Here is a 270,843-nt window from a genome sequence, read left to right as displayed (position 1 = left end):
TAACTTACTGAAGTTCAGGGAGGGGTATAAGATATTGGAGGGCCAGTATAGACAATCCATTTTATCACAAAAAAGACTTGATGAAATTAGACCTGGTTAGATCCAACTCATTTCTGCAAACAGAGCTGCGGGTATGTTTCTAAACTCTCAAACAACAGCCAGCTTGGAGATTATGCTAAGGAAATGCTAGCCGAGATGCAAAAGCCCGTAAGAAAATTATAAAATCTGACACCTGTCCCACCATCCAATTACAATGGTCTTTCAAGTTACCACCAATAATAAGCACAAAATAAGAACTAGCACGTATTGATTATACACATACACACTGGGCCAGGAACCACACTAAGGGTCTCATGCATTAGCTCATTTAGATTCATGACAATCCTATTAGGCAAGTATTAATATTATACACATTTTACAGATGAGAAAACTGAGGCATAGGCAGAGAAATCAATGTGTCCTAAGTCATACAGCTGGCGAACTGATGGAAACACATGACGTTCTCACATGGACCCCAAATACCTTTGAGGCAGTCTGAACCTTGGAGGATGTAGATGATCCCAGGTGAAAACATGACAAAGGGTATCAAAAGTAGTGGGAAAGAAACGGATGAAGACTTGGCAGTCAAATACGCAATGTATGCTTAGCAGATAATACAGAGTACATATGAGCTATGGTCAAAAAAAATTATACGGGAGTATCATGAGTCATGATGGTAGGGGGTGGAACATGGCAGGCAGATTGGGCTGCATTTCGTATGTCAGCCTGAAGAGATTTAAATTAACCTTGTAGGCAGCGGTGAGTAATGGAAGATTTATAAACAAGTAAATGTCATAGCCAAAATTAATTACAACAATGTATTTGGTTGTGGTGTCTAGACCGTATGCAGATGAAGTATGAGTTTGAGTATGGGTCATATTCTTCCACACATTTGGTCTGTCTCCATAAAGGTACCAAGTGCAGGAGGAAAAAAAAAAATCTATGGTGATAAGATATAGTGTTCTCTAAACATTGATTATGTCAAGATGATTGTTTTTCGGATGACCTTTCCTTTTACTGAATTCTTTGTGTTCTTTCAATTGTGTGTGATTTTTTTGTTGTTGTTCTTTTCATTACTGAGGGTGTTAAGACCACCAGCTGCGGTAGAATTTCTATTCCTCCCTTGAATTCTCTCAATTGCTTCTTTGGACTTTAAGGATCTATTACTGAGCCCACACAGTAATGATGGCATATCTTTTCATTACCACGGCCACTCCAGCCTTGTTGCTGCTTACGGTTTACATATCTTTTCCAATCCATTTGTTTTTAATCTGTTTTTATGTTTAAAGTGTATATTTCATGAAGAGTATTCGTTAGGTCTCAACTTTTTTTTTAGTTCTGACAATCACTGCCTATGAATCAGAGTGTTGTTTTACAGGGTTCTGGCCCCCATGGTTTGTGACGAGAAGTCAGACATCTTTGGAATTATTTTGTAAGGAAAAAGTATTCATGACACTTGTTAAACATGATAAGAAATGGTCTATTCAAGAAGGGACTATTATAATGGGGTTTTGCAGTAGGGAAGAGAGATCAGCCTCAACCCCAAATACAACAAAGAAAAGTGAAAACTTATAGCCAAGTAGTAGGATAGGGGGAAGTAAGTGGAAAATTACTGAGACAAAACATCAGGAATAGATTCTCGCTAAGCTTGCTCAACAGAGTTCTTGCTGAAGGCAAGCCAGAGTGATAAGATATTGAGGGTAGATGAGGAATTTGATCAGACATCAAGGGTGATCAGATACTAAGTAAGGAATTTTTGCTAAACTGACTCAGCAGGATTCTTCTTTTTATTATGATTATGATGTTTATGTTATGTTAGTCACCATACAGTACATCATTAGTTTTTGATATAGTGTTCCAGGATTCATTGTTTATATATAACACCCAGTGCTCCATGCAATACATGCCCTTCTTAAGACCCATCACCGGGCTCACCCATTCCCCTACCCCCTCCCCTATAAAACCCTCAGTTTGTTTCTCAGAATCCACAGCCTTTCATGGTTCATCTCCCCCTCCGATTCCCCTCCTTCACTTTTCCCTTCTTTCTCCTAACTTCCTCCATGTTATTCCTTATGTACCACAAGTAAGCAAAACCATATGATAATTGACTTTCTCTGCTTGACTTATTTCACTCAGCATAATCTCCTCTAGTTCCATCCATGTTGATACAAAAGCTAGGTATTCATCCTTTCTGATGGAGGCGTATTATTCCATTGTATATATGGACCATATCTTCTTTATCTATTTGTCCATTGGAGGGCATCTTGGCTCTTTTGACAGTTTGGCGACTGTGGCTATTGCTGCTATGATCATTGGGGTATGTATGGCCCTTCTTTTCACTACATCTGTATCTTTGGGGTAAATAACCAGTAGTGCAATTGCAAGATCATAGGGTAGCTCTATTTTTAATTTTTTGAGGGATCTTCATGCTGTCTTCCAAAGTGGCTTCACCAACTTGCATTCCCACCAGCAGTGTAAGAGGGTTCTCCTTTCTCCACAGCCTCTCCAACATTTGTCGCTTCTTGCCTTGTTAATTTTTGCCATTCTATCTGGTGTAAGATGGTATCCCAGTGTGGTTTTGATTTGAATTTCCCTGATGGCTAATGATGAGGAATATTTTCTCATGTGTCATGTGTCATGTATTTCTCATGTGTCTGCCAATCAGCAGAATTCTTCTTAACCCTGGACTAGGTAGGTGGACCAAGGACAGAGCCTAAGGTTGGGACCTAATCAGAAAGAAGACTCAAGAGCTTCATTCAAGTTCGGTCAAACTTGAGAGTTTGTCATATTCCCCTGTATGTCGTGTGTCTTTTCCTCTAGCTCTTTCAATATTTTCATTTTACCTTTGGTTTTCAATGCTTTTACTATGATGTGACTAGATATAGTTTTCTTCTAATTTATCTTGTGGAGCTTCTTGAATTTGTACCTTTGAGAAGATGTCTGCCCCATTCTCTCTCTCCTCTTATTTGAGGAGTCCAGTTAGGCGGGGAGTCTATAGTGTTACACCTTTTGATATAGTCTCCCATGTCCGTGAGGCTCTGTTGATTTTTTAAAACTTTTTTGGAAGAGTTTCAGGTTTACAACAAAGTTGAGAAGATGACACAGAGATTTCCTATATACCCACTACCCACCCCCACATGCACGGCCTCTGTCGTTAACATGACTCAACCAGAATGGTATAATTCTTATCAAGGATGAACCCACATCGACACAGCATAATCACCCTAAGTCATAGTTTTAGGACTCATTCTTTTTTTAAAAAAGAATTTTATTATTTATTTGACAGAGAGAGTGAGATCACAAGTAAGCAGAGAGGCAGGCAGAAGCAGGCTCTCTGCTGAGCAGAGAGCCCGATGCGGGGCTCCCTCCCAGGACCCTGAAATCATGACACAAGCCAAAGGCAGAAGCTTAACCCACTGAGCCTCCCAGGTGCCCCAGGACTCATTCCTGGTGTTGGATATGCTATGGCTTTCAACAATGTATAATGACATAGAGCCATCAATATAACATCATATAAAATATTTTCACTGTTTTAAAAATCCTCTATGCTCTGCGTATTCATCACAACCCTCCTCCTCCATAACCACAGATCATTTCACTGTCTCCATAGTTTCGCCTTTTCCAGAGTGTCATATAGTTGGAACCATGCAGTACATAGACTTTTCAGAGCAACTTCTTTTGCTTAGTGATATACACTTAAGTTTCCTCCATCTTTCTATGGCTTGATAACATTTCTTTTTAGCATTGAACAATATTCTGTTGTCTGGATGAGCCACAGTTTATTTATCCTTTTACCTACTGAGGAACATCTTGGTTGCTTCCAACTTTTGGCAATTATAAACCTATTATAAACATCCATGTGCAATTTTTTACTGGAACACAAAATTTCAACTACCTAGACCAACTACCTTTACACCAAGAGGTACAATTACTAGATCTTATGATAAGAGTATATTTAGTTTTCTAAGAAGCCACTAAACTGTATTCCAAATTGTCAGTACCATTTGCATTTCTACTAACAATGAATGAGAATTCCTGTTGCTCCACATCCTCACCAGCACTTGGTGGTGTTAGTGTTCTAGATGTTAGTCATTCTACTACATACGTAGTGGTATTAATTTGCATTTCCCTAATGACAAATGATGAAGAACATCTTTTCATATGTCTATTTCCTTCTGCATGCCTTATTTGGTGAGGTGTCTGTTATGGTTTTTGGCCTATTCTTTAATTGGGCTGTTTTCTTATTGCTGAGTTTTAATAGTTCTTTGCGTATTTTGGACACCAGACCTTTATCAGATACATTCTTTGCAAATGTGTTCTCCCAGTCTGTGGATTGTCTTCTCATTCTCTTGACATTGTCTTTCCCAAAAGCAGTTGTTTCATTTTGTTTTTAACTTTAATATAGTCCAGTTTATCAATTATTTCTTCCATGGATCATGTCTTTGGTGTAGTATCTAAGAAGGCATCACTATACCCAAGGTCATCTAGGCTTTCTCCTATGTTATCATCTAGGAGTTTTATAGTTTCGTGTTTTACGTTTAGGGTTGTCATCCATTTTGATTAATTATTGGGAAGGGTGTAAGGTCTGTGTCTACACCAGACACAGGTCTAGGTGTCTAGTTATTCCAGCACCATTTGTTGAGAAGACTATCTTTGTTCCATTCTTTTGCCTTTGCCCCTTTATCAAAGATCAGTTGACTATATTTATAGAGGTCCATTTCCTGGGCCCCCTATTCTACTCCATTAATCTATTTGTCTTTTGCCAATACCACACTGTCTTGATTACTGAAGCTTTATAGTAAGTCTTGAAATCAGGTAGCATCAGTCCTCCAATTTTGTTCTTCTCTTTCAATATTGTGTTAGCTATTCTGAGTCATTTGACTCTCCAAAAAATTTTAGAATCAGTTCATCAATATCCATAAAATAACTTGCTGGGATTTTAATTGAGATTGCATTGAATCTATAGATCAAACTAGGAAGAACAGCTTAACAGCTTAATAATATTGAGTCTTCCTATTCATGAACATGGAATACCAGCACCATACCATTTATGTAGTTCTTCTTTTATTTCATTTATCAGAGTCAGATAAATGATTTCATTTATCACATTTCCTCATAAAGAACTTGTACATATTTTGTTAAATTTAAAATCAAGTATTTCTGGGACGCCTGGGTGGCTCAGTGGGTTAAGCCGCTGCCTTCGGCTCAGGTCATGATCCCAGGGTCCTGGGATCTAGTCCCCCATCGGGCTCCTTGCTCACCAGGGAGCCTACCTCTCTCTCCACCTCTGCCTGCCTCTCTGCCTGCTTGTGTGCTTTCTCTCTCTCTTTCTGACAAATAAATAAATTAATTAAATCTTTAAAAAAAATTCTTTAAACTCAAGTATTCCTTCTGGTGGGTGCTAATGTAAACGGTATTGTGTTTTTAATTCGAATTCCACTTGTTCACTGTTAGTATTTAGAAAAGCAATTGACTTTATATGTTAACCTTGTATCTTACAACCCTGATATAATCACTTATTATATATAGGTGAAGAATGACAGTTTTAAGTATTCCTTCCCAACCTGTATACTTTTGGTTTCCTTTTCTTGCCTTACTCATTAGCAAAGACTTCCAGTATAATGTTTGAAACAGAATTGTAAGGGTATGCTTACCTTTTACCTGATCTTAGAAGGAAAGTCTTGAGTTTCTCACAATTAAGTATGATGTTAGCTGTAGGTTTCTTGTAGTTTTTATCAAGTTGAGACAGTTTCCCTCTATTCCTAGCTTACTAAGAGTTTTTATCATGCATGAGTGTTAGATTTTATTAAATGCGTTTTCTGCATCTATTCACATAATCATGTGATTTTTCTATGGGATAGATTACATTAATTGATTTTGAATATTAAACCTGTTTGCATATTTGGAATAAATTGCAGTTGGTCATGGTAAAAATGTCTTTTTATACTTTTTTTATTCAATTTGTTAATATTTTGTTGAGAACTTCTGCATCTATGCCCATGAAAGATATTGGCCTGTTTTTGTCTGGTTTGGGTATTGAGGTAATGCTGGCATCATAGATTGAATTAGGAAGTATTTCCTCTGCTTCTATCTTCTAAAAGATTTTAGACCTTTGGTATAATTTCTAACTTAAACATCTGGTACAATTCACCCATGAACTCATCTGAGTCTGGTTCTTGCTGTTTTGGAAGGTTCTTAATTATTGATTCAATTTCTTTAATAGATATGGTCCTATTTGAATCATCTATTTCTTCTTGCGTGACTTTGGACAGATTGTTCATTTCAAGGAATTGGTCCATTTTGTCTGCATTATCAGATTTGTGGGCATAGTGTTATTCATGGTATTCCTTTATTATCCTTTAATTTCCATGGGATCTGTAATAATGACCCCTTTTCATTTCTGATATTAGTGATTTGTGTCCTCCTTCTTTTTTTCAACTATTTTACTTTTTATCTGTTTAATGATCTTTTCAAAGGCCAGTTTTTGGTTTCATTGTTTTTTCTCTATTGACCTCCTGTTTTCCATTTCACTGATCTCTGCTCTAATTATTATTATTCCTTTTCCTCTACTTACTTTGGATTTTATTTGCTCTTCTTTTTCTAGTTTCCTAGGTGGAAACTTAGATATCAATTTTAGTCTTTCCTTTTTTTTTTTTTTTAGACATTCAGTGTTATAAATTTCTCTCTAAGCCTGCTTTCACTGCATCCCACAAACTTTGATAAGTTATGATTTCAATTTCATTGAGTTCAAAATATTTTTTAAATTTCTCATGAATTTCTCTTGAGATTTCTTCTAGAATCCATGTATTATTTAAAAGTGTGTTGTTTAATCTCCACATATGCTGGGATTTTTCAGTTATCTTTCTATTATTAATTTCTAGATTAATTCGATGGTAGTATGATAGCAGAAATTGTATGATTCTATTAAATTTGCTAAGGTGTGTTTTAAAATTTTTAGAAGTATACCTAATGTTAAATATAATCATTAAAAAATAGACAAACCAAAAGAAGACAGGAAAAAAGGAAAAAGGAACAAAGAACAAATGGAACCAAAAAAATAATAATAATTGGGGCATCTGGGTGGCTCATTCAGTTAAGCATCAACTCTTGATTTCCACTTAGGTCATGATCTCAGGGTCTTGAGATCAAATCCTGATTTGGGCTCTGCGCTGAGTGTGGAGACTGCTTAAGATTCTCTCTCCTTCTGCCCCTCCCCCAAATGCTTATGGGTGTGTACATGTGCTCTCTCTCTCTCTCTCTTTAAATATTAAAAACAACAACAACAACAAGTAGACCCAAACAAATAATAATTACATTAAATGAAAATGGCCTAAACTCTCCATTTAAAATTCAGAGATTGCCAGAGTGGATAAAGGGAACCAAATATATAAATATAAAGACAAACTAGGTTAAAAATAAGAGGATAAAAATAGAAATGCCATTCAAACACCAATCAAAAAAATACTAAAACACATCCAAAAAAAAAAAAAACACCAATCAAAGGAAATGCCTCATATCAATTAAAGTGAATTTCAAAACAAGGAACATGACCAGGGATAAATAGGAATATGAATAAAGGAGTTAATTTATTTTAAAAACATATCAGTCTTCAAAGTTGGGACATTCGGTTCCTTAAATGACATTCATCATTTAAGCATCTGACTCTTGATCTCAGCTCAGGTCTTGATCTCAGGGACATTAGTTAGGCCCTGCATTAGGCTCCATGCTGGGTATGAGGCCTGCTTAAAAAGAAAAAAAAAGTATATGTACTGGGGCACTTGAGTGGGTCAGTCAGTAGGGCGTGTGACTCTTGATCTCCAGGTTGTGAGTTTGAGCCCCACGTTAAGTATAGAGATTACATAAAAATGAAATCTTAAAAAAAAAAAAAAAAAAAAAAAAAAAAACCACCACCACCACCACCAAAAATCAGTAAGCATACGGAAGACTTGAACAACACTTTCGATCAACTTGGTCCAATTGACATTTATATAACAATGCCCCCCCAAATTGGAATAGACAGCCTTTTCAAGCTCAGACAGAACATTCACCAAGAAGAACACATTCTGAGACCAAAAAAAAAAATGTCAAGAAATTTAAAAAATTGAAATCATTCAAGAATGTTCTCTGAACACAAAGGAATTGAATTGGAAACCAGTAAAAGAGAAATATCAGGAAAATCCCCAGATATGTGCATTAAACAAAACACTCCTAAATAACTCAAGGCATGAGGGAGAAATCACAAGGGAAATTAAAAAATAGTTTGCAATGAAGTCAACCTATCAAAATTTGGGGGATACAGCAAAAGCAGTACTTAAAAGGAACTTCAGCACATTACATGCTTATATGAGAAAAGAAGACAGTTTCAAATCAGTTGTTTAAGCAGCACAAACAAAACAAGCAAGGTGAAGGAGGAAAGAAAATAGTAAAGACAAGGAAGGGCAGGAATCATATAGAAACTGAACAAACACATAGACATTTAATTTAAATTTATTGTGATTTGACGGTAAGTCAAATCTTTGTGTTATATATCTTCATCTTCTACAATGCTGTATGTCAATTATATCTCAATAAAACTGGGAAAAAATCGAGAACATCAATAAAACTACACAGCTGTTTCTTTGGAAAAAAAAAAAAAAAAAAAAAACAAAACAGGGGCACCTGGGTGGCTCAGTGGGTTGAAGCCTCTGCCTTTGGCTCATGTCATGATCCCCGGGTCCTGAGATGGAGCCCAGCATCGGGCTTTCTGCTCAGCGGGGAGCCTGCCTCCCCTCCTCTCTCTCTGCCTGCCTCTCTGCCTACTTGTGATCTGTCAAATAAATAAAATCTTTAAGAAAAAAATAGTAAAAGCCAACGGACAGAGGACAGACTGCTTCCTGGGAGGCAGAAACAACTGTCTGTGTCTACACCATCCTTCAGGGGTGAGAGACCAAGGGACATGAGCTTGAACAGGCTGGTGGGGGCACTTTTCTAACAGTGTCCCTTCTCCAACCTCCTAGCAGACACGGGAGGGACCCAAAGCCAGCTCAGTGCACAATGGAGCCTTTGAGATCCTGCTACTGCAGGAGGCCCAGGGAGGAGGGGAGGGGCAGCCCAGCTCTCAGGACCCAGAGTCCTTAACCTCTCAGGTCTCTGACTGAGGAGCAGCGCTCTTCCCTGCCTCTCTGCAGATCGCTTCAGGCCTATCAGGCTCTGGCACATTCCTCACATTCTAGGACTGAGATACACAGTTGGGTTCCTGCGGGGGAGGCCAGGGTGGGGGAGGAGGGCAGAGACCATCCCAGACATCCAGGCTGCTGTTCTCGTTCTCCCGGACTGACTGGGCCCACACTGACTTGCCTGCCAATGAGAAAGCCATCCCCACCCAGCGTCTCTCTGGGCACACCTCCCTGGGCTCTCTGGGTGAAGGTGGGGCTGTGAACCCCAGCAGCACCGGGGAGCCACTCCTCGCTGGTGAGTGTGTGGGGCCCCAGCCCCTGCTCCCAAAGCTTTGGTCAGAAGGGATCTGGGAAATGGCCCCAATGGAGCCCAGCACCTTAGAGATGGAGCATCCCGTCTGGGAAGAGCATGCGCAAATCTACTTGCACAAAAAGAGCCTCATTTGCCTTGTGGATAAGTCAGAAGAGCAGAGGAATGCGGCTGACGTAGGAGCTGAACTTCAGAAGCCTCCCGGGAGATCTCACAAAGGAAGCGGAAAAAGTACGCGCTGAATCCAAACAAGGTTAGACAGGTGGATGACTAATTTAAAGACCACTGATAAATTACTTAATGCTTCCTTGGGCGCCGCTTTCTTTCTTTTTTTTTTTTTTAATTGACGTGTAGTTGGCATACAATGTTATGTTCGTTTCAAGGATACAACGTAAAGACTCAACCATTTTATACATTTTACAGTGCTCACCAGGGTAAGTGTAGATACCGTCTGTCACCGTATAACGTTATTAAATATTATTGACATATTTCTTATGCTGTACTTTTCATCCCTCTGACTTCTTTATTTTACAACTGGAAGTTTATACCTCATAATCCCCTTCATCTATTTTGCCCATCCCTTACCCCCTCCCCTCTGGCCACCACCAGTTCATTCTCTGTATTTAACAGCTGTTTCTATGGTGTGTGTCTATATGTGTGTTCATTTGTTTTATTTTTTAGATTCCACGTATCTGTGAAATCATATGGTATTTGTCTTTCTCTGTCTGACTTATTCACTTAGCATCAATCAATCCAAGTTCATCCATATTGTCAGAAATGACAAGATTTCATCCTTTCTATGGCTGAGTAATATTCCATTGTGTGTAAATACCACTTCTGTACCCATTTATCTATCGATGGGCACAAGCTGGTTCCATATCCTGGCCATTGTAAATAATGCTGCAAGCAACATAAGGGTGCATATCTTTTTAAATCAGTGTTTTGTTTTCCTTTTCTTTGGGGAAGTACCCAGCAGTGGAATTTCTAGACCACATAGTATTTCTAGTTTTAATATTTTGAGGAAACTCCACAGTTTCCCAAGGTGACTGCACCAGTGTACATTCCCACCACCATGAACCAGGATTCCCTTTTCTCCACATCTTGGATGCTATTTCCTGAGCACGTTCTTAGACCAGTTCTTATCCCATTCCAGGCCAAAGTTGAATAAAAAGTTGAATAAAGTTTTGGCACAAGTTCGGGCTTTTAAACAATATTGAATGAGCACCTATTCTGTACTAGGCGCTAGTGAGTGAAAACAGAGCCCCTGCCTTCACAGAACCCGTAATCCATCGGAAGCCTGGGGTCAGAGTGTCTCATAAATAATTATACAATAAGGGCTATAAGGAGGGGGAAGGTAAGCACAGTAAGAGTATATAAAAGAAGAGGCATCTAGGCAAGAGTATCAGGGAGGACTTCCCCACAGAAGTGACTCCAACTAACATCTGAACAATAAGTAAGAGTTACACAGACAAAGATGGGAGGGAGGGGCGCCTGGGTGGCTCAGTCTGTTAAACATCTGCCTTTGGATCAGGTCATGATCCCAACGTCCTGGGATCGAGCCCCACGTCCATCAGGGTCCCTGCTCAGTGGAGAGCCTGCAAATCTCTCCCTCTGCCCTTCCCCCTTGCTTGTTCCCCCCGCTTAAAATAAGTAAGTAAAATCTTAAAAAAAAAAAAAAAAAAAAAAAAAAAAAGGAGGGAAGGAAAAGAATTCCAGAGGGACCAGCATGTCCCTCAGAGGTCCTGTGCCTGGAGGGAAATGACAAGTGTGAGGGAATGAAAGGCCACTGAGCACTGTGCGAGGAGCCAGGAAGAGCCGCATTAACCTGCTAGAATGTAAGCTCCATGAAGGTAGAGAATTTTTATTATTTTGCCCACTGCTCTGTCCCCCAGCGACTCCCACACAGTAGATACTGAGAGATCTTGAATGAATGAATGAATGCTGGTGTAGGAAGCTGGCAAAATACTAGAGTTATAGGGGACAGGAACAATAGGAATGGTATAGGGTTTTCGGCAAAGGGACATTGTGAACAGATTTCTGTTTCATAGCTTCTTGTTTCTTTAGAGATTTTATTTTGAATGGGTGTTGAATTTTGCTAAAATACTTCATCTGCATCATTGAAATAGTTATTTTTCTTTTCTCATCTGCTGATATGGTAAATTACACTGATTGATTTTCAGATGTTGAACCACTTGCATCCCCCACTTGTTCATTATGTGTTAGCCTTTTAATACATTGCTCGATTTGATTTGCTCACACATTGCTGAGGACTTTTGCATCTCTGTCCATGAGGTATATTTGGGATTTAGATTTCTTTTCATGTAATATCTTTGTCTGATTTTGGTGTCAGGTTAATATTGGCTTCATAAATAAATTGGAAAATATTCTACCCCCTTCCATTTTTTTGGGAAAAAATTCTCTAGAATGGTATTATTTCTTCCTTTAGTATTTGCCAAAATTCACCACCAAACTTATATGGCCTAGGAGTTTTCTTTTTTGGAAATTTTATAGCTACAAATTTAATTTTTTTAACACATATAGCACTACTCAGCCTATATTTCTTTGGGGTTTTTTGTTTTTGTTTTTGTTTTTAAGATAGATTGGTTGATTCTAGAGAGAAAAAGAGAGGATGTGCATGCACGAGCACAAGTCGGGGAGGGGCAGAGGGAGAGAGAGATTCCTCAAGCAAACTCCCCGCTGAACATAGAACCTGAAGGAGGGCTGGATCCCAGGACCCTGAGCCCATGACCTGAGCTGAAATCAAGAGTCGGCCCCTTAACTACTGCACCACCCATGCTCCTCTATTTGTTTCCCCTTGAGTGAGCTTTGGAAATTTCAGTCTTTCAGGCAATTTTTCCACTTCTTGTAAGTTCTCAAGTTCATCAACGTAAAGTTGGTCATAATATTCTATCACTAACCTTTTAATTTCTGTAGGATCTATAATAAAGTCCTTTCTTTCATTTATGATGTTGCTAACTGGCATATTCTCTCTTCTTTTTCCTGATTAGACTGCTAGAAATTTATAAATTATGGTTCCATTGACTTTTCTCTATTGTTTTTCTATTTTTTACTTCATTGATTTCTGCTCTCTGTGTTTCCTTCCTTTGGCTTCCTTTGTGTTTAACCTGCTTTCCTTTTATAATTTCTTAAGGTAGTAGTGAAGACCATTGTTGTGAGACTTTCCTTCTTCATAAGTAATTAATTCTATACATCTTCCCCTGAGCATCTCTTTAGCTACATCACATTTTTTTAATATGTTGTGCTTCCATTTTTTTAACTTAAAATACATTAGAATTTCCTTCATGATTCCTTCTTTGATCCATTGGTTATTTAGAAGTGTATTTTTTAAATTTCTAATTATTTAGAGCTTTTTGCTATATCTTTCTTTTACTCACTTCTAGTTTAATCTTATTATTATCAAAGAACATGTTTTGTATTATTTAAGTTCTTATAAATTGTAGAGATTAGTTTTGTGGCCCAGAATATAAATTACCTTAGTGAATGTTCCCATGTATATCTGAAAAGAATGCTTATTTTGCTTTTTTTTTTTTTTTTTTTTACTTTGCCATCAGGTTCTATATATGCTAATTAAGTCAGGTTGACGGATAACATCTTTCAGCTCATCAACCACAAGTTGGTTGTTCATGTCCTCAGTGTCCTTCAGTTCCTCTGATATATTTCAGGTCTTGACCTTCAGGAGTGACACAATCAAAAATATGTATGCACTTAATAATAGAATTTGAGAATGCATAAAGCGAAGTGATGTAACTAAAAAAAAAAAAAGAAAGAAAAAGACATATCCATAATTATATTTGGAGGCATCAACACTAGTTGATAGAACAAGTAAATGAAGAGACTTTGCCAAAGAAAAGAGTAGATGAAATGGAAATTGAACTCCTTTCTACATCATCATTAGTACATCATCATTATCAAACATTTATTGTCTCCCTGGTATATACTTGACCACAAGAGGCTGCAGACTTCTTTGTTTACAAGAGTTTAGCAGAGTTGCTGACTGACACCAGCTTTAGAAGAGATCAAGGAAACACTAGGAAGAGGTATAGCCCTGATGGCATAGGAGAGGACCTTCCCAGTCTAAGGGGAAAGGCCCTGTTCAGCTGTTAAAGAATGAGAAACATGATGTAAAATATGACCAGAACTTCTGTTTTTGCATAGAAACCAGGAATCCGCATCTTCAAGTGAAATATCCCCCATATCTTAATGTTGGAAAGATAAATCAAAATAGTACTTGAAACATGGTGTGCGCCAATACTTTAAGTAAACTTGCCTGTAGGCTAAGTCCAGCCTAAGGGTTTCTGCCTTGCAATCTCAGGTATAAATGCTAATTATTCCTCTTGGGGAATGCACTATTTAGTTGGAGTAATGAGATAAACACTTGGGTTATATAGTTCATGGAGGGACCCATTGAAAACAAAGCGGGATATATTCAAACATTTACTCATTCAACAAACACTCACTTATCATCTACCATATGCCAGGCATTATTCTAATAGTGGATATTTTTCAGTGAAAACAGATGAAACCCTTGCCCTCAAGGATCTTATAATCTAGTGAGAGGATAAAGATAGTGAAAATCACAATAAATAAGTGAAAAATAAATAAATAACCTCATGAGTTATATGATAAGCATTATTTTTTAAAAGGACTAAATGCCAGGGTAGAAGGGCTACAATTTTATTAGAACAAAGAAACATGATCCCTGAGAAGGTGACAACTGAGTAAAGATTTGAAGACAAGAGGGAGGGATCCATGGACATCCAGAAGAATATACCAAGAAAAGGGAAGAACCAATGCAAAGACCCTAGGGCAAGAGTGTGCCTAGCATGCTAGAAGAAGATCAGGATGGAAAGTAAAATTGGTTGTCATAACCAATTCCAACGTGGGAGGAGTGGTGCTTCCCACACCCCCAATGAGCAATTCTCAGACACAATCAGGGTATCCAAGAATTCAACTCAATTCAGATACAGTTTACTCAGAAACAGCATCAGATTCTATAGGTTGAGGTTTCAGTTCTGCAAGACTGCACCCCTCACACACCAACTTCAGATGGCGGTTGCAAACCCAGGTTATTACCTGTGCTCTGACCAGCTGGCTATAAATCAGAAGTTCCCAAAACTTCCTCCTTGCATTTGACTAATTTGCTAGAATGGCTCATAGAATGAAGAAAAACATTTTCCTTACTAGACTGCTAGTTTATTATAAAAGGACATAACTTAGGGACATCCAGATGGAAAAGAGGCATAGGGAAAGGTATGGGGAAGGCGCAGAACTTCCATGACCTCTCCAGGTACATCATTCTTACAAGTCCCCAGGCATCCACCAAACCGGAAGCTCTCCCAGCCCTGTTCTCTTGCATTTTTATGGAAGTTTCATTACGTAGTCATGACTGATTAAATCATTGGCCTTTGGCAATTGATTCAACCTCCAGGCCTTCTCCCCTCCCCAGAGGTCAGAGGTGGGACTGAAAGTTCAGTCATCTAGGGGCACTTGGATGGCTCGTTCAGATAAACGTCTGCCTTTGGCTCAGGTCATGATTCCAGAGTCCTGGGATCGAGTGCTGCATTGGGCTCCCTGCTCCTTGTTTTTCCCTCTGCCACTCCCCGTGCCTGTGCTCTCTCTCTTTCTCTCTCTCTCTCTCTCTCTCTCTCTCTGTGTGTCAAATAAATAAATAAAATCTTTTTTTAAAAAGTTCCAATTGTCTAAGTACATGTTTGGTTCTCCTGGCAACCCATCCTTCGGCTAGTTTCAAAAGCCACCTTATTAACATAAAAGAGACATCTTTATCACTTTCAGCACCAAGGAAGTTCCAAGAGTTTGGAGAGTTGTGAACTCCACACGAAGACCAAATATATATGAGAAATATATTTTGATCATCTTAATGACAAATATATGTTTTTCTTATAAATCACAATATCCCAAAAGTGTTGCTTCAACAACGTTAGGCCGGGTAAGAGATCATTCAATATTAGGCAGGAAGCAGAGAGCACCTTAATAGGAGTAACTGAAGAGTGTTAAGTATAAAGACTATTTACGAAGCTGTGGACAGAGGTAAGGTAAACCTGCAAGGTCAGGCCCTTGAGAGTTAGCAATAGCACTCCTCAGCCAGCAGGGGCCAGCAGAGAGCAGGATTCCTGGAGCCTGGAGGAGGCAGGCTGTAGGAGAGGGCTAACGGATGGGGTCTTTGATAAAGAACAGAGTCATGGCCACGACCAGGCTTAGCAGGGAAGGAAACAGAGAGATAAATAACAACCTCTCTCAGCTCCCATCTCCCCATGGCAAACCAGCACCTGCCATCGAATGACCAGACTACAAGCCAAAGACTGTTGAGAAAGTTTGGAGATTCCTGGAACCAGTCTCCTGGAGAAGAGAGTAGGATAGAAAAGGCTGGAGAGTGAATCTGGGAGGGACAAGAGGAGAATGTCCAGGACCGAAAGAGCAGTGGGAGAGGAGGTCAGAGAGATGTGTGGTTTTGTAAAGCCGGATAGGCTGTTTCAAGAATGTTGGCTTTTGCTTTAAGTGAAACGTGGAGCTCCTGTGGGATCTTTAGCAGGAGACTGATGTTTTGACCTATATTTTACTAAGACTCACTCTGGCTGCTCTGTAAAAATGGATTGTGCGTGAGGGGAGGGCAGGGGTGGAGTCCACTGGCCCCAATTGGGACCATGGTGGTAACAGTGGAGGTGGTGAGAAGTGTTCTAATTTTGGATATTTCCAAGAAGATCTAAAAAGATTTCCAGATGGACTGAGAGTAGGATGTAAGAGAAAGGCATGCATCAGGATGACTAATGTTTTGGCCTGGGCACGTAGAAAGATCGAGTTGCCTTTAACTGAGATGGGAGAGCCTGCATAGCTGTGTGGGTGGAGGGGTGAGGGGTGGACAGATTACATTTGAGTCTATTAGACATCCAGATGAAGATACTGAGTAGACACTTGAAGACACTAGTTTGGAGCTCATAAGGAAGATTCGGACCGAAAATATAAATTTGGGAATCATCAATGATGAAATATGTTGCAAATATGAGAAGGAAGAAACACTACAAAATAGAGAAACAGAGAAAGCTTCACAGAGGAGGGGAGGCATATCGTTTGCCTCTTGAAGGATGGAATTTTGACAGCAAAAGTAAATGAAAAGAGCTTTCCAGATGGAGGAAAAGCCCCACGGAAAAATGCTATGATAGGAAATTAGAGGCAGGTTTGGGGAAGGCCGATAATCAGGAGGGGCTGTAAGCTTGTTGGTAGATGAAGTCGATGGCAGAAATAGAGCTAAAATGTGGCTCCTCATTTCCAGCTCCTTCATGCAGCTGTCATATACTCACCAAACATTTCTGGACCACCTCTTTGTTCTAGGTGTTCTGCTCTGTTCTGAATATTAATAATAAAAACACGTATTGAGCAGTAATTATGCACTCGAAGGGGAAAAAAGTCACCATCAATAAAATGAAAAGGCAATTAATGGAATGGGAGAAAATGTTTGCAAATCATGTATCTGATAAGGGGTTATTATCCAAAATATATTTTTTTAAAAACCTCATACAACTCAATAGCAAAAATAAATAAATAAATAAATAACAAGATTCTGATTAAAAAATCAGCAAAGGAACAGAACAGATATTTTTCCAAAGACAGACATTTGGCCAACAGGTACATGAAATGGTCCTCAACAACATTAATCATGAGATTAACACAAATCCAAAACCACAATGAGATATCACCTCACACCTGTTAGAATGGCTGTTAGCAAAAAGATAAGAGATAACAAGTGTTGGCAAGGATGTATAGAAAAGGAATCTCTTGGGCACTGTTGGTGGGAATGTAAATTGGTACAGCCACTACGGAAAACAGTATGCAAGTTTCTCAACAAATTAAAAATAGAACTACCAGCAATATGATCCAGCAATTCCGCTTCTGGGTATTTACCTGAAGTAAATGAAATCCCTCCTTAGAGAGAGATCTACACCCCATGTTCACTGCAGAATTATTTACAAGAGCAAAGACGTGGAAACAACTTCAGTGTCCATGGGCAGATGACTGGATAAAGAAAACATGAGGCATAAATATATATAAAGAAAATGTAAGATACATATGTGAGATATATATAAATAACAATATTAGCAAATGTATATATTTAAATATCTTTTTTTTTAAGATTTTATTTATTTATTTGACAGAGATCACAAGTAGGCAGAGAGGCAGGCAGAGAGGGAGAGAGGAGGAAGCAGGCTCCCTGCTGAGCAGAGAGCCCGATGCAGGGCTCGATCCCAGGACCCTGAGATCATGACCTGAGCTGAAGGCAGAGGCTTTAAACCACTGAGCCACCCAGGCACCCCCAAATAGCTATTTTTTAATGGAATAATATTTAGCCATTAAAAAAGAAGGATATCCTGGGGTGCCTGGGTGGCTCAGTGGGTTCAGCCCCTGCCTTCGGCTCGGGTCATGGTCTCAGGGTCCTGGGATCGAGCCCCACATTGGGCTCTCTGCTCGGCAGGGAGCCTGCTTCCCCCAGTCTCTCTCTGCCTGCCTCTCTGCTTACTTGTTGTCTCTCTCTCTCTCTGTCAAATAAATAAATAAAATCTTTAAAAAAAAAAAAAGAAGAAGAAGAAGGCTATCCTGCCATTTGCAACAACAGTTGTTGCAAATGGTCACTCAAAGAAAGACAAATACTGCACAATGCCACCTATGTGTGGAATCTACAAAAACCAAATTCATAAAAACAGAGAACAAATTGGTGGTTGCCAGAGGCAGGAGGAGGGGTGTAGGAGAAACGGGTGAAGGTGTTCAAACAATACATTCTTCCAGTTACAAGATAAGTAAGTCCTTGGGATATGACACACAGCATGGTGACTATAATTAGCAACACTCTATTGTACATTCAAAAGTTGCCAAAAGAGTAGATCTTAAAACTTCTCATCACAAGAAAGAAAATATTTAACTACCTGAGCCGATGGATGTTAACTAAGCTTATTATGGTAATCGTTTTTGCAGCATATACACATAACACATCATTATATTGTGCACCTAGAACTCATACAATGTTATATGTCAATTATATCTCAATAAAGCTGGGAACGAAAGTAATAAACAAAAGATAAAAGAATATAGGAACCGTGAAATTTAAATACGAACACATACTTACAAATACCTACTTTGTGCTATAGGTGTTCTTGAAGGCACTAGGGATAGAGCAATGAATGAAACAGACTGAGATCTGTGCTCCTGGGGAGCTTTCAGAGGAAGCATTACCAGCTTTAGCAAAGTCCCACCTGGCAAATAGGTCCCTCTTGGAGACTCACCTATAGCCTCGTCCAAGAGCTTCTTACCTCCCCACCCACTTTCTACTCCAGCCTCTGCATCAAGTCTCCCAGATGCCAGCTTTTTGGGTTTTATAACTAACCCTTTATTTCAAATTTTATAATTTCATGATGAGAAAATATATGGGCTTTTATGTTCTATGGATCGCTGGAATGAATGTCAACAAAGAAAAAAGCAAAGGGAAAAAAAATAAAAGGAACTTTCTTTGAATCCTTACAACACTCCATCAAAGCTATATTAACATTATCCCCAGTTTAAAGACAAGGAAACAGGAGTCTGAGTCAGTGGCCTCAGGTCACTCAGCTGATAAGGCACAGCAGGGTCGGGATTCGAGCCTGGGCAGTGGGACTCCAGGGCTTCGTTAGTTAGTTAGTTAGTTAGTTAGTGCCTGTCACTCTGGCAAGAAGAGCCAAGCAGAGTCTGTGGCCCTCAGAAGGTAGCCGATTACCAAGCCACGCGTGGGGTTGGTGTTCTCCAGGCTTCCCTCTGCACAGATGCAAATCATGCCCTTGCCAAGGAGCAGGGGAGGAACTGGCTGCCGCAGCTCCGGGGAAGGTGGGGCTGCTGACCTGCTGACCGGGTAGAGGTCACCAGGGGCCGGCTCTGACCTCACCCGGGAGCAGCTGACGTTCTTTCAACTTTTCAGTTTCCTATTTCTTGGCTCCCATATCCAACCTGGGGTCAAGGGCGGGCGACCAAAGCCTCACCCTGGAAGGCTGGCCGTGCAAAGTGTCCGCTCCTAGTCATCCTCCTCCCAACCCACTTTAAGGAGGAAGAAACTGAGGCTCAGAAAGAATGGATCATCTCTTCAACACTTTTAGGTAATTTTTTGGCAAACCTGTATTAGAACCCAGACCTCAGGACCCTCAGTTCGGGGTGTGCTTCCGTAGGATATGCTAACACTCATCAGCTCAGGTTTTAAAATTAGGTTCCCTAGCGAGCAGGCTGGGATAGGATGGTGTGTGTGTGTGTACGTGTGTGAGTATGTTGGCCAAGTGCAGGACACGAGCCCAGGACGGACACTCGCCACCAACCCCAGGGGAAGGAGTTTCCTTCCATCTAGCTTGTGTTTCAGGGAGATTCAGGTTTGCAGTCTTCGGACCCAGTGAAAGGCATGGGAAGGAGGAGTCCTGCCACCAGCGTTCCATGTCAGGCGTCTTTCCTGGGGACACCTGCATCTGGGCAAGAGGCCTGGGCAAGCAGCATGGCTGGACATAGTGCAAAACAGAAGGAACTTCGACACCATCCATATGGGATCCGTCACACAATGGCAGTGTATTTAGTCAGTGGTGTGTATCCAGATATCAGCCACGGGAAGATCCCCAAGGTATACTATGAGCAAAAAGTAAAGAAACGTGCCTACAGTGTGAACCCATATATGTACAAAAATAGACCGTCTCTAGGACTTTGAACGTGTAGGAAAGGAGCACATCAACCTGACAGTGGCAGTCCCTTTATTCACTCCGCAAATGCTCCAAGTGCCCTCTCTGTGCCCCCCCGGACCTTTGCTGAGTAAGGGCATCAGCAGGGGGAGCAGAGCCCACCACACCACAGCCCGCCCTCCTGTAGCCCCGTAAGGAGGGGGAGCGGGAAGGAAAGCGCTCTATCTCTTTTTTTAATGACTCTGTTACTTGAAATTTTTAACAACAGTAAATCACTTGTGAATTTGTAATTATAAAGGCGTAAATACAGAAATAAACAAAAGAAGAAGGTGTGGGGAGAAGGGAAATTCACGGCTAAGTGCGGCGCGTGTAAGGCGCCTTAACCAGCAGGGGGCAGCACAGACAGAGTGTCTGCGCTCCTGGGACAGTCGGCGGTGACCCTTTTTATTCTTTGCAGGTACAGTGATCACAACTAACGACCCATGATCGTACAGGAGGTCCTTGCTTATAGAGCTCATCCAAAGTCATCGACTCCTTCCGTGTTCACTCCGTGCCTGTGAAGCACGCTTCGTGTATGCGAGGAAAATGTCTGCTGGTTTTTCTGAGGTCTGATTCCTAATAGTTGGCAGAGACGCGCTTTCTCACATATGGGGGTGGGACCTGTGTGACAGGGAATACACACACAGTAGCTTCATCACTTAAAACTTATAAGAGAGCGTAAACCAGAAACACACACACACACACACACACACACACACACACACACACACATCCCACAGCACAAACCTCACGTCCATCTTCATCAATTCTGCTGAATACTAAAGTCTAGATGCTTCTAACCTACCCAAAACCACTTTCTTATAGCAGTGATGCAAACAAGCAAAACAGACTTATCATCCACACACGCTCATGCACCGACAGCAAAAGTGAGAGCGAGAGGACCTTTTACATGGAGAGGCGAGGTCTTCTCAGTTCTTAAAGTGTATCTTAATACCATAGCCTACTATTTCTCAAACATGAAAATGCCACCAAGCCACTTGGGGATCTTAATAAAATGCAGATTCTGATTCTGTAGGACTGAAGGAGGCCCCAAGTGTCTGCATTTTCTAGCAAGCTCCCAGGGGATCGATGGCTTCTGGTGTACGGACCACACTGTAAGTTGTAAGGTCAGAACCCCAGTAACCCACTGCCATTCCTCTCCCTCCAGTTAGCATGAGATGGGAGCATGGGAGCTCCCAACCCCTCAGTTCCCTGCCTTTCACTGTGTGAGCATCTCTCCCCACTGAGAGTAATTCCAGTGTTTTTTTGTTTTGTTTTGCTTAATTCTAGTGCTTAAAGACACGTTTCGCTCATACATGACTCTTAGACCAAGCCCATCAATTAACCTCAACTTCACCTGAAGAAACCTATCATAGCTCCAGGCTCCCAAGTCACCCTAAGGATTACCTTCACCACTATGAAATTTTGAGGTTCGGTCCTGTGACATGATGTGAGTCCCATGAAGGCAACACTGCATTGACTTAAAGCCAAGAAAGAATTTTTGTTTTATTGTCCCTCGGTTCCCATGGTTCTCCACCAGGGGCAATTTGCCTCCCGGCAATGTTTGGTAATATCAGGAGACATTTTTGGTTGTAGCAACCGGCTACTACATTCTTGGGGGTCAGAGGTCAGAGAGGCTGTTGAACATCCTCCAATGCAGGACAGTCCCCACTACCAAGAATTATCCAGCCCAAATATCAATGGGTCAAGAAACCCAGCCCTATACAATCCACTCACACTGATCCTTATCTTTGGCAACTTCTTGAAGGACGCCTTGAATTCTGCCACAGATTCAGGGAAAGAAAAAGATCACAGGCGGCCTTTCATATCGGACCTTTGAGGTCTTGCTCTCTATTACACCAGGAAGTTGAGTGCCTGTGGGGTCCCGGGTTGGCTTGCATTCCAGTTCTGCCGCAGACAAGCTGGATAGAACGGACAAGTTACACAAAATCTGTCAGCTTTAACTCCCTCAGTTGTCAAATGACCAAAAGATCCATGAGGGCAAGGGTCTCTATAGAAGGGTCTCTATTTGGGATAGCAGAGTATATACATTCTCCTTGCATATACTAAGCCCTTGTATACTTCTTGAAGCAACGAATGATACCTGACCTGCTTATAACATAATCTTTTTTTAGAACTCTGATGTTGACTGCTACTTTTTCAATCTTGATGAGAGACTTGACAGTTAGGGATTACTATTATTAGCTGCACCTTCTCTTGGCAGAGCCAGACTGGTACTCCAGGATCCCGTACTGTGTGTGGACAGCACTGGCAGTAGGAAAGACAGAGGGTTCTAGAATCAGATGGCCTGGGTGCAAATCTTAGCTCCCCTACATGAGCTTAGACATTTGATCTACCCTCTCTATGCCTCAGTTTCTCCATTTAAAAAATGGAGGTGATAACGATTCCTACATCACAGGGCACTTGGAAGAATTAAAGTTAAATGAGCATAGCGCCAGGCACCCAGGCACCTCTCCATAAAAGGAGTCTTTATCGTGCTTTTGGCCTCTCGCCTCCAAATCAAGGGCATCTGCTTAGATACTTCTTTCTCCAAACAGAAGGAGAGACACCGCACAAAATCAGAACTGGGCCCCAGAGACCAAGCTGACCCAGCTCCTTTCTGCTGCATGGAAAGTCAGGAGCTCAGCTTCCTCAGCTCCCACTCCACATGCCTGAATGAGGGGTTCTGGAACAAACATTCCCTACTCTTCTGCATGCCCACTTTGCCATGTTCAGAATACAGCCCGATGGCTAGACACACCGCATTCTCATTCTGCTGAAAGGCCAAAGGACACTAACAAAGATGTCAAAGCTCAAAATTACTTGGAGAGTGAAGAAACAAATGAGGAGAGAAAGCTACACACTTTGATTCAATAATGAATTTTACATCAAGGGCTCGGGATTACTGCGCACCAGAGACCATACTGCCACACACACAACATTCCATTTTTTATGAGAAAGAAGAAAATGGGGGGGGGCACAAACTGATATTAAAGGCATATTAAAGAAAGTGTATTCAAGAATATATCTTGATTTGAGCCTGTGAACCCAAACCATCTATATTTTATAGCATAGTAAAAGCTTGGAGCCAGAAAGAAGCATGTAGTCCAATCTCTTGTCTTCTAGATGAGCAAATTGAACCATCTGGATGTTAAGTAAAAGGCCCCACACTTTCAGCCTTGCAGCAGCTGACTTGAGAAGAAGACCCATGGGGTCTGTTCCTTCAGCCACTCCTGCCTTACTCAATGACTTGACTCTTGACTGGAAGGAACTGGAAGGAACTGGAAGGAACCTTGGAATCCTTCTTCTCCCGGTGCACTGTTTTCACTGGGCTTGCGAAAGTCATACATTCATTCACATACTCTTTACTGAGCACTTACTATATGCCAGGTGCCATTCGCAGTTCTTGGGCTCCAGAGAAGGATAGGGTGGGTGCCCGCTCCCCAAGCACCTGCCTTCCAGGGAACCACACAGTTCATAAGAGTGCACAAATCAGTTAGACAACATAATTCTGGTGATGTTTCCTGCTCTCAGAGAAGTAAAATAGCATGGGTTGGTGGAGAAGGACTGACAGGGAGGGCACAACTCAGAAGAACCCTCTATGAGGCAGCATCACTGCAGAGGAGATCTGACCCCTGAGACGTAGCCAGGCTTGTGAAAGTCAGAGGGAAGAGGGCTCTGATGGAAAGAAAAAGCAACCACAAACACCAGAGGCAAGCGAGGGAGGCAGAGTGAGCAGACAGGAGGTCAGCGTGTCTGGAACAGAAGGAACAAGGAGGAGGTGGTAGGAGAGAGAGAGGTCAGAGCCTGCTGCGCTGTGGGCACTTGCCCAAGGACGCTGGGTGGTGGAAGCAGGACTGAGATTCAGACTGGAGGCTCCAAGCTCACAATTTTTATGGGTCTGTGTCGACTATATGGCTCAGACCCTTTCTGTCATGTTGAGTCGCATTACAGGTCAGTTAAAGGAGGAATCTGGCCACGCTCTGCTCACACTCAGCACCTGGCATGGGACAGGCTTCCAAAGGCCAAAGGAGCCCCCCGGACCGGCCAGCACAGAGATGGAAAGCGAACCTTCCTTCACCGTTAGGCACCGTGACTCATACATGTTTAATTAGTCATGAACCAGACAGCCCGGAGAAGGGGCTCAAGAGAGCCTAAGTCTAAATTTTTAAATCACTATTATTAATTTCTAATCACACAAGAACTCATGAATACATTTCCCTTATTTTATTTTTTTAAAGAATTTTTATCTATTTATTTGACAAAGAGAAAGAGAGAGCACAAGCAGGCAGAGTAGCAAGTAGAGGGAGAGGCAGTTTCCCCAAAGAGCGAGGAGCCAGACGTGGGGCTCGATCCCAGGACACCGGGAACATGATCCGAGCCGAAGGCAGTTGCCCAACCAATAGAGCCCCCCAGGTACCCCACTTCCCTTATTTTAAAAATATGAAATGAAACATGGTCCCTCTAGGACACCTCTCCCCCAATCCTGGCCATCTGTCAGCAGCCCATGTCTCTCCAACCCAGAGTTAAATACTATCATTATTCCAGACCACATCTAACGCCCTAAAATTTACTCCTAGGGAAGATAGCGGACGTTCTAAGTGTTTGTTGTCATCACGTGTGGCATACAGTACGTGCGGGTCTGCAGCTTGCCCGGGCCCCCACCAGACACTAGGTCTCTGCAGCTCTCCAAGTTATGACATCATCGGCACCCACCCCATTTTGCTAATTGCTGCCTCCTATTCCTTAGGATGGCAGGCCCCTGTTCACACCCCCTACAGTTTCATTTACACTGTTTCTGATTCTCTTCCCATTACAAATACAATCCCAGGGCAATGCAACTTCTCTGCCCACCTTGTTAGGATTCCTTTATGGCAGAAGGAGGCCTTCACTCTGAGATGCAATTCTCAAATGCAAGCAGAATGGGTCATGGGAATTTCTAAGCATCTGGTGATCCCCTAGACACCCCCCTCCCCCAGACCTTGTTTTACCGTTACTGCCCTAATCCCCCAATGCCACTGGGGCTCCGTGGGAGGGACTTCTCTTCAATGAGCTCCAATGCTAACACAGCAGGGACAACCTAAAACACGGGACGCCCAAGAGTCCACTGTGGGATTCTCTCCCAAAGAGAGATTTGCTGCCATTTCAGGGATCACGAAGTGTTTGCAGGAGGCGTGTGGATTGCAATGCCATGCCAAGAAGGGCAATGCCTATTAACGGTGTTCCCGGGGAAATGACGAGCACATCCATACCACAGCCTTCTGCTCGCCCTTTATTTACCATGGCCTTCCTGGGGATCGAGGGACAGGAGGTTACCTTCTGCAAATTCTGTGTAAATAACCGAACTTGAATGGCTCATTTGTAACGAGATGAGGGAAAAATAATCATCGCCTACTTTGCATAGACTTTCATTCACAAAGCACACCGTTTTTCACTGCATTCCCGGAACAGCCCTGAGGTAGACACAGGACAGGGATAGTTATAATAGGTATTATAATAATGTTTAAAGGCAACTGTTACTCGTTACGGAATAGCGGCGTAGATTCAGGCAACAAGAATTAATTGGTCGCCCAAGGTCACGTAGCGAGGAAGTGAGGGCAAACCCAAAACTCGTGTCCTCCGATTGCTGATGCTTTTCTCTTGCACAGGACAGCGCTGGACGTTCCCGCTGCCCTGCTACGAAGACCCACTCGTAATTTTTAATACCTACGAAAGAGGTGCGCCTACAGCAGATCCTAAAGGATACACTGGAAGCTCATATCCAGAGATAGAAGTTAGGTCTTAAAGAGCCAAGTGAATAAAGAGGGAAGCTCAGGGTAGGAGGGCATGGGAGTTAATTCAACTGAACTCTGAGATGAGTAAGTCCGTGTTGTCTGAGAGGCTTTCACTCCACCCATTAATTAAAGATTCTCTCGGGATACTTTAGCTAGCTGGTCATGGAAGGCTTCTCTAGGGAGGTAACAATTAAGCAAAGACCTAGAGGGAGAGGAGTTTCCAGCTTTGCAAAGAAACAGGGGCAGAGCAAAGCAGGTGTAGGGAACAGCCTGTTCAAAGTTCCAAAATGGACAATCTCACTGCAAGGCCAGGGACTCCTTCTGTGCAGGGGGCCCAATGGAGGGGTGGGCAGAAGATACTGACTGGCCTGGGCAGTCAGTGCTCGAGGAGCTCAGAGGAGGGCTTCCAGGAGAAGACAGGGCTTGAGGGAATCCTGAAGAAATGACTGGCTGTTCGAGGAAGGCACAGCAGGGAGGGTGCTGAGAGGCAGAACTGTAGGCAGAGGAGAGATGATTGGTGAGTAATGAGTAAGGCAAAGTCTCTTACTTTGAGTAGGTTAGAAGACTTGCTGACCTCCCTTTTAAATTCCAATAAGGAAACGGAGCCCAGGGAAGCTTGACCAAGGGAACAGCAGGGCTGAGTCCAGCTCCTGGGTCTCCCAGACTCCCAGCCCCACCCCAGCTCCTGGCTTCTGCTGGCAGGTGCCCATCAGGAAGGAGGCTCAGGCTGTGGTCGGACGTGAGTGCGAGGCCTCAGCAGAACTCTGTGGTGGGACCATGGGCCCTGGGCTCCCTGCAGTCAACACAGCAGCCCCCAACACTCTGATCTCAAAGCCAGTTCCTTTATTCCCCCCCCGACCCCCTGCCCCAGAAGCTTCCCAAAGACCTCGGGAACCGCTTTGATTTTTTAAAAAACATTTCTGTACAAAACAATGTAAGGAACAAGAAGAAAAGCATGGCTCCATCACCAACCTGTTTGGGCCAGAAAAACAGGCCTATGTCCTGCCAATTCCACCCCAGTTTGGGACACCCCCTCCCCGCGCCCCAGGGAGGTAAGGGGCACAGACATGGAGTCAGGGAGCACCATGCAAAGCACCATTTCCTGGTGGGAAGTCTGTTCTTTGCTCAGGGCCAGGGGCTCTGCACAAACTCTAGTGGAACCCCTGGGGGATCAAAGGTCTCTACATCAGCTGGGAACATGGTCAGATCTTCTGCCAGACTCCAACCACAGCACACCCAGATGCTGAGATCCAAGCATGCTAGAGTGAAAGGTACGGCAGGACTCACCTGGTCCAATCCTCCATTTCTAGATGTGGCAATGCGGGCCTAGACAGGCACCTCCAAGTTGGTCAGGTTCTCCCAAGGCAAACAATAGCCAAGTATCTGAGCAACACTGGATGCCTGGCACAGGGTAAGCCCTTCCACCTGTCACCACCCCTGATATGAACAGTAAGCTAGCCATTACTATGACCCCTGCTTTACACGCAAAGAACCTACAGCCGAGACAGCTTATGTCACTTGTCTGAGGTCACACTGCAATGAAGACTAGAGCTAGGACTCTAGTCCAGACCATTTTATCCCACTGCCTCAGGCTTCTTCACACCCCACTATGTCAGGATTGTAAGCAGGATCCCTCTCTTCCCACGCTAGGAGGGCATTCCCATCCCAGGTTCCTTCATCTAGAATGTGGTCTTGACCGTCGGCACCCCCACTCAGCTCTTCCACAAAGAAGCCTTTAGACTCATCATCTGCATCGGGTTCTGCCTCCCCTTGGACCTGTGGTTCTCTCTTTTGTCACTTAGTTCTGTACCCTCTCCTTCCCCAAGGCCCTACGCCAAATCAGGATGGTTGTTCCTTCTTCTTCAGCTGAGCTCAAATGTCAACTGTTGAGAGAGACACCCATCATTTTGTGTCAATTATTGCCCTCTCTTTGCTTGCTTTACACTGTAATCCTAAGTCTGTGTGTTTATTTATGTATTGTCTCCTCCCCTGTGTTTCTGGCAGGGAAAGCTCCTGGCATGGATAGACACTGCATTCGAAGTTGTAGAATAAATGAGTGAATGAATGAATGAATGAACTAGAAAACAAAAGAATACCTCAGTTCTTCTTCAAATAAATGTCTGCCAAAAAGTTTACACTTGCCCTAGTGATTTTGTTAAAACTACATAATCCAAAACTTTACTTTGATCCAAGACCCTGATAATTAAGAGTTCATCTTCCCAGGTCTTTTTCCTATGTATTACAGATATATGTATATGTGGTATTTCTATGGGATCCCACTTTGATTTAACTATTTTATATGATATGTATATTCTATATGGTCTCTATATTATATGATACATATGTCCACAAATGTACCTTACCCCCCAAAAAAATACTGATTATATTTTTCTGCGATTTTCTGATTTAACCACATGCCATGAAAGTCTTTCCCTGCTACCACATGTAGGTCTGTCTCACGTTGTTAACAATTACATACTATTTTTCAAAAATAAAAATAAAAGTACTCACTCTTGGTGAGATATTCAAATAGTCTAGGGATGGCAAGCAGAAACCATTGGATCACAAGCGCCTCTTCCCACCATTGCCACACCTCATAGGCCAGAAGGATTTTGTGCCCAGATGAAGGTGAGTCGGGGGGTATTCCTGAATGGGCAGGGGGGCACAGGAGTGGGGTGGCACAGGACAGGCTCAGGCAGAAGCAAGAAAAATGGGATGCAGCTGGATGGGATAGAGAGGAAGGCAACTGGGAGGAAAAGCCGGGGAGACTAAGGCTGGGTTAGTCAAGGAGAGCAATGAGAGGGTCAGAAAATGGGGACAAGAGCTAGAAAGCACCCCCGTCAGGGACTGGAAGTCAGGAGACAAGGGGGCTCTTGGAGCCGAAGAGAAGCATAAGGGGGCAGCCCATTCGCCCATTGAAGAAGATGGAAAATCTGTCTCCCAATGGTTTTCCCACCTGGTTTTCCAACACCCAGGAGCATTTGCCTGTTTCCGAGTGAGACGTGTTTATCTCCCTTCTGGAGTCTCAAAGTTCAAAACAAACTTCCAAACAAAGGGACCCTCCGCTCTGTGGTTTTCAGCTTCATTCTCTTGCAAGGACAGAGCCAAGATTCTGCTTTCCTGATGACTTTCACAGCCAATTCCACCGAACATCCCACCCCCAGCTTCCTTCTGCGTCTTTCCTGGCTGCCTCCAATTGTTGTGGACATCCTCATGGGTATAGTTTTTTTAGCTCCTTTTAACTCTTTTCTTCCTATCTTTATAATTATGCAGGGAAAACAAAATTATTTTCCCAAAAGATGTAATTTGGGGCTTTTAGAGTGGACCAAAATTCTCTCCCAAGAGCTGAACTCATCAGCATCAAGTTGTAGATATTATTACAAAGAACCTTAGATGAGAAGAAGCTATCTGTTAAGCTAGCTGCAGTTGGAAAATTCTGAGACATATTTTTATGGCCATCACCCTACAGAAAAACCCACCAGATTTACATAAATAGAAAATGACAAGACTGTCTCTGAGGGTAGGTGTAAGTGAGGGATGATATTAACAATCTGCACATATCATCTTCTTCTGCTAAGCCTTACACTGTGTATTTTAATACACACAATAATCCATGAGGCAGGTACCATATTATACCCATTCTACAGATGAAGAATTTGAGGCTCATAGAGTATCTCACCCAAGGTCACGCAGACACTAACTGATGGAGCTGAGACTAAAAACCAGCCAGGCTGCAAATAGCTTCTGGGATCTTAACCAAGTCACCACTGGGTTTCCCTAACTCATGTTTTGCTAACTCAATTCTTGTCTACCACTCCTTCCCCAAGTAGGAGTTACACTCCAGGAGAGCAGGTCCTTGTCTGTCCTGTTATATCCCCAGCTGCCAGCACAGGGCCTAGCCCAAAGTAGACCCTCATAAATGATTACTGAGTGAATGAATTAATGAATGAATATTATGTTTTTATTGAACTATGTCTTGTAATCTGAAAAATTCTGAACACTGAGGTTTTGGGTGAGCTTAAATATGTTCATCCAACTGTCCTATTTCTTTTACCCATTTAACTTACTTGAGCTTTCTCCCAGAAAAAGAAATATCTTTCTCCAAGCATTAGAACCTAGCAAGTTACATGAAATGTAGGAATTGAGTAAGGAATCCCAATCTGAAAATGTAAAGAGAAAATGTAAATTTAAAGCGATCTTTTGTTAATCACTTACAAAGCTGTTCTAGGCCCCTGCCTTTTTCAAAGTGGTCTCTGAATCACCTGGGATACTTATTTAAAGGCAGAGCAAGGGCTCCTGGGTGGCTCAGTCGGTTAAGCATCTTCCTTCTGTTCAGGTCATGATCCCAGGGTCCTGGAATCGAGCCCCACATAGGGCTTCCTGCTCGGCGGGGAGTCTGCTTCTCCCTTTCTCTCTGCTGCTGCTCCCCCTGCTCATGTGTGCTCTCTCTCTCTCACTCTCTGTCAAATAAATAAATAAAATGTTTAAGAAAAAAAAAATGCAGAGCAAGAAAACCAAGAGCCTGGGAATCTGCCTTCTGCAGTCATCTCCCTTGAAACAGAAACAAAACTTGGACGCCCGCTGTGAGGAGGTGAAGGTTATTCCTGATCCATTGGGAAAAAAAAAAAAAAAAAAAAAAAAACCCTAACAAGCTATCAAAATGTGTTTCAGAACCAGTGACCCTTCCCTGTATCAAAGGATTCCTGAAGCCTGTCACATTTAGGGGCCATGAGCCATAGCTATTTTTTGAACCCTGTATAAGGCAGAAACATTGTATTTACCTATAAGATATTCTTTCCCCGTTTTTAAGAAGGTGGTTACCTGCCATTGCCCTACCATATCACCTGTGCACTGAGTCACTCTCATATCTGCCATGACACACAGTGTGTCCAAAGGCAGGCAGCTGGGCGTCTGTGACCAACTGTTTCCCTGTCCATACGTCGAGGGTGGGAGCGTTCACAACATTTTGATTCTATGCATGCTCGAACCAGAGTCATTCTAAGGACAGGGATCATGGAATCTCTCGGTCTTGGTTTGCTATACTCAGAAGTCATGCTTCTGTGACCGTGAATTAGCTTCAGAAGGTGAGAGGATAAGTAGTCAGGAGCCCCACCCCACTGAATTCATCATGACCAAAAGATCAGAGTATAGGTTTCTGTAATACACACCTATGAGAACTAACTACAAAAATAATAATAATAATACTTTGGATAAGAGTCTGTCAGCTGGACGAAAACTGGATGAACCAGTGAGGGTGAGTCATGAGGCCATACACCAGCCTTTGCCTCAGTTGGGGAAATAGCTCAAGGTGGGGATTCCCAGACTTTCTACTCTGAGGGCTACACGATATTAGATCCACAGAAGACCTGGGGCATTCTATCAGCAATTTTTTATTGATACCTACTGTGTGCAAGGCACTGTTCTAGGTATGGGGGACCCTGTGGTGAACCCTACTGGCGAAACCCATACTTTCACTGAACCAACATTCTAACTGGTTAGGGAAATGAGAAACAATTGTCCCCAGTGAAGCAATGATAAGGGGTATAAAAAGGGAGGTAAGGATTCAAATGAGGACGGTAGAGGAACCCCTAACGTCTCACCCACTCGGTCCAGCAGCCACCTTAGACACATGAGGAAAATGAGGCAGAGACAGCAGTGATCTGCTCAAGACCAGAGTACAAGGGCCCTGGTCAGAAGTGGAGTTGGAAGTGAGAACTGGCTTCCTGCAAAGCCCATCCTTCCCTCACAGGCCCTCCCGCTGACGGCTTTATCTTCCTAAAACTGTTTAGCCCATAGACCCCAGCACCGAGGGAGGGGAAAGCAGCGCTACAGCACCCCCTGGCCGGCCCCTGGGCACAAGGGACCTCGCCGTCCCGCCATCACACCCCAGGACCCCAGGAGAAGCCCGGCGGGGCGGGGCCTGGCCACGCGCCGGCGCGTCCAGCAGGTGGCGGCAGCGAGCGGCCGCGCCCCCCGCGCTGCCACCCCGCGAGCCCGCATCATGGATGTCGAGCTCTCCTATTTCGCTTTGCTCGCCTTGGAATTCGAGACTCCAGACGAGGACCAGGATTCATGAGCCGGTCGCAGGGGCCCAGGCAGGGGCCTCTGGCTCCCGACGCCGGCCGAGAGGTGGGTCCCGGGGGCGGTGGCTGCTCCCGAGGCCGGGCGGGGACGCGCTGCCCCCGCCCTGCCTCCCCGTGGTCCACACCCCCTTTGGGCTCCGGAGCCGCGGGGCTGGAGTAGTCGGGGGTGCGCGCGGGCCGGCGCTGCCAGCCCCGCTTCTGCCGGGCACCGGGGTCCGAGGGGCCGCGGGACCCGGCGCGCGTGTCCTCCCGCCGCCGCCTCCTCCTCCCTGCTCTCACCTGCGCCTGTTAGTCCACTTGCCTTCAAGGCCGGTGGCTGCAGCCTAGACTGCCGAGGGGACGGCAGAGGGAGAGAGAGCACCTGAGGATACAGAGCTGGCACTGGACTGCCTTTTCGCCCCCCAGGTGATGAGTGAGGTCGGAAGATCGCAAGATTTAAAAAGCAACCGGGTCCTCCGTATCGAATGAAAGACCCAGTGCAAAGGCATCACCATGAACACGAGCAGTAAGTGGGTCCTCCTCTCCTTTGCCATGGGAACAGGGTGGGGGCGGGAGGTGCAGGAGCCTGCGCTGGGGCCGCCTGGAAGGAGGAAGGAAGCCTGGCATCGGGGTGGACACATGGCCCCCAGACTCCTTCTTGGTCCTTTCTGTGCTCCCCAGAAGAGGGATGGGGGTCCGGCTTTTCATGACAATTTTGCTCATGTTTTATTGGCAGCAACACTTGCCTCTGCGGGGAAGGCTGCTTGTCTCCTTCTAGCAATGCCTGGGAAGGCCTAGGAAGCACTAACGAACGTGGCCATTGTCTGACTGTGGGGGCTCTGAGGAGACCTCCCCGCACACAGCTGGAAAGCCGTGGACAGCCTGGCTTGTCCTGAAGCTGGGAAGAGGAGGCAGGCCAGCCCGGGGCTGGTGGTGGGTGGATGTGGGCAGGCAGTGGGCTGGAAGCGAGCAGTTTGATAAACAAATCATCAGGAAGCCACCTTTGGGTCTAGAGATTGTGAAATATCCTGATCTCGTGCCCGCAGCCCCATGGGCCTGGGGCTGATTTCTCCACACACCTACAGGCTGTGTAGCCATCCTGAGAAGAGAGGAGAGGACAAGCCCTTTGGCCAAGATCGCTAACAGGCCAGAGGCAGCAACTGCTCTGCAGAGACAGGACCAGACATTTTGCTGCTAGGCTGGGCCTCAGCTGCTGAGAAATGCAGGCAAAAATACAAGGAGGACCCGTTCGTTTCTCTTCGGTGTAGTCCCTTGGACCATGGGCACCCACTGTGACCACCACCCTGGAGAGGAGGTCTGGGTTCAAGTCTCCCCCCCCCCCCCACCGCCCCCCTCTCCCGGCCTCCTCGTCAGCTCAGCTTGTCTGGGTCCTTTCAGTAGCAGGTGAGATTGTTGAAGCAGAGAACCCTAGGAACATTCGGTTCCCTGGGTCTGCGACTCTCCCATCACTCTCCTCTCTGGATCCCAGATTGCTGATCTGTAAAATGAGAACGGCTGGATCTAAATCTGTAAGTTTCTTCTTAAAAAGCTGGAGCTGAAAAACAAGGCCAGAAAAATCAGCCCCTTCTGAGGCTGTGTCCAGACCAAAGCCACTGTTTCTCCAGCCTCCCTCCATGTCAAGGCTGTTGGCATGGAGGAGAAGAAAACAAAGCAAAAGCCAGGGAGATGGAAGTGAAATATATTTATTTACTATGTATTTGTATGACTCATCTCTCTGCTGTCTTCCTTTGTGTATTGCATAGCTCTGCTGAGCAAGGACGGCTGAACTCCCCCTGCCTCTTCCAGCCAGAGAATTTTGCCTCCTGGTTTTGACAGTCAGGAACGGTGCTTTGGCTTCATACCAGGCTCCAGAAAAAAAGCCAAATTCCATAGACCTGGTCACCCAAGTGGGCGACATGTTTGCCTCTGGGTGTTTTCAGAGAAGTAAAGATGTGAGCTGTCATTGTGTCTCCCTGTCGCCAGGGGAAAGACGTATTTATGGGAGTCCTTTCTCATCAAATGATAGGAGAGAAAGATGGCTCATCTATTTTTCAAGAAACTTAGAATTAAGTTCCCAAGCCGCTGGCCCCCTGCCCTTTTCTCTTGTCCCATTAGCAACATTGAATATTCCTGAAAAAAGGAAACAGCTTTTACTTTTTTTTTTTTAAGAAATAACAACCAATAGAGTTGAATGCTGAGGACTAACAAAAATGTGATACCAGCTTCATATACTTTTTCTAAATAGGGAAAGTATGTTTATTTTCCAGGAGTAGTGGAAAATAAACAGAGTAGAATGACTTGGGCAGCCGCTGAGGGCCCTGTAAGAAGTGCTTCTCTCTAAAAAAAAAAAAAAAAAAAAAAAAAAAAAAAATTAAAAAAAAAAAGTGCTTCTCTAAAGGCTACACCAGGGAACACTTTGGCCACTCCAGCACGGGGGAGGGGCTCCATCATCCCTGTGGCCACTCCCAGCCCTGAGAGTCTGCAAGTAGAGAAGAGAAATCCGACCTCACATGAGTGAAGCCATGACAAGGTCATAAGGTTACAGGGACTGGGCGTTGGCAGAGGCCCTTGAGGTGACCCAATGTCAGCAAAAATGCTCTCCCCTTTGGAATGTAAAATTCTTACTTAACCCTTGTGCCTGAAACTGAACCTAAGAGATAGTCTTACCCAGTTTTTCTCTCCCTTCCATGTTTGGGTCCTCAGCCTCTACCGGTCCATGTGCCCAGCATCGCCCCAACTGCTACCCTGACCCTGGGAGATGGCATGACTGCTCCAGTTTCATGGGGGACACCTTGTAACTAATAACATTCACTAACGTCTTCAAGCCATGCGGTTAGCTTTGGGGGTTATGAGAGGTGTTTGGACGCGTTGTGTTTTGACCGCGTGCAGCAGCATTCCTGATCGCTGGTTCGGATGGCCCCACTGAAGTGAGGGCAAAGTGGGATGAGGACGAAGGGCCAGTCATTTCATCTAGGCAAGAGGAGTTCCAGGCCGAGGGCTTGGGGCAGCGCGTGAGAACTGACAGAGCTCAGGCTCTGGGCTCAGCTGGTCCCAGGTTCTGGTCCTTGTGTTTCGCGTCTTAGCTGTGTGGTCTTCCCCGTGGTTGTCTCGCCTGCAAAGTGGAGATGATAGGACATACCTCGTGTGGGATGGAGGGAAATATTAACACGGCATTAACACAGCCAGAGTGTGGGGCCTGAGCCATCGCTGGCCTCGTATCAGCGATGGCGGTCAGGCCATTCTTGTCACCACTGTGGTCATTGTGGTGGTTGTCGTGGGCTCCATGTCGTCAGCCAGCAGGTCCCTCAGCCTCTCTGATGTCACACCGCGGTTATGAATCGAGGCTACCAGAAGGTTTTTGAGGATTAAGTGGGATCAGGAGAAAATGCTTTGTACGCGTATGTGAATTGTTTTTATTCATAAATGAGACACGCGTGGCTCAGATGGTAACACCGGGGGACATTAGGGCTCTGTTAGCAATCTCTCAGTGCACTTCTAGTGTCTTCTGAATCCTTTCCTCCAAAATCTAGCTGAGCTTCCATACACCGCAGAGCAGGAATTTGAGAGGAAGAGGTAATTCCGGGGAGGATGGAGTCGGGTGGTGGTACCGACGTGGTGGACTGCCCTCCCAGCCCTGCAGCCAAGGGGGGGGGGGGGTCCCCCTGAGGTATGCTGTGGCTTTCAGAGGCCCAGAGCTGAACAGCAGCCCATCCTCCAGGTTGGGGGTCATCATGAGCACCATACACAATTAGGCCAAGAACCATCCTCCTTTAGCTCATTGGCAGTTCCCGTCCTCTGATCCTTTCCTTGGTCTCTGTCATGGAAAGGTTACAGTTTTGGAACGGACTGTTTTGCTAAAAAGAGCATCAAAGATTCCTAGCGCCCATGTCATGAGATAAGCAGACATCATCCTGGGGCTATAAGAACCAGCGCTCGGGGGTATGGATTCTATACTTCAAATGCAGGATCTGTGGTAGACTCTGTGATCTCAGACCAGACAGCTTACGTCGTTGAACCTAAACTTTATCATGTATAGGAGGCGAACAGTAATGCCAAAGGGCAGGGTTGTAGTGAGGTTGAGAGAAATAACGGGAGAGGCTCGCTGGCCTCGGGTCCTGGGGGATGGAGTCGAATCTGAAGTTGAATTGGCCACGGAGCAAAGTTCTGGAATGACAGGAACGGAAGAACTGAACCCTCTGGTGGAAAATGAGCATGTTTTGCTGCTGTGGTGGCTAGCACTAGGTCCTGTTCATAGGAAAACCATAGCTTCCTGAAGGAAACCTCTGGGAAGATTATTAACCTGGTGTTGTATAGGGCATGGGTTGAAAAGTGCAAGACAGGAAGTTAGGATCCTAGCTGAGAGGCAATCACCCTAGTTCAGAAAAGGTCTGAGGGCCAGGATTTTGGTGGTGGTAAGAATAAAAGTCAGGGGAAAGAGCTTTTAGAAAATAAAATCTGCATGGCCTCACAGCTGTTGGATTATAGAGGAAATTATAATATAATTAAAGAGGAGGAAAGGAGTCTATCAGTTAGGGTCCTGGAAGGGAACACATAGGCAGTTTGAAGGTTAAATAGAAGTTAAAGTTAAATAGAGTTAAATAGAAAGAGTCTATGCGAGTGTGTGAGAAGGATGTAGAGAAACAAACAAGAAGCCAGGATGGCCCAGTACTAGAAGGCTGGTAACTGCCTGACTGCCCTCTCCTCCCTTCCTCCATCTCCTACTATGCTCCCCATTGGCCCAATCCAACCAGGGGCCAGAGGGCAAGGAAAGCAGTTGATGGGCCCATAATATTCAGCCTTGAAGGGCACAGTGCAGAGTACAGAAGGCAGCACAGTGGGTGGGGAGACGCATGGGAGCTCAGAATTGAAGATGTCCAGCGTAAGGAGCGAGATGACGGTCCTCTGCCAGGTCAGGAACTCCCGGAGTTCTTTACAAGAAGGATCCACTACAAACACTAACTTGGTAGGCTGCCCTCTAAAGCAATTTTACATTTGCAAAATTCAGATAAAATAGAGATGACTGTATGCTTTATAAGGATGGAGTTTTGTTTTTGTTTTTTTTAAACCATGCTTCTCAAATGAATGAAGCAGTTGTTGACAAATGAATCTTGGAGGGTAGGAGCAGGGTTGAGGAATAACATAAGGAACAATTTTAAAACCATCCGAAATGAGGGTGCCAGGGTGGCTGGGTCAGTTTAGTGTCTGGCTTTGGTTTAGGTCATAATCCCAAGGTCCTGGGATGGAAACCCTCAGAGGGCTCCCTGCTCCACAGGGAGTCTGCTTCTCCTTTTTGCCTTTCCTCCCACTCATTGTCTCAATCTCTCTCTCTCAAATAAATGAATAAAAATCTGTAAAAAAAAAAAAAAATCCAAAATGAGTATAACACAGCTCTGAAAATCACAATGTGATTTCAAGAGTATTTGTAGTGCACAAAGGAAGTGATACCAATTCTGAGCTCCAGCTTTCCTATCTGGCAAAGGCTTTATCTTGCTGAGATAACATCTGGTGTGGTGAATGGTCAGCCCCTGGCGGACCCCCAACAGTGGCCGGATACCATTGTACTAGAACAGAAAACAACCCAAAGTGTGGAAGCAACTCTGACTTTTTGAATATTTCGCCAGTTAAATCGTCCTCCTTTAGCCCTTAAGGGTACAGACTGGAACTTACCCTTTACTGGCTGTGTGTCCTTGAGCAAGTCGCATACCTTCTCTGTACCTGCTTCCTCATCTGATCCCAGGGCAGCTCCCGATAGTTCCTGTCTCACAGAGCTATTGGAAAGAATGCGTGAACTGATAGCTCTGAATTGCTTCATACGCCTCCGGGCCATGCAAATGTTTATAAAACAAATAAAAACAGCGTGTATCAGTTTGCTAGACCTGCCATAACAAAGCAGCACAGATTGGGGGGCTTAAACGACAGAAGTGTATTGTCCCGCAGTTCTGGAGGCTGAAAGTCCAAAATCAGAGTGTTGGCAGGATGGGGTCCTTCTGAGGGCCTTGGAATCAATCTTTTCTAGCCTCTGTCCTTGGTTGTGGATGGCTGTCTTCCACCTGTGTCCCTCCCTCTGTCTGTCTCTGTGTCCAAATTTCCCCTTTTGATAAGGACACCAGTCACACTGGATTGGGGCCCATTCTAATGACTTCACTGTAACTTGCTTACCTTTATAAAGACCATTATCTCCAGACAAGTCACATTCTGGGGAACTGGGGGTTAAGGAGTCTAACATAGGAACACAATCCATAATGCGGTGTTTGTTACCTAAATGACTCATCAAGAAGATTTTTCTGTGGATGGGTTTTCCCCTGAATATCATCCCCTCCCCAGGGCTCATGGAGGAGGCTGACCTCTGACCAGCGGGAGTGGAGCCTCTCCTTGAGAACTGGAAACGTAAAGCTCACACGTAGGAGGTCCCCAGAAGGGAAGACGGGGACGACTTAGTATTCCACACTCTGTGTGTCTGCAGCAAAGGCAACTCCCACTCCACCCCCTATCCAGGTCATTATGCACAGCCGTAGCCTCTCGATGGTGTAACAGAATTTATAGTCATGGTATTGGTTTTCAATTGGCCTCGTTCCTGGGAATGTCCAACATGGGGAATAAGAATTGGATTGCTCATTTATTCACTCAACAAATATTTACTGACCACCAACTCTGCACCAGGTGGGATGCTGGGGACATGGCAGTAAATCTAAAAGACAGTGGGGCTCTTGCCTTCGTGGGTCACACAGGCCCTGAAAGATGGGCCACCTGGTGACTAGCATAATAGGACAGGTTTTATTTGCCCTACATGAGGTTTTCAGTCAATTTGAATTTTTAGCCAACAGTGAGAAATGGGGAAATTGAGATATAAAAATGAGAATTTCTAGCTTCTCTTAAAAAGCTGGACAGTGGGGGTGTCTGGGTGGCCCAGTCTTTAAGCGTCTGCCTTCAGCTCAGGTCATGATCTCGGGGTCCTGGGATGGAGCCCTGCCTTGGGAACTCCCTGCTCAGCGGGGAGTCTGCTTCCCCCTCTCCCTCTGCCCAGACCCCTGCTCATCTTCTCTCTCTCTCTCTCTCTCTCTCTCTAATAAATAAATAAACAATCTTAAAAAGTGGGGGCGGGGCAGGGAAGATTTTGCATCCCAGCCCGTTTTCCTGCGTGAGGACAGCACTAGGACTGCCCGCTTTCCGTGGGACATGTGCTGGTCTCCAGGCTGCCCACTTGCCACACTGTCCTCGTAAACTGCACAAGGACAGCTTTGTATTTTTATGTTCCCTTGCTGCTGGAGGCATTTTAATTTTTAACCCCCAGTCTAGTAGATGATCAATATAACGTCAAACATGGGGAAGAGTGTGTTTACCCCGAGATGCAGAAACTGCAACGTTATCTGCTCGTTTTTACTGGAGAAAGTTCTATCTAGACTTAGCCACTGATTAACAGTGCCATGCTATAAAAGTCCTCTTGAAGTGAGCAGAATCCTGCTACATAAATAAGGATTTCCCCAGCTGACCCATTCCCAGAAGGGTGATATCATATCCTGTCTGATACAGTTGGGCAAACATGTCTGCCCCCGTCTCCTAGAGGTCAGTTTTGTTTCCAGGGGAACCTAGTAGTAGTGGGTGGGGCATAGACCAAAGGAAGGCAATTCTGGATAATTGATCCCAGCCCGGGGTACTTTTTCTAGACCAAAGGAAGGTACTGTGCCACGCTAAACTGTTCCAGGGATTGTTCTGACCTATGGGGCACGCCTGGCGCATTTGAGGACAACTGGTCAGCAGCATTAGCTCTGGGTCGGAAAGGTCGGTGTATCCCAGCTAAGGAGTGATTCGTGAGAGGGAATCACTGAACTTGACCCCAGACAGCATTGATCCCATTTGGCTCTTCAAGATTTCTCCTCTATCAGTATGAGGTTCTCCTGCTTGGGAAAGATAGGTAGGAGTGAGTGGATAATGTCAACATAATTTCCACAGCTGGGAGAAGATTTTTCTTCATTCCTCTAGAAGAAATAGAGAGGCAGATAATTCACAAAAAGCAAAGCACAGTGCCTAGCCCACTGTCAGTGCTCAAAGATATTTGATGAATTCATTTGGACGAAAAGCCTGCTCTCTTTGTCTTTATGATAAAGGTCTCTCTACTGAGCTCTAGGTTCATCTTCCTGACCATCTGTTAAGTTGCCCACTTGGATATCCCAGGGTACTTCAAATCCAACCCATTCTCCCTAAAAGAAAAAAAGAGAAAAATGACTTCAACTCTATGGTCCCAGTTGATGGCTAGAACACTCACTGAAGTTAGTCATTAGAAAGGAGTCCTTGTCTCCTTCACGCTTTGGTGTTCAGTCTGTGTCCACCTCTGGTCACCCCCACGTCCCAACTGGACCTCTTCCACTCCTCTGTTCCCATTACTTCCCTTTGTTCATGACACCAGGCATGGTGGCCACTGGAGTAGAAGGTTGGGGGAGGGGACACGTTGGTCTCAAGTTCAGTAGGAAGCATTGGAGCGATGTGGGTTGCTGGACAATGTAATTCTAGGTTGCGTGGACAGGCAAGGTCATAGCATCGCTTCTCAGAACCCTGCTGAAGCTGCATCTGAAGTGTGGCATTCAGGCACCCTGGAGCGTGCCCAGGAAAAGGCAGCCAGAATAGTAGAGAAAGGGCATTGAAGGAGCAGTAGGGAGATGATGCGAGAGCCAGCCCCACACATTGGCTTTGTGTCCCCTGAAGAGTATGACCCCTTGACAATTTCACACAGCGCTGCTGGGATGTGCCCTGCCACCCGGAAGTCTCTAGCTTCTTTTCTAAGTTTATCACCAGCCAGACAAGGGAACTAGACAGGCTGTACTTGGCAGTCCCCATTGCTCCCGGTGCTGTGGTTATGGCTGTGTGCTCCCGCAACCATCCCCACCCCCTCTCCTGGCAGAATTCCACTCTCTCCTGCCTGTATCACTTCCAGACCTTCTTCCTCGCATCTGCTTAATTTTGTGCAAAGCGCAGGTCTTTCTCCATGGGCTGTTATCTCTTGCCCTCACCAGCACCAGCAGGGCCAATGAAACAAGTGCTTTGCGATAGTCTGTCTAATGACACAGTTGATCTATTTTAAGCACCTGAAGCACACTCCACCAAGTGAGAATCTTCCCGCAGCAAGCTGCTCTCAGCCTGTAGGGGAAGAGGCAGCCCGAGGTCTTCTGCTCTTTGAAATCTGGGGAAACAGCCCAGGGATCCGGACTCTGCCCATGCAAGGACGATCTAAGGCAACTGTAAAATTAGATATTTTTATGGTCAGCATGAGTTATTCTGGAAGGAGAATCGCCTGTGATGCCAGGATTATATGGGGCAGCACCTCGAGTGAAGAAAAATCCCTCCTTCAAGGGACAGAGACAGAGCCTGGACCCATTACACATGGGGAGAAGGGACCTAGGGAGGCAGCATTTCAGGAACAAAAAGAAGCCCAATGCCCATCAGAGATTTCTTAGCCACTGACCACTTTTTTAATCTCCTTCCTAATCAAGAGATGTTCTTTTCCAGATATAGAATGAGTGCAAATCTTTTATATATACAATTTAGTTAATCCTTGCAACAGTCCTCCCTGAGCCTTCCCTGTATTCTGTACCTAAGACAGGTCCCTGTGTTATGTTGGCTCTCGCCATCCTCCATGGAACTTACCACAGTCAGTAATTGCTTTGTCTGTGAGCACGTTTCCTTTGTTTCTGTCTCTTACTGTCTTTTGACTGTAAACCACGTGATGACCATGTGACAAGCTCGTCTGTTTCATTCACTGCCCAGTCCTCCAAACTCATCACAGTGCTTGACCCAGAGGGATGAAGGCTTAAAATGGTTCATGTTTGTTGAGCATTTACTATGTACCAGGCACAGTGTTAAGTTCTTTGCAGACACAAGCTCACTTAATCTTCATGAAGGTTGTAGGAGATAGGTAGTAATAGTACCCTCATTTTCTAAAGGAGGAAGCTAAGGCTCTAGGACCAGGTCATTGGCCACAAAGTTGGTCAACACCTCTTATCATCTGGGAAAGGCAAATGAAAGCCACCATGATCTATCACCTCACCCTTCTCAGAATGGCTAGGATCAAGAGATAGCAAGTGTTGGCATGGATGTGAAGGAAAAGGAACACTCGTGCACTGTTGGTGGGAATGTGGATAGGGGCAGCCACTGTGGAAAACAGCGTGGCGGTCCCTCAACAGTTAAAAATAGAAATATCATCTGATCCAGTAATTCCAAAGAAAACAAAAACACCAATTTGAAAAGATCCATGAGCCCCTATGTGTATGGAAGCATGATTTATAATAGCCAAGATGTGGAAGCAAACTTAAGTGTCCACTGATAGGTGAATGGATAACAAAGATATGGCACACACACACACACACACACACATGCACATATCTCTATATATGATGGAATATTGCTCGGTCATAAAAAACAATGTGATCTTGTCATTTGCAACAACATGGATCAATGTACAGGGTATTATGTTAAGTGAAACAAGTCAGACAGAGAAAGATAAATGCCATGTGGTTTCATTTATATGTGGAATCTAAAAACAAAAACAAACATTGAAAAAAGCAGAAACAACCCCATAGATATGGAAAATATGCTGCCGGTTCCCAGAGAGGAGGAGGTTTGGGGGATGAGCGAAATGGGTGAAGGAGAGTGGGAGGCGCAGGCTTCCAGTTATGCGATGGCTAGGTGATGGGGATGAAAGGCACACATGGGGAACATGGCCAATGACAGGGTAACAGCGGTGTGTGGAGACAGATGGGAGCTACCCTTGTGCTGAGTACAATGTAAGGCGTAGAGTTGTTGAGTCGCTATTGTACGCCTGAGACTGATGTAACAGTGTGTGTCAGCTACACTTCAGTAAAAAATAAATAAGTAATGAAACCTTGAATGTATATGTGAACGGGTGGATTTAACAAGGAATATTTAATACCCCATTTTGCATGAAAGGGCACTGAGGTTCAAAGGCGAAGTCACCTGGCCACCCTCACACGAGCAGGCAGCGTCAGGCAGATGTTCAAAACCATGTCCATGGGACTCCGATCTCCTTTCACTCCTTCCTGCTCCCTTCTTTTCACCTTCTTTCCTCATTTTACACTGATGAACATCACAGTCCGTCTCCTGTTCACTGTCCCAGCACTGCTGTCCCCTTCACTGGGACCATGACACAAATCTGTGCTTTGGATTTGGCAGTGGGCCAGGTGCCATAGGATGGAGACACACAGGACAGAGAGCGTGACCCCGGATTGCCTCCTTCTGGTGTGGCTGAAGAGTGAACACGGTATGTGGCTAAAATGCTGGAGAAGCCCATGAGTGTTGAGAGGGAAGGAGTGAAGGGGAAGGCAGGCCAAATTCCTTTGGAAGACCTGGGACCTCATTGTAGAGAGGACCTTGAGATGTGAATAAACTTGCGTTAGGCAGAGCATAAGAGAAAGCTGGGGCATCCCAGACGGGCTTACTCAATCCTTCTCCAGCAAGATTCCACAGTCCACGTTGCACAACGCCTGCGTCCTGAGCCCTTGGCTAGAGTGGAGGGTGAAATAAACAAATGCAGAGTATTCCGGGAAATATCAGGATGACCAGTTGGTCTGTACTCTATAGAGTATGACTAGGTGGCCAGTGAGGAAATAAGGCTGGGCCGTTGGTGAGGATCAGATCTTGGAGAGTTTTAAAAGCCGTTCTGGAAGGTGTTTGTTACAGTCTCCGGCCAATGAGAAGCTGTGAGAGGTTTTGAGCCAAGCAGGGATCCGACCAGAGCCGTGCATTATTTAGGACGATCTCCCCGGCAACACATACCTGATGGATGGGAGAGTCCAAGGAGAGGCAGTGAGAGGCAGATTAAGGGCAGCAGTGCGGTGGGAGTGGCAGGGAGGGGAGGTGCGGGGTGCAGGGAGGGTGGCACCGGTTCTATAGCCTGCGCTGCATTACTGTTCTTATACCCACAGGTAGACATGTTATCTGATTCTGATTTCTGGGACTGTGAACTGATACTTTGAAAACAAGGTTACTAACCAAATCGAGCTGCCTAGATAGTGTGTTCGATAAACCCTTGAGCTGTGGAGTCAGACGGCCTGGGTTCAAATTCCAGCCTGGCCACTCACTAGCTGTGCAGGTTTCAGTGCCTTGCTTTATCTGCAAAGTAGCATTTTTTCTCTCAAGATGGGAATATTGGGGGAGCACTGAGTGAGGGATGGATGTGTGATGCTGAACGCAGGGCCTGGCTCATGAGAACACCCAGCAGTGGTTAATAACTGTATAGTAATGAAATACAAATACATTGACTGTGTTAGGGAAACTCCCTTTAAATAAGAAATTAATCAACACATAATTAATTGTGTTGTTACAACACAGTCACCTCTTGGTCATTCCATTGGGAAAGGGGAACGGAAGTATATATTGATATCCCATCATTCTGTTTAGCTGACATTTAAGGAGTGCATTATTGTATGTCAGACTACATTCTAAACTGTCCGTGGATTATCTCTTTTGATCTTAGGCATGAGTCAGAAATAAAATTAATGTTGTAGAGGATAATCCTGACTGAGTAAGAAGCATGTCCTACTAGACCAGGGGTTGACACACTTTTTCTGTAAAGGGCTGGGTGGTAAAAGATTTGGAGCTTTGTAGGCCCCGCAGTCTCTGCAGCCGGAAAGCAGGCCCAGACAGTGTGTCATCGAATGGACAAGGCTTCAGCCCAGTCAAAACTGATTTACAAAAATAAAGATGGAGAGTGATCTGACCCACGAGCCAGAGTTTGCTGCCCCCAATGCTACATGACCTCCACTGTCTCTTCCAGCTTTGACATTGCTCTCCAAAATGATGGCACAGAAATGCCTAATCCCCAGTTAGTTCATCCCTTTAATCCCAAGAGGAATTTACTCCAAGTGTGACAGACAAGATGCACTGGAAAGATAGACACAGAAAGGCCTGTACACAGCTGTCTCCAGTCTTCATGCTCCCTGCACAGACAACACACCCATCATTCACACTCTTCCCAACAGGCCACTAAATGTCAGGCTGCCCAGGCTGCTCTGGGATCCGCTCAGTAATGGCTCTTGGGCTGCAGAGAATGACACTGGGGCAAGACACCCAGGTGATGTTCCATGTCCGTGCTCCATGTCTAAAGCAGAGTCTCCTCCCTACTCAAAGCCCACGTTCCCTTGTAATGAAATATAGCAGCTGATTGTCTGCTCAGTTATCTCCCTTCCTCTGATTCTTTCCCACCAATACCACATAGTACTAAGAGACTCTCGTGTGTGGGGTTCTGCATCTCCCCCAAATGATGGCCCATGACCTAGACTGGTTGGCCAGAGTTCTCATCTACCTTGGCCACAGGGATTGGTATCATGAGTTCCTGATTTGAGACCCAAGAGCAGCCAACCAGAGCATTCCCTGAAATTGAATAGGGCGATGTTGGGAAGGAGAAGTAGTCATTTCACCGAGGTTGTGCAGCTGAGGAGATTCTGGGAGGGTCTAGGGATTCCAGTGGCCATTCTTGTCCAATATGTGGAAGTGAGAAGCTGTCTGAAAAATAAAGAAAGTCATAGCTCTGACCCTGTAACAAAGGAATCTAGTCAAGACCTAAAGCCAGAGACTACCTACCATTCCCCCTCACAGACCCCATCCTCACAAGAACCAACACATTTATTTTTTGCTCAAAGTAATTTCAGCTGGGTTTCCGTAAATTATAACCAAAAGGATCCTAACTAAGGCACCTCTTTTTAAACTATTCTTCCCATTGGCAGTTACCCCCTACAATTATTCCCATCTGTCAAAATCCTAGTCATCTTTAGGCTACAAGACTCTTCCATTCCCGCTTCCTCTCATGTACTCCTGAAGTGATGCTATTCCCTCTTCTGAAGCCCCCGACCCTTGATTTAAAATGTCCTTAAGGTCATTTGCTCTAGGTCCACATGGTTTATTTATGTGCATTTCCTAGCTCTCTTCTTAGATTATAAGCTCCTTGAGGACAGGAGCCATATGTCAGTAGGGTATATAGTATATTTGCTCCCTAACTACACGCCACAGACCAGTGGGGAGCCAGAGAAATTGTTCCGGGGCTTGTAAACCCATGTGTGCACTCAGCCTCGAATGCATAGCAGTCCGTCAAGTGCATGTGTTTGAGAAAATTCAATATGGCAAAAAGCGACCGTAACTGTTACTTAACTATAAGACTGATACAGAGAGGCTAGCAAATATTTCTGATATTAAGAACAAGTCCTCTGGGCTCCTGGGTGGCTTGGTTGGTTAAGCGTCTAGATGCATACATGGATGGACACGTATGTGAAAAACTTTTGAGTTTTACACTCAACATCTGTGCACTTCATGCGAGGCATGCCATGATAAAAAGTAAAACTAAAATAAAAGTAAAGGAGGGGCACCTGGGTGGCTCTGTTGGTTAAGCGTCTGCCTTTGGTTCAGGTCATGATCCCAAGGTCCTGGGACCCAGTCCCGCATCACATCCGGGTCCCTGCTCAGCAGGACATCATCTTCTCCCTCTCCCTCCACCCCTTCCCCATCATGCTTGCTCACTCCCTCTCTCTCTCTCTCTCTCTCTCAAATAAATAAAATCTTTTTAAAAATTAAAAAAAATAAAAATAAAGGAATCCTCATATTTGACAAACTTGTCCATCACGAGTCAATACACAAACATTCATCTGAAATAGGTCAGGGAACTAAATAAATTGAATGCCAAAACTGTACAGCTTCCAGAAGAAAATAGAGGAGAATATCTTATGACCTTGAGGTAGGCAATAACTTCTTAGAGCACCGAAAGCAGCAAAAATGGGCAAGCAATTCTAACAGACTTTTCACAAAAGAGCATATACACATGGTCAGTCAGCACACAAAACATGTTCAACATCATTACTCATCAGGGAACTGCAAATTAAAACCACCAGTTGACACCCACTAAAATGGCTAAAATTCCCCATACCTTGTTGGTGGGAATAGAAACTAGAACTGGGGAAAACTGTGACTTTCATAAAAACCGAACCTATGCCTACCTACCATCCAGCACCTCCACCTCCTGGGTATTTACAGGTGAGAGAGGAAGACATGTATCTGCAGAGAGGTTTGTGCAGGAATGTTCCTGGCAGCTTAATTCATAACATCCCAGAGCTGAAAACAACCCAAATGCTCATCTACAGGCAAGTAGATAAGCAAATTGTGTTACATTTTACACAGTGGAATACTACGCACCAAAAAAAGTAAAAGAGAACCAACAAGTGGTACAGGCCTCAGCATGAATGAATCTCAGAAGCCTTAGTCAAAAGCTGAGAAAAGGTAGCCAGGCATAAAAGAGCACATACTGTAGGATTCCATTATATGAACTTCAAGAACCTGCAAAACTAATCTGTGTGGGTAGAAATTATAACAGGGTTTGCCTCTGGTTGAGGGAAGAGTGATTGATTACAGATTATCAGAGGTGGTAGAAACCACCCCATCTTGACTGAGATGCTGTTTACACGAGTTTATACGTTTGTCAAAACTCACTGTTTTTAAGATCCACATATTTCCTTATTTATAATTCATACCCAATTTCTATATATGTATATATACTTTCATTCTCTATATTTCATATAGAAATAAATCATATACAGGTCTATGAGTATGTAATAGGTATATAAATATATAGGTGTATAATACTTATTATATATGTAAATATATAATTACATAAATACAACTTATACATATAAGTATATAGATAGCAAGAGGAGACCTTCTAAAAGATTCTTAAGCTTAGGAACAGAAGAACTGATGCCAAATCTCAGGTCTCCCACTAACTCTGTGATATCTGCTAGTGTCCTCATCAATTCAGTGGACCCATCCTATCAGGCTCGCTTACTTCGAAGAGCTGTTTCAACTATAATAACTTCTGGGAAATGTTTGGAAATCTTTTAATTGTGTATTTTAAGAGCCTTCTCTCATGGAGCCCTCTCCCTGGCCCTGATGTTCTAGCTACACTTGCCCCCTTGAACTTGCCTTGTGTTTTCCAGCCTCAGGACCTTTGCACATGCTGCTTCTCCACCCACATGGTTCTTCTCCCTGGTCTTCCATGACTGGCTTCCTCAAATTCTTGCAGTGTCATCAGAAATGTGTTATGTATCCCCACCCCTTACTCATTTCCTTCATTCTACTTGTCCTACTTTGTAGTTATTTGTTTATTTACTTACCATCTATCTTCCCCATATAAACTTTCCCATATCTTTCACATACAAACTTGGGGAGTTTGTGAACTCCCAATAAATAAGAAATGTACTGGTTTTATTCACTGATGTATCCCGAGTCCTTAGCACGTAGAAATTACCCATCCACAGAAGATGACACAAACTTGTTGCCGAATAAATGACTGTACCAACAAACATGAGCTTTATTGTGCAGACTTTAAAATCTGTTCGTGCTGACTTGGGACTTGGAGCCAGGTCTTCCCTGGGGCTTGGTGGGTGCCAGAAGAGTGACGCCGGAATAATGCTAGTGTCACTGTAGTGTGCTCATGTGGGAAAAGCTTTCTGTGTCAAAGAAATCGAGGAAACCTTAGGACATCTTGTCCTTAGGAGGGCTGAGACAGCCTCTCTTCCTAGTGATGCTTTATAGTCCATCTGTTGGGCTACAACTCAGGGTTCTGCACGCACCTCCAGTGGAGAAGAATCTGAACACAAACAAGCTAATGATCCAACATGCAGGGATTGTCCTCCAGCTCTAGCAGGACAATGCGGAGTGTGTCCTCCGCATCCCACACTCAGCACAGGGACCAGGAGAAAATGGAATGAATGCCTGTGTCCATCTCCTTTTTGGGCACTTTTTAGACCTCTGGTTTTTCTCATGGGTCTTTTAGGCCTAATCCACTCGGTCTCTCTCCCACTAATAATTGAACCACTATCTTCTTTTAGTTTTCCAGATCAGAATGCCATTGCTGTAACTGAGACCATCTCTCTTCCTGGATTTAGCCCCAAGTTGAGCGGGCCACCCCCCAAGCCCAGGGCACCTGAGCATCACACATAGCTAATCTGCCTGTGGGAACTCTCTGCGACCTTCTGTTTTACAACTGGAATGTGTTGGCTGGCCCAGATTATTTTGGCTTCTGTGATATCAGTGCTATGGGGAAATGCTTGTTAGCCAGTTACAAAGTCCACATGAGTGTATGAACATAGAGAACGCTCTGGTGAAAATGTAGGCATTTTGAAATCGGGAATAAGTCCTCCCTCTGCCCCCCACCTACTTCCTCCTTAGCCAAAATTCTACTTTCTCTCTGCCTAAGTCCCTTGAAATCTGTATTCTTTTCAACAGATAATGTCAATAAGCCCTTTATGTGAGTGGGATTTGGGGCTTCTCTGTTTCTCATCTGAGAATCTGTCCTGTGCCAATGAGTTTGGGCCTCTGGCCCACATGTTAATTATTGTACCAGGGTTCCTGGAGTCGACTAGGGACAGAATGGCTTTTTGGCTAGAAGAGATGTAGTCTGGTAGGATTTTTTTTCCCTTAAAGCATTAATCTAGCTTAGAGAGTCCGAGAGAGTGAAAATGCTTGTATGTTTCATTGATGTTTGCTCCTTCTTGTCTGAGCAACACATTTAACTGGGGTTTGAGAACCAAATGTGAATGAATCTCTAGGATTTCTTGAACTTATATTGGTGATCATCATTTTTGCTGACGTTAATGCCAGGAAATTTTCTAAAAAGTATTATAAGATGCAAAATGGTGGGAAGGGAATCTAGCGGTGTGTGTGCGCACGCACGCGCTCATGGGCACAAACACAGAAAAGAAACCTCACTGGACTAGGGTCAGAAGGCATGTGTAGAAGCCTGGACACATCTCTCCAGTTCCCTAAGCCTCAAGTTTTTCATCCATAAAACAGGCTACATGACCCTCACCTCTCCTAACTCACATGTTGGGTGACAATCAAATGAAGCAGTGAATGAGAAAGCCTTTGAGTTAGCCTCTGCTTTGCTAGCTTCTTCCCTTAGCTAGTCTTTGAAAGAGAAACGAACATATATTTGGCTTTTATTATTATTATTATTATTATTGTTACTTTTGGTTGCTGGCCATGTTTCTTTTCATCATTAAAATTTAATACAGTTCTGCACAGCAGTTGAGCACAAGGCAAATCGAGCTTTATTTGGGTTATAGGTAAATGGGGCAGGGTAAAAAGAGTCAGTCCATTGTGGGTCTAGTGTCCTTATGTATAATTGTCCTCATTTGAAATATTTCATCCCATTGTTAGACCACGCGTCCAACCGTGCATTTCGGTCTCTCATTCAGAAAGCACAGTCTCTGTAATTAAGTGATGATAAAAAGAGGACACAGGACAGCAAGCACAGGATAGAAGCTTTGCTCTTCTCTTTGTGTCTGGAAGGACAGTGGGCAAACCAGACCAAAAAGAAAGAGCCCTTTCATCATGCCCATGAAAGCAGGTGACTTGTTTTGGCCAACAGGCCCAGAATTTCACCCTTCAGCTCCTTTTACAATTCCCAGGTGAGGGGTGACACCTGGGTCTAGTTTGGAAAGGACATCCTGTGTCCATCTCTGTAGGCCTCACCTTTTACTGCACCCTCGCCTCAAGTTCTGACACTTTTCAGCTGCTCTTTGGACAATTTCTGCTGGTGACTAGGCTGACGAAGGCAGTGGGGCAAAAGCAGTGAAGACTTCTTCCTGCTGGAAGTCATCTGCCTCCAGACGCATTTTCCAGGACCTGCCACCCGTCTAAATGTGGAAGTGGCCCCTGGCATGTCCGTTTCCGACTGGAAATGTCTGGTGTGGAGAGAGAGCAGGATGCATTTGAGGAAAAGGAAAGCGAGCCAGTGTGGCTGTCGGGTGCCGCCAGAGGGGGCAAGGGGTCTGGGGTGAGATGGGGGAGCTGGCGGGGACCAGGCTACACAGGGCCTTGCAGATCATGGCAAGGAGCCTGGCTTTATCCCAACAGCCAAGTGAAACCACTGAATGGTTTTAAATGCCATTGGCGGTGATGGGAGTCAAGGTTAAACATCGCCAGATTTGCATTTTGAAAACATCACTGTGGTTCCTGAGTAGAGAGTGAGTCAGGGAAAGGTCCAGTCTAGACCTACTAGCATCCTCCGGGCAAGAGATGTTAGGGCTCAGACGGTGCAAGGCATCTTCTCCTCCCAGGGCATTACATGGTCTTGATTCTCTGACAGCTTTTATACCCTTCAGACTATCTAAAATACTGCTTGCTTTGGAGCCTGAATTACTTTGTTAGGGCTACCATAACAAAACACTACACATGAGTGGCTTAAACAGAAGAAATTTATTTTATGATAGTTCTGGAGGTTGGAAGTCTGAGATCAAGGGGTCATCAAGGTTGGTTTCTTCCGACACCTCTCTCCTTGGCTTATAGATGGCAGTCTTCTCCCTGTGTCTTCACTCAGTCTTCTCTTAGGCATGCTTAACGTCCTGATCTCCTCTTCTTATAAGGACATCAAGTCATATTAGATGAGAGCTCACACTGATAACGTCATTTTTAACTTCATCATTTCTTTAAAGTCCCTGACTTCAGATATAGCCACATTCTGATACCCAATGTACTTTTATTTTTGGATTCCTTATACAGGGTATTGAGATAAACTTTAGTGTTTCTAGTATTTGTCATTGTTCGCCCCCCTCCCAGGGCCCCCCACACACACCCAGTAACCACATTGTGTATAAGAAGAGTTGTATAACCACTTGATGGATTCCATTTGGGTTTTGGTCTTCCACCAGAATATTGAACTTGACCATGTTGTGATTCTGTTACAGCGTGGTTTAGCCACAGAAATTTCCTGTACTGGCTACAGGTTACTCCTTGGGAGCAAGTCTGTTGCATTTGCTTCTTTTGTGGGTTCAAGAAATACCTGTTGTAGGAAACAGCTGTCAAGTTCATCCTGACCAGAAACGTAACTCCTCATCTTATCCCATGGGTGTGTCTAAACGTTTGTCCAGGGGACCCACAAGAATCCTCCAGACTGTAGCATTTCTCCTCAAGTAATTTCAAAGCTGCTGGGGGAAATAAAGCAAGCACAAAAGTGACATGGTTATAGGGCAGAACATGGTCTGGGTCCGTGGTTCTCCCCACATCAGTGGCAGGAGCATCACGGGAGATCTTGTTAGAAATGCAAATTCTCAGCCCCCACCCCAGACCTATTCAGTAGAAAATCCTGGGGGTGGGGCCCAGCAATCTGTTTTGACAAGACATTTAGGGATTCTGATGCAGGCTCAAGTTTGAGAACCACTGCTTAGTGATAAAAAGTACATGCCATGAGTTTTTAAAGAAGAGAGCTCATATTTAGAGGAGAGTGAGGGGAGAATCTGGAAATAGTTCTAAAAGTATGTTGCATACGAGATAGGCCTTGAGGAGTGGGTTGGATTTTTATATTTATATGTAGATGATCATATTTACTACAATTGCCATCTGCATGTTTATGTATTTCTTTTACAAAAGTAATTAACAGCCTGGACTCTAACTGGAAAGATCTGCTAGCTGTCCCTTCCTTGCATTTTAACTGGCTCGCTTTGAATTGAAGCTTCCACCAACATATGCTCAGTTATAGAACTGGCAGTTACAATTGGAGGCATTTTGTTGGAGGATAATTTCCATTCCAAACATAGCTTGAATTGGAGGTGGAGATTCTACCTCTCTATCCTTGAGGTAAAATCAGGCCAAACGAGCCTTGAATCTCATAGTGGGTAGGGATCTTTCAAATCATCTAGTCTAAGACCCAGCCAGAGCGCCTCTGAGCTGGCCTAGAAAGATGGGTGGCATCAGGACACTGAGCACAGACACACACACTTCTGCTAGCCCGCTGAACGATTCTATATAGCAGGGCTGGGCAAATGAGGGCTCAAAAGTCAGCTCTGGCCCACTGCGTATCTTTGTAAATAAAGTATTATTGGAACACAGCCATGCCCATTCATTTACCTATTGTCTCTGGCTTGCTTTTGCACTACAGTGGTGCAAAATTTTAATCCCCTCCTTAAGACTATATCTGCAAGAACCCTTAAATTGCAAGTTCCAATTAGCTCAAGTTCAGCAGGAATCTGTTGGCTCCTGACCTTTGAGTGGCTGCTCACGAGATCCGAATGGACTGTGCTCTCTCTGTGAGCTGCTCCGGTCTGGTTGACTACACCCCCTATTGCCTCTGTGGTCAGCTGGACTCTCCTGCCTGTGCTGCCCATTTCCATTTCATTCCACCCAATCCATTCTCCTCTAAGTTCAGATCCTTTTCTCCTGGTGCAGCAGATCCTGCCACTGTAGTATGAGCATTAAACTTGGCATCAGAAGTCCTGAGTTCTGGTCCTCACTATGCTACTGAAAACAAAAACATGAGATAAGATGTCAAGACGCTGAAATGACTACCAGTGGGTAGGGTCAGGGGGATCAGAGAATGGCCCCTCCTTGAGATGGAGAAAAGATGTGTGGTAGGAAGGTCACTGAGGTCGTCTAGGTGAGAGATGTTTATGGCTAGGACGGGGCTGGTAGAGATGGAGAGAAAAGGCTGAAGTGGGGAGCTTAGTAAGGGATCTATCTATATGCCTTGATAATGGATGGACCATGTGAGTTTCAACAAACCCACGAATTTCAGGGTTCATCATGTAGAAGAACAGACTCTGGTTTGAACAAATGACACCATCTGAAGCTGGCTCTGAGACCCCAAAAGTGCATTCCTCAGAACACACTGGAGAGAGAGGAAACCCCTTTGCTCATGTCTCTGCCCACACCACTGTTCATCTCTGCCTGATGGGGAGTGGCTCTAATCACAGACCAGAAACAGCTCTTCCTAAAAGAAATGACAACTTGAGAAAAGAAAGGGGCTGAGTAAATTAAATGGATGTTTAATCTGCTTGTATTATGCTTGTATTAGGACATTATTTCATTGCCAGCTGACTTAAACATTTGTGAAGACTGGCAAACACATCAGAGAAGATATACTTTGTAATCCTCAGAAGGATATTGGCATCAAGTCATCTGTGACAACACTTTTGATATGCACTACTATCAGATATCAAGATTTCTAAAATTCTCATCTTGATGCCAGAGAGTACATGAGTCTTCTAGTCACCAACCCAAGGGTTCTCAGCCTTTCATGAACAAAAGACTCTCCAGAGGAGCTTGTTTTAAAATTTAAAGTCTGATTCAACAGGTATGGGGGAAAGCCCAGGAATCTGCATTTTGACAATCCATAACAACCCCTCCCCAGGTGACTCTGAAGGAGGTGGTTAGCTGATCACTTTGAGAAACACTCAGACAGTAAAAAGCACCACCGTGATGAAATTTGTTCCCATTTCACTTCCACCACTGACTTCCACTATACAACCACCTTGTCTCACCCCACCTCTGCTCGGTTAACGTTTTCACCTCCAGAGTGGCTCCAGAAATTTTTCCTGACTGCTTGGATGCTCCATAGTATAGCCCTCTTGGCTCCACAGAGTGTCCACAGCAATAAGGGACAGCCCCCCACCTAAAAGTAGCTTAAAGAATGTAGCCATGTCTATTTCGTAGACTAGAAAAGCCAACGAGGAGCTGAACCAAGGCAGGTTGATTTAGAGGCTCAGCATCATCCTCAAGCACCTGGATTCTTTACAATTCCAGAATCCCTCAGAATCCATCGTGGGCAGGCAGGGCTGCAGTTCCAGCATCCAAAGTGGACAAAAACCTCCAGAGGCTAAGAAGAGCAAAGACAACCCTCCCCTTCCACCTGTCCTCCCTTTGTGTCTCCTTGGCCAGGAGTATATCACATGCCTTTGCCTAAGCCAGTCAGTTGGCAAAAGAATCTGTCTCCCCAATCAAGATTCCCTCCCCAGGTGAACACTGGAAGACATGGCTTCTCAGGGAAGGTAAACAGAAGCAGGTTTCCTCCAGGAGAGAAAAGTTCTGTTAGCAGACAAAGAGAGGCATGGCTATTGAGTCAGCAACAGACTCCTCTTCCTCTCTTGGAGCACTTTGCCTGCCATTTTCCAGGCTGGAGTGTGTCACATGAGGAGAGGGACCCATCCACCTCATCCGTCCTTGTGTCCTCAGCTAGATGCTGTGAGTTGTGTTAGATCCATGAGGTCCAGCATGAAATGGTCCTGGAATGTGTTTAACTTAAATTGATAACAGATTATGATTTAGAGGGAAAACTGTGATTAATTAAGACATAAAGTAGTCAACTAAAAGTGACAAAACTGCAACTCAAACTAACTCATATTTTTTTTAGAAATGGACTGTGCTATATTTGTTCATATAATTGGGAAGTTCAAAAATGCCAGTGACTTCAGGCCCATCTGGAGCCACAGACACAAGTGATGGGTTCAGCACCTGTTCATTCTCTTTTTCCATCTCTAGTAGGCTCTCCCAACATGGGGGTGGGGGGCCCAAGATGGGCAAGATGGCAGCAGGAGCCCCAGACCACCTCCTCCCACCGTATCCACCCAGATGGCTCCTCCAAGAGCTCCTGTAGAAAAACCCCAGAGATGACATGGTCACGTGCCTGCCAAGCATGTGGAAGAGAATCGGGGTCCTCTGATTGGCCAGGCCCAGGCTGCTTTCGGATCCGGCGTTGGAAGAGGGTCAGCCCACTGGAACTCCACGGAAGGCGTGCCCCACGGGAAAAAGAAGTTGTGTTGCCAGAAGAAGCTGAGCAGATGCTGAGCAGGCAAAACAACAGATGTCCACTACACTTATGGATGGAAAAAATCTGTTTGCAGGGCACTCTCCATGGGCCAAATGATAATTGAGAACTACTTGCTGATACACACAGAAAGTAAACATTTCCCCCTCATCCCCCAGATGAAACAGGTTCAGTTTTCAACCTGGAACAATGGTTTATTTCCTGAAGGCAAAAAGCAGCTGTTGCCTGTTGATTTTGGGGTGGGGAGAGATCTTTGTTTCTATAAAATCTTTTCTCTCCAGAGGAAGTATAGCCTTCATCTTCCCTCCTAATTATCTGTTAGTGTTTTTATTCTCCTTCTTGGTTGTGTCTCACGTCTTGACTTCATCCCAGGTATCATGTGTCGACAGCCTACTGGCAAATACAAAATGGTGCCTCCTCCAGTTGTGTTCTTTGTCTCTCCTCCCCTTTTCCATCAGAAATAATTCGCTTGTGCCTGGGTGGCTCAGTCGGTTGAGGCAGGGACTCTTGATTTCCACTCAGGTCATGATCTCAGGGTCCCAGGATAGAGCCCCGCCTTGGGCACTGCACTCAGTGGGGAGTCTGCTTGCGAATTCTCTCTCCCTCTCCCTCTGCCTCTCCCCCCACTAGTGTTTTCTCTCTCTCTCTCTCTCTCATAAATGAATCTTAAAAAAAAAAAAGAATTTTTAAAAATGTTACTCCATTTTTGGACCTCTCTGATTCTCTTACCAAACTCTCCCTGAGACTGTAGCACTTAGGGACTATGTGTTACCACTATTCATTCATTTGGCAAGTATGAATGGAGCACTTACTAGTTCCAGGACTGGGTGGAACATTAAAAAGGTAATTAAAAAAAAAAAAATCTTCCCTCCTCCATCCTGGAATTTCCTTTGGAGTGGGAGGTGTATTTAGTTTAGTCTTACACTGCCACAATATTTAGCTTCATTTTGTTATCATTACTGCTGCTACCATTATCACAATCATGTCATTACAATGGGCTTGGGCGTAGCACTTGCAACGTAGCAGGTGATGGGGCAAAAAGCACTACCTTGAAGAAAGGCGTTATGTCGGGGCACCTGGGTGGTTCAGTCGGTTAAGCATCTGCCTTTAGCTCAGGTGATGATCCCAGCATCCTGGGATGGAGCCCTGCATCAGGCTCTGTGCTCAGTGGGGAGTCTGCTTCTCCCTTTCCCTCTCCCCCGCTTATGCTCTGCCTCTCTCAAATAAATAAATAAAACATGAAAAAGAAAAGAAAAGCACTATGTGTACACCACTTCTGCCCCATTCAGAACTTCTAAAAGGCAAATATATTATTCCCATTTTACAGATCGGGAAGCTAAGGCCCAGTGACATGGCATTCAGCTCAATCTCATACAGCCTATGAGAGAAAGTCTGGATTTGAGCCCAGATTTGACAGGTTCCATAACTGGTTCTCTCTCCAGTTCCCAGAACCCACTCCATAAATTTCATGGATGGCAATGAAAATTTGCTTTTGTTTTTCCGTGAGGGTTAAGGTTCTGATCCACAACCTTGGGTGTAGACTGAAGGATGTGGCCTTTGAGTTGTGGGTCTTGTCATGAGGATAAATATGCAAGGGGCCACTCTTCATCCTAATTCCTCTTGTGACATTGGAAGACATCTAGGAGGCTACAACCATTTGTCCCCAACCCTTTCATCCACAATTTCAAATGCATCTCTCTGAAGGGCCGTGGGCCTTGGTCTCCTCAGTGACAAAACTGTGAGGCTTTTTGTAGATGAGGATGTCTAATAGAGCTTTCTGCACTAATGAAAATGTTTTATTTCTGTGCTATCCAATATAATTGCCACTTGCCACATGCTGGCCATCGAGGACTTGAAATGTGGCTAGTGTGATTGAGAAATGGGATTTTTAATTTTACTTAATTTTAATTTGAATAGCCACATATAAAGAATGACTACCGTATGGGGCAGGGCAAACCTAGAAGGATCTTTATCATTCTTTTCCCTTTTGATCTTATACATATTATTGGGTTGCAGACAACATTTTTTAATGAAATGGCATGAGCTATTAAAGAGAATAGAAATAGAAAAAATACCAGGACACATCATGCCTACTAAAAAGAAGTTTTGTCTGGGAAACTTTTGTTTCACGTATTTGTGTCCTGGGTCATTCTGCAAAATTAATTTCGCCTAGTGATTCACAGTCAAAAAAACCTTGAAAACCTTTGCCTGTCCCTGAGTAATGTCATAGAGACCTTGAGAGTGACAGGCTTCTGTGGCACTCCTTTATCCAGCCTGGGGCTCTGCAAGACCTCATTTTAGGAATATTCTGTTCTTCCAGATCCTACAGGCATATGGTGAGCACGTGACTTCTCAGATGGTAATTGGAAGTGACTTTGTGGTCATCTATCTGTCTGGATGCAGAGATCCCAAACTGGTGGCCCACGGGCAGAATACACTCCCACAGACAAGCCTTTTGGGGACCTTCACGTGCCTTTGCAGGGCAGAAATCCCCTGGGGCCCAGCAGCTTCTTCTTCCTTTAGGTGAGCCAGCCTCCTTAGTTTCATCCCCTAGGATTGATTATCCACTAACATTACCTGCCTGGCCCCTGAAGGCATTTTGTGTTGCAACCTTGTTTAGTATGCATAGATTATTGGATCTGAAAGCAAAGTGAGAGATCCAAGAATGCAAGCCTTTTCCTTTGTAGATGGGAAAACAGTGACTCAGGAATGGGGCGTGTCCTGCCTGAGGACTCCTACATCCCCCTCTCAAGGAAGAGCCAGGGGTTAACCAAAATCCTGGTAGGACAGAGGAAGGAAGGGAAGGGAGAAAGGGAAAAGGAAATCGAGGGAAAGAGCAAGACAGAAGGAGGGAGGAGATGGGACACAGTGATAGGATGTGAGCCATCCCGTCAGCCTGGGGAGAGGGGGACCTGACTGATAGCGCAGATTTCGGGTTGGGGGGATGCTCTTGGAGCAATCATGCCTGCGGGTGAATGGACGGAGCAAAAGTCATCCAGGAGATCCCTATAGAACGTGGAGCAATGGAACAAGCACTCTGGACACCAAAGAGGGGTCTCTGGGGGACCTCTGCCCTCTGAGTGCTGAGGCTGCTTGGAATGACTTTGAGAATTCCCTAACTTGTGTCACTTGGCCGTCATTCTGGCGTCCTCTCAGGCAACCTGCCCAATCTGAAGCCAGAGCATTTCTCTGCTGGTCCTAGTGTGGCCAGCATGGTGGGGACGCTGAGCAGGTTCAGCCCCTCTCTGCGCCTCAGGGCTGTAAAGGTGTGCTTGTGTGGGAGAGGGAGCTGGGGGCCAGCTTGGAGAGAGAGAGGGTCATAAGTAAGTCCGTATCAGGCCCTCCGCCTCTTCAATTATAGAAGCTCTATGGGCCCCAGGGGGGAACCGCGACACCCGTACCTTCAGGTGCCTGATTGTGAGGGAGAGAAGTTGGCCAGGGGTGAGGCAGAAAGGAAGAGGTAGGAACCATGGTGTTCTGGAAGGCTCAGAAACAAACACCAGGCTGCCCAAGTAAAGCGTGTCTGGTAGCCCCATGCAGTGCAAACATCCCCTGGTCTGGCGGCTGTCCCCGAATGCCCGCCAGGGGACCGGATGTTTGCATTCCGAGCATGGTTTACGATGGAATCTGTACAACCTGGAGGCCATTTCAGCATTTCAAGGAAATGTTTGAAGCTTCCAAAAAAACCAAAAAGGAAAACGAAAAAGAAACCTCTAGACGAGATGTTTTCTGTGTGTCTTCCGCTAAAAACCCGTAAGTCAAGGGGAGCTGATGTTTCTTGCATTTCTCAACGGTGTCTCAGAGCCTGATGGCCTGCCAGCCTCAGGAAGCAAACATTGTATAAGTGTTCAAACCTCCGGCTCACAGGCCAAGGGACAGAGTCACTCAGAGCACAGACAATCACTGGCTTCCTGGAGTCCCTCTACTTCCAACATGGCTTCCAGGACCCCAGAGGAAACCCAAATCGTATTCCCAAAAAGCTGTAGAGATGCTGGAAAAGGTGTGTCAAGGTCCCAGTGCAAGGCAGCCCCATGCTGCCTGCTGGCGATGCTTGGGCAGGTCCCCCTCTTTCCCTCAGGATACACTGGGCAGAAGGAAGCCCAGCTGGAAATATCCCCTGGGCAAATCTCTTCTAGATCTACAGTGCCTGCCTCAACCCTAGCTCCGACCTTTACATGTGATGGGACTTCAGGCAAATTAACAAACCTCCCTGGGCCTCAGATTGCCCATAGATAGAAGAGGGATCCCATGGTATCTGTCTCCTGGGGCTGAGAGAATTCAGTGAGTTGGGAGGTATGAAGCCCAAGGGGCATGGCACAAAGTAATTGCCCAATTTGTGTTCGTATTGGGCTCCTCTTATAGCCCCTCAGTGTCCCTGACTGGGGACTTGGTAAAGGTAGTGAGGAAGAGAGTCAGCAGTGTGACAAGAGACTTTGGTGTTTGCTGACAGGAGGCAACCCCAGTGGGAAAAATGCCAGATTCGCTAGGTAGTTTCCCCTTCTCCGTCAGGGCTCAACAGACCCTCAGCCATTCATACCTAGGTCTCTAGATTAGATTTTCAAAACTCATGGCCCCAGTGTAGCGAGATGATATTCTTGAAATATTAACTGGTATTTCCTTCAGCCGCCGTCTTCATCCTTCCCCCTCTATTCAGGGAGGGAGGCCTCAGGGCCAGGATGGGCAGCAGAAGGCAGAGACAAAAAGAGGTCGCTTCCTGGCTTTTGAGTTTCAAGTCTGTGCCCTCAAAACAGGAAGGATCCATTACAAAGCTAAATATTCTAGAGAAAGTATAAATTAGATAGGGCAGAAAGGGCTCCTTTACCCCCAGCTAACAAAAAATGATTCCCTGGCCCAGAGGTGGGGAGGAGAATCTCAGGGAAAGAAATGAGAACACAGATCTATTTGAGTCCTTAGAAAAGAGGCCCATGCTGCCCCCGCTGGGCTGAGCCCTGGACCAGACCCCCCAGTGAAGAGGGGAACGGAGGTGCAGACTGCCTGCCACTTAGTTTCTGCTTATCTTGAAAGAGGAACCACTCTGACTTAAAGAATTGAGGGCTTTTCTCGTTTTTTTTTTTTTTAATCGTACAGTGTTTTATTGACTTCAATCAGAAATACACAGTCTCTTCTTTTTTTTTATATATATATATATATATATATATATATATTTTTTTTTTTTTTTTTTTTTAAACAATCATAAGATGAACATAGAAATAAGGGGAAACCTAATTCTTTGACTCCGGATCTGGACCAGCTTTCTGAATTCACCAAATCAATAACAAATACGCTGTTCCCATTTCAGTGAGGGACCCCACTCTCACATGAAGAATACCTTCCAGCTGCGGCTGTGGGTCGGGCCTTGCCCCCCCACCGCCCCGCCCCTCCAGGGCCCTGGCCGTGCTAAGGGGCCCGGCTGGGTCTAGCAAGTCCGTCTGCTCGAGCCCTGCTGCCAGCCGCACTCCCTGACCACGGAGCACACTGCCGAGCCTGGCAGAGAGAGAGGCTGGGAAAGGGTTTCTGTGGCGGCGAAGGTTTGACAAGAGCGTCTTGGGGTCACAGGCTGTGTTACTGACGTTCCTGACCTGCTGACACGGGAAAGTGTGGCCAGGCCAGGCCACCTGGGCAGGGACCCGGGGATCCCCAGAGGGCTCCTGCCTCTTCCCAGCGCCAGCTGCCAGCACCTGCTGAGCTGCCCCTCCAGGGAGCCCCACACGCACACCTCCCAGGCCGTCTGTCCTGAGCCACAGAAGTGACTCCAGGTGGCCATCCCCTCGCCCTGGGGGCAGCCATCACAGCCCCTTCATCCTCACCTTCAGCCACAGATGCTCAGTCACTGCGCCTGGTTTCCTGGTCTGTACCCCACAAACATTATTCCTCAACCTGTGTGGAATTTATGTACGTATCTTAAGTCAGCCGGGTAATGGATGGATGATTACTGCGGGGGGGGATAGTAGATCCCCCGTAGCCTCCCCCAAGCCCACTCCCTCCCCAAAGGGAACCCCTCTTGGCCCTTCTGTGTGGCCAGCAGTAGAGCTTCGTGGTGAGAGCTGCCTAAGTTCAGGTCCTTCTGCCATTTACTAATGATATGGCTGTGAGCAAGTGACCTCAGCTCTTTGGGCCTCCGTTTCCCCATCTGTAAAATAGGGATAATAATATCACCCCCCTCCCCGAATTATGAGAACTCAGTGAGATGGCATATGTACACTGCTGAGCCCAGTTCCTGACAGAGTAACCACTCTGCAAATACGCTCTCTTATCCTTCCAGACCTTTCCTTGGGCGTTCGCCCCTGTTGTTTCTTCATGCATGGCTTCATTCCGAGCTCCCTCCTCATCCTTCTACATCTTGGACCTTGGACCCCCCATCCCCACTCCCAGCCCACCTAGGCTAATGCTAAGCCTCAGCACGACTCCAGACTGATGGAAGCATATTCTACTGTGAACTCCCTCCCCCACCTGTCTGTGACCCGTGGGCCACGCTGCAGGTTGCGCTCTCTTTTATCCTGTTATCCTAGAACACACACCCTCAGACACTGACATGCGGCACGCCCAAGTTCTCTCCATCTCCCTCCGGGCCTCAGCCTTCTCATTTGCTAAATGAAACCATGGGACTCATCTTACTCGGTCTTGTATTTACCATCAAGTAGTTACTGAGCCTTTACAGACCTGGCACGGACAGTGCAGAGACAGACAGGACACCGTGGTCCCTGCCCTCACGATGCTCACAATCTCTGTATTAGGTGACCTCTCAGCCCAGGGAGCTCTGATGGGTTCCAGGGATTCGCACGATGAGCATAGATGTCATGACACAATGAGATGATACACGCGGGGCCCTTAGGGGTTACCAAAAGCAGCTCTCACGGTCTCCCTAGCAGAGTTTTCAGAAAACAAATCACCCATCTCTTCTAAGTATGCACACACAACTGACACACCAACACATCCCCCTGGAAACAGCAGATGTGCCCAAAATACACCGCCCCAGGAAAACATAGATCATAGCCTCTGTTTCCCACAACAGGAAACACCCAATTCACACATTCCTCAGCAGGATACATCAAAAGCGTGTCAGCCACCCACCTCTGCAGCCCACAGAAACCCATCAACAGAAAGCTCAGGGATGGGGGCAGAAAGAAGAGGTTGCTTTAAGGGGGTGAACCGGCTGCAGCTGGTGCTTCTCTTCCTGAGCGGCCGCAGGGAGGGACAACCAGAAAACCTTTGCCCAAGTTGGACGGGCCCCAAAACAGATTTGACGATATTTGAGCCAAACCCGGGGCGAGTGGCAAGGGGCAATTCAGAAACAATTCCCGCACTGAGTTGAGGTGGGGGTGCGTGACTTCAGAGAGCCTTTAATAATAATTTTTGCTTAGATTCGCTAAGCCCAAGCAGTGTCCCAAGCACTTTTATATAACTGAAGCGATTTAATACTCACAGCTGACCTGAGTTGTTCCCACTCTAGAGTTGAGCAAACTGAGACAGGCGTCATCATGCACTTAACTTGTTCAAGGTCACAACAGCCGGCAGGCAGCAGAGCTAGAATACCAACTCAGCCCCCCTGACTCAAGCATCCACACCCCGAACCCCTGCACCGGGTGCCTGTCAACGCAGGGATCCCCTGTCACTGCCGCCTTTCCCCAGGAGACGGGATCAGGGTTGCAGATCCCGGTTCAACTCCAAAACCAAACTCAAGGTCATGTCGTAAAGGACCAGGGACTATTGTCCACAGACCCCACCCTAACCTATCAGGCAGACTGCTTTCCACCTGTGAAATGCCTGGATCCACAGTCGGGTCTCCTCCTCCGTGCTTAGCAAATACCTGTGAACACACTCAGGGTACTTTCGGCCCTAATGAAGCCGTGAGTTGCCGACGTGTGACAGCTGTGGCGCCCGGCTGCTTCCCGGGGCCCGGGGCGGTTGCGAGCTCATTTTGGAGCTGGATGATTCTCTCTACGTGATGTTGCACTGTTCAGGCAGAAGCCGCACTGTTTCTATTACACTTCCAGCCATTTTTCACAGTGGTTCTGTTGTCTCCAAGACAGCTTTGTCACTCTTTTAATTATGCCCCAGGACACCATAGGTGCTTCTACCTCCTAAAGACGAGTTTAAAGATGACGCGATTAGAACAGAGGCACGTCTCTTTCTACAAGGTCAGGCCACCCTCAGAGGGGGAAGGACTAACTGTGCAGGCACCACATCGGTGAGGGGAGCATAACTTAGGTCACGTTGTCTGTGAGAGGGGAAGCATGCCGTGACCGGCTCTTAAAAGAGAGTAATCGAATGGCAGCACCCGGGAGTTAAAGGGTGAGACCAGTTAATGGAGAGAAGGGAGTGTGTGGAGGGCAGAAGAGGCACAGAGAAGGACACACAGAGCCAGAACCAGCTTTTAATTGGAGGGGATTTCGTAAATCATTTTGTCCCATCTCATCCTCAGTGACTGCGGAGGAGGGCGCGTCCAAGATGGTCAAAGCAGGTAACAGCGGAGAGAGAACCGGAACTCAGGCCGGCTGGGGCTCCTCGATGAGAAACTCCTGAGACAGGAACAACAGCCCCCCGGGGAGGAAAGCGGGGTGCGGGAACATTTCTAGCTCCTCTGACTCACGTGCCCCTCCCCTTCTAATTTGTGGCTGTGCTCCCACACTTTTAAATTATCTCTGTCACATTTGGGAAGAGCTTTACTTGGAAATTTAGTTGTGGAATTAAGTTGTATTTTCTCTTAGAACTAAAGGTCTGCTGCGTGTCTGTTTCAGACCCTTCACTTTTCTTTTTTTTACCTGCACAAATAACATTTTTATTTTTATTTTTTTAATTTAATTTTATTTTTTCAGTGTTCCAAGATTCATTGTTTCTGCACCACACCCAGTGCTCCATGCAATATGTGTCCTCCATAATACCCACCACCAGGCTCACCTAACCTCCCCCACTCCTCCCCTCGAAAACCCTCAGTTTGTTTCTCAGAGTCCACAGACTCTCATGTTTCGTCTCCCCCTCTGATTTCCCCCAATTCACTTTTCCTGTCCTTCTCCCAATGTCCTCCGTGTTATTCCTTACGCTCCACAAGTAAGCGAAACCCTATGATAATTGACTCTCTCTGCTTGACTTATTTCACTCAGCATAATCTCTTCCAGTCCCGTCCATGTTGATACAAAAGTTGGGTATTCATCCTTTCTGATGGAGGCATAATACTCCATTGTATATATGGACCATATCTTCTTCATCCATTTGTCCGTTGAAGGGCATCTTGGTTCTTTCCAGTTTGGTGACTGTGGCCATTGCTGCTATGAACATTGGGGTTCAGATGACCCTTCTTTTCACTGCATCTGTATCTTTGGGGTAAATACCCATTAGTGCAATTGCAGCCAACCCTTCATTTTTCATCTCACAGGTGCTGACTGGGCTGATTTTCTGTCTTAAGAAAGTATACTGACAGCCATTGCCAATTGACCTCTTTGCTTCTAGTCTTGGAAAAATTAAGATTGTTCAGTCTCGCAGTACCTGAAAAATTGTGACTTTTTACAAAATTAATATTTATCGCATTGCTCGGAATCTTTTGTTTCTAGGTCAAATTCAGGATGGGTGACTGTGTGTGTAATTGGTTCAGATTGCAAACTGCTTTTGAGTACAACTTTAAAACTCTTCAAGGATGAAAAGGAATAATTTAAGTCTGAGGTGGTATACCCGAATTAATTTGCACATGTTATTTTTATTTAAGTAGGGTTCCAGCAGAGTTCATTTCTTCTTTCCCCAGTCTCAATGCCTGGTTTTCTGTTTATGGATCTATAAAGTTGAAATGTCCAGTAATGGTACCACTAGCCACATGTGGCTACTTAAATGTAAATTTATATTAATTAAAATGAGATAAAATTAAAAATTCAGTCCCTCAGTCACACTAGCCATGTTTCAAATGTTCAACAGCCACATAGGGCTAGTAACTATTATTTTGGACAGTGTAAATATTGAACATTTCTGTACTCAGAAATCTGTTGGACAGCACTCCTTACAGACTGTCACTGCCAATGTCCCTCCTATGTGCCCTTTCCTGGCCATGTTTTAGAAACATATCCCATGATCCAGGTCTCTAAACTTCATAACTTCATGGATTATTTCACAAGTCATCCGAGCTAATGTCCTTTGAGGCTCATGTCTTCTCTAAAATGTTGCTGTCAAGGACAGGTAGTTCAAAATACAAGTACAAGTCAATCTGGAATTAAAGAGACATTTGTACATAAGACAAATGTTATAAATCATGTGACTAGCTTCTAGTTCTTTCTGAGATCAAAATTCGTGGAAATAATAACCAGCAGAAAATCAGCAATAAAATTCCAGTGCTTTGGGGGAGGGTGGGTAGAGATTGGTGGGAAGAAATGGCACCTTCCACACACACAGAGTATGGTTTGATTATGTCATTGACTTAATTACCCAAAGATACAAGATCTTGTTGGGAACGAGGTAGCTTTCAAGGCAAGAGCTGATATGGCACAGCTCAGCCTACCTTCCCCTGACCCCTAGAGCTCCTGTTGGCATTATCTAGATAAGGAAAATCTTCACATGTCTGTAAACTCAAATCTTGCTACACTGCTGCCCTTTTATAATCACAGTTTACATCAGCAATCTGGAAGAACTCACACAAACGAGGCCTGCATTTCTATTTGTGGGACGATTTACAAACATCAGACGCTTGTGGGTTTCCAGCCACAGTCAGCAGCACCAAAGGAGCACTCTTATCCTGAGGAAAGCAGCAGAGTTGGGGGAGGGGGTCATCACTAACTCTGTGCCCAGAAAACCCATTTTCCTAATCTGTCCCCTCCCCCAGATTTTACATCTTTTTATCTGAGTGGGTCAAAGACTGAGTCTTGGGGCATCTGGGTGGCTCAGTGGGTTAAGCCTCTGCCTTCAGCTCAGGTCATGATCCCAGGGTCCTGGGATCGAGCCCCGAGTCAGGCTTTCTGCTCAGCAGGGAGCCTGCTTCTCCTCCTCTCTCTCTGCCTGCCTCTCTGCCTACCTGTGATCTGTCAAATAAATAAATAAAATCTTTAAAAAAAAAAAAAAAAAGACTGAGTCTTGACTGAAAACCATGATCCCAAGTCAATTTCCCCCAGAAAATCAAATCAGGGGAAAATCTAATTGATCGTAGAAGTTGGTTCTCAAGCAATAAGGCAGGTTAAATTAGAAAAGGTAAATGAGAATTCGGGCAGTGATTCTGGGGCAGGGGGGCTTTTGGGTACTTTTCAGACTTCTCATTGCTGTCGGTGATGATTATCCTGTTAGTTCTTACTTGATTTTCAGACTCACAGTTTTGTTTCCCTCAACAATCGTGGATCCGCACACTGTTCAGATACCTTTCTCACGAACTGGTAGAAGAGAGGGAAGAGTGAAATATTTTCCAGGGGTGGTGAGCACAAAGCAAAGAAAGCAGAAGGGGAGATGGGATGAATGGTTATGGACATTCTGGGGGTGGGGAAGGATTGCTTCGAGCTGTGGGGCGGGTGTGATGGTCATGGTACCGGTGAGCATTTGTGGAACACTTCATGCACTTTTTGAAATGCTTCGTGTGTATTAACCCATTTAGTGAGTTAATTAATGATTTAGTTAACTAGCTAACTCACTACATTTTGTCTTAAATTTAAGACAGCAGAAAAGTTGAATAAGGGGCAGGGACTCCTCGAGACAAAGATTCTGAGAAGGATATTATTCTCCCGCCTCAGACAGCAAAGTTGTCAGATGCACCACTTTCAGGGCTCAGTAACCAGCTTCTTGCCCTATAGCACAAGGGGGACTCAGGAGACCTGTAAGTGGGAGATAATTGAAAGTCCATGGTGCCTGGGTGGCCCAGTCAGTTAAGTGTCTGCCTTCGGCTCAGGTCATGATCTCAGGGTCCTGGGATCAAGTTCCGTATCAGGCTCCCTGCTCTGCAGGGAGTCTGCTTCTTCCTCTGCCCCTCATCCCACTCGTTCTCTCAATCTCTCTCCTCTCTCTCTCTCCCAAATAAATAAAATCTTAAAAAAAAAGAAAGAAAGAAAGAAAGAAAAAGGAAATCCTGTTTTCCTGTTACTTGTCTTTAAAAGGAGGAAGGCAGCTAAGATCAGTTTTGGAGGCCATCTTTGAGAATCTGAAGAGAGCTGTAGCATAATGTACATAATACCAAATTTTATATTTAATTAGAAATATTAGATCCCAGGCATATCCATCCAGATACACTGCAGTAACAAGGTCATGACAACAAAAATTACTCCCTGCTCACCATAGATGTTTGTCCTGGGTTAGTCTTGGATCTGCATTCCAGGGCTCAATCAGGGATCCGAGCTGATGCATCCGGCACACCATCTGGGATATCCCTGGTTGCTGGGTTATGGAAAAGGCAATATGGCAGATCACAAACTGGCTGGCTCCAGTTGAAAGTGACACACATGATTTCCATTCACTTTTCATTGCCAAGCAAGACACCATGTGCCATCCTTCCTTGTGCCTAGAATAAAAGATTTAAATTTCAGTGAACACCCATTAACCATGACCACACTAGGTCAAGAAGCCCTGAAGCAAGTATTTTGTAAATTCCTTTGCAGTTCAAGGTTCATGTGAGTCCAGATTAATTTATAATAAACTTATTCAAAATTTAGGCAGTAAGCCTGCATGTCTAAATGGTAAACATCAATTCCCCTCCAATCAGGTGGTCACCTTTATAGCCAGGACAAGAGTGAGCTTCCTCCTAATAGAGTATGAGCAAAAGATTTGGGACTGCTGCTTCAACTTTGAGAATTGAAGAATTGAGGAGATCTCTCCCAATCTCCCCAGGGGCTTCTTACAAGAGAGAAGATCTGGTTCCTCATTGGCAAAGTTATCTCAGTAGCTTATACATAATGAGGTTGGACCTGAGAGCTGGCAGTATCCCTCCCAACCCTGAATTTTTTTATTCTAAGCAGGTGCCTACTAATATTAAATACCAGAGGCCAGATTTTAGAGTGGCCAAGCAAAGTATATCTCAGGGACAGGAGTTCTGGAAACATGGCCATGGAGAGTCTGGGCAAGAGAATAGACCTATAGGATAGTAGCTCTATACAGTATCGTCAAGTGCCCAACCTCAATGACCATAGGCCCTTCATAATCTCTACCAGATTTCTTTTCTTAATTATATACTTTTGACATTTTCTCAGTGTTACGGAAAGTGCCACTCAGATGAGTCCTCTCTCCAACCTCCTTCCAACTAGAGTACCACCCCTTTATGCCTCTTTTGTACAAAACTCATACTACCATTGACCACCCTCATTTTATAGACGTAAAAAACTAGAGGCCCAGAGAGAAGAATGTCACTTGCTTTGCTCCAAGCCCGTTGGAGGTAGGGTCAGTCGCCCATTTCTTTGAGACCCGCGTCAACTGCAAGAACCAAATTCTCTTGAGAAGTCTGGGATCTTGAGAAGAAATTCTCTTGAGAAGTCCTGGTTTTGATCCAGAATCACCCAAGAACTGTTATTTCTGAATCATTTACCTTGAAATACTCTACTTCTTCTTTTACTTTACTTTTAGTTCTTCTTTACTTTACTTTTGTACTTTACTTTAGTTCTTCTATAAATTTGACCTCTATTATGGCAAGGAAAGCTTATGCTCACTCATAAGTCTTTGCCTGCTTAAGGAGATTCATGGACTCACATCTCCATGATGACTTAGCTTGGCATATGCGGCCTGCTGATGTATTGAAGGTACTTGGCTAATTACCTGCACATGTTCTGCTTTTTCTCCCAGTTAGGATTATGATAATGTCTTGTAACAGAGTTTGTAAAGGAGACAGGCCTTCTGGATAGTGATCTCTTTGTTTCTTCCTACAGTTCCTTATCAGCAGAATCCTTACAATCCCCGAGGCAGCTCCAATGTCATCCAGTGCTACCGCTGTGGAGACACCTGCAAAGGAGAAGTGGTCCGTGTCCACAACAACCACTTTCACATCAGATGCTTCACCTGCCAAGGTAGGAAGCCCAGGCTCCCAGCTCCCTTGTCAGATGGCAGGACATGCCACGGGGGCAGACAGAAAAAATACAGGCAGTTGAGCTACCTCTAGAGAAACTCTCCTTGAGCCTTTATGAGAATTCTCCCTTGGGCAGTAGGGAGGGAAGTGGGAGGGAAAATTCTGGACGTGGGGGAGGGAGGGAAGCTGGGGATCTCAGAATGGCAGTACTGACCCAGAAGGAAAAAAGCAATCCTGCAAGTTTTACCTAAACATCTGGAAAGTCTCCTGTCTCGTGCCTCTAAACCAATTTGAGAGTGAATGAAAGAGTGGGGCTCTGAGATGAGCCCCTCTTCTATGACCAGTCCTCAAAAGTGAGGCTTAACAGGGGAGAAGGTACATTATGACTTCACTGAGGTCTATAATTTGGGAGCAGATGGATGTTGGGTTACCTCTTAAAAACTACAAGTTCCTAAACAAGCAGGATAATTAGCAGCAAGAAGAAAGTAGGACTCTGCTGAAAGAGCCCGGGAGCCCTCTGGCCCGGGCAGGGCAGCCGTCCCTCCGCTGTGGTCCCTGACAGATGCCTCTCCAGCTTCCACCTTGAACTCCTCATCCAGGCTTTCTCTTCCCCAGAGCAGCCATTCTGAGGTTGGATGGCCCCGTGGGTTTGGGAAATGTTTGAGCCCAAACCAGTAATTTGCACCTGCTGGTTCTAGATTTGTTCTCACGAAGTGTGACAAGTCCTTCATGTGTGCTGTTCCCTGGGGCTGGTGCTCACATATTTGCAGCCAAGTCTCCCCAGCCCTGATGACATTGTGGGCCCTCACCTTGAGCTTCATGTGAAAGGATTCCAACTTGTATCATCTTGGAGTCTTCTTCCTTGATCCATTCTGGTCTGTCACTATCATTCTTAAAGCATAGTGCCCAGAACAGACCACGGTTCCCAAAGTCTGGCAGACAGAGCAAGGGCACCATTTCTGTTAATACGATTGACGTTGAATTGACCTCTGGAGGAGCTGCTTCACGGCATTGACATATATTGAATTTAAGATCAATTGAAACCTCAGATCTTTTCATTTTAATAACTGCGTCCAACCTCAGTCTTATGTGTCTGAGATTGACTTTCCCTGCCACTGAGAAAAATTCTGGATTTCTTTCTCAGGATCTCAATAGACTCTGCATTGAGCAAATAAATGACATATTCATATGTCCTAATGTTTTTAGTGGAAGCATATATGGAATATATTTTAATTGATGTGATTTGAATTCCAGATTGAGGCTTGGCACACCCCTTTAGTGTAAGCTGACTTGCAAAAGTGTCCTGGCGAGTGACCATTTCTACATCCCCAGAAGCTGGGGCAGGACAAAGGGTAAAAACAGTAGAATTGTTCTAAGGAGGCTTGAGCTAGGACTATGCAATCGTATTCTTAAGAAAGTCTATTAGTTACCCTCTGTTTAGACCAAAATTTAATAGTTTTAGGTAATTTTTTGTTTTAGCTCATGATTCTCTGGGTTGGCAGGGCAGTTCTCCCAGGCTGAGCTGGCTCTCCTTGTCTCCACTCACCTCATCATGATGCTATTGCTGGGTCAGCTGGCAGTGGTTGGCAGGCTGTCGGGCTGAGTGCCTGCATCTGGCTTCTTATCCTCCAGTAGGCTGGCTTGGACTCATTTGCATGGTGGTCTCAGAGTTCCAAGCACAGCCAGGGAGCAAGCTTCGGAAAGCAAGACCTTCTTAAGCCTCAGCTTATGTCATACCTGCCAATGTCCCATTGGCCAAAACAAGTCAAGGGGCTGACCCAGGTTCAAGATCATGAAGAAATAAACCTTGCCCTTGGTGGGAGGATTTGCAGACTTCAAGGGTGTGAATACAGAAAAAGGAAGAATTTGGACATTTTGACAACCAACCACAGGGAGGTTGGAAAACATCTTTTCATGGAGATTTTAAGGAAAAAAAAATAGATTTACTTTTCTGACTGTTTTCAATGTCAACTTGCTTAGAAGTGAAAGAAATGAAAGAATTTTTGTTTCCAGCAGTAACAGTTATAGTTACCTTAAATAGCTTCATTTGAAAAAATTAAAATCTCTATGAATATTTCTTACAGTTCTTTTACCATGTACTACTGTGCTGACATGAAATGAAAGAACCCACAGAGGTTAAAAAAAAAAACAAACAACAAAAGTTAAAGCAGAAATCGTCGTGTGCCTGCCAGTGCAAGATTTAATCCTGATAGTTTATGCTCAACCTTGGCAACCTTGAGCTTTTGCCTTGATGGCTGCATAGATGACAGAGACATAGGAAGTAGAGGCTAGAGCCTGGTCTAAGTAGGAATCTAATAGGAGACCTCTGAGTAAAGCTGAGATTTTCCCCTATGAAAATCTTACTTTCAATGTATGGGTGGGTGAGAAATAAACTGGAGGAGGAGACAGCAAGGAACCTTTTCTGTACCAACTTTGGCACTGGGTAGAGGAGAATAAAACTTGTATCAAAATGTCTACCCATAATCCACCCTTAACATGGGTTCATGTTCTATATTCATGCTATATATTTGGCATAAATATTTAAAAAGGTGAAACAGAATTTAAAAGAAAGTCATCCTATACTTGGCATATGGCAGAAACAAGTGATATTCCTCTTTGGAGGAACTCAGCTTTACTCCAGGACTCAAAGAACTCCCACATGTAACATTATTAGTCAAATGAGTAACTCACGGTCAAAAATACACAAATCATACTGGGGGTAGAACACCACAGAAACAAAGAAGAGAAGAATCAGAACCTCAAAGACTTCATAAGTTGGCATTTTCTGACATTATAAAATGACTACATACAATACATTTAAATAGGTAAGAAGAGCCATTTAAAAAAAGAACAAGAACAGAAACATTATAGCAAGTAGCACAGCAGATTTGAAAAAGAAACAAAATTTTAGAAATAAAAACAAATAATATTTGAAATTTAAAAGTCAGTGTATGGATTATATAGCAGATTAGATGTTGCTGAAGAAAGAATTAATGAACTGTAGGATTTAGCCAAGAAATAGATATATACATTTGGTTCAGAAATATAAGAAGGAGGTAAAAATAAAAGAGAAATTTATGCATGGAGAAAATAGTGGAAAGATTTGACATATATTCAATCAGAGTTCTAGAGATATGTAATTGAATACATGAGTGGGAGGATATTTGGAGACATGACAGCTGTGAATGTTCTAGAACCATGCAAAGACACAAATCCTTGGATCCAGAAACTTAATAAATCCCAGTAGAAAAATATAAAAGAACTCCACTTACATACATCATCAGAGTGAAACCACAGATCACCAAAGACAAAAGACAATTTTAAGAACAGCCAGAGAGAAGAAATAGATCATCTGCCTATGAATGGTAAGTAGACTGACAGCTGATCTGTTAGTAGCAACAAGGAAGCCAGAGACCAGTGGGGTAATACCTGTATATACTAAAAGAAATAACTGTAAATTTAGAATTATGTGTTCAGCAAAAATATTTCTCAAGAACCAAACAAACCTATAGCTAACATCATATTTAATGGTGAAAGACTGCCTGCGTGCCTGCCTTCCTGTAAAGTCAAAAGTAGCAAAAGGATGTTTGCTCTTACTACTTCCATTCAACTCTGTACCATAGGCTTCTATTGGGTCAGTTACGTAAGAAAATGAAGTAAAAGCCATCCAGATTGAAAAAGTAAGAGTAAAGTTATTTCTATATGCACATGACATGATCTCATAAATAGCAAATCCTAAGGAATGCACTAAAAAGCTATTAGAAATAACAACTAAGTTCATCAGGGTTTGGGGGGTGAAAGATCAGTATGCCAAAATCAATTGAATTTCTATACATTTACAATGAATGATCTGAAAATAAAATTAAGAAATGATTTATTTGTAATAGCATCAAAAATAAAATACATAGGAATAAATTTAACGAAAGTATAAAATTTATACTCTGAAAAGAAATATTAAAGAAGATCTAAATAAATGAAATCTCGTGTTCATGGATCAGAAGTCTTAATATTGTCAAGATGGCAGTATTCTTCAGACTAACCCACAGATCTGATGCTCTCTTACTCAGCTCAGGTTTCCACAATAAAATACTGTAGGTTGAGTAGCTTGAACAGAAATTTATCTTATCACAGTTCCAGAGGCCGGAAGTCCAAGATCAAGGTGTCAGCATGGTTGGGTTCTGGTGAGAGTTCCCTTCTTGGCTTGCAGATAGCCATCTTCTTTCTGTGCTCTCACATGTCAGAAAGAGAAAGAGAAAGAGAGAGGGAGAGAGAGATGGCAAGCTGGCTGGTGTCTCTTCTAAAAAGGGCACTAATCTCATGATAAGGGTCCCACCCTTATAACCTCATCTAAACCTAAGTATCTCCTCAAGGCCCCTACACAAATACCATGACACTGGGAGTTAGGGCTTCAAAATACAAATCTGGGGCAGAACAATATTCTGTTCATAGCGTATACAATGCCCATAAAAATCTCAGCTGACTTCCTTGAAGAAATTGACAAGCTGATTGTGAGATTAATATGGAATTGCAGAGGACATAGAGTAGCCAAAGCATTTCTGGAAAAAAAAAAAAAGAACAAAGCTGGAGGACTCAAACTTCCCATTTTCAAAACTTACTACAAAGCTACAGTAGATAAGACAATGTGGTATTAGCACATGAATAGACATATAGATCAATAGAATTGAGAGAGCAGAAATAAACCCTTAGGTTTATGGTCAGGTGATTGTCAGCAAAGCTACCAAGACAATTCTATGGGGAAAGAAGAGTCTTCAACAAATGGTGCTAGGAAAACTGGACATACATATGTAAAAAAACAACCAAAAAAATGAAGTTGGATTCCTTCCTCACACCATACATAATAATTAGCTCAAAATAAGTCAAAAACCTACCTGTAAGAGCTGAAACTACAAAACTCTCAGGAGAAAATACAAGAGTAAGTCTTTGTGACCTTGAGTTAGTCAAAGACTTCTTGGCTTGGATACCAGAAGCACAAACAACAGAAGAAAAATAGATGAATTAGGTGTCATCAAAATTAAACACTTCTTTGTGCTTCAAATATACCATCAAGAATGTAAAAAGGCAACCCACTGAATGGGAAAGGAAATTTGCAAAACATAATCTGGTAAATAACTTGTATCTAAACTATATAAAATATTCTTACAACTTACAAATAATCCGATTTCGAAATGGGCAAAGGTTCCAAAGAGACGTTTCTCCAAAGAAGTTTTACACACGTCCAGCAAACACATGGAAAAAATGTTCGATAGCATTAGCCATCTGAGAATGCACATCAAACCACAAGGAGACACATGTCATACCCACAAGATCGGCCATCTTCAAAAAGACAGAGAATCCGACAAGCGTTGGCAAGAATGTGGAGTAATTGGAACCCTCACACACTGCTGGTGGGAATGCAAAGTGCACAGCTGCTGTGGAAAACCGTCTTGCATTTCCTCTAGGAGTTCAATGTAGAGTTACCCTATGACTTAACAATTTCAAAGTCATAAGATGTATGCTTAAGAAAAACGAAAACACATGTCCACGCAAACACTTGTGCATGACTGTTCACAGCACTATTATTCATCAAGTCAAAAATTGGAAACAAATCAAATATCTATCAACCAATGAACAGATAAATAAAATACAGTGGAATATTTTGTAGCAATACATCTGCATGGATGAACCCTGAAAACACAAATGGCCCATAAACATATAAGAAGATTCTCAATTTCATTAATAAGCAGGGAAGTGAAATTTAAAATCACAATAAGATGGGGAGCCTGGGTGACTCAGTCAGTTGAGCGGCTGACTCTTGATTTCAGCTTGGGTCATGGTCTCAGAGTCATGAGATTGAGCCCCAAGTCGGGCTCGCAATGAGCATGGAGGCTGCTGGGGTTTCTTTCTCCCTCTCTCTCTTTCCCTACCTTCGCCCCCCGGCACCCCTGCTTGTGCACATGCACACATGTGTGCTCCCACTTGGAAGGAAGGAAGGAAGGAAAGGAGGGAGGGAGAGAGAAAGAAAGAAAGAAAAGAAGAAAAGGAAAGGGAAGGGGAGGGGAAGGGGAGAGGAGGGGAGGGAGAAAAGAAAGAGTGTGTTTTTAAAAATTAATTAATTACATAAAATCACAATAAGATGACATTTTACAGCCACTAGGTTGACCATATATTATCAGCTTCTAATGATGATATGGATCGGTGGAAACTGCTGGTGGGAAAGCAAATGGGAAAAACTCTTTGGAAAACTACGAGGCTTCACCTCACAGGTACAAGAATGCCCAAAGCAGCATTTCCATAAAAGAAAAAAAAAATTGCAAACAGCTCAAATGTCCTTCGACAGATCGCTTGTGATACAGACCATGGGATACAGCAGAAAAACCCAGTTATGGGCATCGACCTGGACGCATCTCCAGCACATCATCCTGAAAGTACGAAGCAAGCGCGGAAGAATAAATGCAGTGGGGTTCCACGAACATAAAGCTCAAAAAAGGCAAAACTAAACAAGGCATTATTTGTGGATACATCAGAGGTGGTCAAAGTAGAAAGAAAAGCAAGAGAATAACAAACAACAGTTAGGGACAACATGGGGAAGGGGATGCTTTCGGGAGATGCAAACAAGCTTCCGAGGCACCGGGAATGTTCTGTTTCATAGAGTTGGAAGCGGGTAGCTGGAAGTGTATTTTATTCTTCTTCTTTAAACCGTGTTTGTATATTTACTCCTTTTTCTGTATGTGTAATGTAGTTCACAGTTAAACATTTAAATGTTAAATGGATCGCCCTCAGGAACCCTTCTAAAGCTTTGGTTTTGAAAACTCCCTCTCATTTGCAAAGTTGAAAACCAACAGAATCCTATGGGAGACCCGTGTACTCACGGGTCTCCGTGTGTTCTCAGTTTCTTCTTCTTCATTTCACAAATGAGGCAGCTGAGCTTGAGAGAGGTGGGGTAACTTTTTCAAAGCCACACGGCACCTGAGTGGTAGAACAGAAATATGGACCACGGTCTAGTGACCCGCAACACGGTCAGTCCATTTTCCCCTGAAATGCACTATGACTGTGGGCAAGGTCTCTTTCTGGGCATCTTTTAACAATGAACACTCATTCTGGATTTTCTCAAAGCGATTCTGATTTCTCATATTCTGTCCCACTGTCAAACCCATTGATCTGCTTTTTTTTTTTCTCGTTAATAGACTTCATTTTTTTGATTCACAGAATAACGTCTGCCCTGAGTGTGTTAACTTCCGCATCAGTTCCATGCTGCAGACCCTCTCCAAGGTCTTTCCTGTTATTTGGATGTCGGGCTCTGCTCAGCCTCAGACACATCTGTCGTGCTGTCCAGCTTGCCTTCCATCCCTGTGCTCCCCACTGTATTTCCAGGAACCCCCTGAGATTCTTATCAACCTTTACATCCTTTCTACCAAAAACTTCCTCCTGCAGCTCCTTGGGGAAAACGGAAGAACCGATTGTTCCAAGTTTTCTTACTGCCTCCTGGGTTTGTCCACTGGGAGAGGTGGCTCTGGGGGTGGAGCTGGCCGGGGAAACAAAGGGGAGAAAAGAAGGAAAAAAACAGGAGCTGTTTCCAATGAGGTCGTAGGCCATGACCTCACTAATTCCATAGCCATGAAGTCAATCGATCTGCCACCTGCTCGCCCCAGAACGCCCTGTACCCTGGCCCAGCCTTCTCTTGAGGCATTGTTTGCTGTGAAGAATTTTCACGAAGCCTAGTAGAAGATCAACCCTCCTGCCATCAACCACCGCCACCCCCTGCGCAAATAGGCCCTGCTTCTCTGCAGGCAGGGGTGGGCTCCAGAGCCCGCCAGCCCCACCTCGTACTGAGTTTAAAATGTTTAGGCCCCTGGTAGGCCCCGAAAGGAGCAATGCTTCTCCTAGACTCATGGCATGCTGGTGTCAGAAGAAAAGCTTAGGTCACTTTTTAATCCACCTTCTTCATTGTACATGCATGTGAACAGAGACCAAGTTCATTGTCAGCCAGAGAGTTAGCGGCAGTGACAAACCCAGAGCCCGGGTGGTCCAGTTCGCAGACCATCATGACTCCCACTGTGCTGCACAGTCCCCCTAATGCTCTGACCTCTGGGGCTGCCCTCTTGCTCACTCATCCTGGCCCCATAAGCCTGCCTCTGGCCTGCAAGGTGAACACACACTTGTGCCACGTATCTCTCTTTAACCTGACTGCTTTTGCATGACAAGTCTCCCTATGAACAAGGAGACAGTATTTGCTGGGGTAGCCTCACCCAACCCAGGCCAGGTCCCCACAATTACAGGCTTGGAATTCTATCTTATTGGTTTCCACACCATTGATCATGCCTCAGAAAGCTGATCCATGCTCACCAAGACCTCAGGAAACCAATGTATAAAATCAGAGTTCCCTTTTATTAATGGAAAGATGTCATTCTCTGTTGTGGTAGTTTGCATTGCCCTGACCAGCTTCTCTCCCAAAAGTCTACCTAGTAAGTCAAACTGTAAGTCACGTAGTGAATACAGACTCAGAACAAGGGGGCTGGTCAAAGGGTTGGAATGGGCTCCCCAATGGCCTTCCCTTGATGGCTGGCCAGCCTCTTCTGGGCTGCCACCCCTGCTTTAGCCAGATCAATACATTCAGCAGTTCTGGTGGCCCTAAAAGCCATTCAATCTCTTGGAAGAAACTTTGCCTCTTTCTGTCCTTCCCCTTAGGTGTGGATTTCGTAACTTAACCCTCGGAGGGAAATCTCACTTCCCACGTTTCTAAGTCCTTTGGAGGTAGGGAGTCCTACATGCTTTGGTTGTTCAAGCACCTATAACTGCCTCCACCTACTCCTCTGTTATCGGCCCTATGCATCTTCGTATTGTCCGCAAGGATATCCCATAAGACCTGGTGACATACGTCGTCTGTCTGTACAAAAGCTAGCAATGCAGTTGGTCATTTTTGCAACTGGGTGATGGGACATCATTATAACCTTCTCTCTTCTTTTGTTTATGTCAGAGAGTTTCAAAATATTTTTTTAAGGTTTTGAAAAACTAGGAGAAAAACCATCCATGGCTCCTCGATATCCCACAAAGCCTAAACTTCTTAAGCTGGACTCAGGCTCTCCTCCAATAGGCCTGTCAATGTCTTCCTGTTATTACTGCCCTCCACACCCTAAAAATACCACACCTCCACACAGATATCACTTGCAACTTCCTGCTTGTGTGCTTTAGCTCATTTTCCACCTTCAGGGTTCAACTTAAGTGCCGCCTCCTCCAAGAAGCCTACCATGATCCCTCCCCCACAACATTGCTCCCTTTTCCTCCCCACTCCTGGCACTTGCTGCCCGCTCCAGCCCATGGCCTGTTGCCCATGATGTATGTTCTATAAGGTCGTCTTTTGGCATATACTGTTAGCTCTTCACGGTTCAGGGATTGCGTTTTATCATTCTTGCCTTGGAACAGACCAACTCTTTATGTCTATGGTGAGAGCAGATTATAAATTTCCAACCATTCATCCCATTGCCATCCTAAATTGTCTTCACCTTGCACAGAATCATACACAGGGAAATTGCCCAGGGACATTTTAACTGATCTTATCCAATTCATGAGATGGTATGGCCTTGTGTGAGCCACGCAGCCCGAAACTTCCATCTGTGCACGAGAGGGGGTACGACCTCCGTGGTCTCATCTGAATCAGCTGCGGAGTGCGCCAAAACGCAAATCCCTGGGGCCTTGCTCCCAGGGGGTCTGATTCAGGCCCAGGCATCAGCCTCTTAAGGAGCCCGTGGTTTCTTCCAATGCAAAGGGTCTTCAGGACACACTTTAAGGAAAACTAGCCCCACGAGGTCCTATGTGCCACCATTTTGGGGCCACTCATGACCAAATCACATGCCAGCCTTGTCCCCTGCGAGAACCTCATGCTGGCCAACCTTCCCTGGACTCACCCTGCCCTCGATCTTCTCTTTGTGCCCCGCAGTATGTGGCTGCGGCCTGGCCCAGTCGGGCTTCTTCTTCAAGAACCAGGAGTACATCTGCACCCAGGACTACCAGCAGCTCTACGGCACCCGCTGCGACAGCTGTAGGGACTTCATCACCGGCGAGGTCATCTCCGCCCTGGGCCGCACCTACCACCCCAAGTGCTTCGTGTGCAGCTTGTGCAGGTGAGCAGGTGGGGGAGGCCGGCCCCTCCACCTGGGCCCCGTGGCGGTCTGGGGGCTCCCAGGGCTGGATGCTGGACACTTGGATTTCTAGACTGTCCTGGGCAGAACGATGTGACAGCAGCCAAATCCTGTCTGTCAGAGGTGGTCTCCTGCGAAACACTAGTTTGCCTAGAGATCCAGACAGAGTGAGGACCTGAGCCCCCGCCCTCAGCCTCCCATTTCCCGTCAGAAGTCCTCAGAGGAACTACCGAGTACCCTGAACCCATTCTGGAAACCGGGCAACTGGGCCAGCTCCCACCCCCTCAGCCACATGTAGTGTAGAGATATGTTTGTAGCCTTCCCCCATGACCCTGGCAAGTGATGCCCTCTCTATAAGCCTCAGCTTCTTCATCGGTAAAATGGGCATCAAAACCATTGCTGCATTGTTGGCTTTTTAAGAAGAATAATGAGATGGCATTTGCAAAGACTGTAGCTCAGTGACGGGGATGTAATTGTGTCTGCTTTTGCTGTTCTTGTCATTATATGACAACCATCTAGCCTCTCAGGCAAGCTGGTAGGCGATGGGAAGTTCACCCTTCCCTCCCCCTCATGCCCTGTGCCCCGGTTCCTTGTTACCTCAGCAGACATATGTGAAGGGTCCACCGTGTGCCAAGCACTGCATTAAGGAGATGCAAAAAATAAAGGAGGCCTCAGCCTTGCCCACAAATACATTAAAATTTAATGGACTGTTCTGATTAAGTCATATGTAGAAACGTGGTTTGGAATAAATGTATGCTTTCTTTAATTAGGAAAGGAATTTATGGATTATTCTCCCCATAAAATAACTACCTGTTAGTTACCAGTTAGGGTTCCTGCTGAGACTGATGACACAGTGTACAAGAAAATAAAATCACCCAGTGGAATTCATTCACTCATCCATCTCCTAAAACGTGGGTGCTGGACCCCAGAATCCCAGACCCACTGGAGGCTAGCACAGTAAGGTTCATATGTTGGTTTTTGTTGTTGTTGTTGTTGTTGTTTTTGAGGAATTTATTTAGTTATTTGACAGACAGAGAGAGAGAGGAAGGAGAAACAGGCTCCCCGCTGAGCAGGGAGCCCGATGTAGGACTCAATCCCAGGACCCCGAGATCATGACCTGAGCCGAACGCAATTGCTTAACCAACTGAGCCACCCAGGTGTCCCGGGTCCAGACAGTTTAAAGTGAAGTTTCTGTCAAGCCCCACACAGAGGCAGTGCCCCCTCAGCATCATGCTGTGTCCTTTACCAGAAGTCAGTATCTGGGCCTCGATGAGAACCCCGCTCCCCCAGCTCACCCCAGCACTCCCTCCCATGCCCTGCGTTGCAAATACAAGGGCAGGGGAGCCCCCGGAAGCCTATGTCCGGGGCTGCCGTCAGAGTCTGTGTGATGGGCTCTCCCAGACTTCATGCGTGAGAGCCCCTGAACGATGGGCTTGATGCTGCCGGGGACTCAATGTACAGCTCATCTTTGTTAGGGAGGCAGGACACGGACAAGTTCGAGACCTCTGAACTCTGAAACCCAAACTGCACCATCGCAGAGGAGAGGAAGAGGTTATTGGTGGATTTCTAAAGGTCCTGGCTAGTGAAAGGAAGACATTTTGGTGAATTTAGGAGTTGAATGAGTTCTTCTTGATATTTGGGGATAGAGGAGGTTGGGATGGAAAAAAGTCTTTCTGGGAAGGAGGGGCAACTCTGAGAGGAATTATTAACCAATTCGTTCACAGATGAGAAATGTGAGCTTCACTAAGTGTCATGATTGGCCTGGTGTTAGTCCTATCAGTGGTCCAAGTGGGCCTCCAGTTCCAGTCGTGGTCCCAACTGAGTTGGTTCAGCCAGTCTGGCACCGTGAACAGCACTTGAATTTACCTTGTCTAATAGAAGGCAGGCTGCTTGTGGTGCCAGCGAGCTTCGAGCCCATCTTCTGTCAGCTCACCAATAGACATGGAATCCCTCTAGAGAAGAGGTGTTGAATTTCTCTTCCATCTCCCTTGCAGGAAGCCTTTCCCCATTGGAGACAAGGTGACCTTCAGTGGGAAGGAATGCGTGTGTCAGACATGCTCCCAGTCCATGACCAGCAGTAAGCCCATCAAGATCCGTGGACCAAGCCGTGAGTGCTCCCCCCAGGCACCTCCGTGTCTGTGGGCCATGCATCCTAGGGCTCCCTGTCCCAGCTCCGGCATCCGTTCCTGCAGGCCTGGAGGGAAGTGGGGGAGGTTTCCACCCTGGAGGACTCCTGAAGCCTGACCCAGTTGGCATTCAGCCCAGACTCACCAGCTTCCTTAAGCAGAAATGCAGGGAAAGCAGGCTGCTGACTAGAAACAGTGACAACCTGTACCATGCTTGGCCGCTTGGGTGGGGCTCTTCTGGGATGAGCTAGGCCCCCCATCTCATCTCCCTTCTGGATCTGTGTTCCTCAGGGCACCCGAACAGGGCTGAAGAAGCCACCAAGGGTTCTCAATTTCTACAAATGCCACTAAAAAGTATACACAGACACATCTTAAAAAGGAGAAATATGGGAGCAAACCACAAGGGATGGGCTAGTGTCTCTTAGAAAGTGTCCCAGGGAAACCTTCACTGCATAATGCTAAACATACAAATTTTTAGGCCCACTTTGGACTTCTTTTTTTTTTAATTTTCTTTAATTTTTTTTTTTTAGATTTTATTTATTTACTTGACAGAGAGAAAGCGAGAGAGAGAGAGAGAGAGCACAAGCCGGGGCAGGGGGGCAGGGAGGGGCAGAGGGAAAAGCAGAAAAGCAGACTCCCTGCTGAGCAGGGAACCCGATGTGGGGCTCGACCCCAGGCCTCTGAGATCATGATCTGAGCTGAAGACAGACACTTAACCCACTGAGCCACCCAGGCACCCCCCAACTTTGGACTTCTAAGAAAGGAACCTAGAAGTCTGCATTCTTAATAAGCTTCCTAGGTGATGCATTTGCTGCTCCTAAGACTGAGAACCAGTGTTTAGAGATGAAGGGAACATCTACAACACCAGAGTGAATGTTATATTTCATCAACAAACTATAGATTTGGGGGGAAACTGAGGCTCAGGAGTGCACCTCAGAACAGTCATTTGAATCCGTGGAACATCATTCCACTCAATGTGTCTAGTGGTAAGATGTCTAAATCACTGGTCCCAGATGCCTTCGATGGGCTGCTGATGGCAGGTGCCACCCACACAAGACCCTGGCTCCCGGGGCTTGCCGCAAGCCACGCTAGGCTCGGGGGTTCTTTCCCATTACATGACAGCCCGACCGGCCCCACAGCAAAATCAATGAAAGTCCATTAGCTGCCTGCATGTGGGCGCGGGCACCGAGAGAGTCAGCCGGCCAGGGCTGCATGCTTCCGAGGGGCTGAAACAGAACACCCCGAGTCAGCAGGGCTGGGCCCCAAGGGGCTCCATCAGAGCCTGCTGTGGGGAGCTGGGGAGAAAGACGATGGGAAGGCTTCCTCCCTCGCCCTTCCTTCCTCCCGATCTAATCAGATCTGCTCGCAGAATGCTCAGAACACTTCCTTCGGCATCCTTGGTGACATTCAAGAAGACTTTGCTGGTCTGAGCAGGTTCCCATCTCAAGGTGCCTGAGTGCACACACTGTTCTCTTTCATGATTCCTTGAAAGCCTCGTGCAGGATGACAGCAGGGCTGGAGGGCTGGGATGCGGGGCCACGGCCCTGTGACTGATGCTGTGAAGGTGCCCAGAGACCAGCAGGACGGCGTGTGAGGCAGTAGAGAGAGGCAGGCTGGGGCCAGGAGCGTGAGCCTTGCTGGGGCTCCGTTTACCCAGCTCTGTGGAAAGCAACTGTGTTAGTATCCAGGAGCCAGACTAGCATACGCTGTGGTGTGTAATATGTTCTCTGACTATAAAGTGAGGATGCTGTGGACTTGGAGATTTAATCTGGAAAGCACACCAAAGAGAGAGTATGATTCCTGAATCTGTTACTTCTCTTGGCTCGTGCTGCGTTACTATACGCATCAGGGACCTCGGAGAGGTGGGACAGTTCCTTGGCTGAGTGTGGGAATCCTGTATGCGAGCGTGTCCTTGAGGAGAGGTGCTAAATGTCTCCACCATAATTCTGCAAGTCCAAAAGCAGAGGAAGGTGAAGAAGAGTGAATAATGAGAAGCAAGTGTGCGTATAAGCAGTCTCCAGGGGGAGGACCCGGGATCGTGGCTCATCTTGTTACTCATAAAGCAAAGACTGCGAGCTGTGGATCTACGGGGAATATGTTTCATGGAAGTGTTTTCTCCCGAAAGGTGGTCACTGTCCATGCTAAAAGATAACTAGAGGGGGTGCTGGGAGGTCTGCTGAGTTCCCAAAAGAGAGACGGAACCAAAACCAGATTCAAAAGAGGACTGAGATGAAGAATGTATCATGGAAAAAGAAAAAGGAGGAGGAAAAACCTGATGTATTTTTATCTATAGGGGTGTGACCTTTCATCCCTGGAGGGTTCTGGAACAGCAGGAGCAGTTATCTACTCAAAATAGATCAAGAAGAAGACTCGGGAACTATCAAGAAAAAAAATAACTTTTTATAAAAATAAGCGTCTCCTCACCATCCTCACTAAGAGGAATCAGCAGTGGGAGCAACATCAGCTTCACTATCACACCTGTCACCACCATCACCACCACCACCATCACCACTGTCACCATCACAACTGTCACCACCATCACTCCCAGCACCAGCACTACCATCACAGTTATCACCACCACCACCATCACCATCACAATGGTCACCACCATCACTACCAACACTAGCACCACCATCAACATCACAACTCTCACCACCACTACCACCATCCCCATCACCACCATCACAACTGTCACCGCCATCACTACCAACACCAACACCACCATCATAATTGTCACCATCACCATCACCACCATTACCATCACCGCTGTCACCACACTGTCACCATCACCATCACAACTGTCACCATCACCACCACCGTCACCATCACCACCACCACCACCACTGTCACCATCACAACTGTCACCGCCATCACTCCCAACACCAGCACTACCATCACAGTTGTCACCACCACCACCACCATCACCATCACAACGGTCACCACCATCACCACCACCACCAATACCACCATCACCATCATCACCGCTGCTAACACTGATTGACTGTTACTATTGTCAGGCAATGCACTAAGTTTTCTTTATATCTACACATAATATCTCATTATAGTTCTATGAGGGAGAGAAAAGTAATTGTTTTATAAATGAGAAAACTGAGACCCAAAGAGTGTAAATGACTTGCCCAGAGTCACACAAATAGTAAGTAATGAAACCGGAATGTGGGACCAGGCCATCCGGCCCTGGGGCCTCTTCCCTTCACACCCTATACCAGAGATATGACTGGCTAACAGGGAAGGGTCATGTCTTCCTGGACTCGTTATCTAAAGCAAGGAATGCTTTGACTTGCTATGACTCACAAAACCCACTCGTTTTTGTTGATCTAGATGGAATGTATGACACAGTCAAGAAAAGCTAAAAATGGCTGCCTGCAGTCTCTAGAGACCTCAGGAGACTGAGGGACTTGGGGGAACAGGTGGTAGACTCATACTTTCTGCCAGCTGAAGGTTGTAATCTTGGAAGAGAGAGGAGCATACGAGGAGCGGACAGCTGGCTGCACAGCAACCACCGCGGGGCAGGGGGTCGCTCTCCTGACTGTGCCTGTTTGTTGTACCAGACTCACGGGCTCCCGGCTGGCGCCTGAAGCTCCACCAGGGGTCAAGGCTGAGAGGAGGAGGAAGAAGAAGGAGAAAAGGGTCTTGATCAATCTGAGGACCCGCGGTATAACATGAAAAGGAAAACCACCTAGAGGAGGCATCCCAGAATCCTCAGGGAATCCGCAGGCCTTCCCGGCAACAGGAAAATTCTCCTGGCCTCAGACCAGAGACAGGACCAAGCACAGAATATGGGTCAGAAACACAAGAACGTGAAGTAAGGATGACAGCGACCATTCATTGAGCTCGCGTGTTGAGTCCTTACAGGCCTGAAAGTAGCGCATCTTCACACCAGTGCGGTAAGAGAAACAGATGAGGAAGCAGGGGCTTCGAGGTCACACAACCAGTCCCTGAGGGGGCTGGGCTTGTGCCCTCAGCCCGCCTCTCACCATTCACTCTGTCCTCCTGGCCCAGCCTCTAACCACGCCCCTGCACGGCCTCCTGAATTTTGACTCAAGTTACCACGTCCATCGCAGACACATCACAGCAACTCAAGGAGATGGGACTCAGGACTAGAATGTGGCCGCATAGGATGCAGATATTCAAATGAGATCTATTGGAGAGACGGGGCTTTGTGTTGTTGGCTCTAATACACCAAGTCCATGGAGTCAACAATGAAGTTGGTGGGAGGATGACCCCATCAAGCAAGGAAAAGTGACGTGTAAAGAAGGAGGGAGAAGAGAGAAACTGCAGTTGTCTCTAAATATTTGAAGGCAATGTCAGGAGGCAAAGGAGGTAGTTCTTATTGCATAAAATAAGGGACATCACAAGGAGTCAGGTCTCAGCTCCATATAAAGAAGGCAGTCATGGGGCACCTGCGTGGCTCTGTCAGTTAAGGTCTGGCTCTTCTTTTCAGCTCAAGCCATGATCTCAGGGCTGTGAGATCAAATCCCACACCCAGCATGGAGCTTGCTTGGGATTCTCTCTCCCTTTCCCTCTCCCCCTCTCCCCCACTCACACATGCTCTCTCACTCTCTCTCTCTCTCTAAAAAAAAAAAAAAAGGGCAATCAGGACAAGAAATGACAAGTGTTGGTGAGGATGTGGATTGGTGCAGCCCATGTGGGAAACAGTATGAAGGTTCCTAAAAAAAAAAAACTAAAAATAGGGGCGCCTGGGTGGCTCAGTGGGTTAAAGCCTTTGCCTTTGGCTCCGGTCAAGATCCCAGGGTCCTGGGATAGAGCCCCACATTGGGCTCTCTGCTCAGTGGGGAACCTGCTTCCCCCTTCTCTCCCTCTGCCTGCCTCTCTGCCTACTTTTGATCTCTGTCTGTCAAATAAATAAATAAAATCTTAAAAAAAAAACTAAAAATAGAAATGTCATACAATCCAGTAATTCCACTGTTGGACATTTTCCCAAAGAAAACAAAAATCCTAGTTTAAAAAGACATAGGCACCCACCCGTATGTTTATTGCAGTATTGTTTACAATAGCCAAGATATGGAAATGACCCAAATACCTATCAATTGATGTATGGATAAAGATGTGGCAGATATATATCCTGGAATATTACTCAGTCACAAAAAAGAATGAAATCTTGCCATTTGCAACAATGTGGATGGACCTAGAGAGTATTATGCTAAGTGAAATAAGTCAGAGAAAGAAAAATACTGTATGATTCCCCATATATGTAGAATCTCAAAAACAAAATAAATGAACAAACAAACCAAAAAAACAGAAACAGACCCACAAATACAGAGAACAAACCGATGGTTACCAGAGGTGAAGGGGAGGAGGGATGAGCAAAAATGGGTGAAGGGGAGTGGGAGGCGCAGGCTTCCAGTTATGCGATGGGTAGGTGATGGGGATGAAAGGCACAGCATGGGGAACGTGGCCAGTGACACGATAACAGCAGTGTGTGGGGACAGATGGGAGCTACCCTTGTGCTCAGTATAGCATGAGGCGTAGAGTTATTGAGTCACTATCGTACGCCTGAGACTGATGTAACAGTGTGTGTCAGCGACACTTCAGTTAAAAAAAAAAATCAGATAGGAAATTAAAAATGGAGTTACAAAACAAAAAAGAATAAACCTTTATAGGATACATATTTTTTTAAAAAATGAAAATGAAAAAAAAAAAAAAAAGAACGCACTTGTGACTATTTTGCCTGTCCAAAGGCAAAGGGGGCTTCCTCCATAGGGGGTGAGCTTCCTACCTCTGGAGTCAGTTAAGCAGAGGACGGTGCCTGCCTGTCAAGAATGTTGTAGGTTCCTGCATTAGGTGGGACTGTGACTAAGGGTTCTGTGAACCCTGCGCCCCTGTGGAATTATCTATCAAGGAGGCCCCAGACACAGGTTCAGTATGCGGGGTTCAGTCCTTGACCTCTGAGCCCTCAAGTTCTTCTGTGCTGGGCATGCGCGAGTCATGTCTATAAAAGGAGAAGGGGTGCCTGATAATCTCTAAACGATTACATTCTAAAGCCTGCGATTATTGGGATGCAGGTGGGTAGACTTTTTCCGGAGGAGTGAGGAAGGAAAAGAAATCCCAAAGCTGTTCTCCCAGCCCCCATCTGAAGGCCTGGGGCTCGAAGCATTTTGCAATGTGAGCCCCTCCCACCCCAGCCTGTGCTAAGGGATGTTCAAAAGGTGCTAGGGAGGGGCGCCTGTGTGGTTCAGTGGTTAAACCACTACCTTTATCCTGGGTCATGATCCCAGGGTCCTAGGATCGAACCCTGCCTGGGAGAGCCTGCTTCTCCCTGTTGCTCTGCCTACTTGTGCTCTTTCTCTGTCTGTCAAATAAATAATAAAATATCTTTTAAGAAAAGAAAGAAAGGCTAGGGAGCCAAGAGGCGGGAACCGTGGGAGCTGCCTCCTCCAAGCACTTCAGTGGGGCTCAGACCCTCCCCAAAGTCAGCTGGGCACACCCCCTTCCTCAACAGGCCGCTTCATCTTCTCTCCCAGGCCTGGCTCCCAGCTGGACAGGAGGGCTTCCAGCCAGCCTCTCCCAACTTGATCTGCAGTTTCTCTTCCCCCCACCACTCCGAAGTACACATCTGTCTGGTGGTGCCAATAGAGAGGCTCGTCCTCTGGCAAACTTTGTCCCATGACCCTTTCCCCCTTCAGAGTGGGCCTGCATTCCCAGCATCTCCCAAGCACCTTGGATGCTGGCTCCCTTTCCTGCCTCCCCAGACAGGGCTTGAGCAACAGGCAGAGGGCCAGCCGCCACATTCTGGGCCCCTGGCGCGCGTTCCAGGGTGATGAGGATGGGGAGTGAGAACAGCCCCTGGTTGGGGTCGGTCTTACCAGACTCTAACCCTTGGCGAGGAGAATGTTCCGCATACTATAAGCATGTTGGGGCGGGGGCAGGCACAGAAAACTCTGTCCTCCTGGGTGCTACAAGGTCCTCTCCTTCATGCTCATCCAGTTCCTACTATGTGTTGAGCACAGCACAGAGAGTGCATTTATGCACAAAACACAGACAGGGTCCTTGTCATGGAGCATACGGTCCAAGAGCAGGAAAAAATTAGATACTGAGCTTATCCCCTGCACTGTGCTGCTCGACTTGACTCTGCTTGGAGACCTTCAGTAGGTCTGCAGGCTCCCAGGTGCTGCTGATGCGACCGGTGCCCAGGCCACAAACAGTAGTGCGCTTAGTTAGCTATTTGAGGGTAGGCCAGACGCGGGACAGGGTCCGTCTGTGAGGGGTGAAGAGTGGTCAGGATGACAGAGAGCTTTCTGGAGGAATCCTAGCATGTCTTTCTTTCTCCCTCACATCCAGTCCTCCTGTCCAGCAGCCTGGGCTCTGGGGCCCTTGCTTCCACCTGGTAGAGCTCAGGCAGGTGCCCAGGCCAAGCTGGGAGCTGCTATGGGAAGGCCGCTTTTCAGGGAGGGGTTTCCATCCCCGGGACTGAGAGGACGGCAGAGATCATGGGCCCTGGGATGTTCTGCTCAGTGGCGTCCCCTTGTCTTTGCAGACTGCGCTGGGTGCAAAGAGGAGATCAAGCATGGCCAGTCCCTCCTGGCGCTGGACAAGCAATGGCACGTCAGCTGCTTCAAGTGCCAGACCTGCAGCGTGATCCTTACCGGGGAGTACATCAGCAAGTGGGTGTCTCCCCCTCCCTCATCCCTGCCCGGCTTCCAAGACCCCTGCATTCCACTGGCCTGCCCCAGGGGACCCTCGCCTGGATCTCCCCTGGGCCACCTCCTTCCACTTGGCCTCCAGCCACCACACTCCCACAGCCACAAAGAAGAGCTCCCCAGCCTCCGGGCCCTTGCATGCTGCTTCCTCTCCCTGAGATGCTCTTCATGCCATTGCCACGTTTGCTCCTCCCCTCCCTCTGGTCTCTGTGTGCAGCCAGCCGCTCTCCGGAGGTCTCCTATCGTCCCTGCTGCCTCCGCTCCCCCAACCCCAGCCCTCTCGGGGTCTGTTCCCTTCATGCAGGCTCACACCATTTGCAATCATACTCTCATCCATGTTAACTTCTGACAACGACGATAACCCCAGCTACCGTTCACCAAGGGTTTATGATGTACAAAGGATATTCTAATGGCCGTGGAAGGGTTATCACGTTAAATCCCACGATTCACCGTCCCCCCCCTCCCGTGAGGCGTCTATCTCCATTTTAAAAACTGTAAAAGCTGAGGCTTGAGGAAGTAAGTAACTTGCTCTGTGATGATATTTAATGTCGTCCTCACCTAGGCGGGGCGTCTGTTTTACCGGCTGTTGCCGTTAGCACGATGCCCATCCCTGGCCAACAATGCAGTTGTTGAATGAATTGAATTGAGATGAGATACAAGGGACACGGGAAGCTATCAGCAGAGAGGACATCACCCCCCGGGGCTGCACTGGGTCCCACAGGAGGAGCCCCGCCCCCCCCTTACCTCCAGACTCTAATGACCACATTCCCAAAATCAGGAACCGGAAAGAAGTTGATGGCCACAGCCCCTCACTGCGCCGATGCTGTCTGAGCCAGACACTGCTGAGGCGCGGGCTGACCCACAGCCCGGAGAGAGCAAGCACGTAAAACCGTAGCGTGTCTGGGTTTCTCTGTCAGGAGAGCTATTGTCTAACAAGGGAGATAAACTAGATACATAAAAAATTACGGCACCAGGACTTAGGTGATGGGGAGCTCAAAGGTTTTGTTCTTTCAGACCCTTTGGATTATAAGCAACAGAAAACCCAGTTCAAACCCAACTTAAGCAAAAATGAGTTTATTGGCTCAGAAATGGGAAGGCCAGAGGCCTGCTGACTTCCAGCACGGCTGAATCCAGGGGCTTAAAGATGTTACTGGCACTGCGGAGGTCTCTCTCTCTCTCTCTCCCCTCCTACCCACCCCTCAGCTCTCCCTTCCTCTGTGTTGGATTTATTCTCAAATAAGCCCTCCCCCCAAGGGTATTAAAGATGATCACCAGCATCTCAGGGTTTCATTCTACCAGTGTAGCAAGCCCAGCAGAGAGACAGAGGCCCCTTTCCCAAGGACCCCAGCAAGAGTCCCACGGTTATCTCTGATGTGGCCACCCTTGGGTCACACTCCCATTCCTGACCAATCACTGGCCAGGAAGACGTGACTCCTAGAGCCAGAGAGCAGCCCTCTGTGATCCACAGTAACTGTGAGTGGGAAGGAAAACCAGGCGAGGCTATGGGCAGAAAGGGGACACAGATGCCGCCAGACAGCACTGTCTGGGTCAGAGGTCCAAGTGACAGTCTCAGATTATTCTGAGAAAGAAAGGAGCACTTCTAACTAGCAGGGAGTGAAATCTGGAATCTGGGAGAGCTTCATGGAAGAGAGCACTCTTTGAGCCAGACCTTGAAAACGAGGGTAAGATTTGAAAACACACAGAAGGAAAGCTTATAGGCGGAATGCCCAGCCTGGGCAAGGGCGGGCTGGTGCCTGACACACCCATCGTGTCTGCCTGGAGCTCCGACGTGTGCGCAGGTGCACCACGGTCCCAGGTTGCAGAGGGGAGCTGAGGTCACGGCACTGAGAGCTTTGAAGGCCATGCTAGGAGGAGGTTGGCATCTCACTCCGTGCCTGCCAAGTAAGAAGTGCCCTTACTGAGTCGCCAGCCTAGAGTCCTTGAGTCTGTGAGCCTCAGCCGGGGGTGTGGGGTTCACGCAGAGCTCCTCTCAAGAAGGCCCAGCCCTCCTAAGGCCTCTGAAGCCTGGCGCTGAGCTCCTCATCTGGCTGCTGGTGCAGTGGCAGGGGCAGAGAGACACCGCCTTGGGGATTGACGACGCCTTGGGTTAGCAGCCCAGCCTGGGTGATCTTGGCAAGGGACTTAACCCTTTGGAGTCTGTTTCCTCGTTTATAAAAACAGGGATAGGAAGACCTACCTCAAAGGGTGGTGCCAAGGCTGAGACAGCACCCTCATAAGTGTCTAGTGAATACAAATTGGACCATCCCTTTCTTTTTAGAATCAGGGCTATTTCAAATTATCAAAGGCCTCCTGACCCCGGGACCAAACAAGGCGGGATTGGCATGTATACACAAATTTTGCTGGCTCATTGTACCCACCTCCTGACCAATGACTTTCTCCCTGAGCCAAGTCATCCTCCCACACCCGTGGAGGGCAGAGGGTTGGCAGGGGTGGGAGGAGGCTTGTCTCAGGGGCCTTTAAAAAACAGTCTGACCACTGGCCTTCAGGGGAACACACGCTTCCTGCCTCTCGGGGTGGGCTCCAGCAATCCCAGCATGGCAACAACTTAGAGATGAAACAAGGACATGCCTGTCCTTCGGGCCTCTCTGCGCCAGCCAGTTCTGTGACACCCAAAAGTGGGGGAGGCGTCCCTCTCTCCTCAGGGACGTCTTAGCACCACAGAACTGTGTCGTCAGATCCGGTCCTTAGAGTCAGGCAGGGCCCAGAGCTGGGGTGAGCTGTCTGATGCCCCCAGCTACCTCCATGTCCACCTTGAAGGCCCCTCTCCGCCATCACGGGGTTTCTTCTGCAAGCCATTTGCTGTGTGCTCATGACAGGCCGGGCCCTGCGCCTGAGCCCCGGGGCATATGGCAGCCATGTCCTTCAGGCCACATGACCACCTGGGGCCGGGGGAGTGGGGGGGACCAGAGCGCCTGGGTTTGAATCCAGCTTTAGGTCCTCTGAGTTGAGTTTTCTCATCAATATGCTAGAGGGAGAGGGATAGTTCTGACTTCCCAGGGCTGCCATGAGGATTCAATGAAATAATCTATGTAACACCCCATCGGAGGGCCCGCCATATACCGGGCCATCCATGTCAGTGGCTGTTAGTAGCAGGGGGCAGTGTAAGAATGATTCACAATAATCTTATTACTGCTTGATAAGCACATGGGAAGGGGTTAGGGTAGGTTCCCCTTATCTCCTGACCTGGAGCGGTTAGATGATTCACTACAGGTAAAATTTTTTTATCAGGTGAGGAGCGCTAAAGGCTATGCCCAAAACTTGACCCCATTGATGACCTCCTGGAAGGGGCTGGGAAGAGGGGGAAGACTTCTCCCTTTATGTCTTTGTAAGGTGCCAAATGCAAATACTACCTATTCTAAATAAAATAAAACTTCATACATTTTTACAATGCATTTTAAAAAGAGTCCTTGGAGATAAAGAGAAGAAAGTGGATGTGGAGAACTTGTGGGAGAGAAATAGAAGGGGACTAGAAGAGGGATCTCCGTGGCCAGCAGCCCAGACCAGTGGTTCCCAGGTTCACCTGGGAAGTTTGTCAAGAGGCAGATTCCTGGGCCCCCCTCCCAAGGGTTCTCTGATTCCATAGATCTGAGGGGTGTCTGGGGAGTTTGCATTTTTAACAAGCTCCCCCAGTGTTTCTAATCTCGATCCAGTCATCACTGGCTGCAGGTCCAGGAACTTGCCTGTGACACCCCCCCATGGACCACCCCCCAGCCTCCTCTCCCTGTGTGCATTTCCTCTCGCAGGGATGGCGTTCCATACTGCGAGTCTGACTACCATTCCCAGTTCGGCATCAAATGTGAGACTTGTGACCGGTACATCAGCGGCAGGGTCTTGGAGGTGAGTGGGTTCAAGTAACTGGGAAGGTGTTTGTGCGGGATGGCCTATGACTCCAAAAGGTCATCACCGAGGACCCCTCCTTCCATAGCCTACCCCACCCCCACTGCCATGACCTCAGCTGAGTTTGCTCCCTGACTTGAGTAGATAACTTTGCCTCTCCGGGCACCTCAAAAATGAGAAGCTGGACAAAATTATTCCTGGCTCCAAAAATGCTGTGCTGGGACTATCAGTGTCGTCTCTGAACTCAGACCCAGATAGATCACCACGGAGAGACAATTGTGGTTTTCTTCCCAGCCCTGCTAAAGGATGGAAGCCATTTTTAAGTTTTAAGCATTTGGTAAGGTGCTGATCTAAGAACCAGCTTGTCTAGCGGTTGGCTCCCTGGCTGGTCCATCGCCATGACAACAGCTGTCCCCTGCCTCTGATGACCAGCTCGCTCTACCTTTAACAGGCGACCCGCAGCTGAGCCCCTGCCCTGGCCCCCTGTCTGCTGCCCTTCCAGGCCTTCCTTCCACACCCTGTGGGTCCAGAAAGCTTCCTATGCTTTGGGACCACCCACCTTGAGGAATTAAAAACAGGAAAGAGCTTGGTACAACAGACGAACAATAGCCTAAGAGCAGGAACAATTGGGGTCGGATATTGACTCAAGGGCTAACTCATGCTCAGGTTCACGGTGAGTGTCTTTGCCTCTCCAGGCCTCAGTGTTCCCTTCTGGCGGTGGCTGGGGGACGGCAGACTGGGGCAGCTCTTATGGGCAGGCTCACCAATCGTGTTACGGGTGGCCAGTTGGTGGTGGTCACCTGCAGTCTGCACTGTGTTGAGAAGGATTCTGCAGCCACCTCTGGGCCCAGCAGGAGAGAGTGTCGCAACCAGGGAAGGAGGAGCCCAGGAGATGCCCTGAAGCTGAGCCCCAAGGACAAGAAGGAGACTGTCTGGGGCTGCACTAGGAAAAGAATAGAACTTGACCCCTTCAGGGAACAGAGAAAAAAGCCAGTGTTGCTGAATTATGTAAACTGAGGCTCAGGAAGGATGGTCTAGCACACGGGGCTTACCGCATAGGGCTTTGTAGCCGTTTAGGAGTTGGGATTTTGTGGTAAGTGCAATGAAAAGGTATTGGAGAGTTTTCAACCGAGGAGCAACAGTATTAAGATTGTAGGGATTCTGAATAAGATAAAGGCACAGAACTGATAAACCATGAAAGCTTCCCAGGAAGCAGTAGGAGTGAGGTGTGGAGGAGAAAGCAAGCTACAGGAGCACAGCTAAGGTGTTGGCCCCGGTTTCCCAGGGCCCCATTCCAGGGTGAGGAGTTTGTATAGGATTCATTGGGCAACAGAGTTTGTGGAAAGACTGAGCATGAGTGACCCACTCAGAGCTGCTCTTCAAAGGGGGATGACGTAATGGACACAGGTTACATTCGGAGGAAAGAACCTGGAAGTGGGAGACCAGCGAGGAGGCCATGACACCGCTGGCAGGACTGGAGACCTGTAGTGGCAGCAGACAGAGAACCCACCTGCCTCCCGCGTGATGGCAGTGGGATTCCCACAGCTTTGTTCTGGGGCCACCAGTAGACATAGGGTTTGAAGGAAAAGAAGTCAAAAGTTGTACCAGAGCATCAAGCCTGGATGGGAGAAAGTCTGGTGCTGCCCCCTGGGGAACTGGGGGCGGCCGGGAAAGGAGCTGATCTGGGCAGTAACAGCAAGTTCCATCGGAGACAGGTTGTGATTGAAATTCCGGGAAGGCTTCAGGAAGGCGGTCAGAAATGTGGAGCAGAGCTCAGGAACACAGCTCAGGCATGGACGGGATAATCTCAGAGAGGCTAGGATTTGAGGAAGCGGCAGTACCAGGGGAGTCACCCAGGATTGAGAGAGGGAAACAGAGGAAGAGAGGGAGGGAGGAGTGAGCTGAAGGTACCCTGGGGAACAGGTGGCACAAGGAGACTGAGGGGTTGTCAGAGAAAGAGGAAGAGCAGTCAGGGCTATGGGATGAGAATGGAGCGCTTCAGACAGCGCTTCAGAAAGGAGGGCGAGGTCCACCAGCCTTGGCCAGATTCTGTGGAGCAGGTGAGGTCTATGTGGGCTGGGGAAAAGCCAGGAAGGGAGGAGGCCTTCCAGAAAGTTTCAAGTCTGCAGGATTAGAAAGGAGAGGCATCTACACCGTAGTGTGGGTAAAGGGTCTATGGGATGAGAGGTCATAAAAGAAGACTTTTTTTTAAGATTTTATTTATTTGAGAGAGAGAGAGAAAATGAGCAGCTCCCTGCTGAGCAGGGAGCCCCAGGCAGGACTTGGTGGAACTTGATCCTGGGACTCTGGGATCATGACCTGAGCCCAAGGCAGACGCCCAACAGACTGAGCCACCCAGGTGCCCCAAAGCAGACTTTTCTTTGGAAAGGAGGAAATCTGGATCACATGCAGGGCTGCAGATGAGAATTCATCGTGGCATTTCCAAGCGGCTTTGAAACTGTGTCTGCGGTGGCTGTCCTCTCCCTCATGTTATTGGGTTTAGCATCATGGGAGCCTCCTCTTGGGCTGCTGTTGTAACCAGCTTTCTATTGATTCCAATTATACGAGGTTCCATTAGCATCGTGGACTTATTGATTTTTTTTTTTCCTTAGCGCTGGAAGAGACTTTTAGCTATCAGCTAGTTAACCCTCCTCGTTTTACAGATGAGAAAAGTGAGCCCTAAGACCTGTGATGTTATTCCAAGGTCATACACAGCATTTCTGGTAAAGCGAAAGCTAAAAATCTAGAACTCGAAATTCCTGTATCCCATGACACGTGCCCACAGCTCTCAGCCACTCAGGGGTTGGTCTTTGAGGTTTCATGATGTCATGAGATACATGGTTGGAATGAAACAGATTTGGATTCCAATTTTACCACTTCTAGCCATGAAACTGGAAGCAAGTCACTTTCTCTGAGACTTAGAGTCTTTCTCTATCCTGTCGAATTCTACTGTCATTCAACTTCTCATGGATATGTTAGTGTGAAATAATAGAAAGTAAAGCTATTGGTCTCTGTCCCCAGTTCCTGGCACGGAGCTACTAAAATCTCTGCAATTTCCTAAGTGTTAAGAGCACTAGGAGCATGTGTTCTAATATTAGTCTTTGACCCTGGTTCCTGATGCAGAGTTCCTAAATCTCCTGGAATTTCCTGGGTGGGTGGTGATAGGAGTGTCTTTTGTGAATGAGGCTGGATGGGGTCCTAGAGAGATTCGGGATGGGAGCTGATCACCAGGAAGACCAAGCCATGATTGGAAGCTTGGAACTTCCAGCCCCATCTCCCATCTTCCAGGAGGGGAAGGGGGAGGGGCTGGAGCCTGAGGTAATGGGGGATCACACCTAAATGATGAAGCCTCCATAGCAGTCCCCAAAGAATGGGGTCTGGAGAACTTCCGGGTGGCCGAACCTGTGGAGGTTCTGGGAGAGTGGTGGGTCAGGAGGGGACATGGAAGCTCCGAGCCTCTTCCCACACACCTTTTCCTACAAATCTCCTCTAGCTGGATGCTCATCTCTAACCTTTATTGTAGGTAAATGTGTTTCCCTGAGTTCCATGAGCTATTCTAGCAAATTATCAAACCCAGCTTGGGGGGCATGGGGACCCCAATTTATAGCCAGTTGGTCAGAAGCAACCTGGGTCTGACAACCTGGGACTTGGGTTGGCATCTGAAGAGGCAGCCTTGTGAGACTGAGCGCTTAACCTGTGGGGTCTGATGATCTTTCCAGGTAAATAGTTTCAGAACTGGAGTAAGCTGTAGGACACCCAGCTGGTGTCTCAGAGAATTGCTTGGTGTGGAAATCCAGCCCCCAACACACATCTAGTGTCAGATGTCTTGTGAGTAGGGTAGTCATGTGAGAGTAAAGGACACATACAGGAGTATCTTTATAGGTAGTCAGAACCTTTTTGGTTGCAAGTGCAGAAATTATACTGAAATAGCTCAGGCCAAAATGGAAATTTATCAGCTTCCATAATAAAACACCCAGGTGGAGGGCTTGCTTCAGGCACAGCTGAATCCAGGACTCAGATGAATGCATTTGGAGTATCTTGCCATCCTGGCTCCACTTCATCCTGTGTTGGTTTTATTCTCAGGAAGGCTGTCCTTCATGATGGGAGAGTTGGACACCAGCCACTTTAGGATATAAGCCTATCAGACAGCATCTCCAGGGGAAGGAAAGCTTCTCTTTTCTCATAGCTCAGCTTGGGACTGGTTCTCACTGAACAATCTCAGAGCCATCTCCAAACCAATAGCTGTGACCAGAGAATTGGAATACACTTATTGGTGGGGTCAGCCCTGCTTAACCACATGGACTGATGTGGGGAATATGTAGGACCACCTGGGTAAACCCTGGTGCTCTTTCTGGAAGAAGAGGGAAGAATATTGGCCAGGCAAAAAACACTTGCCCACTACAGGGCCCAGGGCATATGTAGGGACACAACAGTATGTAATGAAATTTCATTTCCCCTTTCCCATTCCCTCCCTAGGCCCTTCCTCAGTGACAGAGCTCAACACGCTGAATGACAGTCACACTCCCTCCTTCCTTGTCTGTGTCCTCTCCAAGGAGAGCCAGAATGCCCAGTACTGCCTCTCCTGACCTTGCTCTGATTCTCAGCCTCTCCGATATGCCCCGTTTTTCTGCACTATTTTCTTGATTTCTGTTTCTTAACAGATTGTCCCATCTTAACCTCACTGACTTGGTTTCCCTTAATCTGGTGCCAGGTGTTCTGGCAGCCTCCCTCCCAACTTGCTTCTAAGTTGTCACTGTGATGGTGCACAGTGTCTCTCGGCCTGGGTGGGGTGATGGGGCGCGACATTGAGGAAGATGCCAAGCTTGGTTTTGCCAAGGCGCTGTTGCCTCCCTGGAAAACAGGTCTATAATTGAAATGAAAAAGAGACACAAAGTAGGAAGAGGCTACTAATTAAACCGATTGTCCTTGTCATGGTAGGAGAGGTTCAGTCCCATGACATACCAGCTTGGGAAAATAGCAGGCTCCTCCCAAAGTTTGAACACAGTTTGCTTTGGTGATGATAAGGGCATTTCATCGTTGCTGGAAGCCACACAAACCAGAGCAAATAAGGAACACTGGAGATTTTTTTTTTCCTTTTTGAAAAATCTGCCCTTTCTTCATTCTTGCTAAGTTTTTAGAATAAACCAAGTATTTCGAGAATAGAGAAGCCCATGCCTACCCATCCACCACCCCCCCCAAAAAAGATTCAGAAATAAGCCTTCAGCGTTATTCAGTTGTAATTTTTGAACTGGAAAAGGAACCCATTAGCATCCCACCAGACTGGGAAGTGGCCTATAACAATTTTCCAATATCCATTAATTTTCTGCAGGCATATCCCCCCAAATTAACCTTGCCCTAACATGCAGAATATACACTTGACTCTTAAACAACACGGGGTTAGGAGCACTGACCCCACACAGTTGAAAATCCACGTATCCTTTTGACTCTCCAAAAACTTAACTACTAATAGCCTACTGTTGACTGAAAACCTCACCCATCACATAACATCGATTAACACGTATTTGTGTGAGGTATGTCTTATATACAGTATTCTTACAGTAAAGTAAGCTAGGGAGAAGAAAATGCTATTAAGAAAATCATAAGAAAAAGAAAGTACAATTACAATGCTGTATTTATAGAAAAATATAGTCACCTGTAAATGGACCTACGCAGTTCAAATCCATGCTGTACAAGGGTCAGGTGTACCTTCAAAACAAGCCCCTCCTTCCCACCCCATCGCTGAGCTGAGTTCCTCCATATGGAGAGTCTGGAACCACCACTGAAGGACCCCTACATGCCAAGTCTTCTGGGCTTGGATTGTAGTATCAGAACAATCAGCATAGAAGTGAGTGCTACACGGGGGACCTGCACCCCAACACCCCCACCCCCATGACCTCTCCTCCGGGGGCCAGTATTGCTACCAGTTTCCAGTGACACCTAGAGGTGTAACCTCTGAGGCTCTTTCTTCCCCCATAGAAGAATTTGTGCTGCAGTTGGAGGGGAGCGCCTGGGTGGCTCAGTGGGTTGAGCCTCTGCCTTCGGCTCAGGTCATGATCCCGGGGTCCTGGGATCGAGCCCTGCATCGGGCTCTCTGCTGAGCAGGGAGCCTGCTTCCCCCTCTCTCTCTCTGCCTGACTCTCTGCCTACTTGTGCTCTCTGTCAAATGGATAAATAAAATCTTAAAAAAAAAATTAAAAAAAAATAAATAAAGTAGTTGGAGGAAAGGAAAGTGGGGATAGTCAAGGGGGCTCACCAAAACAAGACTGGGGTGAGCTGGGGGATGGGGCAGAGACACTGGGGTGCAGCCGTCACAGGCCTGGAGCCTCACTGTCAGCAGGTCCTGCCTTTGTGGGGCCCATTATTTGTCCACTGAGCCCTAAAAGCCTATCTTTCATGTGCCACTCTCAGAAGTTTTGCCATGTCTATGGACCTTACCTAATACTTCCTTACCTAATACTTTCATTGGCTTTAAGTTGGCTCACTTACAAATAATAAATAAATAAATAAACAAACAAACAAACACGTAATAGGAAAATCAAGATCGCTTCCTATATTGCCAGTAACCAAAATAAATATATATACATATATATATATATATATATATATATGTGTGTGTATATATATATCCTCTATTCTCTCTCTCTCTCTCTCTCTCTCTCACACACACACACACACACACACACAGCTCTAACTGGATTCTACTGCTTATGGAGGTGCCAAGCCTCAAACCTATTCTCATTCTGAGAAAGGTAGGTTAGTAAGTTTCCGACAAATGTTAAAGACACAGTAGCGCCAACTGGTACTCTCAATTCCGCTGACTTGGTTAGAAAAGCATATGACTTGATCTCAGGGTTGTGAATCTAAGCCCCATGTTGGGTGTTGAGATTGCCTAAATAAATTCAATTTTTTTAAAATGGAAGCATTGAAAGAGGATTGAAAAGAGGTCCTGTTCTTCATTGATCCAATGTTATTAAATCCCAGGTCCCTGTACCACTCAGAGTCACTCTGGTACAGCCAGTAATAAAGGCCCCATTCTTGGGGAAGTAATGAGATGTCCTCCAAACAAGATTGTTTCCTCATCTAGAAATGAGGAGGTGGGACCAGTGGACTCCGAGGGGTCCTTCCACTGCCAAAATAGAAGTGCAGGTGTCCGGGGAAGTCCCCTGAACTACCTTCGGGGTCCCACGGCATAGAATCACCAAGCTTCCTGGGTGGGTTTTTAGATGGTTCTGGGCTCCTCTGGGTAGACTCCCAACCAACCTTAGGGTCACAAAGGCACCAACAATGCTAACATGCCTAGGAGATGTTCAAACCCGACCTGCCCTGTGGACAGCAGCCCCAGCTCTGACCTCCTCTTTCCTCTCTCGATCTCCACAGGCAGGAGGGAAGCACTACCACCCTACGTGTGCCCGGTGTGTCCGCTGCCACCAGATGTTCACGGAAGGTGAGGAGATGTACCTCACAGGTAAGTAAACCAGACCTTCTGGAAGGCATCCCTGTCCACCCACGTCTGTAAAGGAGAGACCATCTCCTTCATTTCAGTGTTATCTTTGTTTTTGGCTTGTCCTCAAGACTGCAATTAATTCGCCCCACTCTGGGTGGTTCGGGAGAGTTGCCGTTGTGGCTAATGTGAAATGACATGTAATCTGCCTTCCGTCCCTGTGCGCCTCCGCCCGCTGCTCAGCTGGCCTGCTTCCCGGGCGGTGCTCTGAGCAGACTCTCCTGGCTCCGCCCAGGGGGCGGGAGCAGGAGCAGAACCAGGCTGAGGGGTCAGAGAACCCTACAAAAATGGCTGTGCTGCGGGCCGTCTGCAGCGTCACGGCCTCTCCCCCACCTCCCTCTCCCGCCCCCCACAACACAGAGCACCACAGCAGACTGCCTGGGGCTTCCCGCAGACTCTCGGAGTACACCAAAAGGAATGGAAAGGAACCCGCAGTCTCCAAGAAGTAAAGAGGGACTGGTCCCCCTCTGCCCCCTCCCAAGGCCTAGCCCTCTGGCCCCAGGCTTCTTGCAAGTCGGCCTATTAGTCCCCAGGCTCTGTTTTCTGCTCCAGCCTCGGCCCCGTCCATCCTCCCAGAATCTTGTAGTGTTCTCAGCGGATCCCTGTCTTCAGGGCCCCTGGCTGCCCACCACTGTAGGTACCCTCTCACCGAGGTCTCGGACTGCCTTTCCACTTCTAGCCCTGAACAAACCCAACACGTCGGCTGCGAGAGCCCGCCTGCAAGTGCTTCTCTGTCCACTCAGCAACCATTTCCTGAGACGCTACCGTGTGCGGGCTCTGCCCCAGGGCCCCTAGCGAGTTCCAGCCCCAGCCCCTTGCAGCGGAAGGGGCCACAGTCAGGAATCCCACAGATAACCAGCCATCGCGATAAGCTTCATGAAGGGGGGAGGTATGGGACTCTGAGAGCCCTCATGTGTGGGGTGGGCGTTGGGGAAGATGCCCTGAGGAAGGGCCAGGATCAGGGCCTTGAAGGATGTTGAGCTAAGAATCGCCCCCTGAGGGGACAGAATCCACCAGGCTCTAAGGTGGGTAAAGAAAGCACAGGTGTGGGGGCCATAGTGGGGGACGGGGGGAGTGAGGCCGGGTGGGGGGCAGGGGCGGACAGGGAGCTCATTCCTTGCTGCATCCTCGTCCTCATTGTTGCGCTTTGCTCTCCTGCCTGCTGGCTCACTGCAGACTCCCACGCCCTTCTCTGGAAGTCCTGCCATTCTAGGCCGAGGTGGGTCACTCCGGACTTCACGATCCCCTCTGGTGCCCCCCGACCCCACCCACAACTTACACACTCCCTCCTTCCTGGTCCCTCCAGCTTGCCGTGGAGTCCTCGGCCTTCTCCGGGAGACTGTTTGCTCCTGACATGGACCCCACTAAGTCGTCACTCTACAGGGGATCATTGTTGGCTGATGTGTGAGCTAGGAGAGCCCTTCCTCCACATTTCCCTTCAAAGCAGGACTAAGGCCAGGGAAGCAGTCACAGAGCGTGTGTCTTCCTGTCATGCTAGGCAGTGCGTGCTTTGCCTAGAACAGGGTTTCTCAACCTTTGCACTGTTGACACTTTGGGCCAGAAAAGTCTTTGGTATAGGGACTGTCCTAGGCCATGCATGTTGTTTGGAGGCACACCTGACCTCTACTCGCTCAATCCCAACAACATACTCCTTCCGGTTGTGACAACCCAAAATATCCCAGGCATCCGCCCTGGGGAGGCAAAATTGTTCTCGGTTGAGAACCACTGGCCCAAAGATAGTCAAGAGAATCTCATATCTTCTACTGGGAATGCTGGAGCAGGAATTCTCGGTTGGGTTGGACTAGGTGTCCATTTCTAAGATGCTATGAGCTTACAACTACCTACTTATATGTACAGTCAGACTCCGGCTCTCAGGGGTAGCAGAACCTCCAGGTGGCTGCATCCCCTAAGACTCCCACAGCCAGAGTCAGCATGACTCCAGCATGGGAAGGCCTGGGCCCCCTCACTGTACAATCACACAGCATCCCTTGAGGCAGGTCCTAGAACACCCTGCAATTACTCCCACTCTCCTAGGAGCCAGGAGGGTAGGAATGGAGATAATTAAGGAGGAGGGTGACAGGCCCTTCTTCATCACCAAAAATATCTCCCACCTCCCGCAGGCCCCTCTCTCGTAGGTTTGATTGCACATTCTCTCGAATGATCACCAAACTGTTCCCCTCATCACTTAACCCTTTCAGCATTCTGTGACGTTCTGGCCAGAAGCAAGGCTTGGAGATTCTGGATACACGAGGACGTGAGCTCCGTGAGGGCAGTGAACTTGTCAGACCTGCTCGCTGCTACATCTCCAGTTGTTAAGGGAGCACTGGGCACATACAGGCAGTGCTCAATAGATATTTGTTGAATGAATGAAAGAACTAAGAACTTTCCATGTGTCACAAACCTACCATATCTTATAGGGACTGTTATTAGCCTATTTTACAGGCTAGGTAACTGAGGTTCAGTGTTAAGAGACCTGCCCAAGGTCAAAAACTTGGTAAGCAGGGCAGCCAGCCATTCAATGGAGAGATCGGGATTGGGAATTCGGGCAGGTAAAGATGTTGATGATTCTAGAGATGTGAGTGAGAGAGTAGTTCCAACACTAGGAAATGTGCTTACCAGGAAAGGGGGAGAGGAACACAATGCAAAGAATTTCCAAACTAAGTGCACAGTCCAGATTCCTGGCGGTCGGGGTGCACAAAGACATCATGCAGGGTTCTGAGACTCAGGAGGACTCCCCGCACGTAACCCAGTGTCCTGCAGCAGGAAGCGCTAGGGATCAGCGCTGATGGAAGAGGAAGGCCCAGTCCTTGTTGGGACCTAAGTAGCAGGCAGAGCCTGGGTCCCAGGAGGTGAGGTGGGAAGAGCCCCGGGGGGGCATCATAAAGCCAGTCTGCCCCTACATCCTCCCGGGGGGCGTGGGAGGGGTAACTAGCCCTCAGAATGATATTCCCCAGAAATGGCAAGAAAACTCTCCGCATAGGCAGCACAGAAGTGAAGAGAGCTGGGAGTCCTGGGTTCAAGGACCAACACGTCTGCGGATGGGCTGCGACCTTGAGAAATGACTTCCTTCTCTGGGTCTCTTCCCTCACCTGCAAAATGAGAATAATTGTTCTCCCTCGTTCATACATTCAAACCGGGGCCATGCTATGTGCCAGGCTCTCTGTGATGTGCTGGGAGCTCAGACATGAGCAAAGCAGGAGTGCCTGCTTCCTCGGCGGAGTGTGCTCTCAGGAGGGGAGGCTGACTTCAATCAAATAGAAGCATAGATATAACAACAAGCTGTGATAAATGCAGAGAAGGGAAAGTTTGGGAACCATGGGAGTATGCTTAGAAGGCTCCTGATCTAGTCTGGAAGGTCAGAGGAGGCTCTGCTGAAGAGGGGAAATTTCAAGCCAAGATCTTGGAAATGAGTAGGAGGTGGGAGGGTGAAGAGGGGAGGAAAGATGGTGGAGGTGGGGGGAGCAGCAGGTGCAAAGGCCCGCTGTGGGAGGAAGCATCGTGTGGTGGAGAAACTGAGGCAGGCTCCCACACACCCCACCACCCGCCTACAGAGAGCAGGTGTGCTCCACAAGGTCCTCATGAATATCAGAGACTGAATGCAAAAGTGCAAAGTGCCCGGTGCAGAAGCAACATACAAGACAGAGACAGAGAGCAACCGAGCGAGCATTAGGAAGGTTGCAAAGTTTAAAATCCCAGTCTCGTCAGTTCTGGAGCGGGACACAACGAGGCATTGGCAGCGGGCCTCAGGAGGTTCTTCGGGTCAGTTTGTTTGTGTTTTAATTACGGTGTGATGGCTTTCTGATGAGCTCTAATTGGGAGAAGGCTGACGTCTGTCGAGGGGAGAACTTCTGGGCCCCCCCCCCGGAGACCAAAGCAAGTTTTCTTCTATTTGTTTTAAGTTCTGTTGTGCATTATCTTTTAACTGCTTCTGTAAAGATGCCAGATTTCTAAACTGTTTGTTGTCCAAACCCTTCATTTGGGTTTCACCAGGAAATCACGTCATTGATTTTGTGCAGCAGAATAATAGCCGAGATGCTACAGGTTCAGGCAAAACACACCGAAATCACAAAGCTTACAGCTGCTGGGTCAGCGGGAGTTTTTCTAAACCCAAAATGTGGCTCATCAGATAGACTCTGTCTTTATTCTAAAAACATCTGGACCCGGGGAAAAGGAGAGATAGACTTTGTTCCTGTCTGTCTTTCTACGCTGCATACACCCCTCCTCTGAGGGTCTGAGAGAGAAGGACACTGGGAACCCAGGAGCTCAGCTGCAGAGTTTTAAACAGGTCTCTGTTATCATCGTATAGTGAACTACACAGGCAGGAAATCCTGACAAACCTGGCTCTGCTAAAGGAAGAAATGTAACAAATTGTAGGTCCTGCTAATAATAATAATGGCCCATCAGCTGATACTGGTGGAGTACCTAGTATGTGCCAAGCACTGTACTACAAGTTTTAAATGAAGTCTCCCATTGTATCCTCCCAACAGCCCTGTGAGTTAAGAGCCATGAATATCCCCCATGTAGAGAAGAAGAATGTTAGAGAGGTTACGTCCCTGGGCCAAGGTTAGCTGGCCTATCTTCCTAGGCTTCGTTTAAGGCACTTTCTCCCATTTCTTTTCAGAATCCTTTTCTTTTTAAAGATTTTATTTGTTTATTTATTTATTTGAGAGAGAAAGAACGAGCAGAGGGAGCGACAGAGGGAGAAGGAGAGGAAGAGGGACAAACAGACTCTCCCGTTAAGCAGGGAGCCGAACTCAAACTCGGGGCTCAATCCCAGGACCCCGAGATCACGACCTGAGCTGAAGTCAGACCCTGAATTGACTAAGCTGCCCAGGAGCCCCCATTTTCAGAATTATTAACCTGTAGTTATAGTTTGTAGTTGGCCTTCTGAATCCAATGAATCTCTTTGAAATTGATTGCTGAAGTTTGCATGTAGGTATATTTCTCGAAGGAGAGGGTCCGTAGAGGGTCCGTAGCTTTTCTCAAATTTTCAGAGGTACCCAGGGCCCAACATCAAGTCAGGAGCCCAGTTCTGTGTTAACACAAATCCAAAACAGAACCCTGAATGCTTGCTTTGGTAATTACCCCAAAACCTTCTCTTCTATAAGGTAGTGTATTTCAGATCACTTTTTTTTTTTTAGTTCAGATGATAGAAGGTTCTGGCACCAGGAGGTGTGTATTTCTGGCACAGCTGGGGATGCCACTGACATAGAGGAAGGCTTCTTTTTCCTCTGACAAGTACCTTAAAAGAGGTGCATGGAACAAACAGATGTTCAGGGCAGGTGCCTCCCGTTATTATGGCTTTGGAGAACACCAGCCCTCTGTCCTATCTACGTGTCTCATCAAACCACACTTTAAAAGGCACCAACGTACTATTGGTTGCTATAAGCTAGTAGTTTAGCATTGTTACTTTAAAATGGATCTCTCTACTGACAGCTTAGCTTGTAGGAGTAATGCTTCAAAACTTTAAATCTCATGTTTCCCCAATCCTGCTACATAATTTTAGACTCTTCAAACATATCCTGTTACTGTACTAAATTGATACCTCCTAACGTCTGAATCTACTAAGCCTATTTCACTTGAAATAGACTACATTTTCATTTTGGATGAGCTGCGATTTTTTTTTTTTTTTTTTTTAGACTTTTAGGGTTACCAAACATCTTGCAGCCTATATAAAATATTATAGCGTGGTAGTTTGAAGTTGATATTTTAAAGTCTGTTTGCAACTTGCTTCTTCTCTCCGGTAACCTCAAACTCGAGACGATGTGGCTATTTTCTCGAGAGTTACATGTCACATCTACTTCGCCAGCCAATTTGTCCGTGTTGGTCAGAATTAGGTCCTGAGTAGCAATTTCCCTGGCGGCTTCCTCTATTTCCTGAGAAACAAAATTGCCCGCTGGGCAAGTCAAGAACTTGTCAGATACTCGGGCTTTCACTCAATGAGAAATTTTATTAGTCTGGACTTTTTAGGTGGCAGAAACAACATTAGGTAAAAGGGGATTGATCATCCCACAGAACTGAGAAGCATCTAGAAGCGGCACGATGGGGTTGAGGAGCCCACAGGGGTCGGCAGGTGGTTCTGCTCCTTGCTTCCTTCAGCGCGTGACCACCCAGTGTCCAGCCCTGCACCGGCTGCCTCGGTGTTGGGGAAGGAGGGCTCCGTGGTCCCAGAGGGGCAGTATTCCGTGCCAAGTTCAGCACAGAAGTCCCAGAGAGACTCTGTGGAGCCTGAGTCGGTCATATGTGCATACCCAGGCCAGGGCGAGGACACCATGCTGGACAGAGCGAGACACCCCAATGTCCCCATCTGAAAACAGGGAGAGCACTAGGCCCACTCGCCAGGCTGTGGGATTAAGTGAGCGAACACACGAGGAAGGCTTTGCACTGAGCCTGGCCCTCCCAGGTCCGCCCATATGAGCTCATGTAAACATCCGGGAATGTAGAAATGGCCACGCCCCGTGACGCATGCGCTCAAAAATGTTGGCTATCGTCAACATTACCGTCATTAGTAATAACGCTTAGCGTACGGCTTAGCATCTATGGTCAGTAAACGTTAATTATCGTGGTGAGCCTTGACTTAAGTACCACTGTTCTAAGGTATGTAGCGTAAGGCCTGGCATAGGCGCTTTCTAAATGTTAGTTATAATACTAACAATAATAAGGAAGCTTAGTGGGTGACACGTAGTAAGCACTCCTTGCAGTGTAATTGCCGGCCTCGCTCTCGTGATCAGCAGTTAGTATTTCCCGTGAGCCTCTTCACCTGGGTGCTGCCACACTCCTTCCTTCATCCCGCCTCCTAGCCTGCATGCCAACCAGCTTCCTGGGAGCTGAGCACTTTGTCCGTCCACCTCTTTATTAAGCTTCAAGCCCACTTGATCCTCTCAGCGCGAGGCAAATGAGGCTTTTCGATGTCTCCTGAGCTGCCCTCGTCCCTGGGCCCAAGCCCAGGCTCCCCGAGGGGTGTGCTGGCAGCCAAGCCCGGCTTCTGTTCACCAGCTCCACCCACACAGCCAGCCCTGTGCTTGCCGCAGGCCCCTCACTCCCCCGGGGCCAAGGTTCCCGGGAGTAGAAGAGTAAACTCTATACACCCTGCCCTCAGGTCTCTCCGGTACTCCTTTCCCCTTCCCCACACTGGATCCTGGCAAGGAGGGTTTTTTTGGTAGGGGAAGGTAGATGATGATAATTACAACAGCTAACACTTGCATAGTACCCACGCTAACAGACCTTGTGCTATGTGCTCTACGAACATGAACTCACTAAAGCTCACAACAGACCTCTGAGGCAGATAGTGTTATCATTCCCATTTTATCAGTGGGGAGACTGAGGCACAGAGAGGTAACTGACTTGCTCTAGACGATGCAGGTAAGCAGTGACGTAACTGGCATTCAGACCCCAGAAGAATATTATGACAAATAAGGCATAGATTACCCAATACGCGGCAAAGACTTACCAGGGCCCAAGATTATACTTGGGCTGTTATTGTGGGTCAGATTTGACAGAAAGGCTCACTCGTTTCCCTGTTGCAGAGTTTGGGACCCTTCAGTAATAAGTGAAGAGTCAAGTATCCTGTGGTCTACAAAAGCCATCCACCTGCTAGGGGCAGGAAGTGGGGATTTTCAGGTTCAAGGTAAAATTCATGTATCATAAAAGTAACCATTTTAAGGTGTACAGTAGCTTTTAGGATACTGACAATGCTGTACAACAACCTCCTCTATCTAGTTACAAAACATTTTTACCCCAAAAGGAAACACATACCCACTGAACACTTCCCATTCCCCCTCCGCTAGAGCCTGGCAACTACGAATGTGCCATCTGTCTCTATAGTTTACCTATTTGAGAAATTTCATATAGATGGAATCCTACAATACATAGGCTTTTATGTCTGGCTTCTTTCTCTTAGCACAGCATTTTTTCTAGATCCATCCATGTTATCACATGTATCAGTGTTTCCTTCCTTTTTATGGCTGAACGCTATTCCACTGTGTGGATACAGCATGTCTGTGTGTCCGGGCAGGGATTTTAAAAGAGCCATTCCATATGGTGAGTGCTGTGAAATGTATAAACCTGGCGATTCACAGACCTGTACTCCTGGGGATAAAAATACATATATTTATAAAAAAATTTTAAAATTAAAAAAAAAAAGCCATTCCATGATCCTAGCTAGTCTGAGTCAGAGAGGTTGTCCCACTGACATACAGGCAGAACTTTGAGAAACCTCATCCTGCAAGGGTCAAGAGAAGTCCGGGGAAGAAAGCTGCTGTGAGAGTACATCCTGGCTGGGATCCGGGCTTGAAAATCTAACCGCCTACTGAAATGGAAGAGAAGGGCCAGGAGGCAGACAGCAGGGAGGGTCACTGGCCACCTGCCGGGTCAAAAAGCATTCAGATACCGAAAAACAAAAAAACACTGTGCTGGGCAAATAGAACCTTTGGGTGAGCTGGGTTCCTTCACTGCTGTCTTCATAAGCCTGACTGGGTGGTCTGGAAGACTGTGGGACCAGGTCTGGCTTCGGCCTTAAAATCTCCACTAATGCAGAAAAAAAAAAAAAGTGTGGCAAATTGCATTTCAATGTCCCGCGGAGAGACGGGTGGGTTCCCAAACGTTAAGTAACCCAAAAGAATAACCCAAATGTGGGGTGTGCCGTCACCGGTCAGAGAGACAAGGCTGATGTTTCCTGTTCTGGGGATTAAGAAGAGCCTCACCATCGGCCGAGGGACAGCTTTGGAGATTCCGATCTTGGCCTCTGAGTCAGCTCACAAGGAAATAGCTAATCCCTCCACTCCGTAACTTCTACACGAGGTTTGAACCGCAGGACCTGGACTGTCTGGGACAGTGTCCGAGGACAAGGGTATGACTCATGGAACCAGGAGTCTAACCAGCAAAATGTGTTAACTTCCTACAAGAAGTCAAGACATTCCTCTGTCTTATACAACTGGTTCTTTATCCCATCACATTCCAAAAGAACAGAGTTGGAGTGTCAAGGAGTATTCAGCCCTTTGGTTCTCCACTTTGGAATCCTAAATCCCTGGGGAGCTTGTCACAGATTATCAGGCCCCACCCCCAGGAGCTGACTTCAGGGGCCTCCCAGGTGCCCAGGAATCTGCATTTTACCAGGCTTCTGGACAACTGGGCCACAGCTCCCACTTAGGCAAACCCCAGTCCAGTGAATATGCTGATAGAAACTCACTCTGGAATTGTAGCTGTCAAATCAGAGTCTAAATTGTACTGTTTGTCTAAATCTTGGAGCCCAGTGTGGAGAACTTAACTGGCCTAAAACAGAATAATATGTTTCTTTTGTTTTATTCATTCACTCCATGAGTATTTATTGAGACTCTGCAATCCCTGCAGCCATATCTACAGATAAGACAGATGTGAATCCCGCTCCTGGTAGAACTTACATTCCAGTCTAATTCACTGGATAGGAGCAAATAATTCATTTTTTCTATACAGAGAAATCTGTGAAGATGAAAACACAGACTCCCCAAGGGATGGGAGGGAAAGTGAACATCCACTAGGGTAACTACCTCATTATATGTCTCCTCTATAATATCCTTGCTGAGCATGTACCCACCCAATGTGTACTTACATACTTCTAGGGACAGGGGAACTCACACTCAGAATGGACCCATTCAGTCCTCAGACATTGAATTTTCTTTCCCTGAAACTTCTGCCCTTGGTCCTTGTTCTACGTTACAAGACGTGCAGAACAAGTTCATTGCTCTTCCCGCAGAGAGGCATTAAAATACTCAAAACTCTTTTTCACCATTCTGCTAAGTCTTCTCTTCTCCACAACGAAGACCCTGCCTTATGGCCTAATTTTGAGTCCCCTCTCCATCCTGGTTACCATCATCTTCGGGTGTGCCTTTCATCCTGTGTCTCATTTTAAAACACAGAGGTGGGGGCACCTGGGTGGCTCAGTCTGTTAAGCGTCTGACTTGGTTTCAGCTTGGGTCATGATCTCATGGTCGTGAGATCGAGCCCCACATCAGGCTCCATGCTAGTGCAGAGTCTGCCTGAGACTCTCTCTCTCTCTCTCTCTCAAATAAATAAATAAAATACTAAAAAAAATAATAATAATAAAATAAAATAGAGAGGTGGGATCCAACCAGTCATTCATTTATGTCTTTATGAAACACACATGAGCCAGGTGCTGTTTTAAGTCCTGGGGAGAAAGCCCATGGGAGAGAGTAATGGCCTTCTTCACTCAGGATGCTGTCTGTCTGTGACACGTCATTGAGCTCAGCCAACCACCACTTCCTAGGGGTCTTCATGAACAGATCACTTTTCTTACTGTAATTTACCTAAGTCTGTTGCTCACAACCAACAAATATCTTCCCTCTTTAGATGCTATCCCGCCAACTCCCAAACTTCTGATTTCTTTCCATCTCTAATATTTCCTTTCTCCCTTTTGATTCTCCCCTCTCACTTCTTCTATAAACCTGCTTTCCTGTGAGCTGAATACTGAAGTCATTTGTGGCTCAGCTCTATTTCAAAACAGATTATGTGAGCGACGTGGAGAGACCATCGAGTCTGACCTCCTCTCTTAACTCATCATTGCCCCCCCACCCCCCCATCCCCCGCCAAGGACTTCTGCCTGACCTTTTCCCTTCATCTCACCACCTTCTGAGACATCCGTATCCCCCTCACCCATTTCCTGCAGTGACCTGTGACATAGGCTTCCTGCTGGAGTCCCGAGGGTAAACAGCTCCTAGTGGATTCAACAGTATCCCGGGACCGGAAATGCTCTCTTGAATAACTCCCCAAAGCAGGCATCCCCACCCACCACTGGCAGCAGACACACCCTGTGATGACCAGGCTTGGTTGAGCCACAGACCGGGAGTCCCTCTACTGGGCTCCAAGAGCCATTGCACCTTACGTTAGCAAGAATTAAACTCCTGTTGAATTACTAAGAACCCACAAGAAAAATCAGCAAACGAAACTGAAAGATCCTGGTCTATCTCATAAATGACAAACTGGGCCTAGAATTAAAAGCTTGGAGATGAAAACAATCTCCAGCACCATCCAAATCCCACCTCATTGTTATATTCCGATGAAGAAACCGGAATGGGAGAGAGAATGTGTTAGGGGCCAAGCAGAGACAAGAATCCAGGCTGAGAAACAAGATCCCAGGATCCTTACCTCAGGCCTATCCTCTCCATTTTGGGGGCTGATTTTTCAACTGCACACCACCCCCCTGTCGCTTGGCCAGCATTCCAGTCCTGGGGGTTCCAGGCAACAAACCACAATGGAAAGCATATCCTAAAAACAAAGTCAGACAAACAAATGCCATCTGGGTGCCCAGGAATCCAGCTATTTGCTGGCCCCCTTCCTTTCTGGGCTGGTGATAAGAGCAATGGCACCAGAGGGATAATATGTTCCTACTTTTCCTTCTAATCCACGACACCTGTTTCTTCTTTGGGGAATGTGTAATATTTGGGGCTTCTTCTCAACATGTGACCAGCCACCTGTTGTTCATGCCTTTCCAAATTGGCCTCTCGAGTTTGGGGCTGGCCAACTGGACAGCCCCCCACACAATAAAATGCAGGCATTTGCAATATACTAAATTTGCAGAGTCTGGAGCCTCTTAGGAATTAGCAGGTCAAGGCCGTCCTCTGTAGCCAACTCCACGTCATGGCCCCGCCCCCCCCTTCCTGTGATAGCTCTCAGACTCTGTCCGAAGTCTTTGAAGAGAAAGGAAGGTTGGAGGTCACCATGGTCGGCCGCTTTATTTCACCTCCACTGCCATTCATTCATTCAACAAGTATTCACTGAGCACCTGCTGTGTGTCACTCACTGCCAATCATGCACTCACCCATTCACCCCGCAAACATGGATGGGGCCTCTGCCGAGAGCCAGATCCCATGCTGCCTGCTGCAGGAGGGCCAGCAATGAATAAAACTCAGCCCTGCCTGGAAGCGCTTCTAATTTAGTTAGGGTCCTGAATGCACAGGCCACTGTGATTTGAGGTCGTGTGTGTTAGGAAAGATACCAGGATCTATGGACCGAAACGAAGAGAGAAGTCACTCCCAGCTGGCAGGTAAGAAAGTTTGCAAGAAGATGCTGTGTGAGACCTGGACCTTGAGGCATGGGTAGGATTTGGACAGGTAGAAAGAGCAGGAGTGGCTGATCAAAGGAGCTGCAAAGAGCCTGGTTCCCCAGGGGGTCCTCCTGCCTGCTGTGTAGGGGAGGTGCACTGCCAACAAAATAAAGGGAGGTGAGGGGTGGCAAGAGAACTGTAGGGGTGAAAGGTCTGAACCTTTGTTATTTTGTTGGTCCCCTTAGGTTCTGAGGTTTGGCACCCCATCTGCAAACAGGCAGCCCGAGCAGAGAAGAAGTTAAAGGTAAGCAAGCTGGTAGAAATACCAGACCACACTTCTTGCCTCTGGTGGGGGGCACTGTACTTTAGAGGGGGTCTTTCCTTAACACGCACCCTCCCAGATGCATGCCCATATCACTAGATTTCCTTCATGGGAACACCTGCCTCATGGCGCATTTGAGGGGATAAAGACATGGGATGTGAGAGCACTTTGAAAACTGTCAAATTGTGAGGTTTTAGCATTTCTGGGGCCAGGCCTTCGTCTTAGTGTTGCTCACCAAGACGGTGGCCTCGTTGAAGCCAGGATGGAGACATGCTGGGGGTTTTCCCCAGCCTCATGTCATGTATTAGGAAGAATAGAGTTGACGGTGGGCACTGACAGTTTGTAAGGCGTCTTCACAGCCACTGTCTGATTTGCTTCCTTTAACCCCATGGATCAGATGGCGCAAGGCATTGTATGTTCTCTTTGCTGGTATGAAAGTCACAGTCTAACAAGGATGGTGGTTTGCCCACAGTAATGCAGCAGGCAGAAACACAGCCAGTGTCCCTAGGCACGCGCCAGGCCACCTGCGGTCCTGTGTCCCTCTGAATTACTGTGCTCTGACTAGTCCCAGGAAGTCCTGTGAATCCGGGTTCTTGATCCAAGGACCGTAGGGAGGAGCCCAGCTCCTGAGTCCTTGACGCTGTGGGGGAGAAAGCCGGGTGCATGCTGGAGACAGGCACTTGATGATATCAGAAGTGCCTCTACCTTTTGCACCTTTTGCACATCAGGAGATGTGCAAATTATACATCAATAGATGTATAATTGATGTATAATTTGGTTTCAGCCATATATTTTTTCCCCCTGTTTCTTCCAAATCCTTTCCATTTAAGATGTATAAAGACCTAATTGCCCTTTCCTTCCTCAATTTCTACCTTTTTGGTGGCATTTCTCAAATTCCATTATCTTTCTACAACCCCAATGCTTTTGCCACTTCCGTGCACCACCTGTGTCATTACAGACTTAATATTCTTCCTGAAATCAACCCACCACTCTTCACTTAAAGGAACTTATTTTAATGTAAATCTTGATATCGCCAAGTGGAAAACCAGTATTACTTACTATAAATAGAAGGTAACCATAAAATACATTCAATGAAAATAAAATGTTTTTTAAAAACAAATCTTAGAAATTCCAGCTGGATGGTGTTGCCTCTATTCTCTTTGTTTAAAAAAAAAAAAATGGGAAATGAACAACAGTGGAGACAGTTGCTAAAATACATCAGCACTAAGTTAAGACCTCCTCCTTGATGTGAGGGAGATGAATGAAATACAATTTTACATTTTACTCTCCCATTCTGCAACTCAGTATCATCAAATGCTCTGCCTAAATTCATCTTGCCAGAGTCACCACCAGTTCAGGAGGCACAGTTTGGGAGACGCTGGCTGTAAAGCCCCAGGTAGAATGCTTTCATTCTAAACTGTGGCCTGAGACATCTGGCAGGCAATGTCGCAGTCCCTCAGACCAGCCCCTTCATGTTACAGATCTCGAATCTGGGATCTCTGAAATCACATAGTTCATTCACTAGGGACTCTTAGTTCCCGGTCTGGTTGCTGTTTTTTTTTTTTTTTTTTTAATTTTTAATGATTATTCCATAATTTTTTTATGTTATGTTCATCCCCATACAGTACATCATTAGTATTTGATGTAGTGACTACATCATAGCCCCTCCTTCTGCCGAGGGAACCATTAACGCCTCATTGTCTTTGTTCAGTGAAAGATTTTTTTAAGCTTATCACTTAGGCTGATGTCAATTTGCAATGGATACACTGTGAAGAATCAGTACTCTCTGCAAATTACAGGAAGTTGAACGTGCTTGTACATTTCACATAAACAAACTGCTAAGGAATGAGTCCCAACCAATTTTATTCAGTTAAAGTAAATACAATATTGGCAGGATAACCCCAAATGAAAAGTTTTATGAATAAATACTTACCTAAAAGGTCAATTACAAATATGTTTAAAAAAAACAAACACAAATCCAAATTCTGTCCAACAGCCTGAAGTCCTGCACATTTCCCATTTCATTCATACTCAGACATTGATTACAAAGGCAGAAAATAAAGAGAAAGTACAGAAAGTTGGCAAGTGTATTTAACCGCGTTGTTGCTGTTCCCTAAAGAGCTGCCTTCCTCCCTGCCTGTCCTCCCCTCCCCACTGGCGGGAGGTGAGGCTTCTCACTCCTTCTGTATCATCTCTCCCACAGCATAGGCGGACGTCCGAAACTTCCATCTCACCCCCTGGATCCAGCATTGGGTCACCCAACCGAGTCATCTGCGTACGTATCGCTCTTCAGCCCCCCAGAGGTCTTTGTTATCCGCAGGTCTGGTTATCTAAAGAGTTTCTAAGGATAGCCGAAGACAGCTGTCAGGTTTTCATCCAACTAACATCTCGTGTGCACCTGTCATGTGCTAGAGACTCTGTGCTAGGTCCCGAGACACAGTGGGGCACAGGGAGGGCCTTGCCTGCATGGAGCACAGAGCCTAGTAAACACAGAGTTATGGGGGATAAGGTCAACTTCAGCTGGAGCACAGGAAAGTCAAAGACAGAAGAGCCCTTGGTGAGCTCTAAAACCAGCACAGCGGGCCTCCTTCCCCACTGCTTAAGTGAGCTAAGAGTGGGACAAAAATCTGGGGTCAGAGTGGTATGCAGAGTGGGGAGTAGGGGGAGATATGGCTGTGTGATAAGGAGGCAACCACAAGCAGGCATCTGCACTCCCCATCCTCAGAGACACTGAAACAGAGACACTCATCATTGCAGAGACATGGAAGAAAGGACAAGAGTGGAGGCAGATGATCTGAGGTCCTTTGGCTATATCATTCATCCATTCAATCATTCATTCATTCATTCATTCATTCAACAAACGTGTGCTAAGTGTCTCCTCTGGGCTAAGTTCTGGCTTCTGTGCTGGAAAACCGTGGTGAACCGCACCAACCTGATGCCCATCCTCGTGACCTTGAATATATAACCCCAAGGAGAAGCAGTCGCAGTTCTGGTATGTGCTAGGAAGGAAAAGTGCAGGGTGCTCGAATGATGCTGCAGAGGGACAGAGGGACAGAAGGACAGGCCATCTAGGGCCACCTGGAAAAAGAATCCTGAGGAAGAAACACTTAAGTTCAGACCTGACAGAGAAACAGGAGTAAGTTAAAGCAGGTGAGGGAGGCAGGGCCAGAGAGGACAGAGACGAGCCAAGGAGATGGGCCATCTGACTGTGGACTGTTCCAGCTTTCCCCAAGCCCCCAGGTTGGAAGGGCCAAGAAGACCAAAGCTGGGGAGAGGGGATGGAGGGAGGGGAATGGTCTAGAGCAGGAAGACGGCTCCTGATTAAAAGTTCTAGATACAGTCCCCAAACCAGCCAGCCCTGGGTGGGCCCTGGCCACCATCGCTCCATTATTATTTTACCCCAAATCCACATCTAGTTTCCTCCTTGATCCCTGGATAATGCCCACTAATGGAGCTGTTTCCTTTCCTTTCTTCCTCTGTTCAAATGAAAATCCGACATAAGAGTTATCACTGACAGCAACTTCCATGTGGTCAATACTGCCTTGCGGCTCGCACAGAAGACAAGCTCTTTGATCACAGGCCGTCCTCATTGAAGATTCCTGTCCAGAACAAGACAGATGATTAGCGCCGCCACCCCCCGCCCCCGACCCGGTGCTATGAATGGGGCCAGACACAGCAGGATTAATGAGCTAGATTTCAGGGTCTACACAGTGAGAAGGTTATTAACAAACTGAGCGTGTCTCCAGGAGAGTTATTAGGATATGCAAACTTGGGAGATATAGATAGATGATGACAGATAGATAGATATGGCAGTTCTCTAAGATCAGCTCCGTAGAGACGAACAAGGGCAGCCGGGCACACCTGCCACTGGGCCGTCCATCTGGGGCTCGCACACCAAGCTCAGCGACCCGCGCGTGCTGGCAGAGGCAGGCGTCTCCCCACTCATACTCTCCTTTCTTGCCTTTTATAACGGCTCACCTTCAGCCGCTCTGGGGAATGACCCCACAGGTCACAGGGGCCGTATTTTATTTTATTTTTTTTTTATTTTTTTTTTTTAAAGATTTTATTTATTTGACAGTCAGATATTACAAGTAGGCAGAGAGGCAGGCAGAGAGAGAGAGGCAGGAGGAAGCAGGCTCCCTGCAGAGCAGAGAGCCCGACGCGGGGCTCGATCCCAGGACCCTGGGACCATGACCTGAGCTGAAGGCAGGGGCCCCAACCCACTGAGCCACCCAGGCACCCCTACAGGGGCCGTATTTTAAATCAAACCATTCTAAAGGTGGCTTCCAAACTCAGGGAAGAAACCAGCTGACCACTTTCAGGACACACAATAACAAGCAAAGAGAGAGAGTGTGCGTGTTTGTCTGATTTTCATAAATGCTGAGGTTTGGTGTTAAAATAGAATCATCAGTGAATGGGGTGGGGGGCAGGTCTCTCAGACTTTGCCCCACCCCCCCACTGATGGCTAGAACCATCTTCGGGAGGTCTGACCTTGAACCAGCTCCACGTGTTCTCTTCCTTCCTGCTTGCCTAATTATGTCAGGAAGCCTCTGTCCAGTCATTGTGCCTCCAAACCTGAGGCTCATTTTTAACCCCATGAACACAGTGGCTATAAGAGCAAATATAAATATAGTATTTTTGAGGTTTGGACCGAAGCGCTGAGATGACTATTGATGGGTCAAGACAAGTTTGCAAGATGCCAAGAGCTCTCAAGGTCAAGATCTAACATCCCACGACAAAAGGCAGCAAGGGGACCATCCTAATAAAGTTCCCTTGACCCACACACCCCCAAATTGGCACAGACATGATGTCTAACCCGGGCAGGCTCTGGCAGAAATGAGATAGCACCCTTCTAAGGGTTTTACTGAAGATGGTTTTGTGAAGCGACCACTTACAGAGGTGTAGGTAGGGTTAGGGGACCCACAAGACATCGTGTGGCATCCAGAGTCTACAAAAGCAGGAGCTGTCACCACCCTAGGCCTAAAGAGAATGTCCAGTGAAAGCCAGAGCTGTGAAATGCAGCCCCGGATGCGAGCTATGCCCACCGTGGCTGCTGATGGCAGGACAGTGGGAGGGGACAGTGTCTCTCTCTACCACTCCCAGTGTGCAGGTGCCCCCCACTGGCCCAGCCCAGCAGAAAGCCAGGGAGCCTCTGAAGCAGTCCATGGGCCTCGGAGCCCAAATCAGGGAGAGGAGGAACGGATGGTGGATCTAGGAGCAACGGAGAATGAGCATCACAGTGTCCAAACAACAGGGGGCTGGGACAGGGACAGAATGGTGGAAGGACCTTGGAATATGTTTCGAATAGCAATGCTTGTAAGGGCTTTATGAAAGTTACTCTCTCTACAGTAGTTTTGGGCTTGAGACTCACCTGAGCCCCCAGGCACCAGAAGAATGTTATTTGGATAAATACAGTTTCCTTGGAGTCTCTGTCTGGTGGCCTCTCAATTTCTCTCACATCAAGATCTTGAAAGTCACAGCAGTGGGGACAGATCCTGGCTGACCATAGCAGAAGCCAGGCACAGAGGGAGCAGCTGGAGGGTGCCAACATGGAAAGGACAGGGCTTCAGGAGCCACGAGAAGTGGTCTGCCCCATGCAAGGGAAACTGTTTCTTAATCCATGCTGTTCTAGAGGACTGGGCTCAGCCAGGGTCAGGTAACAGCTAGAGGCTTGTGTCAGTTCGATATAGGGTCTGCTTTCTGAGTGCAGCCCTCTGCCAGCTGTAGACAGTGAGCTCCCCACCCTGTAAAGCCAACAGAGGCAGCTGGGAAGGCAAGTCCTAAGGCTAGGCGGGCTGGGCTTGGATTCTGATTTTGCTACTTATTAGTTGTGTAACCATGGGCAAATTCATTGACTTCTCTGTGCCTGTTTCCTTATTCAGAAAAGAAGATGGTATTAGTGCCTGCTAGTAGCACTGTGAGTTGTATGAGCTAAGGGAGTTAATCCCTACCAGGGACTTCAGAGTCTGGCTCATCGTAAGTGCTCACCAAACATGAGCTCAGGTTTCAACTCTCTGTCTTCACCATCACCTTCAAGGAGCTGGGAGTGAGGATGTCCTCCCCGCATGGGTTCGGAAGGCAGTCCCCACCAAGGCTGGGTAGTTCAGACAGATTCAGACCTACTGGCTAAGGGGCACCAAACGCAGAACCGTCTGAGCTTCACCTGGAAAACAGTAATAACATTGACACTGACCTCACAGAGCCATCAGGACACTTGGAGGAGATAATTCCTGCAAAGTGCAGGGTCTCACACATAAAATGCACTCAACCAGTGTGAGCCCCCTTGGAAGGGAGGGCCTCTAAGACCTGCCGGGTTCTAATATTCTGTGCATCTTCCGTCCTAATATTCTGTTTTTAGTGGAAACTGGAGAAGCTCGTTTCCCCTGTGCCTGGTTTTTGTTTCCTCTCCTTTCCCTCTTATCTCTCTGCCTCTTTCCTGTACCTCTCCTCCTCCCCAGGCTAAAGTGGATAATGAGATCCTTAATTACAAAGACCTGGCAGCTCTCCCCAAGGTTAAGTCCATCTACGAGGTACAACGCCCCGACCTCATTTCCTACGAGCCTCATTCCAGATACACGTCCGACGAGATGCTGGAGAGATGTGGCTATGGAGAGGTATGGGGTCTCGCCCCTCTCCCCGGGTCTGTTGGAGGAGAGAAGGCCCGCACGGTCCCCATCACTCCATCACACACACTTTGGCCTCCACAGTGTCAGCCCCTGCACTCTTTTAAACAGGAAGTTAGAGTCATCATTTAAAAATCGAGTGATTTCATCCAAAAATCTGGCTTTTCTTAAAAAATCAGAGCAGGTGTCTTTCCATTATTTGGAGTGGGGGGAAGAGCGCCTCCTTTAGGCAGGACATGGGCTCCCCATTTCTCCCTACTTGCCACCACCCCGAGAACCCCAGCATTGAAGCCACAAACCTGTGACTGCTTATCACTTGAATTACTGTTTTTCTCCTAGTGGAGTAATTTTATACGTGGCCCACGGCTTTCATCCCTGACAGGCTCAGTGGCCACTTAGGTTTATAATCCCTGGTGTGTAGGTTCTCTGGGTTTTGCACCTGGCCTTAAGCCCCTATACTCAAAGCAAGAGACGCTTTTTAAGAACTCAGCAGTTCTGAGTTCTTCTGAGTTTTCAAAAGCCAGCTTTTGAAAGAACTAAGTGGTTGCTGGACAAGAGAAAGTGTTCTTTGGAGAAGGCAGGTGACCATTACCCTGAAGGTCCTGGCAGGCTGTATCGCAGGTGAGTCCTCACCCCATTCAGGGCCTCTGAGCAGAGATTGATGAAAGAAGGAGCCCTGGCCTGGGGAGCAGGGACCTGGGTTCTTGTCCCCACTCCACCGCTGTCCCCTTCCTTTCTAAAGGAGTTAGCGTTCATTTGGTCGGAGAGCCCAATGCTGAGAGTCTCGGGGCTCTGGCCCCTGAAATAGACCAGGGAGGGGGGACCAGCTAGAGACTGATGTCACTGAAGCCAGAAATGGCACACTGGGCCCACAGGCCAAAGCCAACTCCCAGATTTGTTTTGTTTCACTAAGTATCTTTTCTTTCAAAAATGTAAATTAGTTTCCAACATTTAAACATGCCGAGATTTCACATAAGAACCTGCATTTCTCACTTGTCTTGGAAATGGAAAGAGTGGAGTTAACATGGGGGGCTGAGCAGCCACTGCCCTCTGCAGACGGGATGCTCCACCTCCAGCCCACCACACCGCCCACTGGCCCAACTCCCACATGGACAGCAGCAGCCCAGGCCTTGGTTGGCCCAACCTGCGTGTCCCCAGCCCTGCACGTTGTCCTCATGAACCACAGAGTAGTCACGAACTGGTAGACAGGATCACGAAATGGCTCTGAGTGTGTGATAGAGAATCCTGGGTCCAAGTGGAGACCCCACCACATTGTACCCAAGAGTCCCCAGGACACCCCGTTCCCTCTCTGGGCCTCAGTTTCCCATTGGTACATGAAGGGCGTGATCTCAGGTCTCCCTGTTACGTGTTGGCACTGCTGGCGTTCCAGCACGCTCGGCGCGACTGCTGTCTGGGGAGGAGGCCCCAAGCAGCTGCTGGCCCATCTCCGCTCCGCTGCCTAACCCCTCTTCCTCTCTCCCTCCTCTCTCTCCTCTGCTCCTTTCACGATGGCCTTCCAACTCTTCGCTCCTAAGTCGCTGGGAACATTATCTCCCTACTCCCAGGTAACGGGGTTAGTTTGGGGAGGACTTTTCTATACTTGGGTCCCTTTAGGCAGACCAAGCAGACCCCCAGTTTCACTGCCCCCACCCAGCACCCCGGTGTGCCCCTGACCAGGGCACAGACGGCAGAATTAGGAGCATAACCTGGAGGAAGTAGCTGTGGCATAAACAGTAGAGGAAGTGCCTTTTCTACCCAAAGGGAGCCTCCCTGGCGCTCCTGGAATCCTTGACCCACGGGTTCTATTCAAGAGACTCTGAGTGATGGGCAAAGGCCCCAAAACTTGTCTGCAGCTTTCCTCGGGCTATGTGTGTAACCCAGGAAGGGGGCCTTGGTATTTGGAAGGGCAGCACCATGAATTTTGGATCCTCAGCCCCCCAGAATCCTGGATTCCACATCACAGCCCCACCTGCCTGCTAGACACTTGGGCCACAGGCTTGCTTAATTGCCGGTCTGGCTCATGGCCCACTTCCTCTCCCAGGACATCTACGAGAACCTGGACCTCCGACAGAGAAGGGCCTCCAGCCCAGGATACATCGACTCTCCCACCTACAGCCGGCAGGGCATGTCCCCCACCTTTTCCCGCTCGCCTCACCACTACTACCGCTCCGGTAAGGAAGGGGGAAGCCCCCAAAGGAACAAGAAGAACCAGGGGGACCACACAGTGGCTGGCTGTTGCCCACTGCAGAGACAGCCCAGGGCTTCCCCCAGGATCTCCATCACAGCTGGCCCTCTGGAGGTCGGTGACCACCCAGAGGACCAGCCAGGCCTAACTGACGTGCCCCTGGCGGGGGGAGGGGCACCCGGAGTTGAGAAGCAGCAGGAAGGTGGGCGGTAAGCAGCCAGGAGAGGAGAGTGGCAGACAACCCAGCAGCCCTGGCTGGAAGAAGCCTCCTCTGTCCTTGTCCCTTGGCCTGCCCCATCCAGAGGGCTGGAGGACTGGACACAGGCCCAGCCTTACCCCATTCGATCAGGTCATCCACAGCCACATTGAGGTCAGGGATGAAGCAGGTGTTTGGGTGGAGGAAAGAAGCAATTGAAGGGGGGAGGGGAGCCAAGGGGTCCATAGGCACCTTCCTGAAGCCCAGTGGAGTGGACGCTTATGGCCCACGAACTCTGACTTTTGGGGTGAGGCCAAAAAAGAAGGTCGAGCTTGTATCCGCAGACACGGTGCATGAGAGCACAGCCCCCCCGCTGCCATCCCTGCTGTCATCACGTCACTGCTGCCTTAACTGCCACTGCGGTAATGCCTGTTTTCTCTGTGCCTCTGTTCTCTCTGGGGACCACTGCCTGCGCGCTCTAGGGCCCGAGAGTGGCCGGAGCTCTCCATACCATAGCCAGTTAGATGTGAGGTCCTCCACTCCGACCTCTTACCAGGCTCCCAAGCACTTTCACATCCCAGGTAGGCTGTCAGCCCGCAATTCCCAGCATGGGTGCATGCTAAATGGGGTCGCCGGGTGCCGGCACCGGCAGCGAGGAGAAGCCAGTCCCTGGGACCCTCCCTAACAGTCCCCCACACTAACCCTCCCCTCGGTCCCCACACACCTGTGGGCTTTAGTCTACCCGCTTGACACAGCCAGCCCCGACCAAGCCGGCCCGGAAGCAGCCAGAGAAGGGCCTCGACTGTCTGAGAGCCTTGAGGGGACGCAGCAGTAACCATGCTGAAAGTCACGTACTTTTGCATCAGAATTCTTGGGACCAAATCCCCATTCCCCCACTTGGAAGCTTGCAACCTTGGGCCAGTTCCTTAAATTCCCTGAGGCTTTCTGTTCTCTCTGTATAGCCCAGCACTGTTCTGGGCCCTGAGGCTGCAAATGTGCTCAAACTAGCCCAGATCCTTGCCTTCATGGTGTTTATACATGGGGAGAAAGTTAATAAATGAGTACACAAACAAGTAAAAGGGTAATTTCAGGTAAATGATGTGGGCAGTAAACATAATAAAACAAGGCATGTGATAGAGTGATTGGGGTGGGGAGGCTGGGCTAGGCAGGGTGGTCAGGAAGGGCTTCTTGGAGGAGGTAGCATTGAGGCGGAAAGATGAGAAGGAGCCAGCCATGTGAAGATCTTGGGAAAACATCCTGGGCAGAGGGCATAGCAAGGGCAAAGGCCCTGGAACACTGAGCTGGTAGCAGTCCAGCATGGCTGGAAGTGGTGAGCAGGAGGGCGAGTGATAGGAGAGAAGGGAAAGGCAGGGGCTCAGTGACACTGTAGATGGTCTGGACAAGGTCTCGCCCTGAGTTCACTAGAGCTGGGTCTGGAACCTGGTCTTTCAACTCTGAGCTCAGAATTTCACTCCCCACTCACTTTTCCCCAGGATCGCATCCTGCTGTTTCATCCGTACCTTTCTCAACTGCCCCAGAAAGGTCCCATCCTGTCTGTTTTTGAGGGAGAGGGCGGCGGATCATGCGGAATGGGCGGCTGCGGCATTCTGGGGACTTCCATGTGGAATGAGGCGTTGCTGCTGGGTGGAAGCAGGGGGCACCTTCGTGCATGGGGTCCTGCTGAGCGCGCACCGCCTCGTGCATGCATGCCCACCATTCAAGCCCGAGTCCCTTCCTCAGCACCGTTAAAAGCCATCCATTCCTCTCCCCTCACCTTTCTTAAAACCTCACGCCTTGAGGTGGGAAGTTGAGTTTTGGAAGATCGTGTCCACCAAGGAAAGATAGTGGACCTTCGGGAAAGATGGGGACAGCCTCTCTTTCTGAGATCAGCTGACCAACTCCTGTCTCCTTCCTCTTCTCTCTCTCTCTCTCTCTCTGTTCCTCTCTGTCTCCTCCCCATCGTCAATTCCTTGCCTGCCTGGCAGCTGGAGAAAGTAACATCTACCGGAAACCCCCGATCTACAAACGGCATGGTACGGTCTGGGCAGAGAGGGCGTGGCCAGACAGGGGGCGGGGCCATTAGCCACCTGTGCGGATGGTCTGCCGGGGTCACCAGGAGGGATGCCTGCGAGGCTGCAATTCTGTCTCTCTTGGGGGCTATGCCCCAATCACTTGAGGTGACACTGGGAAGGCGTTTGGTGTCACTTCAAAGGAGCAAGGAAGGCCTCGTGTCCCCTAAATGTTTCCCCACCTCCTTTCCAACCGCCCTTCCCTGCTGTCTGGTGTCCTAAATTCCAGGCGCAGAGCAACACTTGTCAAATGCGCGGACCACTGGGAGCACTCCCAGGCGTGGCTGCTCAAACTTTGACGGTCGTTGGAATCATGTGGGATGCGTACAGATTCCTGCGCCCCAGCCCAGACCTACTGAATCGCAATTTTGTGTTTGTAACAGTTTCTCCATGTGATTCCAAAGCCCGCCCCGACTTGGAAACCGCTGCTTTAAGCTATTCTCAGTCACAGTGTCCTGAGAGTAAATGAAGGCTTGGGGAGGAGACATGGATAAGAAAGGAGTGGGGCTTCGATAAGGGTGCCGTCATTCTTCCATTCATTCATTCAATGTTTCCTCGAGAATGATCTATAGGCCCCCCCACCCCGTACCTGAGAGACTTAAAAAGCAGGTGCCCTGGCCCCTCCTCTGTCCTAGACTTTCATATTAGAAATACTGGGAGTGTGAGCTAGGAATCTACACGGGAACTGGCCTCATTCATGATTCCTACCTGCACTCCATATGAGAAGCACCAAGTCAGGCAGCACCAAGACCCCCGGTTCCTTCTTGCAAAGGCACTTACTGAGCCTCAGCAGACAAAGCACACCCCTTGCCTCTGGGATGCAGAGAGGCGGCGGCTACCCTGTGTTGCCCTCCCTGCAGGTTACCTGGGCAACCGAGGGGAGCACACAATGGGAGAAGCACAGAAACACGGGTGGAAACAGTCCAGGACTGGAATCTGAGCTCACTGAGCTGATTCGAGGGGGGGGTGTTCTACCAATATAAATGATGACTCTGGCTTAAGACCTGACAATTTAGACAAAAGTCCTCGGTTTCAGAGGGGCCCAGGCTGGGCTCCAGGTGAGTCTGTGAGCACGTGCATATCTCTGTGTGGCTGTGGGGTACAAGCCATGCACCCCGAGGGTCACAGAAAGGTACTGACCCTGACAAAGCCAATTTGTCCAGGAGAAGGCCCCCAGGTCTGCTACGCCTCAGGAATGTGTGTGAATTCTCCAGATGGGCTCTGAGGAGCAGCACCGGAGCAGGCTCAGGACGAGTTTGGAGTGGGGGTATAGACTGCATGGATCAGTGGGCACATAAAAAGGCTGAATGGCATCCATTGGGGGGTAGGAACCGCCCAAGACCCAGGTCTAAGAGAATCTGCAAGCTCTAGAAGTTTTGGAAGCCAGTGCTGCAGGGGAAGGGTGCAGAGGCAGGAGCTGGCAAAGGGCCAAACCCAGACCCCTCTGCTGCTCTGTCAGTACGGGGTGTGGGACTGTCACTTCTCTCCTGAGAAACGTCAGGGGCCCGCTTGTTTCCCCAGCCCTCTCTCAGCCCTAGTCATCCTCTTGCCTGGCTTTGGGCAGGGCTAGAGTCGCTGCCCTGTCAGGATTGTGTCTGCACTAGGCCTGATGGTCCATGTTGTGGAAGCTTGAAGCTGGGTGGCACTGGATCCAGCAGACCGGTTCAGACACTTACAGATAAGGAAACTGAGGCCAAGAAGGGTGGGATGTGCCCAGTGTTACAACTAAGTTCAGTGGCAGAGCAGGAGCCAGAACCCAGCACTGCTGATTCACTGTCCAATATTCCTTTCTTTGGGATGTATTGCCTCTCTAGACAAGGTCTGGCATTTCAGTGTGAGGAGAAAGTTGAGAGGCCACATGGCTCTCCTTGGCAATTCCCACCCTAGGTACGGCTCAAATCCCAGACGAGGCAGGCTTTTAGAAGCTGAGGAAGGTAAGGGCCCAGGATCACCTGAGACCCGTCTAATCTTACTTGGAGGAGTCATGGCCCTAGTGTTCACTTGGGAACAGACCTGGGAGTCCATGGGATGTGGTAGCAGGAGCCCTGAGCTGGGGTCTCGTTCAAGTCTCGTCTACTTGCTGTGTGGGCTTTAGCAAGCCCCTTCCCCTCTCTGGCATCCAGAGTCCCAGCTGTAACATGGGGGGCTGGGCCTTGGGGCTTTTCCAGCCCTGATGCTCCGTGTCCCAGACCCTGGCCCCAAAGTGTCCTCACCCTCCTGGGCCAGAGCCTGGCTGGGACAGATAAACAGTGTACAGCACACTTTTCTAGGACACTCTGCTTCCCTGAAGCTCTTCCCCTTGTTTCCTTTGCAGGTGATCTGTCAATAGCAACCAAGAGCAAAACGAGTGAAGACGTCAGCCAGGCCTCCAAGTACAGTCCGGCCTACTCCCCGGACCCCTACTTTGCTGCAGAGTCCGAGTACTGGACCTACCATGGGTCCCCCAAAGGTAATGTGCCCCACAGAGGAGCCTGGACCAGAGCCTTGTCACCCACGCCAGGGACACAGGGTTAGGACGGCAGCCCCCTCCTTCCACGATCGTTGATTTATTCATTCATTTAGCAAACATGTACTGAGGGCCAGCCTTGGGATCTAGGGAATCACTAGGAAGCAAAATAGACCAGGTCCCTGCCCTTGTGGAGGAGATCTAGATTCCGGCTGGAGAGGGAGGTAAGGTGCAGGAAGGAGGTGACACACGAGAGGTGGGAGACGATGGCAGGGGCATGCTGTCTAGCCCGGAATGTGCCGAAAGCTTCTCAAAGTAGAGACAACTGTCCCAGGAAGAGTGGGGCAGAGGTGGGCCAGCAGAGGACAGAATCACACCTGCAAAGCCCCCAGGTGGGAGGGCAGCTTCCACTGGAGGAAAGGAAAGGCTGTCAGGTTAATGGGGAGCCAGAGAGAGGGGGAAGCAGGTGAAGGATGAGGGGCTAGATCCCACGATGCCTTGTGCCCTAAAGCAAGGATTTGGGTCTCTCTCCTGAACAGTAGGAAGCCACTGAAGGTGACAGGGTCAGGTGTGGGGGTTTAAGACCTCACTTTGGCTATGGGGTGGAAATCGGTTTGGAAGATAGAAAAGGCAGTTTGTATGAATGGAAGACTTTCGTAGACACCCTGCTGGGGTCTTCATGGTCCTTGAGGCCATCCCACCCAGTTGGGCATCTTGAGCTGTTTCTTTCAAGCACAGGGAGTGCATTTCCATCAAGCTCCTTTTTGATTCAGCACACAACCTGTCCTAAATGAATGTCCATTCTGAGCAAATCTTCACAGGAGCTCAGAGATGGTCCCTTCCTTGCCCTCAGAAGAGTCTGCATTGGGAAAAGGAGCTAAGACACAAGCACAGCTACCCCCGAAGTAGACAGTCTGTCCCTGGGGTAGCTTCATTCTCAGGTTGGCCCTGCCCCAGTCATGGCAAGATGAGCTCCAGCCCATCTAGGCTTCTGTCCTACCCAGGACAAAAAGAGGTCTTCTCTCTCCCACCAGCGGCAGCCAAAGTCCCAACATCGAGACTCATGAGCCATGTTGGGGTAATCAGTTTCACCTGCTCCTCACACCCAAGATTGGGAAGGGCTTCTGGGCCCCTCCATACAGGCAACCCCTGGCAGAGGGGTGGTTCCCCAAAGTACACTCATTCAGGGCCACTCAGCTAGAAAGGAAGCCCCCACCTGTAGAGTCTCGGCGTCCCTCCGTGCCCTCTGTCGGGGGCAGGCTGAATGAGGAGCACAAACAGGAGCTGATCCTAGCTGTCCTTTGGCAGCGGCCCGAGCCAGAAGGTTCTCATCTGGAGGAGAGGAGGAGGACTTTGACCGCAGCATGCACAAGGTAAGCAAGCTTCACCTGGACGAGATGAGGGTCTGATGATCACTTGCTGGTGACTGAAACCAAATTCAAACCCACTTACGGTAGAAAAAAGAAACATGTAGCTTTGCATAACCAGAAAGTCAAACAGTAGGAGGAGTTTCAGGTATGGCTGGATCCAGCTGCTCAGCAAACTGCCTTAGGAAAGCTGTCTCTCTCTCCTCCTGGGCTGACTCACTGCTGCGTTGGCCTCATGCTCATGCAGGCTCTCCATGCTGGCAAGTGGCTGCCAGCAGCGTTCATGCACTGCTGGTTAGGAGTGGAAAGTGGTACAGTCACCGGGGAAAATGGTTTGGAGGGTCCTCAGAAAGTTAAACACAGAACTACCCTATGACCCAGCAATTGCCCTCCTGAGGATTTACCCGAAAGAAATGAAAACCAGGCCTCAAACAAGCACATGTCCTTGATCTTCCCAGAGGCACTAGTCACAAGGGCCAAAAGGGGGAAGCGCTCAAATGTTCACCCGCCCACAAATGGAGACGCAAAATGCGGTACATCTGTATAATGGACTGTTAGCCAGACATAAAAAGGAATGAAGGATGGGTACAGGCCACAAGGTGGACAAACCTTGAAGACATTATGTTGAGGGAAAGAAGCCAAACACAAAAGCCCACATATGGGCTGATTCCATTTATACGACATGCACAGAATAGGTAAAGCCACAGAGCCAGACACAGACTGGTGACTACCAGGGCCTGGGAGGGGAGGGAGAGAGGGAATGACAGTTTACTGGGTCCAGGGTTAATTTGGAGGGGCGGGTGGCTTAAAACTGTTTGGAACTAGACAGAGATGGTGTTTGCACCAAATGCAACTGAAGTGTTTAGTCCAAAGTAGTTAATTGTATCTGATGTGAATTTCACTTCAATAAAAAATGTTTTTAAAAAGATGTGTGCTAGGAACAGCAGCTAGAGTCCCAAGGAAGACCCTCCCAGGCACATCTGGAGCCTTCTTCCCACCTGCCATGGGCCACGCGGGCTTTTGGTGCCTTCCACCAGACCCACCTCCCCTCCCCAGCCCACAGAACCACTTGTCGAAGAGAGGCGAAGTCCCAAAGGAAGCTGTGAGGCCGTAGGGAGGGAGGGACTCTGGGAAGGCAAGAATGACAGAGGTTCCCTGGAATCTGGCCACCCAGCCTCTGACCTTACCCTGTTCTGTTTCATGTTCTCTGCTTCCTTCCCACTTTCTCTTGTTCCTCCCGCATGCCCAGCTCCAGAGCGGAATCGGCCGCCTCATTCTGAAGGAGGAAATGAAGGCCCGGTCCAGCTCCTACACGGATCCCTGGACCCCACCCCGGAGCTCCACCAGCAGCCGGGAGGCCCTGCACACGGCTGGCTATGAGATGTCCCTCAATGGCTGTAAGCTCCACCCTGGAAGTCTGCCGGGCTGGGGCCCTCTCAACTCCCTCAAAGAGTCTGAACTATGGCCTTGCTTGGGTCTAGCATATGGACTTGGTGAGGTGATGTATGGGGCACTAAGTAAGACCATATTCTGCCAAGAGCAGGCACCTGTTTCTTTGGGGCATCTGAAAGCTGTGACTTGAAGTCAGGTTCGGTGCAAAGGAAAATGTCTTCTAATTGTCTGAATGGCTCAAAGATATAAGGGACTGGCTCTTGAGGTAGTGAGCCCCACATCACAGGAAGTAAACAAGTGGAAGCTTGGTGCAAGAACTCTGCCCAGAGATCCTCTCATTTGTAAACTTCTCCCTGTTTCTGGACAAACATATGCTTCCCTCCCTTTCTTACCCCTGTGGGAGTCAGTCCTGCTGGGAAATCCTATCTTAACTCCATGAGATAGATAATCCTTATTACTCTTGGTCCTCACAAAGACTGGCAAGTAGAGGGATTATTATCACCCACTTTATAGATGAGAGACTGGAGTTTACTACTTATCCAAGGTCAAAATCTGGTAAATGACAGAGCCAGGATCAGGCCCAAGTCAGAGGGACTCCAAGGCCATAAGCATTTCCCTCTTTACTGTACTGCATCTTGACTTGAGCTGAGATGGAAGATGATGGTGATGGTAAAGACAACAAAGCCAGTTTCATTGAAGGTTTTGTATGTTGTCGAACACTGTGCTAATACCTCATGGTATTATGTGTCTTGTATTCTTCCCAATAACCCTATAAAGGAGGTACCATCTCTCTTCATTTTACTATGAGAAAACCAAATCATGATTAAGTTATGTATAGAAATTATGGCAGAGCCAGGCTAAATTGATGAGCCTGTTTCCCTGTTTGACCACTGAGGCACGCTGTTTTCAGTCCCTGGCTCTGGGCTCTGTGCAGTGCACCAAGGCGGCTCAAAGTCCAGTTCTGTTCAACGGCATCTGTATAGCAAATACCAGAGAGCACCCGCTTGCTTTGCACCAGGTGCTCGAGGCAGGGGAGAGAAGATGCGGCACAGGTGCGGCAACTGGAAACTGACCAATAAGACAGGAGGTAGTGAAGGAGGCCCCTCCTCTCCACCAGCTAGGGTAGCCCAGGAATGGGAGCCATGTCTGTTTGTCCCCATTAACTTTCCACCATGTCCATCTGTCCCCCTGAAAGCTGATCTCTGGCTTTTTTCTCTTGCAGCCCCTCGATCCCACTACCTTGCTGACAGCGGTACGTTCCGCCTGCCCTACCCTCAGCCTCTCGCGTCCTGTGACAGCCAGAGCCGAGCTGGTTGCAGGTCCTCTGTAGCTGAGTTGTCCCAACACAGTCCTGATCTCATATGGTCCACTCCATGGTGTTTGTCAGACCTGGGCCTCCATCTTTGGCCCGGGAGCCAGGGTTGCCATACCCAATAGATCCCAGAGAGAAAGAACATGTGTCTCTTCCACCCACCTGAGAGTCTGCCTGTCTGGGCTCTGAGATCAACTCCAAAGCCAGGACCTTTGTGAAGCCACCTGTGGCCAGGACACAGGGGTTCATCACAGGACCATAGATGTGTGCAGGTTGAGGCCAGGAGACTGCACGCATGGGCTTCAGGGGGGCCTGGAGTTCTGCCCTGGCGAGGCATCCCTGAGACGGTCAGTTGTTTGTAGAGCAGGGGGAAGAGCCTGTGGCCTCCACCCCTTCTAACCTCCCATGGAGTCGGGGAACAGTACTGGCCATGTGCAGCTGGACAGCCTCCGGGAAAGGGACCCCTGGCTTGGGACTCCTTTGAATTGTTTGGCTATTTCTTTTCAGACCCCCTCATCTCCAAATCCGCCTCCCTGCCTGCCTACCGAAGGAACGGGCTACACAGGGTAAGAGAGGCTGTGCTGAGACATCGCTCCCAAGATGTTGGCAATGCCGGCATTAGCTCCACACGCTCAGAGCCTAGACATGACTTTGGCTCATGCAACAGATATTTGCTGAAAGCTTTCATATACTCCGGGTACTTGGAATACATCAGTGACCCCTGCCCCTTGGAGCTTCTATTCTTGTAGAGAGAAACAAAAAGGAGATAGTAAATAGTATGCGAGTCACACTAGACAGAATGTAGAAGATAACAATGTGCTAAGGAAAAAAAAAAAAAAGAAGGAAAACTAGCAGGATAAGGATTGGCAGTTTGGGGCAGGGGGCAACTTACAATTTTATGTATTTATTTATTTTTAAAGATTTTATTTATTTATTGGAGTGAGAGCGCGCACGAGCAGGGAGGAGGGGCAGAGGGAGAGGAAGAAACAGGCTCCCTGTTGAGCAGAGAGCCTGATGCAGGGCTCGATCCCAGGACCCTGAAATCATGACCTGAGCTGAAGGCAGATGCTTAACTGACTTAGCCACCCAGGTGGCCCTTGTGATTTTAAATGGAGCTGCCAGGGCAGTTTTCATAGGAAAAGTGGTACTAGAGCAGCAAAAGAAAGCATGAAATGTAGTTCACCAAGAAATGTCTATTTCTTGAGTACCAAATGCGTGCCAGCCCTAGGCACCAAGGATGTGGCCGCGAGTAAGTTCACCCTGACTTGAGACCGAGGCTGCTCTGAGAAGGACCACGTCCCATCCATCCCGGGGCCATATACGGGAGGTGGGGGAGTGCTTCAGGGAGGCAGCTATGAGCTTGCTCAGGCCAGCCCTGGCTCTGTCTCCCCTGCAGACACCCAGCGCAGACCTCTTCCATTATGACAGCATGAACGCCGTCAACTGGGGCATGCGAGGTGAGTGCCAGCCTCTCCTGGGACTCGCAGCAGCTTTGGGCGCCCTGCTCATAACTGTGGCTTGACCTTCCACCAATAGTCACTACAGATTCTGGCCCCCATGCTGGGCTCGGTCCAAACCCCGAGTTCCCACACTCCCTTTCACTTCCCATTCCCTCCCTTTTCCCCTCCTCTTCCCTCATCCTCTCGAGTCCCTGGCCTTGGGTGATCTCCAGGCCATCTGTCCCATCTGGGTTCCCAGAGCCATTGCAGAGTCGTACTGCTGAGCTAGAGTTGCCTGCCAGCCCCGGGTGGAGGGAAACACTCAGAGCCAAATGCACATTGTTCCCGGCAAATGTTCCATGAGCTTCATGCTCTCTGCCAGTGACAGTCCCCTGCCGGCCTCCCCGCCAGCTCCTACAAGCAGGCTCAGGCAGGAGGACAAGCCTACATCAAAACACAGGAGGACTCCTCCGGAGGATGGAAGACCTTGCCCAAGTACTTCACAATCTCAGAATCTTCTTATTTCTATTCTAATTACCTCAAAAGTCATTTTTGTTCTAAAACCCTATATCTGGCTCAGCCCAACCCCTCTCTCCAGCCATCCACTGTGCTCCTACCAGGCTTGATTCAGGGTGAATTCGACAAGGAGCCTCTAAGACCAAGGCTAGTGTCATGATGCAAAGCAAAAACCAATGTATTTCCATTTTGTGTGTCTCTCTTTTCTCTCTGCAGAGTACAAGGTAAAGGAGATACAGAGACACTGGGGGTCCCATCCCAGATGCTGCTACATTGGGACCCAGCAGGAAGATGTCAGCACTATCTACTCAGGGAAGGGATATCAAATAAATAACCTCAAGGTTCCTCTTCAGGCCAGCGTTTCCAGCCCCTCTTTGGCCTCCTTTCCCTAAATTCTGCCCTATCTCTCTTGCCCACTAAAATCAGACAATTCCCTGTGGGCCTCATAGACTTTCTGGAGGCTTGCCAATCACCAGACATTAGACTTTTACAATTATGAGGCCTTATGCCGCGTTAATGTCAAATGCCACCAAGCTCATTCCTGGCAGTATTATGGGACTCGGGTTTTCCCTTTGGGGAGAAGGTGCCTTGAGGTCGCCAGGCAACCCCAAGGAGAACAAACAGAGCCCTTCCTTCAGACTTTCATTTCTGGCCCTCTCTGGGGAAGGGAGGACACCCAGACACAAAATGTGGCTAGAGGGACAAGCCCACCGCCTTCAGCCAGCCTGGCGCCCCACCCCCACCCCATCCTCTCTCCTCAGATCTACCCTTATGAACTGCTGCTGGTGACCACGAGAGGAAGAAATCGGCTGCCCAAGGATGTGGACCGGACGCGTTTAGAGGTGAGTCTAGAAAACTCAGCAGGAACCTTTGGGTTTGAAGGGATTCTAGAAGTTGCCTGATGTAACCCAGCTTAGGAGGTCCAGCAGAATGAAGAGCTTTAAGGTCATGTAGCTTGTGGAAAAGAGCAGAGATGCCAACCTGGTGTCTTTAGCCTAAGACTAAACATTGCTGTGCTGCCTTCTCAATTCGATTAGCATCTGTGGCCACAGCTATGTCCTGTCCTACCTGATGTGTCTATAGACATAAGACAAGAGCTGGTTTTGGTCCTTGCCCACGGGGGCCTGCAGGCTGGTGGATAAGAAGAAACACAGCCCCGGTTTCCTGCAGGATGGTACAGAAAGCTGGTGTTCCCTGTGGGGATCATGGGGTAGTCAGCACTGTATACAAGATGAAAGCATAAGATAATCTCACAGCAGACCCCAGTCCAGCCCTGGTCCTGCCATCCCTAGGCAGTCAGCTGAGCCCAGTAACAACCTCTCCAAACCTTAGTTCTTTCCTCTGTGGAGAGGGGCAGTTGTGTTTCTTTAAGTTGCCAGAGAAGTAAATGAGACACTAGCCACAGAGCCCTTGGTACAGAGTCTTGTGGTCTCCTAGGTGCACAGACTTTGAAGGAGCAGGTTTGGGGTGGAGAGGGGAAGGAGAACATCATGATGAGTGGGACAGCATCAATCAAGCACAGAGGCAGGGCTGAACATGGCATGGGGCTTTCCAGCAGTCCACTCCACTTGGCCTGGAGTTCCGGGCCCTGGGGCCCTGATCCTAGAGCACACTCTGCCCTTTCTACCGTGCCTCTCCCTGCCTCTCCCTCTCTTAGAATACCCTTCCCAACTTGCCAGCCTCCTCATTCCTCAGGGCCCCCCTGTAGAGATGCCTGTGTCGTAGAGCCCCCCAGACCTTCTTCCCAGGATGTTTCCCTCACCCCTCCTCCAGCATCGCTCAGCCCTGTCTTGGGAGTGGAGATCAAGCACCTCTTGTCCTTCCTTTGTATCAGATCACTGGGCTATCCACTTCCTCTGTCTGACAAAGATGGTCAGTCCTCTACCATGAGGCCTGAACCAGGGGAAGTACTGGAAAATGTTCATTAAGTTGAATGCAGGTTTCTAAGAGAGGAGGTTCAGCACCCCTTGGGATGAGCGTATCAACCACCGTTCACCTGGCTGCTAAGAATTTGTCCAGAATAAAGGGTTGGGGCGGAGGGAAGGGAATGTGAGCAAGCCAGGAAGCTCTGTGAGTCCTTCCAGGTCTAGCAGGCTGGGCTAGCAGCCTAGCAAGTGGGTGATTATCCCCACATTTATAACAAGGGCCTCCCTCATGGTCTAGCAGCGAGAAGCTGCCGGTGCTGAAGGGGACAGCTCCCAGGGCAGCTCAGTGGAACCTGCATTGAGGGATGGAAACCTGGTTGTTTCATCCTGGAGGACCAATCGCCCTCTTACATCCTCCAGGACTCCCAGAAGCTCTGGCCAGTGAAGGGTAACATCCCCTAAGAATCAGAAGCTTCCTAAAAATACCACTACTGCGCTTCAGCCTAGACCAGTGAAATTGCAATCTGGGGAAGGGGCTCAGGCACTGACTGGTATTTTTCAGATGCTCCCAGGCATGTCTAACAGGGAGCCTGAGCTGAGACCACAGGGCTACAAACACTGCCCTAGCCCCCTGCGTCAGTTCAAGGACGGGACTGAAGAGCTCCTCAAGGAGCTCAGAGTGTAGATTGTCTTCACCCAAAAGATATGGATTAGAAGCCTGTTATATAGACCAGGTCCTGTTCCAGGTGCTTGCAGAACATCAGTGAATAAAGTGAGGTGCATTCTCATTTGAGAAGACAGACCCCAGATGACACAAATAATAAATAAATCATCTAGAACATGGAACCTAGTAGGGCTGAGGGGAGAAGTAAAAGGAGAGCAGAGAATTGGAGGTTAGAGGGAGAGGTAAGTGGCCGTGTCAAATCAGGTGGTCAGAGCAGATCTCCCTGCCTACCTGACCGAACAAAGACTCAAAATAGGAAAGGGAGTTAGCCATGCTTAAATAAGGAGGAAGAGCATCCCAGGCAAAGGGAACAGCCACTGTGAAGGCCCTAGCAAGTGGTGAGTATGGCTGGGTTACGTGAGCACAGGGAAGAGGTTGAGGAGGAAATGAAATCAAAGGAAATGAGGACCAGACTCCACCATGTGACAGACACATAAGATCGTTACAGGGGTGAGAGTGAACAGCCTCTGAGTGCTTCCTGAATCTGGGCCATTGTCCATGACCCGCACTATCTCATTCACCCTCGATGTATCCAGGAGGTAGGTGCTAGGATGCTCCCACTTTCCGGAAGAGGAAATCGAGGCTCAGTGGGGTAAAGTAACTTGTCCAAGGTCACACACCCATATCTGCCTGGCTTTAAAGCCTGTGTGCTTTACCTTTATGCTTTCAAGTCTGTGCAGAATGTCAAAGGGAAAGCGCTGGCATTGGGTGCTTTAAACTCACAAGAGAAAGGAGGCTCCAGCTGGCCCTTCACAGAGGGGGAGCAGAAGTGCCCCGGTCTCCTCCAGGGTGAGGACACCATCCAAAGGTTGAGTCGGCCATTCCTTGGCATCGAAACTCATGAAAAAGATTTTTGGGCACAGCAGAGAAAATGACCTAGAGAATCAATAGTAACCTTCACCCTCCAACAAAAAAAGAACAGATGAGACTAACTGACAGTCCCCCTCAGTCTTTATGGTGGAAGGAGCTAAGAACAGAACTCGCCCCGCATCCACAGCATTTCTCAGCCCTCACTTGAGTGCAAGCAAGACAAATGCAGACACGGCCACAGCGTGGACAAAGGAAGGCACTGTCTGGCCTGGCAGAGGCTGAAGGGGTCCAACAACCAAATGTGATACGTGGATGCTGTTTGAAGCCTTATTCAAATAGCCAAATCATAAAAAGACATTTTTGAGACAATGAAGGGCATTTTATTATGAGCAGGGTTTGGGTAATTGCAAGGAATGATTGTCAGTTGCTTTTAAGTTTGTTCATGCCCTCATGGTTACCTAAGAAAATATCCAGTAAGTTTTGCTATCTCTGGGGGAGACACATAGGACCCTAGAGAGGCAGGAATCCATACAATGTCTAAAGTGTGCTTTGAAATACTTCAGCAAAAAACAATAGGTGAAAGAAATGTGACAGACTCTTGATAACTATTGAATCTGGATGATGGGCATGGGTGTACACTGTGCTATTTTTTCCCCTTTGAGTATTTTTGAAATTTTTCATAATAGAAAGACTTACTTATGAATTTTTAATGGGATTGGCCAAGGGGGGAAACCAAGAGTGTACTGTGTTTGCAAGCCGAAGGCCTGGCCTTTGGTCTCAGCTCTGCTACTCACCCTGGCTCCTTTCTTCTCTCCCTCCCTCTTGGTTAAGTTAGTCATTTTAACTCTTTGACTTTTGGTTTTCTCATCTTTTTTTTTTAAAGGATTTTATTTATTTATTTGACAGACAGAGATTACAAATAGGCAGAGAGGCAGGCATAGAGTGAGGGGGAAGCAAGCTCTCTGCTGAGCAGAGAGCCCAATGTGGGGCTCGATCCCAGGACCCTGAGATCATGACCTGAGTCAAAGGCAGAGGCTTTAATGCACTGAGCCACCCAGGCGCCCCGGTTTTCTCATCTTTTAATTAGATAGAAATAATGTCCGATTTTCAGAAGGGTTGGAAAGATTAACTGAGAAAATGGGGGCAATCACACAGTCGTGGGCATGGCAGAAAAGCAATGCAAGGAATTGCTGGTGTTATTAAACGCTCTTAGGTATTAAAAAACCAGCTCAAAGCCTCCATCAACCAATGATATCTATCAAAAGTATCAAAGTTACCTTTGCTTCAAGATCCAGAAATGTGACCAAAATATTAGTTCACATAGGTGAGAGAATTGGCTCATTATGGTGTGGCCATATACCTAATTCTCAGGGAATCTCCTTCAATATTCAATGAGCTAACGTGATTGCTACCAACAGATCATCTCAGGGATTCCCGTAGGTTTTCAGGGAGGATATATACCCTGCATATCTCTCTTCAAACAGAATTTAAATTTTTATTTTGAAGAATTTCAGACCTCCAGAAAAGTTGCAAGAATAGTGAAATGAACATCCTTCTACCCTTGGCCTAAATGCGAATTGTTAACATTTTGCCACATTTCAGGTGCCATATATTTCTAACTGGGAGAGCTTTTGACAATGTATCAACCTTCAAGACTGTTTGAAAGGGCAGGAGGAAGAACAGGCAGAAAGGAGGGGGAAAACCTGCCAAGGAAGGCAGAACGATGTTTCATTATATGGTATATTTGTTTTCATGTAAGATAGATATGAAAGGACATTTCAGTGGATAGAAAGTAGGAACAGCAGATTTTTTTTTTTCATTGACTGGAAAAAGGAATAACCTTCCAGCTCATTTGTAAAAAATAGTAATAAGAGGAAGTACACCCTAAAATCTTGGCCACGCCCCCCTTTACTCCCAAAGTTAGGAAGAATCCTATTAATTCATACACATTCTGGGGCACAGAATGCAAAAAGCCGGATGCAGATGGGTGAGGTCCTCCAGGATGCATCGAGAGGCACTTAGGTGAAGCCAAATTCCCACCTAAGTCCGGGCAGAGGAGGCCCCCATAGACCAGCTACAGAGGCCCCTCCCGGGAAACATCCTTGCACACAGTCTCGCATTCACCGACTACTCATCCCACACGTCTTCGGGTCTGTGCCAAGCACGGCACAGCCAGAGGAAACACCCAACGTCCCCTTCTGCCTGCACCTGCCCCCAGTCTCTACCTGTCGTCCTCAAGCTGTTCCCTCTCTGTGCCCTCCCACCTCCTTTCAGCGCCACCTGTCCCAGGAGGAGTTCTACCAGGTCTTCGGCATGACCATCTCGGAGTTTGACCGGCTGGCCCTCTGGAAGAGGAATGAACTGAAGAAGCAAGCCCGGCTGTTCTAGGCAGAGGCTCTATAAATATATATGCATTTATATAAAGATACATGTAAAATCTCTATACTGAAGCTCGGTATAATCCTCTCGTGTAATGGGACGCACCGCCAGCCACGGGACACCCCGCCAGCCACGGGACACCCCGCCAGCCATGGGACACCCCGCCAGCCACGAGACTTGCTTCTCTGTACTGTCAGGCAAGCCCACGTCATCGAGATATTTTTATGCTCCTTACTTTCTCTTTTCTAAGTGCTCTGGGGTTCGGGAAGGGATTTGAGGAGACTCCCATCCTTTTACTGGGGATCCTTTTTATACTGAAACATCTGTACTAACCTGAGTCCCCCAAGGTCCAACTCTCTTTCCTAAAGGAGGTGCCTGAAGAAGTCTCTCTTCTCTCTGCTTCTCGGCTCTCTCCCCAGTCTCCAGGGTGGATGCTGACCAGGCAGTTTCCACACCTTACTGGCCCCAGAGGGGCCCTCCCACGGGAGGATCCACAGTGATCTCCCAAAGTCACCGAGCGTCATGGAGAGCCCGTGAAGAATTCTCCCATCTCCCCCGGTTAGGAGTTCAGTGCTCTCTGGGGGTGATGCCCTTAGCTGTGTGGGCCTCGGATCTACTCACTACAGCAGCAAACGAAGTGGTTCGGGCCTGGGCCTCTCTGCAGCTTCTCAGTCCTCCTCCTCCTGCCCTTGGCCCTAACTTCTCCCTTGTCCAAGTCTCATGGTAGAAGGAGAAAAGTCATTTCCCTTCCCTCCACCACTTCCAACTGGTCCCTTTGCCTGGCCCCGATGTGGAGATGAGAGGGAAGGCATGGGAGCTGGCCACAGGAGCCAGAGCAGGGCATCTGTTGGAATTGGAGCTACAGGACCTTTTGCAACCCTCCTCTCACCCTCACTGCCCCCAGCACCTCCTAACCCTTCCCCCCTTCAGAGGAGAGGCCCATTATTACAGCCTTACTACGATCTATGTGCCTGACAACTCAACACACCACAGGGCTAACTTTCCCATCACAGTTCCAACAGAACAGCTAGACAGACAACCTCTAACTCCCCACCAAACATAATATAGGCCATGTCCCAAAGAAAGCCTCCTGGTCTATGTCTGCAGGCCCCTGGGCTAGAAGGGCAACCGAAGCTGTCCCTCACCAGTCAGTCATTGGCTCCCACTGCAAAGTTGGCCATGTTTCATAGGGGAAACCTTTGGAAGAATGGCTGCTTATGGAATTCCAAAATGAAGCATTTGCCAACAGTGCTCATGACCACCCTGGATTTCCCCAGCGGCTGCCTTTCCTGCCCTCTGGCCTTCTTGAACAGCGATGAAAGCTTGACTTTAACTTCTCTCCTCCCTTCCCCAAACCTTTGACCCCCGGCCCCCAGTTGGCAATGTGTGGTGGGGTCTGTTCCTTCCCGGAGATGCCTTGATGTAGATCATTTTGAGGTCACGGAGGGAAGACGAAGAAGTGGAAATAACCATTATGACTCTCCAGAGGCTGGTGTCGTGACCTGGCAAATAGAGAACTGACTCCAATCCAGCGAACCTTCACTGAGCCCCTGTGATGCTATGCACCTGCTGTATCCTGAGCACTGAAGGGGGGAGGGAGGTGGAGACACTGAGATAATCAACACGGGATCTGGACTGGGGGGCATGCCTGCTAGCACTGGGTGTCCTAGGACATGGACTCACACGTGATGGAAGTAAGGCAGGAAGTGATGGAGATGGCGTGAGAACGTGTTTGTGAGATTACTGAGAGAGCAGATGCAAGTTGGTGCAGACCAAGGAACTTTCTGGAAGAGATTGCATTTGAGCGAAGTTCAGGAAGGATCTCTGTAAACTGAGAGGAGACTGTAACTTGAAAGGGTGACAGGGTGAGGGGCCAGAAGGGGGTCTAATATTCTCTCATTTAAAACATCAACCCTCTCTGCAACTCTCCTTTTGGCCAGTGTCTTTCAACTGTCCTGACCCTTTAGAAATGTCCCCAGCCAGATGCAATCATTGAAACTGCCTCATTATCACCGGTTGAGAACTTGGCAAGATGAAGGGCTTTTGTTATTGTTGTTGGGTATTTTTGTTTCCCATAAAAGCACATAATTCCAACCCAGACCCGTGTCCTTCTGTTGTTTCTGGTGTGAGTGGAAATGTGTGATATGGGAAGAGGCTGAACCGTACACATTTTCCAAAATAAAAGAGTCTAGGGAGCAGCTCTCTCTTGGCCTCAGTTTCTCCGTCTGTAAATTAAGAAAATTTGACAAGGTAAGCATCACCCAGAGTGTGTCCTGCAGAACGCGGGGTTCTGCAAGACGGTGAAGGACATGCCAACAAATATGGCTGTGATCCAGAAACTCACCAGAATAACAGTAGCTCGCTACTAAGTACTGACAGTGTGCCGAGCTCTCCACTTAAGACTTGGCACCCATCGTGTCATGTCAGCTTCTGTAACAAACAAGAGGGAGGAAATAAGAATAATTCTTTGTATCTCACGGATGAGGAAACAGCTTTCAGGAGGACTTATAATTACCATGATGGAGCCAGAAGCCAACTCTAGCCTGTATGGGCTTAGAGAGACCAGCTTAGCCCCTCTTAGCAGTCAGGATGCTTTCAGCTGCAAGTAAGGAGCACCTTCTTAAAAGTGATTAAACAACGAGAGTCCATATTGTCCTGCGCAACTGGGAATCCAAGTGCAGGGCTAATCAGTTCAAGAGTTTGGGGATGCCATTGGGGGCCCAGGCTCTCCATATCTCTCCACTCCCCCATCCTCAGTACAGTGGCTTTTGTCCCGAGATGGGACCCCTCATGTTTGCAAAAATGATGCCGTGGCTCCAGGCATTGTGTCTTCACACCACAGCAAAATGCAGGATCCTTTGTGGATCTCTTTTGACCAGTAAACTATCCCAGAAGACCTCAGCAGACTTCTCAGGTCGCACCAGCAGAGCTAGGGAACAGGTTCATTCCCTTGCTTGCACAGAAGGCTGGAAGTTGAGTATTTGGCATTTTGAGCCTCAATAGTGGGTGGCAAGTGCTGTGCAGAGAAAGAAAAGAGATGGGAAGACAAGGAAGGGCCTCTGGATAAGTGAATCACAGTGTCCCTGCCACAGTCACTGTCCCTGTCCTTAGAGACCCACAATGTACATTGCCAAAATGTCCCACAAAGCTCTACAGTAACTTTGTTTAATCCAAAGTTTCACAAACTCATTGGACATAACTCTAAGAAATGTGAGACTTACTCTATTTCTACTGTACGTCCTATTTCTATCCTAAGATAAACACTTATCTCACTTCTGACATCTTTGAAGATGAGATGTGGCTTAAAAGTATATCCTTTCCTGACCTCCCATCATATGAGTCTTCTAAGAATTATCCCCAACATGGCCCCTCCACCCAGGTGGCTCAAATGTACAAAAGGACACTAAAGAATGCTCCTTTGCTCCCTGCCTACACACACACCCAGCAAATACTTACTGAGCCTCTGGTGGGGGAGGCAGGAGCACTGAAGATCACCAGGGTGTAAGGCAGTATGAGCTCTCATGAAGCTCTGGCCTAGAGGAGGGAGCAGACTGCAGGTAAGCAACAGCAAAGGAGATGACACAGAAAGATAACAGCTGCACAGACAACAAATGGAGCACCAGAGAGGGGAGCAGAAAGGGACAGGCTTCACATACTCACTGAAGGATGAAAACAAAGTATGCAAGGGAAAAGTAGGGGTGGGGCACTCTAAGCATAGAGACAGCATGTGCAAAGGCACTGTGGTTGGTGAGAGTTTGGTGTATTTGAGGAACTGAATCCTCCAGAGAAGACAGAGAGGACTGAGTGAAGGGGAGAATGAGACTGGAAGAAGGGAGGAGGGGAGGGGGGCCTGGGTGGCTCAGTTAATTCGGGGGTGGGGGGAAGGAGGAGAAGTAGTGAGAAGGCAGGCAGGGTCCAGAACATGCAGGGAGACTGTATGCCTCCCATTCATTCAGGCTTTGTGGACATTGTCTGGATTGCACTGTGGTTGCTAACCCACCAGATGCAGGGAAAAATTGCTCTGAGCCTTGTTCCTTTGACTGTGATCCCGAACCAGCTGCCGTGGAGTCCCCTTGGGAGTTTGTAAGAAATGCTGAATCTCAGGCCGCACCCCTGACTTACTCGATCCACATCTGTATTTTACTAAGACTGCTGGGTGATTCACACACATAGTGAGGTTAGGGAAGTGCTGCTCTAAACCCTCTTCCTTTTATGGACAAGTTGCCAACACCTTGGAGCCAGCCTTTCTGAAGTTGGAGAAGGGAACCTTTTCTCCCTGCACATGACCTTTTTGAACCACTGGGGGGCAACCTCACATTAATAAAGCAGAACATAAAGGGGAGAGTGCAGAAATCACAGAATCTGAGAGCTTAAAGTCAATACAATGGCCGCTCTTCGCAGCCGCGGAAGCAGGCTCCCTGAGCATCTGAGCAGAGGAGAACAAGCAGCCAGCTCGCCTGCACTGGGGCCCGTCATCCTTACCAGGCCCCTGGAGCAGAAACGCGGGGCTAGCTGTGGAAGGGGTCAGCAGCTGCCGCTGGCCACTGAACAGAGCCACACATGGAGGAGAAGGGCTTGAAGTTCAAGGAGGGGAAAGCCTTGCTAAAATCCATAGCAATGAACTTCACAGAACCATGCCAACTCCGTGAATACCCCATGTGGAATTAAGTTTGAAATGCTTCATTTCACATCAAACTTCAAGGTGCTCAAAATCTTGCCTCCACAATGATAAATACCTACTTATATACTGAGCCACGAGCTGCTGCCAACCCATGCAAGAGCCCTGGGCTGAGACTTTCAATAAATAAAATCCTGAAGCTATGAAGATGAGGGCCAGCCTCTCATTACCCACCCCCCAGGAACCCACACCCTCTTCACCTGCCCTGATCCAAGATGATGGGCACAAGAACACAGACGGGAGAGAGTAAAGGCCTGCCATCTCTCTCTCTCTCTCTCTCTCTCTCTCTCTCTCTCACACACACACACACACACACACACACACACACGGTTAGTCCTCAGGGCAAATTAAGGCCAAGTGTGCAGAAGAATTGAGTCAATGATCCAATTGGCCCATGACCAAAAGTGTTTCCCAAATTTCAGTTGCTCAAACACAACCTTCTCAATTGTCATCAGATTCTGATCTTAATGGCTATTTGCCTGATATTTTTCTTTCAATTGACTCATACCTGATATCTCTATTTTAAAGCAATATCAGGGAAAGTGTGAATTTATAAGGACCAGGGATATGCTTTTAACACAAATGCAAATCAATTGGTAACTCCTCAGATATGGCGGTCTGTGTAACACCGAAATCCATCCCACATTTCCAGCAAGAGTCTGAATTCCGTACTTTGGGAATTGCTCTGACAGAAGTGGGAGGGGAGAAGCTTTGTATTCCCTCAGTCCCTTCAGGATGACTGGGCTTTAAGGAGCAGAAGGGAGAACAATCAGAAGATGCTGCACAGAGAAGAAACCACAAACTACTTTGACAATCAAGCAGGATCTGACTGACCCCTGCCCACCTCAGAGAGCCAGCCAAGACTCTCGTACCGCTGGCTGCTTCCCAGGGGTTGTGCTGGCAGGAGGTCCCTGGACCTTGAAAAGTGTTCATTGGATACAGTTCCTTCCCGGCCACCCCGGGCTGTAGAGCCTTTGTCTTCATGGGTGCCGTGATGAGCTGTAGCAGGAACAGTAGCACTCCCTGAGTGCTACTCCCAGCCTCCCCATTTACCATGTGTGGGTTGTGGGCTACCCTGTGTCACCCCAAAATTCCTATGTTGAAGCCTTAACACCCAATACCTCAAAATGTGTCTGTATTTAGAAGGAGGGCCTTTACGTGAGGTGCCTAGGGCAGCCCCTACTCCAACTAGCCTGGTAACCTTATAAGAACAGAGATTGGGACACACAGAGACACCAGGTGACAGAGGAAAGCCCATGTGAAGAAGCAGCAGGAGGGTGGCCTCGGAGGACACCTTGAACTTGGGCTTCCAGCCTCCAGAGCTGTGAGAAAATAAATTTCCATGGTTTAAGCCCCTCTCCCCCCGCCCTTTCTCCAGTCTGTGGGATTTTTTGGACAGCCCTAGCACACTAATATACCACGTGAAATCAGCTTGCAAAATAGGAATGAAAAACCCTTCCCCTGGGTAGGGGCCATAATGGTAACATTGTGCCGGGGTGGACTTACTTCACACGGCGGTAAGGGCGGAATGGTGTACTTCAGGTTCAGTACCTGGCTGCGGGGCAAGGGGCCTCCTGACCGCTGGGCATCTGCCGCTTTCCTAGATCAGGTGGTTTACCCGGACTACAGTGCCCCCTCTGGCCGGTTCTGGAACTGCAAGAAAAGAGGACTGACTTTCACCGCCGCACTCTGTCCCTCTAAAGACCGGCAGGCCTTCAGCAGCGTGACTTCCTCTGCCACAGACTGGGACAGACCACCTGAAGGTGAAGATGAAGCAGAGGAAGGACGAGTCAGGAGCTGGAGACAAAGCGGAGACTGCTCTGTTTGCCAGCCTCATCCCTTACGCTCCCCAGTTACCCTCTGAGTGAATGTGGTTTAAGCTGGCTTGAGGCGTGATTCTGTCACTTGCCACCAGAGCAGTTGTGACCAGTACTCCGGCTCCAGAGGAAATTAACCCTCACAGGGGAGTCTCGAGTGAAGTCTCCCACGCCTTCTTGTGGATAAAGAATGTATTGACCATCTAACTCACAGACAGGGTCTTTACCCACCTGGACCAGGAGAAACTGTCCTGAGCAATTTGTCCTTTGAACAAAATAGCGCACTGTTTTAAAAATATACACACAAAATTCTACTGCATGTAACAGTAGCTGGAAGCTCTGTTAGCCTTCTATTTAAGAATACAAGGTGTTCAAAGGAAACAGTTAACAAAACCAAAAGACAACTGACAGAATGGGAGAAGATATTTGCAAATGACATATCGGATAAAGGGCTAGTGTCCAAAATCTATAAAGAACTTAGCAAACTCAACACCCAAAGAACAAATAATCCAATCAAGAAATGGGCAGAGGACATGAACAGACATTTCTGCAAAGAAGACATCCAGATGGCCAACAGACACATGAAAAAGTGCTCCACATGCCTCGGCATCAGGGAAATACAAATCAAAACCACAATAAGATACCACCTCACACCAGTCAGAATGGCTAAAATTAACAAGTCAGGAAATGACAGATGCTGGCGAGGATGCGGAGAAAGGGGAACCCTCCTACACTGTTGGTGGGAATGCAAGCTGGTGCAACCACTCTGGAAAACAGCATGAAGGTTCCTCAAAATGTTGAAAATAGAACTACCCTATGACCCAGCAATTGCACTGCTGGGTATTTACCCTAAAGATACAAACGTAGTGATCTGAAGGGGCACGTGCACCCGAATGTTTATAGCAGCAATGTCTACAATAGCCAAACTATGGAAAGAACCTAGATGTCCATCAACAGACGAATGGATAAAGAAGATGTGGTATATATACACAATGGAATACTATGCAGCCATCAAAAGAAATGAAATCTTGCCATTTGCGACGATGTGGATGGAACTAGAGGGTATCATGCTTAGCGAAATAAGTCAATCGGAGAAAGACAACTATCATATGATCTCCCTGATATGAGGGAGAGGAGATGCAACATGGGGGGTTAAGGGGGTAGGAGAAGAGTAAATGAAACAAGATGGGATTGGGAGGGAGACAAACCATAAGTGACTCTTAATCTCACAAAACAAACTGAGGGTTAATGGGGGGAGGGGGGTTGGGGGGGTGGGATTATGGACACTGGGGAGGGTAGATGCTATGGTGAGTGCTGTGAAGTGTGTAAACCTGGCGATTCACAGACCTGTACCCCTGGGGATAAAAATATATTATATGTTTATAAAAAATAAAATTAAAAAAAAATTAAAAAATAAAAAAAAAAAGAATACAAGGTGTTGGGGTACCTGGGTGGCTCAGTGGGTTAAAGCCTCTGCCTTCGGCTCAGGTCACGATCCCAGAGTCCTGGGATCGAGCCCCGAATTGGGCTCTCTGCTCAGCGGGGAGCCTGCTTCCCCCTCTCTCTCTGCCTGCCTCTCTGCCTACTTGTGATCTCTGTCTGTCAAATAAATAAATAAAATCTTAAAAAAAAAAAAAAGAATACAAGGTGTTCTTTCAGGGAAGGCAAAATATCTGACAGAATCTATCCCTTTTCCAACGGTTTGATTTACATAAGACCCCCTGCAGGGGGCAGCCTGGGCATGTGGCTGCGATTTCAGTATCCCCTCGATTTCCAGCAGCATCTGACCACCTCTGCAGAGGAAACCCATGTTGATTACAAGAATAACTCACACTGACAATGGGGCAGGCACCGGATTGGATCCCTGACTTATCTCATTTAAGCCTCTGGCTACTTCTTTTACCCTCCTTTTACAGATGAGGAAATTGAGCTCTTGATAAGTAACTCTTTCAAGGTTTCACAGCTATACATAGCAAAGCCTGAACCTGAACTCAGGGATGTCTCACCCCGAAGCCCATGATTTGGCCACTGTACAACAACTCCCTCCCTCAAAAGAGTGCGAGCTGAATTTGGAGGACGCTTCTCTGGGCCAGGCCAGGCACCAAGCACCTTACATACACGGTCGCACTGAAGGTTCACAAGCCCCATGAGGAAGCTATTGTTAGCCCCCGATTTTTAGATGATCTTTAGGTGAGCCATCGAGGGTTCAGAGAGGTTGAAGATCATGTCTTGGATCTTGCTCTTCCCCAGTGTGTCCCACAAATGGCAGAGAATGACAGTTATGGAGGCAGGAGTATGGCTCCCGTGACATCACGTCTGGAGTCCTGGACACCACTCCTGGCCCTGCCTCTTGGGCCTTGTGTGCTTTGGGTTGTAGTTTCCGTAACTGACCAACGAAGAGACCATCTCAGCTAACATTTCCGGTTCCTCTCTGCTCTAAAGTTTTTCTGGATTTCCAGGATTCAGAAATTCCCTTTGGACTTCTGCAGCCTGGTCTCATCCCGCAGCATGGATGTGAAGATGGGGCACACAGGGCAGCCTTTCAGAATAGAGGCAGCCCCTGCGGCAGTGTTAGGGGCTGGGCCTTACCTTGGGCTGTCGGGGTGGATGCACCCAGCTGGACAGACTCCCCAGAAGTCTTCATGAGGCCATACTCTGCCTCGATGTTCCACTAAGGTAGCTGTGGGCGCCATGAAGACCAGCTCACAATGTTTTCAAGCAACTGTAATTCATTACCAACCTTTATTTTTTTTTATTTTTTTTAAAGATTTTATTTATTTATTTGTCAGAGAGAGAGAGGGAGCGAGAGCGAGCACAGGCAGACAGAATGGCAGGCAGAGGCAGAGGGAGAAGCAGGCTCCCTGACAAGCAAGGAGCCCGATGTGGGACTCGATCCCAGGACGCTGGGATCATGACCTGAGCCGAAGGCAGCTGCTTAACCAACTGAGCCACCCAGGTGTCCCCCATTACCAACCTTTTTAAATCAAGAGATTTTACACTAAAATCTGGATTTCTGGGTTTTCCAGAAAGGTTTAAAAGGGTGGCCTCTTGGGACCCATGTTCCCACTGGCCACACCGACCCACACAGCTGGCTACTGGCCCATCTGAGGGCACAACAGGGCTCTCCTTGGCCATGGACCCAGCGCTCCCCTGACCCCTCACACATGCCCATCCCCAGGCTGGCCTTTCAGGCTTTTCAGGATGGGAACCTCACAAACGGAGCCAAGAGAGCTCTTGTTTTTAAGAAAGGACCCGGAGAGAGGGGACAGGTTTCATGCAGCCTTTGGGCATAAAAACAAAAGTTCTTTTCCTCCAAACACAACCAGAGCACTGGGCTCCGTTCACTACTAAAGCCGAACCTGGTGGCCCGGGTACAGGTAGGAAACCCGTGCCCAGGGAACAGGCACCAGAAAGTGTGACGGAGGGAGGGGTTTTCAGCCATGAAACTCCTTCTCTTTCTCCCAACAGCCACCACCCAGATCTCTATCTGCTTTCCGGGGCCCGGGGTGGACCAGCAGACATGTGTCATTTCTCTGGGTAGGGGCCATAATGGCAACATTGTGCCGAGTGGAACAAGAGAAGTTTTCATCCGGCCACCAGCCCTGGGCAGACACTCGAGCAGGGGGCTCTGCAGCTCGCTCTGCACAAAGGAGTGGGGAGAGGGGCCCCAGGCCCAGGAGAAGCCCAGTGGGCTGGGCTGTCTGCCTCCAGCAGCACGCAGTAAGGCAGGGGCACAGAGACCAATGGCTTGCAGAACACCTCACTGCGATCTCATCTCCCCCTGCAAATAAGTGAGCAAACAAACACTCCCAGAGGATCAAAAGCACCCTCCAGGATGTGTGCATTCAAGGAAGCCCAGGAGCCCTTGAGCAATTATTCACGGACTTACTCACCAGTACTTACTATCACTCACTAGGTGCCGAGAACTGCACTAGGCTATAGGGGTTTAGTGGAAAATAAAACACAGCACCCATCCTCACGCTGCTTGCAATCTGGGGGACCAGGAAGAGGCAAGGAGAGAAGCAAGAAGGAAATGAAACACTAGTGACCCAACCGAAGAACTGAGATTCACAGAGCAACAGAGTCAGTTTAAGAACCCAGGTCTGAACACCTGACCTGTGGTTCTTCTGACTCTTCCCAGGGTCTCCCGAGCTGCTTGTCTGTAATGAAAAAGGGGGTCAGTGAAGAAGGCACCCCGAACACCATAATAAGGAACTTGGGCTCTACACTGAGGGCAGAGGAGGCCAACACATCTTTTTACAGGGGATCTGATTGGAGTCGTGGAACGTTCACTTTGGTATCCGTAGTGCAAACAGACCTAGAGGCAAGGTGACAGGGTAGAAGGTGAGAGTATGTTTCTTTTGCTGGGACGCAGAATCTTTAGCCTCCAAATTTTTCATTCCCAGGTCTTCCCAGCTCCACCTGATAAGCTGAGAATGAGACTGGGGAGTATCATTTGTTTTCACAAGACTGGGAGCATGGGGGAGTTGAAAGCTTTCTTCCTGCTATTGTTCCCAGGATCAAATTTGATATCTTTTTACAGAGCCCGGAGCTCTCCACACAGAACTCTTTAGACAGCACCAGACAAATCTAGTACAGAGAAAAAAAAAATCCTCTCTGAGGGTCACAGTCACGCAGAGACATGGGAAGGCAAGGAGGAAACAGAGCATCTACAACCTCCATCCCAGTCCTTCACCAACGCTTACCACCCGACACCCCCAATCGCACCAAACCAAACAGCTTTGCAGGCACGTCCTGCCGTCTTCCATCTCTGTGGCTCTGCTCCCACTGTTTGCTCTACCAGTCATGTAATCCCCCACTGTGGGCTCACCCAAATGTCAGTCATCCAGTGCTGCCTCCGTAATTAGCAAGAAGTCCTCACCTTGTCTTGATGAACTCGAAGAGCACTTTATCTCTCCTCTGTTCCTTTTCACATAATGATCTGTTGCTCATTCATTTTGTACATATTTATCTCCTCTAGGGGACTGCAGATTCCTTGAGGATAGAGCCCCTTCCTACTTCGTGTTAGTTCTCCCTATAAGAACTTGCCCAGAAAGCAACACATATTCCTAAGTGAACTGATGAAACGTGGTGTTGTTTTTATGGTGATGATAGACCCCATTAAATGAAAGGGACAGAGGGAAAAAAAAAATATATATATAGAGAGAGAGAGAGAGAGAGTGATCCCTTGCCCGGGGAACCCACAAACAGGGTTTCTCATTCCGTCACGCTGACTGCAACCAAGCTGTAGTCAACTTAGTCAACAGTGCCACCCAGTGGGCATTATGAGTAATTATGTAAACCAGAACCACCGGCCTCCACAGCCGATTCTTTCCCTTACTCCGTAGCAGAACTGCGCATGAACTGTGTTCCTCCACCTACACATTTTCCCCAGTTCACAGCTCAGTTAATCCTACTCCATAAATTATTCCACAGATCCATATAAGTTCTCCCTATCCCTTTTCACTTTTCTGTCCCAATTCTCTGAGGAACCTCCAAGGTCCTTGAAAGTATCTGAAATTTCTTTTAAAAATCTACCAGACTCCATCTGTCTTGGCAATTGTTATATTTTATATTATTTTATTCTTTCAAGTGAAATATTATGTTTTTAAAAGTATTAATGGGCTGACCTAGGAACTTAACTGCCATTTACAGCCTTGTTTTCAAGGGTTTCAGAGTTCCAACAGTGAATTTAGGGAACTTAATCCACTTCTAAATTGTTGGTTGTCTGCTTTAGAATTTAAACTGACCTTTTCAAATTGGAAAAGTAGGCAGGAACAAAGAGGAACTTGGAAAATAATAATGGCTCACATTTTTATAGCTATTTATGGTTTATAAAGTGGGTTTGTATCATCATTTGCCCTCTCAGCAGCCCTATGAGGTCAGTAAGAGGTCTCCCCAAGCACAAATGAGCAAGCCAGGCTTACGCATTTTATAGAGCAAGACCTCACACACAAGTTTTCAGACTCAAATCCTATTGTTTTCTTCAGTACACCACATTTCCTCTGTGTGTTCACATATACACACTACAGACAACACACACAATTTTTTGAAGACAGTATTAATTACAACTTTCCCATAAAAGCCATGGAGAAAAGACACCCAGGCCAGGAAGTTGCAGGATTCTCTTTCCCAAGCTATTCCTCCTCTCTCTGCCTCTGCAAAGGCGTTCCCAATGCCAGGATGTTCTAAGTCAAAGGAGTTCCCTAGTCAAAACTGAAAACAGAAGACTTGGCCCATCTTGGGGAGGAAGGTTGTCTAGCAGGACAACTGGGCTTGGACTTCACATTATAAAAGGTCCTCAATTTAGACATTTGATATAGTCTGTAAATTAGTTGTACCTGCTTTCACAGAGATAACACTAATAGGATGAAAGAAGTTGACATTCTTCACACACACTTAAACTTAAATCCCACTCCTGGCCCAGCCACACTGGCCACAGCAGTATTTTTTCTATATGCTCCAATAATTTTTGGAAAGAGCACACTGACATTGCACTAGCATACAAAAGTATGCTAAAAGCATTCACTTCCACAGCGGTGTTCCCCTCCGTTTTGGTATTTCTTCACCCGTTAATGCACAAAGGATCTCAGAAGCTGGAAATATCCCAAGCTCTGCCCACCTTTTTTTTTTTTTTTTTAAGATTTTATTTATTTATTTATTTGACAGAAAGAGATCACAAGTCGATGGAGAGGCAGGCAGAGAGAAACAGAGAGGGAAGCAGGCTCCCCGCTGAGCAGAGAGCCCGATGCGGGATCCCAGGACCCCGAGATCATGACCTGAGCCAAAGGCAGCGGCTTAACCCACTGAGCCACCCAGGCACCCCTCTGCCCACCTTTTAATCGTCTCTGTCCTTGTCTTTGGCGATCTTCCTTTCTGGAGATCTTTATTATTCCGCTCTTCTCTCACACTATTATTGACGGTGCACCAGCCTAGTGTCCTGTCCACTATCAGCACTAGAAAGTGCTCAAGCAAGACCTGTCGGGTAGAGACCATAAACCCAGAGTCAGGAAATGAGGGGCAGCTGCAGGGAGAGGTTTTTATTCCCCTGGGGGTGGAGGGACGGGGTACAAGTTCTAACAGTCTGGGCAGTCTGCAGATGGAATGGGATGGAAGGTGCGACAGTAAGCTCCCCCATCCGCAGCCTAGCGCTAGCAGAGCGCAAGACCGCGCGGGCCGGGCAGGGTGGGCCGCTCCGGAGAGAGAGCGCGTGAACCTGGCAGTGGGTCCCCGGGCCACCGCGGGAGGGGCACGGGGGCGTGCGCGAGGCAGGGCGTGGCGTGGGTGTGTGCGAGACCGGGGACACCGGCCGGCCAGCCGCCCAGGGGGCGAGGCGAGCTCCGGGTCTATTCCGGGAGCGGCGTGGAGGGCGGGCGCTGGCGGGCGCGCGCAGGCGGGGGGACGCCGGGCGGGCATCCTGTTTGGGGGAGGGGACGTGCGCGGAGGGCGCTCCCGCGGGGTCGGGCGGGAGAGCGCAGCGCCGGCCGCCACCAGCCCTAACCGAGCCGCTGCGCTCTGCTCGGCGCGCCGGGGGACCGCCGCCGGCGCCATGGACCGAGGCCGGGGTAAGAGGAGCCGCGGAAGCCGCACTGGCTGCCGCGCGGGGCGGGGAGGGAGAACGGCAATCCAGGGGCCCGAGGGGAAGAGTAGGAGGTAGAGGGGTGGGGGGCTGAGGAGGGGTCGGAGCCGGCGCGGGGTCGGGGGTGGGAGGTCCGGGGCAGGGTAGACAGGTGCCTCCTTCCGTCGGGGCAGCACGGGTGTAGATAAGTCCCTCGCGTCCCGGGTCCGAGTGGCATCCTGTGTGTAAGACCAGTTTCGTACACTCAGAGTCAACTTCATGAGAGAATGCCTTCACGGGATTCCTGAGGACAGCGAGCTCCTCTCACCCCCATTCCCCTCTGGAAGGGTAAGATGGGGTTGGCAGGTACACTCCCAAAACCCCCCACCGTGCGCCCCCCCCGCGAGACGCCCCTGGAGACCGGAGTTTGCGGCTGCTTAGGGCATTGAGAGGAGGGACAGGCGAGCGTGCCTCTGTGCGCGTGGATGTCTGAGCCCGGGCTCTGCCTTTGCCAGGCTGTGTGACCTTCACCCAATCCTTCTACCTCTCTGGACTAGTGACAAAGTTGCATTGTGGTCTCTGCAAGGCCCCTTCTTGCTCCCACGCTTTTTCAGGAATTGAGTGTGTTTGATACAAGTTTCAGAGATTGGAGAGGGCATGTGTACATTGACGTGAGAAAAGATAGCAGCCCTTGAGGGGTGCCCTGCCTAAGAAAAGGCTTAGACACTTCAAAGGCATGTGTCTGCGAAGAAGTAGTGGCCTGCTTGGATATGGGGGCAGTGTCTAACGCTGGGGATCGGAACGCCAGGGTTCCAGCCACCCGCCTCTCCCAGGCTGAGCGATCACAGGTGGGAATGCGCTTGGTAAACTGGTCAAGGCTGTGCCGACATGAGAAGCATTATTATTCTTTTTGTTGTTATTATTAATGGAAAATTCCTCTACCTCCTTAATAATCTCATACCTATCCTCCATCTGCTTGTTTGCTGTGCTGAGGCCCCCAAGGCGGGGAGTGGGGGACGGGAAGAGTGACCCGGGTGTGGAAGCGGTTAGGAGAGCACTAGGGTCGGGGGTGAGTGCGTGAGGTTTCCGGATAAGCTGGCCGGCACTCCCAGTACAGGACAACCAGTGTAAAGGACTTCCCAGGGCTCTAGGAAACCCCAGCTTCCAGTTCAAGATGCTGGGGAAAACCTTTCCGCCCACCTGCTCTCAGCACAAAATACCGCCTACACCTCCTTTCATGCTTGGAACTGCAGGCAGGAAATGGGCGGGGCTTCTGATCCGCGTTTTGGAGACCGAGATTGTGATCCCAAAAGCAGCGCTCACCTGTTAGCCGACACCTGGATAGGTTTACAGAGAGCATACACACTCACCAGGGAGGAAAAGTAGAGAGAAGAGGCACCTCTAATGTCCCTCAGTCCTCCCTTCCCACCACCCACGTGGTACATCTAAACCAAAGAGCCCCCACCCCCACCCCGGAGATAGAGAAAGTTGTCACATATCACCCTGTCTGGTCCCCAGTACAAAAATCCATATCTAGTCTGCTCAGAATTGTGGGAGGACTGTGTCCTCCTTAGACTGACCAAGGGTGACAATAATTCTAATGCTTAGAAACTGACACCTCACTTAAGAAGGCTGTCTCCAGAGCACTCCTGCTAGGAAGCTGGACTTCCTAGGGCTCTATTAGTACTCAAAACGTTCTATAACTCCCACGCTGCAGGCTCTCCCCACCTACTCTCCTTCTCCTTCGCAGCTCTTATCTCATTGCGCTGTTATTCTAAGAGTTAGTTCTCGCACTGTATGCTTTGTGCCTACCTTCCCTGCCCAGATGGAAGCTTCCCAGATGGAAGGCAGGGAATGGATCTCTCTTCCTGCTCCTGTAAGGACATCAGTCCTATCAGGCCCACCCCTTATGATCTCATTTTGCCTTAATTACCTCCCTAAAGGCCCTGTCTCCAAATACAGTCGTATTGGAAGGTTGGGGCTTCAACATATGGATTTTGGTGGGGGAGGGGGGTACACTCCTGTCCAGAGCAGCAAGGTTGGGTCACTGACATGAACTTGCCCAGTCACTTGCTGTGTAAGGGACAGAGCTAGGTTTGAACCAAAGTCCTGATCTTAAGCTTACTGCTGATTGCCTCCACCGTGGCAGGTGACCTGCCCATGCCCTGGAGCAAGGCTTGGATGCCGTGTCTCCCTGCTCCAGCTCCAGGGGCCTCTTCCACACCTCACCTGTGCTGCTCAGATCTTCAGCAGTCATGACAACACAAAAGCTCAGCACCAAAGTCAACCGTCTTGAGAATGAAAACAAACCTGGGAATTAGGATTTCTCTACTAACACGATGTGTGTCTTTCCATGAGTAGAGCAAGATTCGTAGGACACCAGAACAGACAGAGAAACCGCTTAAAATGAAATCTCTTCCAGTAGGAATTCCCGATTCATGAATATCGTACAAAGAGAATCATAGACTGATGTCCATAGACACCACCTTCCACAGGACAAATTAACCAACTCTCTGTCCTCATAGGAGGCTAAAAAAAAAAAATGGATACTGATAATAGCTATTTCTTGGGGTTGTTGTAAATATTAAATGCATGGAAGATAGTTTAACCAATGCCTAGCATGTTGGACCCACTCAATAAATGCTATTGTAATTACAGTCTTTTTTTCATTAGACTCTGCATAATAAAATTGCTTTATAAAGCTTCATTTGGTCCTTCCACAAGCTAGTCTGACTCTGATGACAGATTTTTGAGTCCCTACTCTGTTTTAAGAACTGAGCTAGACAGTTTTGTGCACAACTCAAGGACAGGGCCTGTGTCATAATCTACTCTGTGTCCTGGAGCTCCTTTGTGCTGCTTATCTCTTGAAAATCCATCTCTGACCTTCATTAATTGGACCATCCAACTGACATCTCTGAGTGACTGATAAAATATTAATACACATGCCAATGTCTCCATTTTCCCTTATTTATCCTATTTATTCGTGCCTACTGACTGGCTGTGTCTTTATATAAGTTTGCCTCTGCAAACTTCCCAGTCTTCCCAAGTCATTCTCTCTTTGAAGACTTTAGTCTAATATTTTCCTGATTTTGTCATATGCCTTCTTAATGTCCAAGGTGATGTCTGATCTGCCTGCCTCATGGAAGTCACTGATTTCCCCAAGGTTCCTTTCCTTTCCACTTCACAACTAGTTCTTCTTCAACAAGCTGAATTCAACCCAAGATGGGTATTTCTTTTGCAGTCTGTATTCTTTGGGAGAGCAGGTTGTCTTCTGGGCAACTCAAGAAATAATCTGAAACTCTGCCTTTCATTAAATGAGATTTTTATTGTTTGAGAGATGGTAGAAGAACCCATTCTAACTATTGTTCCGCTGTTGGACCAGCTTTGAGATCTATGTTAGGAAAGCCACATCTTCCTTATCCAGCTTTCATGGGCCAAGCAACCTGTAGCTACTCCTAGAATGAGCTCTCCACAGTGACTCAGCACCCAACTTCCACCACCAAGGCCATGAATTGCCATTCAGACATACCTCTTCCCTGACATGCAAGTTCATTGTCTACTCTTATCCATTACTGGCCTTCTGAAAGGAATACTCAACCATATTCATCTTTTCCATCCAAATAGGTTTTGTGACATCCTCTTTGTCAGCCTGGAGACTCAGTAAAGCTGAAATGGTTCAGAGAATGGATAAATGTGGGTTTGAGGTGTTTTGGTTTGTTAAGTAGGCTCCGTGCCCAACGTGGGGCTTGAACTCATGACCTTGGGATCAAGAGTTGCATGCTCTACCAACTGAACAACCAGACACCCCAAGGGTTTGAGTTTGGGCTGCAACTTTCTAGCTGTATGATCTTGTATGAGTTGGATAAATTAATTTCTCTGAACCTCAGTTTCATTTCATTTGCAGTGTCATAGGGAAGGGTAATACATGTAGGCTAGCTCTTAAACATTCAGGAGGGATAGCTATTATATTTATCAAATACAGTTGCTTGGATTTCATCCACTCTTGGCAATGGGTGTATGTGGTCCCATGGGGCCATGAGATTTGAACTTACTCTCTTCCATATAGAGGCTTCTGCTATCATTGGGCACTGCTTCTATGTCCTTATCCCACTCAGCCTCCATGGTGTTTGGCTTCTCCATTGTAGTCAAGGTTTTTTCTGCCTCTCCCTCAAATATCAGTTTCAAACCCCCCTTCTCACATGGGTGAGAACCCTGCCAAGTAAGTTCCTCCCTCCCTAACCTCTGCCAGAAGCCTATCATTACTCCATTCTGATCTTTGCTTGGGAAAAACAATCCTGTGTTTGGATACCATCCGCTTCTCATACTTCTCTTACCCTTCTAAAAAAATACATGCAACTGAACAAAAAATTAAAGTCCCTGCTCACGCGCACGCATGCACACACGCCCTCTACCCCTAAGTGTTTTCCTCCTTCCTTTCCCAGCCAAACTTCTCAAGTGCACAGTCAGCATGTCAGCCTCCAGACCCGTCCCCCACACCCCGTGCGCTGCCTGCATTCTCCCTTCCAATCATACCTTCTGCAGAAAGCCCGCTCTTCTGGGTCACAAATCGTTCCATGTTGTTTCATCTTTCCCCTCCTCTGAGTCCCATCCCCTGGACTTCTCTGTAGTGTTATTGACCCACTATGGACTCCTCTAAATGTATTCTGCTACTTGGTGGAGATGAAGAAAGCATGCATTTTGGAATCAAATAAGTCTCCATTAAATAACCACTGCTCCAACCCTCCTAGTGTCTCTTGCATCTCCTCCTGTCCCTCAATCCCACTGCTATCAGTGCTCACAGCCTCTGGACTTCTCCAGCCCTCAGGCAAGTTAACCAACTAAGCCTTGTCACCTCAGTCTGAAAGCTGGAAGAATGACACCCAGAACTGGGAAACTGGACCACAGTATCATTTCCACAGTGCCCAGCACCCGGCCCATGGCAGGTGCTTACAAATTGCTACTCTCCGTGCTGCCCTCTGGCTCACTTGCTTTTTCTTCTTTAAAGACACTTGCCCCTCTCTCCCCACACTCTCAGCCCTCTCTTTATACTCCCTTGTGTAGAGAGCCACACCTCCTCGAGGGTGATGCTTAGGGTCCGTCTTCAGCCATGAGTTGGGTCCAATCCTGCATTATTTACCTCCTGCCTATGGTGCATTTCCATGCAGAAGTCATCTCGACCTCCAAGTGACCCGGTTTTGAACTCCTCTTATTCACCACCAAATCAGATCACCTTTCCTGTTTCTCTTTGTCTGTTAACAACACAACCACGTGAGGAGATATTGGAGGAAATGAGGCTGTTTGTGAACAAGACCGAATTTGAAAGGGGGACACAGGATCAGTCCCGTAGAAGAGATAATAGAACCACTCTCCAGAAGGCTGTACAGGAGCTCAAAGAGAGGCTGATTTGGGCTTGATCTAGAAGCACATAAATGAGAAGAATTATCCACTATGAGAACTGAAGTTGGCCAGGGACGTAGGAAGCAGAGGCTGAGTGGCCACAGATCAGGGAATCACGGAACGCTTCCTATGGGGACCATAGTAACATATAAACTAAGAACAGCCGTCACATAATATTCAAGTGGCTTCTCTAGGCATGGCCCTTTTGTGAACTGTAGAGAATGGGACTTCCGCCTGAAGTATCCACCTTTTATTTAAACTACACTTTGTCAGGGCACCTGGGTGGCTCAGTGGGTTAAGCCTCTGCCTTCGGCTCAGGTCATGATCTCAGGGTCCTGGGATTGAACCCTGCATCGGGCTCTCTGCTCAGCAGGGAGCCTGCTTCCCCCTCTCTCTCTGCTTGCCTCTCTGCCTACTTGTGATCTTTGTCTGTCAAATAAATAAAGTATTTTTAAAATAAAAAAATAAATAAGAAAAAACTGCACTTTATCATAACTTTTAGTGGGTCTTATAAATTACACTCAAGGATAGAATTCAGAAAGGAGAGGACCTGATGCCATCAAAGACAGTCATTTAAACTATAGATCTGATCACGCTTCAACCCTTCAGTGGATTCTCAGTGTTTTTAAGATATAAATGAAAATCTCCACGACGGTCTTCAGGATGCTGCCCTGTCACCCGCTTGCTCTGCGTCCTGTTGGTCTCTGGCTGTGGGGTCTCCACACACTGGGCTTTGTAGCTCTGCCTGCTCAGTCCTGCTCATACTTTGCTGTCTGCTCAAACCTGACTTCCTCAAGGCCATCTATCCCAATCTCCCAGGCAGGGGCCCTCCTTCCTCCTTGGCTGCTCTTTTCATAACGAGAATCAGTCGTAGGATTGAATTAGCTGTGAACGTGAGCTCTGTCGGAGCAGGGCCCTTCTTACCCGTGTTCACAGCTCTTTCCCTAGCACCCAGAGTTCATGCTTGGCACGTAGTAAATGCTGGAAAAGCCTCTGTTGAGATGATGAGTTAATGAATGAAAAAATACAAAATTCATAACGTAGAGGTTGGATATGGCCACTTTAAACTTCAGGATTCTCCATTTCAATGAGTCTTACCTTAGGGACACAGAAACAGAGGCTTCATCGTTACTCATTGCTTCCTTTGCTTTCATCCTTCATCCAAGAAGACCTTAAATCCTGTTGACTATTCTTGAAAAATGTCTCTTGGATGGCTTCTTCTCCACCCGATGGGAGCTTCCTGTTTCTGCTCTCACCTTCTCCAGCCTGCCCCGAGGACCGCTCTCGGTTTGTCTGACCCCAGCTGGGATCAGAATCCCCTCCCGTGGGGCCCACTGAAAATATGCCCCCAGAGATCTAATCAGTGGGTCTGGAGTCAGGTTTGGGTTTGTGTGCCCTTTGCACAGCTCCCAGCTGAGTCTGATGAGCTCACTGTTTTAAGCAGTGACCTGCTTTTATCATGACCCTTGACCCTGCCCAAACACCGGCCAGGATTCCCTGCTGCTGTCTCAAACACAGTCTTGTGTACTTTTCAGCCAAGTGGGACTCTAGGGTCTGGATCTTTTATCCAAAGTAGTCTTCTGAAATGTCTCATTTTATCTTTAAAACGCCAAGCAATTTTTTATTGTAGTCCATAATATATCTGAATACATCCCCCCACACCCAACAACAACAAGTCTGTGCCCATTGGACTTTTAGGCATGCCAGTGTTCACCTTGGGGCTTCTCCTTCCCTACCCCACCCTGCCCTCTGCTGTGGGCTCTCAGGGTGTGTGAACTCTAGCCCGAGGAGACCCACCTCCAGTAAATGGCTCAGCACACAGTTCAGAGTAGACATGAGTCTGGCCATGGAAGCAGGATCCCACAGCCTCGCCTTGGCGCAGCCACTCGCTCGGCAACACGAGAACATACATTTTTATAACACTTATAACTTTTAGAAGCATTTCTACATTTACCGGTCGTGTCCATTGCAGCACAGTGTTGGGATGGTGAGCACGGCGAAGGCTTCGTTCAGAGCCCGTGCAGCCTCTTGTAACCATACCCACTCTCTCTCCACAGTCATACACTCGGGGGTTGCCATGGACAAGAAGGAACCTGTGTCATAGGGATATTCAGACAAAAATGACCACTAACTGCCTTTCTCTGCGAATCCCTGCAGCCTGAGTTTCTCTTCTGTGGTTTCTCTCAACCCTGGTAAAAGCCCTGTGGAGTGGACAGCTGAGTCCCCATTGGACAGATGCAAACACTGGGTCTCAGAACGATGCCTCTGCTGCCCCCCCACCCCGTCCAAAAAGAGACCAGCTCAGCATCACCCCGTTGTGCAAACATCTCTGCCACACCCCCCTTCCACCTCCTCTCTGACTTGGGGTGACCGCCGCCCTCCTCAGTCTTGGCTTTTAGAAGATTTTATTGCACTAACTGAAATGCTCCTTCTAGGTATCTGTGAGTCCTGTGGTCTGGGGCAGTCTTGTCTTCTCGTGGCCAGTGTTTCACACAGAGCGGATGTTCAGAAGAGCCCACTGAGCACTCCCTGGGAGTCGGGGCGTCTGCATTTGACAAGGGGTCCTCTCATGCTTGCACTGCCACGAGCTTGATGTGTTTTAGCCTCTCTGCAGAGCAAACGTGCCGTTTGTTTCATTGTTTCATTTGGACCGAAAATTCCATCCCAAACTGCCGCCCACGGCTATGGCTAAGACCATCTGTACCGCGTGTAGCCAGGGCATGTGTGTGAATTATAAAAGTATGAATATGATTTTGTATTAAAGGTTTACAGCAGGGACGCCTGGGTGGCTCCGTCGGTTGAGCGTCTGTCTTCTGCTCAGGTCATAATCCCAGGGTCCTGGGATCGAGCCCCGCTTCAGGCTCCCTGCTCAGTAGTGAACCTGCTTCTCTCTCTCCTGCTGCTGCTCCCCCTGCTTGTGATCTCTCTCTCTCTCTCCGTCAAATAAATAAATAAAATCTTCTAAAAAAGAAAAAAAAAGTTTATGGCAAAATCTAGATCTGCAGTAGGCCATTAAGTGTGTTCCCAAGAAGGAACGTGGCTCCTGTCAGTGTGCGAACGCGTGGACAGTGTTTGGTGTATTTGTGATTCTTACCTTTTTTGAGCACTGCCATCTCACCTGCCAAGGGAATTCAGCAAGAATGTGTATCGTAACTTTGCCCTCTGTTGGATTATAAAGTTATTTCCCGTAATTTACTTTCGCTAGATAACTGAACGTTTATTGCACATATTTTTTTTAAGTATCCCCATTTTACAGATGAAGAAACTGAGCCTTAGAAAGGTCCTTCTATTTACGCAGCCCTGCTTACCTCCAAACCTCAGTTTTTCATTGAATGCTGGAGGGTCATCCCCAAGTCAGTTATAGGGAGGACTTGCTAGATAAGCTACAAGGATTTACTAGGTCCGGATTTCAAGGCCGGGGCAGAGAGGGTGCTGAGAACCAGGGGAGGAAAAGAGGGCACCTTTCGTCAGTGAGTGATATGGCCAGGCAGCTGGCATAAGATCTTATCTCTTACCCTTTCCCCTCCTCCCACTGTGGCCTCAGAGTTCTAGTGTTAAGGATTCAAGAAGCTCTCATCCTCCTGGAACGAAGAAAGAGGCCCCAGGCAGGGCTTGTCCTCCATCTAAAATTCCATCTGGGGAATCCCAGCCTCGCCCCAGATGAGGGTGGAGGTACAGAGCCGGTCCGGCGCGATTCTCCTCCCCGGAGCAGCTGTCAGGCCGCAGCGGGGACAGAATGTGGCACCACATTGCAGTCATTCCAGCTCTGGGGAATTTGTCGACAGCCCGCTCGGTGGCTTTTTATAGCCCTCTTAGAGCCTCGGGGAAAACTGATCTCTTGAGAGAGAGAAGTGGGGCACGTGTCTTTTCCAGGCACCATGCCCTCAAACGTGTAGCCCGCAGTTAAAATTGGGCTAAGACTCACGGCTAAATGAGCCGTGTGGGGCCGTGGAAGCAGGTCCGCTGTCTGGGAGACAGGATCCCAAGCAAACCCAGTTCCTAGACCCGCCTCCGTAGGCTTCAGTTCCTTCGTCTGTCTGGTCAAAGTATCAGTATTATGAGGCAGGGATCTGCACACCTTGGCCTACAAGCCAAATCCAGCCTGTCACCAGCTTTTATAAATAAAGTTTTATTGGAACACAGAAACACCCATTCCTTATGCATTGTCTATGGCTTTCTCACTTACAAGAGCAGAGTGGAGTACTTGTAACAGAGGTCATATGTGGTCGGTAAAGCCTAAAATTCGTACTATTTAGTCCTTCATAGAAAAAGTTTGCCAACCCTTGGATTAGACTACAATGAGTTTGGGAGTATCGACCCAGAGCACTGTGCTAAGAAGGATTCTGACGGTGTCCAGACTAAGAAAGGAAGCTCTATCCTTTAGACCATACAAGAGTATGTATTCAAGAGTAGTGTTGGAAGGACCCCAGAAGGCCATTTACTCATGTTTTCAAACTACTTTTAGTCCCAGAATCCTTCTGCAAACAAAATCTTAAGCAATAGAACTGTTCAGAGTGAAGTGGGAGTGAGAACACAGTACAGTCCATTCCATCCCTCTTACGCCCAAGGCAGCCCTGAAGGAAGCTCCACAGTTCCCATAACTCCATTAGAAGAACATTTGAAGACCACCTATCTTACGCTATGACTCTTGTTTTACACCTGGGGAAACTGAGGTTCAAGGGGCAGTGTCTTGCCTCATGTTCTATGATGGGCTCCAACGGGCTTTCCGCGGGACCACCAGCATGGTCGTGAGGTATCTGCAAGCTCAGACGTAATCTCTGCTGGGGAGAAATCACGTCCATTGGCTTTGGGGGCCTCAGAGCTGCCATTAGCACACGGGTGGCCATGCCGTACCCGCGCTGACCCAGCAGCCCACAGCGCTAAACAGCACTGCCAGGGGGCCAAGACACTTGGTGATAACCCATGTATCACAGTAGTTAAGCAAGGCTTGGGAGCTTTTTTTTCCTGAGAATACCAGAGCCCAAAAAAAATAAAATGAGAATTGAATTGGACCATGTTTAGAAAAAAAAAAAATTAACTGATACCGAGACACCTTTTTTAAAAAATAGAACATGTCTCACAACTGATATATCAATTAGTTCATTTTTCTGTTTTTCCTCCCAAAAGCTGTTATTAGGCAGATAAAACATCTTTAAATCGATGCCATTTTAAAATGGAGAAATTATGATAATTTATACGGCAGCTTTCTTTTGAAGATGGAATCAGATTTATTCGTTTGTAGAATAAATATTTATTCTCCCTGCCCATTCTTGTTGAAGGGTTTGCTGAGAGCAGATGCAGCTGATATGAAACCAAGGGGGATTTTTTTAGCTCCACTTGAACCCAGAAGAAAACTGATCTAGGAGTGTGCTGGGAAGCTGGAAAGACTGATCGCGTTTCCTCATGGCCAGCAACCAGGTGCAGCTCTGAGGTGTGGCGGAGGGGAAGCTCAGAGTCCCTGCACCCGCGTCTCCCAGCAAGGCCCCAATGCCTGTGACATGAGGTCCTCTCTGCTCCGTGTCCATCAGGGAATACAGAGCATTCAAGGGGCATTTTCTAGCCAGGAACCTCAGAAACCCTGGGGAGGCAGCATGTAGGTAGAGAAAAAGCCAGAGTGAAAAGAAGAAAGCCCCAGAAGTGTGCTCAGTGTGCAACGGGGTGGGCGTGCCTACAGCCCAGAAGATCAGGTAGAGGTGTTCCTTTGATAGAGGAGGGCTTTATCCTCCAGGTCCCCAGCTGGGCCTGTGCCAGTCCCTGAGAAGCCGGGTTGCTGGGATTTGTAACTAATGACAGAAGCAGCATAATGCAAAAGCTCCGTGCACTGGCTGTGGTGTCAACTTGCCCAGAGTTTGAATCCTAGCTCCCCTCATCCACTTAATCCCCCAGGGTCTCAGTTTCCTCAACTAAAAATGGAGATCACAATCTCCTGTCTCCCTAAGGGGTCATTGGCTTCATGCAAGGAAGGCACTCAGCACAGAGGAAGCATTTAGTTTAAAAAAAAAAAACAAAAAAACAATAATGCCTAATACTTAAAATACAGGTTTGTAAATGATCACTTCTCTTAATGAATCAGGTTGGGATTCAAGTTCCGTCTGTAGCCGCTTTCCCTCTAGATTCTGCTTTCCCTCTAGATTCTGCCCATCCTGGGAAGGGATGAAACGACAGAGGAATCGGGGATTAGCCATAGGGAGCACATGGGAAGGTCTTCGATCATCTATGTCACAGAGGAAACTGGTGTTGGGGCCCTGGGGAGCTGTCAATCGGGCAGGTGCGTTGCCGTTGGGGGAAATCGTTAGGGGCAGCAGTGAGCTCACGTCACAGTGGGAAGGTTGAGACTGGAAGGAGGTGACCAGTTAGGAGCGGCACACAAACAGCAGACTGGGTAACATTAGCTCACCTCTGTGTTTCGGTTAAGAACAGAGAAACTTAAAACTTCAGAGTCTATCCATTTTCAAATAGAGTTAATTGTGTAGAATCGTTGGTCTGATGTAGAAACAGAGGAGACGTTTGTCTGGGGCTCTCTGCAATTCAAGTCCCCCATCCCCAGGACTTTCTGTCATCACTTTCTTGGAGCCTTGCCCTAGCCCTGGGGACAGGAATCAGCCTGGGGGTCTCCCAGAGCCTGCCCCAGGATGCCTGCACTCCCTGCGGCCTGGAGTCCTGGGCACCTGGTAGGCACCAATCCAGAGCTGGCAATGGGAGGTTTCTGCAGGCAAGGAGGGGAAGGGGAGGGAGGGAAGGCGGGAGAGAGGAAGGGAGGGAATGGCTAGGCTGACCTCCCTTTCCACTTACCACAACCTCTGAGGGGAGCCCTCTCATGATCTCTGTGTCACAGATGACAAAACTAAGGTGACATCTCCTGCATTGGGTCTCCAAGCTAGGAAAGGCAAATCCCAGGTGTTACTCTGGGTGCCCATGTCTCACCTCCCCACTGTACTGACTCTTTTTCCACCTCCCTGCGAAAGAGCTGTCCCCCTGGGGCTCAGCCCCTCTTGGAAGGGACATCTGCCTCTCTTCTTAGTTTAGATTTCCTTAAGCTGGTGTGGTCTTGAGCTACCGTGCAGCTCTATCCCCCAGTTCCCCTGGTACTCCCAGGGGACAAGTTTGCTCCCCCTCCTTGCCTCCCTCACCCCCACCCCGCCATGAGCCCTTCTGCTCTTGGAGACAGTTGTCCTAGGTAGAATTTACCTGGTCTTCTCCCTAGTCCGTGGTCCTTCTCTGAGTTCTGGGTTGTCAGCTAATCAGTCCCCAGTGCACCTGCTGTGCACCCTTTACTGTGCTGGGCACTGGACAGCAGAGGCAGATGCTGAATCAGGCCGCACAGTATTTGGCAGCCGTTAGAGGAGAACAAGCCATGCAGAGGAAATATCATGATGTCAGATAGTGAAAATAGGTAAGAAATAGTAAAAAATGACTTAAGAAAAAAAAACCATCAAACATAACAAAGATAAGTACAGAGTATGTTCCTAAGAGTGCAGCCTGAGGCATTTACGGATGATTTTCTGGTTCTTTTATCACACTGAGGTTTCTGTGGGCTCATTGTCAACCTAATCCTTTGCATTTCTGAATGGGAGCGCTGTTCTTCCGACTCATCTCCTGAGTCCTACAGAGGTTCTGTGGTTCGTTGGGGGAGAGGCGGAACGGATGATCTATATACGTATGAATAATCACACTTCACTGATCTGCAAAGCGTCAGTGCTCCACTTTGCACAGACGTTGTCAGATCTGAGTTTCATAAGAGGCGTGAGAGGTGGGTAGGGCAGCCACCATCACTCCACTTTAATCTTAAGGAAATTGAGACCCAGAGACATGCAGCAACTAGTCCAAGGTCACACAGCCATTAAGTGTGGAGCTGGGACTTGAGCCCTGAGCTTTTGGCTCTAGAGCCTGTGTTTTTTCCTCTACACTAAAACACGGTGGAATGAGAAACCAGAATGTTTCAAACCGGGCACTTGGGACCTCCAGAAATTTCGTTAGCCTCTCTAGGCCTCAGTTTCTTGTCAGTAGAATGGGGATAAGAAGAGCTCCTTTGGGGCTACCGCAAAGATTAGGTGAAGTATAGTAGGCACAGAGTGGCGGCCACAGAGACTATTCCAGTAATGGACTATCATAGAACACAATGAATGAACACAATGACAGACAACGGTAAGAGTAGATCTTAGCAGGATAATAGTAAAGAAAAAGTCACAAAGATTACCTATAGCATTGTACGCCCTCTTAATAAAGTTAGAAACAACTATAGGTTTTTAAAGTTTTTGTGGCTATGTCTAGTTGCAATGGCACTATATATAAGGGAAAACAAGGGTGTGACAAACACAGCATTCAGGATGGCCGTTAGGCTGGGTTTCAGCACCAAGAAGCACGGGATCGTAGTTAGATATAAGATATCGTCTGAACCCCGGCTTTTGCTTTGAATGGCAGATTTGTGGGTCCTTACTACATTTGCAAAAATAACCGATCATATAAACAAATAAGTAAATACAAGTGGAGAATGTTTGAAAGAGTGAGACAGTGTCTCCTGAAGCAAGGGTCAGGATTAACTCAATTCTTATCCACCCGAAGTTCTACTTTTTTTTTTTTTTTAAGATTTTATCTACTTATTTTAGAGGCCAGGGGAGCATGCATGAATGGGAGAAGGGAGAGACAGAGAGAATCTTTAAGAAGACTTTCTACCCAGCATGAAGCCCAGAGTCTGATGGTGGGCTCTATTTGGGGCTTAATCCCACAACCCATGAGATCATGACTCGAGCAGAAACCAAGAGTCGGATGCTGGACTGAGCCACCCAGGCACCCCCTGAAGTTCTATCCTGGGTGGCTCAGTGGGTTAAAGCCTCTGCTTTCAGCTCAGGTCATGGTCTCAGGGTCCTGGGATCCAGCCCCGTATCGGGCTCTCTGCTCCGCGGGGAGCCTGCTTCCCTCTCTCTCTGCCTGCCTCTCTGCCTGCCTCTCTGCCTACTTGTGATCTCTCTCTCTCTCTCTCTCTGTCAAATAAATAAATAAATAAAATCTTTAAAAAAAAAAAGAAAAGAAAAGAAAAGAAATCAAAGTGTCAGGCACGGTGCCCAGCTCGTGGGAAGCATTCAATAAATGCTCACTGTCTTTCTTGGATATCTTTATTATTATCTGCATACACTTACCCAGATGTCTTTGGTGTCTGCCCCAGGGTATTTGTGGGATGGGTCCTCAAATTCAAACTTCTCAGAAGCAGAAAGCCCTGTTCCATCTAGACCTCAGGCCCGGAACCTGTGAATGGACAGCAGTGGGGAAAGTCCTGAAGCACTCACTGCTGGTTCTAGCAAGCTTTGGGGGTAAAGCACCCCCGTTAGAGGAAGAAGGCCAGAAGCTCTTATAATGCAGCAATTAGGAGCTTATGCTCTAGAGTTAAGTCTAGGTTTGAATCTGGGTTTTGCTGGCTGTGTTCCTTTAGGCAAATAACTGGGCATCTCTGAGCTTCACGAGTCAGGTGTAAAAATAGTATCTACCTCACAGCATCATTATGAGAATTAAGTGAGGTCATCTAGACAAAATGCTTAGCACAACATCTGGAACATCATTTAAGAGCTTAAAAAAAACTACCTGCTTTTATCATTGGGTATCCCGGGCTACTCTCCGGACTGCTTCTGCCCCGCTCTGATGAAAGAGATGGTGCAGACTGCCTTGGTCGGAAGCAGCCACCATCTTGTGCATGTGTGGGTCACAGTTTTCCACTTCCTCCTGGAACCATTTCCTTTGTGAGCTAAACAGGGAGGAATCTGCAGACAAAGGAACAATTCTGGGAGAGCCCAGTCCCACAGCCAAAAGCTATTTCCTCGGAAGTCAGTGGCTTTCCCCACCCCCTCCTGTCTGGAAATGGCTTCCCTGGTGGCCCAGGGGTGGGACACCAGATGCCCAGAGTGAGGATGCTGCTGGTGGATGGGGGAGCCTGGGCAGAGCGGCTGCTGGGAAAGCCATTTAAGATTCGGGGGTTCCCTGAGCCTGTCACCCTGGCCTGACTCCTACAAAGAGAGTCCCATAAAAGGCCCCTATGACCTGCTTCCCAACTAACCTGTGACCTCCCTGACCTCTGGCCTCCCTGTCTTCCTTAAATAACAGATCAGAGAAGTGTGCTCCCCTAACATCTCTAATAATGATTCACGGTTTAAAATCCTTTCCCTCCTCATACGAACCGACACCTGGACCTCCTGAGCCCCTCCTTACAGAGCGGAAGGGGATGCTCGGAGCGGTTGAGTGACTTACCCCAAATTCCACCCTAGCAGATGGGAGGTGTGGCCCCAAACCAGTCCTCTCAGACCGAACCCCCAAGTCCTCCCCCTCTTCCTTCCCTCCTCCCTCCCTTAGGATTCTGCGCTTCTGGCTTGTGGAGTCAAACCTGTACTATTCTCTTCAGCATAAAGGATATTGTGTTTCCTGCACCAGCTGTAATGAACACGCACAATGCCTTCCAAGGTGACCCTCCCTGGCCCTCCCTCACTCAGGGGCTATATTTAACTCCTGGAAAGCAGTCAGCACCAAGACATTGGCTTTGCAGCTGGGTTTCTCTGCTGCTCCTTTTTCATTCTTTTCCAGCCCACATGACCCATGGTCTTCCCCAAACACTCTGGGACAACAGGAAGTGTTTGTTTTAGTGACCAATAATGCTGGTCCAACCAGCGTGGTTCCCTCTGCCATTGTGCCCACTGTTTGGCCTTCACCTGGGCTCCGAGAGAAGGGCTTATGAATTCAGAGGAAATGAGGTGTCCCCGTGGCCCCCAATAAGTAGATTTGCAACAACCTGGAAGAGACTGTGGGCAGGAGAAGGAGAGATGTCTGCACCCACAAATTAAGGGAGAATTCTGCAGACCTTTGGTGTGCATTTAGCCCAGAGCTGGGCAGTGGGAAGTACTGCCATGAGGGACCACGGGGGCGGGCATCCCTGAAGAGCTCCTCCTTGTTCTTCCCACTCTGGAATCTGGAGTTCCCACACCTGCAAAATGGGGCTAGCCCACCTTGCCATAAGAATTAAATTGTGTAAATAATACAAGTAAATCGTTTAAAGCAGAGGGTGACACAGAATAACAATGAGAGTAATATAAACAGCCAACATTTATTGAGAACCTACTATGTGCCGGGCACCGTAGTAGGCACATTTCCATGCATTAGGGCTCGTTCCCACAGATGAGGTACATAGGCTCATAGGTCCCTGGTGTTGTACATGAGACACATGTGGTAATGTAAGTGTCCCAAAAGTGCACAGCTAGGCCGTGGGGGGTGGGGTGGAGGAGACAGGCCTTGAACTTAAGTAGTTTGGGTTGCTTAATATATGTTAGTCATTATTATTTCCCAGTTTCTACGTTAGGATTAAAATCCACCAACTACAAAATGTGCACCACTGAATCCGTTGGCAGCCGTATTCACACGAGAGATACAAGCTCAACCAAATAGGGTTTGGGGAGTTTAGCCAAGTAGGAAATTGGACCTCTGCTTTCTTCTGCTCCCGGGACTATTGTTACCTGCTTTTTTTTTTCTTTTCTTTTTTTTTTTTTTAAGCATCTTTTTACGATGCCGACCCACTATTAAAGACATGGTTTTTCAATCACATTAACTACTAGACTAGCAACTCCTAAGTTTGCATCAAGAATTCATTGATTCCACAAATAACTTAAGCATGTACTCTGTGTCAGGTACCAGCAAAAGCTGGTGCTATTCCTGCCCTCAGGGCATTCAGGCTCAAGTTGGGGAAGCTGATGTTAATTGAAGAAATGCATACTTAAATGTAACATTTCACCATGGCACATACCACAGAGAGAGTGATGCTATTGTACTATAAAATAGGGGGACAGATGTGGTGGAGAAGACAGGGGAAACTTCCCTGAAGCAGTCACGAGTGAGCAGAGAGTGGAGGAGGGCATCACTGGTTGGCAGGAGAAGGGAGTTCTGATAAGCAGAACGAACAGCGTATGCGAAGGCCCTGGATTAAGAGGCTGAGGAAAGGAGCATGAAGGCACAACCTAGAGGAAAGTCTCTCTGGAAGGGTCTGCAGAACTGGAAGTCCACAGAAAAGGGTTCCTCTTCCTTCCCTTCCCCCTACCCAAACATTGAAGTCACACCTGCTAAGTAGACTGCTTGCCTTTTCAGGGTGCCTTGCCTCCCCACCCCCACAATGGAGTCAGACCTCATGAATGCGCTAGCTTATTGTAGCACAGGATACAGAAAGTCATCTCTCAGATCATGACCAAAAATTTTTAAAGTAACACATTGGTCCTTTCTCCAGCTCAGAAGCTGGAAATTGGGTTATTTTGTCGTTCGGAAAATGAGAAAGAAAATTTGAGTAAACAAACAAAACAGGTATGCCCTTTGTAAACACCATATACTGACAACTCTCCTGTTTTCCATTTTTGAATCATGCTTGTTGCATGTTCTCTGACTTTGAAGACAAAGAAGGATGAGTTATCTTTGTCCTAGAGAGGCTTGTCAAAAAAGGAGATGGGGGAAAGAGAAATCGTATTTCCTCCCACTGCTTTGCATTTAATGGCATTGTAACTTGCAAGCTGTTTCCAAGCATTTTTGTAAATTCCATAGTCTGAAAATTGCCCAGGAATGAGATCACAAGTCAGGGCGCCCACTAGGCTGACCAGGTCAGTGCCAAAACAGGGGTTATTATTCCTGTGGTTTGCAGAAGGTTAATTATTCACTTCTCTTTTGTTTCGGAAATTAGACTCTTTTACCTTTGAGATCTCTAAATAAATCCAGCCTTTGCGGTAGAACCCATACCGGCTATGATAAAGACCTTTGGATTGAAAACTTCATTCATACTGCATGGGGGTACAGTCCTGGGAGCAAGCAACAGTGCTTTCTGCCTGTGGCTTATTTTCTGCTCTGCACCATCTCATTTTGATTTAAATGAAGTGGGGAGGGTGGAGGAGCGGAGAGAAAATTGATCTTAGTTGGGTATTCACCAGTAACAAGTAAACACTTAGTGGTCTAATCTTAAATATATTTTAAAATAGTTCCTGATTTTATTTGGCAAAATTTTTTGCAACCTAATGAACAATTATCACCCATCTTGGGTTTCCGAGCCTGTCTGTCCACTTAGTGAAAGATTGAAGTTTTATAAACAATGATTAAACCATTTCTTCCTGTTGTTTTTTTTTTTTCCCCTCACTGGAATTCACTGTACCTCCCTAAGGCTCAGCTAAACCAAACAAGATCAATGAAATGTATTCGTGGTTCTAAATAAACTTTAGACACAAAAGATAATGCTGTCCCGATGCCCTAGTCTGTCCTCAGAAAGCAGGCAAGACCTGGACCAGGAGTGAAGATGGGAGGGGGCCGGTTAGGAATTGGTGAAGGAGATTCTTCCTGACTAGGGACCCTCCAAATGAAAGATGTCCCCTCATCTGGAATGGGGGTGGTCCTTGGGGTAGGAGCCCCCTGAGGAAAGGGGCTCCAACCCTTCCTACCACCACAGTTACCCTAAGCTCAGTGTCTGGCTCAGAGCTATGTAACTGTCAACGTGGCAAGGCTTGCAGAGTCCCCGTGTCCTCTTGTCCCCGGACACCCCCTCCCTCCCCTCCCTTGTGCCCCAGCACCCGAAACTCTCTGGAGGTCACACGTGAATGGCCAGGCACCTGTCCAGAGCACTGAGCCCCCGTGCGTGGCTTCCTTTCATCTTTACAATGACTGCATGAAGCAGTTACTGTGATGACCCCGGGGTCTGCAGATAGAGAACTGGAAGCTTGGACAAGTTAGGAAATTTCCCCGGGGGGCCACCACTGGAAAGCAGCCAAGCGAGGAGGGGCCAGATGGTGCACGGCCCGTGCTCTCGCTCACTCTTTGATGACTCCGCCAAGTCGCAAGCTTTGTGTGACTTTAACATTAGGGACTTTGATTTTCATTTCATTGTGAGGCCCTAGCTAAGTCAAAGAACCTCTCGGACCTCCACTTGTCACGTCTTTAAAATGAGAAGGTTGGACTAGGTCATCAAAATGCCACCACGTTGGCTAAACAAATGCTTATCGGACAGCTACTGTGACCGAGACACAGTTCCTGTCCTCACGGAGCTTGGTACCCAACTATGGCAGATCTGTGGCCAGACAGCACCTGAGCGGTGCTCGGGAGCCAGCACGGTTCAGAGGCGATCGGGAGATAGCAGCCCTCACGGCAGCAGGGCCCCGACTGAGTGCAGGCTCCAGGCACCGAAGACAGAGCGCTGCACACACTCAGCTGCCTCGCTCTGCAGGGGTCGTTCGGCACTTGGCCTCACCTCGCCATCAGGGTGACAGACAGAAGGCCAGGGCGCAGAGCTCCCCAGCGTGCCATCTTGCTGTCGCTTGGAAGCAGTGGCTGGAGAATTGCAGGGTGCCGGGTCTGACCGCAAGGGCCCACGCACCATGCTCCTCTCAGCCAGCCCCCCTGCTCCGGCTAGTTATAATCTGTGGGAGCTCCTGTTCCCACCTGGACGTGCGGTTTTTCTAAGGTGAGGTCTGATGACAACTTGGGAGCAAAGGAGAAACGCCTTCCCATGTTCCTTGGGTTCACAAACGTGCCTTGCAGTGTGGGTTTTCTGGCGGAGTAGCTTTCACGGGTTGAACCTCAGAACCACCTGGAGTGCTTATTAAAATGCAGCTTCTGGGGCGCCCGGGTGGCTCAGCCGGTTAAGCAGCAGCCTTGGGCTCAGGTCGTGATCCCGGAGTCCTGGGATCGAGTCCCACATCCTGAGCAGAGAGCCTGCTTTTTCCTCTGCCTCCCACTCCCTCTGCCTGCGCTCTCTCTTTCTCGCTCTCTGGTAAATAAAGAAATAAAATCTTTTAAATAAAAAGAATAAATAATAAAATGAAATAAAATGCAGCTTCTTGGTTCTCAGTAGAGGGTCTGCAGAACCAGAAGGCCCAGGGAGGAGATCCAGGAATCAGCCTTTCCAACAACGCCCCTGGGAGAGTCTCTTTCTTGCTAAAATTTGAGGCTGCTGTCCTGGCTTTGTCCTGTGTTTGAGGCCTGGCAGAAGCCCTCACCATATGCACTATACACATACGATTTCTCTCCATGTTCAATTCTGCCATCACTTAAATCCCTGTGGTTTCAGTTCTCTGGCACTAAAGACGAAGCTGCCACGGAAGGACTGCCACAGTCATTGCCCCTGAAAGCCAGTTTTTGGGAGGAGAGCTCGGGACTGCCTTTGAAGAGCCGAGCACCCGCTGAAAACCCTTTTGTGCCCAGGATGTATAAGGGGCCCCCTGGGATGAGATCCTGCTGTTGAAGCCAGGTAGATGATTTGAGAGGCTTGTTTTGCTTCTCTGAGATCTCCAGAGTGAGGGCTCTGAAGTTCACAAACAGGCCCAGAGCAAAGAGATGGACTGAGCAAGAATTTCAGCCCCCCAGTAAGGGTTATGGTCCCCAGGTCGGGAACCCAGATGAAGTCATGGCCCAGAGCCCTTAGCAGGAGGGTTTTGAGGGGCTACTTGCCTCTTCCCTGCCCCAGTCTGGCCTCCACTGCTGTCAGCCCACGTTCTCTGATGGAAGATTCCAGCACAGGGTGTACACTGTGACGTTGGACAGACCTGCGCTCCAGGGCTGGCCTTACCAGTTACTAGCAGTGTGGCCTCGATTCTCCGAGCCTCTGTTCCCTCCCTCGTTGGGACACAGAGCACCACACTACGTCCCTCCTGTGCAGTTTATGAGGCTGAAATGAGAAGGTGAACCTTAAGTGCCCAGCACACAGTCACTGCTCTGCCTTGGGGGAAGGGTTCTCGCCCATTTGCCCTCTGCAGGCTGAGATGCCGCCTGTGGCTCACGCTCCCTCCACCAACCAACTCTGGAAATGCTGGGGGACTGTCCCTCAGCCACCTGCTCCCTGCCAGGTCCTTTCAGGCTACAGAAGCTGCCACAGGTCCTGGGCAGTTCCTCACTGCCCATCTGCTTCTCCCAGGTTCACTCGGTTCCCTCCTTCTCCTTTGCTCTATTTGGACTTTTGTGATCACGTCTCCATTCAACAAGAACACATAGAAGTCAGGGTCCCATGTTAAGAGTCCCATTAACAATCAGGGAAAAGAATTTAAAGAGCCGTTAACAAAGCTTAGGTATTAAAACTCCCCCACCTTTCCGTGCAGAGAACTCACTCGGAACCTAATTGTTCTTACTTTGAAAACGATTGCAACAAACCTCAAATTAGAAGCAGGAGAGCTTTTAGAAGCAGGAATCTAAGCTTTGGCACATAAGCTTTGGCTGATAAGAGCAAGAAGAAATCGTCGGGACTGCAGAGTGAAATGAGAGGCAGAAAGGGCGGGAGGGAGTTGGGGAGAGAGGGAGGGAGGAGTGGACACAGGGACAAGACTTAGCAATCCAAGGTCATTCACTGAAGGGCCACGATTCTCAGAAAAGTGTGATTGGGGATGCTTCCTGGGAGTCCACAAGGTCAAACCTACTTTTCTATGATACTCAGACCCAGTATGCCTTTTTTCACTCCCATTCTTTCTAGGTTTACTGTGGAGTTTTCCAGAGGTTGTGTTGTGTGATGACACAGTAGCTCTGAAGGCTAATGGGATATGTGCTGGTGTGTTCTTGTGGTTTAAAATTTCCTCAGCCTTAATTGTGAATACAGTCAATATTGGTAACTGTAAGGCACATAGGACAAAAGTTCTTTGGCGCCTTGATAATTTCCTAACGTGCAAAGGAATCCCAAAGCCAAAAAGTTTCAGAGGGATAAAGAGTCACTGTATCCCATAGCCTTGACATTCCCACGTAATATCAGAGCAATGTCATGAATTTTCAAATAGGAACCATGGCTGCAGGCCATGAGAAAGCTACCACGGTCCCCTGTGGTGCCTTCCTAGGAGCGTTTACCATGGCCTCCCTCATGAGTAATTAGGGGTGTGTGTGTGTGTGTGTGTGTGTGAGGGGAGCATACCCACTGAAACAATCTTACTCATTTTCTAATCCCCTGAGTGGCACACAATTAGCGCTCAATCAATATCTTAGAACTGAGTTAACCGACTTTCAATGTGTCTGCTGAGGGTGTCCAAGAAGTCTGTGATTCCATTTGTAAAGATTTCCTTTGCAACAGCTAAAATCTACCTCAGATGTTCTTCTGATTTTAAGTGGTTTCCTACTTTGAGGAAGGAAATCTTCCCATCAGAAACCTTGCTCAGAGGGCATTGGCAGGGCTGGGGCCGTGGAGAGAGCAGAGCCTCTGGGTCCCTTGCACTTGGGCTGCAAAGTGAGTGGCGCCCCCTGGCGTTGTGCGACTCCACAGCTCTGGGAATCACACAAACGTGGAATCAGCAGGTTCCACCTCTCTCACGTGAGCGACCATCCGCAGCCTCCCTTGGTCTCGGTCCTCTTCTGGAACAAAGGTACCCCAGCAGGACCTGCTCACAGATGAGACAGGACAGACACGGCCCCTATCTCAGTGCCCAGCAGCAGAGAGGAGCTCACGCGGTGGCCGCTGACAGCATCAGCCCTTAGCTCATTTCCAGCAGCTTGAAGGTGATGACGGAATGCCACAGAGAGATGGCCGCATCCCATTTTTTCCAACAAGTGCCTCTATCTGTGCGTACGATTCTAGTTTTTAAAAAGTCCTGGCGTAGTCATCCGCTCACGGCCTCTCTCATGAAACACATATGGAGAGCCGGCACTGAGAAGACCCCAGACTAGATGCCGAGGAAGCTGAGATTCCTGGGACGGTCTGCCCTATCTAGAGCCTCCCAGCCTGCTGGGGGAGCAGACAGCTCTAGAGACCCACCCAGCATAGACCAGCATGCTAAACACAGTGACAATGGCAACAGCTGAGTGGGGTGAGATTTACTCTCTATAGGGCAAGGCACTCCTCATGCATAACCTAATTATCTTCCCAGCAACCCTCTAAGACAAGTGCTATTATTACTCCTACATAGAGGAGGAAACTGAGTCACAGGCTAAGTACCTTTCGAAGGTCTCACCATAATGAATGGAATCTAAACTTGAACCCAGCAGTTTGGCTCCAGCAGTTATGCACGAGGTTATAGCCCCTCTAACACACCCAGACCCTATAACTGTAAGTCGGAGTCTGGTTGTTTCTTTAGGAGGGTCCAGGGTGGAGAGAAGCCCTTGGGGCTGGGAGTCCAGAGACTATAAGCTAAAGGCCTGGCTCTTCGGTGGCCTCTGTGTGACTGCTAGCAAGACACCGCTCTTCTCTGAGCCTTGGTTTCTCCCTCTAAAAAGGAGGTGTGCTCGTGGGACCAATCTCAAAACTCGTTGGTATGGTTGTATGCAGTCCTGCAAGGCAGTCTAGTGCCGTAGTTAGAAGGGAGGGAGCTAGGGCCAGGTGAAGTGTGATTGGCTGTGTGACCCTGGAGGAGTTACTTAACCACTCTAAGCCATAAAATGCTCGATAGTAAATTTAAATGCAATTATAGGTATGGAAGGCTTAGCACAGCTCACGAGAATCGTTCAACACGCTTAGCTTTTAGTATTCTGCACAAGTGACTAGCAAGTCACAAAGCAGGACAGTACTACTACTGTACAAAGCTGGTCTAAGGCGAACCAAGTCCCAAGTTACTGTTTGGGACAGGGACACATCAATGACATCATGGTTGCGGTATGTTCCGGTCTTAAAGGACTGCGTGCTGTGGGGCTTGCCACTCGGTGTGGTCTCAACCAGCGGCGTCAGCGTCAGCCCGGAGCTCGCTGGCAGTGCAGAATCTCAGGTCCTGCCCCAGACCTGAGCCCGCCTCTGCATTTTGATGAGCTCATCAGGTAATTCCTCTATACCCTCAAGTTTGAAAAACTCTGGTAAATCACCGAAAGACTGGTGACAACGGTTTGGGGCCTGGGATGGGAAGGGTTAATGTTTAGTTTGGCTCCCACCAAGGCACCGGAAACAGAAGGTTCCAGAGATTGAAGCATATGAACTGATGGGACAGGAAGGCTCCCTTCCTGCCTGTGTCCTGGATGGCCAGGGGCTCCAGCCCGGGACCTGCACTGGAGCCCCGAGCTGCAGCGAGGAAGGAGACCTGGGCCTGGACAGCCGAGGGCATGCTGGGACAAGGGCAGGCCGAGAGCCTCTATTCAGGTTACCTGGGCTCACTAGGCCTAAGCAGGGAGCATCTATCCTCAGGCCAAGGCCATAGGAGGTCTGAGGGAGAGTGGGGAGGCCCAGCGGAACGTCATGGTTAACTGAGCAGGGCTCTCCCTTGGGAGGCAAGCGGCCAGCCCTGGGACAGCTGTGGGAGGGCTTCTGAGGTCTCCCTGTCACACCCGCCCTGCCTTTGGCCTGGGTTGCCCTGGCCTCTGGTGGATGAGGGCAGGGCTGAGATCCTGACCCCAAGCCTCCCACCCCCGTGCTTCCTTCTAGTGCTGGAGCAGCTGCTGCCTGAGCTCACGGGGCTGCTCAGCCTCCTGGACCATGAGTACCTCAGTGACACAGCCCTGGAGAAGAAGATGGCTGTGGCCTCCATCCTGCAGAGCCTGCAGCCCCTCCCAGGTCAGCCACCGGCCCTCTGCCCCCAGATCCTCAAGAACCTTCAGGAACTCCCCAGGGCCGAAGCCTCACAGCGTGCCACCAAACACTTTTAGGGCCTGACTGGTGTCCTCAGCCACTTCGTTCCTTCCCCATCGCGGCTCTTTGTACCCCTCCCAACTCGACCCACTAATGCTCATGTACACAACACAGCTGCCACACACACTCACACACACACCATGCTCACTCGTGTGCACAACACAGTCTCACCGACACAGGACATCCACAGCAAATATGCTGTCCCGAGACACACGCCCCACACTCACCAGCAGCACGCTCTCCCAGACGCAGCTCACGCGATATACGACACACAGCACACCCAGGTACACCTTGTGCACCCCATGTACTCTCATGCATGACACTCACAAGCAGCACACACATCACACACACCCCCTCCGCGAGGTGTACCCGGCCCTGTGGCTTCCCTCATGCCCCTCCAGGAACCCCATGGCTTCTCTGTCCCACCGTCCGCTCTGCAGCAAGGGCTCCCCATCCACTCCTGCCTGTGCTTGACGCCCCAGGTCAGCCCCTTCAGTAAACTCTGACAAGCCGTACTGTGCCTGTACAGTGTTGTGGGGGTCTGAGGGTTGAGGGCATGGGCATCACTCCTGGGTGACTCTCTGAGCCTCTCCTCCAGGGACAAAACAGGCTGATGTCATCGGCAGGCCTCACAGGACTGTGGGAGGGTGGGAGGGGCGGTGGTCTGCCAGCCGTGCTTGGCCCTGTCCCCTGGCCCTCCCCAGAGCAGCCTTATGTTCTCTTTTCTATACTGTGCTCTGAGCATCATTTCCCTTGGAGAAGGAGACGCTCAGGAACAAGGTAAAAATCAGAACAAAGTTTGAAAACCAGGGAACTCATTTAGGATGTGCACGTGCTTTGTCAAAGGGGCCGAGTCCTGAGTGGGTTTGTGTCCCAGTGGCGGGAGGGGGAGACCTGGCCGTCCTCAGATTGGGCAGCAGTAGACCACAGCCCCCTCACCGCAGCTGGGCTCTCCCACTCCTCACAGCCAAGGAAGTCTCCTACCTGTATGTGAACACAGCAGACCTCCACTCTGGGCCCAGCTTCGTGGAGTCCCTCTTTGAAGAGTTTGGTAAGCGACCCTCTCCCAACCCCAGCTGGGCGCTGTCCTCTCCCTGCGTGTGCGAGCCCCCTGCCCCCGTCTCCGGAAGGGCCCTCGGATTGGGTGGGAGTCTGACTCTTAACATTGCAGCACTGAGTCACAATGGGCAAGTCATTTGGCCTCTCTGGGCCCTTCCCGGTCTGAAAATCCAGTCAGAATCTGTATGGTCACAGGAAGTCATCCCCAGGATTTGAAGAAAGGTAGGGAGGAATGCATAGGCCACAGAAGACGCTGTCGCTCTGCTGCTCACAGCCGCTGGTGGTGGCCGCCTGAACCCTGGGCTGAGCCTCCCTGCCCCCCAGCAGAAAGGAGAGCTACCAGTGGGCATTGGAGCAGCCACGCCGGGCTGCGGGCAGGATGTGTCCCAGCCCTGCTCCCTCCCAAGCACTATTCCGCTTTGAGAAAGCTGCAGGTCGGTGAAAGTTTCAGGGATGGAGAGACTGAGGGAAGACACAGTGCCTTCATGACCTACTTCTTGAAAATCCCCAAAACACCACACCAGATACCATTTCCTTTGGCCCTCTTGGTAACCTTGGCAGACAGACAAGGCGAGGGATTATTTGGATCGGTTTAGAGGAGAAGACCAAGTCTCAGAGTGATGGGGTCGCTTGCTGAGGGTTTCTAACGAAGGAGGTGGTAGAGGCCTCCAGACCCCAGGTCCAGGCTTCCTCCCATTCTACCGAGCTCATCCCTGGCTTCCTCTGCCCCCATGGCCTGCCCCTCGGTAGACTGTGACCTGAGCGACCTCCGGGACATGCCAGAGGATGACGGAGAACCCTGCAAAGGAGCCAGCCCTGAGCCAGCCAAGAGCCCGTCTCTGAGACACGTGAGTCATGGCCTGGGTTCCCACACCCTCTGGCCCTCTGTCCATCTGAAGTGGCCAGTGAAGCTCTCCCACCAATGCCTAGGACCCCCCTGGCTGTGCAGGACCCTGTTCTAAGGAGAGAAACAGGCTGTGAGAACATTTCAGTGACCCATGATGTGCTCACCGCGCCCATGCTGAGCAGGGATAATGTGGTGAACTGCCCTGTCCCTTCAGGCACAAAGAATGTCCCTCCACACAATTTCTGATTGCCATAATAAACATGGAGTGAGTGTGGGGAAAGCTCTGGGTCAGGGCTTGGTGGCCTCTGCCCTCCTCCTGCTGCCGTGCGGTCTTAGATGAGCCACCTCCCCTTTCTGAGCCTGTTTTTCACTTGCAAAATAAAGTTTTGGGCCATACCTGGGGTTCCCTGCCTTCATGCATGGAACTAAGGCAAGGGGCTCATAATCACATTGAACACTGCGTTGACTGCATAACTCACTATACTCATCGCCGTCCAGTGGTACCAACTGTTGACCCCTCACTGCATCCTTTTCACACTCACAATAACTGAACGAGGTTGGCACCGTTGTTATCCCCATTTTACAGGTAAGGAAACGGAGGCTTAGCGTGAACACACGTCAGTGCCCACAACTCGTGAGCGACAGAGCTTAATCCCGGTGAAGCGGGAGTGCCGTGGCCTCAGAGCCTAAGCTCTTAGCCAAGAGGCCGTGCCACCTCACTGAGTACTGTGTCTTCCACGTGCTTGTCGTGCTTCCTCACAGGTGTGCTGACATGTTCGCAGAGCACTGCCGAACTCCAGTGGTTTTTGGTCATTCTGCGTGGGCTTACGTAATCAAAAGCCTAACGACATCTATGTGACCTTCCACAAAACTCTTAGATCTTCCCAAGAAGTCCTGATGCTGAAATAAGTCGGGCAAGAAATAGAGGACCAGGTGGCCTCTCAGGGTTCCCACCTCTGCCCTCTGCCCTTCTGTTGGAAGTTCCCGCTTCACATCTGCATCCCCCCTCCACCTCCTTGGGGCTCTTGCCTCTCTCTGCCGCAGCCTCCTTTCCATCACCCCACTGACTCCCTCTGCTCTCCTGGCGTTCTTGGTCTTACCTGCCTCCTTTGTCCCCCTTCAGTCTGCCGACCTGCCTCCACCGCTTCCCCAACGGCCCCCGCCGGAGGACTACTATGAAGAGGCCCTACCCCTGGGACCGGGCAAGTCCCCTGAGTACATCAGCTCCCACAGTAAGTTTCTGGTCTCCCCCCCCCAAACTGGGACTCCTCTCCTAAAGCTCCCGTGTGTCCTGCCAGGGCTGGAGCTCCAAGCCCAGCACCCACCCAGCCCTCCGTACAACCGGGGTAAAAGCTGCCTGAGCCCCCAGCCTCTCTAAGGGGGGAGGCCAGTGGGCCTAGCCCCAGTGATCAGGGACTTGGTTCCAGCCCCAGTTCTGTCCGGCCTTGGACATTCCCCTTCCCTACCCTGAAAATAAGAAGGGGGCTGGATACATGCATGTAATCGTGCAGGGACGTAATGTTTATGTGGTGCTCTGCTCTCACTCAGTAGCACAGTGGATTATTCTCCAACTGCCAAAAAAAATGAAACGGGTCTGTCTGTGCTGATCAGAACTGAATTCCAAGATACCTTCATTGATCAAAACCTCAAACACAGAATACTACCTATTATAGGATTCCATTTGTTCCTGAATGGGGTACGCACACACTCACGCATGCATTTTAGCAATTTTTCTAGAATGTGCAAGGAACCATGAACAGTATTCCCCTGTGGGAAATGAATAGACATCTGGGGGAAGGGAACATAGTATTTTCCCATTCATCCTCTTTTATACTGATCGTGCTTATCACCATGGGCATATTTTTTTATTGTAACAAAATATACATAACATAAAATGGACCATTTCAACCACTTTAAAGTGTCCAATCGGGGGCATTTAGTACACTCCCCATGTCGGGCAGCATCAGCTCTGCCTCGTTCCCAAACATTTCATCACTTAGGGAGGAAAGCGTGTACCCATTAAGCAGTCACTCTCGTTGTCCTTTTCCCCTGAGCCCTTGGCAACCACCAATCTGCTTTTCGTCTCCGTGGATTGGCCAATTCTGAATCTTTCACATAAATAGAACCATACAATGTGTGGCCTCTGGTGCCTGGCTTATTTCCCTTAGTTTAATGTTTTCGAGGTTAACCCGCATCACTGCTTGAATCGGTACTCCTCTCCTTTCTATGGCCATGTCGTGTTCCATTGTACGGATAGTTGTTCAGTCCTTTGTCAGTTGGTGGATATTTGGGTTTTTTCCACCTGGGGCTACTGTGGCGTATTATTTTTAGGATGAATCAACTAGTGAAAACAAAGTGGAAGGGTGGGCTTAGACCAGGTGGTCAGTTGTTCTCTTTGGCCTTGAAAGTCTTGCATCTGTGTTGCTGCAAACGGCTATTTGGATGCGAAGCAGGTGACTTTGTTCTGTTTTATCCACTTGAGGACAGGAGAGGAAGGTGAGGACAAAGTGCTGAAGCTCAGATCAAGGCCCTCGGCTGGGTGAGGTTCCTCCACCTTCCCCAGGAGCTCACACTCCTCTCCACTGGGGCAGCGGGGATCCTGGGGCAGGAGGGAAGGGTGGGCCTCAGGAAGGGCCAGGGAGCTTGACCAGGGAGAGGGTGCCAAGCCCATCAGGGAATATCCTTCCTCTGACACAGTGACCAGCCCTGCCAGGTGTTCAAGTGCGCTGCCCGGTTGTCCCCTCCCTCTTTCCAATCGTGCCCCGCCCGCCCCCCCTCCATCTCACAGGATGTTGCCGGCATCTGAGGCCGCAGAGGACCTGCTGGGAAAGGCAGGCTCTGATCATCACTAGGGAGATAGCACTAGGTCTCCCAGTCGCTGGGAATTTGAGTGCTGCTGTCCTCAGGAAACAGATGGATGGCAGGGGCTGGGAGGGAGCCCAGAGCAGCACTTTGAAGAACAGTGTGGTGTGAGAGCCAGTTGGACTGCATGAAGGAAGTCTTTCTGGAAGAGGGGGTGTGCATCTATTCCCTGAGCTGACAACCTCATTTCTCATGCAGCTTCTGTCCCTAGCAAATGGTGTATGGCCACAGCATCCCCATCTGTAAAATGGGCCTCATACCTACCTCCCTGCATTGTAGGAGTCAAAGGAAATGGTAATAATCATGACATCTGGCATCTGTCTAGTGCTTTCTATGTGCCAGGCATTGTGCCAAGAGCTTATATGCATTGTATCACTAGTCCAAACTGGGAACTGCTCCCGCCACTGTAAGGTGAAGACCCTGAAATGCAGAGAAACTGAGACTTTTATGACCAATAAATGGTGGCGACAGATTCATCTCAAATCTGGTCAAACCCAAAGCACATGCCTTTAACCCACAGATATTCAGAGTGTGCCCCAGGGACCATCTGCATCAAAATAACCTTAACTGTTTAAAAAAAAAATCTGATTTCTTGGCGTTCCATATAGTTTCTATTTGTACAGGTTTTTAATGTCCTATTAAATAGGTTTTTTTAAAATGTCAATTCCTCAGCTCAGTCCCCACCGGTGAATCAGAATCTCTAGGGAGATAGCCTAGGGATCTGCATTTTAAAGAGACCCCAGGTAAATCTGAGCAGAATACAATGCCACATAGCCCCCTCCCCTGCACTGTGCTCCCCCGAGTGGGAATGTGCTGGGAACATTCCATGGAACATTCCAGCTGTTGTGTTCACTGTTGTATGCGCTTCCATTACCTCCTCTAGTCCAGTTCCTGCCCGTAGTCACAGAGGTTTGGGAGAATCACTGTCACAGGAGAGAGCACATGTATCAGGAAGGGAGCAGAAGGACCGAGGTGGCAGAAGATGAGGGGGTGCTGAGCCCAGACAGCTAGAGCAACGTCTAGGGAGATGGCTGTGACCAAGATACACACACACACACACACACACACACACACACACACACACACCAGTGCTGTGGGATCACTGAGGAGGTGTTGACCATTCTCTGCCTGAGAAGGTCAGAAGAAGAATCTTTGAGTTGGGTATTGAAGGATGAGTAGGAGTTCTCTAGCAGAAGCTAAGAGAGCACACAGAATAGCATGAACATGGCCTTAGAGGTGTGACAGGGCCCAAAAGGGCAGCTCCTGGTGACAGGAGCACAGAGAGCTTGTGGGGAGCTAGAGCAGATGACATGCAGAGAGGAGGCCCCTCATCCTAGCAAGGGAGCTGTACTTTATCTTCCCCAAGGAGGGGCAGGGTGTCTGGAGTCTTCCCCTGCAGCCTGCCTGTCTTTCTCCAAGGTGCTGCTCCTTCCACCAACCCCACAGATGGCTGCAGCCCAGCCCACTCCATCATGGATGGCTACTATGAGGATGCAGACAGCAGCTACCCCGCGACCAGGATGAATGGGGAGCTAAAGAACTCCTGTAAGTACTGGGAAGGTGTTCAGAATGGCCCTAACCTCAGAGAACAGGCCTTGACCTGACCATTGGCATGCACGTGCACACCAGCCCCTCTGGGTCACCACAGAGGCCCCAAGCCCTTGTACTCAGTGATCCCAGGGTTCAGTGGAAAGACCACCGGCATGGGAGTCAGGAGCCCTGGATCTAGCCCTTGCCCTGACCCTTGGTGACTGACCTTGAATGAGTCTTATTCTCTTCGAGCTTCCAGTTGCCTTCAGTATAAAATAGGCATTTACTGGGTTCTATGAGAGTCACCTGCGACTAAGGACATGACGATGACGGGGTATGACAGTAGCTGATGTTAGCAGAGCGCTCACCGAGTGCCAGATACTGGGCTGAATGCCCTGTGGTCACTGATCCTAATAGCCTGATGAGGGAGATAGTGTCATTGACCGTGACCGTCTCTCTGATAAGAAAACTGAAACTCGGAGAAGTCACCGAGGTCACAAAGCCACCGGTAAATCTGTACAACACAGTGCCCGTGTAGGGGTGTAGCAATCACTGTGATCACACCTCATGTCCACCCCCTCCTGGTCCCCGAATCCCAGGGCAAGGACACCTACAGAAAGGTAAGAAGGTGCCTCCCAGGGGAGAACGCAGTAACGGGTCCTTTCCCATGGCTCCCGCAGACAATGACTCGGACCCAATGAGCAGCTCCTACGAGTCCTATGACGAGGAGGAGGAGGAAGGCAAAGGGCCGCAGCCCACACACCAGTGGCCCTCAGAGGAAGCCTCCATGCACCTGGTGAGGGACTGCAGGATATGCGCTTTCCTGCTGCGGAAAAAGCGCTTCGGGCAGTGGGCCAAGCAGCTGACCGTCATCAAGGAGGACCAGCTCCTGGTGAGTGGCTGCGGAAGTGTGCCTCTAGGCCTCACATGGACTGCTTGTGTGTGTGTGTGTGTGTGTGTGTGTGTGTGTGTGTGTGTGTGTGTACAGGTGTGTCTGCCTTTTCCTCTGGGCTTGCTTTGTGCACACAGGCTCAGTGCTTCTGAAATCAGGGCTCTCCCACTGGAGCAGAATGAAAACACACACACACACACACACACACACACACACACACATTCAAAGACCTGATACAGACTTTGCCAAGTTTTTGTTTCACCGGGAATGAATTTTTTATCTGTTTAAAACAATGTTTATTGTCTTCATTATGCAATTAAATGTGTTTATGTATAAACCTAGAGAAAAACGTAATGAAAATGATTTTTAAAGCCACCTAAAATCCCATTGACCAAAAGCCAACCACTGGTAAGTTTAATATCCAGGTTTCCACTCTCATTTTTTCCATTCATTTACCTTTTCTAAAACTGATCCTGTGAAGCATTTACTACAGAACTTGGTTTCTTAGCCTTTTTTTAATCTGCCATCTCTCATCACCATAATTTCATAGAAGAAAAATGTACCTTTAATTCCAGAGTAGGAATATAGATATTTAAGAAAAAAAAAAAAAACAAACAATAGTTCTTTACCCCCAAATCCATAGAGAAGCCTTGTCCAGCATATAACCATTTGAAACATGATTTTTTTTTCTCATCCTGGAGCAGTGAAAAGCTCACCCCAGGCCAGAACCACTCCAAAGGTCATGACTTACTTCTTCCCACTCCTTATGCCATTTTTTCTTCTTGGCATATTGCATTGGTTAGGATCTCCAACACAATGTAAGTAGAAGCGGTGAGAGCAGGCGTCCTTGTCTCAGTCCAAAGCTCAAAGGAAAGTTGCGATAATTCACTATTAAGGCTGATGTTTGCTGTGGGCGGTTTGTAGAAGCTCCTTATCACATTAAGGCAGTCCCCTCTATATTTCTATTTTGCTAAGAGTTTATATTACAAACAGGTGGAAATTTTTACCAAATGTCTTTTCTGTTTTTATTGACATATGTGGCTTTTCTCCTTATTTTCTATTAATATGATGAATTATAGGGTTGGTTTTTTTTTTTTTTTAAGATTTTATTTATTTATTTGTTAGAGAGAGAGAGCATGAGCACAGGCAGACAGAGTGGTAGGCAGAGGCAGAGGGAGAAGCAGCCTCCCTGCCGAGCAAGGAGCCCGATGTGGGACTCGATCCCAGGACGCTGGGATCATGACCTGAGCTGAAGGCAGCCTCTTAACCAACTGAGCCACCCAGGCGTCCCTATAGGGTTGGTTTTTGAAGGCTGATGCATTCTTGAAATCCTAGAATAAGCCCTATTCGGTCTTGATGCAATCTGCTTTTATATGTGTCTGGATTCTATTTGCTGGTGGGTATTTTAAGGGCTTTTGCAAGCACATTGAGATCAGCCTATGATTTTCCCTTTTTGTAATGTCATTGTCAGGTCCTGGTATCAAGATTACCTTGATGCTGGTTTCGTAATAAGAATTGGGAAGTGAGAATATTATTGATAAATAACTGACTTCCTAAGCCCCGCACTCCATCTCTGCTAGGATTCTCTCTGCTGCATTCCTGCTAGGTAACTCATTAGTAGCAGGGAGCTGGTTCCCTTCCGAGCCAGCTTGTTTCTTCTCTGGTTCCTTAGACTAGAATGGTCTTCCTAGGATTGTGCTAAATTCTGTCTCTTCCTAATAGATGGCTATGCCCCTGGGTGGCTCTTGAGATCTAAAGGGTATCCAAAGGTGCCCCCCTTCCAGGCTTCCCTTCTCTGGGGATGAATAACCACAGCACCTGTCTTCATGAGCTGGGTGTGGGGGGATAGGTCGAGCTCTCCCAAGCCTTTGCAGGAGGGCATCTCCCTCCCCTGCCCTGCAGTCCAGAAGGGTGACCCCTTCTCTTCCTGTCCAGTGTTACAAAAGCTCCAAGGACCGGCAGCCGCATCTGAGGCTGGTGTTGGATGTCTGCAGCGTCACCTACGTGCCCAAGGACAGCCGGCACAAGAGGCACGAGCTGCGTTTCTCCCAGGGGGCTACCGAAGTCTTGGTGCTGGCCCTGCAGAGCCGGGAGCAAGCCGAGGAGTGGCTGAAGGTACATGGCACTGGCCCTTCCTTCACCCCCTTCCCCAGGCCCAGCTTTCAGCCAGGTGAGCTCCAGTCCCTGGAAGAACAGGCCTTGCTCGGGGGAGGGGTGGCGATCAGAGTCCCGTGCATGGCTACGACTGACCTGTGGAGGTGGGCTTCAGACATCTCCAGGAGACAGACCTCAGGCTGGAGTACTGCCTTCCTTCCAGTGCTCTGAAGCCTCTTTCTAACGTCCTTTCTGTGGGCTCGTCCAGCCTGGAATATGCCTCCTGGAATGGGGAGCTTAATATCTTTGAAGGAAACACATTTTATCGTTAGGTAAGCTAATCCTTTAAAAAAAATTAAAAAGGAAAAATCCTTCCTGTCTCAGGTGAAATGTGTATCCTTGTAACACCCACCTGTGGTCCAGCTTCCACATGTTGCCTCTGACTGCAGAGCAGTGAGTTACCGTGTACTGAGCACGTATCTTGTGCCACACATTGTGCTAAGAGCGTTATATACTTGACCTCATTTACTCTTGGCAGTGGGACTATTATCGTTCCCCTTTTACAGATGAGGAAACTGAGGCCCAGGAATCTTCTGTGACTTGCCAAATGTCACCCGACCAAGTCGTTGGGGGCAAGATTAGGAGCTACCAAGGAAATCTACTCCAAAGGCCATAGGCAGGGTGGCACAGTGATGACAAGGGGGGAATTTGGTGGCATAGACTTGAGTTCAGGTCTCAGGCCTAAATGGCACTTACCGGCTAGGTGATCTTCTGCAAATGACTTTGCCTATCCGTGCCTCAGTTTCCTCTTCTGTAAAATGGTTCTTGTAAAGATTCTGGAGACCATTTAATATAGTCCTGCCAGACAGTAAGTCCTCAGTAACTGTAAGTGATCATCTTGTGATGGAGGTGGGGCTGCCCTCCCCAATCCCTTACCTCCGGCCGGCCAGGGCCAGCCGTGTCCCTGCACCCTGTCCCGCTCCCCCACTGACACCTTTCTCCCTCCTCCTCTGATCTTCCTGCTGGAACAAAGGAACCAGACCCCTCCTTCCTTCGCCATCCTCCCTTCCTTCCTGTGATAACCAGCTCTCGCCTTGGGAGGCTTAATGCTCATTATCTTTGTCTCAGGAGGGGAAGGAAGGGAGAGAACCTGCCTGCTGGGGGAGCCTCTGCCCTCCAAGGGCCGGGTGAGTCAGAAGAAGGAGCTCTAGACTGGAGCCTGAGACTGGAGTCAAGCCTGGACTGGAGACTGTTGACATCCGATATGGGGGGGGGGTCATTAACCCAGAGGTTCAGGGCAGCCAACCATGGCTTCAGTTCTCAGAGCCCCATCATCCTGGTCTGTGACGTAGAGATCACAGTCGTCTTGGCCCCTCGAGGCCACTGTGGGGATACAACAGGGTAATCCATGTAAAACCACAGGTGGGTGAGCAAAAGGGACGGCTGCCATTATTCATGGCCCGGGTGCTTCTGTGGTGTGAGTGAGCGCCTGGAGTCTCCGTGTCCACGTCTTTGAAACGGTGGGGGTAGCCCGGTGGTCTGCAGGCTGTTGCCAAGGTTCCACACTGTCATAGAAACCCGTCTCTTGTGCTTGCACGGGGCGTGCTGGGTCACACGGCCCTTCACACCCACGATCTCACCAGTCCTCAGGCACCCCAAGGACGAAAGCAGAGGATAGTATTATCCCCATGTGACACACAGGGATACCAAGGCCCACAGGGGGAATGTGGCTTTCACAAGACCATGCAACTGATCAGCAACAGAGCCCAGTCTAGAAGCCGTGCCTTTTGTTCCCCAGCCCTGTTCTCTTTTCAAGGGACAGATGCAGGAGAAAGCCTGTTCAAACCCCGATGTGCAGGAGGTCACATCAACCCCTCCCTTCTGCTCAGGGATCCCATCCCCGCTTCTTGATGGCCCTGACCACAGACTGCGTTCTTCCTTCTGCCTCCACAGTAGCCCTGCCCCCCTGCTCACAGCCATGCCCCCTCTCCGCAGGTCATCCGAGAGGTGAGCAGGCCTGCCGGGGCAACGGAGGGCATAGACGTGCCCAGATCCCCCGTCCTCCTGTGCAAGCTGGACCTAGACAAGGTACATCCGTCTCCTCGAGATCTCCTCTGTGCTGGGTGGCAGAGACTCTGCCCCAGGGAATCCACGGGTGGGTGGTGAAGCCAGGCACCGGCCTCATGCAAGCCGTGAGCGCCCCGCGTGGAGCTGGCACGAGAGCAGCCGTGAACTAATGCGTGCGGGAACGAATGAATGCCCACCTCCAAGGCACAGTGTGAGCCGGAGGAGGGAGTAAGTAACCCTTCCAGGACAGGAGGAGGGCACCGTTGAATGGAGCCATGAAAAGCAAATCGGAAACTGTCAGAGGAGTGTGCCACACTGGGACGGGAGTGAAGTGGTCTCTTGGTACTTGCTCAGGCAGCCGGAAATCCTATGCGCTAGTCCCCTTCGCTTTGCCAGGTGTAGCTGGGTGACCAAGGGACTCAGCCCCAAACCTACACACATGTAATAAAGGTTAGTGTTTCTAGAATAAGACTGTGTGGCTGGCATTGTCCTGTAGGCTTCACACGTATTACCTACTTTCATTCCTATGATGACTCTTCGACGAATTCCATTGTCAGGTGAGGAAGCTGGGACACAGAGCGGCTTACCCCGAGTCCCATAGTCCGTATGAAGGAGAGCAAGAATATATACCCAGACACCTGGCTCTTGATGACTTTGCCATCCCATCTCTCAAGGTGGGGGGGGGGCGAGCTGAGCTCTGCTTGGCAAGTCGTTCGTGAGCCCAGAGCACTAGGCGTTGTGCTGGGCACACAGGCGCAATGCCAACAGAAACACCGTGCCCCCCCCCGCTGGGGGGCGCTGCATGAACTCTGGGAGGGGAAAGTACCAGGTACCCTGGGAGCAACTGTCAGGGGGCAGCTCTTGTCCCAGGCATCTGGGAAGGTTCTCTGAGAGAGTGCATTCATGATGAGGGCGAATAACTCCTAAGGAAGGGGAGGACAAAGGCATTCCAAGCCCAGGGAGCAGGCCCCAGAGCAGGGGGAAAGCATGGAATGGAAGGTGGCCAGTGTGGCTGGACTCAGACAGAAGGGGGCTCCCTAGCCTATTAGAGTGGCCCTTTCCATGACCTTTCTGGCAGCCCTGAAGGGGACAGGGGTTCATGCTGGCTGGAGGGGCAGTGGGGGGGGGAGGGAAGATGGCACCTGTGTTAAGCTTTGAAGAACAGGTGAGACTGCACGGGGGCAGAGGTGGGCCAAGGGGCAGGGGCTGCAAGGCAGCAGCAGAAGCAAAGGCTCGGGGTCAACAGAGAGTCACTGGGAGAGGACGGGTAGAGGGCTCTCATGCCAGGCAGAGGCTGGGAAAGATCAACCCTACCTACACTTGGCCCTTGCCATTTGTAAGGACTGAAGGAACGCAACGTGGACAGTGTGTACATGTGTGCATGTGGACAGTGTCTACCTGTGTGCACGTGCACACACCTGCAGGCCATGCAGTGGTGCAGGCCCAGGTGTGTGTGAAGGACAGGGAGGTGAGCCTGTGCAGAGGACACTTCATACCCTCAGTGTCCTGGGGAGGGTTGCTCAAAGGTTGAGGGTGGGATTTGGAAGTGAGTGGGATTGGAGGCTGTGTGTCTCCATGGAATCCTGTATGCGAAGCCCATTCCAAAGGTTTCAGAGTGTGTTTTGTATCTGTGCTCTATCTTGATGAAAAAGTTGCCATCCATATACCACTGCAGGACGAATAGAACTATACGTTGTTTCACAATTTACAGGGGAGATCATTTATACTAACAGATCTATCCCAATTCGGACAGTGGCCATGTTTCCAGCCTTTGGAAATTGAGGGGAGCCCAAGGCCTCTCCTGTCTCTCCAGGCCCCCAAGTGTCATGCTTAGAGCAAAGCATCCCTGAGCCTGGTCCGGGAAGTCCTTGGCAGGAACGGTGGAGAGCCCTCAGAGCTCTGTTCTTCTACTGTTTAAATGTGTTGGTGGCATTTTAATCCTGTCCCAAGTCTGACTGGCACCGTTTAGCTTTTAAAGCGGGGTGGCAGCACAGCCCACAGGTGTGGGAGAGGAGACCATCTGTTGGCTCCCTGGGAAAGGGTGTGATTCGAGCGAGAAGACCAAGCTTCGACGAGAAGAAAGGATGTTCCTGCATTCCCATGGCTAACAGGTGGTACCAGGGACAGAATCTTCTCCAAGGTCCATCTGACCCTGCCCTACCACCTCCACAGTACCTGGTAGGCACTTAACTGACCTTGTCCGAATGAGCGAATGAACAAACAGACAGGTGAGCGATGGGTCCAGAGGTGGTGGACAAGTAAAGCTGCTTTGGCTGCCGTGGAGTTGCTGTCATGACGCATGTGCACGTCTTCACTGCCTCTTTACCGAGTCAGGGCTATGATGACCCCTCCGTTGTCACCGCTCACATTTCCCGGTCACCAAGTCTGGCCATAACTATTCTGAACACGCCAACTCATCCCTCTTTTCTACATCTTGTCGTCTTAGCTCCTCCCTTAACCACGTCTTACCTTGCCGAGGATGACACTCTTTAATGTGGTTCTTTTGCTGACAGTCTGTCCCTACGGAGGTCACCTAAACCAGTTGCATGACATTAGTATCCCCACTTAAATATCTCCCCAGACCCTGTCACCTACTGAATATGGGAAATCCTAGGAACTTATTACAGTGCGTTACAACAAGGTGCCTGGCTCCCCAAATGGACGATGAGAGATTCGAAGGCACAACTGCCCTAAGTCAGCGTGTCCTCCCCAGACCTGGAGTAGAGTCAGGCCCAGGAGAGATGCTGACAAATATTTGTTAGGTGATCATTGTGTGCAGAGGTTGGGGGGATTGAACCAACAAAGGGCGACTTCTGAGTGTGCCCTCTGACAAGAGGCTGTCTGTGTTCCTCCCCAGAGACTGTCCCAAGAGAAGCAAACTTCAGACTCAAACAGCGTGGGCATGGGTGACAGCTGTTCTACTCTGGGCCGCAGGGAGGCCTGCGACCATGGTAGGAGACTCTGGGGGCTCAGGCTAGAGAATGTCAGAGCCGGGAGGGGCCTTGCCGGGGGACACGGTGCAGAGCAGGTCCCAAGGGCTCTGGAGATCTGGGGAAGGTCACCTGGCCTCTTCAGACCTGCAGCAGCCGTCAGGCCCCAAGTGCAGACTGAAAGGGCTGTTGGGAAGGCTGGGGTAGGTGGGTCTGGGACGTGGGGCTCCCTCCCTTCCCCTCACCCATCTCCATGGCAACAGGCAAAGCGAAGAAGAGCAGTCTGGCAGAGCTGAAGGGCTCAGTGAGCAGGGCTGCCGGCCGCAAGATCACCCGCATCATCAGCTTCTCCAAGAAGAAGCCGCTGGCTGACGACCCGCAGATGCCCTGCTCCGAGGAGGAGGTCCCATGCTGCGGTGGGTCCTGGGCACCGGCAGGAGAAGAGTCACACCCTGGTGCTGTGGGCCCCTGGGCTAAGCAGGAAAACCCTCCAGGCCTCTTCCACCTTGCTCCCAGGGCAGAGGAGAGAATCCCACCCAACCCCCACTCCATCAACAATCCATGCCTTTCCATCACTTGTCTCCGGTGAGGCTCTAACACTCAGGAAAAGGAAAAGCCACCTGACTCCCCATCTCTGTGTTCCCTGTGACCTCAGCTCCAGTCACTGCCCACCTGTGGGCCTCAGTTTCTTCCACTGTGATGGGATGAGAGCCTCTTATCTCCTCCCAGCACATAACATGCCAGGTGTGTAAGTTACAACCCAGTCTCATAGGGCAATTTCTCAGATAAAAATATTTAAGTACTAACAGATGCAATCAGTGTGAGTTAAACATGGTTATAAATGCCTTCAATGGAAGTTTAATATGGCTTAGAAGGGAAGATATATTATTCTGTTCTCGTTAATGCAGTGTTCCGCGTACTGGACTCCAATAGAAAATTCTGTATTTTGGATATGTAGTAATATTCCCTTAAACCCGAAAAAATATTATAAAACCACATGGCTATAAAGAATTATTTTGTAACCAGTGAATCAGGGCATGTTGTAGGAAAAAAATTATTTAAATCTAAAATGTTGAGAGTGAATTCTAAACCCCTTGGTCATCAGCCTGTGCCTTGCTCATTTTAGAATTCTCTCTCTAGCATTGTTCCCGCATGCTGCCACCAGGTGTCAGCATCACCCATTATTTTCTGTCTCACTAATCAGTTCAGTATTTGGGGAGGAGGAAGGGCAAAAGGGATAGTGTCTTTTACTCACCTCTACAGTAGTCTCCTGCCCTTTTCACCAAGCTGGGTGTGGTACAAAGACTGTGTAGCAATAGAGGAGTCCGCTCATCATCCCCATTTCAGATAAGGAAACGAAACTCAGGGAGAAGAGGGTGCCAGAGGCCTCAGGCCCAGACAGAGTGAGCTGATCCAGGACCCACAAGGCCTCTTTCCAGCTAGAGAATGAGGGTTGTCCAGGCGCCTGTCCCTAAGGTGTAGACCCATGCAGATTCATAGCCCCCACCTTGGGTTTCCCCAGGGCCGGGCTGTCAGGAGGTCACCCCGCTGGTCTCCCCCTCCCAGGCTACCTGAACGTGTTGGTGAACCAGGGCTGGAAGGAACGCTGGTGCCGCCTGAAATGCAACACTTTGTACTTCCACAAGGATCACACAGACCTGAGGACCCACGTGAATGCCATTGCTCTCCGCGGCTGTGAGGTGGCCCCAGGCTTTGGGCCCAGACATCCATTTGCCTTCAGGATTCTGCGCAACCGGCAGGAGGTTGCCATCTTGGAGGTGAGAGGAGAGAATCCAGGGGGTTCCTGGTGGTGTTGGCTGAGGAGCTTTGGCCTAAGTGTGGGCTTTTGTCTTGGGGACCTTGCTAACGGACATTACAGGGCCTGAGGAAAAGGGAAAGTAAGCCCACGGGCTGCCAAGTGACCAAGAATGACTACCAGTAAAAAAAACAAAACAAAACAAGACACCCACTTAAATTTGAATTTCAGATAAACAACAATGGTGTTAATGCAAGTATATCCCATGTGATATTTGGGATATACCTGTACTGAAAAAGTATGCGTTGTTTATCTGAAGGTCGAATTTAACTGAGCATTCTGCATTTTTATTAGTTAAATCTGGCAACCCTAGAACCAAAGTTTGTTTACTCTCCCTTGTCTTAAAATCCCAAGCCCAAAAGGCATCTAGTCTGATCTACCCTGGATCTGAATCGGAACCTCCTGAAAACCTTTCCACCAGTAGCCGGCCGCCTCAGATAAACCCCTGCCCTTCGAGGCAGCCTGCCCCGTCCATCAAGCGGCTACATTTTTAGAAAGGTGTTCTCCATACTGAGTTGAAATCTTTGAGCTCCAGGAAGGCAGTAACCATGCCTGTTCTACATACTTTCGGTTTTTCCAGAAGCCAACATGATGCCCAGCCCATACTAAGGGCTCAATTACTATTTGTGGAACAAATGGCCGAATGAAAATGTGATTTCAATCCACCCATTCATGGTCGTTCCTACCCAGCAGCCCTCACCCTCCTCTCTGAGGTCCTGCACCCATGCATGGAGCCTCTCCTCCACATAGCCCTCGTTTGGCTTTTTGGGATTTAAAATGTAAACTCTGGAAGGAAAATTAAAGAACTACCCCCTCACATTACAAACAGGGAAACTGAGGCCAGGGCAGCCAGGTGCTTTGTCCAAGGATCCAAGGGTGTCAGCGGCCTCTTGTTCTGATCCTAGAATGAAAATCCGGCCTCTTGATCTTGTTTGCTTTGTCCAGTACCCACTGCCTCACCCAGTTCTTAAATATCAAGAAATATTGCCTCTGTCACTCACTTTTACTTTTGATAGGTTGATAAAGGTCTCTTATTTCTCTTAAATTAAACAAACACAGAGCTTTCTGGCAAGAAGCATGCTTCCCTTATAACAAGTCTAGCATTTGTGTGCCCAGCTGATTTTATAAGAATGCTCCTTAAATGAGAACTACCTAGAACTATGAGTTCAGTTAACCAGCAACTTCTTGGCTGTTTTCCTGTATACTAGTACTACAAATAATTGGCAGTTATAAGGGAGAAATTTCAATTGGGTTATGTGAGAAATAGTTTCCTCTAGTAAAAAAAATAAATATTTTTTTAAAAATTCAGGAAACACCCAAATGCTGTTTTCACATCTAAATGGTCATGAAGGCTCTGAGGATTGTGAGTGAGGGTGTGTGTCTTAGAGAGGTGGTCAGGGAGGGCTTCTCTGAGGAGGAGGCATTAGAGCCAGAACCTGAATAAAGGGGTAGAAGCCACTTGGATTTCTGGATGTGTGTTGGAGCCCTAAGTATTGGCTGCATAGCAGGTACTGTACAAAATACGGGTTTGGCTGAAGTGAGCAGGTAGCCTGAGGTCGTAACATCAGCCGGTGCCTCCCTCCCGCAGGCAAACTGCTCCGAGGACATGGGCCGCTGGCTTGGGCTGTTGCTGGTGGAGATGGGCTCCAAAGTCACTCCTGAGGCGCTGCACTATGACTACGTGGATGTGGAGACCTTAACCAGCATCGTCAGTGCTGGGCGCAACTCCTTCCTGTGAGGGCCGGCACCCCGCAGCCCCCCGCAGACTCTCAGAGCCCTGGGCACTGGGAGGGAAGGGAGGAGGAGCTGAGGAGGGCTCTGCTTCCTTGGGAAGTCAGAGGGGGGTGCCTTCCTCCTCCAGCAGGCAGGCACGAGCTGGCTAACGGAGGGAGCCCCGGGGGGGGTGGGGGGGTGCTGGGCAGGCAGTGAGCAAAAGAGCAGAGAAGCCAGGCTGCAGTCATGACAGGGCTCGGCTCTTGTGCCTCGGAACCTCGGGGCCTCATACCCTTGGCCATTGGGGCTGGTACATGGCCTGGAAGAGCCGGGTTCAAGTCATGACTCTCACGACCAACAGCTTGGGGCAGCTGCTTGCCAGCTTGAACTCTGAGTTCTCACTTACAGAATGGAGGTGATGAGTCACTCACCTCTTGGTTGCTCTAAGAATCGTGCGGCTCCTGCCTCTGAGGCCCTGAACATAGCAACGGCCCCGAGCTGCCTGGCATGGCTGCTGTCACTAAGCTTCTAGCACTCATCACAGAATCAAAGGAGGGTAGACAGACAGCTCTGTAAGCCACAAAGCGTCATCATCACTGCCATCATCATGACACCTTATATTTTCTAGATATGCAAGATCCTGCCAGGATCAGTGGCCTGAGCCCCGTGTGTACGATGATGTCCCTTATGAAAAGATACAGGTGAGCTCCCTTGGGAGGGCCGGGAATGTGGCAAAGGCCACTGATTAGCTCTTTCCTCTCTTTCTCGCTCTCTGCCACTACTTCTTTTTTCCTGTACTCAGAGATGATCCTCATTGAACCATCCGCTGGAAGGGGAGGGAGGACCCTTCTTATCAGAGATCCTGGCTCAGTACGGAATCCTCTGACAGAGGAGGCAGGGTGGCACAGCAAAGAGCCCCCAGACCGGGAAGAGGACAGGATTTGATACCGCAAATCACTGTGCTGGTCCAAGCAAGGTGTTGGGCTCTCCACCGGCTCACTGCTCTGTGAACTAATGCTGCTGACTCGGGGGTGCCTGGGAGGCGGGGGGTGCTGGCCACTAACTGGGTGGCTACTCCCATAGACCTTCACTTGGTGGTATCCACAGTCTGGCCTTCAGCTCCCAGGACAGAGTCTCCCCGTTTGCTCACTAAATCGAGGAGATGCCAGTGAGGCCTCGGTAGCCATCACATGAACAGACTGCTTCTGGCAGTGTGTCCCATGTCTTTTCCTCCCATGCGAGAGCAAGAGAGCCACCTTCTGATCAGACACTGGTGGGTGGGTCAGGCCTCACAGCTGGGGGAGAAAGAGGGAATTAAGCTGTCAAGGAAAGTAGACATGTCTACACGCCAGTCCCCCTGCCTTGGACACAGCTGGATGACCCCTAGCTCTCACCTCTAAGGCTCCCTTTTCTAGAAAGTTCTCCAGCCATCCTTCTTCTGCTTATATGGTCTTTCTTCAGATTCAGATTCAGATTCAGATGATCTTAAGGGGATGCAGCTTGAGATCTTTCTCAGCTGCAGAGATTAGTAGCCAGATAGTTTAGTATCTGATGGCATGAACTTTGGATTTGGGGCTGAATCTGGGTGACCTTGGCCTTCACTTCTCTTATCCTCATTTCCTGACTTCAGATGAATACTATAAAACCTACCTGGTTGGATGACTGTGAGAACCAAATGAAATACTGTATAGAAAGAGTTTAGCAGCACATAGACATCAGAAGGTCTCACACTGAGTAGAGTACTACTGTTATCAATATCATTATTATGTTACATTATTATTATATTCCACTCGTGATTCCCTGAGCTCTGACCAGATTCTGAGTGCCCATAATACTCTACATGCACAAATGTATAACTAGTTTAGTGGTGCCTGGGTGGCTCAGTTAAGCATCTGCCTTTAGCTCAGGTCCTGATCTCAGGGTCCTGGGATCGAGCCCCGGGTCTGGCTCCTCACTCAGCAGAGAGCCTGCTTTTCCCTCTCCCTTTGGCCCTCCCCCTGTTCACACACTCTCTCCTCTCTCTCTCTCTCTCTCTCTTAAATAAAATCTTTTTTTAAAAATGCAGAGCCAGGGCGCCTGGGTGGCTCGGTTGGTTGAGCATCTGCCTTCGGCTCAGGTCATGATCCTGGAGTCCTGGGATCGAGTCCCGCATCGGGCTCCCTGCTTGGCAGGGAGTCTGCTTCTCCCTCTGACCCTCCCCCTTCTCATGCTCTCTCTCTCAAATAAATAAATAAAATCTTTAAAAAAAAAATGCAGAGCCAGTTTATTAGGTTATATAACATCCACCATTGGCCGATGTCATCCACGACTTCTGATCTTAACTGGAAACTCTACATTTAGCGATTTCAGAAAATGTGAAGGATACTTCCAAATGACGTGAAGACAGAAGTATCTATGATGAATCAAATATGCTCACCCAGAGCCCCCTGAGTCTTCCAGATTTTCCTCTCACCAGATATTCCAGTTTAGGGGCGCCTTCTGCGGCCCTCGACCCAATCACGTGATACATACTAGTAGAAGAAGTCTAGAAACTGTTGAGTGTGGCCCCAGTCTAAAAATGTAAGGCCGTGATCTCAGAGGTCTTGCAGTGCTCACCCCCTCCACTCGGAGCAGAATACCCCTGCCTGGAGGGCTCTGAGCCTACCTGCTCTTCACCTCCTTTCTCCATCTCCCCCAGGACGAGGAGCCCAAGCGTCCCGCGGGCGCCCAGGTGAAACGCCATGCTTCCTCCTGCAGCGAGAAGTCCCATCGAGTGGATCCGCAGGTCAAAGTCAAGCGCCATGCCTCCAGTGAGTTCTGGGTGGGAGCGAGGAAGGGAATGAAACCATCCACGGGGTCGGGGATCTCCAATCAGATTCCCCCAGGCAGCTCACATGTGAATTAATGAGCGAAGTGAGATATTAAGAAAACACTCTACCATAAGAAAAATGACAGCACAAGTCACGTGACAGAGGGCAGCTAGGCTGTGGCCTCCAGAGGGCAGACAAGAGGGGATGGGGTGGGGAAAGACTGCAGGAATCTAGAGCTCGCAAGCTCCATCCAGAGGGCTCGCTGCTACTCAGCTCCAGCCAGTGGCTCCCACGCAGCGGGGCAGCCCAGCTTCACAGATCATTCAAGAACAGAAACCTGGGTGCCTGGGTGGCTCAGTGGGTTAAGCCTCTACCTTTGGCTCAGGTCATGATCTCAGGGTCCTGGGATCAAGTCCCGCGTTGGGCTCTCTGCTCTCTGCTCTCTGCAGACCTGCTTCCCTGTCTCTCTTTCTCTGCCTGCCTCTCTGCCTTACTTGTGATCTCTGTCAAATAAATAAATAAAACATTAAAAAAAAAAAAAGAACAGAAACCTTGCCTTCATAGGAAATCTACTGACTTCTTAATATCAGCAACTAGTTTTCAAAAATTTTAACACTAAGTAAGGCCAAATATGTTTTTATGCTGCAATGTTGCATATATATGAATACACATATACACAGATAAAATTCATCCTCAAGTTCTGTCTGTTCCGAAGTCTAAAAATATTTTCAAATCCTGATCTGGGGGAGTACATGGAGAAAGGAACCCCTCCCAATTCCCTCAGGGCAGCTGCCATGAAAGGCACGGCTCACCTCTGTGTCCCAGCCCACACTCTCCCTAGCACCCCATAGATGAGCTGCGTAAATTTTGCCCGATTGCCACACTGCACAATAAAGGCTAAGCATGCCAGACTCTGGTCAGTTCTGTTTGACTTCCAGCACTAATCTCTGCTCCTGTGTGATTCACAAGCCGGCCGGCTTCCTGTAGGACAGCATATTCCAAGAACATTTTCAGTTACTGCTTTATAGTGCTTCCCCCTGCCCCTGAACAGAGTCAATTTCTATTCCTTGCTTTTTGAAGATTTATTTTTTATATACTTTTCTTTATTAGATCTCCACTTCAGTAATGTAGATTATCTCTTCTGGGGGTCAGAAGACCTGCATTCCGTTCCCCCATTTGATCATTAAATTACTAACTAACTTTGGAAAAGTCCCTTCTTTGTGGTTGTGTCACATTCCTTACACTATGCTCTCTTTGGCACTGGAAATACAGGCCTTTATGGAATGCCCATTTTCAAATGGAAATGTAGGGTTGCCTGGGTGGCTTAGTCCGTTAAGTGTCTGACTTTTGATTTTGGCTCAGGTTGTGTTCTCAGGATCTGAGATTAAACCCCACGTAGGGCTCCGCACTGAGCGTGGAGTCTGCTTATGATTCTCTCTCCCTCTCTGCCCACACCCCCCACTTACACTCATGCTCACTCTCTCTCCAAAAAATAAAAATAAAAATAAAAAAAATAAAATAAAATGGAAAAGTAAACTGAAATAACCATGTAAGATTAAAGAAATCATAAAACATTCAAACAACAACAACAAAGATCACAAAACATGTATTCTTTCCTCAAATGAAATGTTCTACTGATGGTATATAAAATAGATATAAAATACTGGAAATGACAGATAGTGGTTGGGGGTTTTAAAGTCCTTATCTGATACAACATAACACTGACAACACTTTGCTGCTTTATGCATTTATTTTTAGCTTACCAGGCTATAAAATCCAAACATCTGGGAGAAAATTCCCCTGGGATGCCACTGTGTACCTGGGAGGTTGGGGGAACTATGGGTCCCCTTCTGTGCCCGCCATGCTTTGTTTGTGATCAGGCTCCAACTGCAGGGTAGTTGACATAGGAATTGATCTTTGCATGTGTCACCAGGTGGCCATTGCAGTCCCTACAAGAGCTGGAGAGACAAAACCCTAGTGATCAGTAAACCGAGGGAATCATTGCTAATTCCACACCCCACCAGCTTAAAGGACTGTAAATGACTGTCTGAAACAAAAACATAAATAAATAAAAATTTCCCTGTAACGCTGGACTATGGCACAAACCACCACCCCCCAGCCCGGCCCACAGCAGTAATGCATGGCACGGAGCCCGGAGTAGACACACATGGGCTCCAACTGGGCTCTGCCATCATTAGCATTGAGATCCAACCTCTCTGTGCCTCAGTTTCCCCAGCAACAAAACACTCTCTGTGCCTCAGTTTCCCCAGCAACAAAACAGAGCTAATCAAAGCAAGGTTTTATGAAGACTAAGTGCATAGAATGGCATACAGGCATGTAAATGGCCTAGCATATAGTACATGCTTGATAAATTTTTGCCAAATTATCTGTAATTGTCCACCATAATGTGGAGCCTGGAATGGATTCCTGGGCTCCTCTCTCCCTCCACCCATTTTCCAGGAATAAAATGGGCAATGCCTGAGTTTAGCCCAAGGTCTTGATTCTCTGCGGCTCTGAGTTACATATCCTGGGATCCAGCCGTGCGTTAGCTCTCTGCTGAGTGGGGAGCCTTCTTCTCCTTCTTGCTCTCCCTCTGTGCTCTCTCTCTCAAGTAAACGGATAAAATCTTTAAAAACAAAACAAAAACTTACCACAATGCTAAAGAGGTAAATTTGATCAATGTCCGCATTTACAAATGAGGAAACCAAGGCCTGGGGTGAGGCACAGAAACACCACTAATCACTGTTGCCTGATGTCACCCAACCAGCAAAAGGTAAAAGAGGATACAAACCTTGGTCGGCCTCATTCCAAAGCCCTTGTTCCTAGTCCCGATGCTCTGCTGCCTCCCATTTGCTCCTGTTTCCTTGGAGGATTTATACACTAAGGATATAGATCTGAGTGTTCCCTTTTATAGATGGAGAAGTTGAGGCTGAGAAAGACGCTAAGGCCGCGCAAGTACCTTTACGAGAGATCAGAAGTGGGGGGGCCTTCGCCTGCCTTTTATCTCTGCAGGTGCCAATCAATACAAATACGGCAAGAACCGAGCTGAGGAAGATGCCCGGAGGTACCTGGTAGAAAAAGAGAAGCTGGAAAAAGAGAAGGAGACAATCCGGACAGAGCTGATGGCACTGAGGCAGGAGAAGAGGGAGCTGAAGGAAGCCATCCGGAATAATCCAGGTACCTACATGGGCGTGTCCTGGGTACTCAAGTTGGGGGGGCGGGGAGCACGGGCTCAGCCCTGACACCTCCCATGGCAGAGGTCAGCTGCTTCTCCAGGACATTGTGCTTCTCTGCCCCATCTTCCTCCTCCTCCTCCTCCTCTTCCTCAACTTCATTGTCATCATCCTTCGTGAGTAATGAAAGTGCCGTCACTCTAGTAACTGCTCTTGGGTAAGGGGATAAAAAGGCATCACAAAAACGTGTACACTTAATATAGTAAAATTCAATCTGATTTTAGAAATGTTAAAATGTGGAAAACAGAGTGTGCCTTAGAATCAAGGAAATAAGAGACATCATTTTGAACCTCCCATTAAGTCACTCATTCAGAAGTGCTGAGCACCCAACCGTGTGAGACACTGGTCCTGGTGCTGGGAATGATGGACAGAGACATCCTCTTCCAATATCCATGGCCATGACCTCTGCAGGCCCAGCCTGCTCTGGGTTCCTCTGCACCCCACCTTCTGCTCTCTCCTCTGAGTTCTCTCTATAGCTGGAGTTTGGCACACTTTCAGCCTGAGGTTTGCCCACATGCTTGAAGGAACAGAGGCCTTGTCCTTTATAAAATACATCCAAGGTCACACAGCCCTGTGAGAATCTAATGGAACCTATGGATCCTTTTCCCAAGGGGGAAAAAAACCCCACAATTCACAATGTTGCGGACAGTTTCAGCAGCCAGAGCTCGTGTACCCTCAGAGCTCACCCACAGAGTGCCTAGGAATCCATGAACCTAACAGAGAACTTCTAGATTAAAGGATAAGGCTTCTTCTGTGTAGCCAAGAACCAGAATCTGTGGGAGGGAAGCATAAGAAGGCAGTTTGGTCTCAATATACAGAACTTTCTAAGAGTCAAAACAGGGTTTGGAACAGGCTATCTTCCTTATCCTGCTCAACTTTTTTCTATAGCACATCACTTTGTAACATTTGATTATTTATTATGTTTATCATTTTTATTTATTGTTTTTTTCTCTCTCATACACACACACACACACACACACACACACACACACACACACACACACAAATATGAGCTCTGTAAGATCAAGAATCTTGGCCTGTTTTGTTCACTGATCTATCCCAAGGATCCAGAACAGCACCCGGTACAAAGCAAGGGCTTAGCACCCAATAAGTATTTACTGGATAGATGAATGAATGAATAAATGAATGAATGAAAGAGAGAAAGAAACTAACTTTTAAACCTGGTAAGACCCATGGGGCGCCTGGGTGGCTCAGTGGGTTAAGCCGCTGCCTTCGGCTCAGGTCATGATCTCAGAGTCCTGGGATCGAGCCCCGCATCGGGCTCTCTGCTCTCTAGGGGAGCCTGCTTCCTCCTCTCTCTCTTCCTGCCTCTCTGCCTGCTTGTGATCTCTCTGTCAAATAAATAAATAAAATCTTTAAAAAATAAAAAATAAAAAATAAAAAATAAACCTGGTAAGACCCAACACACCTCTTGGCATGAAAAGATACTAATACAGGTTTGTTAGTTTAGATTGAAAACCAACAAAATCCCAGTAGGAGTCCATGGTTGATGTAAAAACCTGTATTATAACTCAGTTACAAGTAAGAGAAACCAAAGTCGGGGCGCCTGGGTGGCTCAGTGGGTTGGGGCCTCTGCCTTCGGCTCGGGTCGTGGTCCCGGAGTCCTGGGATCGAGCCCCGCGTCGGGCTCTCTGCTCGGCGGGGAGCCTGCTTTCTCCTCTCTCTCCCTCTGCCTGCCTCTCTGCCTACTTGTGGTCTCTGTCTGTCAAATAAATAAATACAAAAAAAAAAAAGAGAGAAACCAAAGTCAAATTGGCTTAGAAATGAAAAGGAGGGCACCCGGATGGCTCAGCCAGTTGAGGGTTAGACTCTTGATTTCAGCTCAGGTCCTGATTTCGGGGCCATGAGATTGAGCCCAGAGCTCAGCCTAGCATTGGGCTTCACACGCAGCGGGGCATCTGCTTCTCTCCCTCTCTCTTTACCCCTCCCCCTGCTCCCTCTCTCTCTAAAATAAATAAGTCTTTAAAAAAAGGAAAAAAGAAATTCCAAAAAAAAATTAAAAAAAAAAAAAAGAAAGAAAGAAATGAGAGGAAAACCATAGGGGTGCCTGGCTTGCTCAGTTGGTAGAGCATATGACTTTTGATCTCAGGGTCATGAGTTCAAGCCCTATATTAAGTTTAGACCTTACTTTAAAGCAAAGAAAAAAAAGGGGCGCCTGGGTGGCTCAGTGGGTTAAGCCTCTGCCTTCGGCTCAGGTCATGATCTCAGGGTCCTGGGATCGAGCCCCGCATCGGGCTCTCTGCTCAGTGGGAAGCCTGCTTCTCCCCCTCTCTCTCTGCCTGCCTCTCTGTCTACTTGTGATCTCTCTTTCTCTGTCAAATAAATAAAATCTTTAAAAAAAAATTTTTTTTTAATTGGAAAACTGAGCGATCAGGTATAGCAAGTTCCAGGAATTGGAACGATGTCACCAGGAAGTATAATTCTGTCTCTGCCTTCCTCTGTGTTGGCTTCATTCTCTGCCCCTCATGGTGGCATAATGGCTGCACAGCTCTAGCCCTCACCCAATCCTCTCAACCGCCCCTGCAGAGAAAACTTCTCTTCCCAATGGATCCCACAGAAGCCTCAGGATTCACTCTGATTGGACCAACTTTAATCTCTAAACCAACCACTGTGACCAGAAAATGGAGATAGGATTATGGACCAGGTCTAAGTCCTGTGCCAACCCCTTGAACTAAAAGTGAGGTCGGCTCCATCCAAACTAAAGGGAATTGGAGGAGAAAGGTGGTTTCCCAGGGGAAAATCAGGGTTTTGGATCCAGAAGGTGGGGAAACAGATACAGGGCAGGTAAAAATGACACAACCCAGCCTGGAGCTGGAACCCCAGGCCCCAAGTCCTTCTCCGAATTGGGACTGAGGGCTTGGAAAAGCCCCCTGGGAGGGACAGACTAGAACCTGAGGTCCTGCCGAATTAGCTGAGGCTTCAGGCCAGGCTCAGCTGTTTCTCTGCCATGTCTCTGGACACAGGGACAAAGTTAAAGGCTCTGGAGGAGGCCGTGGCTGCCCTGGAAGCTCAGTGTCGGGCAAAGGAGGAACGCCGGATTGACCTGGAGCTGCGGCTTGTGGCTGTGAAGGAGCGACTGCAGCAGTCCCTGGCAGGGGGCCCGACGCTGGGGCTCTCCGTGAGCAGCAAGAACAAGAGTGGGGTGAGTCCATGCCCATGTGGGCCGGGGTAGCTGCTTCTTAATCCCCTCATGTGCTATAGATCTTCACGGTCACTCTTTGCGGGTAGGAATGATGCTCATTTACAGATGAGCAAGTAGATGCCCAAAGAGGAGCGGGAACATGCCAGAAGACAACCTGCCAGAGAACAGGTGGCACTGCTAGGGAGGGGACCGTCAGAGAAAGCTCTGGCCTGTGTTGTCTCCCCCAAAGCCCTGCCATTTGACCTTTTTATCCTGAATGTGATCCTAGAAGTAGCCTTTGGGTTACTGGTAAGTGTAACTACGGTATGCTGAATAACAAGTTTGTGTTGAACAATAACTGTATTGTAGGTCAATAACTGTACTGTATGTAGGTCAGTACAGCCTTTAACTCCTGTTATCTCACCCGATCTTCACGGCAGTCCCGGGAGGTAGGACACTAGGTATGTTGGCACCACTGGATGGACAAGGAAACGAAGGTCAGAGGTGCTGAGGGACTTATGCCAGGTCACTCAGTTAAGTAAGTGGGAGGCAGGATTTGCAATGCAGGAAGACTGACTCCAGATCCCAGCCTTAGCCACGGTGCTTGTGCCCTGTCTTAGGGTTCTCAGTGTACCAGGTGGTCCTCTGGGCCTTGCACAGCCATGATCTCCAGGGCTCCAAGCACCCCTGCAAGGTAGATCCTCTCGCCCCGAATGAGAGCTCCTCAGGGAGAACTTGGCTGACCTCCGTCTCCGTCTGAATGTCTCAGCCTCAGCACTACTGATATTTGGGGCCAATAATTCTTTTTATAGGGGACTGCCAGGTACATGTAGGATGTTTATCAGCGTTGCGAGCTTCTGCCTGCTAGATGCCAGTAGTTCCGCACCCACCCGCCAACCAGAAATGTCTCCAGAAATTGCCAAACGTCCCCTGGAAAGGCAAAATCGCCCCTATTTGGGAACCACTGGTCTAAATTGCGAAGAGTCCAATGTGTTATTCTTTCTCATAGCACTTGGCCACAATTTGTGTATATGTGTGTGTGTGTGTGTGTGTGTGTGTGTGTGTGTGTATTTTTCTGTCCTTCCTGGTCTAATGTCTATCTCCCCGATGGGTTGTATAGTTTTATTAAAAATTGGACTATGCCTGTTTTATCATTATAACCTTAGCCCTTCTACAAAGTCCGCAAAATAGGAGTGCAACAAATGTTTGTTGAATGAATAAAACTCAATGCCTGCTTTCAGAAAAGTACAGGGAGATTCAGACAGATGAAATAGCTTGTCAGATAAGTTTTGAGTTGCCACCGCCTGGTCAGACCACACCCCACGTCTCCAAGCCAGGCGGTTCCTTCTGCCTGCAGGCTTCCTCTCCTTGGGGCTTTCCAACCTCATTTACAGATGAAGAGCTTAAGAAAACAAAGGCAAACTCACGGAGGGTGGAGGAGGAGCTAGAAGTGGTTTCACTCTTCCCAGCTGCTTCTTCCCACCAATGTGCCCTGAAATTCACATTCCAGACGGCTTTTCCCAAGACTTGTGAACCTTTCTGAAGGCCTTTGGAGAGAAAGAGATGTCTTCTCTAAATTCCCTGCAGGCTTAGCCATTAATATGCCACACTTAAAGAACTACATCCAGTAATGTACTGAGCAACTATCTGGAAAAGTTAAGGGGTGAGGGCACTGTAGAAGAGAAGGAATATGGGAGAGGTGAAGAGAGAGGGCGGTAGGGTTTGAATCCCAGCTCACCAACTGTGTGACCTTGAGCAATGACTTGACCTTCCCATTTGGCTCATCTGTAAAACAGGGTGACTAATAATGGTACCTACTTCGTAGGCTTGGAAAGTCTAAATGAGCTAATCCATGCAAAGCCTGGTGCATAATGAGGGCTCCGTAATTCTAGAGGTCATTACTTTCATTTCAAGGCCCTCAAGGGGCCTTCTTCCCCTCGCCCTGTTTGGTGCTGGCCTAACAGCACCTTCTATTTGCATTCTTTGGAGGGCAAACCAGGTGTGGGAAGCCAGCATTAGGCCTCACCTATGTAATTATTTATCCTCATTAACAGGAAACTGCAAATAAACCCCAGAACAACACCCCAGAGCAATCTCTCCCTGTCAACTGTGTTTCTGAGCTGAGGAAGAGAAGCCCATCCATCGTAACCTCCAACCAAGGAAGGGTGCTACAGAAAGCCAAGGTATTGCAATAGCTCAGCGAATCAAAATTCAGAGATCTGGCAGCCCCCTTCCTACAGAACTCCACCGAGAGGTTCTTGGCCCCGCCTCTTCCGGTTCTAGGTCCCAGGCTCAATCCGTGATACCGGCCCACAGTCTAGTCCTCTCAGGGCCAGCTGTGTTCCAGAACTTTGAGGATTTTAGAAAGATAATATGGTACATGTACTGTGTATGATGAAAAACCCCAGCAAGTTCTCAGGAAGCACTGTGAAAGCAAACATGTTAAGTATTCTACAAGAAGTCACATAAATATTCACACCATGTGGTGTAGATTATAAACAGCCTCACATCAGCTCAGGTCAGGTTTTGCACCAATTGTGTTTGTGCCGAAATGCTTGAGAAAAAATTTGGTTTTAGGGTTTTCTGGATTTCAGAATTGGGAATAAGAAATTGTGGACTTGAGGGGCACCTGGGTGGCTCAGTCGGCTCGGCTGAAGGATCTGCCTTCAGCTCAGGTCACGATCCCAGGGTTCTTTCAAGCTCCATGCTCAGCGGGGAAACTGTTTCTCTCTCTCCCCTTGCTCCTCCCCCGTGCTCATGCTCTCTCTCTCTTTCTCTCTCAAATGAATAAATAAAATCTTGAAAGGAAAGAAGGAAGGAAGAAAGAAAGGAAGGAAGGAAGAAAGGAGAAAAGAAATTGTAGACTTGAAAAACTAACACCTGAGCATAAGGACATGAGATTAGAGAAGTAAACAGCCAGAGGCTAGATCATCTAGACTAGACATCAGCAAACTGTAAAGGTAAATATCTGCGAGCTTGTGGACCACAGAGCTTCTTTCAGAATGACTCAGCTCTGCCACTGCAGCAGGAAAGTAGACAACTTGTAAACAAATGATGGAATGGCTGTGTCCCAATAAAACTTTATTTATGGACACTGAGATTTGAATTTCATAAAATTTTCACATGTCAAGAAACAAATTTTTTTTAAGATTTTATTTATTTATTTGTCAAAGCAGGGGGAACTGCGGGCAGAGGGAGAAGCAGGCTCCCTGCTGAGCAAGGAGCCCCATGCAGGACTCGATGCCAGGACCTTGGGATCATGACCTGAGCCGAAGGCAGACATTTAACTGACTAAGCCACCCAGGCTCCCCAAAAATTATTATTCTTTTGATTTGTTTTCAAACATTTAGAAATGTAAAAACCATTAGTTTTTGATGAACACATGCTTAGTTGAAAACACACAGTGGGCCAGATGGGCCTGTGGGCCAGTTTGTTTCTCTTTGATCCTTGTAGGACATCGGAAGAACTGTAAATTTTGTTCTAACATAATGGAAAGTCATTGGCAAGTTTTGAGAAAAAATTTGTGGATATGAATTACATTTTTAAAAGACCATTCTGGGGACACCTGGGTGGCTCAGTTGGTTAAGCGCCTGCCTTTGGCCCAGGTCATGATCCCCGGGTCCTGGGATCATGTCCTGTATTGGACTCCTTGCTCAGCAGGGAGCCTTGTTTCTCCTTCTGCCTGCTGCTCCCACTGCTTGTGCTCTGTCTCTCTCTGACAAAATCTTTAAAAAAATTTTTTTAATAAAAAATAAATATTTAAATAATAAAACATAAAATAAATAAAAAATGAAAGACCATTCTGGGGGTGCCTGGGTGGCTCATTTGATTAAGCGACAGACTCTTGATTTTGGCTCAGGTCGTGATCTCAGGGTCATGATCTCAGGGTTGTGAGATCGAGCCCTGCATCGGACTCCACACTAGGCATGGAGCCTACTTAAGATTCTCTCCCTCCTTCTGCCCCTGCCTCACACATGCTCTCTCTTTAAAAAAACAAAAGCTCACAAAACAAAACAAAACCATTCTGGAACAATGTTGAGAACTGATAAGGAGACAGGGGAGACCAGTTAGGAGTTATCCAGATGAGAGATGAAAAAGGTATAGTGGGGTGATTTGAAGTGGCTGGCTTTGGAGGTAGAGCCAAAGGATTTGCTGATGGGGATGTAAAGGATAAGGAGAAGAAAGGAACCAAGGATGACTCAAAGTCATTGCCCTGAGCAACTGCAGTTTAGATGGTGAAGACTGTGAGAAGAGCAGCAGGTTGGGAGTGGGGAATCCTCCCAGCAAGAATGTTCTTCCAACCCTCCCATGTAACCCTGGTTTACACCATCACCTCCAGAACTGGCTAGAAACCCTATGCATCACTTGTGGGTAAAAAGCCATTCACTACTGGCCAGGACTTCAGTATCCCTCCCAGATGAAGTCCTGCATGGCTTCAGGGGAAAGAAGAGAGCCCAGTGGGCTGCCTGCGTCCACCCTTCCTTACCAAACTACTTTGTCTTTTCTCTCATCAGTCTCCTACCTCACCCCACCCCAGCATTAGAACCACGCATAAACTGGCTTCAGTTTCCTTGTCTGAGAAAGACAAACTTTGTGACATTTGAGCCCCCATAAAACTCCCCACGCCCCAGAGTGGAGAAAAGACTTACCCATGGCTACCGAAGGAGGGTGAGACTAGGACCCGTGGCTCTCTGGCCAGTGGAGATCTTTATGTAATCAGGTGCAGTGGAATGTTTTTATCTTGTAAGTCACACTAGAATGTTCAGCAACCTGATTTGTCTTATCTTTCTGGACTTCAGGAATGGGAAATGAAGAAGACCTAGAAAAAGGATGAAGATTTCATTCCAAAGGAAATACAAGATTGTATTGGAAACACTTTTTTCACAAGGAGACGCCAGGACACTGGAAGTAGCCCCCACTGGAAGTAGCCTCTCCAGGGCACCCAGAAGACCAGCTTTTACTGTCTGCATGATTACAGGGGAAACAGGGAGGGAAGAAATGGAAGGGAGGAAGGACATGGAGGGCGTCCTTTTAACTTCCCAGAGGGTGGAAAACGGGGATGGAGGGAGATAGAAATCTGCACCACTGTAAAGGTTTTGTTAAATGTCTTCGCCCTCACTTCTGAAGAAATGAAAGCCCACGTGAATAAGCCGTTCCATCCCATTCTAGCGTCCCATTCCCAGGCTATAGGGCAAAGGAAGACAGTGCTGAAGCATCAGTAGGTAGTACAGTACAAAGAGCCAAGCTTTGATCATCTGATCACACTTGTGCCAAGTGGATTCATGTGGGGCATCACTGACAACCTCTGGGCAACATAAAGAGGCCGAAAAATCAATAGAATTTCCCTGCCTGCGTGAACGTGAACAAAAGCTACAGACAACACACAAATTCTGCAGTCATTCCTTCTGTGTTTCAGAGCTGGGCAGGTGCGGCTACCAGAACCCTGCATTTGAAGTGCTTTCAAATAAGAGATCTGCTACGCAGCAGGCGAGGGGAGGCTCAGCAGCGGACTTGTTTTCAGTCCACAGTGATAGTGACAGGAACATGGATTCCTAATGTCCACAGGACAGTGCAGGCATTGTAGGGTGGGGTCATTTGTAGTCAATCAAGTCCTTTACCTATTTCATTTGACACTCAGGCTCCAGGAGCTAGGGCTAGAGAACCAAGTGACACTCTGTATGTCTTTATCCTGATTTTGCACTTAAAGGCTCTCCAGTCTGCACTCCTGTACCTGCTGTCAAGGAAAACTATCAGGGAGAATCAAAGGACGGTGGCTCATTTCTGCCAGGAGTGCCTTTTACTAACACTTGATACTTTTATAGGGAAGCGGGACCTCAAGTCTTGGGCAGTCTCCTTACTGTGCCACTCACTGCTTTCTCAACACTGTAGGCACTTTTTAGGTCTTTATATTTTCCTTCCAAAAAAAGATAAAACCAGTTAACTGCTAAGAGCTCAAAGGTTAGCTCCAGAGAGAGAAACACACATACACACACACACAGAATAACCTTTGGACACTTTACCCTACCTAGGGCTTTACATACTTCTGCCTTATCCAAACTTTACCACCCTTTGAGGTAGCTGAGGACCAGAGCAGGGAAAAGCCTGACCAAAATCACCTAGCTGGTCCGTGGCAGAGGAAGAGACTTAGGGCCTGTGAGCCTGGATCCAGACAGAGTTGGATTTGAGCCTAGCCTCTGCCACTGCCCAGCTGGTTAAGTCTGGGAAAGTCACCTGACCTCTCATTCTTTTCTTTATCTACAAAACCCAGGTTAACAGTTCCATATCCTCCCCCCACCCCCAAGACTATTGGGGAAATTCAGTGAGATAGCACAGGGGAAGCATCTTGCACTGTCTGAGAAAGAGGAAATGCTCAGTCAATAGTGGCCCTTATTATTAGCTAGATAAGAAACGTCTGACTAAAAACCCTGTGTTCTTTCCACTGAAGAAATGATGTTTATATGATAATCACAGCCATCAAAAAGCTAAAAAGCAACTAATCCATAACTGACAGTTTTCATCCAGATTCCACTTATCTTCAATGAAAAAGGAGCTCACATAATCTACATTGTTAATGTTCTTTTTTAAAATGTGGACCCTGGAATGACACCCAACACCCCAACTCTGTCCTCGGTGTGTATTTTTTCTCGTGTGGTTATTCTGCGGTTGAGCATTTTTCCCCACTGAAAGACCTTGGGAATCCTTGAGAGGGGAACAGTGAGCGCCCCACGCATCAGCTACTGTGTTAGCCAAGGTTCACAGGCACACAACCTGTGCAGTCACAAAGATTAGTGGGGCCCTGAGCTTGGTTTAGTGCTCTGCTGTTAACCCTCTCAGTAATTTTTGAACAAAGGGCATCATGTTTCCCTTTTGCCCTTTAAATTGCATAGCCAGTCCTGGTGCTAACTAATCACTTTCCCAGGCATTTTCCCTAAAACTCTGTGACACAGGCTCTATTACCCCAGTTTTTAGTTTGGGAAACTGAAGCCCAGGGCGGTTATGTAACTTGCACGACCCAGAGTGGTTATGTAACTCACACGACCCACAGTTAGTAAGTGATGGAGCCAGCCGCCCTTCCTCTTAGTCCAAGGTTCCATTTCATCCACATCTTACCCCACCACCCATCTTGCACTGCAGCATTCAGAAGCACACTAGCACCTCATAAACAGACTAATGAAAGATGTACATATGCAGCACATTTGGTATAAGCTAGTTAGCTAAGAGAAGTGCAAACAAAATGGCTAAAACATAGATGTCAGTCCTCATCTGTTAAAATGCCTTGTTTGATTTGTTTTGTTTTGTTTTGAAGGTATAGGCTCATGGGTCTAGGGGGATTTGAAGCTCCATCCTTTCCGACACTGCCAAGTGTTGGGACTATCAGGATTTCTGGTGTCCCTAAATACTCAGTGGGGGACCCTGAGCAGGTGTACCAACCTCTGAGCCTCACTTTTCACAAATGTAAAAGCGGATCATAATCCCTCCTTAACCCATGTTGCTCTTCTCCTGAGGCCAAAAGGAAACATCAGGTGTTGGTTACAACACATTTGGACTGGGCCTTGAATAGAATTAAAAGATGCAAAAGTCTCCAGCTCTGTCCTCAGGGAACTCACAGACAATTAGAAAGAAAACCTGACCCAAACAGCTACAGTATAAGTAAGCCATGCTACAGTGAAGATTTAGAATGATGAGAGCACACTTCCCATTTCATATATATATATATATATATATATTTTTTTTTTTAACCTTAGGGAGGATCCAGGAACTAGCCTGGCAATTCCAAATGCCCTCAACCCCAATCGCCAATCTATCCTTACTTCCTGACAGTTTTCCACACTAAATCTCTCTACAATTCATCCACTTCATCCTATCTCCACTGACATCAACCATTAATTCATTCAACAAATATTCGTTGATCACCTACTATGGATACCTATCTACTGTACTAGATGTCAGAAATCACCACTGTGAACAAGATAGACACCCTCTTGCTCAAACTCTAGTTGGGAGAACAAAAAGAAAACAAAACAAAATACAAATATGGAAACAGAAATTGCAGGACACATCTAAAATAGTAGCTACTTTAGATAGGGTGTTACAAAGATCTATCAAGGGGTCCCCAGGACAGAGTACAGTCCTCCCCTTGCATGGACTAGTACGACAGCTTGACTCCCTGCCTCTTTGTTTAGACCGAGCATCATACAGGAGTCAAAGCGACCCGTTAAACATGTAAAGGTTTTGTAACATGCTCGCATTGCAATCAGTAAGACTCAAGTTCATGGAGCAAAAAATTTGGGTACTACATTAAGAAACTGTTCCATCGTTCATTGGCAATAACCGACTAATCTCTGTCCTAATGGAGCTCACATTCAAGTGAAGGGAAGTGAGAAAATACACATTTAAAAAAAATAGCGAAGTCAGAAAACAAGGGAACTGGAAGAAAAAAGCAGGTAAGAGTAATGGCGGAGTCGGGCTTTAAGTTTTTTTAAATCCCTCGCGGGACCCGTTTCGCTCATTGTGTTGTGTTGCCGGCCCCCCGTTCCCTCCAGTAGTTCGGCGCCTTACTCGAAATACACTCTCCCGCTTGACTGGGATTTTGCACATGCTGTTTACCTCTACCTGAACTACTTTCCTCCTCCTTTAATCTACTCATTCTTCAGCTTTCTGTCAAGTGTTTCCTCTGGGAAAACTGCCGACACTCGGCCACAACGTATTTTAGGCTTCCGCGGCACCACGGCCCTCGTTAAACACCGGTCATATTTTGACTTTAAGTCGCGTTTGCATTCACTTATTGTTTACGATTTCACGTAACCTACTTGGGGGTACAGCTGCGATCCCCTGTGGTGACCGCGGATTTCGCGACCAGAACGGAGCCTGACTCCCGCCACAGGAACCCATCCTGCGAACTCAACTCGCTGGGGACCGGAAGTGTCGCATTTCGTCGGGGACACCGGATAGGCACGAGCACCGCGCGCAGGGACAACCGGAAGTGTGGCGTATGGGTTCGGGGTCCTGGAATGGGAGCGGCCGCGAAGGCTGCCGGGAAGCGTGGTATCTCGCTTATCTCGTCATTTGGAGCAATTGCGCATGCGCTGCCTCCGTCAGCGGAGATCGGGAATATGGCCGCGCGGTCCGTATGGGCGGTCCGGCGGCTGGTGCAACGCCTCCTGGCCTCGAGTGCCGCGTCCGAAGGCAGGTGAGCGAGGCAGGCTGCGGGTCGCGGATTGAGGGTGATGCGAGACAAGCAAGCTGGAAGGGCGGTTATGGGCTGGAGGGCGCGAGATGACTCACCAAACCTCTCGGCTGTCCGATTCGGCACTCACGGCATTTTACAGATAAGGAAACCGAGGCACACAGCTGCGTTTCCTTGCCAGGCCAAGAAAGAGCCGAGATCACGTTCCTTGGAGGTGGGAACTCTTCAGCCCCGAGCATCGACTGAATTGGGGATGTACGTCTCCCGGCCCCTTTTCCTCCAGCTGGGGTGTCTGCAGTTACATTGAATTTTCCCTGCCGACTTCCTGTGTGACCCTAGGCCAGTCCCTTCCACATTATCTCGGCTTCACTTTACCTGTCGGTAAAAGGAGGACGGTCGACTTGGTCTCCAAACGGCTCTTTCACCTGAGTCTATGAAGTTGCATTTGCTGCTCTTCACCATCAGCTACGGCACCTTTTTTTGATTACTTATCATGCCGACTGTAGAACTTTATGGATAGTTCTTTTTTATTCTCCCGTTCAATCCAGAAAACTGAGGTTTAGAAAAGTTCAGTAACTTTTCCAAACTCAGGGCTCTAGAATCGGCTCTTTTAACTAGTGAACAACGTTAATTATTCTCAGGGCGACTCCGTGTTTGACTGTGTGTTCCTCAGAAAGAATAAAAATGAGTGAACTGTGGGGTGAGTAAGGTTGGACTTCTGAAATGTAAATTAAGCTGCGGGGAATCCGGGAATTCCGCAAAACTGTTTGCCGCCTTTTTATCTTTACACACTTGACCTAGCACCCTGCCCTAGCACCTGGGTGCGAGATTGAATTCTATTGAATTCTGGGTTTCGGGCTTTTTAAGTCTTTTTGGCAGTTTGTGATGTAGGAAGTGACTAGAAGAAAAAAGTTAGCTTCTGATAAAATTTCCCCTCACTCCAGTTCTGGAGCAGGAGGAATTGAAGGGATCAGCCTCAACTCTCCGCTTCAGACATGGGCTTTGGCCGTTTTCTCTTTAAACTGGTCCTTGGGAGTATTATGACCTACTTTCAGTTGGATAAATGTAGTTAGTTGAGGAGGAAGGAGGTATTTCACCCTGTGTGATTTGCCCCAAATCTATGGGGACCATATTTTGTGAACCAGAAATGTGGAACCGTTTACAGTCTGAAACCAGATTGTAATAACTGAGTTCAGGGCTGGCCTGGAAAGTCTAGGACATAAAAGTCATCTTGCCCGTAGCTTTCTACTGACTTTTCCCTCTCCCTTGCTTGAAGCAAACACTTTTTACCCCTTTTAAATCTTTGCATGGATGTCACCTCAATGACTGCTCTTCGATATATGCCTGTTCATATGAGTAAATTATTTGTTTTAAAGACCTCTTGTACTCACAGATTGATTTTGTTGATTTTACTTCAAATTATGAGAATCCAGGAAGTGTAATGGAAACTTCCTTGAAGGAGGAGTGAGAACTGCTACAATCCAAGATTTGTAAAGTAGGCCCTGCTCTAAAGTTCTTCCTTTGTAAACAACTATACGTCAGACGTTTGAGCTGTATGAAATTCTGGATTACAAACATGATTGAATACAAAGATCCATTTTATTCACCTGTTTATAGTTCACAGCCTGGAACGTATAGTGTTTTATAAGTGTTTAACTGACTTGATTTTACACAGACGTGCGTTCCCAAGTCAGGATTTCTCTTAACACAGGTGCTCTTTCATAGGAGCCTAACTTAGGAGCTTGTGGTCAAGAAAGCTTTAGAATTCTAGGCCTGACTCCAGTTTGACACAGTCCCTTTACTGGGCTTCATTTTCCCCATGTGTAAAATGAAGGATTGAATCAGCAATGTATGGCTTTGTGTTTTGATTTCCCACTTCTGATATTGCCCTGCTGATTCTGGGCATAAGAACTCTGTTTTCTCTTGCTGACTTTTGCGTCCCCACTTCTAGCTATTTCTGCTGCCTTGTGTTCAGTATCCTGATTCAACAGAATACTGGTTATGTGGTCACAAGCCTCTCTGAGCTTCAGTTTTCTCATTTATAAAATTGAGATGATAGGGGAGCCTGGGCGGCTCAGTTGGTTAAGTGTCTGCCTACTGGTCGGGTCATGATCTCAGGGTCCTGGCGTCCTGCTCCTTGCTTAGCTAGGAATCTGCTTCTCCCTCTCCCTCTGCCCCTTCCCACCACTCGTGCTCTGTCTCAAATAAATCAATAAAATCTTTAAAAGAAAAATTGATAATATAATTTCTCTCACACACTGTGAGATGAAAAGATCATTTACGTAAAACCTGACAGTGGTGTCTGACATTCAGTAACTGTATACTTTATAAGTGTTGGTGGTGTTACTGTGACCGCAAGCAGTTTGGCTGTGTGTGATGGCATTTCTTCATGTGCCCCCCTCCCTCTCACTTTAGGGGATGGCCGCATCCTTTCAGCACTGTCACCCAGAGAACTGCTGGTGAGGCCTGCAGTTCTGAGGACCCTCCCGATGAGCTTGGGCCCTCTCTTGCAGAACGAGCCTTAAAGCTTAAAGCTGTGAAACTGGAGAAGGAAGTCCAGGACTTAACAGTGAGTAGATTTTGTCTGTTCCTCACATCCCTTCTCTGGCTGAAATATCCACACAGTTTTTGTGTCCGTTTTTTTAAATTAAATTTCCTCTCATAGGCTCTTTACCTCTCCCCCCATATCTACTCTCCTGCTAGGTATATTAGGCAAAGTAGTCTATCATCGTTAAAAACATAGTACTTATATACCTAATGTTGTGGTAGCTTCAGAGGAGGCCCAGGGCCTGGCATGTAGTAAAAACTCTGTAGATATTTGTTGATTGAGTGTGTCATTTATCACTGTCCTCTGCCAGTCAGACTACATCTGGCATACTCTGCCTACCAGGGTTGACAGACACGTGTTGAGGGCAGTAATTAGTTAGTTCCAAAGCAAGACCACCCAGAATGGTAAGGAGGTAGGAAAGCATGTCTTGTGAGAGCAATTAAAGGAATCAAGGATTATAAGAATGAAAGAGGAAAAGATTAAAGGAGCTAAACTAACTGCCTTCAAATAGAAGACACACTTTTAAAACTTAATGTTTGTTGTCCTGGAGTTCAGTTCAATGGAAGAAAGAGGGTGGCATTATTGGCTGCGTGTGAAAAAGGAAGCTTTCTCTCAAGATAATGAGCTTGAAAACACCTTGTTGAGTCTTCAGAGTAGGAGGCTAAATGACAGCCTATCGGGGTTGCTGTACAAAGTAGGTTCCTGCTTTGACTCGGAATTTTTAGTAGCTGATGTAAGATTCCTGCAGCTCCTAATTTTTTTTTTTTTTTTTTAAACCTATCACAAGGGGCACCTGGGTGGCTCAGTGGGTTAAAGCCTCTGCCTTCGGCTCAGGTCATGATCCCAGGGTCCTGGGATCGAGCCCCGCATCAGACTCTCTGCTCAGCGGGGAGACTGCTTCCTCCTCTCTCTCTGCCTGCCTCTCTGCGTACTTCTGATTTCTGTCTGTCAAATAAATAAATAAATAATCTTTAAAAATAGATAAAAAATAAAAAAACTAAAAACCTATCACAAGGTTGAAGTTTGTAAAGTAAGGAAAAACATTCTTGGGAACGTGGGTGGCTCAGTTGGTTAAGCAACTGCCTTCAGCTCAGGTCATGATCCTGGAGTCCCAGGATCCAGTCCCTCATCGGGCTCCCTGCTCAGTGGGGAGTCCCCTTCTCCCTCTGACCCTTCCCCCTCTCATGAGTGTTCTCTCTCTCTCTCTCTCTCTCTCTCATTCTTTCTCAAATAAATAAATACAATCCTTTTAGAAGAAATTCTTTTCCACTAGCAAGCATGTATTTTTCTGATCATTTTGACTTTGCTTTTGGTGTCAGATGAGATATCAGAGAGCGGTAGCCGATGGTGAAAACATAAGGCGGCGAACCCAGAGATGTGTAGAAGATGCCAAGATATTTGGTGAGAGATTTATTCATGATAAAAACTAAACTACCTTTTAGTTTGGGGCACCTGGGTGGCTCATTTGGTTAAGCGTGAGGCTCTTGATTTTGGCTCTGGTCATGATCTTCGTTGGGAGGTTGAGCCCCATGTTGGGATCTGCACTGGGCATGGAACCTGCTTGGGATTCTCTCTCTCCCTCTGCCCCTCCCCTCCTTTGTGCAGGTGTGTCCTCTCTCTCTCTCTCTACCTCTCTCTCTCTCTCTCTTTCTCTTTCTCTCTCAAAAAAAAAAAAAAAAAAACCTTTTAGTTTAAGGATACTGACAGTATCCTTACAAACTGAACATAGTAAAAAACACATCTAGGTCCTAAACCAATCCTACTCTGCCCTTCCACTCTTGCCATATGTCTTGTGAGATTTTTATTGGGAATGTTACCAAGTGAACTATTTACTAAAATAATACTTGCCTTTGTTTTGACCAAAACCTTTGTTACTTAATTTTTCAAGCGTGTACACTTAACATTCTAGTGCTAACGCAGCCAATTCTGTTTAACTCATTAACAAACAAGTGAATCATTAAGATGTTCAGAGGAGAATCCAAAGAGCGAGACGCATGGGCAATCAGGAATACTAAAATTTGCTTCGTAGAGCAAAACTGGTATGTAACCATAGTGCAGTGATCAACTGTGTCTCCGCCAGACAGTTTTCACTACTGTGGACAAAAATCACTTGCATTACCATCAGTGTTTACAACTTAATAAGTTAGCAAATAACTCAAAGACAAAGCCTCGAACCATATGGGAGCAGGTAGAAGTCGTACTAGATCACATCTGTTTTTTCACTGATGACTGAATAATCTTGGTCTTTCAATCTTTGAAGTCTTTCAGGGGCACCTGGCTGGCTTAGTCAGTGGACCATGAAACTTGATCTCTAGTTAGGCATTTGAGCCACACGTTGGGCGTAGAGATTACTTAAAAATAAAATCTTAAATATATGTACACATTTGAAGTCCACACATTTTAAAAAAACAATAAAAAATAAAGTCTTTCACAAATTCTTCTCTGAACACACAACAAACAACTCGTTCCAAATGTGTTCATGTAAGTGTTAGTAATGGATTGAAGGGTAGAAGGCAGATCTGTGATTACTCGCCTCACAGTTTCGTTAAGAGGATTATACTTTCATTGCACATAGAATGAAGGTGCTTCAGGAGCCCTTGGATTGTATGTAGTCCAGTCTCCTTTTACAAATGAGCTGGAAAAAGTTAATTGGTGACAGAGAGAGACGTAAGTCCGTTGGTTCCTAACCCCCAGTCTATTATTCTTTCCCCCATGTCACACTAGTCCCTGTTCTCTGGATTTTATCTGCTGTTTGTGCATAGAATTCACTTCATTCCTGTCCTGTCCAGCCCCAGTGCTTTGGCATAGCCTTCTGCTTTGCATTCAGTGCTAGAGATACCACGTTTCAGGGCTACGATATCAGCTAAGTACTGACCCCCAAATTGTATTACTGATGTTTCATCCAAGTTTTAATGTCTTATTTCCAACCATCAGGACAGAGCTTTGCAAACTACAGCCTATGTGTAAGTCCATGAATACAGTTCTGAATTTTATTATTAAAAATGTGTAGAAATTGGGGTGCCTGGGTGGCTCAGTGGGTTAAAGCCTCTGCCTTTGGCCCAGGTCATGATCCCAGGATGCTGGGATCGAGCCCAGAATCGGGCTCTCTGCTCGGCAGGAAACCTGCTTCCTCCTCTCTCTCTCTGCCTGCCCCTCTGCCTACTTGTGATCTGTCAAGTAAATAAATAAATAAAGCTTTAAATTAATTAATTAATTAATTAAAAATAAAAATTTGTAGAAATGATCACCTACATAAGATCCTTGATTTTTGCCTCATCTCACAAAACCTAAAATATTTACTATATGGCCCTTAATAGGAAAAGCTTGCTGACCTTTGAGCTACAAGGAATTCTGTAGCAAGTAAACCAACTTGGTACCTGGGAAAGACTTCTTTCCTGCTTGAGGGGGCAGGGTAAATTGGCTTACTAGAAGTCCAGCTTTGATGGGTTATATCACTTGTATCAGTTTCCTCAAGAATTGATAAGGTTCCCAGGAACAAACGAATACTAGCTAAGCTCAAAAATAATTTGATAATCTAATTTATTCATGTAGAGAGCAAAATGTGTCTAGCAGTATGCCACCTAAGTCATTTGCTTGGGTCATTTCTTTTTAGTGGCCAGGAATACTTAGAAAAATTGAAGATTGTTCAGGGAGCATGGGGTTAGAAAAAAAATAGAAAGCTTTTATTATTTAATTAATATGTAATATAGCATGATGACTCTCCTTCCAGGGAAGGTTTTTGTCTCAGTAACTCATCTACTCTTAAACAGGTCATAAAGATTCTCCCCCAACCCCACTCCCAAGAAATGGTTCAGACACCAACTTCCTATTGAAGTAACAGTAATTAGAATAGAATCAGAGACTGAACCACTCACTATACAAACAAGAGAACCTGGGCTTCTTTTTACCCAAATCATACAACTTGACTAGACAGAAGTCAGGGTTCTTTGTACCATGGCAATGTACAAGTCTGCCCAGAAGCCTACCGCTTTCAAAATTCCGTTGGAGTATATGTCTTCTTTTAGTAGCCAGGAGATGCCTTTAGTACTCCCTGGTTGATCTTTATGAGACATTCTTGTCTCTTGGGTGGAGTTTTGATCTAATCGGCATACTTCTCAAGCCTGAGGCAAACCTTTTCTACTTTTTCAGCTGATTTCATTAATAGCCATTAATATTTATAGTTGCCATCCCCAGTAGAGGTGGAGAAGGTATCTCGTGGAACTTTGTTCACACCAGGTCTGGTTCCCTGGAGATGCCTGCTGGTTTTGCTCTTTCCTCTCCTTTACCTCCTCTCCCACACCAGACTTCTCCCACATTATACCAGCATTCCTTCACTTTGGTTCTTCTATTTCTTCTGATATCTTCTCTTCCTGTCCATCTGTCATGCCCCGGCACCCCAAATCCATTATGTACATTATTATTAGACTAATTTGAATCCTATTACACTTGTTTGCTCAAGATGCTATAAATGGACTCTGTCACCCAGAAGTTAAAGATAGAATTCCTACCTCTGTCAGTTGTTCCTTCCAGAATCTAGGCAGCCAGTCTAGGAAATTTCTTCTCTGTCATCTCTTTTATTGCCTCCCTGTGGATGATCTTCCTTTTTACCTCTGAATACAGTTAAGGTGGCTCCCTATTTTGATGCATAGCCTTAAAACTGTCCCTGGATTGGGGTGCCCAGAAGTCAGTTAAGTGACTGACTTCGGCTCAGGTCATGATCCCATGGTCCTGGGATCAAACCCCAAGTCAGGCTTTCTGCTTAGCAGGGGATCTGCTTCTCCTTCTCCCTCTGTCCCTTATCCCACTCATGGGTGCACTCCCCCCCCCCACCATGAATAAATAAAATCTTTTTTAAAAAACTGTCCCTGGATTAAAACCAGATGAACAAAGTCCTTCATCCTTCACTAGTTATCCCACCAGGGCTTTGCTGTTACCATAGATGTCTGTAATGATGACATTCTTAACATTTCTGTAAGAAAAATCAAGATGCTACATTGGGAGTAATGAGATTGCTCAACAATTGAGTTTACTTTTAGAACAGTTCATAGAACTAAAAAGATTTTAGAAGTTTTGTGGCCCATCTCCAGCAAGTATATGTATGTACATACATGTGTAACTTCCGAGCAGGGAGTTGGAGACTCACCTCCTCTATGGAGTATATTACTTTCCTATCCCCGTTTAACCAGTCCTCAAGAATAAACCTTCCTGAATCTCGCTTAGCACAGTGTTGTCAACTAACTTCTGTATTATTGCCCTCTACCCCATGAAATACCAATATCTTGTCCCTATTGAGAGTGCATGTCTTAGCAAAATTAAGACATATAAGAATTTTCAAAACTGTACATGTCAGTACTAAAAGTGAATAGCCATAAAAATACAAGAAACAATGATCCCGATTTTTTTTTTAAGATTTTATGTATTTATTAGAGAGGGAGAATGAGAGCAAGCATGAGAGGGGGAAGGTCAGAGGGAGAAGCAGACCCCCAGCTGAGCAGGGAGCCCAATGTGGGACCCGATCCTGGGACTCCAGGGTCATGGCCTAAGCTGAAGGCAGTCGCTCAACCAGCTGAACCACCCAGGAGCCCAATGATCCAGTTTTTAAAGCACGGGTTTCTGACATCCTACATTCAGTCTTACCTAGTCCTTAGGTTCTAACCATCTTCCCCTTTTCCTAATAGGCTTCCCAGTCATATACCTTCCAAGAGAAACCCTGATTTGTCAGTTGGATTAAGGTGGTAATCATTGATGACGATCCCTGGGTCCTGTGTGGCAGTCTTCCCACTTCCTGGGGTATCCAGTATACTAGCCACTCCCCTAGGCATTCCCCATACTCCTCCCCTAGGAGCAAAGTGATTTTTCTTCACAAACAATAAAAGTGTCTGGTTTCTCTAGGAATTCAGAGTTTCTGTAAGGACTTGGTAGAAGTGGCAGACATTTTGGAGAAGACTACAGAGTACATTTCTGAAGAAACAGAGCCTGGGGACCAGAAGCTCACTCTGGAGAAGATCTTCCGAGGGTTATCACTTTTAGAAGCAAAGCTGAAAAGTGTGTTTGCCAAACATGGCCTAGAGAAGATGACACCCATCGGTGACAAATATGACCCTCATGAGCATGAACTCATCTGTCATGTGCCAGCAGGTGTTGGGGTACAGCCTGGCACCGTGGCGTTAGTAAGGCAAGATGGCTACAAGCTTCACGGCCGAACCATTAGACTTGCCAGGGTGGAAGTAGCAGTGGAGTCTCAGAGAAGACTATGAATGGGCCATGAAGAACTGAATGTTCTCCCAGAGTACAGCCACCTATGTTTCCTTTATTTATTAAACTAGGTTTGTATTGTACATGAGGTACTTCATGTGATCTGTTTTGGATTTAGTCATATTGGCTTTATTTCTAAGATACTCTACTGATGAATGTGACCTATTTGGTCTCATCAGAAGTCTTGCCATTGGGCATTTGAACAATGTGACAAGTGATCCTATGGCCTTTGTCCAAATATGTTTAAGAAAATTATTTTAAAATTGGTACTCTGATGACTGTCAATTGAAAAGCTTTTTAAAAGTGGAAATGAGTATATGTTTATGTATTTTCAACTAAATGTTTCTTTCTAATGGTCCCTACAACAGGAATCTTGTATTTCATGGGGAAAGGAGATGGTAGGGATTGGTTCAACATCTGGGTACTTAGATGATAAAGCTTTAGAGTTACATGAATTTAGATCATTTGGGTTGGTTTTTATACACATAGATTTTTAGGACTTCCCCTTTTTATTATTTTCCTTTTAGCCATCTTTTGTCCTTGTAGCCCCCGCCAGGTATATTCACACTCATTGTCCCATTTACTAGGGCTAATTAAGGCCCAGGCAAGACTTGGAAGGCAGGGAGTATCAAGAAATTCAAGGTGCCAGGTTCCTTTCAAGCAAGTATGACCAAGAAACCTTGTGCTTTGCTGGGTTACCTTACAATTCTTTTCAGCCTCCCTAGGTATATAATCATTTCAGGGAAACCAAGGCAGCACCAATAACTAATGACCCAAATCAGTCTATGTAGGTAATTTACCTACAGCTTTTCTCTCCACTAGCCCCTAAATCTTCCACTTTGTCAAATTTGCCTCATCATCCTTTATTAGATTATGCAGGAGGTGTTCAGGGCAAAAATGTTAGGTTCCTACTATTTCTCATTTCATTTAGTTAATGCTGAATTTCTTTTTTAATTTGGTACTCACAAATCACTACCTCTCATGCTGATAAGCTTTATTTTCCAGTTTTTGTATCTGTCTTATGTTATGTATATTAACATCTAGCTGTCCTTTATGTATTGGTCTCATAGAATTAAGGAGCCTATGTGTTTATTTTTTATTTTTTTCAGTCTTGCTTATGGCTGGTGTTCTGTAAAGGATTTGTTCAATAAAGGAGCAAGTGAATGACCTATCAATCTGACTTTAGAAAGGAGGTCAGTTACGGAGATTTTAATGTTAGAAGAGGCCTTAATGATGATCTCATCTCACCCTTTCAGCTTCTTAAGCATGAAAACGTCTTTTTAGGACCGGACTCAAAATGTCTAAAACTAGTAAACTAAATTTCAGTGAGAACTTGAATAAGGAACAACTAGATATTAACTTTAATCATTTAAGATCCAGCAGTTCTATAATGAACATGCAAATGTGTCCCCAACGGACAAAGATTATTAGACGTACAGCTTGCATAGGTAGGTTCAGGTTTTTTAAATTAGTTATCCATAAAGTAAATCCGTTTCTACTGGAATTTTATGACCCCATTCTGTGGAGTGTTACAAGTTACCCTCTTAGACATCGTAGATAGTTCCAGCACACTCCACATATGTATCAATAAAAACATCCCCCAGTGAGCCCTGCCATCTCCACCAGAATTAGATACTCCAAAAAAAAAAAAAAGAGTGCTTTTAAGAAGCAAACGAAAGACTGGTGATAAGATTTTAAAACCAGAACCTCTTTGGGCTTTCCAGTAAGTGCATACTGTAAATTTAATGAGCAGTCAGATTTCACAATAGAAATTTGTCTTTTTTTTTTTTTTTTTTGCCTTCATTCCTTTGAGATTGACAGATGGTGACAAGAAAAGGAGCCAATTACCTATGTGTTCTTGAATTACTAGCTGTCATTATCAGTGAATTAGAACAACCATAGTTTTAGGTATGAAATGTTCGAGTACTTGAAGAGTCTTCTAATATTCCTTGCAACCTCCTGTTTTAGCAAGTAGATTAAGAATAATTTTATGTTTTTATTATTCAGTAGTTATGCAGATTTAAAAGTGTAAATTTAGAAGATGGAGCTATAATGGTAAGAATCTCAAAAGTTGGGCTTTTGGGAGCCAGAGCAGCACAACAGAGCATAGGCTGTGGAGGCATAGACTTGAACATAAATCCCAGCCCAGTCACCTCTGTGATCTTGGGCCCCAGTCATTTCACCCTTCTGAGCCTGCTTCCTTGTTTGTACAATGATTATAATTCCCTCACAATATTGTGAGGATTAAATGAAATGTGTAAATTGTCTACTACAGTAGGCCCTCAAATATTTATTTTTATTACTTTCTATTATACATGTTATTTTGCCTATGTTTTTAATAGCTGTCTAAAGTCTAGGCATAGGGGAAAACTGGTTAAGTGGTGCTTCTATTAAAAAAAAAAAAAGAAAAAATTGTAATTTAATCTATCAGTGACTTATTTTCCTTCCAGTTTTCTGGTTTTTTTCTGTGTGTATGTGTTGTTGTTGTTGTTTTAACTGTAATGCAAGAAATCCACACTTTCAGACTGGAGAAGCAAGAAAATTGTGTCTGCTCTTCATTACTTTAATCTTGTTGGCAAAGTGAAATGTTGTAGGCCTGCAGATATGTAAGGAAGCTTTGGCTCACTTGAAGAGGGGATCCTGGTGTTTTAATACATGGATTCTACAAACCTTTCACAGATTTTCTTCACTGTCATAAGGGAATTAGTTTGATACTGATAAGTTAATTGGTGCTCTTTCATGGCAAACGATCTGATAAGTGAAGAAAGGTTCTTGTACACTAAAGCAAATCAAATAGGGAAAACTAAGAATGAAATAGAATATTCAGAAGCAACTTCAATAAAACCTGAATTGACCTAACTAGTTCCTGTGTTTAGTGTCTTTGTCTGCCTATATATTGACATTATGGTCACTTCATTGACTCCTCACCCATCTTGTCAACACTCAGCAGAGGTACCTTGAGATCCCACAGCAGCCCAGCCAAATGGATGTGGTGTAGATGTTCATTCTACACCCTGCCTTGGGGTTGAAGTCTTGTCTGTTCTCCTACCTCCTTGGCCTTGCTTCATTCTGATTCTTACGTATTTCTAGATCTGGACTTCTGTTTTTGCCTTCCTCTCTGGCATTGCCTTATTTTCTTACACTTGTTTCTTGGTTCTAGTTGTCTTATCTGCTTCAATCATGTCACTTGAACTCCTGGACTTCTGATCCTCTCAACCAGATCACTGACATGTGTCCTTACACAGATCTTCAGCTTCCGTGAGTCCTTGTCAAGCTCTGCCTGGCTTTGTCTATACATCTACTTAACTGGCTGCCAAATACCCAGCCTCCTGGCTGAGTGGCCCTCTTTGGAGCCAGCCTTTCCAGCAATTCGGCCTTGGATTTCATTACTCTTCTAATCTTGTCTTGATATCCTGGCTCCCCAATCCATTGCTTCCCATATTCCCAGTGCTAGGAAGTATACTCTTACTTCTATCTGCTCATACCATCCACATGGTCAAGTTCGCTGTGGAGGTTTCAAACATTGCTCCAAATCTTGAATCCGGACTTTGTGGTTGACCAATAGAATGTAGTAGAAGTGACTGCTGGTTTCCAGACCCAAACTATCCTATCTCTGGATGCTCACCCTTACAACAACTCAGCCTTCAATTGACAGCAAACTGAAACAGCCTGTGGAGTGGAACTAGGCCCTAGCTGAGATTTCAACTGATAGCCAACACCATCTTGCCAGCCATCTCAAGTCATTTAGAAATTGGATCCTCCAGCCCCTAGTGTAACAGCCCCCATCCGACACCATATGGAACAGAAATGAGCTGATCTCACAGAGCCGTGCCCAAAGCCCAGATTTATGGGCAAAGTAAATGATTGTTACTGGTAGCCACTAAGTTTTGGGGTAGTTTGTTATGAAGCAATAGGTAACTGATAGAGTCACCCAGCTTCACTCCTGGTCTCCTAGTGTCAACATCACCACTACCCGAACGATAGACATGTTTTATTGTTTCTATGTTCCTATGCTTCTGCACCAGTAGGCTGGTTCAGTAATAAATATGTAAGGCCTTTTGTTTGGTGGGAGAAAAGGAGAAATTTTAGAGTTAATACAATTTACCCTTCAAAAAGCTACAAGAGGGGCGCCTGGGTGGCTCAGTGGGTTAAAGCCTCTGCCTTCGGCTCGGGTCGTGATCCCAGGGTTCTGGGATTGAGCCCCGCATCGGGCTCTCTGCTCCGCGGGGAGCCTGCTTCCTCCTCTCTCTCTGCCTGCCTCTCTGCTGTCAAATAAATGAATAAAATAAAAAAAAAAAAAAGCTACAAGAATCAGATTAAGTCAGCGCATAAGAGAACTTGGCACAAAGTAATTGATGAATGCTTATATAACAAAAAATTTAAGGAATTATCTTGAGTCAAGGGAATGAACTTAAGGAGCTTTACATTCTGACATAAACATTACCAAAAATATTATTTTTTAAGATCATAAGAAATGCATGTTTGTCTACTACTTTACTAGCAACCAGCTTGGCCCTTCTGTGACTCAGAGAGCTGACTTGGAATCTCAGCTACATGCTCTTTTACTAGCGTCTGAATCCTTTCAGTTTCTTCTCTTAGCCATCATCTGGCCAAATTAAATATGGGTTTTCCTTACTTATCCTGAAGCTCATGCTCAGCTTTATTTTCTGCCAGAGGAATCTGTCCTTCGCCGTGTAATGAACTAACCACACTGAGCGGCTCTTCTTTTCTGAGGGTGAAAATGGGAGCTTACTCCTCCCTTCCTACCTTTCCTTCCCCTGAGAAGAGACTGGATGAAACCCTTCTCTTTTGGTTAAGTAGAAGGCAGAGACACAAAGTGCATGTAGAACCTGCAAGTACACGTGGGTGACAGCAGTCTCGAAAGCATCTGGCCTTGCTTCCACGCGCTCGCAGGGGAGCGCCTCGCCCCCACGCCTGCACACGCTTGGTCAGCAATTTGCTGCGCTTGCAGATCCTGCCAAACGGTATCAAGTCTCTGATCTCACGTGATTGTCAAAACCACCCAGAAAGGGAGCGGGAGAGAAGGGAAACCGAAGCAGACACGGAGACGGCCCGTTAGAGAGCTAGGAACCCGCAGGGGTTGGACTGGGACCGAGGTCGCCCGCCTCTCCGGTCGATCTCCCCTCAGCGCGGCCCTGGTCCTGATGCTGAGCACCCGGAGCGCGCACACCTGCGCGGGGGCAGGACGAGCCAGCCAATGGAGAACCCGCGTCCAGGAGGCGGGACAGAGAAGCCGCCACTGACGGAGCCTGCCCGAGAGGGATGCAGCTAATGAGCGCCTCGTGCTGGAGAGAGACGGCGGCTCGGCCAATGAGAGGCGGTGGCCCACCGGGCTGAAGGCGGAACAGCCAGTGGGGCGCCGGGGCGGGGCGGCGAGCCCAGCGCCAACCCGCCAGCACCGAGCGCCGGCGTGCAGTCCAGATCGCCGCCCGCCATGGCCCGCGCTGCCCGGCTCCTCGCAGCGCTGGCCGCGATCCTGGCCGCCGCCGCCACAGGCGGAGACGCCCGGCCCAGCAAAATCGGTGCGGGAAGGACGGGGTGGGGGGCTGCGCGGGGGAGGGCTGTGAGGGAAAAGGGGTCGTAGCCGGCAGCTACCGGGTGGGGGAAGGGGAAGGAAGCTGGGCGAGGGAGGGGTCCTCGGGAGAGGAACGGGCTGGAGAAGAGGCAAGGGTCTGAGACTGGGAGAGGAAGGGGACCGGTGGGAGGCAAGGTGCTGATCCGGCATGGGCATGTGGCGACGGCTGCCTGGGGCGGAAAAGAGGCTTGGGACCAGACTGGCCACTGATCTCACCAGAAGGGCCGGGAGCACTGAGCATCTACGGTGGACCTGGCTCTTTGCCAGGTGCCCCGATGGATGACAGAGAGGCCGGGGATTGGGTGATGTCATTCATAAAGGTTTATTGAGGGCCGTCTGTGAAGCAGGCACAGTGCTCCGTAGTTCCTGTCTGGAGGCGAGACTGCACAATACAGGGAAGTCAGTGGTGAGGCTGAGAAGGTACCCCGATGGAAAGAGCACTTCGTCCATCTTCCAGGCTCCGAGAGGGCTCTGGAGGGCTTCCTAGAAGGAACATCTAAGCCAAAACCTCAGGGAGAATAGGAGAGAGAACCCAGGAAGGTCTGCTGGAGATCAATTTGCTGAATGACAGTGGAGAACTTTTAACAGCAGTCATCTTGGGTTTTATTAAAATATTTTATTTTGAAAATTTTCAGATGTACAGCAGAGTTGAAAGAACTGGATATACAGTGGTCAACTGTGTGCTCACCACCTAGATTCTGCCCTTAGCAAACTGCTCCTGTACTTGCATTATTACATAACTATCTTCCCCTCCCTCCATGAATTCAACTTACATCTTAATGCATTTCAAAATAAACTGCAGGCATCAGGACATTTGCTAAATACTTCTTCCTGCATCTCATTGACTAGAGCTCCATATTTGTTTGCTCTTTCTATTAACAATTGTCAATTTTAACTCGACAGGGCTCTTAAAGATATTCCAGTCCCTCACATATAAAATTCCCACAGGCAGAGATGCTAGTCTTCTGGTGTCGGGGGACAGAGTCTCCACTCCACTAAGCTGCCCTCTCTGCCCCCTTATTGGCAGGGGAGCGTGTCCCTTGAAAGCACCACAGACTTATTGGGCTAGTACAGTGCTAAGGCTTCTTTGGATTACAAAACTGCAGTTCAGGCCATAAAGGGTTAAGACAGATGAGCCTGCCAGAAATCAGTTTGGGACTGAGAGTCTAGGGTTTTCAGGGGAGAGAGAATCCTGAGAGCTAGAGCAGACAGAGAAGACCTCAGGGAGAAGGTGGATTTTGGCTCCAAAGGATGGGGAAGTTAGGCACGCTGTGTCTGGAGGGGCAGGGCACTCCCTTCATCTCCCAAAAAATGGGCAACAAGGCAAGACATTTCACACTGGCCCCTGGGAAGGGGCAGGGCCTCCTCCCAGCAGTACATGGCTGGTTGCCTGCCTCGTCCCTGCCTACCTGGCCCAGCGGTCACCCAGGGCAGGACACTTGGCAATGCCAAGATGCTTGGTAGCTTTTCTGATTGTCCTCATCTTGGTGGTTTGGATTCTACACACAAGATTGTGGAGCTTTCCTGTGAGGATGGCTTCACCCCCAGACTGCTGCAGGGCCAAATCTGAATACCTCTGTGTGACATTGGACTCTTTACCCCCACCCCCACAGTTCCACACACCGCCCTGCTCATGCTGTTCTCCAGGGAGAATGTGCTTCTGCTGCCAGGCAAAGCCGATCGTTCTCCACGGCCCTGGTCAGACATTACTTCCCCTGCGAGGCCTGTGTCTCCACGTGCTCATGCACAATACGTTGCTTCCTCCTCAGGATTCCCCGGAACCCTGTTGTCACAGGGGTCACACGTTGTCATAGCTTGCAGTGCGCGAGTCTGTCTGCCCACTCCCTGCCTGAGCTCAGGAGGACAAAAGCCAAGCTTGATTCTCTTGGGCCCTAGCACGTCTTATCATGGACCAGGGAGTGGGCGTTGGTTGTGGGCATTGAATGTGCTGCTTCTCAATGAGGTGAGCTCTTCTGCTTCCCCAGAGCCCTGTGCGCAGCTTCGAGGCCTCATGATATTAGTTCCTCTGAAAAATGGATAACTTGGGGCTCTGTCACAGACAGGAAGGGAGCGCACTGGTTGAAAAAGGTTAAGGACAGTCTTAGAAATGGCTTTGTAAACACTGAAAAGGAGGAAGTGGGTTTTTTTTGTTTTTTTTTTTTTTTTTTTCCCAAGATGCAACAAATACTTAGCTTTACTGCCTGCCAGGGTCTGGGGGGCCTAGGGAGCTGCTCTCAGTCCTTAAATGGACCAGTGAAGGATAGTGTGCAAGAATAAGGTCCTGGGGAAGGAGCGTGTGCTGGAGGAATGTGTGGGAGTGACACCTGGCTTGTCTTAGGTGAGTGAGGCAAACAAAACTCTAATTGCACACGGCGGCCCTAGAGGCGGCCCTAGAAGCAGCAAGGCAAAAGGCGACAGCGTTCCCAAAAAAGCAACGTAGGCCAAGGCACAAGTGTGAGAACAAAGTCATGGGCTCCACAGCCAAAGAAGTTGATGCACACAAGAAGGGGATGGGATGGGGGGTGGGGCAGGGAGTGCCCAAGTAAATGGAGGCCAGATCAAAAAGACCTTTGCGTTTTTGCCTTCTTGACAGGACCTAGATGGTCTGTCATGGGTCTAACAGGGGTCTGGGAAGGAAAAATCAACACCAAATTTACCTCCTTTTTTATTTAGACAGACTGCCAGATGGGAGGAAGGCTGGGTCTCAAATTGTGGGAGGTGTGGCTGTCCAGTTCAGTAGCTTCCTAGCTGCCTTGCTGTCTTGGCACAGTGCTATTATGAGTATCTAGATTAGGCTGTCTGGACAGTGGTGCCTGGTAACCTACAGAGCCCACATTGCCAGTGAAACATTTTACCAGTGACTTGGATGAGAGCACCCATGGCTTATGAACCAAGTTTGCAAATAGCAGGAAAGCAGGAGGCACAGTAAAGACAGTAGATGATGAGATCCCCAAAGACATCAAAGCTGAAACTTTGGAACAAGAGTCCAAACCGGCATAGGGTGCCCTGCACAGTAGTGAGCGGCCCGTCCCAGGGTGCATTCCAGTCTTGGCAAACAGCAAATGTAGAAGTGATTAAAGTGTCAGGTGGTAGGTTGCCCTAGACCAAGGGTTGGTGGACTTCTTCAGTAAAGGACCAGAGAGTAAACACCTCAGGCTTTGCAGGCTATAGGGTCTCTGCAGCAAGTACTCCTCTGCCACCCTAGTGTGAAAGCAGCCATAAGCAGGCTCCAGAAAGAGGGCGGCTGCATCCCAGTAGAACTGTGGCCTAGAATTGGCCCGCAGGCTATAGTTTGCTGACCCCTGGATTAAGGAGTCATTTCCAAACACTGATCTTGCCTAACAGTACCTGCAGTGATCAGGTCTTCACCAATTCAGAATGAAATAAAAATAGGGACAATGTAGTGAGTTTGTATAAAACTAAATGTATTCTCTTTACATGATCATCCAGAATGTTGACATTCTTTCCTGCTAACGTGTCTTTTTCATTATAAAATGAGCGTTACAGTAGGTGACAATTTTCAGGTTGTCCTTTGCTCTCTGCAAATAGCTTTACTAAAAAACCAGCCTGCAGATTTCCTTTTTGAGAGGTGATAAGTAGAAGAAATGCAGGGGCCTGGGAACCACCTCCCAGGGGGTGGTCAGCGTGGGACCTGTGGCCTTACCACCCCCTGTGCTGTCTCTCCCGTCTCTCCCTCCCTGGCCTGCTGACAGCCGTGGTTGGGGCCGGAATCGGGGGCTCCGCCGTAGCCCATTTCCTCCAGCAACACTTCGGGCCCCGGGTGCAGATCGACGTGTTTGAGAAGGGGACTGTGGGTGGCCGCCTGGCCACCATCTCCGTCAATAAGCAGCACTACGAGAGCGGGGCCGCCTCCTTCCACTCCCTGAGCCTGCACATGCAGGACTTCGTCAAGCAGCTGGGTGAGTGCGTTGCGCCAAGGTCCTCTCCACGCCCCCCCCCGTGTCTTGCCCAGGGCTGGTGGCAACCACTGGGCTTCTCCCAGATGGCCCTGGAGGTCAGGGCCGGAGGGTCATGTAGCCCCATCTCCTCGTTTTACAGATGGAGCATCTGAGACCAGAGAGGGGAAGGAACTTGCCTGAGGTTACACAGTGAGTTAGTTGCAGAGCAGGGATTGGAACCCAAGCCAGTTTCTTTCCCTTTTGACTTGCTGCCTCTCGGTAGCCATAATTATAATGTCTTCCATGTGCTGTGTGCTTGCCAGGTACCTGGAATCCTTCCAGGTGGGATGTGGGCATTCCGTCCTCCCTACCCAGCCACCCTCCTGTGAGGCAGGTGTTAGGTCTCCCGAGGAAAGGAAGGCTCAGAGGGTGTCTACACCTTTGCTGCGGCCCCGCTGCCGAGGAGTAAGAGCCAGATTCAACCCCAGCAGCACCTAGCGAAACCACAGACACCGGTCCTGTTTGACACACAAGCTCTGCTTCTCGGAAGCGACCAAGTGTACTAAAGAGAGCTAAGTGGCAAACACACAGTTACTCATCGCAGCATTGCTGGAGGTAGCAGAAGGTTGAAAACATCCCACCTGCCCCCCCACTGGGATCTGAGAGTAAATACTGTTTAAGTGCACAGCAGCCAGACTGGGGAAGTCCTTCAGGCTTAGTGTAGAGCACTCGAAGAGACACAGTGTGTCAGTAGGATGCAGAGCTGCAGATAGTATGTGGGGGCGGAGGAGGAGTGACTCCTGGCTATACCCATCCTTAGGAGTGTTGGCAGAAAATCTCTCTGGAAGGATGCCGAAGGAATGTGGCCTCCGCGATGGGGAACTTGGTGGCTCAGGGACAGGAATGGGGGGAAGAAACAGAAGTCTGTGACTTGGGGCAGGTCCTAGAAGCTAAGCCTCGGTTTCTACATTTTTAACTGGGGGCTGCTGTCACCTGTTCTGCCTCTTCCCAGGCTAAGAGAGGATGAAGCGAGATGCTGAAGTCCCGGTGCTCTGTAGGCTGTCGCGTGCAGATGGTTGCAAAGAGCTGGGACTCTGCCCAGGCGGTCTTGTTGCCGGGGCTTGCCATCCAAGAGCCAGCAATCAGTCCCTGGCCATTCCAGGATGACAGCTGAATTCCCCGCACTCGTGGCTGAGTGCATCCCTGTTCAAAAACACCACTGTAAACTGGTACATTACTTTAAATCTCACGTCTTTATCAACTAGCCTGCTCAGGGCATCTGTTGACTGTTCCAAACAAGCAGCACAGAGGAGCAGACCATAGTGGCTGGCTCTTCCCTTTAATGGAGCCAATCCATTTGCATCCTTCAGGAGGACCCTAAATGTCGCTCAGTCACTGCTAGATCTCCTGGGGGAGGGGAGCGCTCTGAGAGGGAACTGAGGGGCTCCTGCCTGTCCCCTCAGGCCTGAGGCACCGGCGAGAGGTGGTGGGCAGGAGCGCCATCTTCAGCGGGGAGCACTTTGTGCTGGAGGAGACGGACTGGTACCTGCTGAACCTCTTCCGCCTCTGGTGGCACTACGGCATCAGCTTCCTGCGGCTGCAGATGTGGGTGGAGGAGGTCATGGAGAAGTTCATGAGGTACGCCGGGCGGGGCTTACAAACGCCACCGCCTACAAGGACACCCCTGGGGTGTGCGAAAGCGGAGGCAGCTGGTGGGAGAGGAGAGTGGGCAGTGGGCTGCCCCGAAGAGCAGGGCCCTGTCTGAAGGGGGTGGCTAGCACTCTGCCCTGTGGGAATGCCGACCTCCTGTGGCTAGGTCTTTCGATTTTCTAGAAGACGCTAGAAATCCAGAGTGATGTGTGAAATCTCCTGGTTATTCAGTATATGCAACCAATTCATCTTAGGAATAAGCCAAATGAAGCACATCTAGAGGCCTCTTACAGCCTCAGGCTGTGCCCTTCTAAGCCCAACTGACCCCCGGTTTTCCCATGTAGAACAAACTCCTTTTTCACCACTTCCCTCCTCCTTGGGCCCTGGCCTCCTCCCCCACTCCTTCATATGATGAGGACGAGTGGTCCGATGTCACTCTGTCTGCTTCTCACCGTTCACCCACTCGCCACCTGGCACGCCAGCTCTCCCCTGAGGGTCCTCCTTGCTTCCTGGCCCAGAGGCAGACATTCAGGATGGCCTCCCGGCCTCCTTGCTGGGTCCTGGTGCTTTGCCACCCTTCCCACATCCACACCTATGCCCTTCATGGCATCCCTATCTTTTACTTTCCAGGAATCCTCCAGACGTAATGTCCTTACCCTTCTGACATCTTTCCCCCTTGTCCATTTTACCCAAACCTACAATGCTGATTTTCGTTCATGGAGAGGAACTCTATCTGATTGTCCCGTTATGACCAGACTCAGCACGTTGACAAAGCAGCCCAGGTAGAGGCAGCATTTCCAAGATCAGCCGGTCAGTCCCTGAGACTGGGGCTGCTGCGGAGGGGCGAGACGGGAGCTCACTGGGGTGCGTGGGAGCCCTGTTGGATGAGGCTGGGAGGGAGGCCAGGCTGGGCTAGCACAGCACTGGTGTGAGGCCAGTCCCACCGGGTCCAACGTGGCCCTAGAAGCCAGCACAGAGTGCACACTGCTGAAGCAAGCCATGTGACAGTGGGGGTGGGCTGTGGCCCAGGGCCTGGCAGTCCCCCATGGGAGAGAAGAGGACTGTGCCCTCAGGCGGGGCAGTTCAGACACCATAGTTGTCCTTTAGCCGCACCGTGGGGAAACCGGGTCTAGTGGGGCTCCAGACAGTTTGCCCCGCCCCCTACGCTGTCCCTATAGCTGGGGGAGGCCCGCCAGCGTCAGCAGACAGGCCAAGAAACCAGCCTCCTCTCTCACCCTCCTCATGGAGAGGCAGAGCGGGGCCCTGCTGGGCCGCCCAGGTGCTGGGAGCCAGGACTGGCTGGTCGGCCAGCACACGGGCTCCAGCTCTGCGTGTCTTCCAGGATCTACAAGTACCAGGCCCATGGTTACGCTTTCTCGGGCGTGGAGGAGCTGCTCTACTCGCTGGGGGAGTCTGCCTTCGTCAACATGACCCAGCGCTCTGTGGCGGAGTCCCTGCTCCAAGTGGGCGTCACTCAGCGCTTTATCGACGATGTCGTCTCCGCTGTCCTGCGGGCCAGCTATGGCCAGTCTGCAGCAATGCCCGCCTTCGCCGGTGAGCCTCTGCCCTCGGCCTGCCTCCTGCCCTTCCCTGGCCCACAGCACCCAGGATGGGCTGCCACCCCCACCCCCCACCCCCGGCCAGTGACAACCCCACACCCACCAGGCTCAGTACAGCTGTCTAAGCACATTCCTACCTCAACCCTCTTTGATTCTGGCATCGGACCTCCAGGCTGCCAGGAAATGATGTTCACCCCATTTCTCAGATGTTGGAAGCAAAGCTCAGATCTTAGTTCCAATGTGTTTCCACCGCTCCTGCTGGGGCTGGTTTCAGGACCTGGCCTGCTGGGGCCAGCGGGTGTGTACATAACCTGCCACCCTCCAGCGCAGGCCTGGGCCTTCTCTCCTCCCCGCCTCCTAACGTGGAAAGTGCAAGCTCAGTCCTTGGTCCGCGTCTCAACTACTCACACTTCCACCCACCGACTCCTAAGCACGCCTTCCAGCCCAGACCTCCCTTCAGGACTGCAGACTCACATGTCCAGTGCTACCCTTACATCTCCACTGGTGGACCTGGTGGGCACTCAAGGTGGCCAAACCTGAGCTCTTGACCTTCCCCTCAAGCCCGCCTCTCTGAGAGTCTTCCACAGCTCCTTTCCGTTGCTCCAGCCAAAACCCGGACTGGTGCCTTCTCTGATATCCATCACATATCATATCTCATCTGCGAAGGAAGGAAGGAGAGATAGGAGGGAGGAAGGAAGGGAGGGAAAGAAAGAAAGAGAGGAGAGGAAGGAAAGGAAACAAAAAAGGGAAGGAAAGGAATCTGCTTTGCCTTCCACTTAGAGCCAGAATCTGACCACTTCCCAGCACTGCTTCCTCCCTGGTCCAAGCTCAGCATCCCTCACCCAGATTACTGCAAGTCTCCTGCCAGCACCCCCCCCACCCCCCCCCCCGCCCCCTTCCCCCTGCAGGCTGTTCTTTCTTTTTTTTTTTTTTTTTTTTTTAATTTATTTGACAGAGATCACAAGTAGGCAGAGAGGCAGGCAGAGAGAGAGGAAGGAAAGCAGGCTCCCTGCTGAGCAGAGAGCCCGATGCGGGGCTCGATCCCAGGACCCTGGGATCATGACCTGAGCCGAAAGCAGCCCAGGCGCCCCTCCCTGGAGGCTATTCTTTTTTTTTTCTTTTTTTAAGATTTTATTTATTTATTTGACAGAGAGAGAAATCACAAGTAGGCAGAGAGGCAGGCAGAGAGAGAGGAAGAGAAGCAGGCTCCCTGCTGAGCAGAGAGTCTGATGTGGGGCTCGATCCCAGGACTCTGGGATCATGACCTGAGCCGAAGGCAGAGGCTTTAATCCACTGAGCCACCCAGGTGCCCCCCCTGCAGGCTATTCTTAACACATAAGCTGGTTGAGCCTTTTAAAACAAAGACACATCAGGTCAGACCTAGGTTGACCTATGTTGTAAGGTCTGTAAGGCCTCCCACTTGCCTTCAAATAAAAGCCAAGAGTCCTTCCAGTGGCCTGCAAGGCCTCCATGGCCCAGGCTCCACCACCTCCCTGCTCCCTCACCCCAGTCCAGCCACTCTGGACCCCTTTGCATGTCCCCTGCATTCCAGATGCGCTCCTACCTTGGGGCTTCTGGGCAGCCATCTCTCCACCCAGAACATTCTTCCCTGAGACACAGTCATGGTAAACTCTTATTCCCTAAAATGTCTTTGTGCAGATGTTCCTTTTCTTTCTTTCTTTTTTTTTTAAAAAAGATTATTTATTTATTTGACAGACAGAAATCACAAGTAGGCAGAGAGGCAGACAGAGAGAGAGGAGGAAGCAGGCTCCCTGCCAAGCAGAGAGCCCGATGCGGGACTCCATCCCAGGACCCTGGGATCATGACCTGAGCCAAAGGCAGAGGCTCAACCCCCTGAGCCACCCAGGCGCCCCCAGATGTTCCTTTTCATTGACGCTGTCCCATCACCCAGTTTTCAATCCCATGGACACCTCCTCCCACCCCCTGCAGTGCCAGTCCCCCTACCTGGCGGCATCATTTACTTCTTTCATCTCTTCCCCCTAGAATGTCAGCTTCCCAAGGGCAAGAAGCTCTGTCTCCTTTGCTCACTGACGTTCCCCCAGCCCTTAGAACAGGGCCTGGACCCGTGGAGGCACTCAGCCCATTTTTGTTGAATAAATGAACGAAAAGGTATATATTTGACAAGCATCTCCCTAGTGTCCAGGTTGCTATCCCTCTCGCTGCTGGCGTGGCTGGCTCCCTCCCAGCCATAAGATCCCACCAGGTGTCCCCTCAGCGAGGCTCTCCTGCTCACTCTTCCAGTAGCTTGTGTGTATCCTTGAAGATACAATTCATATACCACACAATTGACCCATTGGTATTTTTAAAGATTTTATCTTTAAGTAATCCCTATACCCAACAACCCAGCGCAGGGCTCGAACTCACAACCCTGAGATCAAAAGTCATACCTTCCACTGACTGAGCCAGCCAGGTGCCCCCAATTCACCGATGTAAAGTGAATTTGAGTTGTGCATCCATTTTCACAATCAATTTTAGAGTATTCTCAGTGCCTCCAGAATCCCGCATACCTGTAGCCATCACCTCCCTGACAACCCCCCACCTTCTAGCCCTGGGCAACCACAAATCCACTCTGCTTCTAGGGATTTGCCACTTCTGGGCAGTCTGTACAAACAGAATCTTACCATCTGTGATCTTTTATACATGGTCCTGGCACTGAGCGTGTTTTCAGTTGATAGCCTTGTGAATTTTGCTGTACTTGTGCATGTGTTGTCTCTCCATGCCCGTGTTGGGGGATTCTTGGCCTGACGGGGGAGGTCCAGCAGGTAGGATGGTGCTGGACTCTGCAGCCTCACAGCCCAGTGATTCTGAGAACCCACTGGCCACTCTCCCCCTCCCAGGAGCCATGTCACTAGCTGGGGCCCAGGGCAGCCTGTGGTCTGTGGAGGGAGGCAACAAGCTGGTTTGCTCCGGCCTGCTGAAGCTCACCAAGGCCAACGTGATCCACGCCACAGTGACCTCTGTGACCCTACAGAATACGGGTGAGTGAGCAGAGCAGGGTGCATGGCCACTCTGTTTCCTAGACCAGGGGCGCTTCCACCAGCCTGTCCCTAAACCCTGGTCTGTGAAAGGGTGCCAAGTGGTTCCAAAAACCCGGTGGGAAGTTCCAGCACTGCCAAGTGACACCAGAGGGCACTGTCGTCCTGATTTTAATGTCAGAGCCAGAAGGCTGAGACTCACCTCCAGCCAGCCCCGTTCATTTGACTTTGAGCCTCAGCCTTGCCACAGTCCCTCCAGCCACTCAGCTGCAGAGCTAGAGCAAAAGCTCCAGACTCCTGACTCCCAGTCCAGTGCTTCCTCTGCAGCCACACCAGTGTGGAAAGCCCAGGACCCAGCATCCGGAGGGCCCTGCTACACCCAAAGCCTCATACCCTCAGCGCTGGGCCCCAGGTGGACATCAGTGGGTAGTGGGCAAGAAGTAAATTGACTTTTGTGCTCTATTATCTCTCCTTCCAGAAGGGAAACCCTTGTACTATGTGGAGTACGAGAACGAGGTGGGCAATGGGTCCGACTTCTATGACATAGTGGTCATCGCCACGCCCCTGCACCTGGACAACAGCAGCAGCTCCATCACCTTTGAAGGCTTCGACCCGCCCATCGATGCCGCCCAGGGCTCTTTCCAGCCCACCGTGGTCTCCTTGGTCCACGGCTACCTCAACTCTTCCTACTTCGGTTTCCCCGACCCCAAGCTCTTCCCCTTCGCCAGCATCCTCACCACAGATTTCCCTAACTTCTTCTGCGCCCTGGACAACATCTGTCCCGTAAACATCTCGGCCAACTTCCGGCGGAAGCAGCCCCAGGAGGCCGCTGTCTGGCGAGTCCAGTCCCCCAAGCCCCTCCTCCGGTCCCAGCTGAAGACCCTCTTCCGCTCCTACTACTCGGTGCAGACTGCCGAGTGGCGGGCCCACCCCGTGTATGGTTCCCCTGGCACCCTCCCGCGCTTCGCCCTCCACGACCAGCTCTTCCACCTCAATGCCCTGGAGTGGGCGGCTAGCTCGGTGGAGGTGATGGCCGTGGCTGCCAAGAACGTGGCCCTGCTGGCCTACAACCGCTGGTACCAGGACCTGGACAAGATCGACCAAAAGGATCTGATGCACAAGGTGAAAACCGAGCTATGAGGGTCCGGGGAGAGCCTGGAAGCGCCCATCCCCCGCGGAAGACGTCTCACCTCCACAGCAGCCGGGGCTGGACAGGCTGCGCTGGCCGCCAGGCCTCGTGTGGCAAGCCGCTGCCCCTGCCGGCCTGGTCCCTGCAGCCCACTCTCTGCCTTTCTCTCTTAAGGACTTTCACAGTGTTTGCTTCTTGTTAAGGGGAGACTAAGAGAGGGAAGGAAATTCAAGCCTGTGTATTCATTTTATTTATTTTTTTTAAAGAAGAAATAAAAATCCATCCTCTCCAGCTGCTTCTGACTTGGTTTCCTAAGGGGAAGATGGGAGTGACTGGGGAGGAAATAAGGGGCAGAGAATGCCAAGTCACATTTCTTTATTGCTTCTCATTGCCTACTCCCAAAATGTATGCGAGGCAGCACGTACAATGAAACCGGGGTGCCTGGATGGCTCAGTCGGTTGAGCAGCCGGCTCTTGTTTTCGGCTCAGGTCATGATTCAGGGTCCTGGGATCAAAGCCCTGCCTCAGGCTCTGGGCTCTGTGTTCAGCAGGGAGTCTGCATAAGATTCTCTCTTGCCCCTCTCCCTGCTTGTTCTCTCTTTCTCTTGCCCCATCTCTCAAATAAATAAGTAAATCTTTAATAAAAACCAAGACATGTACCAGATGGTTACAAATAAAGTAGAAGACCAGAAAACATAAGACATGGTAATAGCTCCTATTTCCTGTGTGCTTGCTAGATATGAGGTACCTAGTTAAATACTAGGTTACTAGGTACTAGGTACTAGGTACCTAGACACCACCTCTCAACAAGCCTCTCAACAACACTGAGTATTGGGAGAGATGACTGTGGTAGGACCCAAGGAAGAGATGGTTACTGAGATACTCACCTTAGTGAAACTGTTAGTATACCTCTGAGCTTCCTGGCAACCAGGGGGAAAAGGGGAATACACCAGGCCATGGGGAGAAAAAAGCTTTTCCTTGGCACCTGGAAGAGTTGACCATTCTGTCCATTACGCAAGGGTTGAAGAGTAACACGGTGGATCTTTCTTGCAAGAATACAAGTTCCCAGATGGGGGAGGGCAGCCCTACCTTACTCACAAACATTCACCCCAGCAGAAGGAAGAATGAAAAGGTGTCAGAAGGAGTTCTGAGATGAAGCTAAGTCTGATGCCCAGCTCCCACCCAGACCTGCTAATCTGGCTCTGGGGGAGGGCCCAGAAACCATGAGAACACGACACAGCCAAACAGCACTGATACTGTGCTTTCCTAACAGGATTGGCTCCCAAGGTCATCCTGCAAACTTCCCTCTTTCTGTAAAGATGGTGACAACAGCGCAGCATGAGGAAATTACTCACCCAAGGTCTCTTGGTGAGTTCAGGGGGCTTAAATCTGGAGCGTCTCCCTAAAAATAATTAAATTCAGGGGCGCCTGGGTGGCTCAGTGTGTTAAAGCCTCTGCCTTCAGCTCAGGTCATGATCCGAGGGTCCTGGGATCGAGCCCCGCATTGGGCTCTCTGCTCGGCAGGGAGCCTGCTTCTCGTCCTCTCTCTGCCTGCCTCTCTGCCTACTTATGATCTCTCTGTCAAATAAATAAATAAAATATTTTTTTAAAAAAATAATTAAATTCGGGAGTGCCTGTGGCTCAGTCAGTTAAGCCTCTGACTCTTGGTTTCAGCTCAGGTCTTGCTCTCAGCTTCATGGGATCGCGCCCTGCCTGGGACTCTGTGCGCTACGTGCTCTGCTTGAGATTCTTTCCTCTTCCCTCTCCCTCCCCTTCCGCCCCTCCCCTTGCTGGTGCTGGTTCCTGCACACTCTCTCGCTCTTTCTAAAATAAATAAATAAATAATAAATAAAATCTTTAAAAAAATTTTTTTAATTCAGCACGGACCAAAATACCCTGCACCCCGAAACTGGCTTCGAAGTTGTTTTTGCTGCTCTGGGATGATAGTGGCGGAAGTGAAGGATGCCTTTGAAGTGCACCTAGCACTTACCTGTCGGTTATTATAGGATTTACAAAGCCGGGGCATCGGTGAGAATGCTTTTGGCTTGCAGTAGTAAAAAAACAGCCTTACACTGGCCTAAGCAATAAAAAGGTCTCACTGGTCATGAGAGTCCAGGCACAGGGCAAGTATCAGCTCTGTGCCGTGCCAGACCCATTTCTTCTCTCCTGGTCAAGGATGGCTGCCAACAGCGCCCAGGGCAAGAGGTCTCTCACACAGGCTCTGCGCCAGCTGGGGGGGGGGGGGGTCCCTGCTGACCGAATTAGAATTCGCTATGACCAAGCAAATGCCCCGCGTGCTGATTGGCTTACTCCTCTGCTAGACGGCTCAGTCAGGACACGCAGGGGAAGAAATGAAGTCGATTGGCTTAGAACAGTCAAGTCCCTCCCCAGGAGCAGAGTGGGGTCTCATCCAAACTACCAATTTGGAGAAGTGGAAAGGGTGTTAGAGAGACCAACCACATGCAGGATAGGGCTGTGCCCTCGCCATCTTCTCAAGGCCAGTGGAATCAATATGTAACAACATCCGTTCATGGTTTGTGTTTGAAATGAAGATGCCCCGGGCTGTCATGGTGTCTTTGATGAGCGTTGGTATTGGGCCAGAGAGAGCCAAGGTCAATTTCAAACTGGTCCCTGATAACCATCCCTCCCTTGCATTCCTAAGGCTGTGCGTACAGAAGAGGCAAACGAGGACAGCTACACCTGATCCCCAGTCCTCCGCTGGGGCTTTGTTTGGCTCCACGCCCCAGCCTCAATGCCGTAGAGCAGGCTCCTCCTTCAGGAACTTCCTTTGTCTGGGTAGACAAGCCTAAACAGCTCAGAACCAACGCGGGTCAAAATGCCCACACTTCTTGCTGGACTGCTTCCCCAAGCCCTGACCTGAGAGCTGGATCTCACCCCCTCTCTGCCTGCAAGGAAAATCCAGAGATTCCTGAAGACAGCAGAAGGGAGCATGGGGACGGGCAGGAAACCTTGGCCCCAAGGCCCAGCCTAGCCTTCTCAGACCAGGGCAGGAAGCCCCAAGGACCCACAGCCCTCCGGGAGAAGAGAAAGCAGTTGCTGGGACAGAGAGAGCCCTATAATCTGTCAAACAAGGAAGGAAGGAGGCCACCCTCGTCCGCAATAGTCATGGAGTGGTGTGGTGGACATTTAAAACTCTTCGCAGGGACTCCACTCTCAGAGCAGGTAACCTGAGTGAAACTTCAACACTTTGGAGGTAGGGGAGGTTGTGGAGGGTAGAGTTGGGGACGACTAAGGATTGGCAGGGGCTGAGAGGAATGCCTTTAGCTCTTGATCCACCTTTGAAGGAGCAACAGAAGCTAGGGCAGATCTTGAGCTCCCCCTAGAGGCCTCCATGTGTGCATGCACGCATAAATTCATTCACCAAGCCCTGCAGCCGGTTTAGCACTGGACGGGGAGCTAGGTGCTGGAGATGCCTCGCTGAAGGAAGACAGATACGACCCCTATTCTCATGGAAGGGGCGGTTTCTCGCCAAGCAGTGCAAAACATAAAACACACATAGACTCAAACCAAAGGAGGTTCCTGGGCACAATATAAACCCAGTGCTTTCCCTGGACCTCCAAAGGTCCTGAGCAATTTGCTGCTACCCTTTAGACCAGGGGGCTGAGAAGGACCAGCTGCCAGTCCAGGCTCACGAGGCCAAGTTCCTAAGCTGCAGAATGGTAACATTGGAAAAGACCCCAAAGATCCTAAATCCCATCTTCTCATTTCACAGACGAGAATACTGAAGCCCAGAGAGAGGAAAAGGCAGCATCCGTATAAAACTAACCAGCGTTTATTGAGGATGTCTGTGTGTCTGATGGCCTGGTAGGAGTAGGACAGCCTGTCCCGCCAAGATGAGGAGTTTCCCGGCCCAATCCCTATGCCCCAGGGAACCCAGGGTATCCCAGGACTAGAGCCACCCTCCTGCAGCTCAGCTCTTCCCACGCCCTCACCCCACAGCCAGGCTTGAAGGCCATGTCCTAAGGCCCAGAGAGCAGGCTGTGGGGGCCTCAGCGATGAACCACCCCGGGGAGGAGGAACGGCTGCTGAGGGCATCAGCCCAGGCTGGCACATGAAGTCTATTTTCCATGTGTCTGGAACCAGGCCAAAGCTTCCTGGGGTAATTTTAACCAGTATCCACTCTAGAACAATACCAAAAAAGGTAAGTTGCTTACTACCCCAGACAGGCGCATACCTAATCATTGCCCTTTCATGAATTCGACTCTGAAAGCATTCAGAGCGAAAACTGCAGATAGAGGAGCCAAGCAAAGTATCCTCATGTTGGCTGTTGGCCCTCTTATTGAAATTACCCCTGAAATGCCGGCTATTCTTACCCTCAGAAAATAGCCTCAGCCCCTCAGCTGTCTTGGGGGTAGGGAAGGTATTTTTAGACCCTAGAACAGCTGATTTAGGCTCCCTGCGGGAACTAAGAGGTCGGAGAAGGATTGAATTGCAAGGAGCTAATGGGGGGAGCAGGGAGTTATCCAGGGGGCAGGAACAAACAGGGGCTTTACAACAAGTCAGTCCAGTGCCTTTTTGATCAGCAGAGTGTCTTGATCTAAGCCAATGGTTCTCACCTGAGAGTTGATGGAGGGGAGGGGATGGGCAAGACAGTGGTGGGCATTAAGGAAAGCACTTTTTATGATGGGCACTGGGTGTGTATGAAAGTGATGAATCACAAAATTCTACTCCTGAAACCAATATTGCACTGTATGTTAACTAGAATTTAAATTAAAAAAAAAAAAAAGAAGAAGAAGAAAAAACAGTGGTTCTCAAAGTGTGACAAACAATATCAGTGTCATCTGGGAACCACTGCATTGGAAATGCCAAATTTCTGGGCGCCTGATGGCTCCGTCGGTGAAGCATCTGCCTTCTGCCCAGGTCATGATCTTGGAGTCCTAGGATCAAGCCTCACCAAGTTGGGGGGTGGGGGGTGGTCCCTGCTCAGCAGGGAGTCCGCTTCTCCCTCTCCCACTGCCCTTCCAGGCCACTGGTGCTCTCTCTCTCAAATAAATAAATAAAATCTTTTAAAAAACGAAAGAAAGAAAGAGCCAAGTTTCAGCTCCCACCTGGAAAATACTGAGAGCCACAGCATGTGGGGCCTAGCACTCTGTGTTTTAATGAGCCCTCCCAATGATTCTGGTGCTAGCTAAGGTTTGAGAAGCACTGAGATCAGCAAACCATCTAGCCAGATCTCCTTGTACATAAGGCTGGAGGAAAGAATGATCTACACTGGTGCTTCTTGATTCTCCCTTTGCTCAAAGCTAGTGAGCCCAGCTGGGAAAAATGCTGTGTCCACGTGGAAGTTTCAGGGGCTGGCTGGCCTAGGTGAAAAACCTCCACTCTTTGGCAACCCAGAGGTTCTGCTCTTTTCTGGGTCTAAGGCTGTCCTGCAGAGAATCTTGGAGCTGAAAGAGACCTTACAGGTCACTTAGTCCAACCAGACGTGAAATTTGCTGCACAGTATCCACAGAGCTTCAGCATTGGCTGGGCCCTTCCAGAAACTGGGAGCCCACTGCTTCCTAAGAGCTTGTTTGCAATTGTCCTTGACTTACTTGGGGAGAACTAGGACTTCTTCACTCCTGTATAGGTTTAGACCAATGTAGAAATGAATGCGATAATTTTAAAATAACCCATCTCAGTGCTGGAGAACTCTGGGTGATGGGATATCCTCCTTTACATTGGTCTGAAGTCTACCACCCGGCAGCCTCCCATCCCCACCCTGGTTTCGGCTTCAGAGCCATAAGGAGCAAATCCAAGATCTTGCTTAACGAAAGACAGCATTTACTTCTCACGGGCCTCACTTGGAGTGGGAGCACCGGGAGGGCGGTCTCTGGCTCCCCGCAGCCTCCGGTTCAGAAGATGCAGGTGCAGCCCACGGCGATGGTCTCCATGACCGCGCGCTGGCGGCACGGCCCAGTGCGTGGCGGCAGTGGGCAGAGGCGGCGGCGCACGGGCACCTGGCTGAACACGGGCACGCTCACCATGCTGCGGTCCTCCTGCATGGTGAAGGGGTTCACGCAGCCCAGACACAGGCACCGCGCCTCCGGCAGGTCTGCAGGGATGCGGCTCGGGTCATGGTTGATGCTGTAGGAAGGCAGGAGAGAGCCCCGAGTGGCAGGTGTTCAGGACAGGGCCATCCCCCACACCCCTACCTTTCCTAACCCGGGTGTTGATCCCTGCAGCAAGACTGCTCTGCTGGAGGCTGGGCAGTGATGAATTCTGGGTTCCGGGTGAGAAAACTGAAGATCTTGGAAGGCAAGCCAGCCCCAAGGTTATCCAGGCTCAAGGGCACCAGTCAGTCACCCAGTTCCCTTCTCTCATCCCCAAGTTGCCCATCTCTGCACTAGATTGTACCGTGGGATCACAAGGAAGCTAAAGCTTTCTGTGTCTCACGCCTCCTCCCCATCATGTGTTTATATTCTTGGGAAACTTCATCCACAGGAAATGATATAGGAACACATTGATGCCTAATCCTCACCAGAAGAGAAGTCAGGAGGCCCGGGTTCTATGCTGACTGCGTTTCTCTTCATTCAAGACATACTTTCACACACCCACCACGTGAGTGATTCTGTCCTAGACATGAGGTGTTCACTGATGGACAACGCACCACTTCCCTCGTAGAGCTGACAGTATGGGGGCTTGCTTTGTGACCACGCCTTCCTTGTGTCTCAACTTTCTCATCTGCTAAATGGGTGGGAGGGAGTCTGTGGACCTGCAGCATCTGTAGCACCCAGGAGCTTATTAAAAATGCAAAATCTCAGGGCGCCTGGGTGGCTCAGTGGTTCAGTGTCTGCCTTCGGCTCAGGTCATGATCCCAGAGTCCTGGGATCGAGCCTCACGTCGGGCTCCTGCTCAGCAGAGAGTCTGCTTCTCCCTCTCCCTCTGCCTGCCACTCCCCCTGCTTGTGCTCTCTCTGTGCCAAATAAATAAATAAAATCTTGAAAAAAAAATACAAAATCTCATCTCTACCCCAGATCTCCTGAGTCAGAACCTGCATTTTTATAAGATCCCCCCCCCCAAAAAAATCAAGGGCACAGTAAAGTTTGAAACCCAGCTTTGCAGGATTTTAATGGACCTTCCTGATTGCCACATTCCAGATATGGTAGCCACTAGCCACATGTGGCCATTTAAATTTAACTCAATCAAAATTAGTCAACTATACTTAAAATAAATAAATCTAAAATAAATGAAATAAGCAAAATGAGTTCCTCAGTTGCATAGCTACATCTCAAGTGCTCCACAGTCACATGAAGCTAGTGCCTACCATATTAGACTGTCCACCGTCACAGAAAGTTCTATTGAAAATGCCCTTCTTGGGTCTCGGGACCTAAGGTGTGCAGCTAAAAAATATTTGGCCTGAGGGCACCTGGGTGGCTCAGTTGGTTAAGCATCAGACTCTTGGTTTCGGCTCAGGTCATGATCTCAGGGTTGTGAGATCGAGCCCCACGTTAGGCTCTACACTCAGCAAAGAATCTGCTTGAGTGTCTCTTCCCTCTCCCTCTGTCCCTCTCCTTGCGTGTGTACACACACTCTCTCTCTCAAATAAATCTTAAAAAAAAAAAAATCTTTGGCCTGATTGTGAGTGAAGACCCTTCCAAGTTAGTCTATTTCTTCATTACTTGTTCAACAAACATACATTTGGCCCCTTCTGCATGCCAGAGTCTGTGCTTCGAAGGAGAGCCACACCCAAGGTGAGATACCGGCCCTATCATGCAGGGACAGCAGGTCTTGACTCGCAAACCTGGCTACGCATCCTCATCACGAGAAGATGTATAAAATATTACTTTCTGGGCCTCTTCCTGGACACTGTGGTTGAGTGGGCCACAAGCCTCCTTACATGACACTGATGGAAGCCCTAGGAAGGTGCCAGGCGAACGTGACACAGAGGCAGACACGGCAACTCGATGCCACCTGCAAGACCTATAACTGGGGGGAAGTGAGAGCCTGGCAGGTGCCTTAGCAGGGACGTGAACCATGATCACTGGGCTCTGCCTCCATAGCTCATTTAATAACAAGCCTATAAAACCTATGAGGTGCAACTCTTAACTATGGGAAAGAAACTGAGGGTTAATGGAAGGGAGTTGGTGGGGGATGGGGTAGCCAGGTGACAGGCATTAAGGATGGCACGTGATGTCACGAGCACTGGGTGCTACGTGCAGCCGATGAATCACTGAGCGCTACCTCTGAAATGATTGATGTACTATATGTTGGTTAATTGTATTTAGATATTTTAAAATGGAAAAAAAAAAAAAACCCAACACCTATGACTATAAACCCGTATCACCACCACTTGCACTGAGGAACCTGGAGCTAAGAGAGGCTAAGCTTGCCCTAAGCCACACAGCCAGTGAGAAGCAGAGCTGGGATTCAAACCAGGCGTTCAGGTCTCTGAATCCAAGGTCTGCGTGCGACAATGATGGGGACAGTGGGGTGTGCAGCTCGCCCCCAGTTGCCCAGCCCGGCCTACCTGTAGCCCCAGGGCGACAAGCTCCTCTTGTTGGACAGCCACAGCTGCAGGTTGACCTCACACTTCCTTCTGGCTGGCTCGGAGCTGTTCCTCAGCTGGGCTACCATCTCCCCGAGGTTCCTCTCGTACTCCTCCATGCGGGCATACGGCTTCGCCTGGGACACCAGGTCCAGCGGTACCTGGTGAGGCCCTGGAGCCAGGGTTCCAGGCCGCCCTGGCCCCTTCCTCTTGCCTTTGGGGTTCCTGGGCTGGCCCAGCCCCAGGAAGATGGAGAGGGTGAGAAGGAGCAGCTGGGGAAGAAGGCCACATGTCAAAGGTGGGAGATCCAGGTGTCGCTCTGGGCCAAGACTCAAGGCCCAGGGAGGAGAGAGGGATGAGAGGCTCTGTGGGGACCACCTTCTCCTGCCATGCCTGGCCTGGTCCCGCCAGGCCATGACACGTGTACCACACATGTGTGTATGTACCACAGTCATCAGTAACTCCTGCCTGTAGCACCTCTTAAACATCTCCCCACACTCCCACTTCTCTATCTGGGCAACTATCCTCATTTCCCTCAAAAGCCTCCTGCCTGGGCTCCCCACATCCTCCCTGGCTCCTTCAATCCGTTCTCCATACCATGGCCAAGGATAAATGTTTGAAAGGCAAATGTAATCATGACACTCTCCAGCTTAACCGTTCACCCTCAGGATAACGACATTCCAACTCTGCCACACGGTCTGACCCCTGCTGAGCTCTGCCTCCTCAGATCGCCCCCGACCTCCTCTCACACCTGTCCTCTGGCCTTCTCTGGCCTTCTCTGAAACCCTTTTTCCCACCATGCTCCTTCCTGCCACAGGGACTTTGCACCAGCTGCTACCTACAGAGTCCTGCCTCCCCTCACCTTCTAAATGCCTCTTACCCCTCGTGTCTCAGCCCAGGGTCATGCCCTTAGGGATGCCTCAGTGGACTTTCTTGGGCTCCCAACACCATATGCCCCTTGCGTGACTGTAGACTTACAGTTTGTGTGTGGGTGTGGCTCTTTCATATGTCCATCCCCACTAAGCACAGACTCCGTATGGGCAGACATTGCAGTAGTTTCCCCATAGTGGCTCACCCCTGTGACTGGGTCAGTGAATGGCTGTCCCCACCCCAGCCTGTCTGTAGCTCCCATTCTGGGACGGGGAGCACACAGTGGACAAGGAACAATCCCCTAATTTCTTGGGGCTTGTTTTTGATGACAAGGAGGTGGGCTGCTTGTGGCTAGAGGTCAGGGCTACCTGCTTAGTGTGGTGGCAATGGATTGGCTCTGCAAGGCCTTTCTGGGGAGCAGGCACGTAGGTGAGGTTTGAAGCATGAGAGGGAGGCAGATGTTGGCAGAGGGAGTCTAAATATCTCACGGGGTGGTGATATCTACACGGGGGCAGTGTAAAAGGAGGTTTGAGTCAGTGAAGAGCTGTGCTCGGAACACCACGAGGCTGAAATACAGGGTGCAGAGGAAGGAAGGGGACAAAGGTGGGGAGACAGGCCGGTCCTGGCTGAGGATCCTTGTGGGACGCCATGACACCTATGCTCCCCTCCTTTGTGCCCAACCCTCTGCCTGCCGCCCACCATCCACACCTCACCCACCTGTATCCAACATCACCAACCATCGTCCCCCTCTTCCCACAGAACTGGGAGTGTCAGGAAAGGCTCTGGCTTGCTCGGGAGAAGCCCTGGGAGCCTGAGAGAAGCCAGACTCCTCAGCAGGCCTGGGAGACAAGGACCAGAACTTGAATGGGGCCCGGCGCTCGCCAGAAGGGAGGAACTTTCCAGAGGGTTTCATCTGGTCCCTGAATCTAAGCAGGCTCCTACCTGCCCTGAGTCACTCATGTCACCACCTGCAGGGCCCACGCCTGAACTACTCAGGCTCCCCAACAAGTCTGGACCCTGGGAAACAAGTTTCAGCAGAGCTCCTCCTGGCAGCACCGCTGCCTGGTGCCAGAGACTCAGGGAGCTAAATTCTTCCCTTTTGGTCCCGGATTCCGGTACAGAAAAATGTCTCCTTAACCGCTGGCTTTCTCATCTGAGCTTCTCACGTGGCTGAAACTCTGGCTCTCCACTCAGAGAAACCCCCAAACAGAATCAAAGTCCCCCTCCCTGGGAACCAGAAACAAAAGGACTCGCCCAAGGTCACACAGCGGGGGATCTCAGGACCCCAGCGGGGGGGGGGCGGGGGGGCGCGGGGGGGCGGGGGGGTGGTCGGACACCCTTTGGAAAAACCCCCGATAACAGAGCTGGCCAGGGTCTCCCCTGACGGCTTTGGCCTGAAAGGGCCTCACTGTGCCCAGGTCAGAAGCCCGAGCTGTTGGCCATGGCTGCGGGCTCTGAGACCAGTCTCTGTTCCTTTCTCACCCTGGGGGAGACGGCAGAGGGAGAAGTTGCCTCCGCAGATTCCAAGCCAAACAGAGGCAGCCATTAATCAATAGGAAAGAAGTTAACGAAACAGTCAGGCCCTAAAGTGGGGTGGGGGTGGGGTGGGGTGGGGAAGCGCCACGTACCAGGCTGTGCGGCCAGTCCATCCCCGCGAGGCTGGTCTGCAGCTGCCGCCGGCCTGGAACCCCAGGTGCCTCCGCCAAGAGAATGGCAGCAGCAGGATGGAGTGAAGCAATTATAGCTCGTCAGGGGGCTGCTGGGGGGTGGCTGGGTGGGCTAGTCATCAGCTGGGAGCCTCGGGCCCCCAGCTGGCTGGGCCTGGCGCAGGGGCAGGCGGCGGCGAGGGGCATGGGGGCGGGCCAGGAACCGGGCCGAGGTGCCCAGGGGCTGTTGACTGAGGGGACAATGCCCTGTGTGTCTGGCGGGGCTCTGGCGGGTGGCACCTCCGCCTGTGGCCTGCGGCTAGCCACCCGGCCAGCACCCACAGGGCCAGCTAAGACAATCAGCTTCGTTTGCTTTGGGGATGGCGAGGGGGTGAGGGCGGAGGAGGGACGGGCTGTCCGTTGGTCAGGAGAGCAAATGTTCTCGAGTGTGCCGGCCAGGAGCGGGACATAAGCCCCATCTCCCAGGAAAATAGCCTCAGGCACCCCGGCCTCAGCCAGCCTCAGGTGAGTTTTGTGGTACCCCCCACCTTGGGGGTTGGAGCCCCACCCACTTAGTTCACGGGCAGGGAAACTGAGGCCAGAGCGAGGAAGGAACCTGTCTGGGATGACGCAATGGGTTAGAGATGACAGAGCTGGGATTCATACCTGGTCCCAGTGCAGGGCTCTATCCCCCACCGCATGCTGTTTGTCTTGGGATATTTTCTGCAGGGTTCCGGCCTGCCACAGACATGTTTCTGAATGGGTGCTCTCACGCAGGCTGCATCGCAGATTGTGGGGACTTATGGCTGCTTGTTCGGGCCTTCCCAACGTAGTGCTCCCCACCCCATGGAGAGGGTCTTCACCCCAGGGGCCTGTCCCTGTGTGGCTGTCTGTGACTTTGACTCTTCTCGGTTTCCTTCTCTGGAAAATGGGAGTCATGCCCAGGAATCAACAGTGGCCTGGCCCCTTTCTTCCTGAAATGTCTCCGAGTCTCCCTTTCCACCTCTCTAGAATGGGGGTAATGGTAGTGGCCACTGCTTGGGACTGTTAAAAGGGGTAAAGGAAATACGCCGTGTTGAATAGCTGCCACGGTACCTGGCATGAAGTAAGTGCTCAGTAAACACTTAGCTGTTAATGATGAAAACGATTATGATGAAATAATCATAAAATTGTTACTATAAACCTTAGCTGTTCTAATTAGCATCGGTTCTCACTGCTCAGCCAACTCTCCTTCCTTACCCCTCGGGCCTACCCTCCTAAGATAGCTCTGGGCTTCCCAGGCTCTGGCCACAATGTGGTGAGCTTGGGTGACCCCAAGGTCTACGAGGCCTGGAATCCCACGCTGAGCTGACCAGCCCCGCGGGTTGAGGTCTCTCACCTCAAGCGAACAGCCCAGCCCTACGACATGAGCGAGCCGGTCCACCCAGGGAGGCAGACGAGGGGTGGGAGGGAGCACACAGAGGACAGGGAAGGACACCGTGAGCAAACATCTAGGACGGCACCGTCCTGCTGAGGGCCACTCCTGGCCATTTACAGGAATCGGCTGAGGAGGAGAACACAGAGTGCGACGAGCTCCTGAATGTCACAAGATTAATCTGTCCGGGGCAGGTTTCCACAGCATAACTGAGAAACCGGCTGGGGCTGGAGCTCTTCGAGAGATACCACCATATTTGGTCAAATACTAGACAGGCCTCTATTCTATCACTGGAAACTCTGGAGGGAGGGGGACTCTGAAAATACCTCCTCAGGCAGCAAGGGCCCCCACTCCCATCCCGGGCAGCCCCAGCCCCACCACCACTGTCCTCGGAACAAGCGTGAGAGGCGAGGGATGGGGCAGCCTCCTCCATCCCCCTCTGCTGCTACTGGTAGGGGAGGTCCAACCAGCACACAGCTGGGGGGACCCCACCCCCACTTAGGCACCCACAAAATGCGAAATCAAAAGGCAGGGACCTGGCTGCCTGGGGGTTCCTCTGCTTCCCAGGACCCCTGAAACCACCACACTCTCCTACCTGCTGGCCCACACACACCCTCGCCTCTGTAGCCCCAAGTCAGGACTTAGCTTCCTGGCTTCCAGCTTCAGGGCTTGTCCATACAGATTCCAGGCTCCCAGCCTCGGAGCTCTGACGATGCAGGCCCGGGGAATCCACACCTAACAAGGGGCCAGTCTGGGAGCTAGAGGAGCCCTTACCCGTCCTCTTCCGGTTCCCCCACCCCACCACCACTTTAGCACAGGAGACAGAGGCCCAGGAGGGGTGGGCCTCATGCAGGCCCACAGGCCTATTGGTGCCAGAACCGGGAGAGGCTGGGTAGAGCACACCTCAGTCTCCTCTTACTGTTCTTCCCCAAAGTTTACACCTACAGCTCTAGGCCAGGATGGGACTCCAGAGGTGGGGGGGAAACTCCTCCCAGTAGGGAGGGGGATCTGTGGGGTACCTGGACAGGTGCTTGGGGAGTCATGGATGGGCCCAGTGACCATCACTGGGTGTCCCATTCCTGGGCCATCTCGGGCCTGGAAGGCAGTCCTTTCTTCCAGCCTAGGTTTCTAGAAACCACTGAAGGTCATCTGTGGTCAGGGATGTCCTAAGTGTGAATCCTGGCCCACCATGCTGGCTGACCGCTGCGGGACTCAACCCAGGCCTGAGGGGGAGGCGTAAGAACTTGGACTTCAGGGCCTTCTGCCCCACGGCAAAGCTGGGGTCGTCAGCACTCATAAATGAGGGAAGGGGCAGATGAGCTGGAGAGTCAGAAGCAGTGTGCTGTCTTGCTCAGAGCCACCAGAGCCCTAGGAGGTGGGCCCACCGTGAGCAGTGCCATTCTCGCCACCAGGGGGCGCCACCAGAAAGCCAGACAGCCCTGGAGAGCGCAGCAAGCCCTGAGGGAACTTCAAGCTGCCCTTCCCCCCTTTCCCTGGAATGGGCCCTGGAGCTGCAAATGAGGGGACCAGGTGGTGGGGCATGGGTCCCGTGCATGCCCCTGACAGCCTGAGTGACCCTACTGTTAGGGTCCAGCTCCAGGGACAGCTCACACGTCAGAGCAGGAACGGCACAGCCACCAAGAGTGAGAGGGTGTGATCGGGCAGGGCGCCTCTGTCTGCTTCCTGAGTGATTCCCTTCACATGGAGCATCTCCCAGGTGCTAGGCCCTAGGCACCTGTCAGCTAGATATCGTAATTTTGAGAAAAGAACAATGAGTAATAATAACAGCTACTGCTTAATATCTACTCGTTGACTGCCGGCACTGTGCTAAGTCCTTCACGCGCACTGTCTCATTAAACTCTCCCAGGCACCCTGGAGTGAGGTCCTAATTTTATCCGTCATCTATGAGTGGGGAAACTGAGGCTCAGGGAGCCCAAAGTCACAGAGCCTTCAAAGCAAGTCTGTCTGATTCCTGTCCATGCTGTCCCCTGCTGTGAGGGAAGGAGAGGAGGGGCTGTCACCGAGAAGGGGCTATGCTTGCCTCAGCTTCACACTGACATCCTCAAACGACCCGGACCATGAATTCTGGGGAGGTCACTGAGCCCAGGCCCGAATCAGAGTCCTCAGGGGATCTGAGAACTCCCAGGCTGTGAGCACGGCACCGAGCAATGTTCCTGGCACCTAGTGAATGCCTAGTAGGCATTCACAAGATATTAGACGCCTTGACGCAAGCCACTGTACTATAGAGTGTTACTGCTCGAATGGAGAATGGGAGGCCAGAGCAGCAGGGACCTGTAGACAGGGGATTGCCCAGGACTAAGGGTTCAGACTCTAGAGATTGACAGACCTGAGTTTTTGAGTCTCACCTCTACCAACCCACAGCTCTGTGACCTTGGGACAGTCACTTGACTTCTCTGAACCCTAGTTTCTTCGGCACAGTGGAGAAAATAACTTGGCCTGGCTAGCACGTTGTGAGGCTCCAAAGAGATAATGCGTGTGAAAGCAGTTAGCAGAGCGCCTGACAAAAGTAAATGCTCGATTAAAGGGGCTGCAGTTGTCACCGTTCTTGTGAAAACACATTTTGATTTGTGCCTTTAAGGATGCTTCTGGAATGTTCTTAGGTGGAGAGGACGTTGTGAGGTGGGAACAAGGATAGAACGTGCAGAAGAACGCAGCGGCCCCGTTTCCAGTGGGCCCACCCTGGAGCCAGGAGGACCTGGGGGATGCAGTTAAAGACTTGCCCAAGTAGGCCCAGTAAGGTCTGGGGAGGCGGGAGACTAAGAGGCGCCTCCGCTCTGAGATGGAGGGGGGCTGTGGCCAGGAGGATGCATCCTCCACAGGAGGTCTTGGCTCTCCTGCCATGCGGCCCACCCCGCCCGCCACCCTCCTGGGTAGGAGTCTTTCTCCCAGGCCCATATTTGCACAAATGCCTGCCTCACTGCTCACTCCAGAGCCCCAGCCAAGAGGCACTATTTTAAGCTCCCTGGACGGGAACACTGTTGGTGGGAACAGACCCAGCCAGCAAGCTCCCAGTTCTCAAAAAAGGGAAAGGCCTGGGTGAACGGGCGGCCCCTGAGATGGGCTGAGGGGCAGCCACGTCTGCAGGATCCTCTGCCCAGGCCAGGTGCCAATGCCTCCGTCCCTGCGGGGGGCAGTCAAGGGAATGGGAGTCGGGGCAGGACTCAAGAGGTGGGCATGTGCTCTGGGACTGGGTGTCTGCCCAGCAGCCAGCCTTGAAGACACCAAGTTCTCATTTCCGAATTACAGATGAACTCTACCCCGGACCCCGGACCTCATCTCTTGTGAGCGCTCAGCACCCACAGACCCTCGAGCTGGGGGATGTCTTGTGTAGCTCCTACCTACGTAGGATCTCCGTTTAAAACATCTTAGCAGGACACCTTCGTAGCAGTGAGATGATTTCTCTCTGAGGACACACATCCTATTCTCTAAAGCTTTCATGGTTGAAAATAATAATTATAATTATGAAAGTTTTCTCTTTCATTATGCGGCAGTCCCCTCCTACAATGCAATATGGTGTAGTGGGAGATGGCTGCCTTCAGAAATTGTGGTCGGACACTCACCCATCCCCTCAGATGTGGCCACATCCTCTTCTCCTAACATCAGTAAGACCCAGTAACTTTCTAGGGTTGTTTCAGTGGATTCATCATAAAAATCATGATTTGCCGGGGTGTCTGGGTGGCTCAGTCAGTTAAGCAGCTGCCTTCAGCTCAGGTCATGATCTCAGGGTCCTGGGATCAAGCCCCGCATCGGGCTCCCTGCTGAGCAGGGATCCTGCTTCTCCCTCTCCCCCTGCCTGCCACTCTATTTGTGCGCTCTCTCTCTCTCTCTCTCTCTCTCTTTCTCAAATAAATAAAATAAATTTTAAAATAAAGATTTTTAAAAATTATGATTTTCCTGGCCTACAATTGTTACTTAATATTTGGCGAATTTTGGCTGTTTTTATTGTCATTTGGTTGGTTTTGTGTGTGCCTATGTCTTGTGTATGGTATTTTTGTGGGTGTGTATGCTATATTTGCTTTCTGATGGTGAAAAAACAGTATAGACTAATATTTAAAGCATGGATTTTGAACCAGAGTGACCTGAACCCCTAGCCCTGGCATGCAACAGCTGGGTTCCCTTGGGCAAGTGATCTAACTTCTCTGAGCCTGTGTGTGTCCTCCTGGAAAGGAGGGTGTTAACAAGATAATGCAGGTAACGTGCCTGGCACGGCGTGGTGCTCAGTGAACGGCCCCGCTATCATTCTGTTGTACATTCTGTTATTCTTTGTTCTTGCTTAGTCCATTTTACAAAGAACAATTCTGGTCAGCTCTTCTAGAACTTTTTAACTGTCAGAGTCCCAGTCATAAAATGAACTGCCCTGGGAAAAAGTGAGCTCCCCATTGGCAGAGTTGTTTTTAGTAGAGGGCCAAAGACCCATTGGGAGTGGTATGAGGGAGATTTAAGAAGAGGAAAAGGTGGGGGATGCTTGGCTGGCTCAGTCAGTAGACTGTGCAACTCTTGATCTCATGGTCATGAGCTCCAGCCCCACACTGGGGCATGGAGCCTACTTAAAAAAAATAAAAATAAAAAGTAGAAAGGCCTGGGCTTGTTGATTTTTAGAAGTTCCCCTCCAGCCCTGAGAGGTCTGAGTCTCCTATGTCCAAGGCCCCGGGTTCCCAGGTGGGGTTGTCCTGCCTGCCTCCGCTTGTCCAGACCTGGAACAGGAAGGAGCCCGAAGAGGCCTGTGAGAAATATGGGCTAAACAGCCTGTCCCCGGGGCAGACAGAGGCGCCGGGCCCCTGGCCCACCGGCACATCCTCCCCTCAGTCCCAGGGGATGTTTATCCTTTGGTCAGAGTTTATAGGACGTCTGGACTTACAAGATCCAGAGTCCTGACTTTTCCCTGAAAGCTGTCAGGCCCTCCTCCTGCTGGTTGGGGCTGTGTCTGTTCTGGGTGGGAGGCCCAATCCTCCAGCAGAAGCAGGAAAAGGGTACAGCATGAGAAATGTTCTCTTCAGACCTCCAGAGCCCAGAGCTGGTAGCGGAAGAAGGCTGGCTTTGGGGGGAGGTGGGAGAGAAAGAGGTTGGTGTCTCCTGGCTGTTTATACAAGAGGAATCCTCCAGGGGACGCAGGGTGGAGAGGGGAATTCCTTCATAGCTTGGGGTCAAAGGCCTGCTCCCCAAACACAGCTGAAAGGCATGGTACTTATCAGAGTCTGCCTCACATATTGGCTTCTGTCACTGGCTCAAAGAGCCATGTTTTCATTGTGTTTGTTTTGGTGTCTGTGTGAGTGCGATTTTGTGGATGGGCTCTTACATGTGCATGTTCTGGAGCCCCCTGCAGACTGCAAATGTGGCCTACTCACCCACATGCTTCTCAGGGCCTGACTCAGGAGCCTGGGGGCAGCTGTGACCAGGGCAGGACTTACGGAGGCACAAGAGGAGCTCCCCAGTACCCACCACTTGGGGAACAGGCAGTGAGGCCTATCCCACTGCCCTTCGGCAAGCAAGGAGCCTTAATGGCTGTAGCCAAGGCCTCTGTCCCCAACCTGCCTCCCCACCCAGAAACCAGTCTCAGAAATGTACAGGCTCCTAGGGCTCCTGCAGAAGGAGGTCTGAACCTCCCGTCTGTGTGGTAGGAACCTGTTCCTGAGGGTAATGAGAAACTGCCCAGGTGGGAGTTTGAATATTGTGCCCAGGATGCTCTAGAAGTTTCTATGAGCTGTGACCTTACGGTAGGGGCCGTAAAGAGCCTTGAGAGTCCTTGAAGAGGGTCCACTCCCTTCTTGACAAATACGTAATGTGGCAGACACCATGCTCAGCACTGGGCATACAGCACTGAACAGCCAAGACAGTTCCCGAGCTTATGTTCCGAAAGAGGATGGTGGATACAACAATACTGAGATTTCAGGACCAGGCTTAGGGACTGTGTCTGGGTGCCCCTCCTCTCAGTCTCCTATACCTCCTGCATCTGTGAGCATGGCTGGAGCCCATGACCTCAGCTCTCAGAGCATGTGGAAGAAGGTACAATGTCTCCAGAATGTAACATCTTGCCAAATTTCTGTTGAAAGTTCGGTTCTCATAAAAATTGTATTTGTGAGGGAAGAAGAAATGGCTGGTGGGGAATCCAACCACGTCCAAAGTCTGGTTCCCAGGAAAGAAGCCTTCCTAACTGTCCTAATGTTAGAAGATAATGTCAAGGGGGCACCTGGCTGGCTCAATCAGAAGAGAGTGCGACTCTTGATCTCAGGGTCATGAGTTCGAGTCCCATGTTGGGTGTAGAGCTTACTAGAAAAATAAGCAAACTTTTTAAAAAATGTTTTTAAGACAAATTATTAACACAAACCCAAGGCCAGGTTTCTGGCCCCGGGAGATGGTGGTGATGCAGCCTTAGGATCCGGTCAGAAGCTGCTAATAATTGCCTGGTGGTAAGAGTGATAGCTTTTGTGTGTAAATAGTACTCTATAGTTTACAAAGCCCTTTACATCCTTGACTTTATTTACTCCCTTGTAGCAACCCCATGTTAATATAAAGATTTTTATAGAAGAGGAAACTGAGGCCCAGGGAAGGGAAGCATAGAGAAAAGGGGCAGAGCTTAGGATGAAGGCCTGGATCCCCGAGGCCACTTTTGGCCACCAGCCTAACCTTTGCCCCAATTTAGGGCATGAGCTTTGCAACAAGGCAGTGGTTAGAGGTGGGCGCCCCAGGTCAGTAGGAGTATACACAGAGGACCAAAGTCCACCCAAATTCTCTCTGACGTGGCCAGGCTGTGCTCTGTGAAGAAGCCTACCTTGAAGGGAGATGTGTCTGGCGAGAGGGCTTTGTGCCAGGTGGACATGTTTTCTGAGTCAGCTCTGGAGAAAATTCTAGGGTGGGGCTGACCCCAGTCTCTCTCTCCCCCAGTAGGGTGCTCTTGGAAAAACTGGAATTGTTTGGCTCCTCAGTCTGGTGATTACATAGCTATGTCCACAGTGTTTGTCTTCCATATTGGGATTCCACTGCATTCTATCCCGTTAACTCGACCCCAGGCCTAGCTCTGACACTATCTTTCCAGAATACCCTACAAACCTTTGCATGTTTTAGACTGTTTCTTCAAACCTCAGGATCAGCAGGATTTTTACAGTCCTTTTGCTGGCTTCTCAAGGATACTCCTAGCAAATGTTCCCAAGTCTCTTATTAGGCTTTGCTTGATTTAAATGTCAACCCCCCCTGCTCCCTCCATCTGCTGAAGACAAATTTGTTCTTTGAGAACATACAGAACAAAGCTGTTCCTTCTGCCCTATGACAAGCAGTGTCAGTCAGGATGTGCCACATTGTGCTATAGTAACAAGCAACCCCCAGACCTCGGAGGCTCACTCCAGCAAAGGTGTCCTTCTCGCCTCTGTCACAAGTCCCACGTAGGCTGTCAGAGTGTGCTCTGCTCATCAGAATCGCTCGGTGACCCAGAGTGATGGACGCTTCCACAAGTACCCCAACAGGATCAGAGGTTTGGAGGTCGTGCATTGACAGGAGTCAAGAATAGGTTCTGGAGTCTTTGCAACCATTTATTTCCTTCCAGCACATTCTTTCCTCTCTTAGTGTCAGTTTCTTTTTTTTCGAGATTTTATTTATTTATTTGACAGAGAAAGAGCACAAGCAGGGGGAGGGGCAGGCAGAGGAAGAAGCAGGCTCCCTGCTGAGCAGGGAACCCGACTGGGGGTCCATCCGAGGACCCTGGGATCATGATCTGAGCCGGAGGCAGACGCTGAACCAACTGAGCCACCCAGGTGCCCCTAAGTGTCAGTTTCTTATCTGTAAAATGAAGACAATGAGAAAATACCTAACTCACAGATTTACTGTGAGGTTAACTGAGAGGATGGATGTAAGCCCTCAGCACAGGGTCTGGTTCATGGCAAGAACTCCAAGAATGTCAGCTGTCATGACGTTACCATAATAAGTTGTTAACTTACAAGTGGCTACCATCTCCAGAGAGCGCAACCCCCTGTTCTTTCCACTTGGCCAGTGTGAATTCCTTGGAGGAGTTGAGGAGTTCTTCTTCCTTCCACAGGTCATTTTCACATTTTTTATCATGCATTTCACTTCCTGAGGGAGGAGCTTGAGGGTTCAAAGCTGAGGCAGAAAAGGTATATCTACAAGTCTTGCCAATCCCAAACTAGATTTATTCTCTTCCCAAGGTTCATTATACCAAGACCTTTTGGAAAGTCCAGAGAAGGGAGGTCAAATTTGGAGATGAATCCTTGCTTCAGATAAAACCCAATGGTGGAGAGACACGGAAATCAAACCGTAGACTATCCAGGTTAGAAGAGACATAGAATAAGCAAGTCTCATCAGCTCCTCTCTTTTATAGATGGGGAAACACAAGTTCAGAGATGGAAGGAGACTGACACAAGGTCACACAGCCATTCAGTGTCAGAGTTGAGGCCTGAACCCACTGCCCTGAGTCCCAGTCTTGGGCCTTTCCACACACCACAGAAGAGGACAAGGGGACAACATTCCTCACCGCTGGGATGGAGGGGTGGTGAGAGTAGAACCTCCTTGGAATTACGGCTTGTCCTCATTTCATGGAGTTGTGCTCCAGCAGAGCTGTGAAGTTAACTTTATAAACATTACCTTATTAAGCCTTCTTGAAAACCCAAAGTCACAGCTCCTCTGGGTCATGGGACTTGCGTTGAGCATCCAGTGAACAAACAAAGGGTAACGTTACGTTACATTTTTCACTTCGTTTAGGAAACCTGGCTTCTAATTATAGGATTTGTTTAACAGTCCTGAATGGTTTACAAAGGCTTGGATCAGCCTCCGCCCCGAGGAGCGTCAGCGGGGGGAGACAGAGGCAGGGTGGAGGCCAGGAGGCAGGGAGAGGTCTCAGTGGCAAAGGGAGAGATGATAAGTAAGGTCAATTTAAGCCAAGGCCTAGGGGCATTAATTTTTTCCCTAATCCCCTCAGCCAGGTGCTCCCAGTTGAAAATTATCTCCAATAACCATTACCATAACCCTTTCAAGCAGAGTAGCGCAGTGGAAGCGTGCTGGGCCCATAACCCTTTCATACAGGAACTACGAATATGAATGAGCTCAAGAGCAAGCAGGTGGAACAGGGGTCCCATTACTGTTCTGTGCTCTGTCAAACTGAACCCCTGCAACAGCAGGTCATTCTTAGCACTCTTAGCCGGGGGACATGGGCTAGAGGCTGCTTGAGCTCCTTGCTTATATGAATAAATAACCTGACTTTCAGTAAGTTATTTTTTTTTTAAGATTTTATTTATTTATTTGACAGAGAGAGATCACAAGTAGGCAGAGAGGCAGGCAGAGAGAGAGGGGGAAGCAGGCTCCTCATTGAGCAGAGAGCCTGATGCGGGGCTCCATCCCAGGACCCTGAGATCATGATCTGAGCTGAAGGAAGAGACTTAACCCACTGAGCCACCCAGGCACCCCTAAATTCATTATTAAACTATAGTAAATCCTGGATTCAAACCCAGGTCCAACGGGCTCCAGAGCTGTGCTGGTTTCCAGCCACTATGGTGTGACACAGAGTTTAGTGACATAGAGTTGTCTCTACTTCCAGCCCCTCCCTCAGTACTTTTGCACAGAATAACCATCAGACACATTTATAGAACACTTAACAACATGGCCCAGCGCTGTGGGACTTGCTGTTGGTAATATGGGGTCAACAGCATGAAAGGCGCAGAGGGCCAGTCCACCCTCCATGTCTCCTAATGTCCCCTTAGTCAGCCCACCACCTCTGGGGTCCTGTTGGTGTGGGAGAGCTTGGGCTTTGCTTCTTCGCACATCCCCTCCTGGAGGCAGGAAGTTCCCTGAGGCAATGCTGGGGGGCAGGAAGCACCTCCTTGGGAGGCTGCTCTCTAGACTCCAGGTTTACTCCTGTGCAAAGTGGGGCAAAAAGTCTCACCTGTCTGCCTGCTTTGGGGAGCTTTGGGAGGATCCACAGAATACAGGACAGAGTCGAGGGCAGGGGCTGTTGGGGGCAGGTGGTCTGGTAAAATATAGTGCTGGGGAAGGAGTGTTGTTCCGATGGTCCCAGACCCCAGGGAGTTGGGTCCAGGATCTCTACTGTCCAAGTCAAAAGATGAGCTGGTGGGCACCTGGGTGGCTCAGTGGTTAAGCCTCTGCCTTCAGCTCAGGTCATGATCTCAGGGTCCTGGGATCGAGTCCCGCATCGGGTTCTCTGCTCTGAAGGGAGCCTGCTTCCTCCTCTCTCTCTCTCTGCTTGCCTCTCTGACCACTTGTGATCTCTCTCTGTCAAATAAATAAAATCTTAAAAAAAAAAAGATGAGCTGGTGATGGACCGGCACCAGGGAAGCAACCCCCCTCCCCACCACCATCACCAAACACTTCAGGAGTACCTCCTTTCTCATGTCCCCCAGAAACCAAGGTCAAATTGCTTACTCATGCCCTTTCAAAACAGGAAGGCAAGGGAAGGAGACACTGCAGTTCTGGCAGACTGAAACTGGGAGGAACAGCAGGGGGACAGGGGGACACCACCCAGTCTTAGAGGTGCTGAGAACGTCAGTCACTGGGCACGTCAGCCAAGTGGCTGCCTTCTCCCTGTCCACTGTCACTTTTCTTTTTTCTTTTTATAGATTTTATTTATTTATTTGATAGAAAGAGAGCACAAGGGGCGCCTGGGTGGCTCAGTTGGTTAAGCAACTGCCTTCAGCTCAGGTCATGATCCCGGAGTCCTGGGATCGAGTCCCACATCGGGCTCCCAGCTCCATGGGGAGTCTGCTTCTCCCTCTGACCTCCCCTCTCATGCTCTCTCTCTGTCTCTCAAATAAATAAATTAAAAAAAAAAAAAAACCCGATAAAAGAAAGAGAGCACAAGTAGGCAGAGCAGCAGACAAAGGGGCAGGCAGAGAGAGAGGGGGAAGCAGGCTCCCCGCTGAGCAGGGAGCCCAATGTGGGGCTTGATCCCAGGACCCTGGGATCATGACCAGAGCCAAAGGCAGACACTTAACCGACTGAGCCACCCAGGCACCGCAGTGTCACTTTTCTTTAATGTCCAGATCCAGTGGCTTCAGCTCCCTACCCACACTCCTGGCAGGTGTAGGGAATTCTCCCTCGTTCATTGAGTTTTAGAGGCACTTAAGTTCCTCCCAGATTAGTCCTTACTTGACACAACTGCTTCTCCAAGGAGCCGGCTCCTAACTTGAGCTCCTGTACACACACACACACACACACACACCGGGCACCACTGGCGCCCATTCCTTCATCACCTGAGCACCATTCCTGGAAATGCAAGGCTGCAATGGTAAGCGGGCCTTTCACTGAACTGTTGGTGGAGGGAGGGCAACTGGCAGGGTGCACGCACCTTACCCCTGGCTTTTCAAGCCCCTGTGTCACTGTCATTACCCCAGGGACTTCTCACGGGCCCTGTCTCTGCTCGGGTTCCAGATTTCACCCCCTTGGGAGCTGGCCCTGAGCTCCTCCCCAGGGTCCCATACCGCCCCCACCCACCGGCCCAGACTGTCTGCAGGGAGGACAGACCGGTTACCACTTTTGTGGGGGGCGTGGGGGACTCGAGCAATATGTGAGAACCACCAACACATAAGACCTTGGCTCAACCACAGCTCCTCTAGGCCTTCTTGTGACAGAGAAGCCCCCCCCCCCCCGCCCCACGCAAAAACACCCCGCATACCAGGACAGGCTTTGCAGCATTGTTGATGCTATCAAAGGATTGCGAACCTTCAAAAGGCTCACCCCTACATTCACACAGGACTAATGGCCTGCAGCAGGGCCCATCCACAAAGTGCCCCTCTCCAGCCATTGAAAGAACAAGGCAGCCCTCTCCGAAACGATAGGCGGCTGTATCCGAGATTCGCGATTAAGAAAAGGAAGGCAGGTGCCCAGCAGTGTGAATAGTGTGCTCCTATGTGTACACAGCACGCCAGGTCTGGGATGCACGTGTGGCGGGGGAGCTTGCTAGTATCTGCATAGACCATTGCCGCCGCAATAAGCAAAACTCAGTAACAGATTTGCGCTGGGGAGGGAAGTGTGGGGGGATGAGAAGGTGGGCTTGGGAGGGCACTTACATTTTATGATATGCCATCTAGAGCTTTCTGATGGTCATGATGTGCAGAAATCCCCTATTCAAACAGTAAATACAGGTTACTCCGGATGTGTGTCCTTTCGCTCCCTCCCTCGCCTCTGGGCTGGGCCCCAGGGGTGTGGCCTTCAGGAAGCCAGGGAAGCCACCTGAAGTGAGTCAGGTCTCATCCAGTAGAGGGAGGAGCAGCCCCAACCAGCGTATGTCATTCATTCCCCTTTCCCTGACTCTGTAGCAAGTTGTCCAAGCCCTTTACTGTGCGAAGAGAAAACCTGAGGCCCAGCTTGGGAAAGTCGTGTGGCCAGTGCCACCCAGTAAGTCGGCCTCCGAGCAGTTCTGAACCCAGCCTCAGTGCCTTTGTTCATGCTGTTCCTTCTGTTCCAAATGCCCTTTCCTATTTTCACTCTTCCAGTCCAACGGCCTGCTTCCAAGAAGCTTCCCAGATTCCCAGACCGGCTATGACCTCCAAGTGTGCCTTGTGCACAGTCCTGTCCAAATTCCCTGCCTTCTCCATTAGCCATTGTGAGCTCCTTGAGAGCCCCAGGCCTGGTCCAGTGCGAAGCCCCGCATGGGAGTTTAGTGCTGACGACCTGGATGAATGAGTAAAAGCCCGCATGAATGCTCTCATTCATCCCTCTTCTGAAATCCTCCCGTGCTTCACCGAGACCTCTCCTATCACTCAGCACTATGTCCTCTACAGCATCATTATTTCTGGGCGCATTCGCAGCACCCGTCTGTTGCCAGCACACCATGAAAGTGCATGTACAAGTTGTGTCTTCTTTTCACAATGTCAGCTTTATTCAGTCATAAAGCAAGGTTAGCATGATGATAAGCAGGTTGGGATTCCAAACTCCGTGACATTTCACTACGTGTTTAACTCGGGTTTTTTACACGTCACACAAAACAAAACACGATCCAAAGTCTCACAACAGACAAGATGCAACAAGGAAGTTAACGAACCAAATGGGAAGTCAGCCTGTGAGTGCCCGGCTGGGATGAGGCCTCCGTCTGCCCAGGGCAGCTCTCGGAGCGTGCTGCTTGCTATGTCCGAGCAGTGGAGGATCTCGGGTCTGCTCAGACCTCAACTGGGCAGAGCCCTTGACGGCAGCTGCTTTTTTGATGTGGTCAGATGTGAAAGGGTCAGCATCTTGAACGTCTGACGGTTTGCTGCAAAAATTCTTCCTTTTTAAAAGGATTCAATCAGTGTTGAGCCTTTGCAGACCTCCCCTGGTTCTGCGGGTCAGAGGTTCTGAGTGTGGTCAGCCTGTGCTGGTTTTGGCATATCCGGTTTTAGCTACAACGCCCTTGGCTTCTTGGGTCACTGCTTGACGTAAGTGACTCCATCTTGCTCTGTACGCCACCTTTCTCCCTCCATTCCTCCCTTCCTCCCTTTGCCGGGCTCCATCCTCAGAATGAGAGAGTTTCCAGGAATATTGTTTGAGTCCCCGGATCCAGCCATGCCTAAAGCTGATCTACCTGTGGACTTTTCAGTCGCATGCAACAATGAATTCCTGTTTGTTTTGAAGCCACTAAAGAGTTGAGTTTTTGTCATCCCTCGTCATAAAAGAGTGTTGTATGAGAACACCCTAAACTGTACGACACATGGTCTGGTTCCCTTTCCACAACACTTTGGATACAATAGTTACCTATATTTGCATGAGAACAGAAAGCACCAGACACAGACCCAGACCCTGAGGCTAGGGATGGAACAGAGCAGTCCCACACACCACAGTCCCTCCCCTAAAGCTCTGGGGACCCTGCCCAAGTTCTGCCAGGTGGGCAGATAGTAATGACCCTGCTTACAAGTGGAGAAACTGGGGTCCGAGTCGCCCAGCGAGTTAGTGGCACGGCTTGGAGGAGAACTTGACCTCCTGCCTCTGTTGCCTTCTAGATCATTTACCTGTCATCAAAGGAGAATGTCGGGCTTGGCCTGCACACACACACAATAACCAGGGCCCAAAAAGGAAAAATGGTGGTGGTGGGAAATCGATCATGGTTGGGAATAGACAATAATCTTTGTTTAAAAATCTCAGGATAGAAATAATAAAGAAGCAAATTTGAGTGGGATAGTCTTGTAGAAAAAAGAATTACCAGTGTGTGGCCCGAGATTCTGGAGTGTGGTGATAACTGTGAACCCTGCAGTGTTTGTTGGGTGAATTGTGGATGGTGGTAGGTTTTGATTAGCTGTGGCTGTCACCCAACAAGTCAGTAAGGCCAGGATCTGACTCCCATCTCCTGGTTTCTAAAGATAGTGCTGTTTTCAGTACCCCAGTTTCAAGGGCTCGGTGGTGTGAATTTTGCCAGTTGCAAAACGACCAGGACTGAGAATTCAGGTGGAGGATCTTGGATTTAGGTGGGGGATATGGTGGGTTGGCCAAGCAGCATTCCAACCTACCCCTAGAGTACCTTCATTAATGCAGAACCTACTAGGCTGAAACATTTCCCAGACCTCCTAGAGTTCTAGATGAATGTCCTATCTCTGCTTCTTCATTGTAGCTGAAGCCAAGTACCACCCTACGTGTTTTCCACAGCAATTTTCTATCACGGATGCACTGAGTTGTAACCCCCCAAATCCATAGGTTTGAGTTTTAACCCCCAATGTGGCAGAATTTGACCTTATCTGGCAATTGCTGATGTAATTAGTTAAGATGAGGTCATACTGGAGTAGAGTGAACCTTAATCCAATTTGACTGGTGTCCTTATGAAAAGGTGGAATTTGGAGATAGACACCCACAGGGAGAATGTCACGTGAACATAAAGGCAGACAGTAGGCTGATGTATCTCAAGCCAAGGAACATGAAAGACAGCCAGCAAACCACCAGAACCTCTACGAGAAGCCGGGAGCAGATTGTCCCTTGCAGCCTCCAGAAGGAGCCAGCCCTGCCAGCACCTTGCTCTTGGACTTCTAGCCTCCCAGGCTTGGAGACAATACGCTGTTGGTTCAGCCACCTGGCTCTAGTACTTTCTTACGGCAGCCCTAAGAAAAGAATACAGGCATTGCACCCAATGGGCCCGTGGATCTGTCTCTTGCTTCAACAGTGTTTGGACAGAACAGACCCAAGTGTGCCTCTTCTTCAGCCTCCTACCACCCTCCAACCTCTTTTCCAGCCACAGTCTTTGGGACCATCTTCACAGCCATCCTCTGCCTCTGGGACCAGCCAACACTGTATTTTGAGCTTAACTCCTTATTGCCAATGAGCCATGAGCTTCCTAGAATGTTCCACTAAGACGGGGGCCTCCATTAACTGCTGGGTCAACACGCACCTGCAGGCCTCCTACACCGACCTCTCTCTGGGCTTCGGCTTCGAACCCTGACGATGTGGCTCTGGACACGGGCCACTACTTCCATGAGCTGGCCTAGAAAAAGTACAAGAGCACCGAGCTCTTGAAGATGCAAAGTCAGCGCACTGGCCGTGCTCTCTTCCGGGACCTGCAGGAGCCATTCCAACATGCAAGGACACCACGGAGGCCCGCATGGTCCTGGAGAAGAACTTGACACAGGCCCTTCTGGAGCTGCATGCCATGGGCTCTGCTTCACAGACCACCATTTCTGTGACCTGAAGAACCACTTCCCGGGTGGGGAGGTGAAACTCCTTGGGAAGATGGTGACCACCTGACCCACCTGTGCAGGCTGACCGGCCCCCCCAGGAGCTGCCCTTTCGGAGCTCGGCACTTCCAACAGCAGCAGGAGGGACAGCCCTGTGGTGTCGTCAGCTGAGTCCTTTTTCCAGGCCATGCTGGAAGCTTCTTCAGCCTTCCTAACTGCAGGAGTGCCTAATTCCCTGTGGTGAGTTCCTTTCTGCTGGAATGAGCAGGAGTGGTTTCCCTGACTCGTCCTAACTCCTGGATGACTCACATCCTGTTCAATTTTTGATTTTGCCTAGTCAGCATTTGTAAGTTGTAACACAAAATACATTGGTGAAGGCTTGTGCGCCTTTTTTTTAAATTGAAGTATCGCTGACATACAACGGGACATTAGTTCAAGCGTCCACCAGTGATTCAGCTGCGCTCACCTTGGGAGGAGCTACTGTCTGTCCCCACACACCGCACACCACTGCTAGAATGCCATAGGCTCACTCCCTCTGCTATGCCTTTTGTCCCCATGACTTATTCACTCCCTAACTGGAAGCCTGTATCTCCCACTCCTCTTGGCCCGTTTTGCTCACCCTTCCCCCCAACCCTGCCCAGCTAGCAACCATCCCTTTGTTCTCTAGACTTATGGGTCTGTTTCCCCTGTTTGTTTATTCTTTTATTTTGCTTTGATAGATTCCACGCTTGGGGGGAATCATATGGCTTTTGTCTTTCTCAGTCTGGCTTATTTCACTTAGCATACTACCTTCTAGGTCCCTGCATGTTGTTACAAATGGCAAGCTCTCATTCTTCTTTTATGGCCGAGTAATACTCCATTATGTAAATGTACCACTTCTTTATTCATTCATCTATGGAGGGACCCTTGGGTTGCTTCTGTATCTTGGCTCTCGTAGATAATGCTGCCCTAAACATAGGGGTGCATGTATCTTTTCCAATTAGTGTTTTCTTTTTCTTTGGATAAATACCAGTAGTGGAATTACTCAATCGAATGGCATTTCTATTTTTAATTTTTTGCAGGATCTCCATGTTGTATGCCTTTTAAAAAAGTGATAATTCCCCTTTTTTCTGAAAGGGAAAAACAATAAATGCTCAGTATAAATCAGGGAAATCTCAAATACAGAAAACAATAATGAAGTAAGGCAAAATCACTCAAATTCGTACATTCTCTCAGACATCTAACCGTGCTTTTTCACACACACGTGCAATCACATGCACACTCACATGTTATGGAGGGGTTCCTTTGCATGGTTCAAGGTGTGATTGATCGGTGTGACCCAACTGATCCCAAGGGTTCAAATGTCCAAGGCCCGAAGGATGGTAACGGCAGGAGATCAGATGAGCGGCAGAGCTGATCTCTCCAAGGCTCTCACCACCTTCTTCACATGCGTCCAGGGGGCCCCAAGTCCTTACAGGTGTCTCAGGCAGGTATGCAGACTGGGGTAGAAAGACATGAATATCCAGCAGAAGCTGGTGTCGGTGAGTCATATCCTAAGTTGTGCATCAAGTCCACACTCCCAAAGCAGCCACAAAGGTAGAAGCTGATGTTCTCCCAGACCAGGGAAGGGCTCCAAGCCAAGCACCCAGGGCCCTGCAACGCAAGCCTGTCCCACATCCCGTCAACATTCATGTACCAGCGGGTTGCAGAGGTTTGGAAGGGTTGTGCGACGTGGCCATTCCCTCCCCACAACTGGTTTTCCCAGGTGATCCAGACAAGAGGTTGGGTATTTCCTTCTCCCAGGACAATGGGAAGCTCGCCCTCCTTCCTTTCCCAGAGACATGCTTCTCAGGCATTCCTCAGTGACTTTCTGTCCTAGTCTGTCTGCGCAGCAGCCTCAGAGACAGACAAAACACAAACTTAGCCTCCAGCGGGCACCCTGCTACATTCACTCTTATCCCCAACAACGGACACATCATTTATTCTGGTAAAATATGTATAGCATAAAATTGGCCATTTTAACCATTTTTCAGTACATAATTAAATACATTCACGGTGTTGTACAACGATCACCACTATCCATTTCCAGAACTTTTCTCATCATCCCAAGCAGAGAATCTATACTCGTTAAGCAGTAAATCCGCATTGCCCTCTGGCGGGCTCCAGGCAACCACGATTCTACTTTCCATCTCAATGAATTTGTCTGTTCTAAGAATCTCATGGAAATGGAGTCACACAGCATTTGTCCTTTTGGATCTGAGCTATTTCACTTGCATAATCTGTTCAAGGTTCATCCATGTTGCTGCAAGTACCAGAATTTTGTTCTTTTTAACGGTTGAATAATACTCCATTGTGTGTATGTGCCATGTTTTAGTCATCCTTTCATCCACTTGTGGACATGTGGGTTGTTTTCACATTTTGGCTGTTATGAATAATGCCGCTGTGAACATCAGTGCACAAGTATGGAAGTATCTAGAGGCTATTATCATTATTATTATTGCCATCCTAATGGGTGTGAAGTGATATCCCATTGTAGTACATGATTTTACTAAAATGGGATTATACTATATATTTTTTTCTGTGCCAAGATTTTTAACCTCAGTAATACCCGGGGGACAGCTGTCTATGAAATGATGTTTTTGAGAAATTGACTTAATTACAATTCTAAGCATTTCTTCACTAACGAGTACTTTCGTCTCAGAATCAAACTCAATCAATGGCACAAAAGTCTTCTGCTCACCAAAGAAAACATCTGAACCTTGATTTTGAACTCAGAGGTTATGGCCCTTTTCAATCCATGATTATCTCCTAACCAATCACCTCTGAGACGTGCCTTTTGGGTCAGATGAGCATGAAGTCAGGACTGGGGGGGATAGAGAAAGGTTGGGGGTCAGAGGATCTCCGGGATGGAAGAGACTTGCCATCCAGTCTCTGCTTCCATTCTTCTGGTGACAGAGAACTCATCCCTTTACCAAGACAGCTCATTAGCCCATTTCATCCTTGGGTACCTCCACTGACTTAAAAAGTCCTTCCTATGTAGATACAAACTCAATCTCCCTGAAGCTCCCCATTGTAGCACCTCAATCTCATCCTTGGTCACCTGTAGAGATAAGGCAGCTTTTCCAATTCCCATGAGTCTCTGGTCTAAGTCTAAACCCTTCACTATCCTGGCTGGGATTCCTCTCGCCCCTAGCTGCACGCCCCGCTCTGAGGACAGCAAACTCACCAAGCACACTCTCATACCCACCTCCTAACCAGAAGCCCCCTTCCCCTCCTGGGACGCCTTACTCACATACACCAAGCCCGAGTCTCGTTGACCTGTTTCCTCTGGGAGTGCAGGGATTTCAAGGCTGCTTTCCACAGTCTGGAAAGAAAAGCCACTTCACAGAGTGGTCAATACACATAAAGCACTCATAACTCCCGAGAGAGTGTATGTGAGGAAATAGAAACGGGCTTCAAAATGCCTGAGACAGATTTATAG

General features: G+C 48.4%; 5 protein-coding genes across 8 annotated transcripts; 4 read left to right on the top strand and 1 right to left on the bottom strand.

The window, feature by feature from the left end:
- Positions 1 to 32,002: 32,002 nt before the first annotated feature.
- Positions 32,003 to 140,706, top strand: LOC111141081 (actin binding LIM protein family member 3). 4 transcript variants are annotated; one of them, XM_022493413.1, is made up of 24 exons: positions 32,003 to 32,158; positions 32,518 to 32,617; positions 69,490 to 69,627; positions 79,561 to 79,744; positions 81,757 to 81,869; positions 89,405 to 89,531; positions 93,332 to 93,425; positions 100,803 to 100,890; positions 113,209 to 113,267; positions 115,489 to 115,560; positions 119,744 to 119,899; positions 121,444 to 121,473; positions 121,950 to 122,079; positions 122,772 to 122,870; positions 124,275 to 124,322; positions 126,673 to 126,807; positions 128,113 to 128,177; positions 129,421 to 129,568; positions 130,786 to 130,815; positions 131,383 to 131,441; positions 132,272 to 132,332; positions 133,047 to 133,054; positions 133,592 to 133,672; positions 138,504 to 140,706. In XM_022493413.1, the coding sequence occupies exons 2-24, from the start codon at positions 32,605 to 32,607 to the stop codon at positions 138,615 to 138,617; spliced, it is 2,052 nt and encodes a 683-aa protein (XP_022349121.1). In that variant the 5' UTR covers positions 32,003 to 32,158; positions 32,518 to 32,604; the 3' UTR covers positions 138,618 to 140,706. The 4 variants fall into 4 exon arrangements, with proteins under 4 accessions (XP_022349121.1, XP_022349122.1, XP_022349123.1 ...); XM_022493414.1 differs by lacking the exons at positions 119,744 to 119,899; positions 121,444 to 121,473; XM_022493415.1 differs by lacking the exons at positions 119,744 to 119,899; positions 121,444 to 121,473; positions 122,772 to 122,870.
- A 4,108-nt stretch (positions 140,707 to 144,814) lies between these two features.
- Positions 144,815 to 209,860, top strand: LOC111140763 (actin filament associated protein 1 like 1). The gene is made up of 19 exons (XM_022492957.1): positions 144,815 to 145,049; positions 177,365 to 177,493; positions 178,536 to 178,619; positions 179,378 to 179,475; positions 180,598 to 180,706; positions 183,783 to 183,881; positions 184,547 to 184,758; positions 186,694 to 186,873; positions 188,848 to 188,940; positions 191,777 to 191,870; positions 192,113 to 192,265; positions 193,416 to 193,627; positions 195,254 to 195,399; positions 196,007 to 196,079; positions 198,056 to 198,167; positions 201,180 to 201,344; positions 204,385 to 204,563; positions 206,597 to 206,725; positions 209,342 to 209,860. Exons 1-19 carry the CDS (start codon positions 144,815 to 144,817, stop codon positions 209,363 to 209,365), a joined length of 2,526 nt encoding a protein of 841 aa, XP_022348665.1. The 3' UTR covers positions 209,366 to 209,860.
- Positions 209,861 to 213,538: 3,678 nt separating this feature from the next.
- Positions 213,539 to 224,170, top strand: LOC111141170 (GrpE like 2, mitochondrial). Its single transcript, XM_022493540.1, has 4 exons — positions 213,539 to 213,732; positions 216,145 to 216,298; positions 217,597 to 217,678; positions 222,170 to 224,170. The coding sequence occupies exons 1-4, from the start codon at positions 213,554 to 213,556 to the stop codon at positions 222,532 to 222,534; spliced, it is 780 nt and encodes a 259-aa protein (XP_022349248.1). The 5' UTR covers positions 213,539 to 213,553; the 3' UTR covers positions 222,535 to 224,170.
- A 3,817-nt stretch (positions 224,171 to 227,987) lies between these two features.
- LOC111140975 (prenylcysteine oxidase 1 like) lies at positions 227,988 to 239,601 on the top strand. The gene is made up of 6 exons (XM_022493262.1): positions 227,988 to 228,075; positions 231,842 to 232,048; positions 233,491 to 233,665; positions 235,020 to 235,231; positions 238,095 to 238,235; positions 238,711 to 239,601. Exons 1-6 carry the CDS (start codon positions 227,988 to 227,990, stop codon positions 239,370 to 239,372), a joined length of 1,485 nt encoding a protein of 494 aa, XP_022348970.1. The 3' UTR covers positions 239,373 to 239,601.
- A 5,614-nt stretch (positions 239,602 to 245,215) lies between these two features.
- On the bottom strand, positions 245,216 to 250,367 carry LOC111141304 (interleukin 17B). The gene is made up of 3 exons (XM_022493763.1): positions 250,347 to 250,367; positions 247,831 to 248,120; positions 245,216 to 245,447 (listed from the first exon to the last, which is right to left on the bottom strand). Exons 1-3 carry the CDS (start codon positions 250,365 to 250,367, stop codon positions 245,216 to 245,218), a joined length of 543 nt encoding a protein of 180 aa, XP_022349471.1.
- Positions 250,368 to 270,843: the final 20,476 nt, after the last annotated feature.

Source organism: Enhydra lutris, unplaced genomic scaffold (genome assembly GCF_002288905.1).
Source record: "Enhydra lutris kenyoni isolate GAN:26980312 unplaced genomic scaffold, ASM228890v2 scaffoldscaffold5, whole genome shotgun sequence".
In the NCBI taxonomy this organism is placed as follows: Eukaryota; Metazoa; Chordata; class Mammalia; order Carnivora; family Mustelidae; genus Enhydra; species Enhydra lutris.
This window is presented reverse-complemented; position numbering and strand designations above follow the sequence as displayed.

Bases quoted from the DNA above. Each gene is read 5' to 3' on its own strand.
- LOC111141081 (XM_022493413.1), top strand. The intron at 100,891-113,208 runs GTAAGTAAACCA...TGGTCCCCTTAG, and splicing joins TGAGGAGATGTACCTCACAG to GTTCTGAGGTTTGGCACCCC. The intron at 113,268-115,488 runs GTAAGCAAGCTG...TCTCTCCCACAG, and splicing joins GAGCAGAGAAGAAGTTAAAG to CATAGGCGGACGTCCGAAAC.
- LOC111140763 (XM_022492957.1), top strand. From the start codon at position 144,815: ATGGTGTACTTCAGGTTCAGTACCTGGCTGCGGGGCAAGGGGCCTCCT. The intron at 191,871-192,112 runs GTAGGAGACTCT...CCATGGCAACAG, and splicing joins CAGGGAGGCCTGCGACCATG to GCAAAGCGAAGAAGAGCAGT. The intron at 192,266-193,415 runs GTGGGTCCTGGG...TCCCCCTCCCAG, and splicing joins GGAGGAGGTCCCATGCTGCG to GCTACCTGAACGTGTTGGTG.
- LOC111141170 (XM_022493540.1), top strand. From the start codon at position 213,554: ATGGGAGCGGCCGCGAAGGCTGCCGGGAAGCGTGGTATCTCGCTTATC. The intron at 213,733-216,144 runs GTGAGCGAGGCA...CTCTCACTTTAG, and splicing joins AGTGCCGCGTCCGAAGGCAG to GGGATGGCCGCATCCTTTCA. The intron at 216,299-217,596 runs GTGAGTAGATTT...TTTTGGTGTCAG, and splicing joins AGGAAGTCCAGGACTTAACA to ATGAGATATCAGAGAGCGGT.
- LOC111140975 (XM_022493262.1), top strand. From the start codon at position 227,988: ATGGCCCGCGCTGCCCGGCTCCTCGCAGCGCTGGCCGCGATCCTGGCC. The intron at 228,076-231,841 runs GTGCGGGAAGGA...GCCTGCTGACAG, and splicing joins CGCCCGGCCCAGCAAAATCG to CCGTGGTTGGGGCCGGAATC. The intron at 235,232-238,094 runs GTGAGCCTCTGC...TCCCCCTCCCAG, and splicing joins AGCAATGCCCGCCTTCGCCG to GAGCCATGTCACTAGCTGGG.
- LOC111141304 (XM_022493763.1), bottom strand. From the start codon at position 250,367: ATGGACTGGCCGCACAGCCTG. The intron at 248,121-250,346 runs GTACGTGGCGCT...CTTCTTCCCCAG, and splicing joins TGGACTGGCCGCACAGCCTG to CTGCTCCTTCTCACCCTCTC. The intron at 245,448-247,830 runs GTAGGCCGGGCT...GCCTTCCTACAG, and splicing joins TTGTCGCCCTGGGGCTACAG to CATCAACCATGACCCGAGCC.